The sequence below is a fragment of the Podarcis cretensis genome (genome assembly GCF_951804945.1).
Source record: "Podarcis cretensis genome assembly, chromosome: 2".
NCBI lineage: Eukaryota > Metazoa > Chordata > Lepidosauria > Squamata > Lacertidae > Podarcis > Podarcis cretensis.
Window position 1 is genome coordinate 55,583,705 of NC_137171.1, and position 264,843 is coordinate 55,848,547.

A 264,843-nucleotide genomic window follows, 5' to 3' on the forward strand; every position below is an offset into this window, starting at 1 on the left:
AAAATGCTGGACATTCAAGTCCTTTTGCCCTTGTGCCACATTTGTTCCTCTCAAATCAGCATTATGAGTCGCTTGTGTGACCTTTAGTCCCATTCACCATTACTTCCTAACCACTACATCCAGCCTCCTGAAATCTTGCTGCTTTCTTTCCTAGAGGCACCTCCATAATTTTTGCTATTTCCATAAATTCAAAACATTCTGGTTAACCTAGGCCAGGCATAGGCAAACTCTGCCCTCCAGATGTTTTGGGACTACAACTCCCATCATCTCTAGCTAACGGGACCAGTGGTCAGGGATGATGGGAGTTGTAGTCCCAAAACATCTGGAGGGCAGAGTTTGCCTATGCCTAGCCTTGGGGTTTGATGGCTGAAAGACCCTGGTCACCCTGAAATGATGAGTTATGATAGTAGGCGATTGCTATTATGAGTTTAACTCTTTTTAGAAGTTTCAATTATATTGTTTTAGTATCGATATGTTGGCCACCATTGTCTGCTTTGCAGGAAGGGTGGGATATAAACACATTTAACGAATAAAAATACCTTGCAAATCTTTAGTGGAAGAGGATATAAGCGGAGGGGCTATTTTTATTAGAATATTTCCTTTTGAATTCTAAATTTCCTTTTAGAATATTTTGGAGTCCCTCCCATAATAATCTATCAGGTCAGCTAAAGCACAGTTAGTGATCATTGAAATATTTGTAAAGCATGCTACAAATTCAAACATTATGCTGCAATAAGAGGAGTGGTTTCTCAAGACTTAACTAGGCTTTGAGAGGAGGGTGTGTGGAGATGCAAACTGAAGAGCTGACTCATTCCAGGAAAAGACTTCTTGTTGATTCTTTATCTAAAACCAGATGGAATGGTTTGAGAGAAGCCTGCTGAGAGAGCATTTAAGCCAAACACTAATAGTACAGGGCTAATGTAACAACATGTGAGCTGTTCCTTCTGCCTAGCATGGTATGTCTAAAGAGCCAAAGACTTGCACCCTGGTAGATGAACCAGACATAATAACTGAACTGCATTCCTGTTCTAAAAACAAGTACAAAATACAAAAAGCTGCCTTCAACCTTCCCCTTTTAAAACAAATTCCATGTACTTGGCCCTCTTATCTGCATTTTGGCACTTTGTCAGGGCTAGTTTTGAAAAACAACAGGTTTTCTGGAATATGGGTCATGAGCATTGTCCGATCTTTAGAATATTTTGACTGGAGCTGCAGTCATTAAACAAACAAACAAAACATATTTTTGAAATAAGAATTATCCATACATTTTAATAATATGCTCATTAGGTAATGGCAGAGGAAAGCTAGTCAAGCCGTTAATCCATCTATCTCAGTTTTGTCTGCACTGACTAGAAGCAGCTCTCAACGCTCTCTTGAGTCCTACCTGGAGATGCCAGGAACTGAACCGAGGACCTTCAGAATACCCTGCAGATGCCCTATCACTAAGCTGCAGCCCTAAATTGAAGCCTCTGTTTGAGGCAAGACAGAATCTTCATCCAATCCATGTGTCAATGATCCTAAAAGGCCACACCCTCAGCAACAACAAGCCAGAGTCCAGCAAGCTACTCCAGGCCAGCATGACCTGTGTATTCCTTTCCTCTCCCCCTTCCTACACTTCATTTCCTTGCACAGCTGGGGCTGCTACTGAACTTTGACTTTTATTTAAGTTCAAATCCTCTTACCCAAAAAAAAAAAAAATGGTAAAAGGAAAAAAAAGACTTCTTAGCTGTAAACTAAGGACAACAAATAAGCTCATCAGTACTTCTTCGGTTACATTTTCCACCAGGCTCAGCTTGTTTAGAGATGGAAGGGAGGCTGCCTGCTGGAAGAAAGGGCATCCCAAGCCCTGCTCTTTCATCCCACTCTTTGGAGGAGTTGGGTCCTGAATTTTGCAGTTCCCATGGAAAGCAACTTGAAGGCCGCTTAAATTATGAGGCAATCTGTCAGCTCCATTTTGAGTACAGCAACTAATGCACCTTTGCCATGCTAAATAAATATTCAATAATTAGCCCTTGATAAGGCAGTGGGCTCCATGGTTCTTTTATGATTTGGGGAAAGAAGTCGTTTTTGCCAATGTGTTCACTGTGCCCTAAAACTCAACATCTTCCCTGATTATTGGCCATGATGGCTTGGGTAAGATGAGAGAGCTGCAGGTTCACCATTACTGCTTTAAAAGCCTCCACCCAGCCATTCCTATTAGCACATTTAATAACCAGCAGCCATTGGGAGCCAGATTATATTGCTTCATCTCTTCCCAAAGGTCTCCCCACTCTGCTAATCTTTCTGTGCAGTGTGGGGAGGGAGTGGAACAACTTGCCTCATGAATTCTCACATTGCATGAAGTCTTATTGCACCACCACCACCATCCCCTAGAAACCTCTGGAAGTGAGGAACAAACTCCATGTGAAGCAGATATATCTATTCTAAGCCATGCTATAGTACACCAGCAGTATGCAGATGTTGCTACACAGAATCTATTTCAGTTGTGGCTGGGCTACACTTTATGTCAGTCCAACAGACACACACAACTAAATACTAATTAAAAGGTTATCACAATTCTTGGAAAGCACATGTTTATATATTAAAACCAGTCATGTTCATTGAATTCATGGAAGAACCTATGATAAGACCAGTGAACAGAGAGGTTCATTAAGCAGTAAATTCCTAGCCTTCTTGTATGAAATAAAACCAGCCATTATGAGAACAAGATCTGACGCCAGGAGTGAGCTGTGCTTTGATAGGCAACAGAATGCAATTTCAGCAAAATTCAGGGTGACTAACCTATGAGCTGCCATGTTATTGAACTCCAGCTCATTGATCATTGATCAAGGATGTTGTGGGCTGTAGTCCAATAATACCTGGTGGGTAAGGAGTCACCCTGGGGTTGATAGAACTTCTACTGGATCTGACGAGATAAAAATTATGGACACTTCAAAATTTGAGAAAGATAATTATCAAGCAGTAGATAGGATTGGAGTGGTGTTATTTTATAAGACTAGCCACCAGCCAGAATCTCTATTGCCAATATGTGGGTGATTTGCATGGTATATTAGCAAAGCAAAAGCCACAACACAGATGATCATTATTCACTGACTGCATGTGTGAAGGACCTACCACAAATTGATATTTCAATATAGGAATTCTGTATCATCATCTGAGAAAGATCTCACATTTAGCTGAGCATTGGCTGACCAACTGATGTACAGGTGCCTTGTTGTGTACATAAACTTTCTTTACATATAATGTATATATAATGACCAACCCTTTTTCTTTCGTCTGCTGTACCAGATTTGAACACTAGCAAACCTGAATACCATATTTTTCGCTCCATAAGGCGCACCTGACCATAAGGCGCACCTACTTTTTTGGGGGGGGGGGATTCAAGGGAAAAAAATTATTTAAAGGGAGCGCTGAGCAGAGCCTGTATGCATCTCAGGCTCTGCTCAGTGCTTCCTTTCATGAGCCGCGTGGAGTGTGTGTGCGGTGCTTGCAGGCTTTTCCCCGAGGAGGGAGAAGGGCAGCCCGTCACTGATGGGCTGCCCTTCTCCCTCCTCAGGGAAAGGCCCCCAAGAGCCACACACACACTCCGCGCAGCTCTTTAAAGGGAACATGGGGCTTTTGCAGGAGGTGGGGGGGAAGTGAGAGACCTTCGCTCTGTCCCTTCCCCCACCTCCGGCAAAAGCCAGGGATAGCCGCACGAAGCCTCCCCAGGGAAGCGGGATGAAGGCTCCCTGCCCTCCTGCGGAGGCTTTGCGGGCTATCCCAGAACTGCTCAGGAGCTTGTTGGGGCTGGCGGGGGAAGCCCGGGTCCCCCCCCCCAGCCCCAGGGACCACACATTTGCTCCATAAGATGCACAAACATTTCCCCTTAGATTTTAAGAGGGAAAAAGTGTGTCTTATGGAGAGAAAAATACGGTAATTTCAAAGCTAGTGAGCTGGACTCCATGCCCAGGGCCCCTTACTAGTCAATTTACATTGCCTCTATAATAATCAGGGAAAAGTCAGGTATAGCAGTGCCACTGCAGTGCCAGCCACAAAGCTCTCTTTGCATGTACTTGGGCCTTAGGCATAATGTCTCATCACACCTAGGAACAATTTACTATGAAATATAACTTAAGTAACAATAGATTTGCATGGATACTTTAAGATAAATATCTTTTCCAGTATAAACCTAGTCTTCAGGACTATGCCTTGTAACAGGCTAGACACCACAAGTAACATGGGTGGGGTGAAAAGTAACTGGTTTTTCTTTTCTTTTTCTTTTTCTTTTTGTAAAAAGTTTGTCCTCCCCTCCCCTTCTTTCACGGTTCTCAGAAAAAGTGCTTCATGAAACCTGAGCAGTTAGGAGTTGTGGTCTCATTATTTATTTTATTCCATTTGTGAACCACTTCCTATGGAACATCTAAAAGTGATTAGCAACAATATTGTTATGAGTTGCAGGTGCCAGGGTTTGTGGTGCCAGATTCCCCTACATTACTGGGTCTGATAGATAATGTAATTACGTTTGGGGTGTTAACATTGCCTGCCAGACACTGGATCTAGCAAAGTGTTAAAATACAGGCCAAATCAGTTTCCGATGTTCACGAGATCGCCTGAGAGACAGGCTATCAACAGACAACAAATACAGGGAAGGTGGGCCATCAGCAAAGTCTTTTTGCCAGCCAGCAAATGGATGGAGCCCCTCTCTGAACAATGAGAGACAAAGCAGAGTGGAGAGTTTTAGGATTACAGTTCGGAATGATGTGGGCTGGAGGAAAAAAGTAGCAATCTTTAAAACACAGCAAGCTTGAAAAGAGATTCAGAAAGCAATGGCTGATTTCTGTTTGGATCCAAGAAGAAGCAAGAACCTCTTGGGAGTGTTAATGCTGTGAACCCCACCATCGTAGGCTCAGGTTGTATATGTGTGTAAAAAAACCATGTATCAGAAAGACTCCACTGTGGCTTATTTTCCAAAAGGAAACAGACCCTGGGTAAAGCACTCCTGGAACCCCCTGGAGATTGAGGGTGGCATGTTATCCAGCATGCCACAGCTCAGGCCTAAAATTGTAGTTGCTCCAAAACGAAATATAGGGACCCTTGTGAATAGCACCAAGCAGGTAGTGGTGCAGCTTGGACAGGCAGACCAGATTGTGGGCCTGAGTCTGTGCCAACAAACTGTCTAGTTGTGGGCTGTGGTGGCACGCTAGCTGCGCAATTTGTTGAGCATATGGCGCAGGATGCTCTCTGCCAGGTCATGGATAAATCGCTACGCACAGCTCACCTTAGCCAGGCTTGCTTTCACCACCTCCTGCTTCCATGGCTGGGAACTCAGGAAAAATGAGGGGCCGCCCCAGTGAATTGCACTCAACGACAAGGGAGTCTAGGGGTGCTACAGTGGTGCAGAATGATCCCAAGATGGTGCCACTCATGTTTCTTCCCAGTAATCCTATGCGTGGGGAACTTGGCAACAAAAACAGACTGCTGAATGAGCACACGGGTTCTGCGCCCATTTTTTTTATGGTACATTAACAGCAAACATAATAAGCTGTAAATGGGCATATTTAAAACATTTGCAATATTTAACAAATAATCAAATGAAGAAGTGAGTAAGCACATTATTCTTCCATTTCTATATGCAGTTTAATATATCTACAGGGTTTTGCAGAAGACTGGATGACCTAGCACTACAAAAATGCTCAAAAGAGATGTACTCACTAGTTCATAGAATGTGTTCTTTCTTGGAATTACTTTAGATAACCAATATTGACAATTCTAGAAGAGAGGGTCATGGTGCCTCAGACCCAGAGGCTTAGGGGAAAGGGAGGGAGAAAGAGATTTAAAAGAATCCTATCTCTTTAGAAACCAGCCTTGAAGCTTGAGCATTTCTGGCATGTTTTTGCATTCGGGAAAGCACATTACGTATTTTTTTCAGAATTCACAACTTGGAGATATAAATGTGTGTTCTTATACATCACTGGATCACATCCGAAATATAAATTTTAAGTATGCACACGGACACACATAGCACACATTTGGGTGTGATTTTTTAAAACCAGTATTTCTGAATTATTATTAGCAGCTGGTTAGTGAATAACATTGTTATTCTGGACTTCAATATAAACATAAAGCCAGGTTCTGTGTAATGTAGCCTGTTGCTATTTAGATGCATTTTATTCACAGCAGATTAAATTTGTATTTTAGAAGATTTCTGGCTCTCTGCCTATCCTCTTCTTTGCAAAGAAACAGTGGACATGTACACTGTAGTTGAATTAAGTACTTAGTACCAAAATGAAAGCCTTACCGTGGTTAAGAACTGTTGTCACAATTTTTGTGTGGGTTCCTGCCAGAAACTGTGCATTACACAGAAGCAGGGCCAGCTCAAGACATTTGGGCACCTGCGGCCAACCACAAAATGGCGTCCCCCATCCGCCAGGGAAGAAGGGGCAAGTGAAAATCAGGGACAAGCAAGAATAAAGACCTACATTTGGAACAAGGGGGTGGGAATCAAATCAACCTTACCCAATGGTTGAAGTGGGAATCAAAGGCTGTTGTGGGATGGGTGCAGACCCCAGGAGACCTCTTTCTATTTCCTCCCTGGGGGTAAAAGGAGACTAGCAGCACTTCCCATTCGCCAAGAGGCCACTGTAGGAAGTGACATGCTGGGGGGGAGGGGCAGCTTCCAAGGATGTGGCAGATCCAGCCTCCAAGGTGTGCACCACAGCTGTTGCTGCCACTGTGGCAGCAGCAGTGGGCAATGCATTCCTTGGAGGCTGATCTGCTGTCCTTGTGGATCCTGCTTGTCAGAGGCAGTTGCCTCACCATGCCTCACGGGTGGGCCAGCCCTGCACAGCAGTAATCCCTACTGAATTCCATGGGGACTGCTTCCTGTTATGGACAGGACTGAAGCATGAATCAGTTACATCTTAAAGGTGCTGCACAGAGCTGTTAACAAGGACCCTATAAATTTCTAGAACTATGGAAAAATATTATTTCTCATTTGTACCATTCTCTGCACTCTCCTACTTTTTTACAATAGCATTTTAAGTTTACCAAACTGTTTTAGTAGTTTTGGCCTCACAACAACCCATGATGCCTGCTACTAACTACTAGATTCTGGGCAACCTCAGCCCGCAAGGCCAATGGTCAGATGATGGGAGTTTGGGTTCAAAAACATCTGTAGAACACCACTTTGGCCACTTCTATACTAGAGGGTGCTGATGAATGAATCATAAATTATTTCTTTGACTCTAATTATCATCTTCCTATTTGGTATAGAATGTGTTGTTACAATAAAGTCATGATCCGGGTCAAAACTACATTCTAAATATCGAGTAGTTCTTTCCTACAGCATATTTTTACTCAGTTTCAAAGTTTGCTATCTAAAAATTCAGAGTGAATAAAAACAGCTGCACATCCACATTTATATGTTCATGATTTATATATTAGATGCGTATGTGTGTGCATTTTAACGATACAGATATGGGTTAAGTCATAATGGAATCACTAGCAACATTGTTCAGCGGCACAATTTTTTCCTTATCCAGCTTTTGGCATTTGATGTGTTGCCAATTCGTATAGAAAGCCAGTGGAATTTAATCATGCAAGGGGAAAAACCTCTCCAAGGTTGAAGAATGAAGCACAGCAACGGGGGAAAGATAGCCAGTATGTTTAAAGGCCAATTGCAAGCAACAGATTGGAAATAAATGGAGATTCCTAACTTTTACATAATAACATTCTCATTTCCTTTAGGTGCTGAACTGCATAATGTTCACACCAAGGTTTTTTTTACTTGACCTCATAATTTCTTATTAATGCTGTACAATGCACAGTGGGCACTAACTACCATGCTACAAGTTGTCCACTGGGATCATTTGATCGTATTTTAACCTATTTTTAAAACAATATTATTGGTTCACGAGAGCCAGGCAAGGCCTTCCCTTCTCCACTGGCCTGATACTTACAGCGGCAAAAGAATGTTACCAGGCCTTGTTGAGCCTTATGGCAGCACTAGCGGAAGAGTTAACTGCCCCTTCTTCCCAAGCCCAGATCACCTTCTGTTAAGTGGCCCCAGGAATTCTCCCTCATAATTCAAAAGCTGATTTTGATTATTTCCTGCATCTGACAACTCCTTCGATTGCTTCTCTGATTACTGTAGTTTTTTTCAGTTTAGAAGTTTGGGAGATTATTGAATTCACATCACAAAATTAATATGAACAGGTAAGCATTTGGGCTGGGGGTTCATCTGGATGAAGGCAATGTCTAATGAGAAATTTCTGATTAAAATTGCCCAGTACATACTGCAATGCTATTTAACCTATAAGGAATTCAATTGCATTTCTTAGATTCCTCAGAAAGGGCTGGTATTTGCAGCTTAAATCAGAAAATAATTTATTTGTACCCCACCATATGACTGGGTTGCCCCAGCCACTCTGGACGGCTTCCAACATACATAAAAACATAATAAAACATTATAAATGCCTTGCATGGTGGTTATTTTGGGGTTGTTTTTAGGATATCCTGATGCTCTGAAGGAAAAGGCAGAGAGGGGAGTAGAATCCCATAAAGCATTGAGAGACCACACTTTATCAGGCTGTCCTGAGAAACCATAGCATTTAGAAACTAGTTTGTTAATCTCTACTGAACACATGGAAACTGGATACTTGGTCTGCAAAAACACAGAAGCCCCAAACACTTTGATGGTATTTATATCAAATGAAAATAGAATAGCTGCTTGAAACTTGCTTCCGCCAAACAAATTTGAGGGAAGTGTTTCATTTAAGCAAAGACAAAACAGACACAAAAAGACAACCAGCCCCTATCCCGGCAAAAAGTCAAAAATCCCAAACCACTCTGATTTGATAGTTCTGAATTTAGATCTCAGTATTTTGGCTTTTATGAGCAGTCTCCTTGTAAAGAGAGAGGTTTCTATCAGGTATGACAGTCCTAGAAAAGCTATTTTATCAGAACACCTGGGAAGGATTTAAAGAAATGTCATTCCCCTTGCCTTTTTCCACAGGAAGAGAAATAGCCTGCCTAGCAGTAGACACCCTCCCCTCCCACGACAGTTTATACTTCCTTAGTGCATCAGTGAGTTTTAGAGCATAGTTGCCGTTTCCATGCCATTTTTATGTGAGGTTTATAAGCTAGTAAAAACTTCATTAGCTGAAGGGAGGATTTGCAACAGGCAATTGCTGGGTCCTGCCTTGCGAGTCTCCAAACGGCTTGTGTTAAATTACAAGCTCCTTTGTCAGACTTTGCTTCAGTATCCAGGGAGTAGAATGAAAAGCACAGGTTTAAAACAGAGAAAGGATTTGCCTGCTAGTTGTTGAAATTAATTTCTAATTAGCACAAGCCTATTAAGCTATAATTGCCCAAAGCGTTCTTATTTCACTCATTAGAGTAATTAACGCACAATGCACTTTCTAATCATAACACTGGGTTAGGATTTTGGGGGAAGCTATGTAAATTTGCCACCATTTGAAGCTGCTGGTTAAAAAAAATAAATAAATCAGTGTTACACTGCCCATGTTGGGATTTTTTGAAATGAACACTTTTTGTAGGCTAAGTCTGAGTTTCTTCCCCACCCTCCAGAGAATAGCTGTGGATGAAAACATGCAAGAGCACATTCTCAAAACCCATCTCGAGTGAAGTGAGGTTGCATTAAGAGGCCCAGAAGCACCTCCTGTTAGCTAGAAAATCATTCAACATCTGATCCTCTGTGCTTCTGGCTAGTGGTGGCAAGGGCAGCCTTGGGCTTCTGCTCAGTCAGACCTTATGCAGAAAGAATCCCCCCTGCCCCATCCCTCGTTTAGGATCAATAAGAGCCACAAGCAGCCTCCCACAACCTGGCGCTCTCCAGGTGTCCAACTGAAAAACCCCTCAGCCCCATCTGGCATGGCGGCTGGTCACAGATGGGGGAATATGTAGGTCATCAGGTGGGGGAAGTCTGGCCCAAAGTGCTGGGGTGGGGACTCATATACGTCTGAGAATGGTTGAGAATAATGGGTGCTGGTTGCTCCTGGTTCCTGGCATGGGGCCACAAAGTGCTCATTTGAGTGGCTGGGGCAGCAGCAGACTTGGAAGCTTGGGGGGGTATTGTTTAGTTGTTCTGTTTTGTTTACTTGTGTTTTTATCTTGTATTATATTCTGCGAACTAATATCTTATGATGAAGGGCGGTATATGATTGTTGTTGTTAAGGGAGGTTTTTAATGTTTGATGTTTTATTGTGCTTTAAATTCTGTTGGGAGCTGCCCTGAGTGCCTGGGGAAACCCAGCCAGATGGGCGGGGTATAAATAAATTATTGTTATTATTGTTCTCATCATCATCATCATTTACCCACTTGCCTCACACAGAATGCTCGAGACCAAAGGCAGGCCCTGGCTGAAGTATTTCCCCAAGTTAGCAATCACCAGTTTGAAACGAGGACACATCTCCTAAGAGAAAGTATCAGGAAGCAAAACACCTTGTTGCAAAACACTGAGTCCCTTCGGAATTAGCGGTTTCAAAGTCCACACAATACCTGCAGTGGTCAGCATTTAGGGTTATATGCTTCTCACACAAAACGCACACGCCGTTGGAGCAGCCAGGCAGAACACAAGTTGCCATTTACACAAACAAGCAGAAGTGAAGCAAATGGATCACCCAAATTTGCCCACCTGTTAAGGTACACCAAAGCAAACCCTTATGTCGCCTGGGTTGCGTCAGCTTATTTCATTTCTCTTTTATCAGCAGTTATCACAACCCAAACAACGATTTATAGGGAGAGGCTGGCTAGACAGCTGGACTTTGACATGGTTAATTTTAGTTACGGTATTATCACTGGGAGATCGACAAGCAGCCACTCTCTCTCTGGATGGCTAATTCCCTCTCAGCTGCTCCCCTCTGAAAGAATCCAAGTGCTTCCTCAGCCTGGATACATCATCTCTAAACTATTCCCATGCACTGTATATTTCTTGGCAAGGTTGCATTCTGTGCTGAGAAACCTTCTCTAAACGGGGAGGGAGGAAAAGGGGGTGGTGGGGAATACCACTGTCTAGCGCAATACTGCAGCGGACCCATTTGCCAGAATGTAAAATGGATGCACTGCTGAGCAAACCAAGAGGTATTGTTCTTGCACAAACAACCAGGCCTTCTCACAGGTCCAGGCCATTTCCAGGTTTTAAGTCCCTTAGGCATAACCAAAAATAATTTATTTATTTTTTTAAAAAAATGACAGCACAGGAAAACAAGACAAAAAAGAAAAGCACACAATTCTATTTTATTTTTAATTATTGACTGAATGCTTTTCTATCCCTCTCTGGTGCAAATACACTAATTACTGAAGCAAAAGCATGTATTTTATGAAGTCATATCTTATTTGCTTCAAGTTGTGGCTCTGAGCTGAAAGATTGTGCCGCATTTTTGTCTTATGTGCACAAAAACAAGTTGCAAAACTTATCAAATCCTCCCCCCCCCCCGGGTCCAAATTGAGGCCTTGGCAAAATGGCCGCTCTGCCCCCCACCCCCCACCTACAAACAGCAAGCCACAGACCCAGTCCTGCTGCAAGGATACAGTCCATGCCTCTCCTGCCACTGCAACATAACAGAAAAAGCCTCAAATGGCAGGGAAGTTAGCCGCACCACACTCTCAAATTCTCACAGCAATAATAATGGATTATGCAGATCAGCATAATCTGAGCCTCCAGTGCTCTTGTCTGGGAAACAGCAGATGGCCAAGGACCTTGCTGCCCTCATCATTTAGCACAGTTCCCCTTAAGGTCCTGATCAATGTGGCATTAGAGAGAGGGAGAGGGAGAGGGAGAGAGGCTGTGGGCTTGGAAAGGTCACTGGCTCCGCTGTTTGCTTTATGCTCTGCACTTTCTGCTTTGTGCGCTGTCGCCTCTTTCCTTTTTTGATAAGCAATTAATAACGCAGATCAAACCAGAACGTGGTGTTGGCGTAAGTTCAATGAAGATTCACATACGGCTGGTTTAAAGAGCCCCTCACAAGAATACCTAAAGTGCTCTTTAGCAGAGGTACATAAAATACATCTAAGAACAGAAGCAAGAGTAACAACTCAAGAGGCGGCTGCTGACACACAGCTTGGATGGCTCAGGTTATCCACCTGCACATCACTTAGCTATCACCCCAAAGGAAAATGGGTGATTTTCAGATTCCACGTTTTTAGTCGATGCAGTAGCGAGGACTCAAATGTTGTTTCTCTGCATGAACATGCAGAAAAAGAGGGGGTGGGGAAAAGGAAAGTAAAGAGGTCGGGATGACTCCAAATATTTGTTTACACCTACTGCCCACATAGCTAAGCTCTCTCCAGATGTATTTCTGGAGGAAGAAAATGTCATTACAGTTTGTTTTAAATATTTCCATAGCTGGGTAAACAGACTATGTCACAGACAGATAGCTGCCAGACGTCACTTGCGAGGAATGACCTGACCAAAAGTGGAGCAATGAAGTCATTCATCACAGGGGAGACACACTTCTCTCCCAAGTCCTTAACAGACAGCACTATGTGAATGACATTCATTCCACACAGATTCACCACACGATTCTCATGATGAGCAAATGAAAAGGTAGCAGTAGAACACAGGTTAGCATTTACGCTTGGTCTGCCTAGAGGGCTCCTGCCAACTTTATTTTCAGTTTCACAAAGGCTGGCTGTGGGGCCAACACAGATAATTTTACAATCCCAACTTTCATTTGTAAAAGGACTGTTACAACCCGGAAAGCTCTACAGCCCTACTGAGGGCAAATAGCAGCATTGCTAGCATAGGAGCCAACTCCTAGGGGCCGAGGGGGCTCTGCCCGCCCCAATATAATATTTGAGGGTGCCAGGCAGCAGAAAGTTAATGGATACTGCCATTCAAATGATGTGTGTGCACTGTGTCATGGGAAGGGCTTACCTGCCCCCACTCCACCCCCATTATTTTATTCAAGTTGGCACCCCTGACTGCTAGTGAAAATCTCCCTTGAGGATATTTCTCCTGATTCTTCAAACTCTGTTGTCACTTCACCCACTCCTTCCCCAAACAGGATTGTCTCACACCTGCAGGAGACGCTGCAATTATATTCAGGATATTCCAGGTTTATGGGAAGTGCCACAAGGCCTTCTGCTCTTTGGAAAAATAAATCTCTTATGTGGAAATTGATTGATTGCCCAACTTTCTTTTGTTGTATTTCCACAGCCAACATTATGCAAAGGCAACACAAGGAATCTCCATCTTGTTTTAAGCTTTTGGCAGTCACACTACATAGAAGCACATTATAGGGTACTTCCAGATGCGGGTTTGTTGTGAAATCTGTGCTGTTCGTGCACACAAGATTTTGCAGCTTCCACATGCCATCATCAAAATACCAACCTGTTTAATTTTCAATTTTAATGTGGATTTCTCCATAACAATCTGCAGTCACTGCTGGTGTGAAATCTGCTTAGTGCTGCCTCTGCTAACCAGGTGCTTTCTAGCTGTTTAGACTACAATTCCCATCATCCCTGACCATCGGCTATACTGGCTGGGGCTGATGGGAGTTGTAGTCTAACAACATTTGGCAGCCAACAGGTTGGGAAAGGTTGCATTAGTGCATTTATTTGGTGCATGACTTGTTATATAGAATCAGAATTGTAGAGCTGGAAGGGACCACAAGAGTCTTCTAGTCCAACTCCCTGCAACACAGGAATCTTTTCCCCAACATGGGTCTCGAACCCAGTGACCCAGAGATTAAGAGTTTCATGTTCTGCTGACTGAGTTTCCAGAGGCTGGCCTCTAATGCCACCCTCTCCTACTTCTGTTTGCTCCTCACTTAAAAAACCACCATTATTTTTTGAGGTCCATATAATACAAGCATGTCTGTTTCCATGAACTGTTGCAGCATGTCTGAACCTCATCAACAGGAGCTGTTCTCAAAATCTTCATACAGTGCACATGGGGATTACCTCATAAACAGCGATCGCAGTACATAATCTAACCTTAATTAACAACAACAATAATTCTGCAATGGTTTTGTGCTACACTTCTGTATCATCATTATTATTCATTACGATCCAAATGGAAACAGATATTCCTCCCTATCCCAAAAACACAAGTCTCCATTTTGTCCATTGTAAAATATGATAAATAAGGTTGGCAATATTTGTTCTTGGGCCCTTCAAATGTATGTGGGTTTATTAAAAAAATAAGGTGCTGCTGCACAGGTACAAACATATCTATGCACATACCCAGAACAGAACAAGGCAGCAGAAAGTGGAAGAACAGTGACTGAGGGCAAAGAAGCGGGGAACACACACCTCCATCCACTATAGGAGCCAACTCCTAGGGGCCATGAGGGCTTTGGCCCCCGCAATAAAATAATTGAAGTGGCTGGGCTCCCACAAAGTTTATGGGCATTCCCATTCAAATGAGGTGTGCGCGATTGGGTCATGCGATTGATTATGTGGGGTGGTGCTTACCTGGGCCCCCACAATTTTATTCAAGTTGGCATCCCTGCCACCCACTGATGTGCAACAGTAATGAATATGTGGAAGCACAACTAGACTACTGAGTTCCAGGCCCAAGCATTTTTGTAGGCCTGGTACATAGGCGTACCTTCCTTGTAGACATACACAGTACCATCCCAAATACTCTCTCTCATGAGTCATTAAAGAAAAGCAGGCTACACAAGGATACAGAATCCCAAGGACATACATGAATAGACTAACCTACCAGGTCCTCCTTTTACACCAGGGCACCAGGCAAACAACAATTTATCCTTTGCACAAGGGTACCAGGCCCTTACAGAATCCTTCATTTGCACAAGGATAGAATAGACCAATGTACCAAGCAATCAACAATACCTCATTTCGGCTGCGGGGAGTCCCAGGGATGTAGCAGCAGGGTAGATCTCAGTCTGGCCAAGCTATACTGCACCTACAGCATTTTAAGCCTTCATCAAAGTCCACCTCCCCCTCTACTCCAGCTCAAGCCCTGTGTTTTTTAAACTACCTTCACCTGTCTTGATTATTACTACCTTCACCTGGCTTGGGGGTTTCTAGGCCAACAGGCAAGCAAAGTAATTAACCTACACCTGGGCTCTCTCTACACAAGAAGTGCTCCTGCAAGCAACCAAGTCGGCATTAGAATCACTGCTGTTGAGTTTATGGTGACGGGAAGGGTTAATTGTGCAAGGCCAGCTACAGCTCCTTGATAACAATTCATTTTCCACATTGCTATAAGAACACACTCCAATCTCATGGATCAGGGAAAGCCTGAGCAAGTAAGTGTATGTAAGTCTTTACAAGCCACGTGAAGTGTAGGTTGTGTAACCTGAAGAGATTTTGTTGCCACCCATTCCCATTTCTCACATTTTCAATTTAATTTACATTCCCTTCAACAGTAAAGAGGTGGTTGTGAACAGAAATTCTTACATTCTCGATGAAACAGTATATTGTGTATTGTCGTGGCCTACAGTGAGTGCTGAAAACTCTCAAGGCAAAGAGCTCCTTTGGGTGTTTATCTGAAATTAAGATTTTACAATTTGCCTAGCACTAACCATTTGTGCTTCTTGGGCCTCTAGCATTCTTCCACACCTGTTTTGTAAGCATATCAGCTTGGCATTGACAGATAATTTCTTATACAGAAAATATTTCATGGGGAGAGTTACTCTTGTTTCGAATTGGAAGTCCACATTAGCTCTGGTGTACTTGTTTTCTGTAACTCATATTTAGTCAACAACCCTAAACACACTTACTTATAAGTAAATTCCTCTGAAATCAATGGAACTTCCTTCAAAGATCATGGTTAGCCTGACAGTTGTATCTACATTCAGGCAGGACATGTTATTTGCATCACCAGGCAGTGCTACTTGAGCTCTCTGTGTTGATGACAGGTACCTCCCATGTGATGATTCACATTCACGTTACCATGATGCTGGCATGGTAACACATTCCAATTCACTGCTCTAGGAAAGATGGCAAGTTTGTTGATGCTGTATCTTGGGATCATTTAAGCAACTGGGACCATATTCTTGTCCTCATCTCCTGCAAGGATGGGTACAGCTGAACCTCAGCTTGTTGTGCAGGTTTGTGAGGATTCGAGATCATGAATAAATTAGGCTAATCTTTGAAGAAAACCTCTGGAGAACCACTTTTATTGACCAGGGATTATGATTCATTATAACAATTTGCAGCAGGGTAGTCGAGACCACTACTGCACCATCCCAACAAAGTGTCTTTGTGGCGCCTTAAAAACTAACTCATTCATTAGGGGAAAGTTCATAGTTTAGTGGTGCATTTTCTCCTTTTATGCAGATGTTCCCAGGTCAATCCCTGGAATCGACAGGTAGAGTTGGGAGAGATTCCTGCCTGAAGTCTTGGGGAATGAGTCAAAAATGCATGATGCTACTTCTAAATGGCAAGTTGGGCTCTCTTTACATGCATGGCGTATGCCCTTCCCTAATCCATATAACTCTGGCTGAGACTTTCCTTCCTGACAGCATAGTGAAAGAGAAAGAGAAGGAAGAGGGAGGCGGCTGGGCTCCCCCCCCCCCCCTTTTCAGTCCACTGATGCCATGCTACTTTGCTTCACAAAGACTTGTGTATCAGCCAGACAAAAGTAAAATAAAAAACGGCTGGGACCACTCATATTTATGATCAGCTCATAGCTATGGTTTGAGAAAGTCAGACTGCAAAAAACAAATGCTGCTTAACAGCAATAACTTTACAAGCATGGTAATGTATTGGACGTACTAAAGAAAATGAAATCTGAACTTTCACACACTGGTACTTCCTTGCAAATGTGTCCAAAATGAGCATTTCTGTGTTAGAATATGCATGTATTAATCTGAGCATGTTATGGCATTTTAATGAGAACTGAAAACAGATTTCTCAGACTTGTATCTATTAGAAGTTCTTAGGAATTATGGAACATGCACCTTAAGTTATTAAATGTAATTTTATACTGTAATTATGTGATATAAAAATTAATGGTTTTAAATTACCAATTTGTTATTTAGCCAGTAGGATTTTCTCTGGATACCTTCCTCGTCTAAAACTGCAAGATAATGAAGGCAAAGTTATGATTAGTCATAGTGTTACACATAAATATTTGCATTTTGGGGAAACTGCTGTGAAGAACCACAAAATATCTACTCAACTTACAAAAATAAATCCTCAGTAACTTACTTACCAAACAGCCGATTGTGTTGATTTTGGCACGGTGTTAGCATTAATCCGCAAAAATATGTCCACATGAAAAGGTGAAACAGCCAAGGCTGCCATAAAATTTTTACCTGGAAAAATATTTGCTCAGACAGTAATGCTTCCAGTCATAACTCATGTTGCTGGTTCAAATTCTATCAGGACACAAATGGCTGAAAACATTTACCACCTTAGCTGTGTGTGTTGCCCTTCCTTAGTAGGATCCAGGTGCAGAACTATTTAAAAATCTGAGGGAGAAATAGTACATTCCTTACCATGAATTTCCTGTTCTCTGTGGCTACAGGAGACTATGTCCCCTCAGAACAGGAGACAAGGCCAAACTCTTGCATTTCAGCCAAACTTTTGCATTTGTCCTCCAAAGGATTTTTGCTACCAGCACAGACCAGGCTGAAAAGAGCTGAAGAAACCCCTCAGCCAGCTACCTGTGTGTGTGTGTGTGTGTGTGTGTGTTTGTGTGTACATATGTATGTACATGTGTATGTATGTATCAGTAGAGGCCGCTCAGCAAAAAGAAAAGAAGAGGGCAGGAGGGAAGGGAAAGGAGCCTCCTGAGTCTCCCTCCCTCTTTACATGTATAACGAGGCAGAAGTTTGAAGAGGTGTTGGCCCAACATCAAAATCAGTGCTGAGGAGAACCCTCAGGGATTCAGAGAGGATAGCAATTAATAGCAATACATTACTTTTTCCTCACTAGGCAGCATTCTAAATTCTTGGCGATCTCCAAGCAGCCATAAGTGGGGCAGGCACAGTTGTAGACGGACGCAAGGAAAGATGTCTCAGGCACTTCAAATGAAAGTAAGAAAGCCGTATCTTGATTTAACTCCTGATAATATAATGTGTTGCTCTTTCGCTGCTCAGCATACAATGAGGCAGAGGGAGAGAGGGAAGCATTTAATACAAAAACACCTCACTAAGAGGAGCTACCTTTCAGCCAGGACTAATTTCCCCCCAATTTCTATCACATTAGACAAATAAAATGCCTGCCTTGGGTGTCGAAACCGAAACACTGGAATGTCAACTATGTTCAGCTTTGTTTTCAAAGTGCTTTGTCCCAAATGTTATATTTCAGTAAACATGTGACATACAGTATCTTGGGGTGGAGGGAGAGAAGAAATGCCAAAACTACCATAATAGTGTAGCAGTCAGAGCTTAATTTCCAGGGTTTTTGTGTGTGTGTATGTCTGGCTGCCAAAAACCTAAGCTACCTTCCCCAAATATAAGAATGAAGCTTAAAGTGCTGCCATTCTGAATTAATTTTCCTAAGGGCTCTTATGATCTATAGACTTGAGGGGGAAGAGACACATTTGAGTTTTTGCTAGCATCCTATTTGCTAGCTAATACATCCTATTTATATTTCTCTGTCCCGTGCCATTTAATTTGAGGGCCATATTTACCTCAAGTCCCTGACTGTGAAATCTGGGATCTGATGAATAGATGGTTTGCAAGGCCATTCCATTGTTATTATTTCTTTAAGAGCCCATGGGGTTTTCATTCTTCACTTGGTTTCAATGTGCATTGTGTATCAACCCCCAAGGGCTTCATAGTTTTGGTTTTCAGGCTGGATCGATGACAGGGAATTCAGCTGGAATATTTCGTAGGTTTCTTGGACATCTTCTACACATGAAGAATGAGGCATTGCAGTTCTGAGGTGTTAGAATGGATGACACCTCTTTAGGCTACAGGTAGAGGGTGCCACACCTTTGAATGCTCATCTGCATGAAGAACCCCCACCATCCCCACCTTATCTTTCAGGGGTTTAAAAGGAGGACTACATTCTCTCTCCTGGATATGCTAATTCTCTACTAGCGGACTTGTTGTTGTTTACCTTGGAAGCCTAAAGCGGTACTATCCATTCTACCATGTCGGGATTCTACTACCTCCTTTTCCTTTAACCACTGACCACACATGAGTTCCTCTTTTGAAAACCCTCTGCACCAGACCTGCCAAGCTTCTCTGCATTTTCAAGCAAGGACTCTTGATTTACTATGCGCCAAGAACATAGTAAAAAGAAAAGTTCAAAATGCTGTTGCTTGAAGACATTAGGTATGCTAGTAACTTGTAAGAGAGAAGAAATTTCTTACCTATTAAAAAAATGCAGGAACCAATACGTTTCCATGTAAAAAATAAAATAAAAAATTCTCTCCTCTGGGATGGCAGTCTGAGGTAGAACAGTATGTTATATGTTGTTCTAAGGTTTTTGTTTTTGTTTTAAAAAACTTAACATACACACAAACCAGCTTCTGAGGCTGCACTGAAGAAGCCTGAGTCCTTAAATCATCCCTGCTTGTGCTATTTTGCTATTGAGAGTACCTGATCCCATCAAGCTGCTTTTACCCCCAATGCATAGTGTTTGAAGTGTGAGGGGGGAAAAGGAATCAGAATCATAGGGATTGTAAGGGTAGCCTCTCAATTATGTCCACCTGGAAATAAGTGGGCTGATGTATTGGGACCGGGGAATACAAGTACCTGCACTTATCTCCCAGCAGCAATAAAAGCAGCTTGGTAGAGAATTTCAAAAAATAAAAAAAATAAATACACTAGTTATAGCATCAGAGATTGCAGGGCTGTGTGCTTGCTTATTAAAAGAGCACAAGAGAGAGTGTTAGCTAGCTCAGACGTCACAATAAACCATGGATAGGAGGAGCAGGGGTATGGAGGCCTCAGGCACTTGTGCTGCCCCCTCCTCCTGCAGTACAGAAACAAGAAGTTCAAAAATTCTCTCTTCTGCTTTTGATTAACTACATCTTGTCATGTTGTCAAATCAAGCAAACTGTGATTAATCATAATTATGGTTTGGTAGAAATAAGCCAGTGTCAAGCAATGGAGCTGGCTTGTTTCAATAATGTTAAGATTAACCACAGTTTAATGTTCAGATGAACTCTTAAGGAAAACCCCAGAGATGAAATATTGCATTCAATACGTATATTATTTGTTCAATAAACACTAGAGCTTCGAAATGAACAAAACACAATAGAAAAATACACTTACTACGCTCCTTCAAAGATGCCTAAAAATATGAACAAAAATGGAAGATGTGCAAAAGCTGCTGCCAAAATGAAGGAGACCAGGAAAAGTCATTTTCTCTAACGTTGGTGTGTAGATTTGTGCTTGCCTCTGCACCTCTTGTTAAATATGTTTAAATGCTGACTGAATACCTAGTTTATTACACTTCTGTTAAAAATCAGAATATATAAAAACTTTACTTCACAATATTTCAAATCATCATATTTACATCTCAAATTCAAAACAGTCAGTGAAACATACAGCAATGTGAACACTCAAGAATTTAAGATTAAATTAAAAAAAGCACACAAACATTTTAAAGCAGAAGAAGTCTATGGCCACTGAAATATGATAGTACAGCAGCTGGGGTGTGGGGCAGGGGAATTTACCAGGAAGTGCCAGTTTTTCTACTTCTGCAAGTGGGCCAACTTTTCAATTTCATCTGAACACAGTCAAAACTTTCTATTTCTTTTTAAAGCAAAGAAGAAGAAGGAGCATGGTATCTGAAAAGTTTGGCTTTCAAATCATGTCATTAAGTGTAAATTCTACAGCTATGCAGACAATATGCAAAGCAACTTGAGAGCAATTTAGGAAAAGGGTGCATCTTTCCCAAAACAGGTATTTCAGTGAGAAAGGCATTACTGAAAGGCATCAATGAATAGGTGAAAACATCAATCCTAATACTTCATATATGTGTGTTTTCCAGATTATTCACTCAACTGCACAATAAATACAAAATTCTAAGGTAGGTGACTGTGTAGAGGAGGGGAAGGGAACCTGTGGCTCTTAAGATGTTGCCAACGGGCAGGGATGATAGTTGTAATTCAGTGGCATCCTTAATGCTAAAGGTTCCCCGCCCCGTGTATCACACACACACACACACACACACACACACACACACACCAGGCTACAAAGCAAGCAAGGGACATAATGACAGAAAGTATTGCTGTGAGTGACAGAAGCTGCCCACATCAAAGAAATAAGAAAGGCCCAAGTGCACAATAGGCTTTGGATGCTTGTTTCTACAAATTTGTGCTAGTAAGTGACAAGAGAAGGACAGCAAGTCAGTCTATGTGCTATTCCACAAAAGCAACTCCTTGACCTCTAAGAAGGAAATTCCTGTTTGAAGAGATTGCAGATATTTTAGTCTTAGCCATTCTGTTGTTGTTGTTTTTTTTAAAAAGCCTTTATGAACTTTGGTCCAAAACATTATATTCTTCATATTGCTGATGGATATTTTTTGGGATCACAGTTGCTACACACACTCTGGAAAAACATTCAGATTCTGTTGTGTGTCTTGCTTGGACATTAAAAAGTTAAAAGCATTACTGTAATGGAACTGCTGTATTGTTTTTGGTCTATGTAGTGAAGCAGTTCTCATTATTGGAATTATTTATGTGTTGATTGCTGTCCAGGATGGCTAATCTCTGCAGAGGAAAGCCATTAGTGTTGATGTACATAAACATTATTTTCACCTTCTGAAGATAAAAGGAACAGACATGGTTTCCTCCAAACCAATTGGAGGTTTATTTTGGCCAGCTAGAGGAAAGTGCAGGGGGTCTAATTTTTGTTCATCTAGCATTCCCTGGGTGTTACCCGAGAGGGCACCTGCAATGACTTTTTGTGATTTTGTGCAAGTAATTCCAGTTAAATGGGGCTTGGTATCAAGCAATCATTTTAAGCCACATTTACACACACACCTTGCTAATATCGTGCCCTCTAAAACAAAACACAATTTAGAAAGTGGGTGCACACCTTTTGTAGAAGAGCGGAACCATTTATGCTGAAGTTCCTCCCCTTCCCCCTTTCACATCCACCATTTCCTGCAGTGTCTTTGTACAAACAATGCATTACATAACAAGGAGCAACATACATTATTTACATAAACATTCATCTGAACAGGCACCAGAGTCCTTCACCTTTCTTTTCACAGTGGCAAACAGCAAATGATCTACAATACTCTAATCGGCAGTTGTCATGGATACCATGTAAAGCTCAGCAATGTTGTGTGTGAATGGGTCCATAGTTATAGAAACTCCACATAGTTCTCAGGGATCAATCCTGTTTTTCCATTCAAGGTTCCTTCCAACCAGCCAGGCTCTTGAGATGGATGAACTGAGAAGAGAGTTGAAGGTTATTAAGTCTATAAATCCGAAACTTTAAAATAGAACTAGAATGTTGACTAACTTTTATATTTCCTGTTCTTCCTGGCCGTAGGAGTGGGATGGATCCTCATCCTGGCCACAGAAAGAAAGGGTTACCCTCCAATTAAGTCTTCCTCTCAGAGGAGGGGCTCCACATAACATGCCTGAGCAGTGTACTTTCCAACCGCAAACAGCAACTTAGCAAACCTATTACCTGTATGTCTAAATAATAAAAGGTTAAGAAAGAGTGAGGAAGATAGTTGAGAGACATCCCTGGATGTCTCTGCCTAACCCTATCCATAAATCAGCAAACAGAGAGAAGAGGGCACTACTGAAGAATGAACCAGACTACCCTGAATCTACCAGGAAGAACAGAACATTTATTGGTCAGACAACATTCCATTTTCCACCCCTAGTGTCCAGCAATTTCATCCTCAAGGGGATATAGCCACCCCTGGCCAAAAAATCCCTCTCTCCCAGAATACTACGAAGTGCCACATCCTGTGTTAACAGAGAGACTTCTATAGTGTTTACAATCACTGTTGGGATTGCGGATTACACAGGAGGAGGAAAAGAAAAGTAGTAGTGAGGGTGACAATGGATATGATCAAACATACATATGCATTTACGCTCTGCTTCAGTAGGAGGCAAGGACTAAGGGGTTAAAGTCTCTGGCTTCATCTCTCTCCCATCTCTTGCCGAAGAGTCTAAATGTTTATGGTTCCCCTTGCTCATTTCCCTTTTCTGTAGTGCTGAGGTTTCAAATTCCATCTTTCTTCCCTTGTGGCCTATTCCTCAGCCTAAAATTTCCTTCCATATTATCTTGCCTAGAATTCATTCCCACAGTCTCCTTGTCCCCACCCTCCCCACCCTTTTCTTTTTTTAAGCTCTCTATGTTTATGTAGTTAACAGACATTAGGAAACTATATTCCTGTTTGTGAAAGCCATCGTGATGACAACAGGGTTACATAAGCCTGGTCATACATTCTAGCTCACAGGAGGAGGAAGGAAGAAGGAAGGAAGTATTATCAAGAGGCCATTGCTGTTTCTGTGCAGATAATGCAAAAGCCACTCTTGGGACTGAACAGGGCTTTATGGGGAGAAAAAATCTGGAAAGATAACCTTCAATACTTAAGAAAATTAATGCACTTATTCTCTTTCTGGCTTGCTCATTAATGGGATTTCCTATGCTCGACTCTGGCAAAGCGTTTCCTTTACTGATTTAAACTCTAAGCTGGCAATAGACATGAGGACAGCCCCGAGATAACTCCTCCCCCCTGCAAAAAGATGTTTAGGGTAGTGTGGGTTCCAGGCCAAACTTCCACAAAAGAATGCTACCAATATATATACTTTGGAGCAAGTAAAAAGTTAACAGCAAAAGTGTGGCACTTGAACTTGAGTTGCTCACCCGCGTGCAATCGTGTGCAATTTAAACACCCCCATTCCGCTCCTCGCCCCACTCCCATTCTGCCCTTTTAGTGACATTTTTTATGACGTTTCTGGGTCAATTCCGGGTTTGGCGCTGTGTATGTTTGCACAATTGTACACATATTGGTCATGCCTAAAACAGGGGTTGGCTTTATTTGGTTCCATACCTAAATCTGAGGTTGGGGATTACGTTAATCTATCAAATGAAACACAAAACTGCCTGAGTAGATTTGAACATGATTTTATGCCAAGAGATGAGAGGCCAGCAAAGTAATAGTAATAGCCCTCTTCCTCCTCCTTACTTTTTATTCTGCCCTTCCTTGAAGGAACTGAAGGCAGAAACCATGGTAGGAATCCCACCATATTATTTCCTCCTCACCCGATTGCATAGGTTTTCAACATGTTATCAAAATTTAACACAAATAACAGCCTTACAATGACAATGGATTTATTATAACTAGAATGGTTAGTATCAAGGTTGCTTTTACTTATTCATACTCTATATCCCTCTCTCATTTTGTTCTAGCCCACTAATGTGTATGAGGACAAGGAAAATGCTTGCATATGGATTGGGTTGGGGAGCAGGAAGAGGAATTTGCGTAAGTATACCTTTCTGTAAAAAATTCAAGACATTTTATTTCAAAACTGAACATCAAAGTCCCTCTAATGGTTAAACAAGCAAAACAATGAGGCACTTGGGAACAATAGACCTCTAGTTGGTTTGGAACAGGCTTCCTCAAACTTGGCCCTCCAGTTGTTTTTGGCCTACATTTCGCATGATCCCTAGTTAACAGGACCAGCGGTCAGGGATGATGGGAACTGTAGTCTCAAAACATCTGGAGGGCCCGAGTTTGAGGAAGCCTGGTCTGTAATTTCTTTCTTAGACTTGGAATACAAATTTACTTTTTAAGAGGAAACAGTATGCGTATCGTAGGGAAAGTTTTTAAAATATTAGCATTAAGGAAGTTACATGACACCTCAAAAGACATCAGTAAATGATATGGGCTCATTTGTGCTGGTTCTGTCTTATACACATGGCTAAATTTCTAGGGGTGTCAACAGGAAAACTGTATGTACTGGTATTAGCTACACAATCCTATGCATGTCTACACATAAGTAAATCCCAATCCAGGTCAATGGGATTTTTCCTGGATAAACTGCATCCTAAATCAATCAATCTGAATCTATTTCAGGCCTGGAGTTAACTTTCAAGCCCTGGGCACTAATACATGTGAATGTCACCCTAGGGAAAAAAGGCATCTTTCATTGCATTGCCATAACTGCTAAAATTTTCTCCTCCCATGTGATATCTGCATAGTCCTTATTGAACTGCCCTGTCCCTCTTCTTTTTATTTTGTTAAAGACAATTCTTGAGCAGCTACTTGACTCTCCATCTTTTGTTACATTTCTCATTTCATTTATACCCCGTGGAATGTAAGTGATTTACCTCATTTTTGTGTATATTTTATATTTGTAGGCTAATTCTGCATTCTACAGCTTTTCTCTCCAGACAGTCTCTTCTTACATCCTTAGTCAAATTTACATGTTTGTATTAAAATGATTAATGCAATTGGTTTTTTATTATCCTTTCAATTGATTTCCACATCGTTCCATTATTATATTTAGATCAGAACAGGATACTGTATAGGAGAAGGTCATCTGTATAATCCTTGTTAGTATTCTCAACATGTAAGGATTTTTTTTTTTGTTTTCTTAAACAGTATTTAGCTTTAATGTCCCCCATCACAGGCAGAAAACTTCAGCTTCTAAGGAAGATGGTAAGAGGGGCGGATGAAATTTTGCAGTTAAACCAAGGAAGGCAGAGAAACATTTAGAGAGATCGTGTAAATGATTTAAAGAGAAGGAGGAACTTGTTGCCAATGCTTTATACTGTTCTGGCCGAATCCTCCAAAAGAGGCAGTATTTCAGGGATACAAGAATTAATGCTCATTCAGGAGCTTATAGCAATGAAAAACTGGTGCATCATAGAATAATCGTCGTAGAGTTGGAAGGGAGCATGAGGGTAATCTCATCAACCCCCCTGCAATGCAGAATTCTTTTGCACAATGTAGGGCTGAAACCCATGACCCTGAGATGTAGAGTTTCATGCTTTGTTGATTGAGCTATACTTGGTCTATGGTATCGAAACAAGTGGCTGTGAAATTATATTGTGTGATATCCTGTTGTAACCATCTGCTAGTGCAGTGAAGTCCTGCTTCCTTTCTACAGTAATGGTTGCTTGTGCCTGAATTGAGAAAAGTTCTGTAGCTATAGTAGTCACATCACCTACTTACCCTCATTTTCCTCCAGTCAGTAAATGTTGGAGTTATGAGTATGCATATGGGGACCTACCTTTCATGATCGAAAGGTCGGCGGTTCGAATCCCTGCGGCGGGGTGCGCTCCCGCTGCTCGGTCCCAGCGCCTGCCAACCTAGCAGTTCGAAAGCACCTCCAGGTGCAAGTAGATAAATAGGGACCGCTTACCAGCGGGAAGGTAAACGGCGTTTCCGTGTGCGGCTCTGGCTCGCCAGAGCAGCGATGTCACGCTGGCCACGTGACCCGGAAGTGTCTCCGGACAGCGCTGGCCCCTGGCCTCTTAAGTGAGATGGGCGCACAACCCCAGAGTCTGTCAAGACTGGCCCGTACGGGCAGGGGTACCTTTACCTTTACCTATTCTGGGATTCTACTCTTGTTGGAGTAGAGAAGATTAGAAGAACTACGTGTTTGCCTGAGCTATGGCAAACCTTACAATTATGATGATTTTTTCCCCTGCAGCTAATGGTTGCTGCCATGGACAGTACCATCATCTCTATCTGCCATATCTTTCCCCTGAAATCAGCTCGCAAACTGGAAGTTCGCATTCGTTGGAGGGATGTGGCATGATCCCGATGTCTCTCAAACTACCTCCAACCCGTCCTACTCAGAAACTGGGATGCCACACAAATGGAAAAAAACCAACAACATTTGTTTGGTACATTATACTAGCTGAAAAATGACCTTTTTGTTTGTCAGCATGCCAAAAATGGGGGTGGGGGTAGGGGGCGATGATGGACCCATCATCTATAAATGGCAAGTGCGGAAAGGCCCTCATTGCTTACATTTATAAGCCGCCATACAGTATAAAGTATACAACCCCCTACTGAGTTATTTAAATGTAGGAAGCAACACTGAATAGTTTGCCCATCTTTGCTGTGATCATATGGCAGGCTTAAATAAATAAATAAATAAATAAAACTGAACTGAAAGAATGGAAGGAAATTCTGTCGCACCTTTCACTGCATTAAAAACATAAGGAGGTTTACAAATACTTCATTGGTGTGATAGGGTTAAAAACTTTTACAGAAATTAGAGATCTAAGTTAATCAACTCTGTAGTTGGCAAATTGTCATTCTACATGCCAATGTAGCTATTATTATTATTATTATTATTATTATTATTATTATTAAACCTAGGGAGGGAAAGGTACTCCTATGCATGGTGATTTGAGCAAATGAAACAAAGAGCATGAAATAACGAACCACTGTTCCCACTGTGAAATGTGAAAAATTGGCTGCTTTTCTCCTGGCCAGAGATGGGATTCTCTTAGAGCTTATGCTGTGTCTTGTCAAAGATAGCAGAGGTTCAGGGTATGCAGAAGAGGTGGGGCTCTCTCTTTTGCTACATACGCTCAGTTTGACTAATGAGAAGCAGACTAACATAGCTTGACTTGCTAACTCTCACACAAGATTATAGCTCCAAGTAGAAAAAGTATGGCAAATAAAAAAATGTGCTTCATTTGACATGATATTTGTCTTGTTAAAAACTATTTTAAAAGTGTTTTCTCTTAATGCAGCAATTATAAAATGCATTTTGCCACATTCAGTAGGTCGACTGCAACATAGTCCTAAGTGAGGTAACTAGGCATGGAATGAGATCCACTTGCACAACAAGACTCGCTTCTCCTCTCGTCCCCCAACCTGTTCTGGGTCCTCCCCCCAACTTTTCACAGCATATTTAGGAGGCGTGGGGGCAGAAAAGGGGGGAAGTCCCACTGCGCTGAGTGGACCTCATTCCGTGCACACAACAACTTATTTGAATCTAGTGAATATTATGCAAGTTGTCTCTCAGTGTGGCCCAGCTGATTTTTATCTAGCAACCACTGTTTGTTCAATATAAACAGCCTTTCTCTATTTGTTCTGCTTTTCTGTATGCCTAAGAGCCAGGGGAGAGCAGGCTACTAATCAGCAGAGAGTTCCAAGAATTCTATCTGAAGCTTGCAGTCTTATAAATAGATTCATTCTCTTCTTCAGTACCTTTTGTTTTTGCAAAAATGGTAAATTATGGCCACTTCTTCTCTCCCAGCTCCTAAACTTGGCACTCTTCCTCACTTAAACCTGTTAAGAGTCTCTGTCCTCAAACCCACAACTACACCTGGTTTGTCCACCAGCCATTTGGTAATTTTCAGTAAGTCTTTTACTCCTGACCAACTGACCCATTAGCAGGTATGGAAAAAGATGACACTGCTAACCTACCCATGTTGAATGAACTGGGCTGGTATCTCTGGTATATTATTATCAATCCAACTGAAATCTCTTCAGTATTAACTGAACTGACAACCTGCAGTTAGAAATACAGCCAAATATTTATGTGGTTGACTAGAGCTTTACAAATTTCAACATCCACAAAATTAGCCATGTTTTCCCCTGCTCATTATTCCCCATTTTCCCACCATAATTGCCCTATGCCAGCAGCTCTCTCTCCTCCTTGGGTTCAATTGAGTATTTACCCTTGCAACCCCAAAGATGCACAAACTGGTGTGCAACATACAGTTTTTAGCCCATATGTTCCCAATCAGATGGGCAGAAAGATGTAGTCTGTATCACCATTTGTAACAGGATGAAGTCTTAATATTACTCAGTGGGAAACACAAGCCTTCCCTCTTAGATTTCTCAATGGGAAACACAAGCCTTCTCTCTTGAGAAATCACCATTCACTCTTCTTTGTGTTATGTAGGACTGGCCACACATGGATACTCACCATTATCAAATATGGTGCCTGCAGTGAAGGAGAGTTCTGAGTCGTGCTCTGCTTTGCAAGCATAGAGTGCTCTGGCTCTGCGGAATGGAGAACTGCAAAAATAATAACAAAAGAATCAGCACGCAGGAAGGTTTGCACATGTTTTCTTTTCGTGTGTGTATGCAGACTTGAGTATTTCTAAAGTATTTTCTTCTGAAAAATTCTTGAAACGTGGATCAAAACTGCCAGATGGCAAAATGTGAAGGAAAAGATGAAACACAGGTCAAGGGAAAGATAAAAGGAATAATATTCAAGATAACACCAAGCATATTTAGAGGATGAGAGAGAGAGAGTGGGGTAACATTTCTTCTCCAAAACCAAGTTTTGTTATTTTGGATTTTCAACATTAACTGCTGCATTTGTGACCAAGGGAAGCCCATGGTTGCCCAATGGAATGAGCAATACTATGTCAGGGAGTGATGGGCAATTAAAAAAGAAAAGAAAAGAATTAGAGGCAGAGAAAAGGAATCAACTCTAAAGAGTCAGCTGGAAAAACTTTGTGAGGGAGAGAGTTTCTGATAAGAAACATAATCCAGAGGCCTGGCTCCTGGTTGAGGCTGACGTAACCAAACTCTGCTAGCAATCTTTCCCTGGCATTGTAAATCATTTGAACTGAGGATTTGTTGGTAATTTTTCTCTCTAGCTCAGTTCCAAGACTCCATCTGCTTGAACAGTACAATGCAAATTTCCAACCCCGAGGAAGCCTTTCCTATAGTGATTTACCTGCAGTGGAACCTCCATGCCACAAAGCACAGTCCTGCCTACTCACATGTTACAGAGGCTTGAGAAATAAAGCATCATCAATCTGGAGTGGCAGCTGCTAGTTTAAGCCCTGGACATGCTGCCCCATGAGTGATCTCTTTCCCTCAGGGGAAGAGTGGGAGAATGAGACACATTTTCCCCAACAAAGCTCCTGGTCCTGCAGGAGTCAACTGTTGCTGCTGTGACAGTTCTTGGATTTCACCCAGTCAAAAAAGCTTGAGTGAAAGTGATGGCGCCTAGATGAGGCACTCTGGTTGGTAGAGCTATGGCAGCTTCCTAACTGTAACTGGGAGCTAGCAGAAAGTGACACCTTTCAAGAAGAGGCTTCTAAGCCCTGTTTTCTCAGTCATTTTAGAGAGACCTTAAAACCCAAAGCATTAAATGCCCTTTTGCTTAGAGGGCATTCACCAGTATGATTAATCTGCATTTTAAAGGACAATTGGACTGCTAAACAGCAAGTAATGTAACCCACCAGAGAGCTCAGAGGCATTATTATGATTATGATTATGATTATGATTATGGATTGATTTTATTAGTTTTTCTTGGATTGAGAAATGTCCCATACTTTACTCTCTCCCCCCCCCCATTTTCCACTGAAAAACCTTTTGTTCTGGAATTTGGATACACACAATTCCTTCCATTGGTTTCTGATATTTATTTTTTTCCTCCTTGCAGATTAGCCATATGCCTGACTGAATGCGTTAACACAGCATTTTCCCCCCATTAGCAAAAAGCACAGTTGTTAAATCTGAGCGCCTTTACGGTCTTTGAACATCCTTTGCTGACAAATGCATAAAGGGGAAAAACAGATCACCTGGCCAGCAGCATAATTAATGTTAGAAAATGGTAGAGAAGTTTCATTCCAATCCAGATCAGGAGATCTTCAACGGAAGTTTGTTAAAGCAGCCAACAATTATTGCATATTAACTCTAGTTAAGCAGAACCTCCATCTAATAATCTATCAAGTGTTTCAACTAGAAGGAAGGCCAATGGGGGATCTCCTCCTAATGCAAATAATATATTTCAGGCGAGATTGTCATCTGAGAATATGGTTAAATTCTCCCTCTTTCCCTGCTGTGATCACAATAATTATCACCACTAGTGGATGCTTAAAAAAAGAAGTGTATGTTAACAACACATCCTGTTTGGTTCTTGTCTAAATTGAGATTAAACTATGAAAAAACCCTAGTCCTTTTCTGGCACTAATTAGTGATACTTTATCTTTGTAAACATTATCAAGATGGTTAAGAGCCTTAAATTCAACTGCTGCAGCTTCCCATTGATTAGATATAAAAACTGATGTTTTAATGCACACAATCACTCAAGCACATGGCATAACAGCAGAGTAAAAATATATTAGTGTGAATGAATGTTAGGAACAGAAAGCTACATACTGAACATGTCCAGCAATTATTACAAAGTCTGTAAATCCAAACCTAATGAATGGAAGACTAACCCACCCAGCACTACTTAATGACTAGAACCAAATCATTCAGTGCCTCAAAACTGGGTATAAAATTCACAAGGAGGCAATTTCAAAAGGAGGCACTTTACTAAAAACATTTCCAAGAAAAACATCTAGTTACGTAAAGAGATTGTGACAATTGCAGGCTTCCCCCTTGTTTCCTGTTCAAAGCTCTGAGACCAGGAACAAGACACACTTATTTATAATTTTTTCCTCATCCCACAAATTCTCTAATGGAATCTTACCCACCACACCTCGGCAACAACAAAAGTCTTACACAGAACATTCAGTTTAGGATTCCTGTTTGAAGACCACATTAACAGGAATATGATAATCAAAAGCAATATTTAGCATTCAGATAGATTCAACGAATAATGGGAAAACATAACACCTGAAAACATTTCCATTGCAATATGTTTGTGTGTGGAAATTAATTAATACGAACCTTGCATTCAAGAGTCTTCCATGAAGGGTCCCTCCCCAAAAATGTTCAGAATACAACATTTTACTTGAGTCACTATGACCAATTATGGCTTATGTGCTCCATGAAACCAACATGTTGGGTCAAGCGGTTTGTCTGGATTTGTAGAACACCCGCAGGAATGAAAACAAATGAGAAGGGGAACTCCACAGAGACATTAAACACAGTTTAGGGAGATGGGAAGCAAAGCCGGCAGGGCGGGGGTGCACAGGGGAAGACAGTGCATTAATTGGTAATTAATACAAGTTACAAGAACAGCTTTGAACAATAAATTGCCACTGCCTGGTCCATTTCTTTTCCTGGTTTCTTTTCTTTGCTGTTATCTTAGTGTATGGTGCTGCAATGCCCTCCCTTTCGTGCTGCAGTGCCCTTCATAGCCCAGCCTGCATTACCAAGGGCATTAATGAGCCCTAGATCTTTCTGATCAGGCTTCTTCTTCTTTTTTTTTAATTTCTGCCTCTGAGCATGGCACATGGCCAGAAAAGCACTCAGTCGAGTTTTGCCCATGTGACCTTGTACAGTTTATGGGAAGAGTGAGAGATTCCCTTGTGTGCGCACACACCCCAGACTCATAATGACAGCAATTCTGATTATGTTACACTAGATGCAGCCTTGTATCAAAACTAAAATGTGACATAGCCACCTTGTAGGGGTATTTACATTTGCAGATATAAGGCTTGTGAGTGGCTTCCAGTTAAAATTACCATACCCTGGCCAGAATGCATGTGTCTTTTCTGTGCCCTGTTAATAAACTATAATGTCTACCATGCATCCCTGTAAAAAGCAAGCAAGTGAGCGAGTGAGAGAGATAGATAGTGAGAGAGAGAGAGATAAAGAAAAAGAACAAGGTTATTAGCTGATTGCATAGAACTCCTACTCAAGGTTAACCCTGAAGAATTTTAAGACATCGTGTTAACTTCACTGCTTAGCAAACATCTGAAGGAATGCAGAGGTCTTCATCATTTGTGTTCCAGAGTAAGGATGGGTGTTGCCATTTCAAGGTTACATACAGCAATGAATTTCCTTTGACCGATACCAGGCGCCAAGGCCGCCCAGAAGTTCTGTCCCTGATCAAAAGAGATATCTGTGGTTGCTTAGTAGTCAATTACATCCTGCACATTCTCAGAAGAACAGATACTGAAATCAGGTTTCAGGATGAATCCTGGACACACATTACAGCATCACAAGCAACTACTGTAACAACTTTTACACAGGTAGCAGACATGTGAATGCACATTGTATGTGGATTTCCATTGCTGTCACAGAGCATCCTGCCATGGTTACTTGTAAAGAAAACTGTTTTCTGTCCAGTGTAACTTCATGATCATGAGCCCTACACTATGCCACTTAGTAAAGGGGTTTTATCTCCAGTTATTGTCAATGTAAGGTAAGAAAGCTATATAACAAAATGTATTTTGAATATAATATACAAACAAGCCCAAAGAATCAAACCTACTAAGATCAAAGGAAGCACTTCCTACTTTGGGCTCAACTTGTTGAGTGGAAGCTAATCAATATAGGGTTGGATGGATTTGTACACTTCTGCTCTATGTCACTTTCACATGTGTTCATTCGCTGGTTCATCTCACCTTTCATGTAAGAATCAGTAAGGCAGCTCCAGAAGTGGTGCTTGCTTGTATTGAATTGAAAAAGAGGGAAATGCTCCTAGCAGTGCAGAGTAAACTAATGCATGGATGCAGACATCTTAATCAAGGCACACATCTGGCTATCATGGAGACCATACATTAGCTGAGTTTGTCCTTGTGACTGCTCTTGCATTTTCTGCAGTTCTCTCCCAAAGTGGATCAGGGCCCAAGGAAGTTCATTTTCAACTTGGGACTCCCTTCCTCTGGACTGTTTTGCGCAATTTTTAAAAATTGGGGGTGGGATACTTTTTCTGTGCATTTTGTACACTTGAACAATCCTCCTTGAGTTTATCACTGAATTAAAACTGCTAGAAAACTACAGCCAGCGGAAATTGTTAGTAAACAATGTTTCTAGCATGGGCTACCCAACTGTTGTTGAAATGTAAGGTTAGCTTGTAAATGAGAAGAGGACACCATCTCAAGTAAAGATAGCCCAAGTCCTGGGAACCAATGCTGGGCAAACATTTGTGGCTACCATTCTGTACTTACTTACCTGGGAGTAAGCCCCACAGAACTCAGTAGACATGTATAGGACCACTCTTGGAAATCAATGAAGACTGTAATATTATTGGTCTTTTGCAACTATATCCATCTCTTTGGCTGAATGGGCCTGAATTTTAAGAGGTCAAACAGTTTTTGAATGTCTGTAAATGGTCAGTATATATTCACCCATATTAAATGTTCCAGTTCTCATAAACGTCACAACCTCACTGCCTCAAAAACCCTCTATTCTCACTGACACAACTGAATCTGAAAAAAGGAAAACTGGACTGTAGTTAAATGTCAGGCTTAAAAAAGATATAATGCACTTTTTATCTGAAACTATTCATATTTGGAGAATGGAAATGAAAGCTTACCTACTGAAGAGATGGTTTTAGTGAGTATCAAGCAAGTCCAGCAATTTGGCAAATATAAAACAAAGTCAAACACAATTGAAGGGGATTCTCCAAAGCTGGGATAAGAAGAAAGCTAAGGTAGACAGTGCTTAGATCACTCAACCAATCACTCCTCTGGAGGTCATGGAATGTTTCAAAGTTTCCTTTCCTGATGCCTGGCGGCAGCTGAGGGATTGTGACACTCTGGTAACTAAAACAAGCTGGGCCACAGTGAGGAAGCAACGCAGGGAAAAAGAAGCTTGTAAACGTAAAATATGATAGCAGCAGTGGCAACTTAATTGAGCAAAACAAAACCCTCAAACCTGCAACAGACCTGATGGGGGATGAGTCGCTGGACGTAGAGGAGGTGGGCATAGGGCTGGATGGTGCGGAGAACATAGGCCAGGACGGTGAAAGGGGTGATGTTGGACTTGGATTCTGAGGGCTGCAAGACAGAACCGGATAACTCATCAAGACACAGGAAACCACAACACAGACAGATACACACACTTAAGGTGCTTGGGAAATTTTCGTAGCATCAGAGGAAACTACAAAATGGAAATGTTGGGAACTCCAGAAAATTGCTACAAGACTGGAGGTTTGTTTATCCACATGCAAACACATGTGTGCACACAGCCACGCCTCCCCATTACACCTGGTTTGCCATTACCTGGCTGGCAAACTTGGCTCTTTGCCTCATTCAGTAATAGCATTCCAAACTACAGAGCCCACCTCACTGCACACAGCTGCTTACGTTTTCATATTTCCAAACAACTAACAACATTTCCAAACTACTAACGCCCACAACTTTTATTTCAGTTCGTTCATGGTGCTATGTGTGTGCATCATGAAAAATGATACCCTGTTTACATTTAGGAGTAAATGAGCATGCTGGAAAGCCAAGTGAGCATGCTGTTAAAAGGAGGGCAAGGAAGAAGTGCTAGTGCTGCCTCTTCCACTCCAAATGGAATGCCAGTAAGACAAGACAACAACAAAACCCACCACCCTGCCCCACAATAAATCAGGTAGAAATGAAAAACTGAATTTCCACTGAGATGGTGTTAATACAAAGTACATTTAACATGCCCTCTGTCAGTAGCAATGAGCAGGCCTGCGTTGCTGACCTTGCTTCCCAAAGCCATGCACTGCTGCCAGTTACTGAGAGAAGGGGGAGCAAGGCAGCAGAGAGCTCGGCACGGTGCAGGCGCGGTGTCAAGATCACTTGATACTGTATCCCACTGCTGTACCCACACCGTCCCAAGCTGCCTGCTACTTTGGTCCTCCCTCTCTCCCTCCTGGCAACCAGCAGTAGTACACTGTCTTCTTTGATTATCCAGTTTAGATAGGATGGTGGGCTTCTCATATAGAAGAAAAGAGGCACATATTTGAGTACAATTTCTAAATACAATTATCACTTCAGTACACCGCTCAGCCAATTTCTCTACCACCGGCCCTAAAGGATCTTTTTTGGCTCCCAGTACTTTTCTGAGCACAATTCAAAGTGTTGGTGCTGACCTTTAAAGCCTAAACAGCCTCGGCCAGTATACCTGAAGGAGCGTCTCCACCTCCATCATTCTGCCCGGACACTGAGGTCTAGCGCTGAAGGCCTTCTGGTGGTTCCCTCACTGCGAGAAGTGAAGTTACAGGGAACCAGGCAGAGAGCCTTCTCGGTAGTGGCACCCGCCCTGTGGAATGCTATCCCATCAGACATCAAGGAGATAAATAACTACCTGACTTTTAGAAGATGTCTGAAGGCAGCACCTTTTAATGTTTGATGTCTCACTATGTTTTGTTGGGAGCTGCCCAGAGTGGCTGGGGCAACCCAGTCAGATGGGCGGGGTATTATAATTATAATTATACAGTAATTACCACTAGAAACCTAGTTTAGGAGGTTCCAATAAGGACCAATCTACTACAGCACCATCAGTTTGCAGTTGAGGATAATATGGGTAACATCCAAGTAACTAAGACTGCTTGTCACTAATGGCCAGAATGTTGTGAAGAAATGTTTGAAGTCCCCTTTCCTTCAAACATATTACCCCACTTTTGGAGGGGTTGGGTTTGAATACCTGGTTCTGGTTGAAGAGCAGCACCAATGGGTTAGTTTCTTGTCATTCATTCAATTTGGATTTCAGAATTTCGTAAAGACTGCTGCACATGCTCAGTATGATCTTAATATGGCTTCCTGCTGCTGCTACTCATTTGTGCTATCTTTTTTCCTTGCAGGTAAACCATACACAGGGGACAATTATGTACAATAACACACCATTTATTTTTATTCTATGGAAAACACACCAGTTAAATTGTAGCTTGTATATGGGCCTTGCGAATTCCCTGCTGAGGGACACATGGATAAACAGATCAATTAGAAACATCATGCCAGAAAAAGACAAACCTGGCTTCCACCTTTTCAGGATGAAGAGATGTGTGAAAAGTTTGTGAAAGGTGAAAGTAGGGAACATTTTTCCTTTAAATAAAAGGGAATAAATAAAAGGTAAAAAAAAAATGCTCAGAAATGTTATCTTTCACACACACACTGTACCATCCATTCCGCATGCCCTATGTATATTTCTTTTCAGAGAGAGAGAGAGAGAGAGAGAGAGAGAGAGAGAGAGAGAATGTATGTATATACACACACACACACATATATATATGAGAAAGTATACTGAATGGTCTTCTATTACTGGAGCTGCATAAACACCTTTTTTTCAGTCAGTCCATTTTGACAAGATTTGTATGAAGATTCTCCTTACTTGGAGTTGAATGGAACTATGAAACTGGTCTTGCTTTTCTGGCCAGAATTACTCATGGGTGTGGTTTTCTTGCAAAGGCGAAAAAAGTAACACGAAATGGAAGGAACTGTATATGCCTCATTCTGAAATTAATTGCAGAAATTCTCAAAGAGAATCAGGTATTAACCGGTGCCGAACATGGGAAAATGGAGAGCTGTCTAACACGAAGTCAGATCATTAGCCCGCCGAGAACAGCATGGAGTGTCAGAAGCTTTCCAGCGTTTCTTCACAGCGGTTTTCTCCAGCCTGACCTGGCAATGCTGGGGATTAGATCTGCATGTGAAGCCTGTGCTCTACCAATGCATGTGGCTAGCCCTTCTCCTGGTGCATGGAGAAGTGAATATGAATAAGAAAAATATATTTACTCCTTAGGCTAGTGGCCTTCCAACATACAAAGAGATGTTTTGTTGCTTCTTGAAAATATGTTTGCTTTATTGACAGTAAATCAGGCACCAACATAATATCTTGAGTTCTTTAGTTATCAGTATTATTTAAGCTCTTTGATTTTACTCACATAATGTGGGATTGGTTTACAGCACATACTGGTAGAGTGATTAAGCTCCTACAAGGAAGAGAACACAGTATTTTCTTTCACTGTTAGAACTGAAGACAGAGATAGTGCACTGTACTGAATTCAGATAGTTTTACAGTGTTGCTATATACTTGTGGTTTATAATCCTAGAGCTCTAACAGGGAAAAAAAGAGTTGGGAAAGGAGGCAAAAAAAAAAAAAAAAAGCATGCTGTTGTGCTGTTGAAGATCTACCAAATAATCTGACCTGGGCAATTAGAAACCTTTTTTACCAAATTTGGGGAAGCTAGCACTCCAAATCACCGGTTGACACATACACTTCCCCAACCTAGAGCCCTCTCATCAGCTCCAGGCAGTGATCATGGTATCAGTTCATAGGTGTTTGAGCTGGAAGGTCTTTTTCCACAAAACGGTTTGTGGATTTTCCATATGGATATTCAAGGGCAGCAGGAATGGGAACCTATGGCCCTACAAGTGCCATTGGCCTACAACTCCCATCATCCTCAGGCAGCATGGCTGTTTGTTAGGTAAAATTGAGTACTTAGTCCCAATCCCTGGAGGGCACAAAGTTGGTGAAGGGTAGTCGAAAACCTAAGTTTCACTACAGGTTTGCAGGGAAGATATGTGCCATAGTGTGAAGATGGAGGAAGTGTTTTCCCCTCCTAAATGCCACAAAGGCATTAGATCAGAGTTAACCTTCTAGTAGTTCTAGCCAGCTGTGTTGAGAAAGCTACCAGGAAGTTAAGTTTATGAGAAGTCAGCACTGCAAAGCACATATTAAAGCAATAATTTAAGGTGCACTTCCAGTTGATTATTGTCACCAGCTGATAATAAATTTAAGCAAGTTTATTTTAAAAAACACAAATGACTCAAACAGAAATTTACAAATATTGCACATCCCTGTTAACAGAGGTCAGAAACTGCAGTCTTTTGCTTATCACAGCTTTTGGTTTGGCCTGTATTCAAATACATCACTGTGAAAGCAGTATGTAAATATGCACAGAAAGCTTAGCTATTTAATTCTGAATAATGTTTAACCGACAGAATTCTTATCTCAGGAAAATATACAGTTACTTAGAAACATGTTATGGTTAAAGGATATAATTAAGATCTTTCCCCCCTTTTCAAACCCTTGGATTTTTCTACTGTACAGAATCATTATTACGTTGAGGGAATAATGCAACTTTCTGTATACACAGAGCACACCCACACATTCACACATTGCCATTCATCCAACTTTCCTTCTGTACATGAAGATCAGCAACCAAACCAATGCTGGAATTCTCATTTAGTCACAGTAAGGGCTGCTTCTTACTCTACGGTAACTAAAATTGCATCCAGATGCTAAGCAGGACCCATGTACCAGATTTCTAAGAAAACGAGTCTCCAACGTATCTCCACATCACCACAAGCACTCACTAGGTGTGCCAGTTGATGACAAGCCATTCATTGAGAACCAAATCTGATTGGGAAGCCTAAGTCTTAGGCAGATATGTCTAGGTCAAGCCTACTTCACTGCATGTTGGCTTTTTGACTGTTAAAATCCTCAATACCCAACTATTCTACATTTTTTCATTGCTGTTTTCTTTTTCAGTGCAATTTCCCTCCTCTTGTTTTGTCCTCACAGGCATCGGCCTCATTTGTGACAAGCTGCCATTTAATCGGAGTGGCTATGATGATCTTAATGGTGTGATCACTTCAGGAGTGCTTGTAAACACAATCCAAGGGGATCCAACTGAATTGAATGGCAGTGTGGGCAAATGAGCCTAATGACTGCACAAACAAAGAAGAAACAAAATGGTTATTGAGCACGGAGCACAAAATGCTAGAAAACAAATGCTAGATATGCTGATGACCTTTTCAGTAATGTGTGGCTACATCCAATCAGATGTACTGTCTCTTAAGCAAATGTATGATTTAATTTATACCATGCCCCACCTCCCCAAAAAGCCCAGTAATTATAAACATTAAAAGATATAATTCAGTACAGGCCCAGATTCATCCATGTGGTCTCCCAAAGGTGGCTGCAAAGTTTATTTACTTGCACTGGAAACCCATTCCCCCCAAATTTGGCAACACTTGGGAGTAAAATTCAAAGACAGATTTCCCAAGAGCTTCAAACAAAGCCAGAATTTTGTCCATAGTTTTCTACAAAATACTTGCAATGTAAGTAATGGCATTGCTTCACTCCCAACTGCCCAGGCATCATTTTGCTTGCATTTCTTAAGACCTGGAAGCCAATGTGTTGCCATTGTTCCCAATTTTACATCAGATTCATGTGTCCTACATTGGAGTCCTACATTTGTTTTTGTTTTTTTGGCTGCAACTGTCTGGGTTTATTCTAGGCAGCCTTAATATTCGTTTTATAAAAACTATAATGTAGACAAAAGGTAGTGGGGGGGGGGGATAAACACTGCACTGAATTTCCACAAACACTTAATATGAAGGGGTGGCAAAAATATTTCCCCAAATGTCTACCTCTTTTATTTCTTACAGAAAGTCTTCACAGTCCCAATATACTGCTACTGTGGTTTGAACAAATAAGTTAACCACAACCAGAAAGATTTAGCGATATGACAGCAATACAAAAGGAAAACAAAGCTAACACACGAGTGAGGGCCATCCCTAGTCCAAATACATGTTCCTCATTCTGAATTAGCTTTGTTCACAGTTGCGTAAGGGAAAAGCCAAATCTACAGTGGTGCCCCGCAAGACGAACGCCTCGCAAGACGGAAAACCCGCTAGACAAAAGGGTTTTCCGTTTTGGAGGCGCTTCGCAAAACGAATTTCCCTATGGGCTTGCTTCGCAAGACGAAAATGTATTGCGAGTTCCTGCGGGGTTTTTTCCCTCCCCCCCCCTTATCCTAAGCCGCTTATCAGCTGATCCGCTAAAAGCCACTAAACCGCTAATAGCGCTAGTCTGCTAAGCTGTCAATGGGCTTGCTTCGCAAGACGAAAAAACCGCTATACGAAGAGCCTCACGGAACGGATTAATTTCGTCTTGCGAGGCACCACTGTAGTTGCTACAGGAATACACACAGCAGAAGCTAAATGGACTGCAAGACTTTCTCTCTAAATTGGCACCACAGCACCACCACCTGAACACCAAGCATCAGGGAGAAAAGTCTCTGTGTTTGAGTGTATGCATGGGGGCGGGGAGGAAGCATGGCCTTGTTGTCAACAGCTTCTGCCTCAGTGGTTTGGTTCAGCTGCAGATTATATTTTAACATGGAACTTTTATTGCATTTTTATGCTTTATTTTTACCAGTAAAGTTTTTTGATGTTCAAAAGGATATTGTTTCATTGCTAATTATACCGCTTTAAATGTGGATCTTGACTGAATTTTGCAAATTTGATTTTCATTTGAAACGTTTTGATATTTTATAATGCTGTGTTTATGACGCCTTAAGATCTGCTGCAGTCTGCATAGAGATATTTCCAAAAATATAAATCGGTATAGAAATTATATCTAAATATAACTGCGGTTTATGGGATGGGGAGTCTTTGTGGCCTAAAGATAAGGCTTTGAAGATGAGGCCATTTAAGCTCAGTCTTAGTTAAAACCAAGTAGAGCTCATTTATTTCTAAACTGTTGCCTCACAGAACAATATACAACTGTAGCAGTGTATATTTATGAGAAGTGAGCAAAGTGGAAAAAAATAACAATTCCCTCCAACAAAATGAGACATTGACTCCTGCCCAGGATCCTTTGCTTTGTGATGTGTATGCAGGAGACAGTCATAATTAGCAGCAGGTTAGAGACACATCTACATAGCAAGTTTGCCCATGCTTCACGTTGTGTATTGAGCTGCTTAACTACAAGGACAGGGTTTCACAAATCATCTTGCCAGGGCGCCCACTATTTGTAAACTGCAGGGAACACAGGGCTACTGGTTTTATGATTAGCAGATCAATGCATGAGAACCACACTGCTTCTGCTTCCTGCAAAAGGGAAATGAAACAAGATCCTCTCCCCCCCCCCCGAGTTCTCTCACGTACATAGAGTGTTTGAGAGAAGGTCAGGAGGGTGGGTGGGGCTGCAGAGGACACACAAAGCTATGCAAGTGTCTGGAGAGGAAGAACCCTCTCCTATGGCAAGTCCTCTGCACATGATGCCAGATAACTCAGGGAAGGAATGAAGTCTTTTGCAGAAGGCAGAAATAACAAGTGCTTTTTAATATATGTTGCCCTGACCATTTAAAAAAGAAGTGTTATAATGTGAAAGAATGATGCCAAAGTGTGAGAGAATGAATGCCATGCCAGCAATGTTCCTTAGTCTCCATGAGCTGTAGGATGACTGTAGAATGGGCATCCCCATCTGCATTATAGTTAGGTGGAGTGGACCACTCTTGGCTAGAACACCAGCACCCAAATAGCTTGTGGGAGGAACTGTGTCCTTGATCCCACCAAAAGAAAACAGGTGGGCACATACACTTTGGGGAAGTTATGAGTCACAGATTCACTGCACCGATAAGGTCGTTGTCTTGCAATACTAAGGCACATTCTCATCCGTGAATAAGAATAAGCAACATTACTTAAAAATGCAAAGTCTGCAACCTCTTTACTTTGAAGAATGAACCAACCTATGTGTGTTCTTCCTAGAAGTACACGTAATCCTGTAGAAACATGATGTGTAAACAAGTCCTCAGGAATTCATGTGCAAGTTAACTCTTTCAGATTATGACTATGTCTACCTCAGCTTTGATCTGCCACTGATGTGGAAATGACAAAGAGTGCAAGTCTGCACTGCATGCCTCTGGTTTTGTGTCACCGTTTTGTGCTTCAACATTGTCACTGAAAAAGCGCAAGGGCTTGCTGTGACTGGTCTGGGTGATTCCTGGCTATTGTCCTGTATTCTATTCCTTTCCTTTTTCATATGTACCAATGTACCAATGCATCTGTGACCCCATTCACTTGAATACTTTGCTAATTTCATATTCCAGGAGAAATGAAAGTCAGCACATTTACTAGGGTAGGTTTGGATACACAGGTGCAGTTATTAAAATATAGTACTTAATTGTTTTTAGGTTTCTTTTTTATATATAGAAAACAAACCTGATTGTGCAATTTATGAGAAGTAGAGAACATATATATAAACAGATAACTCTGTTTTCTGGGACAGTGACTGACCAAAGTCAAATTAGATTAACTGTGACAGTGTTGAAGCATATTGAGTGAATATACAAACAGAACCCTTTGAGAGTGGAAATTCTCATTATGTTCAGGAATATTCTTTTTACTTAGTAACATAAGAAGAACCCTGCTGGATCAGACAAAGGGCCCATGTAGCACAACATCCTGTTTTCCCCACAGTGGCTCAACCAGACGCCTCCAGGGAAGCCACAACAAGCAAGATGTGACAGCAAATAGCCCTAATCCAAATGGTTCACTTCTCAAGCATCTGGTATTAGTACAAAGCTCTTCAATTAAAAAACAACCCTACTTTAGTGAATTTGAATTGTCACCAGAATCAAAGTGAGAGAAATACATTTCAGGAGTGTTTCTATAAAGAATATTTCCTTTGGCTATTATCTTGCTTAAAAAAAAACCCCAACATACTGGGGAGAAATGGATGTCATATTAAAATTTGTTGATTAGATTCTGATTTTTAAAATTGTTAAAAAAGACACACACACACACACCCTCCAATAGCCATTGGCTTACTTGAACTTACGCTGAACACATCGGCACTTTAAAAAGTCCAAAGTAAATAAGAGACCTGCACATTCTGTGCAGTCCTGGACATGAGTAACTGCATAGTTGTTTTAATCTCAGTGTATCCTGTGGGCCACACCATCCTTTCCCACAAGATACCAAAGGTAGAGAGCACGTAAGGCATGCACACACAGCTATAGAAGCCTATTTCTGCCCTCTAATGGAAAGAACGTGACATTTCTACTCAAGTGCAGGTCCCCTTTATCAAATGAGAGCCCAATGGCCTTCCTGCTTCTACCTTAATTTCACTTTGAAGATGAAGTATATATGTTTCTCTGTTCCCTGGACAGTAAAGATATTGCAGGAGGGGGCTATCTGCACTGAGGCCTACACAACATACAACAACAGCAACAGGGAGGGGCCGCCACAAAGGCAGAAATGGGTACATTACTGGGAGAGGTGCCTTTGAAGACAGGCTGCCTCCTCCTGACAGCAGTTGCAAGACAAGTTAAAGTGACAAATTTGTTGGCTCTAGAATGTCCTGCAGGGAAAAAATACCTGCTAGCCCAGTTTAGAGTCCTAACCTATATTATTACCTCAAAGGGCAGATAAGGCCAGTAGGGAACTCCCAAGCTTAATGTATAAACCTAACCATGCTAAGGATTATGGGCAGCAAGTGAGGCTTTTCAGCTGTTTTTCATTACCACCTTGATCCAGAGAATACCTGTACTCATGTAAGGTAGACAATCAGATTTTAAGAAGCACAATGAATGAAGTTCTCTCTGTGATGATTTAACCAAGCAAACTGGTCAGGAACAAGAACAAAAACATATAAATTTATAGCACATTTTCCTTGGATTTTCACATATCTCAGTCATCCTTATAGAGCCCTGTAAAGTAGGACAAGCATTATGCACATGGAGCTGTTCCAGCACTTCAGTGACTGGAGAAGCTCATGCTTGCCAGGAACTCCCTCTCTATGCTAGTCCACTTACAGAGGTTTAGTGTGGGATCTCGTAGGAGTCCTGTTAAAGTTGACAGTCTGAAGTTTTGGCAAACAGCACAATCTTATCTGGTGTTACACATATGCTGAACAGGATTTAGGAGACAACGTGTGACAGATGCATTTGCAACAACAGAACTATACATTTCACAATTTTTAAAGCAAAGCTCTACCTTCTGAAGTTAATCAGATACTTAATTATATGAAAGTCTAGACTGGTAAATTTATTGTGTACTGTGTGTACTTTTACAAGAATGGGTGGCTATAGGTGGGAACTGATTGAGAGGCAATTTAGGACAGTGGATGTGCTTGGTAAGGTGGCTATCTATTGTGAGGGAAATGGGACCAGTCTGCTTTTCCCTTTAATTCCTGAGGAGGGGCACTTATGTGATAAAATCCTCCTTACCATTTGGCAGGGTAATATGGCAGGCTAATATGGATTATAAATTTGCAATATACAATTAGGTGAACTGCTGCTTAACCATCTTATCAAACTAAATGTGATATATATATATATATATATATATATATATATATATATATATATTTACTGCTCTCTGAGCTGTCTTGATAAACATGATAGTAGGGTGTGTTGATTTCATCAACTTCCAAAAATGAGGGGCGTTAAAAAGTTGTAACATGACTTGGAAATTTTGGTTAAATGACTATAATATAGTGTGATATACTATGTTTCCTTCTTAACCTAAACAATGCAATGCTATATTTATACCATCCGTTCTGTATCCTGTTATGTGAAAGGAAACTGACCAGCTAAGCATGGCTTTAGGATATATTTTTATTAAACACTGTTTATTTGGAATAAATACTCTCCCAACCATGGAAGTGACAAAAGCACATTGCTTACATTTAGACAATGGTGTATAGATTTACTTTACCTACATAAAAAGAAAGAAAAAGGAATATACAGCATCTGGAGTTCAGTCCCCTTTTCCTATCTGTTGTTGCAGGAGATACTTCTTATGTGAAGCAGAGTGGGAAGACAGATATGAAAGATTACTTTTGACACAAAGATGCCAAAAGCAGGAAACAAAAAAACCCAGCTAAAATTAGATTTGTTGAGTTAGGACATTCATTTCTCACAAATGGCAAACACTGTGAAGAGGGAATACTATGAGTCAGCAGCCCAAAATATTCCACGGCTTTAGAACAGGCTCATGTACATCACAGGCTATGGTTCCCGAGCAAACAAATCAGAGATGATTTCCAGAGGAATCAAGCCGTGTTAGTCTGTTGCAGCAAAAAACAACAAAATTTTCATATGGCACCTTAAAGAATAACAAATTTATTAGAGGATAGGCTTTCACGAACTATAAAAATCCACTTCATCAGATGCATGAAGTGCTACCCTGAGTTACAGGTGTGTGTATATATACATATAGTGATGGGGACTGTAAACAGTGAGGTGAGAAGGAAAGGAAATGCAGAAAGTACAGGTGGTAACACAAGTAACCCACAGCTGTACAAGTCAATGGCAAAATAGTAAAGCAAAACTGCTGGTGTTTGGAATTAACATGCAATAGGGAAGCATGTATTTTTATTTTATGAACTGTCCTGAGATCTGATGAAGGGCAGTATAATAATAATAATAGAAGAAGAAGAAGAAGAAGAAAATCTCAAAAGTGATGCTGGAACGGGACTGATCTATACTTAAGGAGGAGGGCCTGCTTTTGGCCTAAATGTTAAGAACCCATTCAGAATAACCTAATTTATCTTTCAGGATTTAGGCTGCCCAGTTGCAAATCTGTCTTTGACGGATAGTAAAAACTTTTTTTTATAAAAATATAGGCTAGCTTTTAATCAGTAACCTGCTATTTTCAAGTTTTAGTTATGTTGTCTCATATGAATATTTTGCTAATAATGTCTTATTTTTTTCATTTTCATGATGTGTTATTTTATTATTGTAAGCCACTTCAGTTATTATTTTAATAGAGTACAACATAAACAGTAAATAACAATGAAATGAAGTAAATAAAGTGACAAAATGGTACAGAGACAACAAATGTAGCGTCACAGGTGATTTCTATTCCTTCTGTTAGAAAGGAAAGTCCTGTGCTCCTTATCAGAGACAGAAGAGGAAGGCAGGAAGAGTCTCATCCTTGGGTAGCTTTTCCTCCCCATTCTCAGGATGCCCTTCTGACACCAACTGGGAAATGAAAGCAGCAAGAGCATCTCCCACAGCAACAGCTATTAAGACAATGAAAAACTGGCAAAGTATTCTGTGCATTCATGCTGAGCCAGAAGAAGCTACATTACAAACTTGCCAGGGACATAATTGCTAAAAAGCACAAAATGCTGTCCTAAATGTTTGTGAGGAAACACAGCCTGTGTGGAACACAAATTCAAGTACTGTATGCTGCTTATTAAGAATTTTCGCAGTTCCTAAAGATAACTTATTTTATGGAGGATATATTTTGTAAGTTTTCTGCACCATTATGGGGGCATATACAGATCCATACTCAGAAATGGAGGGGTTTCAAAGGCTACATTGCTATTGATTTCTAAGTCTATTCTGTGCCTAGAGAGGAGGGTTCTTTACCAGCACATCATATACACACACGTTCACATTTTTTACAAAGGAAAAAGATGGTAAAATATGTCTGTACATACAAAATGCAAAATGTCAAGGTTGATTACTTCCTGGAGAGAGTGCTGTTCTATACATTCATCAAGAACAAAAAAGCAAAAAAGGGATGATTAAAAACTGATTAAAAAGGAGGGCTCCTACCGGGGTCCTTTGAAGAAGTGGCATAACTTTATTTGGAGAGATAGCCTTCTATGATTCAGGTATTATACTTACTATATTTGTATAATCTGCCTAATAACATCTGTTATCTAGGTGGCTCACATAAATAAAAGAATATAACATTAATATAGAAAATCATAAAAAATGCAGCAGGGGAAAAAAATCCCCACTGAAGAAAAGATTAAGGGCTGTATCCGGTGGTGGCCTCACCAGCAGAAAGCACCTGTTTCTGTGGGATCTGGCATTCTTCAGCAACAACACACCCTACACACACACTGTAGCTGTTCACACCATACTTCTCCAGAGGATTCCCTAACCCTTGAGAGCAACCTGTGGGTAGAGTTGGGGGGACGGGACGCAACAACAAAACCTGAGTTTCTCACACTGCACAAAGGCCACCAACTAAACCATTCATAAACACCAGTATCATGAAGAAGGGACTGAATGGCAGGGTGACTTTGCTCAATATACCACATGTGAACAAAAAAAGGTGTCTTATGGCAGGCTTCACTGTTGGTCCATCCATTTATTTAAGCAGATTTCTATCTCAGCCGTCTGTTGTAATCAAATATTCAGAGCAATCCATTACTGTCTGCTCCAATAGCTCTTCAATATTTTAGGCGATGATATTTTCCAAGATTGTTCTTCAAGATTCTCTTAACTGAAATTGAACCTGGGGTCTTCTGCATACAAAGCATGTGGTCCATCCCTGAGCTGTGTGCCCTTCCAATTTTTTTATTATTTTAACAATGCATTCAACGGACATACATACCATGCTGTATCCAGCTAAGTTCTACTCAGAACAGACCCACTGAAATAAATGGACCCAAGTTAGTCATGTCCATTAATATTAATGGATGCACTCAGAGTATGACTAACATTGGGATACAACCCACAATCATCAATGTGCATAACTGTATTGCTAAACTGTTAAGAAAAAACAACCCAACCCTACAAACAGCTACTTTGCTGCCCATAGATGTCTTTGTAGTTTACAAAAGTTGTGAAAGGTTTCATGAAAATAAATGGAAGCACTCAAGAGTAAGTGCCTTGAGAATTATGGCCATAGTAATCTTAACTAGCTGCTTTCATGTCCTGGGCAGAAGCTAACATTAATACCCCAGCAATGTGCGGACACCTTGAAAACAAGACTGGCACAACTTTCTGTCAGAAGGGTTTACTAGTGATTGCTCCAGTATTTTCACTGGAGTTTTTTTGTGTAAACCAGATCAAGTTTTGGAAGGGAGAACAAAAAACAGAACTCCACATTTGTCTTCATATTATCTCTCCTCCCCACCTCTTCCTTTAGTTCTGGCACAGTGCACCAGTTCTATGTTACTGGTGTTCTGTATGCCTGCACCTTAGCCAAGAGCCCACCTTCCTGAGTGTTAGCTGTGCAACTGATAAATGTTTGTATCTTCTTTCCCATATTCTTGACTCCTTCACTCAAAATTACAACATTCAATGCTTGGAAAAAGAAAAAGAGGCAAAAATGTAGGTCTACCTAGCAATATAATGAACAACTTTAGTAATTAAATCCTTAAAAGATATTAACAGCCAACCAAATCACAAAGTTTATCAAGGTGTATATAACAAATGTGGATAGGTAACTGGGAAGCAAACAAAATCACTGATAAGAGAGATGCTATTTCAGCTTTTGATTGCCCTTGCACCCCCACCCCATCATCCACTTGGAATCAAATCACTGGATGCAGAGCATGTATTTATAATAAAAATGCTGCCTCTTCCATCTACTTTTGAGATGAAGGGGGATAGAATGTAGAAAAATAAAATAAACGATTCTTCAAAATGTAAAGTGTGCTAATTTGTGTGTGTGTTTTCTGGGTATGGTACTCTCATGGACATAGTATAACTCCCAGTCAGTCCACTTCAAAAGCAGTTGATCAACATCGCTTGTCAACGCTGCCACCTTCCACAGATGTTTGGCTTGAAGTAGGCACATCTTCAAAGGCTTCTGTTGGATCAGGGGGGATTCTAAATATGAGAACATGGGTGAAAAAAAATAGAGCATAACCAGAAAAAAGACAAGCAACCTGCTAGAATTCTTAGGCTATTGATAATTTCACAGCTTAGCACTTCTTTGACAACTCTGTCTGCACATCAGCTTCCTCACGACCATAATGCTGCCAAATGGAAAGGCTCAAGGGCATGTTAATTGATGGTTGGGATCCATTACAATGGCAAAAAGGATCAGAGAGATTATATTACCTCCATCTGGTGGTAAAGTGGCGGTGCTATAGCTACAGCTAATTTATGAAGTTAATTAAGCAGAGGGATCTCCTTTCAGAATGAGACAGGATGTCTTTATGACTTAAGGGTTCTATTTTTCTCTGTGGATCATTAGGAAAAATCTACAATTAATGCAGAAATCTGAGCCAATTAAATGACAAGGCGTCTTGACAAAGCCAATAGGAGGAGGTTACGGGAGACAAATTCCCGTGATTGTGGTGACTGCTTCAGGTATATTTATTCACTAATGAATATGCATGAAGTACACTTAGGGGTCCCTTTACCTTTACCTTTTTACACTTATGATAAATATCAAAAGAGAACGAAGAACCCTCTAGGTTTGTCAGATTAAAAAAACAACAACTGTATCCAAAATCCCTGATATTGCTGACTCTGGGCCATAGAACATCTCCAAAATCCACATCAGTTCAAACTATAACATCTCTTATGTAGCCTATTAGACTATCTGGGAAATTACTGTAAACACATTGAAAAGTTAAAAGTAGTAGAGTAAATTCAGCAGTAACAATTATTGGGATATAAAACTGAGAAAGTGAAAATATAGGGAGAAAAATTAGATTATGTAATGGAAAAGAAAATATTGAAATGAACCATTGAAATGAACCATGGGGAATGAGAAGGGAAATCAAATGCGTGTTTTACATTTGGATTATTGTTAATTGCTTTAATTGTAAAAATGAAATTTGTTTTTAAAAAGTAAATGAGACGTTTTCAAGGGTGTAACCTGATTAAAGCATGAAGAAAAAATAAATGAGCGGAAGAGTTAAGACAGTAGACTAAGCTGAGATGAGGCCGAGGCCACCTGCGAATAAAACATCATAGTAGTCAATACAAGGCCTTAAAATGAATGCCTAAATAGAGTTTTAGAAGAATCAGCATGAATATTTTGTTTGTGTGTGTGTGTGTCTGTGTGTGTGTGTGTGAGAGAGAGAGAGAGAACACGGGGGTGTGATTTAAGGATAATGCCCAAGTTTGTAAAAAAATTGTTAAAGAGAAGAGGAGAGTGAATCATTTGAGGAAAACATAATACATTCTGATTCTGCATATTAAATCTGAAACAATGATTTGATATTCAGGTAAATATAGCAGTAAGGAAGATACACAGTGGCTTATCAGTGCAACAGCGATGTTGCAGTCCAGAACAAGAAACCAAAGGAAGCAAGTAAAGACCAAAGAGGAAGGAGCCAATAAATGAAACCAGGTTGGATTGGGGGACAGGCAGGATTAGAAGAGGAAACCTGAGAAGAAAAGCCATTGGCAGAAACTATAAACCAAGATGGGGAACTTATGGCCCTCCATAAGTTGCTGGACTGCTTTCACATTAGCACTGGCCAGTCTGATAAATAATCAGGAACAACGGGAGCTGTAGTTCTGCAACATCTAGAGGGAGTTACATTGGCTGACTGTCTTAGCTATTTCTGGGACTTCTTGACAATTCTTATTCTATCGCATAAGGCACTGTTGCACCTGGGGCCTGTGTTGATGTTTTAATCCTGTCAAAAGTGAGAACTTTCCCTTACTGGATTGCAAACATCTTGACAGCTTGTTACATGAACATTTGGACAATTTGTGAACATTTGGTGTCTTCACACCAACTCAGTCAATTGTCACACAGACTCCACTGAACAATAAAATATCAAAAGTGTAGATTTCAAACCTTGTGGTATCTGTCACCTTGCAGTTGGTAAATTAAAAACAAAACAAAATTGAAATCTGAGACTGGACATGCTATAAATATGGAAGCCCTGGCCTATCCTGCCTGTCTCTCTCACACACAGTGAATTCTGTTGCTATGGAGCTCAAAGTTGTAAACACTCCATTAAAAGTTTTCCTTCAGAAAAATAATATCTAAACTAAAGCCACTGGGTCTTCTTGCAAATCCAAAGTGTGAAGATACCACTTATTTTGAGGAGATGAAGGCATGCGGCTGCTGTATTTGGCAGTAGCCACACAATTCCCATAACGTTGAGCTTTGGACTTGGAGTAAGACATGTAGAAAAATGAATAGTTTGAACAGTGAATCTCTGTGGATTTTAGAGAAAAGTTCTATGACTCAGAATTTTTCACTAAGAGAATATTCTGTTATAAATTCCCATGTGTCAAATGTTACCCCCCCCAAAAACCCCAAACCCGTGCCCCAAATAAAAACAAACTCAGAATGCTTCTCACTGAAATGTTAAGATTCAGTTTGGGGGTTTATAACATGGAGAAGAGATCTTCAAAGGCAAATGCAACCATGGAATTAAGAACAGCAAAAGCTTTCCAAAGCCCGCATGGCAAGTTAACAAGAACAAGAAAGGACTATGCAACAGGACAACATATGCACAATATTTTTTGCATTAAAAGCAGAAATAGCCACAGAAAGTAGCCACAACACGTTTACATTCTTTTTTCAGATATTGAATAGGATTCCCTTTTGACCAAGCAGGCTAAAATACTTGCAGTCTCCTCAAATTATGGATTGTAATTTTCCTCTTATGTGCACCCAAACAAGCCTGTTTCACTGATCTTGTGGTTTAGAATGATTGTTCTCCATTGTCAGTTCACGGCAGAATAAAGATCTTCAGGGATTATGAGGAATTCTGAAAACAGAGCCAAATGTTTGCAGAAGCCCTAACTGACATATCTCTCACTAGATATTTCTTGGACATTTAGAAATCATTTATGTATGCAGCAGCTGGTAAGCACAGAGATCTGGATAGAAGAGGTAACACGCGTTTCAAAAATTCATACAATAAAGTATATAGCAGAGAACTGGCATGGGATGCAATCTGAGTTTCAAGACACACTTTGTGATACTGAACAATATGTGATGCTCTTTTTCTACAGATGAAATTATTTTGATTTGCTGGTAAGCAGCAAGTGAAAATCAAGAAAATCTGTTGTGAATCTTGCCTGCCACCACTTTACCCTTTTCTCCCTATACTATATTTGCACTAGTCTGTCACTCTGCTGTTTTCATTGGCTATTTTCCAACATTATTAAGGCAGGGGCAGCGAAAGGAAAGTCAGGAAGAAAAAGGTGGGGACTCGTGTCTGCACTAAATGACTTGGAAGAGTTAAGAGAAGGCCTGGGGGGGGGGAGGGTTTCTCTGTGTGTAACAGTTTTAGTCCTTTGGTTACACAGGGGAAGAGAAAGGAGGAATTGGGAAAAAAGCAGGTGGCATTGGACAGGGGTAAAGACAGCATTTGGAGGAATGAGGAGGAGTATGTAAGGTAGTGAGGAAAGTAAATGTGTGTGTGTGAGAGAGTTTTATGGCTCTGGAGACTGGGGAGAATAAAGCTGGGGGGAGGAAGGAATTGGGATGGGGTGGATGTAGGTAGATGGAGCTTAAGGGTGCATTAGGAGAAATGAATATGTCAGTGTCCCTCCTTTCTTGCTGTACTCAAACTTCTGCCTCTTCCATTCTTTATTTCGCTCATGAGAGAGAGATAAAGGACGCAGAGCCATTAAATATTCCACAGTACCTTCACACAATACATTCCATTCTTGGTACCATGTGATATCTTCAACAAGTTGAACATAATCTTATTTAATTTAGTGACTTAAGTGGGTTGGTAAGATAAGGGGGGGGGCTAGTAGTTGCATGTGGTGGGTGGGAAGGTGAAGCTCTAGTGGGTTAACATGAGGAAGTGGGGATGTTGATGAGAAGAACGCAGGAGGGCAAATCTCCCCTAGTAACGAATACAACTGTGCTGTATGCAGTACCATTCCTGAGAATCCAACCTGAATAAAGGTAGTAATAGAAACAGATGTAAGACTTTTGCCAGACCTCAAATCCTCAAAACAGGAAGAGGCAAATGTGAGGATTTGATGGAGGACAGTGCTAGTAGACTATATTCTTGACCTAAAAAGCAAGAGAACCAAGGGGCTTAATTCTCTTCAATTCAGTGTGAGACACAAGATATAAGACACCCACAAGAGACATTTAATTTATGAGAAAAATGAGTTGTGAGTGTCTGAAAACCACATCAAAGGGGGGTGGGAGGAATCAATGCTTGACCATCAATCCAGATGTTCTAGGTATAAAAAAGACACTAAAACTATTATGAATAGTATTACACACTTAGGGATGCATCTTGAGAAAGAAGAAAGTCGCACACTAAGTTCTTACAATAACCACTTTTACACATCGATCCATGATTAATGTCCTCTCTAGTTCAATTTCTATAGCAAAAAACTGAACCCTCATTATCCTTTCTAAGAGCTTCTTTCATTGCTGCAAGAGTACAGTATTGCACATGAACTGCAAAATATTAAAATGAAATTGAGGACACATGACCTCACAACACAAAAGCTGTGTTCTTTCAACAGTTTCCATTAAAAAGGGTCATTAATGTTTCAACTTGGTATACAGATTTGTTCCCCTACCTCTCATTTCAGCAAGTGAATGGACAGAAAATACCTCTCAGCTTGATTCATAATAGATCAAAGCTGGATAAAATAGGAAATAAAAGTCAACTTTCAGTATCCAGCAGACACATGCTGTATTTTAATCTTTGGTAAACAGTATATATTTGAAAAGTCACACTATTTTTTGTGTCTTCCTAAAACGAAAGCCTAGACAGCATCTTGAGAAGTAGAGACATCACCTTGCCAACAAAGGTCCGTATAGTTAAAGCTATGGTTTTCCCAGTAGTTATGTATGTAAGTGAGAGCTGGACCATAAAGAAGGCTGATCGCCGAAGAATTGATGCTTTTGAATTATGGTGCTGGAGGAGACTCTTGAGAGTCCCATGGACTGCAAGAAGATCAAACCTCTCCATTCTGAAGGAAATCAGCCCTGAGTGCTCACTGGAAGGACAGATTGTGAAGCTGAGGCTCCAGTACTTTGGCCACCTCATGAGAAGAGAAGACTCCCTGGAGAAGACCCTGATGTTGGGAAAGATGGAGGGCACAAGGAGAAGGGGGCGACAGAGGACGAGATGGTTGGATAGTGTTTTCGAGGTTACCAGCATGAGTCTGACCAAGCTACGGGGGGCAGTGGAGGACAGGAGTGCCTGGCTTTCTCTGGTCCATGGGGTCACGAAGAGTCGGACACGACTAAACGACTAAACAACAACAAAACGAAAAACCAGGTAGAGAAAAAATGAAGGTATACACAGAGTCAAAGAAGGTGTTGTTTAACCGCTATTAGCAGGGACTAATATGACAAATATGACAGCTCACTTCAGAGTTTCTCAACAATGAGTGGGTGATTACTCTCCTCTAAACCAAAATCTGACAATTCATGCTCCGATTTGTCACTATAGGGTTTGTAATTTGCTATGAATTAAGATGATTAAGGACCATACATACAGCTATAACTCAGACTTAGGATCCTGCTGGCTGTGAGATGTGTATGATTCAACTACATTTCTGTTTCTGAATTCAGAGTTATAATTCTAGATTTCCAATCATTTGTGATATTGGTAACAAGACATCAGCCATTTGCTAAGCTATGCTGGGTGCAAACACTATGACTATATCATTCAGTACATATCAAAACAACAGCAAATCCATCCCGAGGCGGGGCGGGGGACACAATATTAAGATGTAGTGAATCAATTTCCTATACAAACAATCTATCTGTAGTGAATCAAGTTCCTATACAAACAGTAGCTGTCATTGATATTCATTGGAAGGTCAAGAAAGAGGACAACTAGGAAGGGGAAGATCTACTATGAAACTAATGAAGCTTAAGCTTCAGGGCCCCTAATCCCAGAGGGGACCAGAAGCAACTTTAGTCCACATTGTGGTTTTTTGTGGGGGGTTTTAAATGGGTCACATGACACAAATTGATTAATTTTTTTCTGTCTGTATTTCAACAATCCCAAAGTTTGAGAGCCAATAGCACAGCTGTTGTAAAGGTTGTTGTAAACAACCCCACTGAAGAAGAAAACAGTGATTACCCAGACCACATTGCTGGTTGCAAAGGGGCCCCCATAACAGTTCAATCTTCAGGGGTACAAAAATGTTTGGAGGGAATGACCAGCTTACCTGTTACCACTCATTCTACCAAGCATATTTCTGCAACCAGCCACTTGCAGTATTCATATGTTCTTCTAGCACAAAATAGTTACTGAAATCAATTATTTTATTTACTCTTGGTTTATCTTAGTGGCTTTCCCCCAAGGAATAGATGGATTGTAACCTAAGCAAATACAAGCCTTTAACTTCTGATTATCAATTTATTTGTGTGTGTTTTTTAATGAATTTACCTGTGCAAATTCAGTAAACAGAAAAGTTTGCATTTTGAAGTGGCTTTTATTACTATTTAGATCTGGTACAAAAACAGCACCTTTTAACTGAGAACAACTTGGGTGAGGGTCCTGCCAAATAAGAGGTAAAAATGAAAATACACGGCACTGGTAATTTACAAAAACTGTTAACTCAACCTTCTGCATGGCATGAACTTAATTTACACCGATATATTTCAGACTGGTCTTTGCAATCTATAGATATTCCCAAAACAACAAAATTGGCAGTTGCATTAGATGTGTTAAAGCAGAGCGTTATGATATTACACGAAGAAGCTGTGTTATGATCTACAGCAATCGACCCTTGAAACTGCTATCAAGTTATATGGAGGAAAACACATCTCTAATCGGTAGCAATGTTTCACTACAAAGCAAGCTTAAGAGTATTCTGCATGCTAGGGCAATATATCCAAAGCAAGTCAGGTCATCCAAAAAGCTCTGTGAAAATGTAGTTCACAGCACAGGGAACAGTGCATCAGTTCCACAGTATCTCAGCATCTCAGATTAATCTGGCAGGTAGACAAAGTGAGGGGCTGATGAGCTGTGTGTTTGTCATTACACTACAAGCCTACACACAACCTCAAGGAATATCTGTTGTCTACAGTAACTGACGCTGCTGAAAATAGAAATCTATTGATCGCTTAACAAACTGTAGATGTGCTTGGGCGATTACCAAGAACCTTCAAGCCTGCATGTTAGAGCATACTTACATATTACTTTGGGCCAGGTTTAAGGGTTTCATTCAAGAGAGTAACTTAAAATTGTACAGCTCTCCCACCCCCTGCCATGGTTTTTAACATCTACATGAAACCGCTGGGAGAGATCATCAGGGGGTTTGGACTGGGTGTCCATCAATATGCAGATGATACCTAGCTCTACCTCTCTTTCAAATCAGAACCAATGAAGGCAGCGAAGGTCCTGTGTGAGTGCCTGGAGGCGGTTGGGGGATGAATGGTGGCTAATGGATTGAGGTTGAATCCTGACAAGACAGAAGTACTGTTCTTGGGGGACAGGGGGCGGGCTGGTGTGGAAGACTCCCTGATCCTGAATGGGGTAACTGTGCCCCTGAAGGACCAGGTGCGCAGCCTGGGAGTCATTTTGGACTCACAGCTGTCCATGGAGGCGCAGGTCAATTCTGTATACAGGGCAGCTGTCTACCAGCTCCACCTGGTACGCAGGCTGAGACCCTATCCGCCTGCAGGCTGTCTCACCAGAGTGGTGCATGCTCTAGTTATCTCCTGCTTGGACTACTGCAATGTGCTCTACGTGGGGCTATCTTTGAAGGTGACCCGGAAACTACAACTAATCCAGAATGTGGCAGCTAGACTGGTGACTGAGGGCAAGTGCCGAGACCACATAACACCCGTCTTGAAAGACCTACATTGGCTCCCAGTACGTTTCCGAGCACAATTCATAGTGTTGGTGTTGACCTTTAAAGCCCTAAATGGCATCGGCCCAATATACCTGAAGGAGCATCTCCACCCCCATTGTTCTGCCCGGATGCTGAGGTCCAGCGCAGAGGGCCTTCTGGCGGTTTCCTCATTGCGAGAAGCAAAGCTACAGGGAACCAGGCAGAGGGCCTTCTCAGTAGTGGTGCCCGCCCTGTGGAATGCCCTCCCATCAGATGTCAAAGAGATAAACAACTACCTGATATTTAGAAGACATCTGAAGGCAGCCCTGTTTAGGGAAGTTTTTAATGTGTGACATCTTAGTGTATTTTTGGTCTTTGTTGGAAGCCGCCCAGAGTGGCTGGGGAAACCCAGCCAGATGGGTGGGGTACAAATAATAAATTATTATTATTATATTATAGCTGGACATCACCTCAGAAATCCTCTGCAGGATTTATTGTTCCACCTGAATAAGAGCTCTGTGAAGTGTAAAAGCTTGCACACTCTCAAATACGAAATTAGCAACATGCAATCTCTCACTTCTAATGTATGACATTGTGCTCAAGGGCTGTTTTCTTTAAAAAAAGACAATGTGTTAACTCAAATACTTGATGTGGGGAATGCTCAACCACTAAGCTGAATTTGTGAACAGGCCCAACAGGAAACTAGGAGCAGCTTAATATTTCTTTGTAGACTAAATATACCTTAAGGAACTGTCTGGAATCCCAAGACTGCACTCCCATAGTTGAGAGAAATTCAACAAGGACTTGTTCTAATTATATAAAGGAGGCTAAAGCAACTACTGGGCACATAACCAGGAGACCAGAATCACAGGGAAGCTGCCTTTCAAAAGGAAAACTGTAAAGTTGAGAATGTTTTTATTTCAAACCCTCAACATCCTACTTAGGAAACAGAAACGTCTCATGCACATTGTCCCATTCCCAGCCCAGATACTTGGGCCAGCCAAAGGTATCCTTACTCCCACCCAAGAACTAGCAAAAAAGAAGTTGATATTGGAAATAGCCTCCTTGGAAACATCAAAAACCAAGTCTTTTATCTAAAGTAGATCTTAGTAACTGTTCGGTGTACACACTACTGACTGCATACATAGTTTTTTAATGCTCTGCTGATATACACACCATCTCTTGACCTACTTTCATTATGACTGGATACTGATAATGGCCAGACATGATGCTAACAAATTACACATTCACACACGAGCACTAATAAAATGCTTCTACTTACCAAAAGATGACCTATCCTTTTCTATATAATATTTTCAAATTGTCAGAAGATTTTATGAGCCTCCTTCTCTAGTACACCCAAGAAGTGCATCTTAGAGTTCCAGTACATCATACAACTAACTTTTCCTTCATGAAAGAAATTTCTAGCCCCTAATAAAACGCTGCAACTTCCCTTCAGATAAGAATTGCTGCATTGGGTGTAGGGAACTTTGCCCCAGGAACTTCAAGTGTTTTGTGGTGGCAACAAAAACAACTAAGTAAAACAACATTTCAAAACAAACATAAACACACACACACTTCTTCCCAAGGCTGATTATAGGTCAACATTAGTTTGCCTATAACTCCTCCTGAGCAATACTGACAAGTATCTGACAGCAGGCAAATCCTGTTGAATTGAAGAGCAGCTTCTGCCCAGACCTTTTCTGTATAAAACCAAACCCCAAGCCTAATAAATAAAATGCATTCACATAATAATCCAATCGGTTGCTAGACAGGAAATATCTTTGCCCTTTAGCAAAATCACTTCTGAGAACTTCCTGACTTGCAATTGTCTTTGTAGACAGGCAAAGCAAAAAAATCTGAAAACTTCCCTGTAGAAAGCCAGTGATTACAAAAACAAGTAGGAACAAATATAATATAAAATGCAGCAGATAAGTGCAGTTCTGAAGCAGACTTATCAGAAAGTTTATATTTCATATTTTATTTAAGTTGCCTGATCTTATAATGCGGCAAAGAATGTTTGTAAATTTTATAGTCAAAAGCAGCATGAATAACTTCTTGCAATATATGTGTGCAGAGAGTATGTTATTTATGTAGAACAGAAAGTGCAAAATACCACTTTTCATCCTATATACAGCACATTTGTGCCAAGGTAGATTTTAAATTCATTTTACAGACACAAGAAAAGCATAAAATGGCTTTAGTGGTGAGTGCATTTGCAGACCCCCTGGTATTATTGTGTTATATCCATGGGTCCACAGATGCAGCTGCCAACACACATCACCACATACTACTCTCCATTTCTGGCAATTGCATCTGCCCTGGTTTCCCAGCTTAAAGTTCTTTGCAAACTTCATTGAACTAGGAGGGACTGGAGACTTTTACGGTGCCAAATTTGAGAAACCAACTTTGCTCCCGTCATATCCCCTGGAATGCACAGGAAGACTCAAACGGCTTCTGCTTTCTTCTAAGCCAAGGGTGAAGTGAGAGACTGTCTCTGCCCTTCCCTTAAATTATCTGCACACACTAGTGATATGGGATAAGGGGGGAGAGAGAATCTATTGTATATTGAGCCAAATCAATGTTTGTATTCCCTTGTTTATAACCTGTACATTGTTAGAAACAACATTTAAAGAACAGGAAACTGGATATTTAATCTTAATGGTTAAAAATATATATATTTAAAATACATAGGTTCTAAACCCTTATTTTACAGTGGTACCTCGGGTTACAGATGCTTCAGGTTACAGACACTTCAGGTTACAGACTCCGTTAACCCAGAAATAGTACCTCGGATTAAGAACTTTGCTTCAGGATGAGAACAGAAATCGCACAGTGGCGGCGCAGCGGCAGCGGCAGCAGGAGGCCCCATTAGCTAAAGTGGTACCTCGGGTTAAGAACAGTAAGAACAGACCTCCAGAACAAATTAAGTTCTTAACCCGAGGTACCACTGTATTTAGAATTCACTCAAATTATTTCCTAGGAGAACATTTTCCTCCCTTTGGATGAAATGCACAAACAGGCTGTTTAATGCAGTGTCTACAACACTGCATTTGAGTGTCAGAAACCCATCTTCACATCCTCCACTCAGGCACAAAGCTGGGTGGCTCAGGGTCAATTATCAGCTGTCAGCATAATCTCCTTCTCAGGTTTGTTGTACATCTTAAAACACTGGTGTAAGCTTCTTTGGAGAAAGGGTGGGTGGGAATATACATGCAACACACACAGGTGTACCCTGACAAGGGGCAGTTGACTAGACACAATCCTGAGAAAAACAGCTGGGGTGAAAAAGAGTGGATGAAATGAAACACCAACAGCATTAACAGCTTAGGCAGATATACCTTAATAGTCTAGCTGTCAATACTATTAGTCTACCATAATAGCCCTCAGCAGTCAACCCTTCCCTCCTTCCATGGAGAGAAATTTCATTTCAATCATCCTGAATCTTTCCAATTACAGTGGTACCTCTGGATGTGAATGGGATCCGTTCTGGAGCCCCATTCGCATCCTGAAGAGAACGCAACCTGCATCTGCGGGTTGCAATTTGCCGCTTCTGCGCATGCGCGTGACATCATTTTGAGCGTCTGTAACGCATTCTGTCACTTCCGGGTCACAGCGGAGCACAACCCGAAAATGCTCAACCTGAAGCAACTTTAACCCGAGGTATGACTGTAGTGTGGGATGCGGGTGGCGCTGTGGGTTAAACCACAGAGCCTAGGACTTGCCTATCAGAAGGTTGGCGGTTCGAATCCCTGTGACGGGGTGAGCTCCCGTTGCTCAGTCCCTGCTCCTGCCAACCTAGCAGTTCGAAAGCACGTCAAAGTGCAAGTAGATAAATAGGTACTGCTCCGGCGGGAAGGTAAACGGCGTTTCTGTGCACTGATCTGGTTCGCCAGAAGCGGCTTAGTCATGCTGGCCACATGACCTGGAGGCTGTACGCCGACTCCCTCGGCCAATAAAGCGAGATGAGCTCCGCAACCCCAGAGTTGGTCACAACTGGACCTAATGGTCAGGGGTCCCTTTACCTTTACCTTTTTATGACTGTAGTGGCAAATCTGTAAATGATTTCTGCTTGCACTAGTTAGGCCTGACCTGGTGATAACAAAATAAATTATGCAATGAATGAACTGCAACCCAAGACAGAAAAAGATGTGGCAAGGGAACACCTATCTACTTTAAATGAATTCAAATCTCCAGGGCCTGATTTTTTATTTATTGAATTTATAAAGGTAAAGGTAAAGGTACCCCTGCCCGTACGGGCCAGTCTTGACAGACTCTGGGGTTGTGCGCCCATCTCACTTAAGAGGCCAGGGGCCAGCGCTGTCCGGAGACACTTCCGGGTCACGTGGCCAGCGTGACATCGCTGCTCTGGCGAGCCAGAGCCGCACACGGAAACGCCGTTTACCTTCCCGCTGGTAAGCGGTCCCTATTTATCTACTTGCACCCGGAGGTGCTTTCGAACTGCTAGGTTGGCAGGCGCTGGGACCGAGCAGCGGGAGCGCACCCCGCCGCAGGGATTCGAACCGCCGACCTTTCGATCGGCAAGCCCTAGGCGCTGAGGCTTTAACCCACAGCGCCACCCTAGAGGTCTCAGGGCGGTTCACAGAAAAGACCACATAAAGTTGGTAAAAAATACTTCTAATCACTGGGCATCCAGAAGCAGTGCTGGAGCAAGGAATGCTCCTAAGCTCCAAAACTACAAAGCTGACCTGACCCCATTTCAGAGACACAAATCACCCACACATTTGATAAGCACATGCTACATTCACCCACAAAACAAAGCAATTGACTCTTAAGGACACCTTGTTCTAATCTATTCAAAAACACCCTGCTCTCTTTATCACATCTCAATGGTAAGCTGCTGTAAAAATGGGATCAACTGGCATTGTACAATGAAGAACAAAATTCAGAAGGTGGTGGCTATAATTCTGCTGTTAGATTTCAGAAGCTGATAATGACTCTATTCTAATTTAAAGGACAAATAAAAATTGACAGCCCAACACCCTTCAATGGCAAGCTCTAAAAATAGCAGTGATCATGAAAATAAATCAGAGAGCAGATTGAAAATGACAAGTAGTGGCTGAAAGCAATATTGTTTTATGGGTGATTTTTGTACTTTAACATTTAACTGATTCCCAGAGTATGTTATTATTGGGCAGCATATATGGCTTTAGTAGAAATGTTATAAGGAGTTAAGTATAAATAAGTATTATGGTATTAATGGATGATAAGGTTAAAATAAGTTTAGTTAATTATATGACAGAAAATAGAGAAAGAGGGAAAGGAATGGCTGAAATAATTAATAGAAGTGGAATACAAAAAGGGAGGTGAGAGGAGGTCGATGAAACGAGGGAATGAAAGATAGGGCATTGAAACGGTATGATGTATGTTTTTTAATTTTTTATGTTTAGTTTAATGTGTTAATGTTGTGTTGTGCATTGTATATTGTATTATATTGTATTGTATTTCTTTTGCCTTTTTTTCTCTCTTTTTTCTTTTCTTCTTTTCTTTTTTTTGTAAGATTTAAAAGTAATAAATATTATTTTTAAAAATATATTATTGGGCAGCATATAAGCCTGATTGACAGTGAAATGAATGAAGCAAGTATCCAACAAAGGAGCTATGCTTTGTAATTGAGAGTGCTTGCTTCTTTCTCAAGTCACAATTCAAAAAGTAGTGACAGCAGACTTTTAGCTGGTGCACACAAAATGCCAAAATGACAGAAGTTAGTTTTTTAAAAAAAGTTGGAATAAAGATTGTTTTACTTTATCTCGTTAAAAAAATAACCCAACATCCCCACTCTAGAAACTCTACTTGGGTGCTTAAAAAATGAGCGGAAACTATGTTTATGAAACTATGTCAATTTCAATGTTTTGCCAGCACTCATTTATTCTGATTATTTTTTTACAGTAGGAACTGTGGTAGGAAAACATCTGCTTTCCTACAAAGAAACCAGAATTCAAAGCAGAATGTAGGGCGAAAGATGTTGTAATGGTTCTAGGGGTTGCTCGTGCGTAAACCGGTGCAACGCCTGGCTTGGTTGCCTGAGTGAACCTTTTCTGTCCGGACAGCCACTCACCCGTGGCTGTCTCAATCGCTGGCAGAATCCGTCAGTGGGCGTTTCTTGAACTTCTTCCAGCAAAGAAGCTCTTTGACGCCTAGTCTCCTCCTACTCTCCCTGCGCGGAAGCCTTCTGCGCAAGGAGGGTGTAGGCAGCGGAGGACCCTTACTCTCCCCGCTGGTCCCTGGCAAGGAGTCATGGGACCGCCTCGCCGATTCCCCCATCTGCCCCCCTTCTCCACTGGTGCTACGCTGATTCTCTTCCCCAGAAGATGGGCTGCCTCTCCCCATCCCGGGACGCTCTCTGGAACCCCTCCAGAGCCCGCTCTCTCCCTCCGGCCCTGATGGCAGTTCCCTGACATCCACCTCCTCCTCAGGACCCCACCCCCGGCACGATTTTCTGATACCACCTCCTCTCTCTCCTCGGCCGACGATACGGGGAACCCCCTGAAGGAGCTGTCATCATCTTCTGAGGATTCAAAACCAGCCTCCCATCCGCTCGGATCTCTTCCTGCTGTTTGAACCTCCCAATCTGATTCCTCTCCCTCGGACACCTCCCCTCCCTCCTCTTCGGAGGCAGGAAAACCCACAAAGTCCCCTTTGTCGTCTGTGGGTCTAAATTCTTCCTCCCAGAATCTAGCTAGTGGTTTTGGCTTATTTGGGAACAAACTGTGAAATTCTTCCACTAGATACCCGTCACTGATTGATTCAGCAGGGACCCACGTGTTTTCCGACCTAGGTTCTCCCTCCCAGGCTACCAAGTACTCTACCTGGCGACCTCGCCACCTTGAATCGAGTATTTCCGTGGCCTGGTTACAATGTTCCCTCTCCTCTACCTGTGGGTGGGTGGTAACCCCTCCCTTCCGTCCCGGGAATTCCCGCCCCTCCCTGTAAGGTGAAAGTAGGGACCTATGGAACACCGGATGTATCTTCATGCTGTCAGGCAACTTGAGTTTAAATGCCACTGGGTTAACCTGCTGTATTACCTCAAAAGGTCCCAGCCGCCTCGGCTGTAACTTCTTGCACCCTCCCTTTACGGGTAACCCTTGGGATGACAACCACACCCGGTCTCCCACCCGTATGGCCTCCCCCTCCCGATGGTGCCTGTCCGCCTGCCTCTTGCAAACTTCCTTGGCCCGCTCCAAGTTCAACCTGGAGTTGCTGGTGCAAGGTCTCCATTTCTTCCACAAATTGCTCAGCTGCAGGTACATTCCATCCTTCCTCCTCCCGCCCCGGGAAGGCCCTGGGGTGACACCCGTAATTGGCCATGAAAGGGCTCATTCCCGTGGACACGTGTTCAGCATTATTGTACGCAAATTCAGCCAAAGCTAATTTCTCTACCCAGTTGTTCTGTCTCTCGCTGACATAGCAGCATAGGTTTTGCTAGAGTATACCGTTCGCTCTTTCTGCTTGTCCGTTGGTCTCTGGGTGCCTCGCCGTCGAGAAGCTCACCTCGACCTGTAGCAAGCTCATGAGCTTCCTCCAGAACCGGGAAGTAAATTGTTTCCCGCGATCTGAGATAACCCTCAAGGGAACACCATGTAGTCTAAAAATGTGATCCACAAAAAGCCTGGCTGTCTCCTCTGCTGTTGCTGCATGTGAGCAAGCTACAAAATGGCACATTTTAGTCAGTAGATCGACTACTACCATGACCGCTGTCTTCCCCCTAGACTTGGGCAGATCTGTCATAAAATCAATGGACACCACCTCCCAGGGCTTTCCCGGTGTACATAGGGGTTCCAGTAACCCTGCGGGGGCTGCCCCTTCCCCCTTAACCCTCTGGCATCGGTCGCACCCTCGTACATATTCTCGTACGTCTTCCCTCACCTTTGGCCACCAGAACTGCCTGGTGACAAGCAGCATGGTCTTGTGCTGTCCAAAGTGCCCAGCTGTTGGGTTGTCATGGAGTTGTCTAAGTACCTTCCTCCTCAAAGTCTCCCCTGGTACATACAGCGCTCCCTTATAGTACAGTACCCCTTCCTTTTCCTCAAACCCTCCATTGTCTTCCTTTCCGTCCCTGAGTTCCCTCATCTTGGCCTGAGCAAACTCATTGTCTCTGGTGAGCCCTGCCAGTTCTCGTTTCCCAACCGACGTTCCCCCACACACCCACTGGTCCTCGGGGAACACGTGCCTGGTCTCTGGTGGCCCCTCTCCTTCCATGTACTCCGGTTTCCTGGAGAGAGCATCTGCCCTTGCGTTTTCCTCTCTCAGCACGTATCGAATCTCGAAGAAGAACTTGGCGAACTCCTGGGACCATCTGATCTGTCTCTGGTTGAGTACTCGTGCGGTCCGCCAGTATTCCAAGTTCTTGTGGTTCGTTCGGACCTGGATTTTGTGCCGCGCCCCTATCAACAGATGTCTCCATTGCCGAAATGCTGCATAGATCGCAAGCAATTCCCGGTCATACACCGTGTAGTTTTGCTCCGACTTGCTCAGCTTCCTAGAGAAAAAGGCACACGGCCTCCAGTTCTGCTTGGCCCCGGGCTGCAAAAGTACCGCCCCAACCGCACGGTCGGACGCGTCCGTCTCCAGTCTCATGGGCTTCTCCGGATCCACGTGCAGGAGCTGCTCCTCTGAGGCGAACGCCTTCTTCAGCTTTTCAAAGGATTGCTGCGCATCCTCTGTCCATGCGAACTTATTTTTGCTACTAAGACAATCCGTTATGGGCGCTGTCAAGTGAGCAAAGTTCTTTATGAACTTCCTGTAGAAGTTGCTGAAGCCTAGGAACCTCTGCACATCCTTTCTGGTTTTGAGGGCTTTCCATTCCAGCACTGCCTTCACCTTGCCCAGATCCATGGCTAGTCCTTTGTCGGACAACCTGTACCCCAGGAACTCGACCTCCCTGGCATGGAATTGGCATTTTTCCAGCTTGACCCACAATTGATGCTTCTTCAATCTCTGTAGTACCTCCCTGACGTCTCTGACGTGTTATGTTTCATTGTCCGAATAGATCAAGATGTCATCCAAAAAGGCTACGCAATTCTTGTACAGCAGGAGCCACAACACGTGGTGCATGAAGGCTTGAAAGCAGGCGGACCCCGATTGTAATCCAAATGGCATGACTAAGTACTCAAAAGCCCCCAGGGGGGTGAACATGGTTGTTTTCCATTCATCCCCCTCCCCCTTATCCTAATCAGATTATATGCTCCCCCAAGGTCCAGCTTGGTAAAAAATCTTTCCCCGCCTCACACGTGTCAAAATATCGTCAATCCTGGGCATTGGGAAAGTCACGGGTTCTGACACCAGGTTTACAGCCCTGTAATCCACAACTAATCTGGGCTGATTAGTCTCTTTTTTGTCCACAAAGAACACGAACTGCCCACCACCACCTTGGATTCCCTTATGAAACCCCTCTTCAGGTTCTTGTCAATAAACTGCCGCAACTCCTGCATCACCCGGTCGGACATGGCATACAGCTTACCCACTGGTAACTGAGCCCCTGGAAGCAGGTTGATTTGGCAGTCAAATGGTCTGTGGGGGGAGGAGGCTGTCTGCCTCCCTCTCGCTGAAGACCTCCTTCAAATCCGCCTATTGTGGTGGCACCTCCCTTTTCTGCTCCAGGGCCACCCCAGCCACCTTGGCCACAGTCATCCTTGGTTCCTTCCCTCCCAGACAGTGTTCTAAGCAGTAAGCTGACCCAAAGGTGACCGACCGCTGATGCCATGACACTACTGGGTCATGTATTGCCAGCCAGCTCATTCCCAGTATTATTGGGGGTCCTGCCAGCGTGGCTACGTGAAAGGCAATGGTTTCCGTGTGCCTGGAGACACTCATTCGCATTGGCGGTGTCTGGTGTGTCACTTCCCCTCCCAGGAGTTCCCTGCCATCGATGGTGTTCACCTGCAAGGGAAAATCTAGTGGCAACAGGTGGAGCTGATGCTCCAGAGCGAAGTCTCTGCTGAAGAAATTATACGAGCTGCCAGAATCTAGCAGCCCCTCCACCTTGACGGGGTGCCCATTTGGGAGTTCTAGCACCACCAGCTATAGCTGCCCTGGGAGGGTCAGGCTGGGACACTTCTATTGGTTGCTGGCCTGGCTGCTGCCCCCGCTGGTTGGCAGCCAGGCTTTGTCGTTTCCCTGCACCGGCCCCTCCTCCCCCTTCTCGTCGTGGCCTGTCGTCCCCATCATGCCTTGCCAGGCTTTCCATTGAGGGTAGACCCTTGCAAAATGTCACGGTTGCTGACAGAGGAAACACTTCTTGGTAGTTTTCCACTCCTTTCCCTCCCTTTTCCGGCCTTTGCTGGTGTTTGAAACTTCGTGCGCAAGCGCGCCATCAATTTCCATCGGCTCCATCGCCTGGGAAGGCTCCCTCGGCATCTCCGGAATGCGGTTGCCATGGAAACGTTCCGCCCTTATCTCCCGCTTCTCCTGAGACCGCGCTTTCTGGCATACTCCGATCGCAAGCACAGCCTTTGTGAGTTCATCCATCGACCGTGGGCGGGGCGCTCGGGACAGCTCGTCTTTCACTCCAGGGTCCAAACCCGCCTCAAACAACATTTGTATTGGTTCAGAGTCCAGATCCCACCTGAGCTTGTGGACTAACATCGCAAAACGCGACCAGTAGTCTCTGACAGAGAGGCCCCCCTGCTTGCACCCCATCAGCTCCCTCTGTGTCACGCATTGCTCCACCTCGCTGGAGAACATTGCGTCCATCGCCTGGTAGAATTTCTTGAGATCTTTCAATGCATCATTCTGTGTTGCCATTAGGGGCCTGATCCATTCGCACGCCCCATCCTGCAGATGTCCAACAATGTAAGCCACCCTTTCCCCATCATCCGCAAAGTCATTTTTCTGCAAATCCAAAGCGTATTGAATTTCCGTTCGGAAGGCATTGTAGTCCTGGGGCTTTCCACCAAACTTATGTACCAGCCCCAGGACCTTCCTCCCTATCGGGGTGGCTCTGACCTGTGCATCCTGAGCCTGTCTCTCCTCCAGCCGTGTGGACAGGGTGGCGACAGGCACCTCCAGGTCTCGGTTCCTCTCGACCAGACCTTGCAAGACCAGGCTTCTTGCTCTGTCCCTCCGGCCGGCGCTGTTTGGCTCATCGTGCTGCCTCTCCGGGGCTGCGCACAAGCAACGTCAGGGACTGACGGATTGCTGTAATGGTTCTAGGGGTTGCTCATGCGTAAACCGGTGCAACGCCTCGCTTGGTTGCCTGAGTGAACCTTTTCTGTCCGGACAGCCACTCACTCGTGGCTGTCTCAATCGCTGGCAGAATTCATCAGTGGGCGTTTCTTGAACTTCTTCCAGCAAGAAGCTCTTTGACGCCTAGTCTCCTCCTACTCTCCCTGCGCGGAAGCCTTCTGCGCAAGGAGGGTGTAGGCAGCAGAGGACCCTTACTCTCCCCGCTGGTCCCTGGCAAGGAGTCATGGGACCGCCTCGCCGATTCCCCCATCTGCCCCCCTTCTCCACTGGTGCTACACTGATTCTCTTCCCCAGAAGATGGGCTGCCTCTCCCCATCCCGGGACGCTCTCTGGAACCCCTCCAGAGCCCTCTCTCACCCTCCGGCCCTGATGGCAGTTCCGTGACAGATGTGCTCAGATATTTTATCAAAGTTGTCTGCACACTTTGGTATAGATTTCATCTCTCAAAGTGTTGACTGGGTTAAGATCCTTATTCTCTTCTTAACTTAAAGGCTACCTGGTAATAAAACCAGCCTTCCCACCATTTCTACAGGAAATGGAAAAAAACCACTTTATTGATTAAGGACTTATTCCTGGCACATTACAAAAGGAACATGATGTCAAGTTCAATGGCTGAACACCTTTTGAGCCAACATTCTATTATTCTTTTGATACAACATCATTCTGACTCCTCTTTATACTTGTGTGTTTTTAATTTCACATATCACAAGAACCATCAGTTTAGGAATTGTAAAGAAGGGAATAAATTACTAAACAGACATGCACACAGAGTTTAGAAACTCAAACACCAGTAAGCCAATAAACGCAACCTTCTGTGCCATCCAGGTTTCTGGGATGCCTTGACATAAGGAACATATTTGAATGATGGCAACATCACCTTGGTCAACTTGATGCCTGTAAGAGTTCTGGAACAACAGCCACTGTCTTAACAGGAAAGCTTGCCACAGAGTCCAGAATTTGACACTGAAGAGGGTGCATAAAAGGTAAAGGTAAAGGTACCCCTGCCCGTACGGGCCAGTCTTGACAGACTCTGGGGTTGTGCGCCCATCTCACTTAAGAGGCCAGGGGCCAGCGCTGTCCGGAGACACTTCCGGGTCACGTGGCCAGCGTGACATCGCTGCTCTGGCGAGCCAGAGCCGCACACGGAAACGCCGTTTACCTTCCCGCCGGTAAGCGGTCCCTATTTATCTACTTGCACCCGGAGGTGCTTTCGAACTGCTAGGTTGGCAGGCGCTGGGACCGAGCAGCGGGAGCGCACCCCGCCGCAGGGATTCGAACCGCCAACCTTTCGATCGGCAAGTCCTAGGCGCTGAGGCTTTAACCCACAGCGCCACCTGCGTCCCAAAGAGGGTGCATAGCTGCGTCCCGAAGAGGGTGCATAGCTGTCACCAAAAGCAACAACCTTTTGTCTCTTTCATCTCTTCTCTGGTAATGTCTACTAATAAACTTTTGAATTTCTCCACCCTGTCTCAAGGAAGCAATGCAAGGATAAGAAAAACTCACAACACACTGATGTCATGTCAATGTCTTTTACAATGTAGACCTTATCAGGGGACAAAGGAGGAGGCCTCTGATGACAGCTGCAGGTGTTCTAAAACATTCAGTTACTGCCAGAGTCTGGAGTAGATTCTGTCTGTGCAGAAAGGAAGCTCAAGTGTGGTGAGGAACTTTTGCTGAACTATGTTGCCAGACACAACAGAGCCTAGGGAAATGACTGATTTTTTTAACCAAAACAGAAGTCTGCTGCTACTCATGTGAGAAATCAGCTGTGAGAGATTAGGAACAATTCCTAGTAGAACTGGACCATTCCTCTGAGATTTAGGATTAGGCATTTCATTGAAATGTTGACAATGCACAAACAGCAAAGAGACGGGCACACAGTTAGCTGGTGAAGAACTGTGCCAAAAGCACTTTTCCAGTTTTAGCTAAATAGGAAATCCTCTCTCTGATTCTGGGAGCAAACGAAACTAGGAAACACCCCTGTGTAGCCAACACAAAACACAAGACATGTGCACAAATGAGCAAGCTGGAGTGTAAAGACATAAAAAAAAACCCCTAGATCCAAAGCCACCCCACTTATTCAGAATAATAGAAGGTAAATTAACAAACCCCAAACATATTGAACGTATGTACATTTCTCTTCAGAGTTTGAAAATATAAAGCACATAGCTTGTGGTTACAGTAGCATTAAACATTATTGAATCAACAGACTTTATTCCTAATAAGCAGAACAGTGGGTCAGCAGAGAGGAAATACTGACATATAAATCAGGATTGTACTCACAGTGAGTTTGGCCTGTTGGGTTTAATAACTTCTAAGTCAGGGTCACTGGAGTTCATGTTAGACTGAGGAGTGCTGTTGGAATGGAGGAAACTGTTGATGTTTGATGATGTGACTGATTCCAGGCTGGAGTTGATGATACTGTTCCTGTTCTCCTCTGGAAGAAAAAGAACAAAATAATGAACGATAGAGATACATGTACTAAAATTCATTAAGCTATTAAAAGAGAGAGGGAGGGAGGGAGGGAGGGAGAATGCATTTGTCATATTTTTTGTATGGAGAGAGGATTTTTTGTACCAGTTAGCATCAGAAGATGATTCATATCCTATGCCCAAAAATTCTAATTCTGCAGTAAAGAGGTTCCATTACTGTTCATACCTCTATGGCTATTCAGCTAAAGCTCAGATTTATGCTCAAAATATTTTCTTCTTTTGTCTGCTTCAGGGGCTAATTTTTTGTCCCTTCTGACATGACAATGCCTCTTGATGTGGGGACAGGTGCATATCGGCATGCGAAATTATTAAGTATAATACAGAACTGACAGTAGTGAGCTCAGCATAATTCCACATGACTACTTCCCAGGGCTTTTGTTCAGCCGGAACTTAGTTCTGGCACATCTCAGGTGGGGGCCATTGCCATTAGAAGAGAACAAGGGAGACATTTGTGGTGAGTTCCGGCACCAATTTTTCTAGTAAAATATCACTCCTGTTTCCTAGTACATTTTGAAAACCCAATAATATATTCTCATGCAGTGAAGAGGTTAAATATTTGTCTTCATAACCATAATGGAGAACAGGCATCAGACCTCTTTCTCTTAATAACTTTATTTGAGTTCTATTAATCAATCTGATCTGTTTTTAATTTCAATTTCTTGATAAGGGATTTGTAGTTGAATAACCAAGATTAAGATTTTCTATCACACAGTTGTTTATTTTTATGTTATTTTTTAAGATGGGAACTGTATGAATTTCTTATGTAAATGTTACCACAAATCTTAACTACAAATCTTAAAAACTGTCTTTTACCACTACAATCACAAGCAATATCAGATCTGAAAGAACTACTATATGCTTTCCTCAACTGCCTCAGTGCCATTTTGATGCATTAAGTATCATACAAATAGAAAACAGCTATTCCTCAGGATTCCTTGCAACTCCAATGTTTCTTAGATTTCTTAGGTAATTCCTTCCTAAGATCATCCACATACCACAGAGAATCTCCAACAGTAAATGCTATTGGCTTTCTGCTGCAAATCACAATTCTATGTTTAGGGCCAGTATCATAATTTTTCTGGAGTTAATGCAGCTTTCTATGGCCTGTCACTTAAATGAAATTCACATTACAAGAAACAGGTGACTCCCAAGTAATGGGTATCTCTGCCATGAAATCATGGGCTCTCTCTACAAAAATGTAACTATACGACTATGACATCCACGCTATCCTGTGAGAAGATTCTTCCAAGATGAGCGAGTACTTAATTCTACTGCACATTTTTTGTAGGACAGGCATTATCAGAGGGACCAGAGATCAGAGGGATCTCCTAAGGCAGAAAATGAGGAGTTGCTGAGAGTTACTTACTCTGTCTACATATCAGCAGTTACATACCTGTTTCCAAGAACAACCCAAGAATGCTAACCAGGATTAACAAATTAACACATTCCTCCTACCACTGTATGAGCCTCTTCTTGCCTTAACTTACCACCCTGGGTTTGTTCTTAAACTGTCCCATTAGGGGCAAAATGATTAATTTCATGCTATCATATTAAGTGTTATTTCTGAAATTCATCGAAGATGCAAATACTGGCTGCTTTTCTGCCCTCTCAAGAGTAGTCTGATTTAAAGAGCTATGATGCCCATACTTCTGGGACATCATAAAAGAGAGAGAAAGGGTGGGGGGTGGGAATAATGACCACTTCTGTAGGTTCTGTAGCAGGGTGTAAAACATCAGAAAATTATGCTGCTTAGGTGCCTCAAAGTTTATGTCTAGAAATTAAAAACTTTTACTATTTCCAAAAAGGTGGTGGGTTTGGTACCAAAATAATATTTATTTTTGCCTTGATCCCAGCACAAAGATAATCTGTAGGAGTACTGTTAGTTGTCCCAAAAGTTTCAGAAACCTGGCTGGTTTCAATTAGAAACTGGACATGTTATGTCACTGGCCCCACTCCTTCAGTAGAGATTCAACAGGCATCCTCACAGCCAATTTTCAAAGGTCTCTTGAAAACCTTTTTATGCTGACAAACCAATTCATATATTTAAACTTTTTCAATGTGAGACAACTGCCATGCTTATTTTATATTGTACAGTATTCTAGATTTTATTTCATTTGCATATTTTGTTGCATACTGCCTTGCTATCTTATATGAGAGAGTGGTCTATTTTTTTTAATAAATAGATATATAAATAAAGAACAACATCAGAGCATGCTTTCCATTCCCTTTCTTTGGTTGGGGTGGATGTATCTAGGAAGATTCTCTCCCACTGTACTTTTTCCAGCAAGCAGAGGAGTATTAACAGAGAGAAATGGAAGATAATGCTGTTATGTATCTTTGCTAGCTGCCTACAACAGTAAAACTCAGATGGGGTGCAGCAGTCCTCATAGTGTTAAAAAAAATCCCAACATTATCATTACTGTCAACTACCTAAACCTGAAGGGACCTTGCAACTATGTTTACATGGAATTCCCCCCACCCCCCAAAGTTAAAATTTTCTACATTGCTCCTCTGAAGTCTTGATACTGGCTTGGGGGGGGGGGGCTTTAAACACACACACACACACACACACACACACACACACACACACAAAAGCCACTAATTATCTCAGACACATAGATCTGATTCTTGAGATTGGCCTCAATCAGCAACAGGAAAACATCTCATATACAGCTTGTATGCCTCCTCTAGGCCAAAGTGGACAGTCAAAGCATATTTTCATTTAATGTGCACAGTTTTTAAAATGCAAATAGCAGCTACTAAGAGGGCTGTTCATTATCAGCATGACTGCAGCAAGGAGGTGTATTTAACCTTTTCCTTTTCTGCTACAGTCTTGACAAAAAAACACACAAACAAACCCACTCCTCCAAATCTCCTATTGGCATTAGGAAGAAGACCTTACCTGCCATTGGCACCATTTGGTAGCTGATATTTTTAAAAGGGCACATTAAGTGCAGACACATTTAATGCCATGTCTAGTTTTGCCCATTGCGTTCTTGTGCAGTCAAGTTGTGCTAAAGAATCAACTTCATGCGCATAAAGGCGCCCTCAGAGATTTCAGACCAAGACTGTACACCAGGGATGGGGAACTTACATCCCTCCAGAAGTTGTTGGACTCCAACAACCATGAAGCCCAGTCAGCATTGGCCAATGGTAGAAGCTGCAGTCCAACATCACCACCACACAGAAGGAAACATGTTCCTTAATCCTGGTGTACATCATTACCTCTGAAGAAGCTACAGCATATGCATGTGCCAGAGAGGCACAGCCAATTATGATGTCCTGCAGTATGTACACAGAGTAATAGGCACACAGAAATGCTTCACATGTGATGGTGCATGCAACATAACACTTTTCATTATTAAGTCTCTCACTTATTTCCCAGCTTGTAAAATTCAGAATGCAGAAGACAAACAGAAAAGAGGAAGAGGCCTCTTCAATGAACACTACTGTCCATTATTTATTCAGTGAAAGATAGTTTAGATTAGAAGGACCACATAAGAGTTGCAATGAATGCCTGGAGATCAGCAAAGATTGGGTTGCACATGAAAACACAATGAACTGAACTGAGATTGCTTTGATAAAACAAAATCTGTACAAAACAACACAGAAAGTTTTAATTCTTCAAAGTTGAACAGAAAAGCCTGAGAATAGGGGAAATGTCTCTAAACACAAAGGAACAAGAGGGAGTCTCCCAATGGCAAAACCTTTTAATGGTGATTAAGTTTGACGTCTATTGTTTGCCTGGCTCTCCATGCATGCTTTTCTTTTTAACTCACAAAAACTGCCATCCAGGGAATGTAAATTATTTTGGCATCAAGTCTGCGCAGCTCTAATGGGAATTAGACAAAAGAGCTACTTACCTATGAGCAAAGCTGTTAACAAGGGTATCCTATCTACTGCTATTGACGAAAGGGGTGTTCATCTATGGGTAGGATTACATGACCATGGTCACAGACTGTGGGGGGGGGACTGAATCTAGGGAGAATGGAGTGTAGTTACTGCTTTTATTTTGTGCTGAACAATATAGGGCTAGGAAAACAACAAAGACATTGGAAACTTGAAGCCTTACACTTACAGGTGTGTCTCCTTCTTACTGCTGTTGAGAACCAAGTCTCTTGACCACCCTGAGACAAAGCAATATAATATGACAGCACAACCAATTGCACAGGGGATTAAGATACTTACGCTTTTCACTGGGCTGCACAGTATGGAAGAGAGTTAAGGGCCTCTCACTGCATGATGGTGGCTTGGAATCTGTACTCTTCTTTCGAGACAAAAGCAGCTGAGAATTTGATTGTGGTGTATCTGGAATGGTGTTGAATATCTATTGTGGTGGTGGTGTTTTAGGGGCAGGAAAAAAGAGAGTCAGGAATGCTGAAGTGTTCAGTTGCTCCCAAGCTTTGCAATAGAAGAGGGCAAGTATCATAGATTTAATGCCAATTCAACATGAAATAAAATGTGTGGCGGAGAGGAGCAGCTCTCAACAATGGCTGTAAAGATTAGTCTAAGAATTTTGATAGGAAAAAGGAAATAAGTATTTATTGGTTTAGTCACCGCTAACATTGCAAATGATGCCATCCCTGATTTGGATGAGCATCTACAAATGTTATTAAATCGCTCAGAAATCATTTAAATTTTCTGATTACACAGACAGTTTAATGGCCTGCATACGAGATAACTTGGCAATCCACATCAGACTGTAATTCAACCAGATGTTCCAGGAAGTGCCTAGCTGCAATTTCTTTGCAGAAATCAATAACAGATTCAAACACTGCACACTGATCTTAAGATGCATGGATGCAAGTTCAGACTGAGGGCATGCATTGATTCATCAGAAATTTATTGAAGACAACTTGACAGGTTAATCAATGACCTCATTGAACTGACACTATTCCAAAACACACATCTTCTTCCTCTGTTAAGGCCACAGGATTATTATCAAAACACTTAAGTCAGAGCTTGGAAATTAACCAAAACTGTAGTTGCTGCATATTACTGAAAAGCAGGAGCCGATCCTTTTGAGGCTAGCACTTACTTGCCTTTTCCAGTAATCTATATCTAGATGCAGTGTTGCAGCGGGCTTAATGGCCTTAGCGTGTGCTCTCTTTTAAGCTTTGCCACCCTCAATCCTTCCCTTTCCCCATCTCTTAGGGGGCACTCACATTTCACTGCCTTATCTGGAACATAAGACAGTGCCTCATACCAAGTTAAATTGGTGGTCTGTCTAGATCAGTGTTGTCAGCACTGGCTGACAGCTGCTCTCCAGGGTTTCAGGCAGCCCTGCCAGCCCTACCTGGAGATGCTGGGGACATTCTGCAAATTTCCCTGCCTTTAGGCAGGTCCACAACATACAGTACATTAAAAGCACATTCAACACACACTTAATTCAGATTATTTTCCTCAAAGTATATTATAGCAGATTAAGAGTGCTAAGAATTGTAGCTATGTAAGGAGGAAACTACAGTTCCCAGATCCTCTATACTTCAAATATGCTTTCCTCTTTTCCGCTTTCTCCCTCCCTGCTTAGCTGTAAACTTCTACTCTGGTCCTGGGGGGTAAAGGAGTGCCCTGTGCAATATCAGCAGCTATTACACTTTTTATCTTAGGCTTCTGTCACCCTTTCTCTGGATGTACTGGCTCCTAGGCACACAAATCTAGCTTGAGTTAGACGTGAGTATTAGTGTAATAATGATGATTTCCAAAGGCATCACTTTCCCGCTAAAGCAAAGTGAATGTCCAGCAGCATCTGAGGTTCCACATCTTGTTCTAAAGGCTCTAAAGGAGCATTAAGGAATAGGACATTGCCTCAGTGAAAGGCTGTAAGATTCCCAAACATTTTATTACCTTTCCCTAATTCAGCTAGAACCCCTTCCCCCAAATCAGTAAAACGGTTCCATATGTGGAAAGGCTCATGGAGATGTGAATATTAAAGTTCTTGTCTCTTCCTGTAACTCTGTGGATAAGGACAGCTGGGAAATATGCATTAGATTAGAAAGCATTTGCAAACAATAAAAAAAATGGAAGATGTACAAATTCAAACAAATTACCTTGTCATGGTTTTCAATTAAAATCTCAACCACAATATTTTGGAATTTGATGTCCATAATCGCAGCAACCGTTTCTTCTTGTGGCCGCATTAACGTTGGTCCAAAAACAACCCCCAGGTTTGCGACAGTCATTAGATTCTGTTTGTGGTTCTGAGCAACGCTGTAATGAAGCAAATAACGATTATATTAAACGGGCTATAAATAGTCTAGGCTAGCCCATTTCTCTAGGGTAAGAATCCTACCAAATATTTGTGTGCTATTTGGAAACCTGCAAAGCTCAGCAGTGTGGAACAGCACTGTGCAATCTATACAGGTTTCTCAATAACCCTGCTGGTAAAAGATAAATGAGTTATTCTACCATTTTCTAGATGCTGGAAGCGGAAGTGGTGCATACACTGATCACAAAAGGTCTAGGGATGAGTAGACATCCTCAATCACTCGATATGTGTCTTTATTGTACCTGCCCTCCTCTGCATGCTTTCCAATTTAAGTGGGTGAATTGTTAGATTTTATTTCAGAATTCCTACACATAGTTCCATTTTTACCACGTAGCATTTTACACTTTCGTCTCAAATTCAACCCATAGTTAAGCTTGTGAGAATTCAGTTAGATAACATTATCATTCCCCAATTCTCACAGCCATTCACACACAAACACACACTTAAAAGAGCCAATATACAAAACCAAACCAAATGTAAGGTTGCAATCTTTCTTGGGAAAGTAGTAAGCCATTACAAATTTCAGAGGCTCAATGGTATTAATCTTTTTCAGGAAAAATATATATTGAGAACAGAATTATTTGGTATAAGCCTTTGCGTTCTAGAGGTTTACTTGTTAGATATATTGAGCAAAACAGCAAGCAAGGTGTGGCCAGAGAGTAGAATGTGCCATCGGTGACATTTCCATGCAAAATCCAAATGTGTAAGAACAGAGTGACCCATTCAGAGAAGCAGTTAGTGGTGAAAATACTTTTTCTAGCTGGGCTACACTGATCTACATTCAGAAAGGAACCCAGGATTCCAATTAAGTCCAAATTATACAGAATGAATTTGCTGGTAAATTCTAGATGGTGGTTTTACACTGGAGCAATAACAGCAGCACAGAGCATCTGCTGGTTTGCAGTGAAGATTGATGTCATACCTATATGGGAAAATGCACTGGAAAATGTTCTAGGATAAGGAGTCATATCTGTGGGCTGATAACAGTATTATTTACTGTGCCCGGACATGGTTCTTCTAGTACATGATGTTGATTTAATGCATGTCTCTGACTCACCCAGGTCAGGGGTGAGACAGACAATTTCCTTTGATCTCACCAACAAAACATATCACAGTGAGAGAGACTATAACTCAAAATGAAAGCGTTATTCGGCTATGTACCTACTGGTCTCTGCAAACTGAAACCTCCAGTGAATGACGAAATGACTCAGGTCCATTTTTTTAAAAACTGAAAGCTGTTTTAGTGATTGGGCAGGTAGTATAAAATTGTAGGTCAGAGAGGTAAAGAAGAGGTCAGTTCCAAAAGACACTCCAATCAAATTAGGTATAGAAAGAGAGGCAGATAGCAGAGACTTGCAGCGCCAGGTAATCAGAGAAAGAACAACAGGGTTATTTTGTGAGGTGCACATAGGAGGAGATTTGTTACACACAGTCTGCTAACAAGAAGGAATTTATATAAGGAAGGGACAGGCTAGCATTGTATTACAGAGAGGAGAAAATGAACAGTGGGAAATGCAGGTAAAAGCTACTTTGACCATAAGAAATCTATTCCAGACACAGATGCAACAATGGCTCAGCGCAGCTCCCAAGAGGAACAAGGAAAGACAATTCTCCACCAGCAAATATGCAGTGAACATATGACTTTAACACACTTTCCACGTGTGAATGTGCAATTTATTAGACAACAGCTTCCAGACACCTATAGCAGATCTGGATAGCATATACTGATGTTTATTATGAAGGTACTGATGAAGCTTCTCAGAACCAGACTTTTCTGCAAAATAGCTCTAGGTTCTCTCTCTCTCTCTCTCTCTCTCCCCACCCCTCCCCCCCGGCACTCCTCTGCAAAACACAGTTCCCTGCATACAGCAATCTAGAATATCAGGAGGGGATACATGTTAGGTTTCTACATGCACAGCAGTTTTTTAATGTTGCAGTGTGGTGAGTTATGCAATGCCCCTATCTGCAACTTGGAAGTGCTACAGGCACATGGGATCAAGCGATATTTTTTAAAAATATACCTTGTTCCCAGTCTTTCTTCCCCATGGTCCCACAATATGTCATCTAGACTGGGAACACCCTGTCAAGTTACACATGGACTTTGGCTTCTAAGACCAAGCTCTGATCTCTTAACTCCTTATGTCTGAGTAACAAAGTTCCAAAGACCTATCTTAACAGAGATTGCCAAAAGATTATGATGAACTACACTGTGCCCTGAATTACATTAACAGCTCTTGATCTACCAGAAAAATCACCGTCACATTTTTTATGTACTAAGCACATTGTAAAATGGAGGCTGCCAATGAACCCAGTTTTCATTGCTGCCACTCGCAGGGGCTCCAGACTTTGAGCTTTCATTTTTTTAAAAAGCCAGTCTCCAGCCCTGCTATAAAGTTATGCAGCGATTGCTAATAGAGGTGCTTGGACAGCGGGCAATAAGAATCCCTGGGCTCCTAAAGAGCTGCTGTTTCCCCTTCCCCTTTGGTGCACTTTTCCTGCTTCTGTCTTATTTTCTAATAGTCTGTGGGATCTCCATAGCTTGCCTTTCCTTTTCCCCTAGCAACCAGGAGGCATCTTTTCTGTGGTGGTATCACAACTATTTTCTGATGTTGTGTTATGCCATGGCTCCTACAGCAACCATTTTGAGACTGGCTAAAAAGGCTGGCAACCCTAGTGATGTTAAATTCTCGAGAATATTCTCAAGAATATTCTAGACTAATGAGGTGTGTACATTTAAAGCAGCTGGGTAGACGACACAGATTTAACAGTTTGTGGAGAATATTCTCCAAAGAATTTTCTAGCAGAGAATATTCTTCGGAGAATATTCTCATCTCACATCACTAGGCAACCCATTGTAAAATATTCCAGTTGTCTAGCACCTCCAACATTTTATCGAACTCATAAATCAGCAAAAGCTTTATTTTCCAGCCAGAACTCAGTTGTGGCCCCTCTCAGGTGGGTGCCATTGCCATTATAAGAGAATAAGGGAGGCATTTGTGGTGAGTTCCGGCACCTCTTTTTCTAGAAAAATAGCACTGAGTAAAAGCCAAATTCATGCAATGTCAACAATGGCCCAGTTCATAGGTAAAGCTAAAATGTGCAAAGGAGCTGGTATTCAAAAGAAATAAATTGCACCCATTTCACTCCTCCCCCGGTCTCCCTACTGCCATGCTACCATGGTTCAGCTGGCTGTTAATGTTTGAATTTGGGCTTGTAATTATCGTCAACATCATCTTCCTCAAGCAAAACCCACGTGGTAAGCAAATGGCAAACCTTGCCTATAGCTTGTGGTTTGTCTGGAGTGAGACAAAACATGAGCCCAGATTGAAACTATGCTTCAGCTATGGGTAAAAGCAGGACTGTCGGAGCATCAAAGCAGTTATATTTTTTCTGCTGAGTGGTGAGTTTAGCGTTTGTTGTCAACCAGGCCCACATGTCTATTCCATTTAGTAAAGGGTGGAATTTTGTGTTGTTTTACCTTCATATACTGATATTAGATGTAATTCTCCTCCTGGCCAAAGCTTGATTGCAGTCTGAAGACCTACATTCTTTGTACATTCTGTTTACAAATGCTGGACAAAAATGTCTGCAATTTTTTTTTTTATTCAGCCAAAGTGTTTTGATTCTCTTCTTTAGCTGTATAATTTAATTATAAAGTATACTGGCACCTGCTTTTGTTGATTGAAAAGGAAGAAAAGCCACATTGGAAACAGCTTGTCAAGCCTCACAAATTTCTAAGTCATATAATGAAAGGTAACTGAAAGCTCCTTTGCTGTTCTACAAAAACATATATTAGTTTGGCCAGCACACATCATTGAGTAGTGTTGCTTAACAAGCATTCTGTATGTACGAAAATATTTAAAATAACCAAGGAGAATATGCAGAATCTCAGAAGTTGTGAATGCAGGCTGGTGGTGTACCAGAAACATCACTCTGAAACAAGGTAGTCCATCATGCAGCCTGTGGGTTGCATGCAGCCCTCAAGGCCTTTTTGGGCGGCCCTCAGCAACAATGTCCTTATATGCCTCCACACAGCTCCCATACCCACACACCCTTGTCCCAGTTTGGCCCGGCTCTTACAAGCTCCTCAGCAGGCTGTGATCAGGGGCTCCAGTCCCATGTGACAATGCCCAGCACACATAGGCTGGGCCCAGACCAGGGCTCCTGAGTAACAGTGAGCTCCCCTCTCCTTCTTTGCCTCTGAGAGGGGGGGGGGGAGAACTGCCTTACACCACTAGTGCAGCCTGCCATGCAAGGGGCGGGGGAGAGAGAGGGAAGTGAGGGGAGACAGAAGTGAGAGGTGAGAGAAGGTGGGTGAGGTAAAAAGTAGAAGAGAAAGAGAGCATGAAATATGAATATAAAGTGAGATTAATAATAATAAAAAGGAATTGAGTGAGCCAAGAGACATGGAGGCAAAAACAAGTGAAGTGTGGGTGCTGAGGTAAAAAGCCAAGGGGAGGAATGGGCTAAAAACAGGGGACTGAGGGGAAATGGAGTTTGGCAAAGGTGTGAGGGGGGAGGCTGAGGTAGAGAAAAGTGTTTGAAAGATGCACAAGCATGTAAAAATGGGAGATGCTGAGGCAGGAGGTGCCAAGAGGTTAAAAAGAAAAAGAAAAACCCAGGTGTGAGAGGGAAGGCTAGTCAGCAAGAATGGACAAGTGGGCTAAAAAGTGTTGGTCAGCAACTGTTTTACAAATGTGCGGGAGGAGTGAGGTGATTGCTTCAAATACGCTGATCAGAGGCCTTCTTTTATCACAAATGAGTGTTGGCAATGAAAAAGGTTACTGACATCTTGAATTACTGTATAAATCCTTATAGATCTGTGGTGTTTCTTTTTCTCAATTATTTTGTGATTTATCTTTTGAAGAAATTTATACTCTACTCATTAACTGAGTATTTAATTAAATATACTGTATACATTAAATAATATTAACTATATTGCAAACACTTTAATTTACAAGATGGAAATTTAATTCAGTGTGTGGCCCACGGGTTCTGTTTCAAAGTACTCTTGCAGTCCACTTGGTCTGAGAGGTTGGACCGCCCTGCTCTAAAAGGTAAACATTTCCCATTTTCAGAAATGCCATGAAATGCAAATTTGAAAAGGGCACAAAAAGAGACTGAGATAAATATGTTTCACAGTGCATGACAAAGAAGTGGCAATATGCCCACAGACCTACAAAGGATATTGTATGTTTATAAAGTAACTGTGAAGGAAGGCTTGAGGTTTCTGTAATACGGAACAGATTGTCTCAAGCAGGGATGGGAAAGGTGTGAACCACTCAGATGTTGTGGACTCCGACTCTCATCAGCCCCAGTGAACAGGGCCAATAGTCAGGTACGATAGACTACAATTCCTAACAACACCAGGGAGTGTCACACAGGGGTGGCCTGCCCTGTTTCACAACCTGAAACAGGCAGGTGCCACATGCCCCCAAAGCCTTGATTACTGGGTGATTTGTTCTGGCAAGATCTTGAGAGATCTCATAGGAGTTCCATGAGACCTTACTGGAAGTTGCCAGTGCACAACCCCCGGTGGTGGCAGGGTGGCTCGTGGGGACACCGCCCCATAGGATTCCTCCACCCAAGGTGGCTGTCCGCCTCATGAGTGGGCCAGCTCTGGTGTCACACGTTCGCCATCTCTGGTCTCAAGGTTCTACAGGTTAGCTTCCTTGTTGTGTGACTGAGGGCCAAGCTGCATGTTTCAGTCCCAACCAAGAAAATGCAAAAAAATATTATTCTTTGGAAACTTGTAGCACAGATTCTCTACATTATATTAGCAGATCCATTTGCTAATGTGGAAACTTTCAATGTGGGAGAGAATCTGTGCCATAACTGCTCAGTGGCAGAGCCACTGAAAGGAAAAGCCTAATACAGACAGTATCTGAAGTAGTTCTTACCATTTTGTAAAGCATTTTGAGAGCACAAAACACATTAGGTAACTCCATTTGGAACCTTGCAACGTTGTCAAATCATGACACCTTCCAGAGATACCTAGAAAAACTTATATTTCACAATTCATCCACTATTAGTCTAACAACACGGGAAACCCTCTTCCAACTTCCCCTAATCTAGGAAATGGTTATCCATTGTACTATGAAGGATTTAGTCATCACTGCCAGGGGAGCGGGAGGAAATCGCATGAAACAAGCAGCAGCTCTTGTTCTCTATTTCTGTAAAGGGTCACTCTCTTCATATCAATTGCAAACAATGTGGGCTTTGAGTCATTGTAACATCCTTGGCCCAGGAAAAGGACACTTGTATAAGAGGAGCAGATGTCTTTCAGAATACACTTTCTGGGAAAACAGATGAGAACATGACATGTACAAGTAAGAGTACAAAACAAATACTAGCATCTATTCTCGCCATTTTTGCAATACAGTATTTGATGTAAGGTGTTCCATTATTCCATGGGAGAAAATAATTCAAGGGAGAAAGTTCCCAGAAAACCAAAGAGGCAATTAAGAGCGGCTACTGCAATGTGATGCAAACTTTGAAACCTAGTTATGGTATAAATGGCCACATTTAAGAAATATGTATACTAAAATATCAATAGAAGATACAGCTTTAGACATAAAACCCACCTTACATTTATATTCATTTCAGAAACCTTAATAAGGTATTTCTTTTCAAAGTTATTAACATGTAATATATTTAAACATAAATCACCATAATGGTTATTCATTATTCAGCCACATTATTACAAATAATATTAAGGTAGGTACAGAATTAAATACAAAAACAGCTGCCACAGCAGCAGACCTTTCTTTTCTTCCCTATACAGTACTGGAAAGTCATGGCAAAGTGAAAAAGATTTTGTCACGTGACAATCCTCCTCCTTGACTTCCTTTCTTGAACTACATACTGCATGCACACATGTGCCACAGGAAAAAAGCAACACCTGGACTGTATTCTCTTAGGAGGCTGCAAACAAAAATCATTTATGCTTGCTTAGTCCCACTAACTTCAACAGCCTAAGACAACTAAGTTGGAAAGTACAACCGCTTAGCTGACTGTAGACTGACCTACAACACAAGTAAAGGAGGAATCAAAATCTAGGTAGAAGACAGGAAAATGGAGGTTTTGCAACTAAGAAGATTCTCAGAAAAAATACAATGATTCAACAGACTCCACTAACTATGGGGTATGCTGTTCCTGTAGTTCCCAGTCACACCCAGCCTGCTTTTAATAAGCGCAATGACAAAAACTGGACGAGATATTCCGTCATATCTTCTGCATGACATTCTGTAAAAAGGCCAAGATAACTATCAACATTGCAACATCAGATACAGCATTCCTCAATGTCCTGGATTAATTATCTTGAAATTAATTATCATAGAATTATCTTCCACAAGTTAGGCAACCATGAGTTGGGGGGAGGGGGGAAATCTCCTTTTCGAAAAATGTAGGTGTGAATATCTCCGTTTAAAAAAATAATGCAGGTGTGACAGTGATCCAAATTTAGCAGAACTAACATTAAGTGCAATTAATTTTCAGAGGCTTGCAAACTACGACATGAAAAGTCTATATATAATTATAAACCACAGAGCCTAATAGGCTGCTGTACACTTCAGTATAACAACATAGTCTACATATCATTCTATGATTCTATTACAGTAGTATTTTCAGGTACCAAAAAGAACCCTCAGTATTCGTAGGGAATACAAATCAACCGGTACTTATTTCTTGCATTCTGGGCATCCTAGCCTCTTTTTTTTTAATTGTGTGTGTGTGTGTGTGTGTGTGTGTGTGTGAGAGAGAGAGAGAGAGAGAGAGAGAGAGAAGTGAGCATATATGGAATATGGTTTTATCATCCTCTCTGTATGTTCTAGCATCTATCCATTAGTATGTTCTAGTATCTATCCATTAGTATCCATTAGTGGAGGCAGGATTGCTAAACTGGATGGGCCATTCCTTTTTGGCCAACGAAAACAGTTTGCATAACCCAACAAGACCCTTTTTCACAAGTGCTAATAAAAATACAGTTGTTTACTGTAAATGTTGTAGTCTGAAGGCTATTTTTCACTTTATACTTTGTATTTATATACAGGCATGTGATGTTGACAGAGCAATTTACCCAACTGTCAGGTGAGCAGCTTTCAAGGGAGTTAGTGATTATAAGATCAAAGTTCTTCCATTACAGCACATATAGGCAACTGCTAGAATTGGTGCCACCTGATTCGCAGGGCACACATGCAAATATTGAATCAACTCCTTTAGAAAGAAATGGTAGCTCAAAAAATGTTTCCTAAAAGAGGGCATGTGATAAATTTTACATGGATACATATTTTCAGTTGAAGAGGGATATCAGCCTGCATTCTGTTTATGTATCTACCATTTTTATTTACCGTACTTTATTTATTAAATTTGTTTACTCCCCTTCATCCAAAGAGCACAGGGTGGTTCGCAACATAAAGATACAAAATAAAAACACAAAATACATTCTCAAACCTAACTAAATGAAGCTCATCCAACACAAAAGGAGTAGACAGTGCTCTAGTCACCCCTTGAGATTCAGCTGCTGTACTGGATGCAAGCAATTTTATCCTCAAAATGCTATGCAAACAAGGCACAGTGAGCTATCATCGGTTCTGCCACTTCCTTCTTTGCTGCCTTCACTGCTACTAGGTAGGCTCGATACCGAACCCTCACCAATGATTGATTGCATATGACCAGGGTTTACCTTTATTCAAGTTTGAGCCGTCTCCCAGCTTGTTTCCTTACCCTAAACTCTGAAGTATACCAGGCATATCCCATGTCTTTCCGTTCAAAATCAACAGAAACTCTGAATTTAAAAACACACAAGTTAAGAACAATTTAAAACAAGACATCGGAGGCAATAATAACAGCAACAAAAGCCGCTGTGCAATACCCCAACCCAAAAGTCTGTTCAGACGCCTCAGCTTTTGTAGCTGTATACGTCAGGGCCAGGTGGAAAAGGACTGCAGAACAGGGAGCAGGTCCCCCAAGATTCACAACCAATATATATAACATGCAAAAAGAAAATCACCCTTAACATTCTGTATGTAGCCACACATTTTGAGCTTTGGATACAAAGGGTACAGTGCAATAAGTATGCATTTTAGTTCATTAATGTCAATGGATGTTAGATCCGCCTTCTATTCATATGATAGTTTTCATATGAAACAATTCATATGATAGTTTTCAGGTTATCAGAGAAGCTTGTCAGGCAGGTGCTTGCAGTTTTCCTCTTCAACCCTATCAGACGTAAGATATGTCATCATATTGTTAAGTTCTATCCAATGATGTGGAGCAAACACACACACACACACACACACACACATCATGATGTTATCACAATGCACGGCATGTACCTCTATCAGTTAAGAGAATGGTATTTTCACTGGCATCCCCATACCACTTGTCATACGTAGTGCTGGCTTAAATGACAGAGTTCAGCTCATAAATATAGGCTGCATTTTCACTCTAATTGCCTTTGCTTATATCCTACTCATTTTAATGGAAACTGTGTCCATGTACCTGGATATAGGGCTCCAGTAAATGTTTGCAGAGATAACTGGTTTAGATGTCATACTTTCTTCGGATGCTGTTACTTTTCAAAAACAGGAACCAGGCTTTCACTGTGCTTCTACATTTACTCTTGTTAAGGCTTATCTTTTTTTTTCCCATACAGAGACTTAACTACATTTATTAACTTTTTGAGACTATAACACAGTTATATTGGTTTTCCTTCTGACATAAATCACTGCAAGAACAAGCTGTGCACGAAACTCTTAAAGACCATCTCATTTCCAATAGCTTCCAGGAATGATAGATTTTTTTAGTAGTGGGCTAGTAATTGCTGAAATAAGTACACTTGCTTTTAAACACACACACCAAATTTCTATACACGGTGGAAAACATTAAACGATTTTGTGTACTTCAACGAGAAAAACATATTCTTGCAAACGTAAAACATGCTCAACTAACCATCTAGTATTCAGTTAAGAAATTCCTGGACTTGAGAAGCTACAGGTGGTGATATGAACACAGGAACATAGGAAGCAGCCTTCTATCAAGTCAAACCATTGGTCCATCTAACTCATGGTTGTCTATAGTTGGTTGCATTGGCTCCCCAAGGTTTCAAGATGGGGTCTCTTCCAGACCTACCTGGAGATGCCAGGGATTGAAGCCAACATCTTCTGGATATTTTGTATGCAGAAGATACTGGCTTCAATCCCTAGCATCTTCAGGTAGGGCTGGGAGAGAGCTCTGTCTTGAAACCTTGGGAGAGCCACTGCCACTCATTATAGACAGGTTTGTGCCACAGTAGACTATACGTGCACTTGGTGCTTAGACGTGTAAATAAAATATCAAGTACATTGAAGGAGAGGAGGTAGGACAGACAAAAAAAGGACAAGGGCCAGTCCAAATCAGCATGTTATGCTTAAAAATAGCTGGCCCATTGTAATGGGTTTACACAAGTGCTAGGTTGCACAAACCAATACTTAAAAGCAAGGACAGTTCAACTACAGCTCCAATCAACATGACCAATGATCAAGAATGATGTGAGTTATTTATTATTATTAATTTACAGCATTTATATTCTACCATTTACGCAGAAAAGGCTCTCAGAGCAGCTTACAAAAATCAGCTCCAAGACAATCCATGCCCCTGGGCTCATAATCTACAAAGGCATGACACACTGCAACATTTAGAGAGCGCCACAGTATGCTACAGTTCATTTCATCATGAGGTCCTTCCTATGAACTTGGTAAGATTTCTTAAAATATGAAGTGTGGTATATAAATTTAATAAATAATTATAATAAAAAAGCATCCAACAGCAATTTAATGGAGGAATAGCAATGACAGGTGTGGACAGTGGCCTTGTTGGAGAAAGTGACCTGACAAAGGAGAATGAAGCAAAACCTAGCATTTTTCATGATTTTTTTGTTTTGTTTTATCTCACATATAGCACAGAGAGAATATGACTGGAATCCACGATCAGCCCATGCATCTACTCAGCTGACTTACAAAGTCTTAGTGGAAATCACTGAAAGAAAGTGACAAGAAATGGAAGTCCTTATAGTATATGACAGAAACCACCAAGAATGGATGGATGCCAATTACATGTGTATGTTCCTTATTTTCAATTTTTATTTTCATGTGCAATCTTTTGTTAACTTCTCATCATTTATTATATCTTTAAAAAAGAGGAAAAACGCAATAAAGCAGTTGCTGTTTTAAAAAAGATTTCATAAAGTACCTCCCCATCCCTTCCCCCAACTTTTCCTCTTCCTTGGCAGAAAGTCTTGATGTACAAACAATAGCCTTTTGAATTTTCATTAGCATTTGCCTGTTGCATAATGCTGGACAAACCAAAGAGAGTTCACTGAATGAAAATTGGTTCACAACGTATTTCCAGTGCTGTAGCTTTCTTCTTCGTTTTGTGGGGTGGGGTGCATTAGAATTAGAGAAATTGGTGTAAACTAGCTGTCCGTCCCCTGTCCCCCCTCAATTCATTTAAACACAATCTGGTAATGCTTTGAATAAAATTAAGTAACTGGCTGAAGCAGCTTCAGATCATCAGAGCGAAAGGGGGGGAAGCAGAAACGAAACAAACCCTGTCCTGTTGGTTAACTGTTTCTTCTTGCTAATTTATAGGATTAATAGACACAAAAGGAATGAGCCACAAAGCACAACATGTATCATCTCACTTGAAGGAACACACACAACTCTCTTTCTGTGAACTGTCCTGCAAGGATCCTTTTACTTTGTCCATGCTAAAAAGAATGTGTTGCAGAAAACTCTTCCAGCAGAGATTTTTGACCCTCAGGCATACCTTGAAGATTTATTTTTTTTATGTCAATGGGCCTATGCAGTTGTTCAACGTTTTCCAGTCATTTTATTGATAGTTTTGTATAGCTTTTAATGGATTTTATGTTGCTGTACCCTTCCCTGGTTAGAAGGTGGTATATAAAACTTCTATAAACAGACATAAAAAACTTAGCCAACACCCTCTGTTTGGAGAAATAGAGAGATAAAGGTCCTGAAGCCTCTGCACCAACCCTCAACACACTGAAAACAGTGTTATCCATATTAAAGAATACAAAACAAATTAGCTCATATAATCCAAATTATTCCCATAAAGAAAGGTTACCAAGCTTTGGCAGCACATAAACAGCGTTTCCGTGCACTGCTCTGGTTCGCCAGAAGTGGCTTAGTCATGCTGGCCACATGACCCAGAAGCTGTACGCTGGCTCCCTCGGCCAGTAAAGTGAGATTAGAGCCGCAACCCCAGAGTCGTCCGTGACTGAACTTAAAGGTCAGGGGTCCCTTTACCTTTTTAAACACATATGAAAACCAGATAAATGGTTCTGAGTAACACACACATTGGCAGCCAATCACATTCCACAACTCACCCTATAGGCTACAATAGAATGCTACTTTCAAGCCTAATTTTGAGGGAGGGAAACCCTGTGGGTACCAGGGAAGTCCTTTACACCGTTGACAACCCCTGCCAAACCCAAGGTAAAAATTGTGCGGCACATCTGAGCTTTTCACACGGGATAAATTTAGTTGCTCAAACAAGCTACTACTTGAAGGGCGGAATCAATTAAACAAGACCTAGTAAGCTTTACAAATCACAAATCATTTGAGGCATCAAAGATTCCCATAAAAATATGATTACCAGCTTTAATAGAAAAACATTATGCAAAGGCATAAAGTCAAAACAGAGTACTCATCACACTCTATTTAAGTCATATTGTAAGAATTACCAGGCCAATAGGGCACGATTAAAAGAAAAGAAAAGAAAAGCAGCAATCTATAAGAATCTTCTCAACAGTCAATCATTCTTGCCACTCACCATCTGGCCTGGGGTGGGGCCTGAAGCCTCACAGGGACTGCTGCGCTCTGCTGCCCAGGAGGACTCTCCTGTATGTGAGTGTCTGAGGGCCCTGCTCCTTCCTGCCACTCACCATCTGGCCTGGGGCGGGGCCTGACGGGCCTCACTAGGACAGTTGCTGTTACTGCTGGAGGGGTGCAGAGTGCTTTTAAAATGTTTTAAGAATTTTATTTTGAATTTTTTGTATGTGGGGGGGGGTGTGGGGTGGATGTTTATTGGGCCTGGGGATTTGTTTGATTTTATGTTTTTGTAATTTTTGTAATTTTTATTGTTTTTTGTTTGTATTGTTTTATTTGTGTTGTTGTTTTTTGTTGTTGTTTTCTAAAGGGGTTATTTTGTTCTTAATGGGAGGGGTCAGGGCTGCCGGGGAAATGGCCCCAGCCCACAAAATGGCTGGGATATGTTTCACGGGGGGGAATGTACTGGGACAACCGATCTCAGTGATCACGGGTAGGAGGAGGAGTTACGCTAAGACCAGACCATGTCATTACAGAGGAGGCAGGTTTAGTCGTTGTCTGAGGACTATCCCTGCCTCCGGGTCTGGCCCTGACCAGATGAATACTAGAATCAGCAAGGGATACCCACATGACCTGAAGGTGCTGCTGTGCAATGCCAGGTCAATGATTCATAAGACCACTGCCATCCATGACTTGATCATGGATGGAGGACTTGACCTGGCATGTGTAACAGAGACTTGGTTGGATGAAGCAGATGGGCCTGTCCTTGCTGCTGCTTGTCCACCAGGTTTCTCTTACGCACAGCAACCCAGGTCATGTGGGCGGGGAGGGGGGGTTGCAGTGATTTTTAGGAAGTCATTAGTTTGCACCAGGCGTCCTATTGGGAAGACCCAGTTTTCTGAGTGCATGTTCTGGAAGTTGGGCAATAGGGGCAGTACAGGATTCCTTTTGGTGTACCGACCTCCCCGCTGCACCAAGGATTCCCTGCCCGAGCTGCTTCAGGTCGTGGCGGATGTTCTCCTGGAGACACCTAGCTTGGTCGTCCTAGGGGATTTTAACATCCATGCCGACACGACCTTACAAGGGGCCGCTCGGGACTTCGTGGAAAGCATGGCCTCCATGGGGCTGTCCCTGAATAAGTCTGGCCCAACCCATAGCCGCGGACATGCCTTGGACCTGGTGTTTACCTCTACGGATGTTGGTGATCTGACACTAAGTAAAAGTGAAACGAAAGAAGTGCCATGGTCAGACCACTTCCTGGTGCAACTGGACTTCTCTGCGACCCATCTCCTCTGCAGGGAGGTGGGACCGATTCGGATGGTCCGCCCCCGCCACTTAATGGATCCAAATGGTTTCCAGAGAGTGGTAGGGGATGCTTTATCCCATGTTGATGGCCTTTCAGCCGATTCCCTGGTGGCCCGCTGGAATGTGGAGTTAACCAGGGCTATTGACTGTTTGGCTCCGAAGCGCCCTCTCCGATTGCATGGAGCCCGGAGAGCCCCGTGGTTTTCCACGGATCTGAGGGCAATGAAACAATCGTTGAGACGGCTAGAGCGCCGGTGGCGGATAACCCATTCTGAATCTGACCGGACACAGGTTAGAGCTCAACGTCGAGCCTACCAAGTGGCGATAGCGACGGCGAAGAAGACTTTCTTCACCGCCTCTATTGCATCTGCAGAAAACAGCAGCAGGAGACTCTTTCAGGTGGTCCACAATTTAGCGGAACCACCTGTAACATCGGGGCCCAGTACGGGCCACATGTTCTCCTGCAATGATTTTGCAAATTTTTTTGCAGATAAAATCGCTCAGATTCGGGAAGAAGTAGACTCCACCGTGGGAGCAGGGCCAGGGCGGGAGAGTGCTAGAGTCCTGTCTGGTCAAGTTGTGTGGGATCAATTCCAATCTGTTACCTCCGAGGATGTGGACAGGCTGCTTGGACGAGTGAAGCCAACCACCTGTCTCCTGGATCCTTGCCCATCCTGGCTTATAAAAGCTAGCCGGGAAGGACTGGGCGATGGGCTTCGTGGGGTGGTGAATGCTTCCCTCTGTGAGGGAGCCTTCCCAGACCCGCTGAAAGAGGCGGTTATTAAACCGCTTCTTAAAAAACCATCTCTAGATGCGGCCACGATGGCCAATTATCGCCCAGTCTCAAACCTTCCATTCTTGGGCAAGGTGATTGAGCGAGTGGTTGCTGAACAACTCCAGGCACGCCTGGAAGAAGCGGACCATTTGGATCCCTTCCAGTCGGGATTCAGGCCTCATCATGGGACTGAAACTGCCTTGGTCGCACTGGTTGATGATCTCCGGCGGGCTAGGGACAAAGGTGAGAGCTGTTTCCTAGTTCTGCTGGATCTCTCAGCGGCGTTTGATACCATCGACCATGACATCCTTCTGGACCGTCTTGAGGGGCTGGGAGCTGGGGGCACTGTCATACAGTGGTTCCGCTCCTTCCTCCTGGGCCGTGTTCAGAAAGTGGTGGTGGGGGATGAGTGTTCAGACCCCTGGGCTCTCACTTGTGGGGTGCCTCAGGGTTCTGTCCTCTCCCCCATGCTTTTCAACATCTACATGCAGCCGCTGGGAGGGATCATCAGGAGGTTTGGGCTGGGTGTTCATCAGTATGCAGATGATACCCAGCTCTACCTCTCTTTTAAATCAGAACCAGTGAAGGCGGTAAAGGTCCTGTGTGAGTGTCTGGAAGCGGTTGGAGGATGGATGGCGGCTAACAGATTGAGAAGTACTGTTTTTGGGGGACAGGAGGCGGGCAGGTGTGGAGGATTCCCTGGTCCTGAATGGGGTAACTGTGCCCCTGAAGGACCAGGTGCGCAGCCTGGGAGTCATTTTGGACTCACAGCTGTCCATGGAGGCACAGGTCAAATCTGTATCCAGGGCAGCTGTTTACCAGCTCCATCTGGTACGTAGGCTGAGACCCTATCTGCCTGCAGACTGTCTCGCCAGAGTGGTGCATGCTCTGGTTATCTCCCGCTTGGACTACTGCAATGCGCTCTACGTGGGGCTACCTTTGAAGGTGACCCGGAAACTACAACTAATCCAGAATGCGGCAGCTAGACTGGTGACTGGGAGCGGCCGCCGAGACCATATAACACCGGTCTTGAAAGACCTACATTGGCTCCCAGTACGTTTCCGAGCACAACTCAAAGTGTTGGTGCTGACCTTTAAAGCCCTAAATGGCCTCGGTCCAGTATATCTGAAGGAGCGTCTCCTCCCCCATCGGTCTGCCCGGACACTGAGGTCCAGCTCCGAGGGCCTTCTGGCGGTTCCCTCACTGCGAGAGGCCAAGTTGCAGGGAACCAGGCAGAGGGCCTTCTCGGTGGTGGCGCCCGCCCTGTGGAATGCCCTCCCATTGGATGTCAAGGCGATGGACAACTACCTGACATTCAGAAAACATCTGAAGGCAGCCCTGTTCAGGGAAGTTTTTAATATGTGATATTTTAGTGTATTTTTTATCTCTGTTGGAAGCCGCCCAGAGTGGCTGGGGAAACCCAGCCAGATGGGCGGGGTATAAATAATAAATTATTATTATTATTATTATTATTAAATTATTATTCATTATAATTACTACTACATATTTCATTTGACCTCTTACCTACCCTTCACTATGAGGTCTCAGTCTGCAGCAATTTATATATAAAGTATTAAAAACAGTAAAAATAGATTACAATCAAAATAATAGGATGGGTTCAAAAATATATGTTTCAGGTGTTGGAAGCTAAGGTAAAGATGTACACACACATACATACCAAACTTGTGAAGGCGGCAGAACTACGAAGAGGGTCCCCTCTGCAAATCTAAACACCCAAAAGGGTCTGTAGGGAAGTAGGTGGTGTTTCATATATTTAGGCCTAAGTTACTTTAGAATATAAATGGTAATGCGAGCACTTTGCCTTCAGCCCAGAAAGAAAGCAGCAACAACAGCAACTCTTTTAAACAAGGGGCTATGTTGGTTCTAAATGGAATCCCAGCAAGTAAACTGGAAGCTGCATTTTCTGAATCATCTTCAAGGGCAGTCCTCTTCAGGGAAAAAGTAGCCTGCCATCAAGAATTATGGCCTCGTGGCTGCTGAGGCCATGAGGATGTCAGGTGATAGACAGGTAGGCAAACTGGGCAGACTCACCTACCTGTCAAAATGGCCCTCTGGGGATAAGGGATGTCAGTGGGCCTGGGCCTGTTCCCCACCCTGATTTGGACTCTCCTCCATCACAGGTCTAAAATGGTTTCATATTGTTTAAATTATAATAGTGGTAAATAATAATAAAGTGACCTATTTTAATTCCAACCACCTGTGTCCAACACCTTTGCTCTCGTAAATGGTCAATGGCTGCGCCAAGCTGGCTGCACCAGTTCTTTCTACAAGAACACTGCCTATGAGATTGAAAAGTTGTCTTTGGTGTTATTTAACAAAGATTCAAGTAATTTAATAGATGCAACATGGATGGGATTAGGGTGGGAGGGGGTGGCAGGTAATGCCAACAACGAATTAAAAACAGCAATAGGTACAAGCTGTCAAGATTCTTTGAAAAAAAAATTAATAGTTTAAGAAGTCATACCCTAGAAACTGTGCACCAACCTTCACCATTCTGGTGCCCTCCAGAAATTTTGGACTGCAATTTTCATAATCCCTAACCAGAGTAGGCAATAGGGATGATAGCAGTTGTAGTCCAAAACACCCAATGGCTTGGGGAAGGCTGCCTCAGACAACCCATGAAACAATAAGCATACAAAAATGCAAATACACTGCAACAGGAGACAGAATGAAAAATGTAGGGTTTTGCAAGTGACAGTTATCAGAAGGAGGCAGTGTTAAATGTGAAGCAAATTAGTCCTGCAAATAGCTAGCGCGCTCTCTCTCTCTCTCTCTCTCTCTCTCTCTCTCTCTCTCTGTGTGTGTGTGTGTGTGTGTGTATCTACATCTATATCAAATTTTTGCTATGATGGTTTAACCAAATCAAAGTCTGCATGTGTGGCAACCTCCAGACAGCCTATAAAGCAAGGCCCCAGCCCTTCAAAGTCTTAGAACAAAAATGAAGAAGCTTAAGAAAATAATGGTAGCTTGGACAGTTCACAAATGGAAACATGACACTAAATTCAGGGACTCTGAAGCATCTGCTCTTCAAACGGCAGTTACAGGTGGTTTCAGTTAAGCACAATCAAAACTAGGCAAGCAGATTGGTTGCACAAGGATTTTGGGTAATTGACAGTATGCTCTTTCAAGCATTGCCCTAGTTTAACTTTGAAGCAAAACAAACACCACAGAAACTCAGGGCAACTGAGAAAAACACTCAAAAAAGTGTCATACCTCCAACACCAAATCAGAAACCAAGGGATGATTAAATCTGAGGTAAAAGCCTTCACTTCCACAAATATTATTACATCAAATTATATTAACTGTCATTGCAGCCTTTCCCTTTAGTTCATACCATGCTTTATTTTATTATTTTATTTCCGTACTAATTATTTTTTTAAAAAACACACCTTTATTGCTGCCATCAATTCTTTTTGTGGTTTGATATGGGCCGTGCTTACTCAGCTTCATGCTAAGGATATGCCCTTTAAAATAATCCCAAACATCTCATTTATCAGATCCGGGTTGTTTTTTGTTTGTTTTTGTACCGCTGGATGTCAGCATTCTTAATCCAACACAGTGATGCCACGACTCTTCAGATACTGTCCTGCTTCAACAGCTATAGTCTGTGAGTAGACCTTGAAACCTATACCCTCAAAGACACTAAGGCCTCCTTATCTCATAAGCAATCCTTTACTTTGGAGTTACTCAGCAACTTTGAACTCAGGTGTATACTTTGTTGTGGGCATACGGCTCAAGTTTGCATATTTTTAGAAGTGCCCAAACTCTCAAGGGCTGGGGAGTGGATGAGCCTCTCCTTCAGACTCCACCTGGTGTTCAACTGATGGAACTTGGACTGAAGCACCAAGGAACCCACAGCAAAATTCCCTTGAAACAGCCCTGAGGAGGCTCCCTTACACCAATACTCAAGATCTCCAAGACTGCCGATGGGGGACCTGATGAGCTCTCTGATATCTTCAGTCAGTGTGTAGTCTGGGTGGTCTTCCACAGAATTTAGCACTCCTGGGATTATTTCTTAATCACCATGAAATGATGACTACCCAGAACAACCAACTATAGGGAATTGACCTAATTCCTAGTATTCTCCTCTTTCATTGCCACCTTTTATTCCCCTGTGCAGCACCCACAGATTGCTTATGGAATTATTCCAACCACCATTTAGCAATAACTTTTGGACATCCCAACCACCTACCATTTAGAAAAACCTTTCAAGGAATAAATTATATATGTTGCAGGGTATGCATAGGATAGTCATGGCTCTGCACTAATCCACAGAAGGAGGGAATTCCAGGTGTGAGGAGAGATCATGATTGGGCAAGGGAATACCCTTGTGTGGAGATTCTCTAGACCCTGGAATCAGAACATATTCTCAAGAACACAAAATGCACAGTGTCAGGAGAGGGTGTGGCTGTTAGGTGAATTGGCATGATAGGGGAATACTAGCCCATCAGGCTCCTCTCACACATGCCCTGTGGGGCTTGTCTGAAGCCCTCTGTCCTGTTGTACAGTCACTAAACTCAAGCTGCCCTTAGGCCTCAAGGTTAATATATCCTTATTACAGGCAACTCAAAATATGAGTGTGGGGCAAAGCTGCTCTTGTAGCTCACATTGTGGGGAAATATTTTCACTCAGTTGTGAATACTGCTCTTTGAAAAAGTTGTTTTCTGGCCAGAGGTACACATTTTTTCCACGCAAGGTCAAAGCACCCAATTTGCTTTTGGGAAGGTGGGGAAGGCAATGTTTATGTAGCAAAGCCCAGAGAATTAATGTGAAGCCTTTTTAAGACTTCAGAGTTCAGTGGAAATTCCCAGACAATATTGGATTCAAACAGTTTCCTGGAAACACAAATCAGTCAAGTAGCAACATAAACAGCCACCACAAGAGTGAAGGAAGTAGGGCCTCATCCAGAACCATAAGCCTAGTGGGGAAAATGGTGGAGACATGGGGCAAGCAGTAACACTGCAGAACCTGGTGGACAGAGCTGAGGTAATTGCTTCTAACTCTGGAGTGGTCTTGGTTACTCCCAATAAGTCGTAGCAAAATCGCACCCCATGATCAGTCCAGTTGCTTGCTCTGCTTCCCAAAATCAAAAGGATGTCATGCCAATAATACATTTGTGCTGATTGTCCATTAAGCAGGTGCCTTTGTGTGGAGCTGCAGAAAGACTATCTTCACTTTTTCAGGGGCTGTGAATCCAAAGGAAACACTGGATAGGAAGCAAGACTGCTTCTCTCAGGTCACAATGACCTTTTTTAAAATTAGAGTCATGTGGTTTATTTATTTTTTGTGCCAGTGGAAGGGTGGAGGGGAGAGGAAGTAGGGAGGGAGCAGGCTTGCTATCCAAACCAAGGCAAAGACAACAACCGAAAACAGAAGTAAATGCTATGACACAGTGCCATTGAGGGTTGTGTAACCTTCAATCTTGGCTGTAAATAACTAGCTATTGTTTTACAGAACCAGTAGGAACCATTTAGAACAAGAAGGAAACAACCTGCACAAGAGATTAATTAAGAAATTGTTTGCTACAAATGTCTTTGTTTATAAAAGCACCATCCCATTTATATAGCGAAGGAAGTGTGCAAGTGTTTGAGTTACATAGAACTCTGCCAGAAGAGCTGCAGAAAATTTTGAAGAGAACATTCTATATAAGGCAATGCATTTCATTAACCAACACATACTAGTGAATCATTATGCAAAGTTCTGAATCCCATAAAGCTCTTCTAGCAAAGCCCTTGAGTATATTCCCTTAGCTTCTGGGTGGGGTGGGGTGGGGAATCTATTGGATTGAACAGATAGTTGAGAAGGTATTATTGCACCAAAACAGGAGCTGTGCCACACTGGATGAGAATGAATGATGCTGGCCACAAATCCACATGTGCGTAGAGGATGGAGAGAGAGAGAGAGTGCTCACCCTACCCCTAAATCAGATGTTCAACATTATTATTTTTTGGCCTTGCAAGGAAAATAAACCAATAGCTTGCTATAAAACAAGAACTCTGCGTGTAAGGCGATAAGAAGCAGGATGAAGTAATGGCAACCCAAAAGCACATCCAAGAACCACTGGTGAACAGCAGCTGTACAAACTGTTTATTTAAAAACAACTGAAGACATTTTTTTAAAGTGCGGTCACCATTTCAGAATAACCAAGGCCAAGCTAGAAGCTAAAGATAACTATTTTGTTCCCTCAGTACAAACAATTATGCTGAATATTCTGCTGCTGCCCTCATATGCCTCTTAGAAGACGGTTACATTATTGTATATTTATTACTTCTCTGCCTCATCCTGTCTTACAATTATATTCAATATGTAGTGAAAACTGAAAACAGTCAGAAAACCGAAGTGCCTATAAAATCATACTGACAAATTCAACAAGTGAATCAGGGGAGATGCAAAGACCAGCCTAATTCCAAAAAAATGAACATCTTCACAATCTATAACTTTGATAATATAGGATTATTTGCATAAGAACATTCACTTGAAAATATGGATTTAAATAATTATTTCCCACTATACAGCACTGTATGTATAATATGGCAAAACTTTCTTTTTCTTGAACCTCACTTATGTTACTTTAGAACTGCTGATTATCTCCTTTCTCTGCAATAATTCACAAGCAATTACCCAGATAACATATCATGGCTAGTCATGAAATTTAGACTGCAATCTCACTTACCTGGGACTAAGCTCCATTGAACTCAGTGCAATCCTATACTTGAATAGACATATATAGACTTCTACTATTAATCCATTTACAGCTTTACTTAGACAAGTTTTGTTTCATGGACAGCAATACATTGGCCCAGTCACTTCTTACTTTGCTAGGGGCTGGGGTATTGTTTAGGGTTTTTTGTTTGGCAGGGGTTGTTACTAGGGCTGGGTGATAGCAACATTTCAACATCACGGTGTATCACCAGCCAAACACCGTGGTTTGGCGATATACAGCGATGTGGAATGATTTTGCCTCTGCCCGAGAGACACTGGATGAAACTGCCCCAACTCTCATCTCATGGGCTGTGACAATGCAGCTTGTTTGTGCTGCTCAGCTGGGGGGAAGGATCATCGTTCCCCCCCCCCAACTGAGACAGCAGCGGGGATCCTTTAACTGTTCAATGGAGGGAGTGGCAACCGTACTCTCCTCAACTGGGCAGTTTCACAGAGCCCCTGTCCCATTGCTGGCTTGCAGAGCCAGCACCGGGCTGGGGGCTCCTTTAACTGCTCAACTGAGGCAAGGGCAGCTGCACACTCCTCAGTCAAGCAGTTTAAAGATGCAGAGGGAGGAACAAGCTATATCGGCACCTCGCGGTCTTATTAGGGCAGAGTGGGATGGCGGTTTCACTCAGTGATATATCGCTGGTGAAACTGCTGCCACTCCTGAGTCCCTCTGCTAACAGCGCCCACTGAAGGAAGGAACTCTTGACTCCCTCCAGTGGACAATGCTAGCAGAGGGACTCAGGAGCGCTGGCGGTTTCAACAGCGATACACCGCTGAGTGAAGCCGACATTGTGGTATGCTCCTCATATCAGTCGTGGACGATATATCAATATATCACCCAGGCCTAGTTGTTGTTGTTATTTTTGGTATCTTTGTTATATACCTTATGAGTTGTGTCAAAATTGTTCAATTTGGTTGTGTACTTTTTGATATTTTGTTTATTGTTTATGACTACTTTTTCTGTTTGTTGTGTAATTTTTATATGTTGTAAGCCACCTTGAGCATAGTTTTAACTTTGGAAAGATAGATAGATTGATAGATAGATGATAGACAGATAGATAGATAGATAGACAGACAGATAGATAGATAGATAGATAGATAGATAGATAGATAGATAGAATCTTGCGTAAACAGGGACATAATTAAAGATAATCAGAATAAATTGTGTACACTCATTTTTTTAAAGTATGTTTTTCTCTAGGCTCATTTATTTTTTTGTTTCACAGTATATCAAATTCTTCTTTAAAAGATAGTAAAGTAAAGGTACCCCTGCCCGTACGGGCCAGTCTTGACAGACTCTAGGGTTGTGTGCTCATCTCACTCTATAGGCCGGGAGCCAGCACTGTCTGCAGACACTTCCGGGTCACGTGGCCAGCGTGACGAAGCTGCATCTGGCGAGCCAGCGCAGCACACGGAATGCAGTTTACCTTCCCGCTAGTAAGCGGTCCCTATTTATCTACTTGCACCCAGGGGTGCTTTCGAACTGCTAGGTTGGCAGGCGCTGGGACCGAGCGACGGGAGCGCACCCCGCCACGGGGATTCGAACCGCCGACCTTTCGATCGGCAAGTCCTAGGCGCTGAGACTTTGAACCACAGCGCCATCCGCGTCCCTCTCTTTAAAAGATAATCAAGCTCTATTATATGAGTCCATTTCATGCCAAAAGACAATGGGTTTTTAAAAAGCTCTACCAGAAGAAGAAAATTGTATTCATACCAGTCAATACTACCCCCACACATGCTGGTCATGAAACATTCCAGAGCTCCTACTTCAAGTACCCAAGGCTAAACTCCTGGCATCAGTCCAACACCACAGTGACCTACTTTGCAAAGCAGAAGTGCTTCTATTCAATTTAGGAGAAAACAAATATTTCTGGCCTTCAAGATGTGAAATTCCTACACTCACTTTATAGTGAAGCAATTTGTCCACACTGCAAGTCATGTAACAGCCATAAAATATGAAGGGGAGGCCAACTTTGTCTATGAAGAACAGGTTCAAGGTGTAGCCAGTTTAAAAAACAATCAAGAATTTCCATTTTGGAAACCCCCTATTCAAACCTTATTCTCCAGAATATATCTTGAAATAATATTGGCTTAGAATGGTTTCATAAAATGGCAAGCCCAGGGTCACGAGACATGACCTAGATGTTGCTGGGCAAGATTATAGAGAAGGAACAACTAAGCCACATTCATAAAGTCATGACGTACGTCATTCTTTGTGGCCTTTCTTGGCAATGTTTGGGCTATCTCTAGTGCCTCTTGGTAGTCTCCCATAATGCCAGATGTTCCAACTGCTTCCATCCTCCTCCACAGCATAAACCAGAGCCAGTTTAGTGCAGCAGTGAAGAGTGTTGGACTGGACCTGGGAGACTAGGGTTCAAATCCTCACTCAGCCGTCAAGCTCCCTGGCTGACCTTGGACCAGTCACAGTCTCTCTGCTTAAACTATCTCATAGGGTTGTTGTGAGGATAAAAATGGCAAGGAGGAAAATCTTGTATACCCCTTCCAGCTCCTTGGAAGAAAGGTGGCATAGAAATGTAATACACGAACCCCACAAAATGGTAATAAATGAGCAGGAATAAATATTTTTCTGATTTTTAAAACGTATTATATTCAATAAAATGCTTTGACTCTGATTAAACTCAATCTCTCAATACAAGCTATAGAGGGATTGAAACAGGAACAACAGGTACTTCACACCTAGGTGAAGGCTGACAGAGGCCTTTAATGTGATAATTGTTCAAAATTGTGTGGGTTAATATCTGTGCCAGCTTCATATCTGGTCTCCTTGGAGAGCTACATCAAACATCACCTCTTCCTGTCCAATCATAACAAATGTTAAATACACACCTCATACTATATTATCCTTCTCTCCTATTGACAAAAGAACTCACTTCCATACACAAATATAGAGATTCATACCTTCCCTTGCAAAGTCTGTATCTGGAATTTATTGAGGGATAGTGAAGAGAGACATTTTGTTCATCCTAAATTACCAGTACTTTATTTCAAAATTTCCCCAGATCTGGGATTATGTTTGTTGATCTCTGTCACACCAAACAACAACAAAACACAGTCACAGTGTTTTGAACACTAAATAATTTCAAAGTTGCCCTTTAAAACAGATGGATAAGCAAACTCTACAAAAACTTCCTAGGTATTTATGACAGCTAGGGCATCAACTTGGCCAGATCTATACAGTCCATTGGAGGGAAGTATCATAATAAGTATCCTACATTTTATCTTTCCTGTGTTCACTACTCAGATGTGCACACAAATTCTATCTTACACACACATCAGAATGCATGAATCGGAATTTGTATGAATCTGTGACGTCTATTATGAGGAAATGTCTTTATAATAATATTTTAAAATATTCTAGTATTCTGCTTTAATAGCCTGACCGATAAACTAATTCCAGGAAAACTTGAAATGAAGGTAAATAATGGCATGGAAACACTCCATGAAATTAGGACAGCCAATATGCTATCTAGCCTTTCAAATTAAAGGTGTTGCTTGGCTAAGTTGCCATGCAGAGGCGCCTAAAGGAATTATTCTGTCAGCACAAACACATTAAAGCATTCTTTGTCATATTATCTTTATACACCTGTGGTTCCACCTCTTCCCCTTCCTTCACACCCCTTCTGAAAACTCACTGATCCATTGATTTGCAAAGCTCAATCCCCAACAAGCATCAAGAACCTGTGACAATATTTCACCACATTTTACTGAACTGCCCTCGTTTTTTCCTCCTTCCATTACTTTGCCATTGTCTGTTCCACAGTATGATCTCCTTGGTAGCAGGGAACTGTGTACACCACATATAAAACTGTGTAAGCATCACAAACATGATGGTGGGGTATAAATAACAAATACCATCACTTTTTTATGTGCAACAATACAAAACCCTTCTGCTCTCTCTTTGCAACAAACAAATGAGACAGATACCATTCGTCCCACTTGACTTGCGGAGAACCATGGCAGCATGTGATTAATCCAAGGGAACTCGGCAAATCTATAGCTATGCAGGGATCTGAACACAGCAATTTTGGGATGCTTTTAAGCTTTGCCAAAATGCAGGGGCAGGGGAGCATTCAGTGAACATTTCCACTCCCCATGATGTCCCACACTGTTCCATTGATACTAAAGACCTATTTGTGAAAGAGAAAAACTTCTCACAGGGAAATGGATATTAGAGGGAAATGATATGCATCTCTTTTTGGTGAGGCAACTAAATTGATGCTTCCTTGTCCCAATCTAGCCAAGGAGATGCCATCTATTCACACCGTTACTTTCAACTCACCAAGCTTGTCATCCATTCAGATTTTGCCCCAACTAGTCATGCATTAAGTGCACATACCCCAAACTAGTTTGGAGCAAACATCTGCTGCACAGTACTAGCAAGCAAAAAATACTGCCAGAAACAAGATAGGAAGCGTCAGCCTGGTTACCTGAGTTACAGGCAGCTGTCTTCTTCCTCCCCAGCCCCCCACCCACCCAATCCAAAGTAGGCACTTGCTCTCAGCAATAATGTCAAGTATCTAAAAAAGATGACATTATGACCATGTGGCCACTCACTTTCACCCAGTGATCCCTGATTAACTGGATCGCAAAGTGAACAAGCCTTTTCAAGAAAACGACAATGAAGCTGAAGCTGAAGCAAGGAAAGAACATGCACAAACAGGTGTGAAAAAAATACTCAAAATAGTAGGAGAAGGGAGACTCTTTCACTTCCCCACAAATGGCAAGATTTACATGAACAACTGAACCTCACAGTGCAAAACTACATTTGACCATGTGTTAGGTCTAGAGAACCCTATCTGTAAAGTTAAACACATTCTTTTCTTAATAAGATTTCATGTTTCTCCTTAAACTGCTTATCAATAACGCGTATGGTAAAAGAGAACACATCTTGAAGCAGCCACCCTCTCTCACTCCTCCTTTTCCAAGTGTAACAAAAATCTTCTCTCGGTTTTGAACTTTTTTTTTTTTTCAAATGAACTCATCATCACAACATTCCAGAAAAAGGTTTGGCTGCTAGAATTATCTGGAATTCCATATTCTTTTAGGGAAAGCTTTCAATTTTAAAAAATTTTTTTTTACTAAGATCCAAACCAGCTTTCTGGTTTTAAAAGCCATGCTCTTCATTGCATGAACACATAGTCAAAACAGCATCTGGACTCTGTCTTCTTAAAGCACATTTCAAAGTTTGTTTGTTTTCCCTGTTTTATATTGCTATCTGTGTGCTGTTCCAGAAAGGTATTTATAGCCGAACTCATTCCAGCATTTTCCAAAGCCCTCTATGTTATTCCTGTACACATATTCCTCTGATACAGAGAGGAGGATGGCAAGTCACAGCCTACTAACTCTTATAACTGACACATAAAGCTGCTTAGTCATTCCAGATGTTTTTCCCTTCAAATGCTAAGCAAAGGAGTGTTTTGGCAGTTGGAGCAGGGGGAAGTAATTTGAATGAGTCATGTAGCTCTGTTTTGCCACTATAACCCACATGTCTACCATCGCCATAGCAGAGACAAATTTTCATGACTGTAAAAACAGATGACGAAAATGAAGGTGGATTAAAAGGTAGAAAGTGGAACAGCACTGTGCAGTGAGAGCTTTTATTAACAGTAGAATTTGCTGAGTAAATGCAACAAATTAAATTCCCTTTCAGACCATTGCTAACACTCCTATGGCATCTATTATGACTACAAAAGTCAAGTTTATTAACAAATGCATAAGCTCAAATTGCAATGAAATGTTATGCAAGGGTTAACTGAAAGCAGCATCATGAAACTGTCCACGTGTTTCCTAACATTTTGGTTTGAATTTGTCATTTTAAAAAATAGGTTTTGGAATATGCTTAGATTATTGTACTAAATTATAATTTTGCCTAAAATGTGCACATGATAAGCAAATTGGTTATGATGTTAGGAGAGCATAAATGCATCTCTGGTATATGGGTGGGAGGCTAAAACCAGCCACAGAAGAGGGGGAGCATTTGGATCAGGACTGTGACACAGGTTTTAAATCTCATGCATACATGTACATAGAAACAGAGAGAAAAGGAAAAATTTTCCAATAGATAGTCGCCCCCCCCCAAGTGCTTCACAATCTGGGTAAACTGCAGAGGGGACAACAAAAATGCACAGTGTAGAAACGCCCCCTCCCCCAGTGGCCAATAGCAGCTTTTAGGGATGGTCTGCACTGGAGAACTGACAGAGGAGGGAAGGGCTGGTGTCTGGTGTCTGTTCTAGTTTAACGCTCTGAAAGAACAAGAAAGAGAGCTCCTCATCAGGACCAGCCACTTTTTCTTTTTCTAAGGATCTGCCAGAGGAGGTTTGTCAAATATATGTATCACATAAAACGTCACATAAACAAACTGGGCTTTGCAACTGCATTACAACTGGGGCAGAGCAGCTATATCTTGGATTTTCTACACTGAACAACAGTACAGTTCCATGCGTATTTTCATTCCCTGTTTCAATCTTCTTCCCAAATCTCTAACTTGTGTTTCTTGCAAGAGCAACATGTTCCAAAACAGGGAACAGATACTTGACCTCATATGCCTTAGTCACAAACCAACCACCCAGTACCACAAATATGCAGAGCAGAGATTGTGAAAAGCCTGGGCAGGTATCAGCTGGGGATTCTTTAGATTAGGGGTGTCCAATTTTGGTATTAAGGGAGGCAGCTTATTCTCCAGTGAGTGGGCTAGGAGACAGAAGTATATCCTTCATGGAGGGTCATGCTTTAATAAAATCAATGACACATACTCATAGTTATGGAGCACATGCATCCAAGGCATGACTAAAAGCTCTGGTAGGGCTGTCGATTGGTCACCTCTGCTTTTGATGCACAGAACCCTGTTCCAAAGCATGGCTTTAAACAAGATGCATGGGGGCAGAAGAGCTATCCATATTATTGAACAGTCTTCACCAACCTGCCACCCTTCAGATGTTTGGGACTACAATTTTCATCAGCCCCATAGAGCATGACCATAGTCAAAAATATCTGGAGGTTGGCAAAGGGTGTCTTAGATGGTTATTCTGTTTTTCCACCTTGAAGGCTGTAGAAAAGCAGCCAACAGTTTATGAAAGCCAATGCACTTACTTTGCCAAGTGATTCATGAGCAAATGGAGCATCTGCCTATTTTTCTCAGGGAGCCTGTGTACTAAGGTATGGATCTCCGAGGTTCGAGATTCTTGATTCTCCAGTTCTGCAACATGATAAGATATTTCTCAGAATAGATCTGTCTTTATTGCATCAACAAACAACTTTACAATACAACTCTAAATCCCCGGATTTCCTTTAATTATATTTTTATAACATGCACTATAAATAGAAAGATATATGCAGAGCTGGTTTAATGATTACAATACAACAATGCACGCAGAACACTTTCAACGTTCAAAATGCTAGGTACTATTATCATTCATTCTGTCAGGCTGCGACAGAGGAACAGATACAGAGCCACTCCATCAGTGCAACTGAGAGACCGGTAACTTCTGATACCTCCTTTCCTTGAACTTTCCAAAACCCCAGCTGGTCAACTAGGAACTTGCAACTAGAAACATGTATTTTGCTTATTTCCTCCTCTCTCCCAATCCATTCTCCTTTTGTGCTGTGTATTTTAAAACAGAACGCCTGAGGGCAGGGGCTGTCTATTTTTAGTAATCTGTAAGCTGCTCTAGGAACATTTTCTTTTAGCAGAATAAGTGAATTAAAAAATACATTGAAATAAATTAATACCACTATAACCTTGTACTATTAATACCTCTATAACCAACTCCCAAACCTCCTGCATAGATCTTTGTTCCCCATAAAAGATGTGGGGAGCTTTTGAGCATAACAAGGTGCTGAAGGAAGTCCTTTTTTCAGCCTGAAAACATGTACAAAAGCCTCAAGTTCATTCACAGCTGCATGCAGATTTCTGCAGACCACTCAGCATTGTGTGGAAAAGCTGTCTGCTTAGAAGCCAACTGTAAAGGGCTCTGTGCTGCCATGAATGAGTGTGGGCCTTCCCACAAATGCTTTCAGGCGTAAAGAAACACCTGTCAACCATCTTGTTATGTTAAAGGAGTAATCTCTCTCTCTCTCTCACACACACACACACAACCTGCCAAGCCTTTTGAAATGAAATTGACCTACATTGGCTCCCAGTATGTTTCCTAGCACAATTCAAAGTGTTGGTGCTGACCTTTAAAGCCCTAAATCGCCTTGGTGCTGTATACCTGAAGGAGCATATCCACTCCCATTGTTCAGCCCAGCCACTGAGGTCCAGCTCTGAAGGCCTTCTGGTGGTTCCCTCACTGCAAGAAGTGAGGTTACAGGGAACCAGGCAGAGGGCCTTCTCGGTAGTGGCACCTGCCCTGTGGGACACCCTTCCATCAGATGTCATGGACATAAGTAACTATACAACCTTTAGAAGACATCTAAACACAGCCCTGTATAAAGAAGTTTTTTAAAGTTTAATGTTTTATTATGTTTTTATATGTGTGGGAAGTCACCCAGAGTGGCTGTTGCATCCAAGTCAGATGGGCAGGGTACAAATAACAACATCATCATCATTAAATTTTTAATTGACACTTTTCACCCACTACCTGCCCTTCTCAAAGTGATCTTTGCCTTGCCCCAGCACTGTTGCCACAGTCTGCCACAACAGCACTCTAATTACAGGAACTCTTATTATCTGGATATGTGGACCACTAGAAATTTGGAATATACAGTTATTCTAGATCTCCATGCATCTATTCCCAGATTTATGCACCACCACAGTCCATTTCTACATACAAGTGCCTTTTTCACAAGTGACTAGTGGACAGAGTGTTGGACTTGGGAGACTTGGCTGCAGATCTCTGCTCAGCCATAAAGTTCACTGGGAGGCTGTAGGGTAGCCCCTCTCCCTTAGCCTAACCTACTTTACTGGGTTGTTGAGACAGTGAGCTAGGAGGGCCCCATGCAGAAGCAATAATAGTACTATGTACTCTTCAACTACTATGTAACCCACATACATGACTTAACCTACATTCCTCTCCCACTTGCCATTCTCATGAGAGCAGCTGGATAAGCATGAGGATTATTTTAAAAATCTGGTGCTTGAATGAAATCAGTTCACTGCCCATTCAAGACAGGGATAGGGTGGTTTTCAGCTATCTCAGTAAGTCTTAATGCAACTTTCAAATTCTACTCTTTGGTCTGAAATACATGACATCAAACTTCAATGAAAAAGCCAGAACGTCTTCCAGGGTGCCTGAGTCATGACACCACCCTGAAATTAAATGGAGGCGTTATCCCTATTGTGACACTCGGCTCCCAGACTGAAATGATTTGACCAGAGAACTAAATTCCATGGAGAAACTCCACAAGCATAGAGGGCTCCCTGTGGCAGGCACTGGTATTCTGGTGCTTGGCTTATTGCTAGAGCCTGGCAACAAGAATCCTATGAAGGTGTGGGAGGGCTAGTAAGATCATCCTGCCTCCCTGGCTCTCTTACTCATGTAATTCTAATTATGTGGGGGAACCGAATAAGTCTAGTCTCTCCAACAGGTATTGGAATCATGGAAAGCAGCACAAATCCAAGTGGCCATGCAAGTATTTCCAGAAAGTTCTGGCACATTTTTATTGAAGCAAGCTCATGGCAGGCATGCTCTCTTGCACCACAGTGCTATTCTTATCTGCAAATCTTACTTTACAAGCTGATGTGCCTCCCCTCAAAAAAAAATAATGTCTCCTTCTGACAAAAGACTTACTTGCTGCTTTGATGAAGCTTCTTTGAAACTGATACATCATGAGCGGTCCAGGGAGCATTCTAGGATACGGAGCGGAACATAGACAAATCACAGCAACAGAACACAAAACAAAATGGCTTGATATGCAGTTGGGAGCATGCCATCCCCGTAAATTCATTCTTAATCATTTATTGATTATTCAATTATTTGATTTCTATACCACTTAATATATTTTTAAAAATCTCTAAGCAGTGTACAGAATTGAAGCAACACAGACAACTTAAACAAAATTTTACAAAAATACTGAGTTACATAAATACAAAGATACTAATATATATAAATCAATATCAATTCATTATTTTTTCTGACACAACTTCCCTCTCAATCTCCAGGTTCTCACTTAGGGTCCAACAAACTCTCAGCTCACCCACAAAAGTCTAAAACTGAGTTCCTGGAAGCAGTGGACAGCACCCTAGTCTCTCACTCTAGACTTCCACTTTATGGGCAGGTCTAAGGTGGGTGGTACTTCTTCAGGCTGCCCACAACTGAGTCCCATTCAGCAGCACTCTCCACACCCAGTTCTAGGTGCAGCAAGTTTGTTGAGTTTCCCGGGATCCAAAGAATGGGGGAAGGTCCCTCCTCTCCACTCACATCTTTTTCGTCACCCTCTGTCCCTCCTCTTTCTCCAACTGCTTTTATAATCAATACAACTGAACATTGCCAGCTGTATTCAGAAATAAAAATAATAAATAGGGAGGGGAAGGGGGGAAAGCTTTTATTCCTTTCTCTCCTAAAACCAAGCAATACTTCAGCATTAACAGATTGGGCATTATGCCAAAATTAAGATATTTGGATATTTTAATACACACACTGCAAATACTGCAAAATGCAGTAAAAATACAATAACCCCAAAGGCAATGCAATTATCATCTCCATAAAGTTTTCTTATCTTTGTCCATTTTGATACTTAAAGCTTTGGTTGGTCAGCTACAGACAAGAAAAGCATGAAGCAGACCAACACTGAAGAACTGAGAGCAGACAGGATCAGCTGTGTAACTACCAGTGAAAGGGCATTTTTGGAGGTGGTGATCCAAGTACTGAATAGCCCTCCCAGGGAGGTTCACATGCCCCCAACACTGTGATCCTCCACCTATGGGTGTTTTAATCACCCAGACCTTTTAAACAATATAAATTTCACAATATGAGCCTCTCCTGATGGGAGAAAGGGGATGATGAGATCTGAATACTGCCCCAGAGTCTGGAAATCTTCTCTGCCCTTCTCTCCTAAAGTTCAGTAACACCTTCAGTTAGGAATACACAGTGCTTGCTACCAACAAACGAATAGCTCTGTGTGGAGTAGGATCTAATCCTGTACACTGGATAGATAACAGCAGCTCTAGAAAGACCTATCAAAATGTATAGCGGTGGAAAGAAAGATAGATAGAAACTGGTGCTGAGATTGGATATCCCTCATCATGCTTGTGGTTTATGACCTGCTGCCAAATAAATTCTCACATTATCTTTATTGCCGCATGATTAATAGTAATGAATTTCATTTGTTTTGAGAAAGTGCCAAAGGAAATAGTGTATGTCTGGCATAATGTCGCCCTCCGCAGCTCCCTGAATTTCCTGGACAGGAGCGCCACTAAATGACATTAGCCACTCCTGCTTCATCGGCAAGCCAAGTTTTAGAGCAATGCTATTCATATATTTTAAAATATAGCCACATGGAGAACTCAATGCTGAAATGTCAAGTGAGGTTTACATCTGCTAGGAAACACTGAAAATAAGATGGGTCAGGGTTATTTTCCGACAGTGAAACGTCATCGTATGCTCAGGAATAGCATGGCCAGAAATGCAGTGTGTCTTTAGTGACTGGGTAAATCGTGGCAGAGTCTGTCAAGACTTACAGAGATGTACCACAGTGAGCTTCTGCAACATATTCTATACAAGATTCTGCATACTAATGATTAAGTGTTAAAGTACTTCTTTTACCAGGTAGTACCAAAAGACATGTGAACTGGTTAATGCCAATGCTACCTGAGTGAGTAGGATGTGCAGGGCCGGATCAGGGATAGCTGCGAAAGGGCTGCTTAACTTTTCTCATGTCCACAGTTCCTGCCTCAAGTGTCCTCTCCAAAATAAATAGCCAGGCTTCTTCTGGTATTTTAGCATGGCTGGTAGGGAATAAACTATTAATGAGACAGCCCACAGCATTTGCAGGGGAGAACTGGTTGGTTGGGGAAATGTTTGGGGAAAGGCTGCAGCAGAAGACCTTAGGCTTGATCCCTGGCATCTCCATGCAGGTCTGTCAGAAACCCTGGCAAGCTGCAGCCAGCTGTAGAAAATACTGAACTAGATGGATCAAATTATATGACTTGTCATAAGGCAGCCACCAGCATTAGGAGGAAATTGCAGGGTTGGGAACCCCAGGGAGTTCTACTCTACTCAGATCGTGGCACAAGCATTTAAGGAGGGAATCAGCCAGGGAAGCAAATCCTGAGCATGGAGACTAAGGGCTCCTGCTCATGGAAAGTAAAAAAGATAAAGTCAAGCAGGAGATAGGTATGGATGTGTGGAAGCCACCAGAAAACTACCACACTCACCTTAAGTATGTTTTCAGTGCACTGGTGATTGTTTTAATCTCCCACTCAGCACAGATGTCATCTTCTGTTTCGGCGGTTTTGGGATCTAAGGAGAGAGAAATGGAAAGGTAGGAAAAACAACAACATTCATTATCCACCATAGATTTAACCTGATTTTGTGCACTGCCCACACAGTCTTCCTGCTGCAACTTCACAATAGGATAGTGCTGCTCTGCTGCCCCTAGGAGCAAACAGATGCAATTGAAAGGACGTCAATGGTTACCATGCAAAGTCTTTGCAGGATGAGAGGCAGGGGTGGACTGATTTGATTTTTTCCTCATGTGTCTGGGCATTGTCCATGAAAGATACTGGGCAAGAGGGGATCATGAATCTCTTCTTGAAGAGGCTGATAAAACCACAGTATGTCATTGCCAAATGAGCAAAATCACCGCTATCTGGCATCAATGGTTTGCAGACACTCAGCAACAAGGGGAAGTGTTGCCATCAGTTTGAGGATGAGAATCACAAAAATGTAGAGTTGGAAGGCACCCCAGAGGTCATCTAGTCCAACCCCTGAAATGCTGGAATCTCAACAAGCGGTTCCCCATCCAATTTGAAACCATACCGGACCCTGCTAACTTTACAAATGTGCTAGCAGTTTTATTGCTGCACCAGAAAAGCAGGAGCAACATCGTTTTGGGTGTGCAACATGCATATAATTTATATGTGTGCAACACATACAAATTAAGGGCTTGTAAAACTTAACACAGAGATAATAAATCACATAAGTGGAATCAGACAGTCACTTTTGTGAAAATCCTACTGCCCTACCTTCTCAATAAATAGGATGCAGTGCAATACCAAATTGTATAGTATTTGTGGGATATTGTGATATATGGGTAAACAAAAAAAACCCTGACCAGTGCCTTGGTCCTTGGAATGGTAAGGTTTATGCCATGAAAATCCATATCTGATACACCAGCCTTCCCTAGCATGCTGCCCCAAACCCCAGTGTTGGTGGACTACAACTCTCATCATCCCAGACCACTGGCCATGATAACTGGGCCTCAAAGGATATAGAGTTCAAAAACATATGGAGGGCACCAAACTAGGGAAGGCTGAATACAACCAGCATATGCACAGATATAGAAAGGGGTGTGTGGTTACAGGTTACAGGGACTACACATGATTCAAGATTTTTTAGAACTCATTTTAGGCAGACAATGCATTTAAGCCATATTGTGGTCTAATGAAAACATTTACCAGGCAATAAAGGGGCATGCATATAAATAATTGTTGAGTAGCGTAGATATGGATACAGATTTTGGTTAAAATGACTGCCCATAGCTGCTGGAAGCAAATGAAGCACTGTGCTTGGGGGATTACACTGCAGTAGTAGCAAAGAGTGCTCATCATGCCTCCGGCTTGATGGTCCAGCAGCCCCCACTGGCAGGGAATCCCTGGGAGCTGAGAGTGTGAAATACAAGCTCACTCTCCACATATGCCCTGCCTGTCATAACGGCAGGCATTTTTTTCTACTAATAATTATAGGTAGCATGGCTGCACTGTGTCGACTTATGTGAAACAGCTTGTGGGTGACTCACTTCTGGCAGACTGGCATGTGTACTTGTATGCTTGCCCAGGGCAGAAACCACGCTAGACTCATCCTTGCAAAAATAAAAACAAAAAACAAAGATAGACATACACACACTCTCTATAGCCACTAAATCCAGCAGCTACATTTTGTTTGGATTGCAAAGGAGAAAATGAAGTTCTCACACAGTGCCGTATAATGGGACTTTGGCACAGCAGTGTGTCAGCAAATTATCCGCTGAGCTGCTTGACCCGGTAGACCTTAAGCTCACAACTTCAGAAACCTTTCGCCAGATAAGCACTCGTGCCAGACTGACATTTGCTGCTAGAAGGCAAGGAAATTCTGCTCATGAGGTTCCCACTGGCTTGCAAAACAGAAACATCTGCAAAGAGCCTCAGGAGACCTGCTAAGTAGCGTTCAAGAGCAAGGAGGATTGAGGCCAAATGACTTTATCTTGGCCAGTCATGATGAAGTATACGCAAAGGAAGGAGAGAAATCGTACATTTTAGTGGTGAATGGGCTTAAGAGGATAGTGGTAAGTGATTGCAGAGAGCTAAATACTTACCTAAATAAATTCAGCTAGCCTGTTTCAACTTATTGCACAACACACTCTAAAAAGCTGGAATGGGCTGGGCAGCTGTTGGCTTCTAGATGTCTAATTTAACTTTATTTTTCTCCTCCTTGCCTTTTGATGCCCTTGCATTCTGTGGTGTTCTTTCTTTTTGCCAATGTATATCCTTGGAGCCTGTCCGTGGCTTCTTTATTTTTAAAGTTCTTCTCCACTCCAAAGTCAGGTTAGCTCTTCCAACCATGAATGTGGAAAAGTTTGGGGTCAATGCCAAATCTCATTTAAAAGTGCCAAAATTTCAGAGAAATCTAATTTCATAAGCTCCAAACAGCTTCAAGGAAGTGTTGTGAACTAGAGGAGCCAAAACAGGGGAAGCTCTCTTAGAGACTTGCCATTTTGCCTGTAAGTCAGCTTTTCAGATTCACAAAACAGCCATATACAAGTAGAGGGAGAGAAAGAGAAATTACTCAAAGCTGCTGGAAAACACAACTATTTGTGTGTGTTTAAACCTATCCATTTAAAATAGATTTCTTCTTCTCGCTCCCAGTCTCAGGGAATCTCCTAAACAATCTCGTTTTCAGCACAGCCTGCCAGTCACCACACCTCAGAACAGATCTTCCCAACAGGCTGAGCACTTGGCTATTCTGATTCTCAAGCATTTCGGAAAACAAATAAAACCTGAAGTCATTGGGTGGATAGAAACTTAGTAAGAATTTCCTTACCCATGCTGGCTTTCATTGCCAACACAAACACTCATGCCATCACACAAAATATATTGATTAAGGAACAAATCAGTGCTTTGACTGGGTAAACAAATATTAAGGCCAAAACTAGCATTATTTACGTGGTGTTTAATGGCACACACAAAAAATCACAGAATCCTGTTTTAAAACAAAGGATTTCAAACCAACAAGAAATATACTTGGTCCAAGAAATTCATTTCACACTTTGTGCAATGTAATATAAAAATGGGAATGCAAGTTTCTGATTCAGTATCAGTTTATCTATTAGATAAGGAATTACAAAAGATCCTGAGCCTTTGAAACTACATACTAGAATCCACAGCAGTTGCATTATTTTATCTCAACCCTTTTTCTACACTCACCCTCCCTTCCAATCACTCTACGTTCTGAACCCAAACACCTCCTGGGTGGGTTGCTATCCCTTTCTGCCTTGCCCTTCTCAGTAATACATGTAACACAAAGCTGTCTTAAATCAGCAATTTGTCCATTGTGCCCAGTATGTTCTACTCTGATGGCAGTGGCTCTCCAGGGACAAAGGCAGAGAAGGTCTTTTGCATCACCTGCTAACTCTCAATTGGAGTTACTAGGGATGGAACCTGGTACCTTTTATATGCAAAGCATGTGCTCTACCACCGAGCAATAGTCCTTACTCTCAATGAAAGCACACTGAAGTCTGCCGATCTTCTCTTTTGGCCCCAATGTTTTGCTGGGGGGCAGGGGAGAGGTAAGGTGCAAATCTATGTTGTGTTCCAAACATATGTGTGGGCTAGTCAGTTGCGTCCACATATTAGCTCAGCTCAGGTGTTGAATAAGCCTCACAAGCCAATGTTTAGCACCATGCTGTGGCTCTCAATTAAGTTATCTGTGTGTTATAGTTGTAACCACACATACACCATCTTTAGGGAGTAGTTAGATTATTGGCTTGGGTAGGAAAGACATAGGATAAACTCCCCATGCAGTTATAAAGCTACAGATTGAATTCCCTTCTCTTCTCCGCCTTGCAAATGTGCATTGATTCTATTTTTTATTTTCTTTTTGAAATGCTGTTCAGTTTCTCTTGCACATGCACTTCCCCTTGGTTCTTCTCCTTTGGAATCATGTCCGAACCTCTATTTTCTATTTATATGATTTTCTTAAATAAAAATTCTCACCTCTCTTGCCTGATTTAGATGCTAGGTCTGGGCACAGGGACTATCTATAATGACTCCGGCACAGTACTTTCCACACTGCCACAGCAGCTCAGCCAATCGAAGGCAAAGACTTCATTGCCATAAGTACCCATTACTGTTAAAGCACCAATGTTGCCAAAATCCTGTAAGCTCAGGCACAGAAATGAACTTCAAAGGCTTGATTATGTTGGTCTCAAAGGCGAAAAGAAATTTAATAGCCCTTGCATATTACTCCATCTGGAATTAAAATCAACCTGGAGAAGACTTCCTGGCTTACGTATTTTGAAAGACTGTGACTGGAAAAACTACAGCTGGAGGGCAATAAAATCCACTCCATCCCAGGGTATTCCTTTTACCCCAAGGGTCCTCTACAGGAGGTGGGTTTTTGTTCCCCAGCTATGGTTTTCAGAGTGTAGCCTAAGAAGCATCCCCTATGCAAAAGAAATTAGAGTATTATCTGCATCCATTTGCACAGGAGCATGCATTTTGAGGCTGCATCCACAAAAAATGATGCTGGGAGACAGGAGTCATTTTTCCAGCCTCAGATGGGCTTGGAACTCATCTGAGTTAAGTAAACAGTCATTGGATTCCCTCCACCAAGTTTCCAAAACTAAAGGCCATATCTCTTGTGGGGCAGCGCCAAGAGCCAGTCAACAGACTGCCCCCCCCACCAACCCAGTTTTATTTTTAAGTGCTTATGAGGACCAAGTACAAATGTTCTTGAACAAGTCACCATGAAAGAACAGGCATTCAGAGGTTCCATTAAAGTAGTTAGGAAAGAGTGGGCAAACTACTGCAGAACCAAACCTTTGACCAAATCACAGAGACCTAAGTCTTTCAAATGAGCATGCATATTTTCCCTGATGATCCCCTCCTAGCTGTGCTGTGGTGAATGGCCACCTTCCAGCACTTCAGGCAGGAGAGAAACAGAAATGCCGCTTGGTCTAACTGGCACAAACACAGCCAGAGGGAATCCATAGCTTACAAATGTCTCCATAGCTGCAGCATGGAATAGCTTGAGCTTCCCTTTGAGGTTAACCTGAATAAGAAGCAATGATGGAGATCAATGGTGCACATTCACATGCATTAACCAATATTCTCAGATTTCCTTATTGTCCCTTTGATCAATTTCACATGGGTAATTTAAAGCACTTTTTAGTCATACTGGAATACATGTGTGAAAGACAGAAACAAAAGGCTTTAATGCCCCCCCCCTTCTCTCTTTCTCTCTCTCTCTGTGTGTGTGTCCATGCAGAGAAGTGGATTTCCAATTACATACAGGCTTTCAGTGGTTGTATCATTGTGAGCAGCTTGATTTAAAGTTCATTTTCAGTCATCCACTTGCCTTTCCTCCTCGTAGTACATATTTCAGAATATCTTTTTCTCTCCCTCCCCCCCACTTCTCTCCTCTCCTCTCCTCTCCCGTATATATGAGCATGCCTCTTTACAGAGATTGCTCTTCCCTTAATGGACATGTCTCTTTGGTCACCATTAACAAGGATCATCTTATAAAATTTTTCAAAAAATGTGCTACAAGAGAGGGTTTGGGGACTGAAAAGAAACACTGCTAGTTCAGGAAATAGAGCATAGCAGCAGAAATCACTATGATCCCTTGGTACTTGCTTCATTTCCTCCTCCAAACACTGACCACGTAAAAGGAGAATGCATATACAGTGGTACCTCAGTGGTACCTTACAAATGCTTCAGGTTACAGACTCTGCTAACCCAGAAACAGTACCTCGGGTTAAGAACTTTGCTTCAGGATGAGAACAGAAATTGCGCGGTGGCAGCGGGAGGCCCCATTAGCTAAGGTGGTGCTTCAGGTTAAGAACAGTTTCAGCTTAAGAACGGACCTCCGGAACGAATTAAGTACTTAACCCAAGGTACCACTGTAAGTTGTGGGCTCTGGACCACAGACCAGAGCAGTTTAAAGGCTGTTCACTGTCTGGCACCAGGCTATATGGCAGTACTGCTGCCAGGTTTTTGTTCCACACCATCCTTGATGAGCACCTTGACTGCTCATGTCCACCATTTGCCATGTCAGAGAGGAAACCTATGAATTTGAAGACAGTCACTTCACTAAGCAGGAGAACCACCAGAAGTGGCACTTAAAAGCAACAGAACAAAAACAGGTCTGGCTTCACAAACACTTCTAACAAACTGCTATATACACCATATAGCAACAACCTTAATTTGTGCAGTCAGATAGGCTCTGGATATGGCCATAACTCCCTGTTACTCATAAGGAGATCATGCTTTTACAGATCTGCAGCATTCATGCTATATTTTTAACTGTCCAAAATATATTGCATGATGAGTCCCCTGGTTCCCTACCACTTCATACAACTCTATGGAGAAAGTGAAAAGCATAGAGAAAACTATATTCTGAGAAAGCCTGGTGTGCCGGCTTCCCTGCTCCTGCTACTGCCCTTCATTCTTACTCTTAACTCCCTGCATTCAACCTTGCTTCTCCTAAACAAAAAACTGAACCTACACAGAACACATTTTCTAAGCCACCTATTACGCTTCTCAGAAGGTACCAGCCAATCCTAATGTTGTGGTTTCTTGGCTCACTGGTGGTTTATGGATTCTGATTTAGAATGTTGGCTTAACCATGATGGAGGTGAAGACTGCTTAAAGCTGACCACAGAACACAATAAAATGTCTTCCGCGTGCGCTAAGCTAAAAACAAGAGTTGTCTTTGTCCAGAGTAAAACAAACACTTGGTTTAAAAAAAGGGGACACATTCATTGCCTTTATTCCTAAGCAAGACACAGTTATCTAAATAGTTGAAGAGCTGGACTTTCTAATTTAATTCATTATGTGGCTGGTAATGCAATTTTACATGTCAACTCAAAAGTCATTGAGTTCAGTGGGATTTACTCCCATGTAAGTGTGAACAGGATTTCAGCTTAAAACTTCTAAGCTACTGAAAGTCCATGGGAGGCTTCCTTTATAAGACTGCGTTCTGTTCTGCGGCACGTTGACAGTCCTCATTCCATGGCAACACAACTGAAGGAACAAGTTCTTACGAGAATGAGCAGGATTATGACTCACTCCACATACTAAACAGCTGTCCTTCAAGCATACACCTGGTGAAGATGGTTGTAGAAAGCATTGCTTTTGTTTAGTTCCTAGTGAAATTTTACAGACTAGACACTGCACAAGGAAAGTCTCACAGGGAATAATAATTCTGTGTTTTGCAGCAGGGAAGCTGACACCAGCTTTCAAAATTGCACAGGATATCTGCAGCAAGCCCTCTCACAGCTGCTGCTCATGCAACACTATCCACAGAGGGCTCCAGGTTCAAGCCACATCAACTGTATAGTGCTTCCTGTTTAATACAGAAACGTCACTCCATAAACTCTTATGGCACTGTCACTTTCAATATTAGCCGTAGTTTGCTGAAACCTGATCCAGCTGCCATTTAAATTATATGTGAACCTGTCACGCTAACCACATCTGTTTCTAAATATAGGCCTGAAGTTGTGAATAAAAATCTGTCTCATTTGTTCCCAGATTCTGACGTGAACAGTGGGGAAACTTGAAGAGAAGGTGGGAAGTGAAGGGTCTCCATTCTGAAGATGCTACTTATGCAAAACTTTGTTCACTGAATGGAACACATAGACAATTGGGTAGCCACTTTCCAGACCCCATAGTAATTATAGCACAGGTACACTGAAATGCAATACTGAACACAGGTAGCTGCTTTATTGCATGTCAGATCACTGGGCCTGTCTAGTCCAGTGTTATCTACTCCAGAGAAAGGCAAACCTCAGGCTTGTGGGATCTACTTTGTTGGGTTGTGGGGTTTTTTTTACCAGAGCTCCAACTCTACTGGTTAGAACCAGGTGCAAAATATTGGTGGTGGTGTAGCAGGAGAAGGGGTCAGATGCAAAATGGCAGTTTTGGCATTATAGCCAATTGGCGATTCACTACAAGTCATCCAGAGATCTATCAATTTACCTTCTAGCCACTCCTGATCAACTCTGAGTGGTAGCAACTCCCTAGGGTCTCTTTTGTTCTATTTTGTTCTATTTTCTATTTTCACATTTCCCACTCATCAGCAGATTCATGAGCCTCTGCTAAAGCAATCAGTATAATTTCCTAAACATCTGTATAGGATGTTGACACTGTCCATCAACTGAAGTTCTGAACCTTGCAACCTCTGATTTTTCCCCAGTGTAAAAGGAAGAACAATTATTTTGTGTCAAGTTATTGTGAAGTGACAGGCCAGTTATTTTTTCTATTTCTCACTTTTCTCACTGTGATCCATCCCCTCTGCAGGGAGGTGGGACCAATTCGGATGGTCCGCCCCCGCCACTTAATGGATCCAAATGGTTTCCAGAGAGTGGTAGGGGATGCTTTATCCCATGTTGATGGCCTTTCAGCTGATTCCCTGGTGGCCCGCTGGAATGCGGAGTTAACCAGGGCTATTGACTGTTTGGCTCCGAAGCACCCTCTCCGATTGCATGGAGCCCGGAGAGCCCCGTGGTTTTCCACGGATCTGAGGGCAATGAAACAATCTTTGAGACGGCTAGAGCGCCGGTGGCGGATAACTCATTCCGAATCTGACCGGACACAGGTTAGAGCTCAACGTCGAGCCTACCAAGTGGCGATAGCGACGGCGAAGAAGAATTTCTTCACCGCCTCTATTGCATCTGCAGAAAACAGCAGCAGGAGACTTTTTCAGGTGGTTCACAATTTAGCGGAACCACCTGCAACATCGGGGCCCAGTACGGGCCACATGTTCTCCTGCAATGATTTTGCAAAGTTTTTTGCAGATAAAATCGCTCAGATTCGGGAAGAAGTAGACTCCACCGTGGGAGCAGGACCGTGGCGGGAGAGTGCTAGAGTTCTGTCTGGTCAAGTTGAGTGGGATCAATTCCAATCTGTTACCTCCGAGGATGTGGACAGGCTGCTTGGACGAGTGAAGCCAACCACCTGTCTCCTGGATCCTTGCCCATCCTGGCTTATAAAAGCTAGCCGGGAAGGACTGGGCGATGGGCTTCGTGGGGTGGTGAATGCTTCCCTCCGTGAGGGAGCCTTCCCAGACCCGCTGAAAGAGGCGGTTATTAAACCGCTTCTTAAAAAACCATCTTTAGATGCGGCCATGATGGCCAACTATCGTCCAGTCTCAAATCTTCCATTCTTGGGCAAGGTGATTGAGCGAGCGGTTGCCGAACAACTCCAGGCACGCCTGGAAGGAGCAGACCATTTGGATCCCTTCCAGTCGGGATTCAGGCCTCATCATGGGACTGAAACTGCCTTGGTCGCACTGGTTGATGATCTCCGGCGGGCTAGTGACAAAGGTGAGAGCTGTTTCCTAGTTCTGCTGGATCTCTCAGCGGCGTTTGATACCATCGACCATAACATCCTTCTGGACCGTCTTGAGGGGTTGGGAGCTGGGGGCACTGTCATACAGTGGTTCCGCTCCTTCCTCCTGGGCCGTGTTCAGAAAGTGGTGGTGGGGGATGAGTGTTCAGACCCCTGGGCTCTCATTTGTGGGGTGCCTCAGGGTTCTGTCCTCTCCCCCATGCTTTTCAACATCTACATGCAACTGCTGGGAGAGATCATCAGGAGGTTTGGGCTGGGTGTTCATCAGTATGCGGATGATACCCAGCTCTACCTCTCTTTTAAATCAGAACCAGTGAGGGCGGTGAAGGTCCTGTGTGAGTGTCTGGAGGCGGTTGGAGGATGGATGGCGGCTAACAGATTGAGGTTGAATCCTGACAAGACAGAAGTACTGTTTTTGGGGGACAGGAGGCGGGCAGGTGTGGAGGATTCCCTGGTCCTGAATGGGGTAACTGTGCCCCTGAAGGACCAGGTGCGCAGCCTGGGAGTCATTTTGGACTCACAGCTGTCCATGGAAGCACAGGTCAAATCTGTGTCCAGGGCAGCTGTTTACCAGCTCCATCTGGTACGTAGGCTGAGACCCTATCTGCCTGCGGACTGTCTTGCCAGAGTGGTGCATGCTCTGGTTATCTCCCGCTTGGACTACTGCAATGCACTCTACGTGGGGCTACCTTTGAAGGTGACTCAGAAACTACAACTAATCCAGAATGCGGCAGCTAGACTGGTGACTGGGAGCGGCCGCCGAGACCATATAACACCGGTCTTGAAAGACCTACATTGGCTCCCAGTATGTTTCCGAGCACAATTCAAAGTGTTGGTGCTGACCTTTAAAGCCCTAAACGGCCTCGGTCCAGTATACCCGAAGGAGCGTCTCCACCTCCATCATTCTGCCCGGACGCTGAGGTCCAGCGCCGAGGGCCTTCTGGCGGTTCCCTCATTGCGAGAAGCAAAGCTACAGGGAACCAGGCAGAGGGCCTTCTCGGTAGTGGCCCCCGCCCTGTGGAACGCCCTTCCAGCAGATGTCAAAGCGATAAACAACTACCTGACATTCAGAAGACATCTTAAGGCACCCCTGTTCAGGGAAGTTTTTAACGTGTGATATTTTACTGTATTTTTGGTTTTTATGGAAGCCGCCCAGAGTGGCTGGGGAGGCCCAGCCAGATGGGCGGGGTATAAATAAATTATTATTATTATTATTATTATTATTATTATTATTATTTAAAGCTTCTCTACTGACTGTATCTCCACCTACATCTTCCTTTATTTCCTCCTCTTGCCTTCTTCTCAGTTAAGGTTATCTGTTGTCAGCCTACTCTGCCTCCATCCTTGATGCTTTGCTATATATCTCAAACTTCTTATCTCCATCATTCCTTCTCAATACCTCCTTTGCAAAGCTTTTCTTCTCTGGACCTCCACAATCAACATTACCTAAAACAGTCAGTAAGCCTTTAGTTTTAAAGAGCCATTGGTCATAACAAATATACAGGCATAATCCAGTTGAGAGATACATTTTATCATAGGTGATTCTCAGCACACATTTCGGATGATAAAATTTTGTCTAATGTGCTGGGCTGCTAGGGCAAACATATTAACCTTATATGGCCGAACCTAGGCAGGTCTGAATCAGTACTCGGATGGGTGACCACCTGGAAACCACATTTATGCTGCTTTGGGTCCCAGGGTAGAAGAAAGGCAGGATATAAATGTAAGAATTCTGCTAGATTTTTGTAAGGCTTGAAATAGAAAGAGGGGGGCTTCAATACAAACAACACAATACAGCAATACACAACACAAACACAAACACAGTTAAGTACAAGATGAGGAAGGAAACATGGAAAAGGAAATACTAAATCCAGAAGCCTGAGAACATGCATAGTTCTCATTCAGGAATAAATACTAAAAAGGATCCAAAGGGTTGGCGCCATAGCCGAATGGCGGACTCCCTCCGAGCTCCGGAGGGAGCCTGCTCGGCAGGGGCTGGGTCCTACCGCACCGGCGACACGGGGACCCTCAAAAACCATGGGCGCTGAAACCCATGGACATGGTGACTCGGCTGGCACCTTTTGCGCCCCCCCCCGACCCGTGAAGGAGCCTTTTTAAAGGCTGCGGAGCGGGTGACAGGGGGGGGTGGTGCTTTGAGTCCTTCGCTTCCCCTGCCGAGCGAAGCCGCATGCCATTCGACGGAGAGCGCTGACTTCTTCTATTGAAAATCTGGACTTAAAAGAATAACCCGTGAGTAATCGGAACCTGGACTAAAAAGGAGGATAATTTTTTTAAAAAAATTCGGAGCGAGCGGGGGAGGCGCAAAAAGGAAGTCAGCCCCCCCCCCCCGTTGTAGAAGAGTTAAAGCAAAGGATTTGACAACTAAGATCGAGTGCAACCCTATTTTGACAAAGTTATTAACCTCGCGAGGGAAAATCATAAGACTGAGCTGGAGGAGAAAGGTGGAATTGAATTAAAAAGCAACCCCCCCCCCCCCGGAACCCTGGGAGCGATTTGTGAGAGCGCCGGGAGAAGAGAAATAGAGGTTTTGACAGCTGTCAAAGAGCTGTCAAAGCGGAAGAATAAAATAGAGATCTTTGTTACGAGGACTTTGCCGGTTACATTTGTTATAAATTGGATACAAATTGTTACAAACAAGGAATTACAAGTTATTTTGACTGGTGGACGTGATCTGGAAGGGAATTTAGTTATTGCAAACCACCTAGAGGAGTCGAGGGACATTACAAGTATTGTTGGCGTGGAATTTGACCAGAACTTTCTATCTCCTGGGAAACTGCAGAAATGGAACACTATTTTGTCTACAGAGGTCTACGCACTAAAGGAGACAATAGATTTATCTATTGAAGAATGAAAAGGACTTGACGTAATGTTTTGTTCTTGAATAACAAGCCTCTGCAGAGGAATTAGAAGCTTTTGGAATTGGAACATTTGTGCAGGAGAGCAGGGAAAAAGAAAAAAAAAAAAAAGGAGGAGTGAGATCAACAAGAACAACAAAAATAATAAGAACTGGACAAAGTTGGAAGTGGGAACATTTGGGACATCCAGATTTGACAGGTTTAAAGGAATAAAATTGGGGCTTTCACTCCTAGATATAAAAATCTGGATGGAAGAAATGGGCCTTTTTTGAGACAGACTCCTTCCAAGATTGGACATTCGAAACTAAAGATGACTGGGAAAGGACTATGGTTTAGAGAGATGTGGGAACTCCAGGAAGATATCAGACGTCGAGGAGCATTGGGAATGCAACCGGGAAAGGGGGGAGGGAAATTTGGAATCCAAAGGGCGTAAAATTATTTTTTTACTTTTCTTCTATTGTAATCTGTATTGCATATTAAAGGGGGGAACTCGCGGAAGGGAACAGGTCGATTTTAGGGGATGGGAAAATATTTTTAAAATTGAGTCAATGATAATAAGTTTAAATTTGGGATAAGAACTTGTTGAAATTTTTTTTGTTTATTTGTAAGAATTGGAATACAGGAGGGGGAGGGGAGGGGAAGTCCTGAAAAGATTTTATTGGGAAAAAGATTTTATGGAAAATCTTAATAAATATCATTTAAAAAAAAACCAAAGGTTTGATTTGGGGAGACAGAGAGATATGTAAACTTAAGCAGAAACTGTAATGATTCATTTACAAGTTACAGATTTACATGATTTCTATGACTGAAAATTCCACTCCAGTGAGGATTTGACACGATACTAAAAAAAACCACACCATTTCTTTTCACAGCAGATTGTCTCAGTTCCTCATTAAAAGCATCTACCATTGTTATAGGAATTTTATGGTCTTAGATATATGGTAATGTTCATAACTGCACATACATAGATCAACACAGGAAGACCAACCTGGAACCATTTTGATTCCTAAACTGACCAAATCCTTTCTCTGCAAGGTTAAACTGGAAAAGCCTCCCCTATTGACTCTTTCCTCACAAATCCTGTCTCAAGAATATGTCTGTTTGAATAAGGTGTGAGCCTGTGACCTAACCCAGGAAATAAGTATTTTACTGCTACAAAAGAATGGCCAGGCTCCCCAGGAAATCCAATCAAGTAACTTCCCAGACAGGAGATAAACTGTGACAGGAGAAAAACAACATTTAAATTTCTGTGATGTAGGTGGGATGTATCTGAGGGGTGGTCTTAGGTTACACCCCTTCTGTGATGTATGCATAATGTTTCTGGGGGTGGTCTTGATCTACAGGATGGGAATTTCAAAAGTCTTTATAAGCCCTTGCACAGCAATTTTGGGGGTCCTACGCCTTTCCTGCGAGTGAGGGGAGCACCCTGTTGCAACAGATCAATAAAGATCAAGCTTACTAGCTGCTTTGCTTCTCAATATTCTCTGGTTGGCCTCTGTTATTCTCTCCTACCAATAGGGAACCTATGTAAGGACTCTATATGGGCTCTTGGATACCCCATAAGGGAAAAGGGCATATTTTTTATTTACAACATCATCACACTTGGTGTCAAAGAAAAATAGCAAACTGCTTTCTTCAAAATGTACTTACCCATTAAAATACTCAATAGCTTTTGAACTCTGGAGTTGACACCAACCACTCTATAGAGACCTTGCTCATGGATCCCTAAGAGGAAGAACATATTTTATTTAAATTAGTAAAATGGTAAAAATAAATTTAATGTTTATTTTAAAATAATGTATCTCCAATAGTAACATGAATTAAATTGCCCTCACAGCTCCACAATCACTTTCAAGACTGCTTATTGGGGGAGAGCGATAGTTCATGGGGTTCTCCACCCCTTTAATGTATAGGTTCTCTACACAGGGTAGAAGTTCTGCATACCAGCAGAGTGTTTCAAGAAGAATTTAGTCTCTCATATCAGTCAGCAGCAGGAGAATGTGAAGAATGGGACACGTCCCATCAAGTTAAAATCTAATGGGGGTGAGGCGTGAGCTCATCGTATAAGGGGCATCTCAACTTATTTAATAGTCACAAGTTTGGTTACATAGCTGAATAATAAAGATTCAAAGAATAGGTATTTCCTATTTAACATATTCATTTAATCAAGACCAATGCTGTTAAGACAATTTTTGTTAAACACATCAGATACCTGTGTTACTACCTCGGTATCAAATATGAATGTGGTCTTCTAGTAATACATTATTTAAACTATGGATCAACAAGTCCTTTTAAAATCTATAGAAGATTATGAATACATACAAATCTGGTAGCAGCAGATCAGAAAACTTAACAAAGATGCATGTATATAAGTAGGTTCTGGATCCTAGCAAGATAATGTGATAGGAATTTTATGGTCTTAGATATATGGCAATGTTCATAACCGCACATACATAGATCAGCACAGGAAGGCCAACCTGGAACCATTTTGATTCTTAAACTGACCAAATGTTTTCTCTGCAAGGTCAAACTGGAAAAGTCTCCCCATTGTCTCTTTCCTCACAAATCCTGTCTCAAGAATATGTCTGTTTGAATAAGGTGTGAGCCTGTGACCTGGCCCAGGAAATAAGTATTTTACCACTACAAAAGAATGGCCAGGCTCCCCAGGAAATCCAATCAAGTAACTTCCCAGACAGGAGATAAACAAGGACAAGAGAAAAACAACATTTAAATTTCTGTTATGTAGGTGGGATGTATCTGAGGGGTGGTCTTAGGTTACACCCCTTCTGTGATGTATGCATAATGTTTCTGGGGGTGGTCTTGATCTAGAGGATGGGAATTTCAAAAGTCTTTATAAGCCCTTGCACAACATTTTTGGGGGTCCTTTTCCTCTCCTGCATGTGAGGGGAGCACCCTGTTGCAACAGATCAATAAAGATCAAGCTTACTAGCTGCTTTGCTTCTCAATATTCTCTGGTTGGCCTCTGTTATTCTCTCCTACCAATAGGGAACCTATGTAAGGACTCTATATGGGCTCTTGGATACCCCATAAGGGAAAAGGGCATATTTTTTATTTACAACAATACAAACAATCATGAAAATGTTTATGTAAAATAGGCAACTGTCAAAACTGAGCAAGCTAAGGATGGAGAGAAATCTAAGAAAGGCGACTTCTTTATACAAGTGCTAGTCCTGTTTGGGAACAGGACTTCAAACTATAAAGAAGAATATCTGGTGGTCCCCATTACCTCTTGTTTCAACAGCATGAATGCATTTCTTGACAATACTGAAGCCCATAATATCCAACTGGGCAGCTGAAATGAGAGAAAACAACTAAGAATATACAAGGTCATAAAATGGAAATAAAATACCAATGTTCTCAATAAAATATAAAGTCAGGTTTAAAGTGGATCCTAACATTCCATCAACATGTTCTTTTAAAATCTGGAAAAGGTAAAGGCTCAGTCAAATGTTTCTGTTGTGCTTGCAACCAAAAAGTTCCTTCTTGACACCTGTAAGATTATGGGGCTGTTTCCAATATGCTTGTTGATCACTTAAAGACAGCAATATTAGGTAATCACTAGCACACGTGAACATCAAATACCACTTACAGAACTTTCATATCATCTCATACCACCTAAAACATTATGATATGCTGAATAACTGTGTGACAAAATATCAAGTAGAATTTGCACTTCAGGAAATTTGTTTCCCAGGGTCCGATACTTTCAGGCCCATCGTTGACATTGGTATTAAGTAACCAGATACTTTAAAAAGACCCAAAAAAGACATAAATGATTCTCATGTAGCCCAGTAACCATGCTTCATAATAAGTAAAACATGTAGTAGGACATGGAAAATACAAGCAGACATTGTATTCAGGAGAGAAGCGAAAAGGGGATCTGGGTGGGAAAGTTTGCATTAAATCATAGTTAAACATTAACATGTCGTGCTAACCAGGCCAGCGATTATGGATGGTTCTACAAACTAGACTGGCTCCTTCAAGAAATTCCCATGTATCCCATGCTGCGTAAACATATTGAGGCTATTTACTTCCCTGTAAGGACACCAGATACACAGCTGGAGCTCTCTCTCTGTCATTTTCAAAACAAAAACTCCCACAGCTGATAAACAAACCACTTTTAAAACTGTAGCTGGTCTTTATGAACAGTTGGAATACAAGGTAGAAAGACAACAGACAATCTTCTGTACTACTTTCATTTATATAATTAATATATGTTGTTTAGGAAGTTTTTTCTTTTCATTATTACTACAGTGAGAATTGGTTGTTCTCTGTCTCTCTCCACCCTCCCAAATAAATCACTGTTTAAATTATTTAGGGGATTTTTAAGTGTATTTTTGTTGTTCCTTTTATGTTGAATTTTATTGTATGGCTTCGGGCACCAGTCTCATTGGCAGACCAACTCTTGTGTTACAAGGATTTCTGCAAACAAGACAAGAAGGCTGACAGCATCAACCCCGCCACGGTGGAATACCTTGCAGATGAAAGGAGGGCCTGGAGACAGATTTTTCCAGGGTGACGGAAGCCTACAGAAGCTTGGGGTGGGGGAATAAAAATGAACAAATCCAGAATTAGCAGCCAGTGACTAACAAGGGAGATCACAATGGTATGTCTTTCCGAAGGTAAGCACATTTAATATTATGTGCCAAATTACTGGTAAACAAAGACTGCTCAAATCATAACAGGCAAAGCAAAGCATGATCTGTCAGGACCCCGGACAGATCACTGTGGCAGGTGCTGGATGGCTTTACTAAAGAAGAAGAGGTGTTGTCTCAGCAGCACGCTGAGGTCTTTCAAAGCCTAGCTGGTCTTTTTCTTAAAAGGTAATTACCTAATCCTAGAACACCGGTGGTCCATCTAACTCAGTATTGTCAACACTGACTGGCAACATCTCTCCAAAATGAATTTCAAGTAGATGGTGTCTCCAGTCATACCTGGTGATGAAGGTGATTGAACAAGAGACCTTCCACATGAAAAGTGTGTGCACTATCACTGAGGGACAGCCCTAAATATTAGTGAAGTGATATGACATACATTTGCTGCATCCTGAGGACGTGATAAAACCTCTTCAGCCATGTATGCCTTCCCCCTTAGGGTCCAATTATATTATGTGGGAGAGGTACAGTCCTTGTCAACTAAGACAAAGTCTCATCATCATAGGTAGTATAGCACTCTGAATGGGGATGCTGAGGAGAAATGAGTAACTTTGACTGAAATCACTGGCATGCCATGTTAATGAGCTTCTAGAGGCATCTGGCTGGTTGCTGTTCCAGTCCAGAAGGATCCCTAGTATAAGCCAATGAAGAATAGGAACTCCTTTCACTCTTATGCATTCACAAGCAGGACCAGTCCGCCTGTTAGCCACACCAAGACCTCTGTGTCAGGCAGCAGATTTGAATATCTTCTCTAGGCCTGCCTGCTTGATGCCATTTATTATTCTAGGAGTGCTGTTACTCCTTACTGTTGCGGTAAAGTAGTCAGTGGCACTCCTACTAGGCTCTCTAGTAGCAGTGGATCACCCAGGATTTGCTAAGAGGCATCTCAGGTGAGGTGGCCCCGTAGATTACTCGCACCACTGCTGCTCTGCCATAGCAAATAGAGCTTACAATTTAATAGTAGTAAACAGTCTAACGAGTACTTGCTGCCACCTCACCCTGAATATCTCACTCTGGAAGAACCCTACATTCACTAGGACCTTTTGTCAGAGCAAAGCACTGCTGTGACAGCCTTGGAGAGCCTCAGCGTTCCATTGCTACTAAGGCAACAGCAAAAGCAACAATAAAAGGGGAGTGAGAATGCCAGTGTTTGAGAGCAGTGAATGGAGCAGCAATAGTTCTGCTTCAGGCAGCTGCACATCTTGCACCATCCCTGAACACAAGTAACTTGACAGTTAATAGATAATGAAAGACTAGTGAGAATGGGGTGAGAGAAGAGAGGAGAAAGAAGGTAGCTGGACAAGATTTCCAAGGCTCCAATATACCCTTTGGAATTCCTTGACCCCTTTCTATGGCTATGATAAGGAGATTTATAAAGTTAAAAGAACATCATACATTTTAAACATTTGCATAACATATATAAGAGCCCAACATCCAGTTTTTATTTTAATAGAGTTTAAGTCATCTAGGTTTATTTTAGCACATAATATGTTCAGAGCTAAGACTGTTTTGATGTTGCATAAATACTTTACAGCACTTTGGAAAGAGATAGATAAATCACCTCAATAAATGAGTCGAGGTAATGTTGTACTGACAGGAAGTGGGTGAGCAAGCCTGACAGTGTTTAAACAGACAAAAAATTAGGAGACGTTAACTGTGGCAATGTACAAATTAATATTAGCAAGAGCTCTGATGCTTAGCTAATCTATTTTTCATCAAACTATATTAATAAACATTTCACAAGTACCTCTGTTTTCATTACTTATGATATTTATGCACTTAGGACTATAGCTTCTCTGTGTCAAAAACCCTAATTGGAACAGTCGTATCCAGTTTGCATTTTTTTGCCAGGAGCTTCTAAAAAAGTAACTTAATCGGTCATTTAATGGTTTTGCAACTGAGAAACGGAGGCACTAAACAGCATAGGATGATGCCATTGCATCAAAATGTATGATTCAGTAAACCAAAGTTGTGGAATCAAAAGTGGTTCCTCTGCAGAATCATGTGTCCAGTTTTTGCCCCTTTAGAAGCTTAATGATCTTTGGAGAATTTGAAAGAGAACGACCACTAAAAATGTTATGCAAGCATTATGAGACAACAAGTTATTGTTTGAATCTGTCTATCACTAACACAATGTAAAAGCCTTGAACTTTTCTACTGCACAGAAAAATATCTGAGCCAACAGGAAATATAACCAATGCTTTATTCCCTCCATGATGACAAGAATACATTGCCTGTGTGTGAATGTGGATGCAGCAATACAGGCACACATCAAATTTAAAAACCAGTTCTGCTGCAGCTTCTGAACATTCCAATTACACTGGGGCTTCAGAACTTAACATAGGCAACTGTGGCCCATTCTATATGTTTGCACTGTTGGTGCAGGAATACAGAGTAAAAAATACATTAGCTAAGCATCAGATGGTAAGGATGGCTTCCTCATACAAGAATGCTACTTGGCAAAAAAACTGAGCATTTTGGGACCCATGTTGCTAGCAAGTAGCTCAGGACAACTGGAAGCTTGCACGTGCTCCAGAACTGTGTTTGTTATTTGACTTTGCTCTGAGCAATGACAGCATCATTGTGCTAAATCAGGGAATGCCCTTATGGAGCAAGCCAGTGCAAGCAACAGTTTGCAAATGCCCTAATTAATTTTGGAATCAGTTTCTTGTCTGATGCAGACAACACCTATTATTTCATCATAAATCCATCTCTTATGAATGAATGGGGGCCAACTGGCAAGAATACCCCATCTTAATTAAAACAAATTTTTCATTTCCTGAGAAGTCCATCCTCTCTCAGCAAGGGCAAAAACACATTATTTAAATAAATATTTGAGTTGTGGAGAACACTCCACAATGCTTGGCCTTCAGAGGTGTGTTATGACACTTAGTTGGTCTGCCTCAGGATATTCCAAGCCCAGACCTTAGATAAAAAGTCCTTTCAGATTCAGGATAAATCTTATATTGTGTGACATGGTGACTAGGCAGACATTATGGGGAAGCTAGTCACTAAACTGCCTTATCAAAAAATATACTACTGTATAACAGAGATTAAGCAAGACTATTCCATTTACTCAACCTTTGGGCCTCTTTAAACTGTCACCTAGAGGCAGCCATTACATCAGGCTAACTGACTTGTTCATCTTAGCTGGTTTATTTTAAAAAACCTGTAACTTTAGAACCTGGTGCCTGAGTTTGCTTTTCCTCCTTCCTTGCCAGTCCTTTTCCTTTTGTAGCATGTCTTTTAGATTGTAAGGCTGAGAACAAGGACCACCTTGTTTTTTTAAGTTACTCTGTGAGCCTTTTTGGCTGCAGAGTAGGGGGGGGGGCGTGTTTTATGTGAAATAAATGCCAAGCATGGCACTATCTATGTGTTTATATACTTATGACAGCAGCAGATCTCTACGTAGCAAAAGAAATCACAATGCTGCTACATTCTTCTTATTTTTTTAAGAAAACCCGTTGGTAATATGTTTCATATCAAATCCCTCTATTATATCTAATTCAGCATTCTTAGTCAATACAAGCGGCAGTGAATAGATCACTTGGAGGGAGGAGGGGCGGGAAGACTAAGTTGACAGAATCTCACAGCCTACAAAGGTGTAATTCCCTCTAATTGCAGCATCTTGTATCTCTGGCTGGTTCTATTAAAGAGATGACAGGTATGTAAATCTTGTGCTGAGGAGGAGTGAAGAAATCTAGGGGAGGAAAGTGTGGATTTAAAATTACGTGCCATTTATCAATAGCAGATAAGAAGGGAAGCTGAGCTACTGTATAGTGTTCCGCCAGCCAGAGTGATCTAACAGCTGAAGGAGTTATGCTGCCTCTCAAATTTACTGGGGACAACATTCTATTTATAAATAGACACACCACCAGTCGGGATCCCTTAGGAAGAAAAGGAAAGATGATCTCACAAGGCTTTTGACTGGATGCTGCCTGCCTTAAAAAAAAAAAAAAAAAAAAGACAAGAGGACTCCCCCTCTTGTTGGTCTTTCAAAATATTCCTGAACTTCATGTTTAAAAAGAGGACCATCACTCATCAAATATCCCAAAGCTAAACACATACATATATAGGAATCAAAACCCAAAACAACTTTGTAATTCACTTGTAGGATAAACAAGAGCTTTGCTGCAGCATCACTGCACATAGTAATGCAGGGTGGGGGAAGGCAGAGAGAGAGAGACTGAGCCAAGCAGACATTTGCAAGCAGGTTGGGCTGCTTAGAAACATGCTGGATTTTGACCAGCAGTGGGAAGAGGCTCGGGACAGCCAGCAAAAGTGCTGCAGGCACTTTGCTTTGTCCAACCACTTGGAGTCAAAGGATGAAAATATTTAAATAGCGCTACTTCAGTGTACAAAAGAGTCTTTCATCCCAACAGTTCATCTGCTTGACTAAAATCCTGGGGCTGGCTGGAGGTTTTGACCAACTCCTTTTAAGCACAAAATACTGAATTTCTATTAATTATTGTTTAAGGAAGGTAAAACAAGGAACTGAGATTCAGAAATTCTTTTAGTTCTCCTTCTTGCTTCCCTTCTGCAAAACTTCTGCGCCTGGGTTTGTGTACACCGAGACAAAAGGCCGTTAAGTAACTTGCCAAAGGAAACAAAGAATTTGCCACAGAGCCAGCTCCAGAATGACTCTGCAGCTCTTGGGCTCCATCCAGTACTCACAGTGCCTCACAACATCTTAAACCATATTGCTCTTTGGTTTGATATTTAAGCATTTCACTATGTTATGAGCCACACAATAATCGTCACCTTTTACCGTTTTTGTATTGCTTTAAAAAACTGCTAAATGATCAGAACTTTTAAAGTTTCAACATATGTGATGGCCAAAATCTGTCTGATGACTTGTTGCTTTTACTACTTGGAGAGCCACCTACTGGGTTATAAGAGACAGGGATGCAGTTCTACAAACCACTTCCTCAAACACACAGTCTTGGGTGAAAAATAAGCTACTTACTGCCTTCACTTTGGCTGTCTTTGTTCGAGTTATAGACCTAGAAAGTAAAGAAGAAAGCGTTTAAACTTTTGCAATATTTGTACCCTAGATATACCCTAATATAATACCACTCATCATAAATCGCCTATGCAGCATGCCTAGAAAAGTCTTGCAACCAGAAGCATGGATTGTTATCTCCCATTTAGACAAGAAATATAGAGAGATTAAAATGGGGGGGGGGCGTGTCTCTTATACCACTTTACAACAAAACATCATTAAATGGCAACCGTGGTGATGAATTAACATAAACAATCCACATTGTTTACATAAAAAAAAACTTGCAGCCATTAGGAAAAGCGGTGAAAAGTGGTTTGGTGGATGCAGTATAGTATAGGATGAGATTGTGAACAATGCACTTTTTCCACATTGATGAGGGGAACAATCTTTAACAGGGGCTCCTCAAAGAGGCTGCTGATTTAGGGCTTACTTACCATAACTACATAATGAAATGAACAGACTGGATACTAGAAAAAATTATTTAGCATCTGGCTCATTAAGTGAATAAGGACTGTCCCTTTTTTGAGCCACAGCAGTTGCCTATGAAGATGCTGGACACAGCAAACCAGTAGGAAAAATACTATTTCAAAGTGTTTGCAGTGGCGTGTTAAACTAGTACATGGGCATGAGTTGGGACACTCCAGAGACTTCAACAGCCCTCTCTAAATATGGATGAGAGGAAAAAAACTGAATCACCCAAGACAGAATCTAAGCCCAGAAAGGAATCACAGGAACTAGCCTTTGGCGAAAAATAAATGTAAGGCTAATTGCTTTTGTTCTAAGAATTCTAAGTGTGCAGTTACAGTTATATTTTCAGGTGCCGCAAGTTTCCAAAAAACATGAATAAAGTAGGTCCCTTGGGAAGCATCATTCCTAATGAAACTAGGAGCACATGGCAAGTGCCACTAGACCACATGCAGCACCCTGAAAGCCATCTTTCCCATCTGAACAGTTTGATGTGGCTATTTCAACCACAATCACATTTTATGGCTCGGAGCACTAAAGAAACCACAAGACCCATAAAAGTTCAGCTGCCTCTCAGAGTGAACAGCAGTGTTTTTCAAGTTACAACATTTCTCCATCACAAATGCACTTTTGCAAAGCAAGAATGCCACCACAGTTGTTAACTTTGCCAATGGTTAAGCTATTTTTGCTGGTTAATTGCTCTCATTAGTTATAGGAACCTAGCTCTGCATTCTGCCCTATAAAATTGTAGCATGGTGTTAATAAGTCTAAAGCAAAACTGCCAGATTACTGCGGAGAATAAAAAAACTACAAGTATGGATACATTCAATATGTGGCCAGGGCTATCCAAACCCCTAACAAGATTATCAGCCCTCAACTCTACCATCACGAATACAGACAATCATTCACACTCACAATTCTACACACGTGAAAACATGAATTCACAGCACACACACCAAAGATCTGTCTCCCTCACATGTTTTCCTCTGAACCCATAGCAAAACTAAGAGAGGGAAAATCTGCACCTCCATGCCTTGAGGACAGTGTTTAGATTTTTTTTGTGTGTGTACTTCTTATTTGCTCATTGTTTACTTTTACCATCCCTCACCATCTAAAAGCTTCAAAAGAAAACTGACCTGTCCAAACACAGGCATGCCTAAACCAGTCTCCCAATTGACTCAGAGATAAGAGACAAGGCTAGGGAAATAATGTTTGCAGACAATGAGTGTAGTATAGGTTAATTTCCTCCCCACAAACAGGAAGAGTCATAGCTCAGTGTCGGGAGTACATTATTTACATGCAAGAGGACCCCACTTCAATCCTTGGCATCTCCAGGGAGGGCTAGGATAGCCACTGCCAGGGCTGGCTCAATACCTTTTGAAGTTTGAGGCAAGATGTGCCACTGATGCTTTCTGCTCACCTCACTGGTGTGCCAGCCATGCTAGGGCAGCAAGCTAGCTAGGGGTTGCAGGGCAGACCACAGGGCATACTTTTCCAGACACTTTCCACCCCTCTAAATTTGCCACCTGAGGCAGCTGCCTCATGGCAGGGCTGACACTGATCATTGCCAGTCAGAGTAGCACTGCAATACTAAGCTAGATGGACCATTGGTCTGGACAATGGCTTTTCTGGAGTCCTATTTTCTAACTTCTACAAACTTGCTCAAACGACTTATTAAATCAGGTTGTGCTTTTACAAGTCAGCTATTACACATCAAGAACATTTATACCAAGGATGTAGAAGAACTCCAATTCCCATTCCCCCCAGCTAGCACAGCCTGTGGGCAGATGTCCATCATACAGCTTAACACAAGTTCTCACAAAAATAATATTACCTATTTGTTGCACTTGGGGAGAGCAGAGTTCATACTGTTCTGTTCTTTTTAGTTACATTTTCCTTTTTATTGTACATATGAGCAAAACCAAAAAGGTTAAGTATTTTTAATATAACTTTTTTAATATATCTGTGTATGCATGTGTGTTAAAAAGAATGTAAGATTTGCATTTCCAGATTTTTAGCTTTTAGTACTTCATGAAGTTTGAAATTATATACAGTTGGAATATGTGGTAAAATTTAACTTTTAATATCTAGATATGGGACTATTTTCTACTGTCAGCTAACCTTTTCGAAATGAGAAATATACTCAGTCAAAAGATATCTATTCCTGCCTTTGAAGCCCAATCTCAGAACACTAGCAAAATATTTAGCTTTGAATAATCATAATGCAATACAAAAAAAGACTACAGATTCCTTTTCAAAGAAGGCAGAAAGAAATTACTTGTTCAGCTTTGGAAAGCTGGTGGAATGACACAGTAGGAAATAGAAAAGGCTGCTGTCAGCAAAAGCATTTTCTTCCAAGGCATAACATTTATATTGTTAAGCATTCTCCACCAACCCAAGCGGTGAGAAGTCCAAGAATAGCACTACAGAGTTTAGTTTTCTTTGGAAGAGAGCACACGGGAGACTTAGTGAGTCTCTGTAATATTTGTTTTATTTACAAACATACCAGCAGAACATAGCAGAAGCTGGTCCTGCCTCAGATTCCAAAAGACAGCAACTGCTTGAACCATCACTCCTTCCTCTCATTCCGCCACAAGCTGCTCCACAGTCCAGCTGAGCTCCAGTTCAAAAAGCTCCCAGATCTCTTTCCCCATGTTAATTCCTGTGCCCCTGACTAGCTCAAGGGTGCCACCTTCAAAATGCATAGGCACAATGTCCAATCAGTTAGCTCCTATTCATCATTCACACCTGACTATTAGAAACTTTACATAGTTTGGTCATTTAAACATCTGTTATATGAACCTTGTCAAAACTAGCAAAGAATTAAACAGAATTATTGAGTGATTGGAAGTTCAGGGCCTACAATGGTCTGCCACTGAGGCACCAATCAGGTCCACATCTCAGCTTTGTTTTACAGATGCTTCCAGAGGAAGCAGGGAATCCTAGCTTTGTTCATTTCATTTCAGATAAAATGGAGTGATGCAAAACTTCATCTAGCTTTTCTACCTTGCGTGAACCAATTTCTAGGACCCTTACATACACTCTAAGGGAGCTGTGGTGGTGGTGGTTAAGACTCAAAACTGAAAAGGAAAGTGGAAGATAAGAGCTAAGAGGAAGACACGAAGTGCTCCTGGAAGAAACAATCATTATTTACGAAATACCAGAGTTTAACATCAATTGTCCTTTAGTTCACAAATCTACCAACAGCTCCAATCTGCTATACAAGAGACACACTTCCGCTCCAATTAATGTATCCAAGCTAATGAAGCAGAAAACAGAAAGTGAGACGATACTTCTATTTCCGGCTATGAACTGCAAAAGCCTTGTGAACTTGCAAGCTGACCCTATGTTGATGTTTGCCACAATTGCATGTGCCTGAAAGAGAAGATGGTTGGGTCTATATATAGAATGTCCTCTTCCCAATCGATAGAAAACAGGCAGCTTTAGCCTATGTGTCACCCTGAAAGGGCTGACTGATGTTCTTAAGAACCAACGGACTGATCCTCTATTTTTCATGGGTTTACAGCTTACAGGCTGCACCACCAGCAACGGACAGGGGAAGACAGGCCACATTCACACTGACTTCTGTTCAAAAAAGCAAAGGATAGCTGTCTATGAAAGTGAAGGAATAAAAGAGAGATCACGCAATGCCGTCCCCCCATCCTCTGAACATGATGAAAAAATGTGTAAGAAGCATCATAGACCCATGCTGGTTGATGCCATCCATGCATACATCCTGCCATTGCCAATGAAGAGCGGGGTTCACAAATTGGACAGGTCTAATCTGGCTCCCCTCTCATGTAGAGGAACCCAAATGCACACATTAGTAAGTGTCTGTAGGGCAGGGCTATTCTGCACACACATCCTTTCTACATGTGTTGCAGTGGGCCATTTGGATCTTGCCATTAGTATGCTGCTTTGCCAATATTAGATGTGTGCTGGAAGGAAGTGGGCAGAGATGAAGACTGTGACACAAGCAGGGAGGGGACAGGACACAATGTCTTTTACATATTAAAGTTACATGTGGGTGTGGGCAGGGATACCCCCAGCTTTCTGCCACCAGTGCATTTACCAGCCATTCCCTCCTTCCCCAGCCACACAATCAGTGACCTTGAGAAGGGGCCCTCCACACATGCCAGTGTTCTTACACACAGCTACTCCACCTGACCAAGATCTCCATTTGTGTGGAGCAAGCAGCAACTATCTGCACAGGGTGGTCTCTTCTCATGGTCAGCAAATGTATGGCCAGCAGAAGGCATAGCCGACGGGGCAGAAGGTCCAGTCCACATGGCTCCCCGGCCTTCTCAGGTGTTTCCTGTGTGTGTTGTTGGTCAATTCAACCCCGCTAAAACCATCTAAGATACATTTAAGACTGGCTATAATGGCAGTGTTGAAGGTGGCATCAGGGTAATATTTAGGGGGGCACAGCAATATTTCTGTCAGAGCAAGCATTTCAGCTAGCCAGATGGAATAATCTCCCCTTTCATTCCCCCATGTGCTGTTCTGGGGATTCACCGCCGCCCCCCGCCCCCCCCCCCCACGGCAAAACCCACTTTTTAGGGGGCAAACCCAGGGAAATGACTGAATATTTATCCAAAACACAAGAGGCTATTAAAAAGAAATTCTAGCCATTTCCCACGAAATCTGAAGAGGCTCTGTGGAGCTCTTCCCTGAAAAGCTTGATCTTGTTTTCCCATACAGCTCTGCTGCCATGCTGGCTGGAGCTCATGGGAGTGGTAGTCTAAAACATCTGGATGGTACCAGGTAGGGGATGGGAGAGGTAGTAAGAACAGGGTCTGCCTGCAAAGTTTCCTCTCTCACATAGCAGGTGAGAAATGCAAATCTTTCAGGAGACTTTGCAGGGAGCATTTCCCCACTCCACTCCACTGCCAGTACAGCTAGCCCTGAAAGTGTTCTCTGGTATCTCTCGAAGGAATAGAGCAAGATGGATAGAAATTGCATTTAGAACAGCATCTAAAAAAACCTGGAAGACAAAAAGGGTTTTAAGAGTGTAACATACTACAATGAATTATTTAGTGCTTTCTCTCTCTGATGATGATGACAGAAGACCAACTTGGCTCCTACCCAAAGCGTTTTTATAGGAATGTTGCTTTTCTAGCATGTTTAACTGACTGAGCTGAGAAACAGGAAACTTTTTTTTTGGGGGGGTGTATCAATCATCTAATAGGTCCAAAACTGAGACCATTAGTAATTTTACTACTCTTCCCTTTTCTTCTTTCAAATAAATCCTCAACCAGGTTAGGATGAGCAAGGTATGCATAAATAGAAAATGGCACTGTTAAATAGCACAAAGTGGGAATTCCTTTAACAAGTTTATACACTGGAAACAAGTACATTTTACACCAGTGCGGCGGCAAGTGATCTGATCTTTATAGGCCAAATAGTTTTCTAAACTATGAAGGCAATGGTATATTTATCAGGATATAAATCAGGTAGTTGCTCAAGGAAAACAAACTGTTTGGCCACAGATTTATATTACAAGTTCCATTGCTGGCATATTGTGGCATTATTTTAAGGAATGGAAACTCTGTGGAGATAATCACTGGAAATGTTTTGTTTACATGGAGATGGAAGAGCGCTTTGCCTTTGGCAGCACAAATAAATAAATAAATAAATAACACTGAAGTCAGCCCATCAGAGGGTTGATTTTTATATCTGACACCCAGACAGACTTGGCACTCTGTCAGAAAAAGGCAGCCAACCTTGGATGGCAGCCCAGCAGAAGGATGCTGGCACAACACAGAGCAGTGAAGGTGCAAGTCCAAAATAGCAACTCTCCTTTTCTGAATACAAGACACCTGGCAACCTTGGTGAAATTATTCCTAAACTGCTGGCTTCATCTTATCAGCTCTGTTTTTGTCTTGTCTGATGGCCAAGTTTATATGTTCCAGTCCACTCTCTCCGCCTCCCACCACCACCACCAAGGCCAGCTTCTGCTATTTGGCAGCTTAATTTTGTAGCCCCAACAAAAGAGTTTTCTGAGCCAGAAGCATCTATTACCAGGAAGAAAGCCTCCTATTTCCAGAGAAGTCCAGTTACAACTCCCACCCTAATATCAGCCACACCAACACCAGGGGGAAAAACAAAACACAGCACTGATTCTAACGTAAGGAGCTTGGAAAGCAAATTGATTTTATTGTGGGATTGTCCGAGAAATATCTGCTGAGTCCTGTAATCACCTGCAGAAATCCAAATAAGAAAGCAGTTTAGCATGTCTAGATTTTATTCCTATGTTTCACTTCAGCTTCAGTATAACCCACATTGTCTGGTTACCCATAATGCAAGCATCCTCAACCAGATGTCAAGCTTGTGTGTTGCATTTGAGGTAATCTAAAATGGCAAGCAGCTACCATGGATCAAAGTCAAGCACCAGAAAATCTGATTCAAAAGTGGTGGCGGCAGCAGATATCACCACTGACCTAGGAAACACATCCGGTCCAGGGGCAGGTGAGTGATGGGTGGCAGCGGTAATGTATGATGGTGGCAACGTACAACAGCATCAGGTTGGGGACCAGACTGGAAGCAGGTTCAGGCCATTGCAAAGGACCTCTAAACTCAGACGCCACATCTGAAGTGGAGAGAGCCTATGCGCATTGAGCTACTACATGCGCAGCCAAATGAAATAAACACATGAAGGATGAGGGGCCAGGAAATAACATTGAGCATGGCCCCCCTTTCCCTAATTCAAGTGTACAGTCCTATATTTTCATTAGAAATCTCTATGGTTATTTTTAAACAAAATATATAAGGCAGAACCATTTAAATATATTTTTGGGAAGTTGGTGCCTGTTTGAATGCATGGCAAGGGTAGCATAATAAAGGAAAATAGTTCTCTTTATTCTTATTCAGCCATCAACTTAGTATCTGGAGACAGGCCAGAAATAAGACACACGGTGCATTGTTGACTCCCCAGATAATACAGACAGTGCTCTCTTCTGCTTATTCGTCATCCCACAAGAACTTCAGAGTTGTGCTAAGGTTTCCTTCCAAGTCTGACTCCACCCTTCCCTTTAAAAAAATGAGACGGTATTACTAAGTTAGGGACCAAAAGCCACACGCCATTAGCTGCAAAAGCACCCCCACCAGTATTCAAGAAAGCATCTTAAGATAAATTGACCTTGGCTACAAAATGAAAGCAGACAGTTATTCCAGTAAAAACCTCACATGGAGCAGCATCTGAAACAGATAACAAATGCAAAGAATTTCAGTACGCTGCATTAGCTTCATCTTTCATCACCTGTACCACTGGGGGAAACGCAGGTGCAGTTTTTCCTCTGTGCACAGGTCTGAGTTATGTGCCACTCTAAATGGGGAGATAAGAAGAACCCAGTGCACATTGGTAAGTAGATCTGTTGGAAAACATGTGCATGGTCAATGCAAACTATCATGACTAGGGAACCCTAGACAGAAAGAATGAAGGTGTATCTGCCACCCAGTGAATTTCTTGATGCATGTGTGAATACTTCCAAGAATTCTGTGTCACTGTATCACTGTACTTGGTGTTTCCACAGCCAGAACTGGCTGGCTGCAAGCATTTTTAGGGCATGGAAACCTTACAGTTAAATAAAGTCCCTTTGCATAGAAGTTCAGTAGGTCAGCTTAAAAAAAACAAAAACTTTCTGGAAGTTTACCATGACTTTGGTGCTTAGAGGAAAATGCTTGTTTTAATGTGAAGCTGTCTGCTTTTATGTTTTAAGGGTTGAGGATTTCTTTTTTAACCATTAAATAATATATTTATTGTAGTGCTTTATGTTATCTTGCAAGCTGTGCCAAGGGATTGAACCCTGAGGCAGCACAGAAATTCCAAAGCTACCAGCAGGTAAGAATAAATGAGCTCAATTTATTTCTCCTTGCACATTACCTGAAATTGCGTCAGACTGTGGGGTAGGGTGGGGATCAGCAGTGAACATCTGTATATTCTAAAGCATTGGATGAGGAAAGCATGTATTTGTTTCTCTGCGGCAGGTTCAAGTGGGAAATATTAGATGACATAAGGCTTAAATTTAAAAGAAAGAACAAAATTAATTAATTAATTAATGAAACACCGTGTGTGTGTGTGTGTGTGTGTGTGTGTGTGTGTTTCAAGGCAATTAACATAAGAGCCCCACTGGATAAAGCCAACGGCCCATTAACTCCAACATCCTGTTCTCAAAGCTGCTAACCAGGTGCCTGTGGGAAGCCCACAAGGAGGACCTGAGGGCAGTAACACTCTTCCCAGGTGAGATTCCTAGAAACTGGCATCGGGAGGCATACCACTGCCGATATGGAGGTAGCGCACAGCCATCGTGGCCAATAGCCATCAATAGCCTGATTCTCCAAGAATTTATCTAAGCTCCTTTTAAAGCCATCCAAAGTTGGTGCCAATTACCACATCTTCTATTTTCCTGCAATTTCAGTGCAGCTCGATTATGAGAGGCAAATGAAATACAGGGGCGGGGGGGGGGGGGGTAGGGAGAAGGGGAGGAATCAGATGGCAGAGCCAGATGTTGTTTACTAATTTACCATGCACAGAATGAGGTACCCATCATTGTGACCTCCTTTTCCAGCAGAGCTGTCAAAATGCAAACCCAACACACAATGCTGTTTATATTTGCACTGTCAGCAAATAAGGTGTTCCAGATCTAATCAGCCTATAAGCGTGCAGAAGCACCTGTGCAGGCTGAATCTGAAGTTCAAGCAAAGTTCAGTGGGTTGTTTGGGCCAGACAAGCTAAATTAAACAAACAGAAAGGGAAGAAAAACCACAACAATAGAGAGGAGGGAAAACAGTGATTTGGAGCACTGAACTGGAATGAGTATGGTCTCTCTCTCTCTCTCTCTCTCTCTCTCTCTCTCTCTCTCTTCTCTCTCTCTCTCTCTCTCTCTCTCTCTCTCTCTCTGTGTGTGTGTGTGTGTGTGTTTTAAAGTGGGTGAGAGAAAATACCATGAAAAGGAACAGAAATTCCAGTTGGAGGGAGCGAGGGAGCAACTAATTCAAAAATGGCAGATTAGTTCCAACAGGAAAAAGCTCACCAACTTCATACAAGATGATGTAAATCTACAAAAGCTTCTTCCTTTACCTCTTACAAAAACAAACTCCAAAGCCAAAGTATTTGGAAGAGAATAGAGAGGAACGAACAATGACAAATCACAGAAGGACAGCAATTAATAATGATGGTGAAGGCTGTGAGCGCTGTCTCACTTGCCCAGACACAAAAACCATTCACTAGAGACTTTGCCAAAAGCAACCCATGTAAAGCTAGCAAGTTCCAAAAGAAGAATGTCAGAAGGGAAGACCAAGATTTAAAAGGTTTATGCACGCTTAAGGTTTGGAAACGTTCAGATGCTGCTTCATGATCCTTTGCACCTCAGCTATTTATTAAAAATTACTGTGCCTGAGGTATTCACTTAAACTCACAAATATGATGTGTTAGAGAAGGGGGGCAGCAAACCAAATTATTCTTTGGGAAATGGGACCTTTTAAAAGTAAAAATTAAAAAACCCACTGCTTAGATGATTGAAAACACAATGCAGTGCAACCCTTTTCTATTCCAGATGCATCTGAGTGATGGCACACTATTGGGAAATAATTTGAATTAAAATATTTAGCATTAATATCATACTGCTAGAAGTGACATAATTAAGCTCTTGCTGTTTGGATGATTAGAATATTATATGTCATATATGTCAAATTTGTCAAATTTTAATTTATTTTTCTTGCTCTATTACATTATTGTCATTGTGTGGGGAAGTATTGCTTCTGTCTGTTACTATGTTAAGTATTTTTGTGTTTCTATATTGTAAACTGCCATGTGATGCTCAGCTGACAAGGTGCCCCATGATATTCTTGTAAAGAAGCTGGTAAAATGCGGTCTTGACTATGCTACCACTCAGTGGATTTGTAACTGGCTGACTGACCGAACCCAAAGGGTGCTCATCAATGGTTCCTCTTCATCCTGGAGAAGAGTGACTAGTGGGGTGCCACAGGGTTCTGTCTTGGGCCTGGTCTTATTCAACATCTTTATCAGCGACTTGGATGATGGACTCAAGGGCATCCTGATCAAATTTGCAGATGACACCAAACTGGGAGGGGTGGCTAACACCCCAGAGGGCATGATCACACTTCAAAACGACCTTGACAGATTAGAGAACTGGGCCAAAACAAACAAGATGAATTTTAACAGGGAGAAATGTAAAGTATTGCACTTGGGCAAAAAAAATGAGAGGCACAAATACAAGATGGGTGAAACCTGGCTTGAGAGCAGTACATGTGAAAAGGATCTAGGAGTCTTGGTTGACCACAAACTTGACATGAGCCAACAGTGTGACGCAGCAGCTAAAAAAGCCAATGCAATTCTGGGCTGCATCAATAGGAGTATAGCATCTAGATCAAGGGAAGTAATAGTGCCACTGTATTCTGCTCTGGTCAGACCTCACCTGGAGTACTGTGTCCAGTTCTGGGCACCACAGTTCAATAAGGACACTGACAAACTGGAACGTGTCCAGAGGAGGGCAACCAAAATGGTCAAAGGCCTGGAAACGATGCCTTATGAGGAACGGCTAAGGGAGCTGGGCATGTTTAGCCTGGAGAAGAGGAGGTTAAGGGGTGATATGGTAGCCATGTTCAAATATATAAAAGGATGTCACATAGAGGAGGGAGAAAGGTTGCTTTCTGCTGCTCCAGATAAGCGGACACGGAGCAATGGATCCAAACTACAAGAAAGAAGATTCTACCTAAACATTAGGAAGAACTTCCTGACAGTAAGAGCTGTTCGACAGTGGAATTTGCTGCCAAGGAGTGTGGTGGAGTCTCCTTCTTTGGAGGTCTTTCAGCAGAGACTTGACAACCATATGTCAGGAGTGCTCTGATGGTGTTTCCTGCTTGGCAGGGGGTTGGACTCGATGGCCCTTGTGGTCTCTTCCAACTCTATGATTCTATGATTCTATGATTCTAAATAATAGCAATAATAATCACTGTTTATCCTAACTATAATCTATTTTTGCAAGGTGATTTATATAGATGAAATATTATTGTGCAAATTGTTGTGGATCTTTTGTTATCCCCCGAAATAAATCTGAAAAAATACTGTGCATATGTGCAAGCACAAGCTTATACATAAGTTATTTTTAGAGCATTTTCACACTGAGTGTGTATACTGAAAAGGTCAATTTGGAATTTCACTCTGCAGTGATTTTTTATTGGAAACCTTCTTTGGTTTCTCCTGGCCAATCAGGAACTGTGACAAGGGTGCTGGTTCAGCAATATGCAACCAGGTCCAACAATCTTTGTCCTTCCTTGCCTGTGTTTCAGAACATTTGAGGAGACATTTTTCAGGCATCTAGAATACCTGTTAATCTCATCTCTATTTCAGTACCTTGTTGGAGGCTATTGGAGCAGGTGGGGTTGACTAGGCTGGATAGAGCTCGCCCCCAGCACAGCAAGAGAGAGTAGGAAGCACACTATGAGAAAGAAATGGTCATCACATCTCTGGAATGTTTTGATATCTGAGTAGCAATCTAAGATGATGTTGATCCCGCACACAAGTGCAGCGAGCATCTTAGGTAGGGGGACATGCTGCAGAAATGCCATGAGACGGATAGGAAAATAGAGCGTCCATGACTTTCTCAACTGTCCTAGTCAATTCGGCATCAAGCTTTCATATTATACTCAGGCTGGGGATCAAGATTCTGTTTGAGTTCAACAAGAACAACTTAAAACACATTAGAACGTATCCTGCAAGGCTTCAGAGTGGACCCAATACATTTTGCTTCCTGATGTAATGGATTAAATGGTGTGCCCCTCATTCCTCTCGCTAGATTGGCAGTTGAATATTTCAACTCTGGCGATGGGGCAACATTCTCCACTGCACTTGAGGGCAGCAAACTAGCTTAGGGGGCGCAGGGCAGGTGGTATGTAACTCTACACTCAGTATCTTCTACCTAATACATTCTACCCTATGGTAGGCCCAGCCTGGTTTGCTTCATTTGGGTGTTGCTCAACTTTCTACACCCAATTCCATGTTTCGGACTCCATGTGATTATTTTTCATGAGCTCCCAGAAAGTCAGCTCACCAATTCTACACCACAAACAACAGGCAATTATATGGGCCTTTGTACAAAGTATGCATGCCAAAGACATGGGGGAACAAGGATAAATCAATAATTAAAGATCAGAAGACAAGAGATTATTTATCCTGTGCTATAAATAACACTTCTAGCTATCGTGAAATGCACACACCACATACATGAAAATACGCTGGTGGGTTTTTTTTGTTTTTTGTTTAGCATATTCAAGTTAAACTTTGAATGTACAGGGCCTTACGAACTTTCTATGTGTTTTATTAAGGATGGATAAATGAATCAGTGTATTTCCAATGTAGTCCGTTTTGCTGTGTTTCCTCAAATTACACATTTTTGAGCATATTTTTGTTCAGCATAACACATCTTTAAATACATTTTCAACTGAGAGCTGCACTGGACCATTCAGGAAGTTCAAAAGCTATTGGATAATGAAGGCATTAGGGAGATGCAGTTCAAGATTTTCAAAAAATCAAATTACACACACACAAATAATACACCAGTCACATCCAAATTGTCTCTGCTTGAGTAGGATCTAATAAAAAGCTCCATTCTTAGCACCCTGTTGCCCACATTTGCCAGCGGGGTGGGCATGAGAAAGAAGCCGACAAGCTGTTCAAGAGGACACCAGCAACAGGTATTCACTGACATACTGCCTCTGATTCTGGAGATTAAATATAGCCATAATGACTAAAAGCCACTGATAGCCTTATCCTCCACCAATTTACCTAATCCCCTTTTAAAGCTATATACATTGGTAGCCATCACTACATCTTGGGGCAGCAACTTCCAGAAATTAATTGTGTGCAGTTTTGAACTCCTCTCTCTTGTCTGATGTGAATCTCCAGTCAATTAATGTCATTGTGTAACCACAAGGGCCAGTATTCGAAGTAACATTAGGGAAGGATATAAATAAAATATGTAATACTATGAGAAAGAGAGACAAAAATATATTGATCCTCTTTCTCCACAGTGTGCATATAAAGTGCTATCATGTCCCCCTCTAGCCATTTTTGTTCTCTCTTGCAACCCGAAGGAATGCTCCAAGTCAGCACATAAAGAAAGGAAAAGCCAGGCTGAGATCAGGGAACTTCAGACTATTGGGAAACATGTTGTCTTGATGGATGTGAACTTCACATTGGGTGTGTGGGATCAGCTCTTTGTTTCAAGTGAAAATTACTCTGAGTAACAGCCAAACTAATACCCTGGCTGAGGTAAACTTTTGATCTGCCATATTGTATTGTATTTTGAGTTCATATCATCATTCTTGCTTCCTTTGGTCCAATCCAATATGTCTGGGTAAGGGCTGGGAATACTGTGGAACTAAAATCAATCAGCTGTAGCAGCAGCCATAGTCATAATATTAATGTTTATTTATGACAGGAAAAAATAGTTTTCCATTCTGTCAATATTATATCCAGCTTGAAAATAAAACATAATTAAGGCTATTCCCCCCCACACACACACACACACAAACGTGGTTTTTGGAATGTATTCCAGCTAGGTCCAGTATTGACATAATACTTTCTCATTGACTAAGCATAGTTACGAGACCAAGAGCACCTTGCAAGTTCACATCTACCTCTTCTTTGTCACCTGTCCCCACATCTCATTATTGAAGTAACCACACTGCTCTTCTTATTAACACTTAAGTTTCAAACCAGTTTGCAATGCTGATTAAAACATGAGTTGGCAAACCGTGGTTTGTGCTAACTACTGTTACAGAAATCACCTATACAGATAGAACATTACCCATGTTTAGCTCTGAAAATGAAAAGAGGGTGAGGATTTGCATGTAATAGAAAGGAGGAAGAAGAAATGAGTGCACACATTTGAAAATGGAGGAGGATGAGACAGCAGCACAGAAGCTTGCAGGACGTTACCAATTATGGATGTATCAGGTTTCACTGGTACAGCAGATTTTTGTTAAAGGGGTATAAACAATGCTGTATAAATAGATAAATGCACAGATCCCCTTAAAGAGAAAGGCTATCTTCAAACAACTGCTTACATTCAGAAATCTACTCCTGAAACCCTCAGTGTCACTGTAGATTGTCCCCAAAGCTAGTATATTGCCTACTGTTCTACACCCATTTTTAGCCTCTGGATTTCTAATCCACTTTGTGAGATAAATCTCACACGCCACACCATGCTTACGCCATGGGGGCCTGGGAATTATGAATTACTGCCCTGTACAAATCAACCAAATGTCAGCCCAGATTTATTTAAAGAAATTTGAAGTATGACCCTAATCAAAACACGCACGTCATGTTTGGGTCATGTTAAAAGAATCGCATTTGTTATGCTCAGTGAAAGGAAAATAAAAAGAGATCGTTTAGCAACCTGGGAAGCTACAAAAACACCGGAGAAGAGTTGAAAGTCATTAGTATGGCGACAACAGATCACCATGGAAACATACAAGCCTAACAGCGACTGCATCCACATAGCCCAATTCTCATTGCTGCTTCTTTAAACCAGTGAGGGGTGAGGTTCCATGGAAAAAAGAAATCAGCATCAGCTTCTTATACCAAGCAAACTTTATACTGCCAATACTTCAACTTATTCCGCCAAAAACAAAGCTAGGTTGAATAAGGGAATGGGTAGGAACATGGTTGGCAGGAGGGGCTGGGGAAGAGGAGGGGACATGCACAAAAGAACTGAGAAGGCGAAGGGGGTGGGGGAGCCATCTATCATAGGAAAATAAGCACAGGGAAGAAAAAATCCCAATCTAGGAAGTTTTGATCATCGCAAAGGGACTGAAAATAATTAGGCACTTTAAAGAAGGGTGAAGATCACCACCACCCCCCTTCTGCAGGAGTTTGTGGTTTCACCAAATATTATGGTTTTGTTGTGTATTTTGTCTGTGCTGCAGATGCTAGGCAAATGAAGTGGTTCTGTCACAGAGAGTAAAACCAGGGCAGTAAGAGCAAGAGTAGAAAATTTAACTTCCAATAGCGACAGAAGGGTTTTATTAAAAAAAAAAGTTGAAGAGGTCTGGCTTGCAGAGAAAACACGCTACACAGGGATGGGCTGGCAGCTGTGCACACAAGTAGTCTGTTCTCATCTGTCACTGTTTGATCATTACTCAAGAGGCAAAACTGGCGGGGGGGGAGGCAAGCTTTGCAAGTGGAGCATTTATACAGAATACTCAGTGGAGATTCCTGGGGCTGGAGAAGGCAGGAGGGCTCCTCCATCTCCCATAGAAGGCATTAGGAATACCCATTTGGCGCTGACATTGTGACGAAGGAGGCTGGAAGGAATGGGATTCATCAATACGTGGCACTTTTCTACACACTCGTTTTCCTCAATCACATCAAGGGTTTAAACACAAATCAGGTGGACCCAATTTGACCTCAGTGTTTTGCTTCAACCTCCTTTTAAAGCCATAAGATACTAAAACTGTGGGAGAAAGAGACCTTATAAAATACATATATTAAAGCTACTGAATTCTGCCCAACACCAGAGCTCTCACGTGGTTCAGGACAAGACATCAACGTAAGCAACCAGAAAGTCTCACTTCACCATCTAGTGGACAAAAGCCTACACAGCAGTCACTGTGAGCACTACTCTGCTGCCTCCATTTTGTGCTTAACCCACAAGCCTCATTTCATCAATCTACATTCTACAGCTGTTTGGATTGAGCTTCTTTCTCAGCCCTCAAAAGATCAACAGGCCAGAGTGCTTGCAGCTGAATAAGTAGGAATATTTTATTCCACTGGACCAGTCAACATGGGGCGCTTCATACTTTTCCTGCATGTATGAGGACTGGATGTGGTAAATAACATCATATTTGTATTTCCAAACACATATACACCACAGGCAAATGTTGTAGGGAACTCTTAAGATTGTGGCTTCATGTGATACATGCATTTAGCACCTGTTTTTCCGACATAATATATTAAGCAACTCTGAGTGAAATATCCCATCCTCATCCAGAGGCTCTGGACAGAAGGGGATTATATGTAAAACCTTAGATAAAAAGCACACTTAAATATAAATGCATCACATAAAAACTTGGGTAGATGTTGGAACTGAGCTCTCCTTGACACCCTCAGATTTCTGTAACAAGATTCTGTGTTACTGCTTTGATATTCCTGGTTTAATCAAAGCAGTTAAGAGCAGAAGGCTAGCTGAATCTCTTGATTCAACCTCGCTTAGAGAAACAAACACCACAGTTGGTCAGGATTGCCTTTGCCTATATGATTCAAAGTCTTTTTCAGAGCCCCTCGGCCAGGAATAATCCAGTGAAGGACTACTTGGAACAGGGCATTCAACATCAGCACTGAATCTTTGGATCTCCCTGCCAAATGAGGCTCAGCTTGCTATTTCTCTATCCACGTTCAGGTGGCTGGCAAAGACAGCTCCTTCTCAAAGAACCTTTGAGTTTCTCTGATCCCTGCTGAGATTTTGGAGAGGTTGGGTTTTTGTCTCTGCTGTTTGCTTCTGATGCTGGCTCTGGAGCCATGGGGGCCTTTTGAGCAAAAGGCAGGATGAAACTATTTTAATTAATTAAATTACTACACCAACCCTTCACTTAAGAATTAAAAATAATAATAATTCCCATGTTAATTGAACACACACCAGTCGTGTAGCTAACTATACTACATAGATTCACCTCATCTATAGTAAGTATGCCATTTTCAAATAATTCCCTTTCCCATGCCTTATATCTTCTAAAACCAGTGCAGAAGCATAACCCATCAAAGAAAATACAAAGGAACACAGAAAGCTGCTGTGTATAGAGTCAGGCAATTCAGCTCAGTACTGTCAACTTGAACTGGCAAAAGCTCTCCAGGATTCCATACAAGCTACCTTCCCGCTCTACCTGGAGATAACAGGGATTGAATCTGGGACCTTCTGCACATAGCTATCAACTTTCAGATTTGAAAATAAGGGATCAGCAGCCTCACCTGTCCCAGGGACAATCTACGGGATATCTAACAATCCGGGATAGCAGCGGGACGCAGCGCTGGAATAAGGGAATTTCCCGCCAAAAAAGGGAAGGTTGACAGCTATGCTTCTGCTCGTGAAGGCAAATGGTCTACCACTAAGCTATGAATGGACTAAAATAGTAACATGATAAAGAGTAGTCTGTTGCCTCAAAAAGAATCAAGGATGCCCAGCACCATTAATCTCATTCACAATAATCATGTATGATATTGGGTGGACAATGGCACTCCTTAGGGAATGAAAAACCTATGTGGTCCTGCGGTAGTTTGCACAAACAAGCACTTCCTGAGAGTTAGCTTTAAACAGGTAGTTTCTTTTGCAGCTATAGCAAACTGTATGCAGTTAGCATTATCTGCTGATCTATCAATAACTGCTGACCTCAGGTTTCACATGAGGGTGTTCTGGGAAATTGAGGCTCTTGGTATCCTGTGCTATTAGAATAATAATCTCTATGTTTGGTTCCTCTACTGGCTTCTGCTGGCTCTAGTGTAGATATATCCACGTTAACAGTATGTCTGAATGGTTTGGTGTATTTGCTGGGAGAAACAAGGTGCAAAAAATTATAAATTAAATTAAAAAGATAAAACAGCTCATGGTTTGCTGTATGTGCGCTAGGGATTTTCATACTTTTCAGCAGACAGTTACACATTGCCACAGAAAGCATAGCTGTTTTGTAACTTTTCTTCATTTCCTTTATTTCATAAGGTTATCCATTGTTTATGTTGCAATTAGCATTGCTTTCGGAATCAATAAAGGCTTTTGGTTTAGGTGACTAATTTGAACTTTACAGGGCCTGGTGAATCAGGACTCAGCAGCTCACCATCAGCATGCAGAGACGTGTAAATACGATGGTCAGCAGCTAAGGGACACAATGCTCTGAGCACATTTGGAGACAGGCAATGAGAATCTCAGAGCAGGGGAAATTGCTTTGCTACATTTTGACCAAACATCCAGTACTACTTATTCTTTTACTCAGAATATTCTGGAATACGTTGCTGTTGTTTATATAAAAGCTTCTATTAAGTTGCCAGTGAGACCAGCACCAGCCGCATTGATACTTCTACCCTCCTCTGGAGGACAGATGAGAGAGTCAGCTGTGAATCCCAGAGCTCAAAGAGAATACCCCTTCCCCCTCTCAATTGTATTTATGTTTTAAAAGAAAATATCTAAGTATGGATCAAAATAAAAATAAAGTTCAGATTATTTCCTTGTAGTTTGAATTTTGTCTGTGTTCGTTGAATTGTTGCTTTTGTCCATTTTTTTTTCTTGATACATTTTGTACACTGGTTTATAGCCCCCAGTGTTTTGTATTTTGACAATAAGTGGACATTTGTTGTAAGCGACTCAGAGTGCAACTCACTGTGGAAAAGCGGCATATGAATAGAATTATCAGGCAAAAAAACAGCGGAACCTGAATTTTACTCAGCCATATTTTATTATTATTAGCCTAACAACAACAACAACAATTTTAATTTAGAGATCTGGAAGCTTAAGGGACCCCTATTGAGCAGCGTGGGAGGTAGCTCAGGATGCTGAAATGAGGAAGGGAGGGATCCGTCAAAATCGCCTCCCACTAGACCTCAGAAGGAGCCTCTACTAAGCTCAAGACCCTTCTCCACAAACCGAAGTTTTCTATTCACAGAAAGGCAACACTGGATCTAAGCCTGCTGTTATTCTTCAGTTAGATGCCCCACAGAATATAGGGAAGTTGGAAAGAATTCAATGTATATTGCTAACCTTAAATTAAAACACAATCGGTGAAGATGAAAGAAATGATGTATACAGCACAAAGGGTGAGGGCCTTTGCACTATAGCTATATACTTGAAGGTTTCCATATGATCTTAAACCCTGTATGATGTACTATACACATGAAGACACCCCACTTCCCTGCAGACTTCTGCCCTTTAAATGTGGGTGCAACGTGTAAGGCTATCTGGAGAAACTCCACGTCCTCCTCCCATTGCTTGTAACATGTGATTAGAGCTAGTACCTGCCCTATGCACATTCAAATTCATATTACTGACCACATACATATATATATGTATATAACAAATATATTTGGGTATATAACTAATATATTTGGTTGGCTAAGAACAGACATTGTTTCCCTTCTTCTGTACTTCCCCTGCCCACAAGAAAAATATTACTTAGAACACCATATGCTCACTAAGTGATATATTACATAGTTAAAGTTAAGGAGATATCCAGGCAAATTGATCAGGACTCCCAATACATTTGCAGGGATCAGCCAGGTGTTTCTAGTCTGTATATTTCAACCACTGTACTATACTTAAGTCCCTAATAGGACAATCTCAGAAGCCATGCCCTGCTCAGCACTCACTCACAAGACCAGTTTCAATGAGTGCACAAGTTGGCCGATTTCTAATACTGAAGAGACATTACTTGGATTGCTTCAGAACAACTGGCTGACTGCAATGCATTTCCTTTTCCTGCTTAGTTTACTTTGCATATGAGAGAACCCATGCTCAGAAATTTCCCTCTTTACTCTTTCCACACTATATACAGCTTAAAAAAATTATGACATTCATCCAATTGTGCTTTTTGTGAAGTCAGCACAGCGGCCGACATCCTGCAGAGAGGTTTGCTTCTGCTTTGTATATCCATCTAGCATTTAAATTTTTAAAGTGAGAACTCCTTCGTTCGACACTAATGCTATCTGCCTGCAATTCTGCTGAATGTTAATGTAAGCAAGGTGCCAGCTGCTTGTGTGGGTGGCTCTCGAAGAACTACATATGCTGTACAATGTCCCCCTGAAATCATTCATATCTTCACAGTTTCCTGTACTATAATAGTGGGGCAACTTAAATTGTTTGCTAACAGGGTTGTATGCGTTCTGCAAGTCTATCATACAAGTGAAGAATCTGGTATCAAGCACAGAGTATATCATTCCAACAATCTCATTTTTATTTTTGTAAAGGTGATGGCGGGGAATTCAAGCACGTTTTCCCCGAATATTCAAAGCTCAGGGGTCAAATTGAAAGCTTAAATGCAACAATTCCTCCCCTGGCCATTAAAAGGTTTTGTGGATTTTGAAAGGAGACAGAGAGATATGACGCAATGGCACAACAATGTGCTTCCATTTTTTTCTTAATAAACAGCCTTTCTGCATTAAAACAAATGAACACATTTATAGAGGTGGGAAATACATTGAAGATACAAAAATCCAGTGAAGGGTGAGGCCACAATTGACCTGAGCCCTTTCATTGGGGGTGGGAAAGCTATGGCTCATGGGTTGGATGTGAGCCATGAGGTTTCCCTATGCAGTCTGTAGCCCCTCTTCCTCACCCATGCAGGCTCCAACAGAAGGGTTTCTCCCTACAAGTCTAATTACTACTTGGGGAATAGGGATATTCACAGTAAACCGTGTTTTCACCTGTGAGCATATGCATGAGTGCTGTACGTGTGTATGGCAGACTGGGCTGTAATACATATCCATTAGGAGACATTAGGTTCTGAAATTTAATGTGGACCTATCAGTCTTCAGCAGCTGCTGACTTGGCAGATTTCAGAAAGTTTCAAAAATGGCATACTGTATTGTGATTTTTGTTCCTCCCCTCCTCCTTCTCTACAGCAGCATTAAGACAATGTCTGAACTATTCTGGGCTACATTCTGCAATTTCTCAGGAACATTGACAGCAAGAGCTTTCTCACTATCCTAGTAGCACAGGAGATGAAGTATTACATCAAGTATTTAATCAAAGTCTCAAAAGGGGTTATTTACAAGAAAAAACAAAACCCTTTCTTATTCAAGCACTCTTTCTTACCGGTTCCCGGCCATCCATGGCCTCCATCCAGAGCCTTCGATCTTCTTCAGAAAGCGCCTGCATTGTGATCACTCCAGGCCTGCAGAGATTGATGCAATGATACTGTGAATAACGGTCTAAGAAGATTAAACTCCAAAGTGACTAGGGGTGGGGTGGGGTGGGGGGTTGGTAGGAACAGGATAAGGCCCACTTCACATGATCTAGGAACCTGTACATTTGCTTGCTCACACTAAGTCATGGTTAGTGTTATATGCCAACTGGGTGACATTCAGCAAAAGCTGTTATAATGCATCTTTCAATGTCCAAATGCAAGCTTAGGAACAACTGGAGGAGACACCCGCTTCAGTGAAAAAATAGGGGACCAAGACTAGGATGTCACTAATAGCAGACCTTTTCCTCAATAGTAAAGGTTTGTTGTTGTTGTTTAGTCGTTTAGTCGTGTCCGACTCTTCGTGACCCCATGGACCAGAGCACGCCAGGCAATCACAAATCTGCATCCAAATAAAACTGAAGGTGGGCTGACAAACCATTGTACCTAAATGTGCTAACTAAACTTCACAGACAGACAACCATCCAACAACTCTCACTCCTTGAAATCCAGGGATTTTAGGGTACTGTCACAGTCTGACTAGGCAAGTACTTAGGGCTGCTTCATGCAAAATGTTTTCCTGTACGCTTCAGGAGAACCAAGCGGCACAGAGCATGTAGATAAACTGTGTTATTTCTAGGTATGCATTCAAAGAGAAACAAATAAATATGTCTAGATTCTAACAAATACCTGATAATGCCAAAGAATGCAAAAGCCTATTTCATCAGTAATACTTTAAGCAAAAATGCCTGAAGAATCACCTAAAAGAAGTGAAAGTTGCAACGAAGCCAGCTCCAAAGACTGTTGCTGTGTGTGAAGCCTCTTGTTATTAGTAGAAAATTTACATATATCATAAAAAATGGCATTTGGCCTCTGCCCTAGGCAATAGAGAAAGAGTTTAAGAATTCCATATTCTAATCCTGTGATATTAGAAAAGGGAAATCAGATGGCAAGGGAATAATAATTATATACACAAAGCAGCTCACACAATTTACCCAGGAAAGGACACAATCTGTTCTGTCTTGTAGTACATTTAGATAATAATCTAGGCATATTGTGTGTCATTTTTGCTAATCTCTTTGTGCAGAGAATCAGTTGATGCTTACAGGCTTAGTATTCTAGAAAAATATACCTAAAGGAAAATTACTTTTCAGCCAATTTGAAATGTTGAACTGAAAATCAAACAATTACATGGGGTTTTTTTCTAGTGTAAAAATACCTCTCTAGAAATACCAATGTAACATTAAATTGGTAAATTCACGCTATATGCTCTTTGCCAACAGAAATTTAGACAGCTTACAAACTGGATTATGCAAATTCATGGAGGATAAATCAATGGCTAGTAGTCATGATGGTTAAATACTGCCTCCAGGGTCGGAGGCAGGAGGTTTCTGAATACCAGTTACAAGGGGACAACAGTGACAGAAGATTGCTGTCCTCATGTGCTGCTTGTGGGCTCCAAGAAGACATCTGGTTGATCCACTTTTCATTACATATCTTTAGGAACCAGGCAAACACATTCCTCTTCTCCCAGGCCTTTGGCTAATTAAACAAACCATGGCCTTTTAAACTGTGTGTGAGGGGGGATTATTGTTTGTTACTATGGTATGTATTTTAAATTGTTTAGATTGTAAGTGCCCTGTGATTCTCAGATGAAGGGTGGTATAGAAAATGAATAAATAATAATATTTGTTGCTGTTGTTGTTAAAGTCAGGATGCTGGACTATGCAGGACACTGGTTTGATCTAATAGGGCTTTTCTTACGTTCTTAAAGTAAAGCAAACCTTTGCTGAATATCACAATCACAAGAACCTGACTTTTTTTTTTATAAGTGATCCTGTCTATCTTTCAGTCCATATATTCTTTTCAATTGTTCCATACTCACACAGGTATGGCATTGAAAAATAAAAGGCATTAAAAAAATATAAAATGCCATGAGAATATTGTAAACACAGGCTTTGCCAAGCAAAATAACTAGTACTAATTTCTTGCACTTCAGTATTTGTAAGATAAATCAATACAAAGTAAAAAGACAGAACATCTGTATAGCCTGTCAACCATTGTGATTTTATCAAAGTCTGTGATTATGTTCTCAGAAAACCTCACAAAGCCTCTAAAGAGAGTAATCAACCATCTGTTTGAAGAGCATTTCTATTATGCCTGTACTTCTTCCAACTAGGTGATAAAGTTGAGGGGAAATGGTGGGATATAAAATTATTATTATTATTATTATTATTATTATACAAGGCAACCTTTTTAAAAATGTAGCAGTGTTTAAATATTCAGCAGAAAAACTTTAAAGAATCACTGAATCCCTGACTCATGCATGAGTGCATCAAATGCACTCACATTGACCCTGACCTTGTCCCCCATGTACCCACAGTTTCTGGGCCTGCCCTCTTCAGAGAAGAGTTTGTATGCACCACTGAAACCCTGAAAACGCAGCCCCCTTTGGACCTTCCTTTTCAATGCAGAATGATCAGCAAACACATCCTCCCACTCCCCAGTTTAAGTCCCCTTTGAATGTATGTACAGTGCCTGGATATAAGGAAGAATCATTCACGAGAAGTTTAACCTTCCCAAGTTATCTTGTCATGTCTTTAAAATAAATGTCATTGGTTTATGTCCTTGAAAGCTCTGCCTCTCCATTTTTGTACTGCTATTTGCGGTTCACGTGTTCGGGACTAGAAGTTCCTCAAAAGAAGAATCATTAAGACCTAAACTTTTGTTTCACGTCAACTTTTGTATGAAAACTGACTGTGAATTAGTGACCATTCCATTTCCTACCTACTTACATTAAAAAAGTGAAAAGATGACAGAAGAACAAATGTGAGCCAGCCTTTTAACACTGGTCGTAAGGTCTGAATGCTGGAAAAAGCGTATTCAACTCCAATAGTAGAAATGAATGGAGGAAGTTCCTCAAGATCAAAACCTGGTCCCTATCCTATGGTGAAAAGTAGACTTTAAACCCATGGCTTCTTAAGTAGCTATCAAGATATTACAGAGATATGTTTTTTTTTCAAACACAAGACACAGTACATCCCTTCCCTACCATCTAGGAACCCTACATTCTGGATTATATTTACGATCCATTGCTGTGTTGGCAGCTCACATACAAAACTCTTGCCAGCTTACTCACAGGGAACAACCATTCATTTGGGAATCACCACTTGTACATCTCTAGAAAACAGTACACAAGTGGGTGGGTGGAGGAGAGAGGCAGAATGCAGCTTAAGTTTACATGGCATTAGGCATAACATGATAATTTCAAGATTTCATTCATCTACAAAGGTCACTAGTAATGTGACACAGCAAAAGAACAAGTACAGGTTGTATTGCACTTGACCAGCACAGAACTCATCCAAGAGAGGAAAAATGAATATATATCAAAGCTGAAGTGCTGCAGGTAGGACAGGAAGCTAAACTGTGAGTCTGCTTCGTAAACAGCATCGATCTGCATGGCTAGTTCAGGGGTTTAGTTAAGAAACTGTTCCAAACCCCCATCACCCAAATTACACATTTTGACCAGGTCAGTTAACTCCCCCTGTCTCCAAAAGTCTCTCCCACAATACTGCAGCCTTGTGGGATAGAACATATACCACTAATTATATCAGTATGTCAAAGTTGGCCCAGCCACTAGAAGCAGTCACATTGCACATGTTACTACAACAGGAGATTTAAAAAGTGGGCAGTCCACACTATAGTTATAAGTTACAAATGTGATGGGGATGTAGAGCTCTGTTAGCAGATCATGATCACACAGGACTGCACTTGTGAGGATTAACAACAGTTAATATGAGAATATGCATAATAAAGTATCAACACTTAAGGACAGGTGGGAAGGAGGGGCAAGTTCACACATGAGAAGGGAGGGAGAGTGATCCTGTGGGCTGTTGCTCATCTTGGTTAATCATTATGTTTGCGCCTGCCCTATGTGTCAAAGTAGTGACAACTATGGATCATGATAAAGACAGCAAATAGCAGACTAGAAATAATGATTCAAATTTCTATTTGTTTTTTATTTTATTTTTTAATTAAATTTGTATACTGTCCTTCATCCAAGGATCACAGGGCAGTTTACAATGTAAAAACACAAAAACACAAAATGCAAATAGTAAGTAAAAATAATAACATCCCCAACAGTTTAAAAGGCCATAGATTGTTTAATTAGCCAACGGCTTACCAAATGTGATTTAAGTTTTATTAGGAAGCTGAGCCTCTGTGCCTAACTTTTCTTTTAAATATACACATGCTAAAAATGTACTTCTTGAGAGTATTAACAAATTTATGTGACTTACACCTGCTGGGCCATATGCAACTAACTAGTGCCACTAGCAGAAGCCCAAGTAAAGATATCTGCTAGCACAACAGGGTTCCCCCCCCCCACTCCACTCCACTCCCACGCCTCCTGAAATTGGCTTCAGAAGGCTATTGGGAAAACCCCAGTTCAGCATGCAGGGGGGAAAGAGAGGAGATTGTTCCATCGAGCAAGCTAAAATGCTTGCGCTGATGGAACAATTAGCAGAGAACAACACTGAATTCTCCCCATAGTCCTGATATATTCCAAGCCTCTTACTAGTGACACTTCAAGTTATGGCAGCTTAATGAAGCAGTGGATTGCTACTAAATAAGGAGGTTATGACTGAAAGCAGAATTACTACATAGACTAAATGAGGGGTGGGTAACATATGACCCTCCAGATATCATTAGACTCAACATGGCCAGTGGTCAAGGTGTGATAAGAGTTGTAGTCCAGCAAAGACTTGGGAGCCAAAGGCTAATCACCACCCCCAGACATGATGACATTGCTTGATGATAAAAATTACAAATTTTCACACTGATTTAAATAAGCAGAAATTTAAAACAGTATCACAAAAACCTTGTCCTAAGCAATGTGAACAACCGAACTCCACAACTGCAGTGGAAGTCTCCTTATACACAACACCTTTGGGCAATGTTTATTTTCTAGCTTAATCAAATGTTGTATCCTCTAATAAATCACGCACGACTGCCACCTACAGGCTATGCAGCAAATCTTTAAATGGTTCAGTTCTTACTGTGCGTATGAACAATTTCAGGCTGTGTGCCCCAGCTGGGTCAGAAACAGCCATGCTAATGTTTCCTCAGCAATGCTTTAAGAATTACTGAAGCAACCATCTAGAGAAGATGCTGTGTTTGCAGAAAAGCTTTCAGGCGATAAAATGTCGTGTTCAACAAGTTACAGAGACACAAATCAGGGAAAAGCATTAACCCACTTATTTATGGGAATGACATCATCAGCAAGCTGTTTGCATTCTTCTACAGCCCCAGCTTAAGGCTGCATAGTAAAACTTGTGCATATGCTGCAGTCCAGCATTCTGTATGAAGTCAACGTTGTTGACAGTGTATTTTATCTTCCCTTGCATACGCTGCTTCCTCTCCCCTCATACCATTCCCCAACAAAAAAGGTATGGCCCCCTCTTTATTGATGAATAATAACGTGGGCACAGACGTGGAAAGCGGTTTGGCCATATGGCTGGCTGTGATAAGATTCTCTGAATTGAAGACATCATCCCACTTCATCATGTCTGTCCTATCAAACGGCTCTAGCAAAACAAATTCACACAAATAAAGCTTCAATCGGTATATCAACTTTTTTTAAGCTATGGGGAGTCAGTCTTCAATTGATTGGACATAGTTATAGGCACTTGATGTTATTTAGGTTTCCGTGCATTATTGTAACAATTTTTTAAAAGAAATTAAACTGGACTCGCTGTCTTAACTGTGGTAAATGTTGTTTATTTACTTGTAAGCCAAAGTAATAAATTACAGCAATACATCAACTAAAATAATTAAGTGGCTGGGGAATTTCTGGGGAAATGCTGCAGTTCTTGGGGTCAATTTTTGTTTAATAAAGTCTGAACAACAACAACAATTCACAGTCCTTATCTTGCACTCATTTCACAGTGAATATAATACAGATGTTTACATGCTTGCTCCATGGTGTCAGCATCAAAGGGAATGGAAAACCAAAGCCTGCCTTCCAGGCATTACTATTATTGTTTTGCACTAAACACTAGGTATGGCAAAAACAAAACTTAAACGTATTAAGAATTTAATTTGTGATGTTCATGGTTACTTTAGAATAATAAAAAGCACAATTCCAAACATCTTAGCTCTCTTACCTTTAAGAGGAACAGATCAGAGATTTAATGCAAGCTGCCTGACTCAAAGCAAAGGCCATTTATGAGCGCAACACTGTTTTACCATGTTGCTCGTTAGTGGCAATATTTTGAAGCCACATGAATGAGAGGATTTTATGGTATTAATGCTTGGAAGCAGCAAGGAATCACTAATGCCATCTGTCTAATGCCTCTGGAGCACCATTGCTTAGTGGCACAAAATGCAAAACAGGAAAACTGAAACAGATTGCCTGTGTTTCCTGGTCTGACTCCATCCATTCCCAATTCACTCATTCCTGCTACAGCCCAATGCCAATCCATTTTATCTGTTCCCCTAGTTTATTTTGTAATTGTAACAGATATTCAGTTGCACGTCAGTAGGTGTGAGAGACGACAGGGGCAGAATGCCAAAATAAATTCCCTATATTCTGTTTCCAACTGGGCTGCTACAGTAAAAAAAAAAATCAATATCAAGGACCTTTTTTTGACTCTCTTCTGTGTGACTACACATATGACTTCTGTTGTTAAAGAACTTAGCTTGAACAAGGTGAATATTAAGCATCTACCATTTCCTTATCAATATTCCAGCACCTTTCTAAATAATGTTTCAGAAAAAGAACTTTTATTTCATATTACCTTTAAAAATATGTAACCTATTTCAGGTATGCACTTTTAGAGATAACAGATGAGAACAAGAGTACTAGCTCTGCCTTCTTCTATCATCATTACCATCACCCTTCAACTTGCAGAGGGTGACTGTCTGAAGCTGGAAGTCTAAGGGAGGCCCCACACATTTCAGAAGCCTTCCAGTGTTCAGAAGTTTCCACTGTTCAAAAATGTCCAGACAGCCACCTCCACAAGTAGGTTGGGGCTGCACCAGTGAGAGTGACAGATTGGCTCTGCCAATGCATCTGCATAGCCCTGACCACACTTTTCCATACATGTAAGCTGTAGCGATGTTGGCAAGGGGAGGCTCCACTCCACCACATAGGTCACTACTGATAGGTCCACATTTGCACAGAGATCTCATGCTGAAATAATTTAGAACTTTCCAGTTCAGTTGTTCACTTCCAACCCTAGTGAATTAGACCCAAAAGGAAGCAAACAAGCATGAGGTCTGCTCCCAGGGCCCAAAACGCAGACAGCTACTAAGGAAGACATAAGTTTCTCAAAGGCACATCACTAATTGTGTCTTTATTAGACTAAATAATATAGTGTCAGCCAAAGCTTCTATCCGGCTTGATATCGGTAAAAAAAAAAAATAACAATGCAGACAATTCTTATAAGAATATTCCATGAATCTAGATAATTAGAGAAATTTAGGATAGCCTCTATCTCAATTTTTCATTGTCTTGACTATCAGTGTTTAAGTTGGTAACATACAATTTAATAAACAGGAACTGGCACACGCTGGGCCTCCTGAGAGAAAGGCAAAATACATATGCAACTCACCGATCCACTGCTTCTACATCAAAGCAAAATCTTTTCTCTATGGAATCAGTTTTTCGACGTGTGCAGGATTTGAGAATAATGGCTTCATCATCTCCCTGGCATAAGATGAAGACCAAAGATTAGACCAATTTACAGATATATTTTAAAATAATATACTGGTAATAGCCTTGTTCTGAATGTCACTTGTCTTAATTTTGTAAGTAGCATATGGCCCAATGTGGATTACTGATGAAAACTAGGCAGTACAGAAAGGTCAGTGTTGCAATACAACTTGTAATCTATCCCCCACAGAATCACAAACAGAAAACCTTGTAAAAATACATCAACCACAGAACTGATTTAAAAAATATTAAGATAGTTAGCCCCACTGGGTGTGATCAAAGGTCCTTCTAGTCCAGCATCCTGCTTATCATCAATGGTGCAGAAAGCCCAGAAGCGAGGCTTGAAAGGAAGGTAATAGCCTTAGCCTACTATTGCTCTACAGCTGCTGGTCTTCAGTGATGCACTCTCTGTGACCCTGGAGATCCTATTTAGCTATCAATGCCATTATCTGTTGATAGATCTCACTTCCTTGAATCCATCTAGCCCCCTTTTTAAAAGCCATCTAATGTGGTGGTCAACATCACAACCTGTGGAGTAGGCACTTGCTTATGGAAGCTCATGCCTCCATGAATTGTTTAATCTGCATGGCATTTACTTAGGGGCAAAGAGTCTTGAGAATATGCTATATGTCATTAAGAAAAGGATGAGTGCAGGGTGAATAACGACATACAACTGCAGTCTACAACCATTTAAAGGTGCTATAAACCACATGGATTTGAGGCAGCAAAATAAGATCCTGTTCCACACCACAACCACAGTTACTTCACCCACCTCAAAGAGAAGCTACAGCAGACTCTAGCTATCTCATAGGATCAATAAGTCCCTCATGCAGCGGAGTGAGAGATCTTCATTGTTCAGTCACAGTGATGGCAGAGGGAGAATTTAACTGAGATTAATACGTTTCCTCTGAGTTCCATTCTTTCACCACCAAGGTCAAGTTGCCCCTTGACCCTATTAAGGCACCAGAATGCTGTCTTTCCAGGGATAGAAACCTTAGTATACAAGTCTTACCAGTAATCTATTTCTTTCAGATGACTGGAAGTCCTGTACACTTGACTACTATTGACTGTAATCCAATTCCCTTTCTTGAAGAAAACTAGATATGCCCACCACTTTATCAGACAGAGCCACTCCTCTATTGTTGGATTTGATTCAATTTAGTGATTCTTAGAAATATCAGGTGGGGATGGGGAGAGGAGACTACAAAAGGCTACTCTGGCAGAGAAATACCACTGCTGGTAACAGCCATTCCCAGACCATGAATCATCCTGCAAATAATAATAATAATAAATCAACAGGAAGAGACTGGTCTACTCTACTGGGGAAGCAGAGCCAGGTGGGTGCCAAGCAGTGACTTCACAAAACAACCTGACCTAGTGAGGGGAATATTAATGTTCTTTTATTATTATGTTAAGGAGAATTCCAGGACTGCAAATTCAACTGCAAGTAAATAAAATGCTGCAGGACAAGCCAAAGTGAATGTAATGATTCACCCCATTCCCATAACAAATGCACCCCATCAGCACCTGCTGCCTAGAGGCACCTCATTGTGCTACATGAAAATAAATGCCACAGGCCTGTCCAACTATAGAAGGGCCTACTTCACTGAAGATCTGAAATGTTTCCAAGGTTTTCATATGAAACAACCTTATTCTGGAATAAATGTTTCCCAAGTTATCTCAGGGCAAATTATCTTCTAGGACTATGCATATACTTTCAGGGTAAGCCTCAAAGAAATCTAGCCAACTCTAGTTTCCGTTTCAGTTTCAGTTCCTAAGCTCACAAAAACTGCCCCCATCCCCAATTCTCATGCTGAATTTTAACATCATGCACATACATGCATCTGCATGCACGCACAAGTGGTCTGTGGCCTGACCATTTTGCACCCCCTTTCTCTCTGCTTCAAAATGAGGGGTGGGTGTAATTAACTGATTGCATATTCCTAACAAAATTATAGCATATTCCTAACCCAGTCAAAAAAGCTGGCCCGAATTTATTGACCCTCATCCACTAGCAAACATCTAACCAACAAGCCAAGCTTCTCTACTTAGAGAACCTTCATGTACAACAGCAATCTAACCCTTAACAACAGCTGCTGTGTGTGGGGACTACAGGTGCTGATACAAATATTAAAGGCACTTGATCTAGTCCCAGAATTTGGTCTGCAGGCACGATAAGACCACCAACTTGCCGAAGCTAAGCAAGTCTGGGACTTGTCAGTACCTGGGTGGATGTCTGCCTGGAGACAACATATGCACTGACCTTGGGTTCCATGATGGAATAATGGTGAGACACAAATGTAAATAGATTGATGTATGCAACACTGATCTCACCACAGGGAGCAATACCAAGTGTGTTCCATCAATGTTACAACAACAACAACAACAATAGATATTTTTGTTTATGAAAATGCACATATAATCAATTAATTAAGAATATTGTGACCAAGATGATCAAGGGTCTGATGAAGAAAGGTTGAGGGAGTTAGATATGTTTAGCCTGGAAAAGAGGAGACTGAGAGGAGATATGATATGAAAGCCATCTTCAAATATCTGAAGGGCTGCCACATGGAAGAGAGAGCAGGATTGTTTTCTCCTGCTGTCAAGGGTAGGACCCAAACATATGTGTGTGTGTTTGTGTGTGTGTGTAATGAAAAGAGTAAAAATCAGGAATTAGGGTATGTCTTAACTATGCAGTTTATTTATTACTAGTGAGACATTTCAACACTCAGGACTAAGTTGTTAAAAAGGACAATATTACCTTGACTGAACAGATTTTCCACAATCCCCAAATGTATTTTTAAAGTATTATTATTATTATTATTATTATTATTATTATTTCTATTAATGTAGTAATAGTGGTAGTAGTAGCAGCAACAGCAACAAATACACCTAGAACTGTCCACATAGCTAGATACTTGCATTTTCACTCACCCCCTTTCCGCCAGACTTCTGGTCAAAAGGCACCATAGTTATTCGTTTAGATTCACTGTGATATGTGCAATAATGCTTCACCCAGGATGTTGTTCCAAAATGACCTAAAATAATTGAAATAGGTTGATGTTAGAGACAGAGATAAAAATAACCAATGATGAAATAGTTGTACCTTATAAGCCATGCTTTTCAGAGGCTCCATCCAGTTGACTTTACACAGGGCCAGTCCAATTGCTCAGGTGGCAGACCTTTTCTACAGGTAACACTCACTCCATGTCTGGTGACAACTCTAAATATTTCTTACACTTAAGCAATACATTCTTATGACTCAGCTCTATTTCTCCAAGACATCTGAGCTTGAATCCTAGCAAGATGGAGGCACTATGGATGAGTGGTTGCTATGTTTAAGAAATTGGTCCATCACCTGCCCTGGATGATGTTGCACTCCCCTAGAAGGAGAAGGTACACAGTCTGGGGGTGCTTCTAGATCCATCCAGCTTTGCCACTTGAGGTCCACGTAGCCTCAATGGCTATAAGCACCTTTTAGCAGTTTTGATTAATACAACAGCTATGACCAAGTTCAACTATACTATATACTATTGGTATATAAAGCCCTTAGCATCTTGGGACCAGTTTACATGTGGGATTGGCTTATTACATATGTGCCACTCAATGATTTTGATCTGTGGAACTGGCATTGTTACATACGCCACACACTACTCTTTGCACACAAAACACAACAGTCTTGGGTGTAGCAGTACCTACACTTTGGAATTCCCTATTGACATCAGACAGGTGCCCTCAACGTCATCTTTTTGGCATCTGCTTAAAACATTTTTGTTTGGGAAATCCTATTCAGAAACATAGGTGTTGATTTTTAAAATCTCTGTTTAGCTAATGAATAATTTTAATTAGCTTTTAATTTTTAAATTGCTTCTTTGTAATGTTGATAATTTTAATATTTCTTGTAAACTGCTTAGAGTTTTTATTACAATCAAGTGCTATATAACTTTTGTTAAATAAATTAAAATAATTGGCCCCACTCCTGATTTTTTTGCATTATGGAAATCAAGGCTGTTTCAACCAGAGCCAGTCTAACAAGGCCCTAGCCTAAAGCCCATGATTTTCATAATACAGCACTGATGCAGTCTACTAATTTTACCCTAAACATTTGCCAAGAACCCTTCTTAGAAACCTGACCAAAGGCTCACTATTTACATTAATGCCATCCTGGTTTTGATGATATTTGATGACACTGAATATTTTTTAAAAAAATTAAACAGTTATCTATATGTTTTGATTTGCAAAAGAAAAAACAATGAAGTGGTCCACTGAGACCTCTAGCAATTTTCCACTAATCTGCAGGGGGAAAGGTCTGAGAACTCCTGTTGCAGAACATCAATTCATAATCACCACAACTGTACTCTGAAAAGGGTAGCATGATGTAGCATTTTTGTATAAAAAGAAATGGCTCAACTAGCATCCTTTTCAATATGCTTAAAGTAAGGCAGGATCTATTTAAAGCTTTCTATAAAAGTTTCTAAGCTAGCGATAACTGGGGCCAGTAAGAACTGTTGAATGGAATCTTTTAAAAACCAATGTTGTGCATGTTCTCGGTAGTGGTGCCCTCCCAGTGGAACACCCTCCTTTCAGATGTCAAGGAAATAAACAACAATCTGAGTTTTAGAAGAAGAAGAAGAAGAAGAATAGTTTGGATTTGATATCCTGCTTTATCACTACCCTAAGGAGTCTCAAAGCTAACAATCTCCTTTTCTCTTCCTCCCCCATAACAAATACTCTGTGAGGTGAGTGAGGCTGAGAGACTTCAGAGAAGTGTGACTAGCCCAAGGTCACCCAGCAGCTGCATGTGGAGGAGCAGGGAATCAAACCCGGTTCACCAGATTATGAGTCCACTGCTCTTAACTACTATACCACGATGGAGGCAGCCCTGTTTAGGGAAGTTTTAGGACTGAAGTTTTTATTATGTTTTTAGATATGTTGTCAGCCGCCCAGGGTGGAGTATTGGTGGTATTATTATTATTATTATTATTATTATTATTATTTCAGGAGAACTACACACCTTGACATTAGGGATTCTACCGCAGGCAACAGGAGCTTAGGTCAGCCTTGTTCATACAGACAAGAGAGGCTCATCCTGTTTTCCTAACTAAAATAAGAACTATCACAAGTCAACTCAAAAGTCCATTGCATAGCAGCTACATGATCCCAGGGGAAGCAACACATACGCTTTTCCTGGACATAGAGATATCCTTCCATTGTGAAAGGGCTGATGTTTTTGTGCTCGTGGGGATTCTCCTTCATCTTCCTCATCAAGGACTCAACCTCTGATCTTGTGCCTTCAAAGCGATTTCTTGTCTGCATTTAAAGTAGACGGTAAAAAAGTGGTGTTAGGTAGCCTTTACCAGTCTTAAAACACACAGGATCCAGAAAAAGAAGCTACTACTGCTCTGGGTACAACAAAGGAACCAACAGCTTCATATAAACCCTTAAACTCACACATGCTTGGGATCACAGAGAGGTTGTGTGGTGTGAACCAACAGCACATTTATGAACTCTCATGTGCAATTTTTATATATAAATAAAAAGTACCATGTTTATGGCAATCTGAACAGAGATACACTCATCTATTAGTGTGTGCATATAGTTCCAGTTCGAAGTATGAGCATTCGACAAATACACCAGAGTTTCTCAGAGAGGTAGCTAGTATCAGTATTTTGAGAAACACAGATGTGCAATAACATAACTATATACACCTAAGAACCTCCCAAATGCAAATCCTTCCACATAAAACCACAAGGCAATTTTCCAATTATGAAGCAATTCATCCTACATGAGAAGTGGAGGCTGAAAGTTGCCAACAACAGCTTCTGGCAGTAACACTCACAAATGATGTCACATTCTTGAAGAAGCAAACAATTATTGAAGAAGCAAATAATTACTGAAATTATTGCACTTAGGCATGGACATGGATAGACAGCTGGCTCTCAACATTCATAAACAGAAGGAAACAAGCTGCTATGGAGGCTATGTGTTAGGTCACCATGCTTACCCCCTGTCCACTGGGGGAGTGGGGATTGTTTGTGTACAATTTTAACCTCTCATTAACATCCTTTGTGAAAAGTTGGTAAAGTTGCATTGTCTCTGTTAAGTGATTCCACTCTGTGCTTACATTTTGTATGCTAATTGTCAGCTCCGTCTTGAAATCACTGAAATCCTTTGCAAGCTCATAGCCATGGTGGTAGAATGTGAATAGCCCTTGCAGAAATGCCAGTAGCTGCAAGAGAGAAGGAATTTTTTTAAAAAAACACCAAGTGGCTGAGGTAAGAGAGAGAGATAGACAGACATGCTCTCACTGGATTCTACTGTCGTACCTCAGCTCCTGAACACCTTGGGAGTTGAACGTTCCGGCTCCCAAAAGATCAAAAACCAGGACTGTGTGTTCTGGTTTTCAAACCTTCTTTTGGAAGCTGAACGTCTGATGGGGCTTCTGCGGCTTTCAATTGGCTGCACGAGCTTCTTGCAGCCAATCAGAAGCCGCGCTTTGGAAGTCTAATGTTTCAGAAGTCGAATGGACTTCCGGAATGGATTCTGTTTGACTTCCGAGGTACGACTGTGTTTACTCAAGGAGAGAGTTATTGCTACTGCCCTTTCTTCCCATCCAACATCACAGTGCACCCCCAAAGGAAAAAAGAAAAGAAACTACAGTTATTCTGTGCACACACATCTGGGAATTAGTCCTATTGACCAAAATAGAAGTTACATCCACAAGGTTGTCCAGCGTGGCTGCACACCTATATTGGAGTAAGCACCACTGAACTCAATGGGACCTACTTCTAACTAAAACATGGGTCATCGACACAGTACCCATGGGCACAGATCTGCCACCAGAGGCCTTCCCTGATGCCCACAGAGTTCCATTCCTGCACTAAAATCAGGCTTAAAAGAGGCCTTCTCTAAGCAACAGAAGGCTTTCTTTCCACACACACACACATCTAATGGGGGGGGGGCAATTACATCTGGGGAGAGTTGTTGCACATGTGTGATACCCACAGCAGTTTCTATGCCAAAACAATTTGCAACCTCTGAACTAAAGCATCCCCTAGTCTAAATGTACGCAACAGGTTTGCTTTTTTTAATCACTCTTTTACTAGCGTTTTTGTATGACACTGTGCAACCTCTGGAGCTTTCAAAACTTCTCTTCTGATACAGATCACAGTACTGACAGTAGCAGGCAGCTTCTTTAAAGCATTTTCATCCACTTAAGTCTTTACATTTAACTTGAAAGGCCTGGTAAGATCTTCAGTGAGCAAAAGACTCAAGCATATATGTAGCCATGCCTCACTCTCTCAGGTGAGTGATGTCCTGCTCAGTCTCAAGAGCACATTATACATTATACTGCATCTGGGATTTGTGCATTCAACTCGGGAACATAACACATATGTAAAATATGCCACATTTTAAAGAGCTTCTTTAATTCACACCCCTTCTCCTGCTTGCCACTCTTTGCCCCATTTTAAATAAATAGTCATTCTGTACTTTCCCTGGGTCTGTGTTCACACAGACACACCATACACACAGAATGTGTTTAGAAACATTCCACAAAACAATTTAAGCAACGCATCAGCAATGCCTGGTGCCATCTGCAGGTCAGATACAAAAGTTACCCAATAATTTTGTCATTTTATCTATACAGTCATACCCCGGGTTGAAGTAGCTTCAGGTTAAGCATTTTCGGGTTGTGCTCCACGGCAACCCGGAAGTAACGGAGCGCGTTACTTCCTGGTTTCGCCGCTCACACAGACGCTCAAAACGACGTCATGTGCATGCGCGTACGCGGCGAAACGCAACCCGCACACGCGCAGATGCGCAGTGCGTTCGCTTCAGGATGTGAACAGGGCTCCGGAACGGATCCCATTTGCATCTAGAGGTACCACTGTACTGATAAGAGTACTGTGGACTTTATTCCTTCAAAGCTCCAGGATAAAAGGAAAGGATACCCACCCAATCTTCATTTTATAATAATGGAAACACGGCTCAGATGCAGTCAGTAGTGTTCCAGGACCATAAAATCACAAAAGCTATTTTGAGGAATACATGAAATGAGCAGGTCTTTTTTTTTTTTTATTGTTTGGAGTGAGTAATAGGCAAACCTCTCTATTCAGAAGCTACTAACATACGCTTTCAGAACATAAAAACCTTGTATACCAATGATGAAATTTTTGCCTAACAAAAATACTGCTTCAGAAGAGAATTGACTGAAAGTACTGCCTAGGAAAAAACGAGGTGTGGATCAGACAACTTATTAAATGCTACCTCAGTCATGAATGCACTAATGTTTCAGCTTCAGTTCTCTAGACAAGCCCTCTCAGGATATTTCCTGGATGGTGTCATACATTCCCTACTTGGATAAGGTGCTTGAGCATGTGGTGGTGGTCCAGCTTCAGGAATTTGTGGATGGGATTAATTACCTTGACCTCAATTTTAACTCATGAGCTATTGCTGCAATCTGCTCTGATTGTATATTTTATCTTTATGAACGCTGTTTTTATTGTGTTATGTGAACTGATCTTTCACCGTAATAAATTATCTCTCTTGTACCTTGACCCATTTCAGTCCTGATCTGCTTTCAGCACTGAAAGTGGCTCTGGTTATGTTGATGGTTACAGAAATAGTTCAGGAACGCAATATCTCAAGGACCGCCTCTTCCCATATGAAGGGACCCAAACCTTGTGGTCATCATCTGATGCCCTTCTTTGTGTGCCTTCTCTATGAGAGGTTCAGAGTGCGGCAACATGAGAACAAGCCTTTTCTGCGGTGGCTCCCCGGCTGGCAGGTGGCTGCAAGCAACTCCCACAGCCGGTTGTTCGGCAAGGAAAAAAATTCTGATCATCCCCTTTTTATTCAGTATTTACAGAGAGAGGTTTTGGAACACAACCTCTTGGAGGTTATGAACCACGGACTGAAGTCAGTTATAGGCTGAATGTCGTTAAACTAAGGTAAAGCTTAATATTGCTCTTAGTCAGAAGGCTGGCAAACCCAGTAATAGAGTCTCAGCCTGTCCTGGACTGTATTATAACCCACTGCCTTCTCGTTTCCTTTAATTTCTTTTTTACAATTCCGTGGACCTAAAAAATTACAGGACTCTACAGATTGTGCTTGTCAATTAGCGTCTATGGGGTTTAGCTGAAATCCTGTGAGGCAATCATATAATGTACAGAAGAGGTTAATAAAGTCAGCTCTGTTTCAACCAACCATTGCAAGAGGGAGGAAAACTGGGAGGTACTGTGATATTCACACACACACACTTCCAGGTGATTTGAGACCACACCACAAAAGGCAACAGGTCGCATCCTGCTTGGGTGTGAGACTGATGAAGGCCACATTAGTGACCCTATTCAAATTCAGACGATTGTCTCACAATTTATGAGAAAACAGAAGGCAATCTATCATTAATGCCTTTTTGGAAACTCAATCACTGTGACAAAATTGATTCTTTTTAAAGTGTAGGAGACTTCACAGCAGCTGTTTGTCAGTTTTCCCATCTGAACCGCAAGAAAGCAGTTGAAACCATCTCCAATACCTACTATACCGTAAAACAGTTCACAGGGTAACAATGAAAAGCCATGACTTTACTTACTGGTTCCACAAACTCAAACATCTTCCTCTCTTGAACTTCTTGCACTTTGAAGACATACTCAAGGGAGACTTCATAGAAGTGCTGTCGAACCAGGTCCACCTGGCTGTCTGCCTGTCAAATCACCATGTGGATTAAAAAGATACAAAGCAGCTATTAAATGTTAACATTTGGCACCAATATTACGCAAAGTGTGGCTTGCACAGTAATCTTCACAAAAGAAGGTTGAGTTCCAGAAAAAAGTAGATAGGACAGCCAAACATTATACCAAGTCCACAAGAACAATTACTCTCCATCTCACTGAGGAACCCTAGGCTCTGAAGGAATTTCAGGGTTTCCCAGAATGAATCTCCTTTTTTTTAAAAAAAAGGAAATAATTCCTTTTATTTGAATTATTCACAAAGAAACAGAATGAGATCTAAATTGGCACCAAATAGCTACTGCTTAGATTTCTCACAAGCTGTTGGGAGTTGTTGGTTGTTGGTAGTGTTATATTAATTTACATATTCATAATTTGTAAATCTATCTTCCTCTAAGGTCAGGAAGGCATACAGTGCATGCTTCTTCTCCCTTTTAACTTTACAACAACCCTACAAAGTGTAGGTCACTGGACCAAAGTCACCTAGTATACTTCAAGGCTGAGAAGGGGCATTGAACCAGGGTCTCTCAAGTTTAAGTAACTCAAAATGCAGCTTGAAGGCCTCCTTAGTGGTCATGCCTCGATTATGGGATGTTCCCCCAGTTACCCACCTTAGGATCTTTCAGGCACCAAATGAAGACCTCCTAATTCTCCTAAGCATTTGAATACATTTGTAACTATTTATACATTTATAAATATTGATGATTTTATGCTGCTTATTGTTTGGGCTCATGCCTGCTTTTTATGAACTTTTGAGCAGGTTGTTTTAAATCTATGACAGCTGACGGTATTTGTATCTTACCGATTTAGATTTGTGAAAACACCCAAGAGATATGGTTAAATTGAGCAGCATATGAAATACAAAAGTATAAAGTAAATACTAATGTTCACAAGGGTCCAGTGTACAAGGAGTGGGATACTCTTAAGTGAAGTCAATAAGACGTGGTGCCATATTAGCAGGCTTGCTAAGCAACTAAATGAATTCCAACCTCCCAGATGTTTGGCCAGCAGAAGAAACTCAGAGCTCTCAACACATGAACTATTGTCTTTGGCTGAGCCAGACACACCCGCGAAGCAGCTGTATGTTATTAATGAAGCACAGCACCCACTCTTCTAAAATTACCACAAACAACGAACTTCTCCACACACATTTGTCATTCTTCTGGCATGCTTCCCCTTCTGAAATCCTAGCTCAATAGCTAAATCCTCAGACATTTCAAGGCCGAGGCACCCCCGCTTCCATATGGAAGCTGAAAACATTTGGACATCTCATTCAAAATCTAAGGCACCTAAACCAAAATATCACTCAGGCGAAGATGTCACTCAGTCAAGGTAGCTTGAGCGTACAAAGAGCTTGTAAAGGTAAAATTAGTGAGGGCTCAGTGGCTATCAGGCATTCTAAGCACCAAATACAGAGGCATGTCTAAAATGGAAAGCTCAGAGCTCCTTCTGGCAAAAATAATAATAAAATGTTTAACGTAACTTCTTTTCCAAAAGTACCCAGAACTAAAGATGAATGTGAAAGATGTCCACAAGGTGGCACCATTATTCAGTGGTTACATACAAGAATTGTAACTGAAAGGAGGCAAACAATTAGCTAGTTAGTTCTAATTGATAGACAAAATTCAGCACTCCACCGTCTGACTGCCCTCACTAACTCCTCAGGTTTCTCAGGTCAAAACCGAGTAATGGCGGAAACAATGACTGGCAGAACTCGTGGGTGGGTGTGCTGTAAGGCACAAGGGTCCTCTCAGGGTCCACACCAGGCCCTTTAGGTCCCTATCCCACAGTTTTTCCTCAGTCATCCCTGCCATCTATCTCTGCCTCCCCTCAGATTAATGTATATTAATTCAGTCCACTGCTCCATCTGCCTCTTTCCTTCAGCGATACTGTATGTACACTCTTTGTTCCTTAGGTTTCATTAGAGTCCTCTGACTTTCTATTCAGGTCCTTGTCTGCCCTTCAGAGCTCCTCCTCACAACATTTTTTTTTAAATCTCCGCAAACTAGCTATTGTTCCTCTCTTTCACAAAATAGAGGTTTTTGTTGCCAACAGCCTTGCCCTCTTGAGTAGCCAGGATGTTCCCAAACATTCCATTACCTCAGAAATTTCACTACCCACAAGTTTCACTAGTCCAATATTCACCACAATTACTGCACAACAGCTAACCATCAAACAGCTATTGGATGTGTTCCCCAAATATTAGAGATCGACTGGGTTGATCTTGAGATTCCAATAACTTGTTGTTTTTTAAGTAAATCAAACGGTTCCTCAGTCTGCCTATCCTTTGTTTTACACTGACTGCAGTTCTCAAAAAAATGATTAACATGCCACTGTCTTCAATTTCATTGTTTTTACATTATTGAAGGATCACATTCTCTTGGCTACAGCAAGTTCTCCTTCCCCCTTTCATTCTGGAGGTGAACCCCTGAATCTTAAAATTATTTATTTTAGGAACAAACAACACATTTTAAAAAACAATAATGACTTCAATGTAAAGGAAATCATTGCAGGAGACAAACAGGAAGAAGGAGTTTAATTCTTTCCTACTCTGCCACAGTCCCAGCAAAAATCCCCCTCCAACAATGCTTTCTACATCCGGAGGAAAGCTTCCATTGGCACCAACAGCAGCTTGACTCCAGCAGCCAATATGTATTTCACTTAACAGATTCATAATCCATGCCCTAACAAAGCACAAAACAAGAGCTCACGTAGTCTCAAATTCAAGAGTTGTTTTTGTTTTTTAAAATTGCAAAAATGTGTTTTAACATATTGTGTTGTCTGGGATCTTAAAACCAAGTTCCAGAAACTTCAGAAAAGGCCTTTCTTTCTCATTGCAGCCTGAGCCCTGAAGTGCATAAGCAATTAATGGGGTCCATAACAGGGAAGCGTGACAAGAATACAAGAAGCCAATCTCACCTCTTGAAGTTGGGATTCCTTCTTCTTGGAAGACAGGTTTAAGTGCTTTTCTAACACACCACAATATTTCTCCGTCTCCTTGTCGTATTTTTTCTTGGCTTCCTGCCAAAAAATGTCATATACATATCAAGAATAATTGCATTGCCGCAGTACTTCAGCATGTCAAAGGAGGGTTGAGCCAAATGCTAACATGTTGTTTTATTAATTTTATTAATAATTAATTTTAATTAATTTTAATAATTCTAAAAATTTAACATAAAATTTTACTGTACTACAACTCCCATAATCCTCACCCCAGTCATGCTAGCTGGAGTCCAACTACATCTAGAGGACACCATATTGACTACCCCTGTTTTAGGTTATGGCCTTCGCTAACATCAAATTAATTCCACCGCCTTGTGCAATTCGATTCCAGCTCTGGTGTCACTCCTAGGTGACGTTGTAAATCAAACACCAAAATCAGAGCCTCTTCAATAAAGAGTTTACAAGAAGCCTCTGTTTTACAAGAAGAAAGGCTGAAGGAAAGTGAAACTGGCAGAAGCCCATATATCTTAAGAGCAGCAACAAGTTGTTATAGTAACAAAGCAAGACAAGACAGAGGACAAAAGGTACAATGCCTCACAGAAACTGAGTAAAAATTAGAGCTGTGCCTAATCGCAGAAATTTCTGAGATGAAAGATGGGGTTTTAGGTTGAGAGACTCCCCTGAAAATATAGCAGCAGACTTCCCGCTGCTGCTCTCCTGCTTTCTCTTCCCTCACTAATGTCAGCTAACGAACAAGCCCATGAAGAATGCCAAGGCATCATGGTGCTAAGTAGTGTGTATTCCTGTGCATTTTCAGCAGCGATGGACAACATCCAGTCCCTGGGCATAATCCACTACTATTATTATTAATAATAATAGTATTAGTATTAGTATACCATTCTTCATCCAAAGATCACAGGGCAGTTCACAACATAAAAATACAAAATGAGAACACAAAATACATAATAAAACAAAAACAAACCAATAACCTTCCCCCTCCCCCAAACCCATAAAATGTTAATCTGCCAAAGGCACAGTGATAGAAAAACCTTTTTGCCTGGCACCTAAAGATACATAATGCAGGTGCCAGATGAACCTCTCTGGGGACACTATCCCACAAACGGGGAGCCACCACGGAAAAGGCCAGTTCTTGTGCTGCCAACCTCCTGACCTCTCATGGAGGAGGCACATGAAGAAGGGCCTCAGATTGCAGGGTCTGGATCAGTTCATATAGGGAGAGGCGGTCCTTGAGGTATTCCAGTCCTGAGTCATTTAAGGCTTTATAGGTCAAAAACAGCACTTTGGATTGGGACCAGAAACTAATTGGCAGCCAGTGCAGTCAGGCCATCTTGCCCTGGTGAGCAACCTGGCCACTTAATTCTGTACCAGCTGCAAGCTGTCTTCAAGGCCAGCCCTTCATATAACATGTTGCAGTAATCTAACCTAGAGTTGTACCAGAACATAGACAACTGAAGTTGTAGCTTGCTTTTGCTGTGTATCTTTACTGACTGCTTTTCAGGGGAGGGGGCAATTTGACAGTTTTATGGTTTTATTATTGATATTCTGTAAATTGTCATTGTGGTAAGGTGTCTTCGGTGGGCACTACCCTGTACAATAGCCTTGAAATATTTTTTTTTAAGCGTAAATAAATAACATATACCTTATATACCTTATATAAAAGGCTAGGCTTAGGCAGAGGCTTTGCTTTGCTGCTGTTAAACAAGACAAAGTTTATGCTGGACATTATAGGATGCAGCAAAATACTATAATCGAGGGATTCATACATTTTTCAAAATCCCAACATAATACGTCTGTTGTGACTTTCAAACCTCCAGCATAGACAAAGGGTTTCAAGATTATCATTCGCCACTTCTCTACCTACCTTAGCAGCACCAATTTGCTCCTTACGAAATTTCTCCAGAGGTGTGATTAAGACCTCACCAGCATTCTCAATCTGATGACAGTAAAGAAAAAACATTCAGACTCCTTCATTCTGATATATGCTTCCTAACTCCTGTGCTCAATTACTAGAATTCGGTTTGAATATAGGATATTTTTCCCTCCTGAGAAACTTGTATGACTCAGAAATTTGCAGACCATATAATTAAGGAGGATAACATAAAAATAACTGGCATTTACATGTAAATACTTCAAGCAGGGACAATTCACAAGCAGTACAATATGCCTGAGAGTGTGATCCTATGTGTTGATTCAGCAGCCCCACTGAGTTCAATAGGACTAACACCCAGGTTAATTGACATAGGATTACAGCCCTGTTCACCTAGGCCCTTATAAAACAGAAGGAAGTTGTGGCATTCCACAGTTTGAATAGCTCAACCCTATTCAATATATTGTTTTGTGGTGCAGTTTTTTCTTAGTTTGAAACATTTATTTGTTTAACAAAAAAATTATATGCCGCTTGCTTGAAACTTCTAAACAGTTTACAACAAATAAACTTTGAACACTCAGACAACAGTAACAAGATAGAGTGATGAAGTCCCGCAACAGTTAGGGTAAATATTAGATCCTGAAGCAATACACACACACACACACACAGAGAGAGAGAGAGTGAGTTAGTTCTAAATTTCCAAAGTGGGGCAGTAAATGAGGTATTGACTCTGGGCTTGGCAACATGACTGATGAATCTTGCTGAGAATTCAGTTTTCCCCTTCAAAATTTATCTCAGCAGTCTATACCTGTGAGAGTTTAAATCTGATTCCTTCCATCCAAATTTACAGTTTAACATCCATGCGTGCCCATACATGTGGGCATTTACTATCCCAATATACTCACAGGACTGGACCTTCTTGGCTGCAGTGCCCAGCTTACTGAACTCCGTATGTGAAGATGTAATTGGCCCCCTCCATAGTCGTTCTGTTAGCACCTCTCTTTATTGCCAAGCTTCTGGGTTGAGATTCTCCCCCCTGCTAGTGTGAATTTTAGCTCTTCTACCTTACCACAATTTATATTGTGCTTTTCTTTTCTAACTGTGTACATGTGTTTCTGCTGAGCTGATCAACAGGTGCTTGGACACAGTAGCAAGAGAAACTGGGATCTAGCTCTTGAAGAAAGAGAAAGTGTGCAACTACCACAGGCATACATGTGTGTGGGTGACGGTGGCATCTGTCTGTTGCTGAGTTATTGGAAGTATCTGTGAGGATGGAAAATGTGGACACACTCAGCACATTTGGCCCATCTCTACAACAACTTCTACATTCAATGCTATCAGGGAAACTTTACTCCAAGCGAGAGCAAAAATGTATAAACAAGCTGTACTGGATAATTGGGTCTTTGTTCTCCGAGTGCCAGACCAACTGGATTCAGTGGCAGGCAGTTCATCGTGGCTTGCCCTCCCTGTTATGCTGCCAAGACTTACTCCCAAAGGGATGAATATTGCTATTCTTTGAGGAACAAAAGCTGACAATTCTGGCTGTTGAGCTATACCATGGCCATTGGCCAAAGCAGGCAAGAGCGGCACAGAAATTCTTCACAGTCTTCTTCCCATGGCCAGCAGATATATCAAAGCCTTGACACTGCACAATGTATGCCAGGGGGTGAGGATTCTGTGGCCCTTCAGATGTTGCTGGAGTACAGCTCCCATCATCCCAGACCAGGCTGGTGGGAGCCGATGGGAACTGGAATCCAACAGAACCTGGAAGGCCACAGGTTCCTCAGCAAAATGCACCACTTTGACTTCTAAATATAGCACACTTACAGACCCTAAATCATTTATGCCAAGGAGACACTCTGCTCAAAACAAAATTTTACATGGCTGCTATTTCACCTAGACCAGACTTCAAGTTTTGCCAAGGATTGTTCCTTCCCCACTTCCATTGCTATAACTCCCAAAAGCTCATCATCGATTTTCCTCACACATTATTTTGCATACACAAAGTCCATACCATGCGCATGCGCTCATCTTCTAAATTTCTAAGAACAGCAGCAAACTCTTGCAGGGATTTTGCTGTGGCAGGGGAGATAGAAAAACACAAGTTTGGTTACAAAGAAGGACTGCTTTCAATATATGCTACCACACATTTCAATTTTTATAAGGCACATGCACATTAAAATGTAAACGAGGAGGGTTTCTGTTCTACCCAGCAAACAGAAACACTTGTGCTGGTGGAACAACTGTAACAGTGTGGTGCTAAATGTTTTCCAGCAGAAAAATGAAGAGCAACCCATCCCAAAATGGCCCCTGGAAGAACTAATAATAGAAATCCTACTTGAATAGGTCGGCTTGTCATTTTTTCAAATCCAAATATCAACACACTACCTGTATACCTCCAAATCCTCTGGAGGATGGGGAATAGAATGAGAAAGGGGGTTGAAGTAAAGGGGTTTTCTGCCCAGTGTTGAATCAGGCCCCCTAGCCAACTACGTTTGCTCTTTATAAAAACAAAACTGTAGGAGAGCCAAACATGGCTCACCTGCTGTCTTGCCAAGTTGCACCCTTATTTTTATCTTCCAAAAACAGTACAATAATGCTTGATTCAAAAAGTCATTTGACACACATGGTTGAGGACACATGTGCAGTATTCACCTATTTTAATTACATATAATTTGTCTTATTAGTGTAACTACTCCGTAATATTCTGGAATAAAGCAGGCTAAAAAATATTGCCTGCAGCTTTCTGAAACCATAACTAAGGGAGCTAATTCTGGTTCAGGCAGTAGGTAAACATAATTCCATTCTTCATTTACATTTACTTTGTTTTGTCTGATAGGTGTACAACTGCCCACAGAATATTACAGCCTGCACTTTCAGATGGGGAACTTATATTCAACGTCTATTCCCTCACGGACCTGAGAAGCTAAACTAAAAGCAACCAGTGCTCTTAGACCTAAATCATCACTTTTGGACAACCTCTCTTAACCAGCTGAAAAAGTGATGACTAATTATTTACAGACTCATTATTTGCTGGTCTACTGTGTGTGGCATTTTACACATATGGGAATTCCTCCTGCTAAAGCAACTGAATTAGCCAACTTGTACCAAATGCTCCAGCGGCTTCTGAAGCCTGCCCACACTTACCTATGCAAATTTCATCATCTGTTTCTGCATCTCCTATACATCGAAATTTGAAATCATTCAAAGAATCTGCAAACTTCCGCTTTGCTGAAGACAGATCTAACACACACACACACAAAGAGAAGAGAGAAAAAATTATGCATCCATATTAGGTAACAAGATGTAGGCTACAAGAATCTAACTTCCTTACGATTTTAGATTAATCTCCTTCAACTCAGTTATGCTCAGTTCGAAAGCACACAGGGCTTCTCCTCACCTTAGAAAAACCTCTGAAGGGAATTGTATTGGCACATAAATAAGCCTCAGACTAGACCCCACTTATAATTGGGGATGTAGAATTGTCTTACTACTAAAGCTTGATTTATGTGCATGGCCACACTACTCAAGAACTGCAAGACTTTTTAAAAAACATTCTACCATTTGACATATGTAACCATGCACTAGGATGGAATTCTTGCTTAAATCTAAGCAGCCTTGCTCAAAAATAAATATTGGAACAGGAGCAGGATTTTAAAATGTTCTAAAGAGGCAAATAAGCATTTTTAAGCCAGCTGCTTAAGTCACTAGCACTCATTCCAAAATTGCCTTGTTCCAAACTGGAGAGTGCAGGTTGCTAATGCTAATTTTCCTATTACTATACTAATACTGTATCAAGGTGGATAAAAATCAAATGACATTTTAATTTTAAAAATAAATATATTAGCTCAATATTTCAATAATGAGAAGTCCCTGCATCAATTTAAAAAAAAAATTCTAAAGGAAATCTGGATTTAATATAAGTATATTACTAGGGTCTTAGAATTCTTTATACCTAAAAACTAAATATTTGAAACAGATTGGGTAATAATCACAAACTTTTCCATTTTCCATAGAGATGCAACAGCTGCAACGGTTGTAGCTTACAAGCTCTGCTGTTATGAGATAGGAAACAACCCAACACTGCCCTTCTCAAGAATGGAAATACCGGCATGGGGAGCAATGTAAAAGGAGTCAACATTGTGAGTACCCAGGGCTAACAGAATTGCCTTTAATTACTTAAAATAATTATTCTACCTTGCCTTATGCATCCAGGTTGCTTGCTGCATTTCTTCCCACCGCCCAAAAAAATACCACTATAGTGTTATTTTCAACAATGCAAATAAAATAGTTCGCACATTCTATGTGACCCCAGTCTGATAAGGACAGGAATGTTCCTTTGATACCAATATTGAAATGTCACACCATTCTCAGAAAGGCTTCTGGGAAAGGAAGACTTTAGTGGCAGGCACAAAACACACACCAGACACCTACAGAAAAAAGACAGATAACTCCAGCCTTCATTCCCTGCACAAATGCTTGCCCTTATCCCCGCCCCCCCACCACACACACACACACACACACACACACACATCAACCTTCCTTATATATACCATGGCTGTGAAGAACTTAAAAGCCCAGATATCAAAAAACACTGACACTTTGATTTCTTAGGACAAAGACCCTAGAGGCTTTCAGTGCACTGCAGAAAGCTGAATTCAGAATGCAGATGCAGCATCCATCTGCACAATACATTTAGAACAGTAATCATACAGTCATGGCTACCCCACAAAGAATCCTGGGAACTGTAGTTTGTTAAGGATGTTGAGAGTTGTTAGGACATCCCAGTTCCCCTCACAGAGCTACAATTCCCAGGGTGGTTTAACAATCAATCCCTATTTCCAGGGAACTCTGAGAATTGTGATTTTGTGAGGAGAATAGGGGTCTCTGAACCAGTGTTGGAAATCCCCCACGCGCCAGGTGCGTTTTGCTACTGGCATAGGTCCAATTGCAACTACATGGAGATTTCTGGGCACCAGATTGGCGGCTGACATTTCCATTGAGCCAGGACTTACGTACAGTCCTCCCATCATCACATCAAGGAAAGTAAGTGCAGAGCTGAGCACAGATATATTTGACTGTGTTGCAGCCTTTCCACAAGCCACCCAAATGGAACGAACAAGCCACAGTTTAAAAAACTCTGCCTTAGTCCATAGTGAATACCATTTCCATTTCCACCATGCGTGTTTCTCCTTCTTGCACACTGGGACAAGTGAATTGTTCTAAGGACAGGCTCTAGTCAAGCAATGTAGCTGAGATCATAGAAGTGTAGAATTGTAGTGCTGGAAGGTCTCCCCAAGGGTCAATCTAGTCCAACCACCTTGCGAATAGGCATTCTGTAGTTCAAGGTGCCATTTGGCACCCAGCTCTCTCTCTCTCTCTCTCTCTCTCTCTCTATATATATATATATATATACACACACACACACACACACGGACGCGGGTGGCGCTGAGCCTCTTGGGCTTGCCGATCAGAAGGTCAGCGGTTCGAATCCCCGCAACGGGGTGAGCTCTTGTTGCTCAGTCCCAGCTCCTGCCAACCTAGCAATTTGAAAGCACACCAAAAAGTGCAAGTAGATAAATAGGTACCACTCCGGTGGGTAGGTAAACAGCGTTTCCGTGTGCTGCTCTGGTTTTGGTGTTCTGTTGCACCAGAAGCGGCTTAGTCATGCTGGCCACATGACCCGGAAAAACTGTCTGCAGACAGACGCCAGCTCCCTCGGCCTGTAAAGAAAGATGAGGGCCACAACCCCAGAGTTGTCTGCAAGTGGACTTAACTTTCAAGGGTCCTTTACCTTTTTAATATATATTTCTGAGTTTTTAACACTGTTTGAAGGGCTGTCCACGGGACAAAGAACCATAAGAAGGGGCAGAAGGGGCCTTGAAATTGCCCATCCACAGCTAGCACCTGGGTTGCAGACTGAGCAAAGAGGCACACAGGCCAGTCTTCTCCAACTACGGTAAGGTGTAACAGAAATACAATACAGGAATTATTTTCAAATGTCCATCTATACACACAAATATAGCACAAATGTGTATCTTTTTTTAAAAAATTATCTAACATGTGTTTCTTTTTCTTTTTAGTCACTCTATTTCCAAAGATCAGAACAGGAGTTACACTCACATGCTTACAAAATAAGATATGGGACCAGTGCTGCAACTTCAAAATGACCCTTCCATTGATATGGAAAACAGCAAAGGAAACAGCAACCCTTAAGAGCGAAGAGTAGACCTGTGATTGCATGGCATGGAAGGCCATATGAAACTGTGTAAAAAAATAAAGAACCGCCTTTCAATAAATTCAATTAAGTCACATTAAAACAACAACAACAACAACAAAACCCCACTAGCTCTTCAGTTGCTACCAGATGTTATCCAGCAAAGCCTAATTTGAGTGGAACAACATAATCCACTTAATAAACCAAATCAGATAATCCCCAAGCCTTCCAAAAGGTTTTGTTTTGCAAGCAAGACCCACTTCTATGTTGTGCATATAGAATAACTAAACCCTCTCCGAAATGGAAGGGCTCACTAGGATTCAGAGGTTAACCTGTCTACTCAGAAGCTATGCCAGCTTTCTGTCATTCCATTTATAATAAGGAGGCAAATGTTAATTACACACAGAGTCATTTCCTTTTCTGTAAGATGCATGCTGACCTCATGCCACCGAGTTTGTTTGCAGAGTATTCTGCTACACTTTAGTCTTCTATGCACACACATCCATAAGCTAGAGTGGTGGTTTGACTATATTATGTGTTGTGAATTCCCATTCAAAATGGATTTACTACATCATCATTCAATCTTGTTGGCTCCTGGGAGGAATCCAAGCGCCACATTCCACCAGAAAAGGGAGGAATGGAAAGAGACTAGTATAATCTGCCAAACACACAAAGTGGAGCTCAATAAACTCCTTTAAAAACAAAAAACATGAGCAGGCAGCAACCAAGACTCAGCAGAATTTAGGGATTAAACAGTCACTATTAAAAGGGGGAAACAACATTCTCAACAAGTGCAGTTCAGAGAAACCTCAAGAGAACACAGTATGGTTAGATTTCAGTATTCCCCAAAAAACATATTCAAAAACAAAGCCACTGGACACCAGTGAGATGCTCTTCAGTACTCTATAGGCAGGAGGAAACAAATTTGGAGTGCAATTTTATTACTGGAAGTGAGCTCTGTCAGTTGTTTATGTAGAAGTAAGCCTTATCTGTTCAACCAGGCATTGTAGTTAAGTGTGTTGAAAGACTGCAGTCCTGATTTTCTTTGCATACCTGGTTGAGAAAGACTCTTAAAGCAACCAGGTTTAGTCTGTGTGCAAAATGAACCAAAATACCCAACAGAAACATTTAAACAATTGCTTTACTTATTTTTATTTATCCAAACACTTATACTCATAAATAAATGCTTCATTATAAACCATTTACAAGTCAATAAAAGCAACACAGATTCTGCCATTAGGCATAAAATGTATTTTAAAAAACGGGGTGGGTATTATACTTAATAAATATTGCAATAATATACTGCACCAAACTTGGGAGGCATGGGCAGAATTGCAGTAGCATTTTGGAACTCAGCCTAATGTGGCACTTTCAATTCATTCCATCAACTTGAAGAAGTATGGGAAATCTCTTACTTTGCCACTAGATGGCAATCTGCAACACCAATCATTAACATGGGCACACACAACTGAAAATTCTAACACTCCCCAATTTCCAGATTGGCCTAGTATTTAATTTCCTTTAATTCAGCGCTTCAGATTTTCTCAATTTGGAAAAAGAAAGAAAGATGCCGTGCTATTTAAACATGTGTGCAAAGTCTGCTTGTGGGCAGAACACACACAGATGCAATCACCCCAGTGACTGATCTCAAGGGGGAGGGTTGCAAAATCTTTCAGTGGCAATTTTCAGTCCTTCTATCCATGTAATAATTTGGCCTGCACCAAGGGGCAAAACTATTAATTCATTCAGAGCGAGGACAGGAAGCACAATTCTTACTTTTAATTTGATTGGGAATTTGCTTTGTGACATCAACACACTGCAAAACATGCTGGTAGTTGAATGACATTGTCATCATCATCATCATCATCATCATCATCATATCTCTCTCCCCCTCCCTCTCTCACAACCAACACACACTGTGATTCCCAGTTAGGTGGGCTCACTGTTCCCAGGAATATGTCAACGCAGTGGAAGGATTGCAGGAAGGAGGGATACAGTGATCAGTCAAGGAAGGGCAGCAAATGGCTTGGGGAAAAGATGGGGGCAGAAACTTCAGAAAACGACTAATGGCTCACAAAGCGAGACAGGTGCCTGTATGTTTTGACCCACAATAAAAGTGAAAGGAAAGTTAATTTCTTCATCCCAAGAATCTGAGATTTAGTGGCTTCTAAATATTCTTTCAAACATATCAGCACACATATTTTTACATAGTAGTTTGTTACTTTCTTAGAATCTGTTTCCTTGAAAGTGATTTTTACAAACACATGGAAATAAAATTAAGACCAGTGTCATTTCAGGCCTCAGACTGCACACTTAGAGAGGTTCTCCCAAAGAAATAGTTTTTCTCCTCATTAATATTTCCCATTATTCATCTGGTTTTCATGAAAAGAAGCAGTTTTTCCTTAATGAATGGAAGAACTCAATTATAAAGTTATTCAAGAGACCCTTAACCAGAGCTGTGGAGGAATTTCCATGCAGAAACACAAATGAAACAGGATATAAAACACATTCCCCCCCCCCAAAGTGCTTGCACAATCCTGTTAAAAACTAGATAAAACAAGACTTTACGAGATCATAACAGATTTCAGCACTCTTCAAAATGTTCACTTTTTGATTCTGACATGTCCCCAAGGGAAGGGCAGTTCACAATCGGAGGCTAGCCAACAGGAATGCCTCTACATATAATTAAGTTTGGCACGCATTTAAGTTTGGCAAAGCGCAGGCTAATATCCACACAGTGCTAAACTTGTCACATGGACCTGTCACAGACCACCTTGCTTTTACGGAATGGATGCAGAACTCCCTGGCTTAAATGTGAGAGAGTGAGAGATCTCACATGTTGCAGCATGCAGGAGAGATCTCACATGTTGCAGCATGAAGAAGGTAGGAGAGGGAAAGCTTTAAGGGCCCTTTCGAAGAAGGTGCAAAATGACAAGAAGCTAGACCTAACAACTCGTCTACTTTAATTATGATTCAGGGGATGGTAGTTCTTTGGTTATTTTGTGTGTGTGTCTTTTTTTAAGGGCTGTTCTGCAAAACACAACATGCATTTTTCGACAGAATCATGAAAGGGAACTCCCCTTTTTCATTTACAGTAAAAGTTAGAAAAGGGTACTTCTGCAATGTCTGAGTTTCAACACAATCTGAAGTAATTGCTGCATCACTGTGTTCTTAAGCATCCGCCCCTACAACTTCCAATGCTTTAAACAGGAATTAGAGAGAAGAAACAGAACTACACTTATAGCACCTACTGCGCTGTAATGGGGGGGGGGTCACAGAAAGGACACAAATTGGGCCTTAGCACCAGAGAATACTTCTGCATCATTTTATCAGCCACAGCACTTAGGGAGTTGCACACACCCCAGCAGAAAACAAAGTTTCCTACAGTGAAATTGATTGGTCAGCCGAAATTTCTTTTCTTAAATGCACAATTATTCAGCATTTTCATCAAAAGATAGGGGGGGAAATGACTTCTTCATGGATGTATTGGGGGTTTGTGGGGGTATGGGAGAGAGAATACCCTGAAAGACAATAACAAAATTAATGGATATATATTTTTACTAAATGTTTTTGAGTATTATCAGGTGTTATGAACATTAAAGAAAAGATTTGCAAGACCAATTGCTAAAATATTTAAATGTGAACTTTTGGAAGAAAATAGGGAATTTCCCTAAAACCATTACTGGGTTATTTGTTTTACTTCCTGACATTTGCATCACTCACTTCCTCCATCAGGGGATTCTCAACATGGCATACATGTGGCTCTCTGGTGGAGTCTCAACCAGGCTCTGACCAGAACCAGATCAGCAAGGTGGTGGGTATTTATACCTTCATACTATACCCTGGGACCTGGGACTTGAAGGAAAATCAGTTGGTGTACACACACACACACACACACACACACACACACTAATCTGCATGTAGCAATTGCACATCCAGTTTAGAACTTCAACTTCCACCTCTCAGATTCCTCTTGAACAACTTCCACCTCTCAGATTCCTCTTGAACAGCAGCCTTCCAGAAGTTGTGCAGCTACAATGTCCACCAGCCCCAGCCAAAGGCTCCCCACCCCAGTGCCAATGGCTATGAAATCACATCTGCCTGTTGCTCTCTGGGCTGGCCTCCTCTCAGTTTTGCAACCCAGCATGCCCATTGAAAACAATGGGAAAGGTGGTTTAACTCCATAGCCGAGAATTCATAGTTATCTAAGTAAGATAATAAGCAAGTATATTCTTCTAGTTAAAAGTAATTTCAGAACTATCCTCCTTCCAGGACGGCTCACATACAGTACAGTGGTACCTCGGGTTAAGTACTTAATTCGTTCTGGAGGTCCGTTCTTAACCTGAAACTGTTCTTAACCTGAAGCACCACTTTAGTTATTGGGGCCTCCTGCTGCCGCCGCACCGCTGGAGCACAATTTCTGTTCTCATCCTGAAGCAAAGTTCTTAACCTGAAGCACTATTTCTGGGTTAGCGGAGTCTGTAACCTGAAGCGTATGTAACCCGAGGTACCACTGTATAACTGGATTATTATTAACATGGCTACAGGGTACAGAGTTGTAAAAGAGCCATAAAGCATCAGAGTTAGGCAGAAAAGCTTGCATAAAAATTCCTGCGGAGCAGGTTGTATACACTGCAGCATCCAGATCCATTAATACTAATTATAGTAGTTTAAAATGCAATAAAATAGAACCGCCCAAGGATATCCTTCTGCAGCAAGAGATATCTCTCCAGCAGGAGAAACTCCCTTTTGTTTTAATCATTAAGAGGGTAACTGGCCTAAAGCAACAAAACCGCTGTTCAAGAAAGAGAAAACTGAGCATCCTCAGAGAGTTTTCACTGCATGGGTGTTGGACGAGGCTGACACTAAACAATGGCTTCTCTCTACGTTTTTAAACAGAAACTGAAGGAGAAACTCCCTCCGGAATAGACAGCTCAATTTTTACAAATTTAATCAACTCTGGTAATGATTCCTCCTTTGCACCAACACTAAAGGAGAAACAAGGGACCAAAAATACTGTCTCTTCCTCAGCATCCTCCCAGCTGAACCTATTTAGATAAGTGTCATGCCTGGCTTCTCACTCTGTGTGTGGATTACAAGAATATACTGAATTTATCCCACAAGCCACCATTTGCGTGCAAGTGGTGCCCCATTTCACAGTCTGTCTGAAGGAACTGACTCGGCTCAAGACCAATTCCAGGTTTTAGCAACTACTTGAGAAACAGTTACAGATAGGTAGCCGTGTTGGTCTGCCATAGTCAAAACAAAATTAAAAAATTCCTTCCAGTAGCACCTTAAAGACCAACTAAGTTAGTTCTTGGTATGAGCTTTCGTGTGCATGCACACTTCTTCAGATATATAGATATATATATAGTGTATCTGAAGAAGTGTGCATGCACACGAAAGCTCATACCAAGAACTAACTTAGTTGGTCTTTAAGGTGCTACTGGAAGGATTTTTTTTTATTTTGTTTTGACTACTTGAGAAACAGAGAGTCATGTTGGATGGTATTATTACTATTTCCAAGACCTTGCATTCCAACACTATTTCTTCCTCATGACCAGCCTCCTTCCCTCCAAAATCAACTGCAATCCTTCAAATCAAAGCATGCTGCCGAATATCATCTAACAAAGATTTTTATTGTGCACCAGGAATAATAAGGCTTTTAGAACTGGGAGCTCATTTCTCCCTATAGGGCTGTCATATTTGCCCCAACAAAATTGATTCTGCACACACTCAGTGCATAGTAACTAAACATCAAAAGGGAGGAAGACTTTCCAATTGGTTTCATCTGAAGATTTCAAATGGGGAGGAAATACTACAGAGCAAAGCAAAACAACAAATACCCTTTCAATACATGTTTGTGGCAAATATGATAGATAAATGAGTTGGGGCAAATGTGGAGAATTGGCTGCTTCAGAATGAAAGAAGAAAAACACAGAAGACTTCAAACACAGTACCCTTTTATTTTCACACAACATAAAAGAAAAACAATTTGAAGGTTTGCGTTCCACATACAGTGTCAAACTTTTGGCCTATTCAGCCTGGCACTGTCTATGACTCTTCCAAGTTCTCTGGCAATAAAAGCACTGCTCCACAACAGTGACCAGAGGAGGAATGACCGTTGCGGGGAATGCAGAGAGAAGAAACACAATAAAACATGCCTCTCTCATACTGGTCTCTGCAGCCACAGCGGACACCGTCACCTTCCAACAGTTTGACTTCACCCCCAATGGCGCAATCTGCCATTGTCTCCCGAGACAGACAGATGCCAACCAGAGAGTCAGTTAAAAGAAGCAGCCAGAAACTGAACTTGGAATATTATACATGCAAAGCATATGCTCTTTGCCACTTTGCTGAGAAAGCAATTTCTTCGTAATGTGGTATTTTTTCCATGTAGCAACTCTTTCACACGTGTTGTACATGCAAAATCTGTACTGTATTCAAATCTTGCCCTCTCAGAAATATGTGTGTGACATTCAGTGAAGGGTTGTACAGCATTTCCAATGACGTTGTCCTGTTAGCGCAAGAACTTCCTCCTGTGCAACAGGATTTATTTTCCTCCTCTCCCAAGCACTCCTCCAAATCTGCTCCAGGGAGGGAAACACAGACCTTTTTTTTTGGGGGGGGGCGGCGCAGGGAGAGTAAATCCTATTTTGAAAGTGGAAGTCCTAGCCTAACGGGATGACTTCATTGGATAAAACCCTAAAACAGATTCTGGACTATGGTATCAGGAATTACAAGCAGTACACAATTTACACGCAGAGAGCTTTATCTTGGCATGGCACTGAGATAGGCAAGAACATGTGGGGGGTGTCTTTAGAATCCAAAGAGTTGGTCCACAGTATTTTCCACGGTAGGGGGTACAATTTCCATTGTCCAATTAGTTACACTGGGCATAAATCCAGGACATCTGGTTTAAGACATTAACATTTTATTAGGCATTACTGATGCAATGAGAAGCCAAAATCCATTTGAGACATGACTGACCTCATTATCTGATGCCACTTTTTATTTTCACCCCCTTCCTCCATCAATCAGGTTAAAGAAGAATCAACTGCTGTTTAGAGCAGCAAATCTCCCTTTTTGGAGCTGGCTTTTACAAATGTGTGTCTGTAAAAAGAAGCACACAGGTTGTGCTGCCATTGAACAGGACTTATGCATCTTGGACGAACAACTAATTGCACTCAGAACACTAAATCACCACTAGAAATTAATAAGGTTTCTTTGTTTTGATTAAGAAAGTTTGTGGATAAGTGTTTAGAATGAGACAACCAATGGCAGGACTTGTGGAACTGCTTAATGGTATTACTGCAAAGATATCATGTAAAAGAGACAATAACCGCTACACTAAACTGGCAAAAGCCAAACAAACATGAGAACTTCAAGCGTGCTTACTCAAAAAGGAACATGGATCTGTAAGATGCACAGATGTTATTTCTGTACTTCCTTTCAACAAATTACAGTGAGTTGCTTAATAGCCTTATATTTAAAACAGGAAATACACATCTTCCAGAGTTTATCCTTCCTTCCCTTTCTTCCTTTGAAGTCAGAAGGAATGGGAAGTTGAAAATTCATTTGCAGCAAAGAAAGTTAAAATAGTCTTTTAGCATAATCACCCACCAACACAGAGCCTTCTGCACCATATTTTAACCAGATGAGTACTGTGGCGGAGAACTGTAAACTATTAGAAGCGATACCACATTTTTCCATCCGTCTACCAGGCAATGGGGACGCAGGTGGCGCTGTGGGTTAAAGCCTCAGCGCCTAGGACTTGCCGATCGAAAGGTTGGCGGTTCGAATCCCTGCGGCGGGGTACGCTCCCGCTGCTCGGTCCCAGTGCCTGCCAACCTAGCAGTTCGAAAGCACCTCCGGGTGCAAGTAGATAAATAGGGACCGCTTACCAGCGGGAAGGTAAACGGCGTTTCCGTGTGCGGCTCTGGCTCGCCAGAGCAGCGATGTCACGCTGGCCACGTGACCCGGAAGTGTCTCCGGACAGTGCTGGCCCCCGGCCTCTTGAGTGAGATGGGCGCACAACCCCAGAGTCTGTCAAGACTGGCCCGTACGGGCAGGGGTACCTTTACCTTTTTACCAGGCAATGGAAAGCTGGAAACAGCCTGAGGTTTCCATGTCAACACCATAGCCATTGGGGCAAATTGATTTAGAGTAAATAGGGTACTGGACCACCAATCCCAGTCTGTCCATGGTCAATCTCCACCAGCTTGCTTTCCTACTTTCAACCTGTCCAGGGACTGGTACTGTCTGCAAGCCTCCTCAGCAGGGAGAAAGATGGAAACAAAGATAGAATTAGTTGGTAGTTCTGCTACAGTAGGTCTCCAAACCTTCTAAGCCTGCCAGTCTCAATGGGCACCAACTACTACTGATCATAGCACAAAATAGAGCATGGCTTCAGAATGATGGTAAACAAATATTCACAGGTTCTCCTTGAGGACTTAATAATATTAAAGGCTAGACCTAGTTTGATGAAAGGTAGTTCAAGTCTGCTCAAATTTCAAACAAAATTTCATCCCACGATTATTTCAGCATGATTTCCTTGTTCCTCTAACTGCAAACACTATCCTCTTGTTCCTAGGAGGCAGAGATCAAGGGAGCCACTCAAAAGACTAGAAATCAATTGGTTGCATCGACTGAACCATCAGCACTGGCTTGTCAATACTCACTCTGTTTAGGGAATGGGAAGATTGCAAGGAGAAAAAGCACCTGTAATGTTTCAACTAAAGAACCACAAAAGCTCCTCCTTATCACCCAGTGATCATAGCTGTTGGAGCACATGTTAGGATACGCCTTTTCCCATATGTTACAGTCTTAAAACAGAGATTATATTTTGAAAGGTAGACTGGTTATTGCTTATTTGTAACACTGCGCTTTGGTGCAATCTTTTGTCCTGGGGCTGACACTATCATGCATTCAAAGGTCATGTGAGAAGGTCTAAGGGTCATACAGGTTAGCTCCCCATGACCACGAAACTCAGCAGCTATGCCTACAGCTCAATCACATTTGGCGCATACACTAATCCACCCCCTTGATTAGAAGAACTCTATGCACAACCAACAGTAGTACACAGTGGCAGTGTGGCATGGGGCTAGCCCACACAGATCCACACGCCTTCACTTCTTCGAACATGTGAAGGGATCATATGAGCCTCTCTCTAATTAAACTGCAAAGCACATCTTGAATCACCATTTTAAGTCCTGCAAACTGAATTTTTACTATACACCACCAGCAGCTTTCTTCTTCTTTCATGCCTCTCTCTCCCTTTACCTCTCAGTTTAACAAGAGCTTAAAAAAAAGAAAAGATATATGTGAAACTCAAAAAGACAGCTCACAAATTTATGATTTTAAGGGGGACTTATAAAAAGGTACTTCAATGCTATTCCTAAGGCAGGTGGGGATTAATACATACATCATTCTATTTGTTGTATGTTTCCTTTCCCAAAAAAAGTGCTCAAGGCAGCTTACAACATTAAAAAATACATAAAAATCACATAATTACAAGTGTAACAAAAGTCATGAGCAATAAATAAAACATCAAAAAGTACATAATCAAATTAAATAATTTCCACATAAATCATAATAAGAAATAAAATAAAGATACAAAAAATAATAATATCAGTAACAGCAACAACTCCCACTGCCCAACAAAAACCCGTAAACAAAGCACCAGCTTCAGCTTTTGTAGCTGGAGTCAGTCCAGGCCTCACCCTCCCAGACCAGGTAGAAAAAGGCTTGCAACGCAGGGAGGACCTTTTGTTTATACACAGAATATCCAACATTTAGCTCATTTGGAATTCAAACTATTAGGAAGTTTTGATAACTCTAGAATTTCCAATATCAGGTCTCCATAAAATCACTGTTTAAGTCACAGGAAAACAATGAAAAAGGAGAAAACCAACTTTTGCAAAGTAACAACAGGCTGACTAATTAGACATGTCAATTTCCCAAACATCTCTGTTCCCAAACCATATTGTAGCTCTACATAATAGATACAGTTTCTTAAGATTTTAGTGACACACTGAAAGAAGAAACTAAACAATAGTTTAGGAACATCCTTAAAGAGATATACATTGCCAGTAGTCTGAACTCCCTCACAGTTGGTCAGCCTCATTTTCCAAAAAATGGGCATGGGATTTTATATATAGTATGGCATGTTTAGGGACATGGGTGGCGCTGTGGGTTAAACCATAGAGCCTAGGGCTTGCCGATCAGAAGGCCGGCGGTTTGAATCCCCGTGGCGGGGTGAGCTCCCATTGCCCAGTCCCTACTCCTGCCCACCTAGCAGTTCGAAAGCACGTCAAAGTGCAAGTAGATAAATAGGTACCACTCAAGCGGGAAGGTAAACAGTGTTTCCGTGCACTGCTCTGGTTCACCAGAAGCGGCTTTGTGATGCTGGCCACATGACCCAGAAGCTGTATGCTGGCTCCTTCGGCCAGTAAAGCGAGATGAGCGCCGCAACCCCAGAGTCGTCTGCGACTGGACCTAATGGTCAGCGGTCCCTTTACCTTTATCTTTATGGCATGGTTAACGTGTGGTCTTTCTATCACATAGGTACCTTTTCTGAAAGAAATTCCTTATGACTAAATCCTAAATTACACCTTGTATAAAATCTAGGAAGGCCACTGGGGGCGGGGCGGATAAAATGTTCTGTGGGCCAGAATAAGCCACTTCACTTTCTCTATTATAAACCAATTCTGACTACAAGAATACGTTCCAGTATTCAGGAGGGTGAGGAGCATATAAAATATGTTAAGGGCATACCAACTGCTCCATCATGCCAAACCCTATAATGAGAAGTAGATGTTGGGGATTTAAAGCACATGGGCAGCTACATACAGAATCCTTCTGCTTCTCTTCTTCCCTTCCCATCCATGAAACAGCTTCTATCCATCCCAGTAGGGCTTCAAGAGCAGAATTAACCCCTATCAGGAAGAGCACAGGAAAGGAAGGATGCAACACTCCTTAAAAGGTGTCTGAAAATCACCCCCACCTCATTTTGTAGGGATTTGTCAGCAATCCAGTCCTGACACACAATTTGGCTGCTTCATATCCAGCTTGGCCCTGAAGATACGAAGAATCTGTGATTTAGTTTCCATTCCTTAGCTCCAGATGCATTCCATTGTGAAGCTGGATTGATATACTACAGGGGTAGGCAACCTAAGGCCCGGGCGCCAGATGCAGCCCAATCGCCTTCTCAATCCGGCCCGCAGACGGTTCAGGAATCAGTGTGTTTTTACATGAATAGAATGTGTCCTTTTATTTAAAATGCATCTCTGGGTTATTTGTGGGGCCTGCCTGGTGTTTTTACATGAGTAGAATGTGTGCTTTTATTTAAAATGCATCTCTGGGCTATTTGTGCGGCATAGGAATTCGTTCATTATTGTTTTTTTCAAAATATAGTTTGGCCCACCACATGGTGTTTCAGTCAACGGCTGAAGAAGGTTGCTGACCCCTGATACACTAAGTCCTAAAGGTTTGGGGACCTGGGCTGTGTAGGCACTGCACCTTTTAAACACATTTAAAAAAACAATGTTTTCCTCAAAGAATTCTGGGCACTGTAGTTTAGCCCCTCACAGAGTTAACAGACTACATTTCCTTGAGGGAAATGCTCTGAATAGCCTTTAAAGGTACAGTGAGTATACAGCCCTGGTTACCTGAGGGAGCAGCTTCTCTCAAATCGAGCTGCTCCTTCACAGAGATCCACAGATCTCTCCTCCATGAACAATAGGCACCAGCCTTGCCTATCTTTTGGAGACTGCAGAAAGATTTCTAAATGTAACCTATCATTTTCTGTTTTTATTACCTAGTTTTCAGTAGTAAGTTTTCCGTTTATTCTACTGAAGTTTGCTGCATTATTTAAATTTGTTGTTTTAATGTATTCTGTACACAGCCCTAAAAAAAACACCTGCCTAGAGCTGCTTCAGCAAACTAAAGATGCCCTGTACATATTATAATAATGGAAAGAGCAAAAAGCATTGCAGAACTTCAAGCACAAACAGGTAAAATGCCGTGAAGGTCACCCAAATGCAGCACGGGACACGTAAGCAAAACACTTAGCCTTCAAGTTGCAGCATGAGTAGACAGAGAAAGCATCTCAAAGATAAATTCTATTCACCCTTTGCACTGAGTGGTACAACACATCCCTCAATGATAACTAGGAAACTGGAGCAAGCAATAGAGGACAAGTGCATATTGATAAATGCTACCATGCTTGCATCTAAGCAGGTACCAGTGTTAGGGGAGTGAGGGAAGAGAGTGATGGAAGACAGCGCTGTCTTGATGCAGTGAAGAGAGTATGGGAAAGGAATAATTCATTCCCTGGCTGACTTTTTGACCCTACCAATATTTACTAGTGCTAGTTGCAAAGTGAAAGCAATACACATTGCAAAAATCTTCCCAGAGCTATTTATCTGGCCGAGTGAAGCACTCTAAAGACTTGAAAGCAATAATGACTCACCACCAGATCTTCCCCCACTCAGCTGTCTCCTACTTCTACCCCAAAGCTGAGCTATGCAACATAGTGTTTTTTATGTAGAGCAGCTGTGAAAAAGCCGGCAATGCACTTGGAACTTCCTAAAGCAAAAGCCTTGGCAATGCAAGGAGAAATCGCAGTAACATCAGCACATGCAAGCAGAACTGAGTCATAATCGTATCAGCCATCCAGGCCTCTTGCTAGCGCTCCTGATTACCGGGTCCAAGTCGCTATCCATTTTAAAAACGGAAAGTACAATTCCAGCTCAAAATCAGTCGTGACAGAATATTCTAGAAATACTCCAGTTTCCATAGCAATACAAGTCAATGCAGAACTTAAATGAGGAGCACTGGGTGTTTTACACACCTCATACCTGCGTATTATCAACTCTCTGCTCACTTTAGTCAGCTGATTATGGCAACCTACTTCAAAACAAAACAAACAAAAAGGACAGTGTTTAAAAGCTTCCTGCTGCAATTGCATTAAGTGATTCTACTTGTCGGAGGGAACCATTTGAGTGACGATCTACAAACCATCTCCTAAGAATCTAGGAATGGGTATTTCCCACAGAGGACTGTTTCCCACTACATTTTCTAATACTAGTCACCACAGTCAAAGCATGTTATTCATACCAAATGTAAATAATCCAGTCCAAATGCTGATTAAACAAATGCTTTATATGTGCCTCCAAAAAGATGTTCCAAAAAGTTATTCAGAAGAAGAAGCGAGTGGAGAATAAAGATAGCCAACACTATTTTTTAAGTTACAGATAGGTAGCCGTGTTGGTCTGCCATAGTCAAAACAAAATAAAAAAATTCCTTCCAGTAGCACCTTAAAGACCAAGTAAGTTAGTTCTTGGTATGAGCTTTCGTGTGCATGCACACTTCTTCAGATACACTGAAACAGAAGTCACCAGACCCTTCTATATAGTGAGAAGGTGGGGAGGGGTATTACTCAGAAGGGTGGTGGCATTGGGTGATTGGCAGATAGCTGTGACGAGCCTGTTGACGACTCTTAACGACTGCAATAGGTCTTACAGGAAAAAGCAAGGGGTGACAAGGTGAAAAATTGCTTTGCAGTCATTAAGAGTCGTCAACAGGCTCATCACAGCTATCTGCCAATCACCCAATCCCACCACCCTTCTGAGTAATACCCCTCCCCACCTTCTCACTATATAGAAGGGTCTGGTGACTTCTGTTTCAGTGTATCTGAAGAAGTGTGCATGCACACGAAAGCTCATACCAAGAACTAACTATATAGAAGGGTCTGGTGACTTCTGTTTCAGTGTATCTGAAGAAGTGTGCATGCACACGAAAGCTCATACCAAGAACTAACTTACTTGGTCTTTAAGGTGCTACTGGAAGGAATTTTTTTATTTTGTTTTGATTATTTTTTAACTGGGCTATTATATTAACTGCACCAGATCAGTGAGCAAGTGAAAACTGAAACAGGAGGGAAAATAGCAATATCCTTAGACAAGTATAGAAACTAGGGTTATTCTCAAGCTAGCTGCTATAGAATTGCATCATCTCACCCTTCTCTCATGTCCTTTCCCTACCCATCTCCTTCATAGCTGAAGTGGCTCATCTCCTAGCAACATCAGTGTAACAAAAGCATCACCCAAGAATAAGTAATGCTTCCAACATCTTGCTGCATTTGGGTCTTTTTTTCATCCAATTTATCCCTGCCGTTCAGGTTTCCACTAGCTCCAAAACAAAAGGAACTTAGGGAAGGCATTTTATTGAAAGCTGTATCCTGTAATCTTCAAGGCCTATAACTGAAGGAAATAGCACAACTTTCCACTCTAAATTATTGCACCCCATGAAGGTTTAACGTATTTGCTCCTGGATTCACCAGTCAACAAGATTCTCAAATTCTTCTTGGGACTGCTGTGAAGATGAGAACGATCTGCAAATGTGTAATTTTTCAGAGCAAGAGAAAGTATGCTATTTAAATAGGATGAAATATTAAAAATATTAGATCTTATTAGGCCAAGCAAATCTAAACCCAAAGATCTGATAGGGAGAGTATTTCATACAGACCAACCTTTCCCAACCTGGTGCCCTCCAGATGTTTTAACTACAACTTCCATCAACCCCAGTCAACATGGAGTTAGGAGTCAGCATTGGGAAAGTGAGCTAAACCAGAAAAAAAAACTTTAAATGGATGTCAAGCCCAATCCTAGATATGATTATCTCAAAAGTAATTCTATTAAGTCCAGTGGGACTCATCAAAGTTCAGTGGCAGTGCTCATAAACCCAATTTTTTACCTTTCTCCCAATGTGGGCAGAGGAGAAATATTATTTCCTGTAACAGACTTTGAGATTCTAATTGTTAGCATATTTATTACTAGGGAGTTGGCCTCACTGAACATAGTGAGACTTATTTCTGAGTAAACATGCATAGAAGCAGGCACCATTTGCATATTAATCCAGAGCTTTAAAGTACTGCTGCCATTCTGAATGGAGTTATCCATGTAAATTTCTGACTGACTGGAGAGAGTTATGGTTGCAACTTCAGAACAAAACACTGTTTTACTGGTGCAGTACAATGCATTAGAACAGAGATGAATGAATCGGAAGGATGGGGAATGTAATTTCTCAAACCTGTATTAGAGAATTTAAACTAAATATTTGGAAGCAGCATAAGCAAGATCCAAATTTGTGCAGCTGTGAAATGTGCTGTAGATGATAGATTGAGCAAAAGAAACTTCTGCATTTCACAAGGGACAGCAGCATCCCTAAATAAAGATGAAGAACATTAGGTCAGCACAAAGTACAGCAAATTATTTCATCATTTCGCCAGACAGTCTTTGGTAATTGTCATAATTTTATTCCAGTTCCAATTTGTAGAGAACATTTTAGGAGGTATAAGGAAATTAAATTAAACCCTATTGTTTGCTGAAAGTCTCCTTGTGTGTGCGCACACAGAGTTTTCCGTGTTTTTTTAAAAAGCAAGCAGTCTTGTTAAAAGAAGAGGGGAATAGCAAAGAACAGCTTGTCTCTTATGGATCTTCTTAATCTATGTAGGTGCTGGGGAAATGGAAAATGCAAGAATCTGGAACACCCAACAAGTAGGTTGGTGAAAACAATGGAAAGAAATGAAGAGTTACTTGGGAAACATCTCTCATTCCTGCTTAATTGTTGTTTTGTGAAGACCTGAAACTTTCCAGGCCAAATTTCCTGTGCTCAACTCAGTAGCGGAAATTCTCATGATGTCTTTACTCTTGCTTTTTCTTTACCCAGAAAGTTTAAAGTGAGGCTGAAATCATCCCCCAGCAGCAGCAACAACAAAAAGACTCCAGAAATCTCCAAATCTTGGTACTTAATCCCTAAGGCTCAAGGTAGAATGTGAAAAATCCCAACAGCAAAAAAATCACAGGATTAAGATCTGGTAAGTGCCTTGTCTGAAGTAGTCCCTGCATTGCCTCTGTCACCAATGCTCATTCCTCAAGCCCAAACAATTTCTTCTTTAAAAACAATCAAAATAATGAATTTGTAATATTTACACAGCTCCCGCAGATGGGCTTCTGTAGGCAACTCTGAAGATTAAAGGACTACAGATTTTTACAACTGAGGAACTTCCCAAAAAAACAAAAGCAGGCATGAGAAAGCTAGAGCACACCAAGTGAAATACCATGTACATTACACCAGCAGCTTACATGTACAGTGGCACCTCGGTTTAAGAACAGCCCTGTTTACGAACTACAGTGATACCTCGGGTTAAGAACTTAATTCGTTCTGGAGGTCTGTTCTTAACCTGAAACTGTTCTTAACCTGAAGCACCACTTTAGCTGCTGCTGCTGCGCCACTGCTGCACGATTTCTGTTCTCCTGCTGCTGCTGAGCCGCCGCTGCACAATTTCTGTTCTCGTCCTGAAGCTAAGTTTTTAACCAGAGGTAATATTTCTGGGTTAGCGGCATCGGTAACCTGAAGCATATGTAACCCGAGGTACCACTGTATTTGGTTTACGAACTCCGCAAAACTGGATGTAGTGTCCCGGTTTGCAAACTTTACCTCAGTCTAAGAACGGAAGCCGAACGGGGGAAGGGCACCAGTGGCAAGAGGCCTCATTAGGGAAAGGGCGCCTTGGTTTAAGAACGGTTTCGGTTTAAGAGCGGACTTCTGGAATGGATTAAGTTCGTAAACCAAGATACCACTGTATTCTAGAAAATCAGGATTCTAAAACTTGTGGGGAGCCTACATAGAGCAGGCTTCCTACTGCAAAAAGTCCCCCACAAACTAAAACTCATTCTTTAGTAGCGGGGAAGAGCAATTAACAGAAGTCAATAGCCGCTAATTAGAGGAAGCCCCGAAAGGAGGCCAATCCTCTATATTAAGAGACAGACAAAGAACAAGAGCATTCTAATCCCAAGGCCTCTTTTCTGCTTTTAAACAACTTTGCTAGAACAACAGTTCTCTTACAGGGCACCCAAACTGCAGAAGAGGTCATGAGCATACTTTAAAAATGCAGGAGACTTAAACCGTTATCTCAGAAATGGCACACATAGTTTATGTGGCTACTATTCTGCCAAGGAGGTGCAACGCTACTGTAGTATCTGTGAAAGCCTCTGGAGTGCGTCGAAATGAGTTCATGTGGACTATATGCAACCCAATGCAGCGTTGTTTGTGCAAAGGCACAGAGCAGTCAGATTATCACTAAGAATCTTCAGAGTTCATGTACATCACAAGTGCAAACAGGATAGATCCTTTTTAATTTAAATACTGTCATATTACTACTTTTACTACTGCACTGCTGTCCTTGAATACGTAAAAACTCTCCCATGCTCCACAATAATTACAATTCTTTATACAATACGGAGGCAACTGCTGTCACATACACACGCTCAGTTCGGAATTAACACTTTTGCTACACAGACTGGCAACCTAAATCCTGTAAAATGTTTGTCTGTGCCTGCAGGTGAGCACCTATATGCAAATACTAGCAGCGGGGATAAAAAGATCCATATGAACTTGATTCAACATACAGTGGTACCTCGGGTTAAGTACTTAATTCGTTCTGGAGATCCGTTCTTAACCTGAAACTGTTCTTAATCTGAAGCACCACTTTAACTAATGGGGTCTCCCGCTGCCACTGCGCCGCCGCTGCACGATTTCTGTTCTCATCCTGAAGCAAAGTTCTTAACCCGAGGTACTATTTCTGGGTTAGCGGAGCCTGTAACCTGAAGCGTATGTAACCCAAGGTACCACTGTATCTGCCTACCAGTAAAACCACCTAACTTCCCTATGAAAAATTGAAGGCCAACATTAAAATGTTGTTAACCAATGTCAGAAGTCTGTGAAAAGCACAATGGCAATCAAGTCATTTGAGCAAATTTTCCGTTGAAAACGGCAACACATTCTCTCTGGATTTCCAAACTGTTCTCTGCTTTAACCTCTACAACATGTTTGTTCGGGGGGGAGGGGGGTGCCTGTTGTTTTGCAAAGCCTAGTCCTATGGTTCATTTCACATACACACAGGAAGTAGTTTCATAGGACAAAATGTTTGCTTGTCAGGCTGAAAAGGGGGGGGGAGGGAACACTGCGCAAGTTGAATACTCAATGGATTCGGATGACAAAAGGACACATGACTAACACTGTAACATTCAATGAAATAAAATCCTGCCCTTTCCAAAAAGCAGCAATAGCAGGCTAATCGTTTTTAAAGCATGAATACTTTGTTCCAACAAGAACAGGCTTTGGATTTTATTTTAGACTCCATCTCCTCAAACATAGCATTCAGATGTCATATTATCTCTGAAGCATCATTATAATTTTGACATTTAGCATTGGTAGGACAGACAGGAAATGAACAGGTGTTTATCTTACAAAAAACAATTTCAGGTACATCTTAGAGCATGGTACAATTAGAGTATGGAAAGTCGAAGAAGCCAGATCCTTGCTCAGGAGATTAACTTCTCTGACTGGGGAAATGGGCCAGAGCAGGAGTCTTTGTAGTAACAGGAAACCCGCAGGGGTCGCCTTGTGTGACTGAATAACTGCTGACTAGAAGCTCCAGTGGCACTGCCTTACAGCATCTCCCTCTGGGAAGCCATCATGGCAGTGCAGGGAATAAGATAGCTAGATCCAGTTGCAAGAGTATCAAGCTCAAGACCTGCCATGTCTTACAAGTTGCAACCCCAACTTTAGTGCCCCAGCCCCATCACAAAGCCCAGTCTCCATATGTTTGAAGGTCCACTTGCACAGGCACCTACAGACCCAGAACCCAATGCACTTAGGTTTCAACAGAGCAACCGTGCTCTGCACAGATGGGTCTTCAAGCATATGGAGGTTGATTGAGATAAGGGAGATGACACAACAGATACAGCTGACCCCAATCCACCCACCCACCCACTTCTGTCATCTGCATAGGGAGCATCTTATACAAGCATAATGCCAGAAACATCTCCATTAGGACTGGTTCACATGCTATGAGGCAGCCTTAACTTGAATATTGAACCTCTCAAGCAAGTAATCCAATTAAGCATTAACGTATGCATGAAGGACCACAGCAGTTGCTTCCATGAAAAGGATTTGTGCATTCATGCACACCTGGCTCACAGAAGGAGCCACAGCAGTCTTGCAGAGGTACCACCACCGTGAGAATCTGTTTGGCATGCCAAAAGGTCTTGAAGACTATCCTTACCTCCGCGGTCTGGTCCTGACCGGAAGGATGCTGGAATCAACAAGGGTGACCCACATGACCTTAAGGTGCTGCTGTGCAATGCCAGGTCAATGATCCACAAGACCACCTCCATCCATGAATTGATCGTGTATGAATTGACCTGGCATGTGTGACGGAGACTTGGTTGGATGAGGCAGATGGGCCTGTTCTTGCCGCTGCTTGTCCACCAGGTTTCTCCTATGCACAGTGGCAGAGAGGGGTTTTGTGCAGTGAACTTTAGGAATTCATTAGCCTGCACCAGGCGTGGGGAGACCCAGTTTTCTGAGTGCATGTTCTGGAAGTTGGGCAATAGGGGCAGCACAGGAATCCTACTGGTGTAGCGACCTCCCCATTGCACCAAGAATTCCCTGCCTGAATTTCTTCAGGCTGTGGAGGATGTTCTCATGGAGACACCTAGTTTGGTTGTCCTGGGGGATTTTAACATCCATGCCTATGTGACCTTACAAGGGGCCGCTCAGGACTTCGTGGAAAGCATGGCCTCCATGGGGCTGTCCCTGAATAAGATTGGCCTAATTCATAGTCGTGGATGTGCCTTAGACCTGGTGTTCACCTCTATGGATGTGGGTGATCTGACACTAAGTAAAAGCGAAACAAAAGAAGTGCCATGGTCAGATCACTTCCTGGTGCAACTGGACTTCTCTGCGACCCTTCCCCTCTGCAGGGAGGTGCGACCAATTCAGATGATCTGCACTCACCACTTAAGGGATCCAAATAGTTTCCAAAGAGTGGTAGGCGAATAATAATAATAATAATAATAATTTATTATTTATACCCCGCCCATCTGGCTGAGTTTCCCCAGCCACTCTGGGCGGCTCCCAATCAGTGTTAAAAACAATACAGCATTACATATTAAAAACTTCCCTGAACAGGGCTGCCTTAAGATGTCTTCTGAATGTCAGGTAATTCTTTATCTCTTTGACATCTGATGGGAGGGCGTTCCACAGGTCGGGCGCCACTACCGAGAAGGCCCTCTGCCTGGTTCCCTGTAGCCTCACTTCTCGCAATGAGGGAACCGCCAGAAGGCCCTCGGCGCTGGATCTCAGTGTCCGGGCTGAACGATGGGGGTGGAGATGCTCCTTCAGGTATACAGGACCGAGGCCGTTTAGGGCTTTAAAGGTCAGCACCAACACTTTGAATCGTGCTCGGAAACGTACTGGGAGCCAGTGCAGATCTCTCAGAACCGGTGTTATGTGGTCCCGGCGGCCACTCCCAGTCACCAGTCTAGCTGCCGCATTCTGGATTAATTGCAGTTTCCGGGTCACCTTCAAAGGTAGCCCCACGTAGAGCACGTTGCAGTAGTCCAAGCGTGAGATAACCAGAGCATGCACCACTCTGGCGAGACAGTCCGCGGGGAGGTAGGGTCTTAGCCTGCGTACCAGGTGGAGCTGGTAGACAGCTGCCCTGGACACAGAGTTAACCTGCGCCTCCATGGACAGCTGTGAGTCCAAAATGACTCCCAGGCTGCGCACCTGGTCCTTCAGGGGCACAGTTACCCCATTCAGGACCAGGGAATCCTCCACACCTGCCCGCCTCCTGTCCCCCAAAAACAGTACTTCTGTCTTGTCAGGATTCAACCTCAATCTGTTAGCCGCCATCCAACCTCCAACCGCCTCCAGGCACTCACACAGGACCTTCACCGCCTTCACTGGTTCTGATTTAAAGGAGAGGTAGAGCTGGGTGTCATCTGCATACTGATGAACACCCAGTCCAAACCCCCTGATGATCTCTCCCAGCGGCTTCATATAGATGTTAAAAAGCATGGGGGAGAGGACGGAACCCTGAGGTACCCCACAAGTGAGGGCCCAAGGGTCTGAACACTCATCCCCCACCACCACTTTCTGAACACGGCCCAGGAGGAAGGAGCGGAACCACTGTATAACAGTGCCCCCAGCTCCCAGCCCCTCTAGACGGTCCAGAAGGATGTTATGGTCGATGGTGTCAAAGGCCGCTGAGAGATCCAGCAGAACTAGGAAACAGCTCTCACCTTTGTCCCTAGCCCGCCGGAGATCATCAACCAGCGCGACCAAGGCAGTTTCAGTCCCATGGTGAGGCCTGAATCCCGATTGGAAGGGATCCAAATGGTCCGTTTCCTCCAGGCGTGCTTGGAGTTGTTCAGCAACCACCCGCTCAATCACCTTGCCCAAGAATGGAAGATTTGAGACTGGGCGATAGTTGGCCAAATTGGCCGGGTCTAAAGATGTTTTTTTAAGAAGCGGTTTATCCCATGTTTTATCCCATGTTGATGGCCTTTCAGCTGATGACCCACTGGAATGCAGAGTTAACCAGGGCTATTTCGGAAGGTCGGCGGTTTGAATCCCCACAACGGGGTGAGCTCCCATTGCTCGGTCCCTGCTCCTGCCAACCTAGCAGTTCGAAAGCACATCAAAGTGCAAGTAGATAAATAGGTACCGCTCCGGCAGGAAGGTAAACGGCGTTTCCATGCGCTGCTCTGGTTCACCAGAAGTGGCTTAGTCATGCTGGCTACATGACCCGGAAGCTGTACGCCGGCTCCCTCGGCCAATAAAGTGAGATGAGCGCCACAACCCCAGAGTTGGTCATGACTGAACCTAATGGTCCCTTTACCTTTATTGACTGTCTAGCTCCAAAGCACCCTCTCTGATTGCATGGGGCCTGGAGCTGAGGGCAATGAAACAATTGCTGAGATGGCTGGAGCACTGGTGGATGAAAACTCATTCTGAATTAGACTGAACACGGGTTAGAGCTCAACATGAAGCCTAACAAGTGGCGATAGTGACAGCGAAGAAGACCTTCTTCGCTGCCTCTATTGCATCTACAGAAAACAGCAGCAGGAGACTCTTTCAAGTGCTCTGCAATCTAACAGAACCACCTTTATCATTGGGGTCTGCTGAAGACCCCAAGATCTCCAGCAATGATTTTGCAAAGCTTTTTGCAGACAAAGTCACTCAGATTTGGAAAGAGGTATATTTCACCGTGGTAGTGGGGCTGGGGTGGGAGAGTGCTAGCGTCCTGTCTGGTCAAGTTGCATGGGATCAATTCCAATCTGTTACCTCCAAGGATGTGGACAGGCTGCTTGGTCAACTGGAACTGACCACCTGTCTCCTTGATCCTTGATCATCCTGGCTCATAAAAGTGACCCAGTGCGTTTCTGAGCACAAATCAAAGTGTCAGCACTGACCTTTAAAGCCCTAAACGGCCTCAGCCCAGTATACTTGAAGGAGCATTTCCACCCCATCATTCAGCCCGGATACCAAGTTCCTCCTCTGAGGGTCTTCTGCTGGTTCCCTCACTGCAAGAAGTGAGGTTAAGGGACCCAGGCAGAGGGCCTTCTTGGTAGTGCGCCCTCCCTGTGGAACACCCTCACTTCAGATGTCAAGGAAATAAACAACTATCTGACTTTTAGAAGGCATCTGAAGGGAGCCCTGTATTGGGAAGTTTTTAATGTTTGATGTTTTAGTATGTTCTGATATATGCTGTGAGCAGCCCAGAGTTGCTGGGGAAACCTAGCCAGATGGGCAGGCTATAAATAAAATTATTATTATTATTGGGTTCAATCCCTGGCATCTCCTAGTAAGAGCTGCTGCCACTCAGTGCAGACAATACTGAGTTAGATGTATTCTGACTTGGTACAAGTCAGCTTCATATTTTCATGAACTATTTATTGAAAGAACTGTCCATTCCTGAAACACTTAAGCAAGCAAAACTAAAGCATGCTTAAAACAGCTGCTAAATTTTATATTGGAGTTTGTTCAATCAAGATATGAATACACACAATGAAGTGCCGGAATTAATCTTTCTCAGAGTCTTTTCAACACTGACACAGGTCTACTGCAATAAAGACTGAAGTGGGGCATTCACACAATCTTGAAACAGCTTGCTTAGGTTTCCCTACATTCCTTTCCACTCTTCAAAGAATTGGCAGCAGCTTAACAAGGTAGAAGGAATGTGGATTTTTCAGCACCCTTCAAACATGAAAAAGTACGGTACTCTGAATACTGCAAGGAAACCTCTTTCTGGCAAAAGCATTCTCAAAGAATTCAAGAATCACCTGCTTGCAACCAGATCTGGAATTACGTTCAGCATCTCACCACTTTGATCAAATTATCCACTCCATTTCTACAAAAGTACAGCTCTACATTTTACAGACATCAATATGGTTAAGTTATTTAAGTTACTCTACTCTGCCATATACAGCATTTGCTACTGTGAGGTGAAGTAGATCAGATAGGACACTCTACCCCAAAGGACTCAGACTTGACTATTTATAACTTCATTTTTGAGAAAAGTGTAAATTTCTAATCCACAATGTTAATGCTCAAACATTTAACCAATGTAGCATGCTCTAAAAATGTAGAAACAAAAAATGAATGTAGTAGTGTACCAAGATAGGCTGAAAAATTGCAAGCAGAATTAGATGGGTGTCATTTATCATACCTTAACATAAGACAGCAGTACTCTTTGCAATTCCCTCACTTTCTTCCGTTTACACCTAAATATGTGACATCAAATGTCATGTGGTATTGTTATTTAGTCTAAAACTCAAATTATACAGTTTCAGATGCTGATTAATTTTTGTGTTGGGGATGTGTGTGTGCTCAGAGAGATAGGCCACTTTAAAAGCTTTGTAATGAACATACATAATAATGTGTTAAATTACTTTTGTCCAAAATAGACCAACTTGTACTACTATTACGTCATCCATGTTTGATGGAACAGCTATTTCACAGTCCCTTCCAACTCTACAATTCTATTATGCCTGCATTGCAGGGGGTTGGACTAGATGACCCTCAGGGTGAGCCTTGGGCTAGCCGATCAGAAGGTCAGCGGTTCGAATCCCCACAACGGGGTGAGCTCCCGTTGCTCGGTCCCAGCTCCTGCCAACCTAGCAATTCGAAAGCACACCAAAAGTGCAAGTAGATAAATAGGTACCACTCCGGCGGGAAGGTAAACAGCGTTTCCGTGCGCTGCTCTGCTTCGCCAGAAGCGGCTTAGTCATGATGGCCACATGACCCGGAAGCTGTATGCCGGCTCCCTTGGCCAATAAAGAGAGATGAGCGCCACAACCCCAGAGTGGGCCACGACTGGACCTAACGGTCAGGGGTCCCTTTACCTTTATGAAATGTCAGTTCCAAAAAGGAACTGACCTACTTTTGCTGACCACTACTCTTTCTTCCTTCTTCCTGGCATTCAACCAGGCTTTTGATGCAGGCCAGTCACTCCGGAGTCAAACTGCCGCTGAGACAAATGGGAACCCCCACCCCAAGAGGATAATCCAGTGCCAGCCACCAGAAACCATAGTACAGTGGTGCCCCGCAAGACGAATGCCTCGCAAGACGGAAAACCCGCTAGACGAAAGGGTTTTCCGTTTTGGAGGTGCTTCGCAAAACGAATTTCCTATGGGCTTGCTTCGCAAGACGAAAATGTATTGCGAGTTCCTGCGGGTTTTTTTTCCTCCCCCCCCCTTTTTCTAAGCCGCTAAGCCGCTTATCTGCTTATCCGCTAAGCCGATAAGCCGCTAAAAGCCGCTAAAAGCCTCTAATAGCACTAATAGCGCTAAGCCGCTAATGGGCTTGCTTCGCAAGACGAAAAAACCGCTAGACGAAGAGACTCGCGGAACGGATTAAAAGCCGCTAAAAGCCTCTAATAGCACTAATAGCGCTAAGCCGTCAATGGGCTTGCTTCGCAAGACGAAAAAACCGCTAGACGAAGAGACTCGCGGAACGGATTAATTTCGTCTTGCGAGGCACCATTGTATAGTAGTGTGCTAGGCAAAGCCTTTCGTCATATCCCGCAGTCAAACAACAATGCTGTTGGAGGCACTGGTCAAGTGCTGCATGGGCCTATGCCCATCAGTCTGGATTGCATTTTCTGCCTCACTTCTTGGCCCACTAGAAATACTACACCACACAGTGAGAAGGAGGGTGGGGCAAGATTTTGCTCTGCAAGCTACACAAAAACAAAAAAGGTAGCTTTATTTCCTGCCCAGCTTCCTTGGCTTTCTGCCCTGTGTTTATCCTCATTCATATCCTAACGTAATCTGAAAGGTCTTTGAAAACCCCCATAGACTAGCTAACCCCCCCCCCACATGTCAATAAACCAAGCCTCTGCAGGAAGTCCTCTTAGCATGTGGAAGTACCTTCCATTCAAGAAATAGGGGTAGCCACACTATGTAAAGTAGGCGGACGTGTAACCTTTAAAGGTAATAGTTGTACCCTAAACTATCTCATTTTGCCCTCTTCCTAGAATCACTCTTGCTTGAGAATATAGATCGACAAACATAACATTTTAGTTTCCTGTTAATCATGTTGCTTTGAGAGTGTCTACTTTATATTTGACTTTCTTCAGGAACGCTTTATTCTTGATTGTTTTATTTGATGTTTTAATGTTTTGTAAATCACTTTGAGGCTTTTCCTTAAAAGTATAAAGTGTTCTAGGAAAGGAATAACAACAACAACAAAAATAAATATACCTGCAACTTCTCGCATAGTCATGTTTTGTGGATTTGAGGAAGCAAGGCATTATGCCTCATTCAGTCAGGGAACTCACAGAGGGTGGCAAGTAGTACATTAGGAGAGTACTTTCTCTCCAGCTCTTGTGCAAGAGAAACAATACCTGTTCTTAAGTGGTGCCTGCTGCCTCACATATGTACACAATCTAAAAAATGCACTTAGCATTGTGATTTAACTATTGATTGTTTTTATTAGATTAAATCTGCACAATTATACAACTAGCATTGCTGGAGTTTTTACCTAGAAACAGATGTACCGTATTTTTGCCCCATAGGGTGCACCACCCCATAGGGCGCACCTAGTTTTTTTTGGGGGGGGAATAAAGGGGGGGAATTATTTCCCTAGGCCTGCTATTCGCAAACCTAGGGAGCCGCGCCGGTCTCCCCAGGCTTGCGGAGAGCTGCGCGAAGCCGGGCTCCCTAGGGTTGGGCACCGACCCCTCTCGCTCTCCAGGCTTCAGTGAAAGCCTGCATTCACCCCATAGGATGCACACACAAGTAAAGGGCCTTTTTGTGATCCAAGAAAATAGTACAGAAAGGCAAGACACTCAATTTCACCAACAACTTCCCATTTGCACTTGCTTTATATATCATGCATTTCTGGAAGTCAGCATTTGTGCATCTAATTTAATATTTCAGCTGACCAAAAGTGCCCCATAATTGTGTTTTTGAATTCTAATACCTATATACATCTGCAATATGTATCTTGTTGTTGTCATTGCTGCTGCTGCTGCTGTTGGCGGCGGCATTCATCTGTCTCAAGAGACAATGGAGTGCACCTCCAGGGGTGAAATCAAACTGCATTAGCAGCACTGAAGTGACCTCCCCAGGGGGCAAGCCTGGGCAGTGTGTATGGAGGTCCTGGGCTGCCCAGATGACCAGACCCTGCTCTCGGCCATGCTGATGTGGTCCAAAGAAAGCAGAGTAATACATTTGGCACCAGCTTGGCTGGAGGAATTGCCAGAAGGAGGTGTACAAGGCACCATCCAACCATCTTTGAGTCTCTACTCTAGATTTGTGTAGGGTTTACTCCTTAGCTTCTTCCTCTCCCAATGATATCCTGCAAGGCAGCTGAGGTTTAGGATCAGAGTTTTCCTTCTTCTGGATGGGCTACCTTCCCAAGTTGACAGGCCCCATTTGCCCCTAACTTCCCTCTACAGAACATGCAGAAACAGCTTTCTTGACCAATTCCAAACCAAATCTCACCTTCAGTGGATTTTTGATACATGATACACCAAAGTCACATCAAGTACGCAGCACAACTGCTATAAAAACACCCCTTCTACATAAAGCTATAATTATGACAGACACTCGGGCCTGCTCAGCAAAACAGTAGACAATGTTAATCCTCTGATTACAAAAATGAGCTTTGGTAAACTATGATTTCTAAAATGAGGGCTCTTTGTGGATGCTCATTTAAGACCTTTAAAGGAGAGCTTTAAGCTCTCGGTACTTATTTTTACCTCATGCCTTTCATCTAGGACTGAATTCTGGAATTATATACTTAAGAGAGATTTGAAAGCCGTGGCAGGGAATAGGCTGAGCTATCCACAACAGAATGCCTTTCCAGTATCAGCAATTCTTAGCTTTATTTGCGTGGAAACACATTAAAGTGATTTTTTTAAAAAAACTAGAGGAATGAACTGACACAGTGTCATTAAATTATTTCCAGGAGGGTAAACTGAAACAGAGAATGCAAAACAGTTAATAGACTGTTATATGGCTGGAGAAACTGCAATGAACATCACATCATCACTATTCTTCTGCAGAATGGGGTACCTTGCAATTAAAGTGTCCTTGCTTGCGATTATAGGGCTCTCATTTTGTTATAAAAGCCACGCAAAACCAGTCACCATTTATAGAAGCTAGAAGTGGAGTAGAGATTACTTCAGAAAATAGATATGCCATGGGATTAGATGTTATTGAAACCAATTAGTTGATGGCTATCTCAGCAGGGAAGCTAATTTGATCCTTAAATGTTGCTCTGGAAGTGCTGCAAATCAAGTGAATGATATTTGGTTACCAGGAAGCCAGAATTTATAATGCCCACAAAATTGATCCCAACAACAGAGCTGCTCCAAACTAATATTCAAATAGAGGAAAGCATTTGCTTCTTGATGATGATGATAAATAAATAAATAACATAAAATAACATTAAATAAAATAAATAAAATAGATTATTCAAGTACCATGCAAAATAGCTCCAGAACAATACAGTACGGCAAAAGGTTGCACTCTGATTTAATTATGAGACAGTAAAACATTAAAGACAAGTAATAAAGTAGATGTAGAGGATATAAACAGACGTGACTAAATAAAGAGACGCCTGAATGGACTGTATGCCTATGTACTGCAGGCAGCACTGGATTTAGGGTGTGGCAGGCAGTTTCCCCCACACAGGATGCTGAGTATAGAGAGCACAAAGCTGATAAATAATTGAGAAAATTCATTTATGGGTGCCAAATTTTGACCTTGCACAGGGCGCCATATTAGCATAGATTACCAAAGTCCGCCCCGTTGCAAGATCCACATAAAACTAATATAAAAAACTGTGTTTCAACTATTAACTGAAATACTGCATAAACTCTTCCGTTAAGCTTATTTGCCACCTTGTACATGCCCCTGAGAACAGTCTACAGCCAGCTTTTCACCAGACAGCATGGCTGAGAAACAGTTATTGGGCCACTGCCTCTGCCATTTCATAAATGTGACAAGGGCATTTAATCTCAAAGGGGCAGAGCGCTTTAGAATTCTGCAGTTTTGTTTTAGTACATTTACAGAGCAATCCTGTAGATGCCTTCTCAGAAGCAAATCCCACCAAGTTCAATAGGGCCTAGTTCCAGATAAGTGGGTATTGGATTGCAGCTCTGTTCTCCTTCCTGCCTTAAGATCAGGTGTGTATTATTTAAGGAGATTACAAATATTTATACCACTGTGCAAGCTTGTAATTCCATACAATACTTGGGGCTTCCGAAAAGTCTGATAATGGTTCGGCTGCTCCTAGACAGGACAATATTAGCAAAATGGAAAGCACACATCCAAAAATGGAAAGCACACCTAATCACAATAGCATCTCACCCAATTTTTGTTCATTCGTGCTATTTATTTTAAGCCAGACACCGATATTTGCCTCTCAAGGCTGTTCCATACACTACAGAGAAACCAACCCAGGTTTGCTATTGGGTGTGGGGCAAGCCATGTGGGGCAAGTGTACCTGCATGATACACAGGTTCCCCAACACTAGTTTGTTACATTAACACACTGCATTTTAGGTCTACCCTTAAAGCAGGGGTCAGCAAACTTTTTCAGCACGGGGCCGGTCCACTACCCCTCAGACCTTGTGGGGGCCCCAACTATAATCTGAAAAAACAATAATAATGAACAAATTCCTATGCCCCACAAATAACCCAGAGATGCATTTTAAATAAAAGGACATATTCTACTCATGTAAAAACACGCTGATTCCCGGACCATCCACGGGCCTGATTTAGAATGCATTTGGGCCGGATCCAGGCCCCAGGCCTTCGTTTGCCTACCCATGCCTTAAAGCTTTCAAGTATACACTTGAAAAAACAGCTGTGTCAAGTACCCCTTAGTCATTAACGTTAAAACGCTTTCTGTGCTTTCACACGCTGGGTTTCTTGTACAATAGAGGACAAATGGTTTGAAACATGCAGTAGGTCTGATACCGTGCATCTTATTTTTTCCCCCTTGTACTTGATTTGAACTCCTTCAATCATCAGCCTCAGACAGGAGTTTTGTGTACCACTGCACAGCAACGCTGAGACTCTGGCAGTGAGGCTACAGCAGCTTGCTGGTGTCCTCATTTATATTACTCTTTGCAAAAAGACAACAACAAAAACCCATCACTTACCATTCAGAAACAAGTTTATTTATTGGCAAGGAATAATTAGCATCCCCCAGAGAGGGGAATTTGGAGTTGGACAGGATAATCCGACAACTATTATAACAATCCTAGTCATAAATCAACATTTACTGCAATTCCAAGGTTGTTGGGGGTTTTTTTTGGGGGGGGGGGAGCCCATATTACTGAAAAGAACTTGCTTCCCCATGAAGGTGATTTCAAGAATGAAACTACCCCACACAGTGTCAGATGCTATTTTTGCTGCAGCATCCCCAGCCTTTTCATACAAAGTTCTGCAGTTTCTCTCTCTTGAGAAACCTAAACTTAAGTGTGTCAATTGCCTTTCCCATTCAGTTACCGTAACTCATGCTAACAAGCATACTTGCTAGTGCCGTGTTTTCCTTCCAATTTGGAATGCCCTTCTGCAAAGTCAATTGCTAACCACTTCCTCTTCTTCATTTTCCTTCAAGGTATAGAACCTGATAAAAATCTGAGCACCTGTCCAGAAAGACAGTAAACACTAGGTGCTTTCTGACATATCACGAGGCATATCCAGAAAAAGGAGCTTACTTCCTTTTCTTCTCATTCCAGTTGTGAACATAGTAAGAAATAAAGAGGGAAAAGGGGTTGTTACCAAGTTCAACCTCACCCTCTACTTAATGAGTGATTTAATGAGCCAAACATGCACAAGAGAGACATGCAAAGTAATCACAATGACCACTGTGATAGCTCAGTTGGTAGAGCATGAGGCTTTTAACCCCAGGGCCGTGGGTTCAAACCCCACATTGGGCAAAAGATTCCTGGACTAGATGACCCATGTGGTCCCTTCCAGCTCTACGAGTCTATGATTTTATGTTATGAAGGTACAGTAGGCTTTGACCTGTTAATCAAGCCATTACCCCTGGCCTGAGTGTCACTGTGATACAAATTTTCCCTTTGATAAACTGGTTGGCTCTTCTGAGTACAATTTTATGGTTAGTTAATTCAAGCATGTCAAAAAAACTGCATGCAAAGTCATAGGATACACTCTAGTAACAACAAACAATGAGGTATTCTATTCCTAGTGAAGGCAATATACATTAAACAGTCTATGCCAGCCAAACACTGCTCTGGAAGATATAATTTAGTGCCTCTTTGACATCAGATGGTAGTTATAGTTACGTACTCTCAACACTGGGCAGGGATCCTGCCAGCTCCCTGGGCCTGAAAGCGAGGTGAGTGCCACAACCCCATAGTCACCTTTGACTGGACTTAACCGTCCAGGGGTCCTTTACCTTTTACCTTTACCTTTACCACTGTCAGAAGTTGATTTCTTGTTCCATGCTACCTGCTAAGTTTTTCATAGACCTAAACATGTTGAGAAGGCTATTAAACAACTTTACTTGCATCCATCAGGAGCTTCTGTTAGGGGATGAGCCAGAACATTGCTTTCAAAGAAAAATCAAGGTTAGCTCCAGAGGCAACTCTTCCTACCACACATGGAAAAAGAAGTGCAATCTGGTGCAGACAGATACTGAGAAGGGTCTCAGGTGAATATGAGGGAAAGAATAAGGCAACTCTTTCCTGTTTCAGCAGCATGACATACAGCAGGTATTGGTCAAAAGCTGTTGAGGGGAAACCCAGTGTAGAGTCATAGTCATTACCATCACCTCTTCCTGAATTGTCCCCAAGTTGTTGGGGAAGTACAGAGGCATTATCATCAACACCACCACATTTTTCCACATTGTTCCCAAATGCTAAAAGCATTTCTTTTGGGGGCAGGGGGGGAGAGAAAAGACGACTATGGGGATATGATGGGAAGCTTATAAAATGACTCATGTTGTAGAGAGATTTTCTTCTCCCTTTCTCATAATACTAGAACTTTGTTGTCACCCAATGGAATCAACCTGATTAGTTCAATGGGTTTCCTCACAAGTAAGTGTCCATAGGATTCCTGCCTTAGCCACCTTTTGCTTCTTGCTGGAGACCTCTTCTGAATCATAGTTTCAGCCCTACTGCTTTACAGCCTTCCAAAAAAAAAAGTTTCATATATTTTCCTCCCTTAGTGTAAAATGTGTTATTCAAGAAGATTCTGAAAGAGGCTGTGCTTTTAAACATACTCAAACAATATATGCAGTAATCTCTTGTGATTACTGTGAAACTAACTAGAAGTGGCAGGTGTGCTGTGCAGCTCAGACACCGCTATCTATGGTCACATTCTCTCTCAAGTCAGAAACCTAGAAAGCAGGAGGGGTGAAATGTTATTTTCAAGCAAGCCATTCAGAATGATCAATAAAACTATCTATGCAGAGGCAGGCACAAACCAAGCATGCCCAAAACCTAAGAACGTGCATGCTTAAACTGGGTAACACAAGTGGTGGACAGGGTTAGAGGCAAAGGAGAACTAGTGCCTGCATAGAATACTTATTTCATCGCTGAAAAGGCCCTCTAAATGGTTTTTCCCACAGCTAAGCTTCCAAGATGACCCCTAGCAATATGGAAATGTTACCAGGTGAGCGATGATAAGCGAAAAATCAACAGATAGATCCCTCTCTAACTAAGTCTCCCCTAAAAATTCCAACCCACCTATCCTCCTCCATCAATTGGTAGAATGAATCCAAGTAGTATGCCAGAATTCTGGTATATAGTAGGTTCCCAGCAAGTAAACTTTCAAATTGCTAGTAAAATAAATAGATAAGGGCCTGTCTTCGCCAAGTGGAAAAGAAACCACTGGTTCCCCATCCCAAATAACTGAAGATGCCTCCTTGTGTTTACCTTGTTAACCTTGAGTAACAGAGCTGCAGCAACAACAGTTCTGGCGCATGAAGAATCAGAATAGAGATCAATGCCCTAATTATTAGCAGAAACTGTTTTGATTACTGAAATACTTTGCTTTAATTTTTCTACCACAGTTGCAATGACCAAAGTTGAGTTGGACATAGCTGAGGTGGTTGCCATTCAAACCAAGAGAGGGAACAAGCATGCCACCATCCCATAGAACATTCCCAGACTTTCAAACTATGGCTGCCTGAGATGGGTTATTGTTACTGTTGTTATTGTTGTTGTTATTATTGTTATTATTATTATTAGGATCAAACAGGGCATGCAAGCCAACCCAATATGAAAAGCCATGTTAGCATTGTTAATTGGCAACTTTTAGGATAAGGTGTATTTTGGGATTTCCAGCTTTGGAACATTAAGAGAACCAAATTTAATATAGTCCTGTATGAGGTTCATCTCCAACTATACCAGAGATAGCCAATGCATGCCTCTTCAGAAGGAAGTCACATTGAGTTCAATGGGAAGCACCTCCAGTGAAGTTTGCAAAGCAGTGTTGGGGAATATGTGGCCCCTGGCTGTCGTGCATTCCAACACCCATCAGTCCCAGCCTGTATGTCCAATGATCAGTTGGCAGTTCTGGTCCTGAACATCTGGAGGACCTTGTGTTGGCTATGCCATTCATCCCTAGCTCCATGGTACAAAAGCAGCCCTAATAAGCTTAATGAGGAAAGCACTTGGCAGACTAGTTTTGATGGATGCCCTAAAGGTTACAAAATAAAAGAACTGGCAAAATACATTTCAGAAGCAGAAGCCTTGACTGGAACACAGGAAAATTACCCTTCCTTCCTCTCCTGCCTCCCCTCTCTTGCAAGAAACGGACCGAAAATGTCTTTATTTCCTGTAATACACAGCCGAGTAGCAAGAAGTTTCCATATGGCTGAGGGAGCAGAGAGGACAGTTATGCAACTGAACAGGACTAATTATACAAGTAAATAGTTAATATGATCACCATAAAGGCCCTCAAAAATTAAGAATTTCCGGCGCGCTAGTGGGACTTTCTTCCAATGTAGAAATAGGAAAGGATAACAAGACAATGGCCTATTTAGAAGCAAGGAACAGGAAGTTCAGGAAAGTCTCTAAGCAGCACTCAAGAGAGGAGTTGGGGATTTTTAAATATATAATACATGCAAACATGTATCATGCCATGGTGTATGGTGATATCTGAATGCAATGATTTTCTGGCATCCATTTACCAATACGTATACGATACCCAAACCACAAATTACTTTTAAGGGCACCAGTTAGTAGGGAAGGGGGGGTGCTACTTTAAATGAAAAATAAGAGGACAGGACTCCCTTAAATGTATAAAACTATTTTTAAAATAAGCTGATCATTATGGCTTTATTCAGGTTCCATCAAAAATTTCATGCAAAATTTTGATGGATACATCAAAAGCCATGTGTCTTAAATTGTGATTAAGGCAAAGGAAAATGAATCTGCAATTCCTCCTATCCCCAGCTCTCCTGCTTTCATTAATTCTCTTTGTTCCCTGCCCCACCCCACCACAATATTTCACATACTTCTTAACACCATATGTAGCACAGTTTTGCCCAACAGCTTAGCATGCAGGAACCATACAGGCTGCTGGCTCATCTAGCACCCACAAACTGAAAGGAAATCCTAATTTGCTGTTTAAAAGCATGCAACTTCCTGCATGTAATAGGAAGGTCTCAAGCCTTAGGTTTCCCCCACTCCCTAAACTTTCTAGGGTCACAGCAGTGGTGGGAGCAGTCCATGAACTGTCACCTAATAGCTATCCCAACACTAAAACTGATTTGCAAGAGGGGGGGGGAGTTATTCCAAGTCACCCTTCTCCCTTCCTCCTGCAATTCCCCAGGAAACAGGTGCTGAGGTCTCTGGGATTAAGTTTTAATCATCTGCTGCCGCCAAGGAACACAACCCAAGAAAGCGAAGTAAGAAAGCAGAGTCGGTTTTGCTGGTAACAGCTTTCATTGTGACAGCTTGCTCAGACGTGGCGGAGAAAGGGACAGATGATTCATTAGAAGTGCTGAAGTGAACAAGCTGTACAGATTTTGGTACAGATTCCACCCCCACCCCCCACTCCACCTTCCCGTCACTTCCACCCGCAGAAGGCCATACTAGTCCTATTCATCACACTGCATATATAATTGGTTTGTTGCTCCATGCAATTAACAGGCATAAAAAAGAACCAAAGAAGTGCGTCCACCACAACAGGGTAGAAAGGTAGCCAAAGATGCTATGAACAGGATGCTACTGTATTTGCTGTAAAAGAGGCTTTGCCACACACCGTGTTCAAAAACACCGGGTCTTAAAATAAAAATTTAAAAGCACTGGTGCCTTCAAGGCAGATAACCAGAGCAGTTTTTAACATCAAAGATGATCTATCTTGGGCCCTGAAAATGCCCCCAGCATGGCTTTAAAAATAGATAGGCAGTTTCCTGTTTCAATATAGGAGGAAATCTGACATAGCCAGTTACCAAACTATAGAAGTACCAATTAAACTCCCACAGTATAAGTAATATTTGAGATCTTAGGAGAGTCACTTCTGCTCTTTTGCACCAGCTAACTCAACATACTGGATATATGTTTCACTAGACTCTGTCAAAGTTTGAACACATTATTTTAACTGAGAAGCTACAGGTTATCAAGCTTAACACAGAGCGCTTATCTCCAAGACTCTCTGATTAAATGAATCAAAGAGTTGGAATGGACCCTGGAGGCTGCAACTACAGCATGCCTAATGGATGAATGTCCAGCCTCTGCTGAAATAGCTCCTGCAAAGGGGAGGCCACCACTTCCCACAGCAGGCTATTCCACTGTCAAAAAGCTCTTGTTAGAATGCTTAGGAGAAATCTGCTTCAATGCAGCTTCCACTAGTACTGCTCTCTGCAGCAACAGAGAACGTCTATGCTAATGAGGCACAGGGATGCTCCACTAGCTCAGCCAAACGATGTAGCAGAATGTCAAGTAGATTACACCACTTCAGACTCCAGGTAGTAAGCATTATTTAGAAGAGGTGTTTCCCTTTTTTTAAAAAAACAACAACTTCAGTGCTATAAGCAGCATCACTTGCTTTTGTTAAGTTTTGTTTTATACACACACACACACACACACACACACACAACAAAAATGTGGTTTCCCTACCTGCAGTCTGAAATGATGATGTGGTAAAGTGATCTGTATCATTTCAGACTGCAGGAGGACATTTTTTGAAGTCTGTCTTAGGTAAAAATAACCCTGTAGGTAGAAAAAGAGGGAGTCATTAAACATGGCTTCCCCCACTTGCAGACTAAGTAATATGGTTTGTCTTACCACCTCAAGACACCACCACCTCATTTGCACCTCATTCTGTTTCATGCAAAGATCCAGCCACGTCCAGGTTCACAGGAAGGACAACCAGCAGCCCTTTAACCTGTTCCGCTGTTTGGCCTGACCTGATGGAACATGCAGGGGATTTCCAGGAAGTCACACCCAAGGCTGTAGAAACAAGTTTGGTTCTGCCGCCTTTGTTCGCTGCTGGGAACTTTACTCCTTACTGGACTTGGCAGGGAAAGAGAAGAGAAGAAGGAGCACAGACTGATTCCAGTTTGAAGCTATGCTGCTTGCGCTCGCTGGCACATCCTTGCAGTTGTTTTGCAGGGTGAGAAGAAGAGTTTGCACAAAAGAGACGTTCTCCCCACGCTACCAACACAATGGAAACTGCCTCTGCCCAGAGATTTTACTGAACAGATTTCCACCCCGCCTTAAAAGTCAACAGAATTATTTCCAAGACCGCCATTCCTGAAAAGAACACGTCTGAGAAAGGAATGCTAGCAGGCTACTAGTTAAATGATCATTTGCATTTCCATAACCAAAAGGTATCTCAAATCACTTTTTAACTATCCCTCAGCTAGTGTTTTGCTCCAGTCACTTTACGGCTTTGCATGTTATCAGCATGAACATAGAATGAATCAGCACTGCACTCTGTGGATGATGAACTTGCACTCAAACAGTTGACAAATATTGGACAGAAAACATAGCTGATCCAAAGCGACATAATAAAATGCCTCGTGCAAACCTCAAATCTGATGAGAACACAAGCATCTGATACAGTATCGCCACCACTACAGGTAAGGTCCTGCAGGTATAGCACACCTTTCTTGAAGCTTGGCAGTCCTGTTGATTCTACTTTTATGAATCACCTGACTCTACAGAAAAGACCAAAAGCTATGTTATATGTTACCAGCTGGAAAACATTTAGCTAAGATCATGTGAAAATTTAATATATATATTAATCAATCTGCTCTTTAATTATGCAGTCACAACTGCAAACCACTCAAGAGATTAGAAAGGTCAACATAAAAAAATGCACCAGAGCCAAATGTTCACAGAAAGATGCACAGAGCAGAAAGCAACATTTGAAGAAGTCTGTGAAATTACAACAGGAAAAGGAGCCAGAGCATATAAGTTTGTCATGTCTATCACTTTCCCTCTCTCCAGGCTCTACACATAGCCAGATAACTGGCAGGGAAATCCCAGTTTAACACATTGCAGAAGGCAGTGAATGACTACCACTCATCCCCAGCCCCACCCAAATATAGCCAGCCATTGCATAATCGCATAGTTAGCTTGGCAACACTCACTTTGGGGAAGTATTTTGGAGAAGCAACGTGGTGGTATGAAAGATCTGTGAGTTGTTTAGTACAGTATCCTGGATTAAAGTTGTTTTAAGTTTACTTTCACTTAAAGATTATAGATCTACTTCCCCTAATAATGTTTCTCAAAATTGGGTCTCCAGCTGTTGTTAGACTACAGATTCCATCAACCCTGACCACTGGCCCTGATAGCTAGGGATGATGGAAATTGTAGTCCAACAATAGCTAGGGAGACAAATTGGAGAAACACTGCCGCAACAGATCTCCAATTCAGGAGCTGGCAAGAATGTGCTTGCTAGGAGAGCTTTAAACTGAATTGTGAGAGGGAGGGAGATAATATTTCAGAGGACAGAGGGACATCAAGTGCTTGGGACAATAACATCACTGGTGTACAGGAAACTGGGACAGCGGAACAGAAACCTGCTATCAGGCAGCAAAAAAACAATAAGGAAGTAGCTGGAGGGAATGACTCACAGTTTCAACTGTCTCTATACTAATGCACAGAGCATGGGAAACAAAAAATATAAACTTGGGAATGGCAAATATGATATACAGTGGTACCTTGAGTTACAAACGCCTCAGGTTACAAACGCTTCAGCTAACCTGGAAGAGTTACCTCGAGTTGAGAACTTTGCCCCAGGATGAGAACGGAAATTGTGTGCCAGTGGCGCAGTGGCCCCATTAGCGAAAGCACACCTCTAGTTAAGAACAGTTTCAGTTTAAGAACAGACCTCTGGAACAAATTAAGTTCATAACTAGAAGTACCACTGTAATAGACATTGCTGAAACATGGTGGGATGGGACTCATGATAAAGCATCTGGAAACCAAGCCTTATGAGGAATGGTGCTCCAGAGGGTAGGACCCAAACCACTGGATTAAAATTACAAGAAAGGAGATTCCAACTAAACATTAGGAAGAACGTTCTGACAGTGGAACGGCCTACTTTGGAAAGTAGTGGACTCTCTTTCACTGGAGGTTTGTATGCAAAGGTTGGGTGGCCATCTGTCAGGGATTCTTTATCTGTGATTCCTGCATATATGACCCTTGGGGTCCCTTCCAGCTCTATGATGCAAAGGGCTTATTCAGGAATACGATACAGTTTCTTGCCTTTCAGGCAGGAACCTGATTAAGAATTAACACTCCTTGCAAGCTTTTGACCAAACAACTATGAACAAAAAGTCAGATTAGTATTATGCAAGTCACAGCTGATGCGTAGTGAACTTTGCAATGTCCACAACACCATCATAACCAAATAGGGATAGAAAAATCTCTCTGAAGCAAAAGAATCTAATATGACATATTACTCTAGGACAACAGTATTCCATGGCAAAAGTTCAAGGACTGAGACTCTGAAGAAGCTGCTAAATAACCTTCATGGTTTGACAGAAAAGTTCGCAAAATTAAATGCACCACAAGCCAGAAAGTAAGCATGCATATATCACTAGCTTCCCATGAAATGTCCCTTTCTAAAGGGCCTGACTCATGATGTTTCTGTGCGTGGGGTTTACTGGGGGTTTCAATCAGCACAGCTGACTCAACTCCATCTTGTTCACAGCCAGGAACCTGTGGGAGGAAGGTTCCTATATCCTATGCTTGAGTACGAGAGGCAGTTCCAAGATTTTTTTAAAAGACGTTTTTTAGACATCCAAATGAAATCATGCTTTGGTCCAGAGAGGCAGATTCCCAGCATCCTGTTTTTAGCCCTGCAGTTCCCAGTTCCTATAAGAAGCAGAACTTGAGCAACCCACCTCAGCCAGCGCGCGCACATGCACACACACTGCAATCAGTACCTCCAGCACACCCTGGTGCTGCAGGGAGTGTGGGTCAAGAGTTGCACGACTCAAGCAGATTAAGGGGACATTTCACACATTACGGCAAGCCTGGCTCTGCTACCAGGTGTAGGTACAAAGATAAAGGACCCCTGGACGGTTAAGTCCAGTCAAAGGCGACTCTGGGGTTGCGGAGCTCATCTCGCTTTCAGGTCAAGGGAGCCGATGTTTGTCCATAGACAGCTTTCCGGGTCATGTGGCCAGCATGACTAAACCACTTCCGGCGCAACGGGACACCGTGACGGAAACCAGAGCGCATGGAAATGCCATTTACCTCCCTCCTGTGGCGGTACCTATTTATCTACTTGCACTGGCATGCTTTCAAACTGCTAGGTTGGCAGGAGCTGGGACAGAGCAACGGGAGCTCACCCTGTTGCGGCGATTTGAACCGATGACCTGATCGGCAAGCCCAAGAGGCTCAGTGGTTTAGACTACAGCGCCACCCACGTCCCCCCTCTACCAGGTGTATCCACTGAAAGATGAAACCAGTCACAGTTCCCCAATGAATGTTACCTGCATGACAAAAACAAACTTACGTGTAGTTGTGTGCACCTAAAAACGTGCCCTGTGAAGGGGACCTCAAGCTTTACGTCCTGCCTAGGCAGGCAGGATAGCCTCATCCCACCACCCACCTGCTTCTACCCTGCCTCCTTGTGATTTTAAGTATCTCTGTGGTGGTACCTATATGGAAAGGGACTGTACAAACAAATCCTTCTCATCCCAAGCAACTTTCAAGTCCAGTAAGCAGCAACTTTAGTTAAAAGGAGGAAATCTTCTGCTACATTTTCTGGCCTCTCCACCTTCCGCTGCCTTTGATGATGCCCAGCTACCAGTGAATTTCCCTCATCACCAGCTGCAATTTAAGATAAAATAAAAAGCTCTCACTGCTGAAACTGCCAAATATGAGGTAATTCTTCCCCCTCTAATAAGCCTCCCCCCTCCTCCACCCCAAGAGACCAGATCCAGCTATTTCTTCTTATGTTAAGGCACCAGAAAGGATGCAGAGTTACAATTACAGGCTGTTAACAGGATGATTACAGGCTTTTTTGATTAGCTAATAACCAATCCCAGTAGAAAGGTACATTTACATTGGCAGTTCCTCATATGACCTAACGCTAGAACTGCCCTACCACAGTGGGGCTTGAATACATCCCACATTAGATGTGTATTTTAACTACTGAATAGAAGCCTGCAAGACTTGCAATCCCCTGAAGGCAGGAATAAAAATCTCTGCTAAAAGTTGGAAGCACAGGAAGGAAATATTGCTGGTGTTTGACAAAAGCTGGATGTCTGAAAAGCCACCCGTCATCTGTCTCCAGTCAAGTCTGCACAACCAAGGATTGCAGGAAGCTAGAAGACACCTTAAAAGTGACTTCCCTAGGACAGTGGGCAGTTGCACGTACTAAAGAAAAAGGCAGAATCATTGGATTTAATACTGTGATACAGTACAATATGCAAAAATACAGTGCTATTTTTCTACAAAAAGAGGTACTGGAAGTCACCATGAACTCCTCCCTTGTTCTCTTATAATGGCAATGGCGCCCACCAGAGAGGTGTCAGAACTGAGTTCCTGAGAAACCAGCTTGCACACAGCTCACCTGCACACTATCCATTTAAAGCAGTTTTATACGAATCCTGGGAACCGTAGTTTGTAAAGGGGGTTGAGAGTTTTTCTGAGACTCCTTCATAGCGCTACAACTCCTTTCAGTGTCACTTTCTGACAAGCATTTTCCTGCCTCTCTAATTCAGGGTACATACCGGTATATACTTAGGTAGGTGGCCACTTTATCCATGTTTCCAGTGGATTCTGGCCCAGGAAAAAACTTATGTCACAATATGCCTGTTAAAACTTTTAAGGTGCCACAATGTGTTGCTCATTTCCTGGAAAAGACACACATAAAAAAGATCCCTTTGAAATTTGGTGCTCCCTTCTAGCTGATAAAGGCACCTCCATGAGCAATGCATCATAAAATTGGGCAATTAGGACTTAATTGGGCAGAAAAGACCATTCTAATGATTCAGTTTTCCCATACTGTACTCCATTTCTTTGTAAGTCTACATCTGTCCTGCTATATAGGCAGGGCAGGCAGGTAAGCACAGATGCATCATTTTAATTCCCCACAAAGCGATGCATTTATCTTATCCTCATTCATTTATACAATATATATCGAAAGAGGGACAACCAATCTTATTGTTCTTTTAATGGGTATGGGCCCCTTCTATGAAGGCACTTAATACTCCACACTCTTCAGGGTGAGGGGACACTTCACTTAAGCCCACTCTAAAGTTTTGTTTTGCTTCTGAAAGGGATGAGAAAATCAGTTCCTGGCACGGGACCAATATTGAAAAAAGAAAAAAGGATATAGCATCATGTCCCTACTATTTCACTGAGAGTAGCTGAAGAGGAAGCTCCGCCAGTAAAAATGAGGCAACTTGTTTTTATTTAAAAGCAGAAGTGAGACAAACAAAAAAGCAGGCACATACAGTACCTATCACCACCTCAAAAAAAAAAAAACCCTTTGTCTAGAATTCATGTTGTGGTTATGTGGTATGGAGAATATACATCAAAGCCCACAAGCCAGCTATCTATCTAGATCTCACTTAAACCAAGAGAGAGTATGACTCCCAGGACCAAAACTACTGTGCATCTCTACACGACCTCCAAACATTTGACAATGCATTGCTGGTGGAACTCAATGACATGGACAAGTGTATGTTCAAAAAAGTGAATGCAGCTGTAAGAGTAAGATTAGGAAACTGGTTGTCCACCCTCTGTTCCCTTTGTCTACACACACCCTCCCCATTCTCTTCTGCCACTCCCAGCTTTTTCCTTCCACCCAAACCATGCTCCCAGAAGATAGATAAAGCAAGGGAGGGGAGAGGCAGGATGTGTGGTTTAAACCCAGGGAATCAAGTGTTGTTTTAATTTGACGTATTGTATATGAACGGTCAGTGTCCACAGTAACAATACTTCATGATTGATTTCATTTTATATGTAGAAATGTTTGAGTATCTGCAGATACAAGTTACATTCAGTTTGGGGGAGGCTGGACCCAACTCCAGAAAAGGGTATGCGATAATAAATTTGTTAAAAGGTGCCACAATATTCCTTGTTGTTTGTGCGTACTACATAAACCTTACCACATTAGGACAATGCTACCATAAAATTAAAGAGTTAGTCCAACACAATACAAGCTTTCCTCCTAAGTTTTTTTTTAACTCCCATGAAACTCGTTAACAAGCATTTTTATTAACTGCCAGAACTCTTTTTATCATCTGAGACATACTTTTACAAAGCCAGATTTGCATGGCACACAACCCACAGGGAGGAAATGGCCTCTTCTTCCTCAACTGGTGGCTAACCAGTGACAAGCCTCAGCTAAGTGGGGCGACAGGCAGACAATTAAGCAGCACTGCACTGTGCCATAAAGGATGCAGCCAACCCACATAATACACTGCCTAGGGATGGCATGAAAATGTGGCAGACAGATGTAAGAGACAGCTGCAGAAGTTCCAAAGACATAGCCCATGTAGTGGTAGCAAAGCTCAACTTCTCATACAAACTATTGTTGTAAAAAAAGAATGGGGTTGGCGACAGAAAACAGCATTGCACTTTTGGAGAACGTTTGCTTGAAGCCCTCTGTTATTCAGGCCAACTCTTCTTGCTCCCACTTGCTGACTCAAAACTTGGACTCTCGACTTCGGTGCTGTGATTAAAAAGCTTTATTCCAAAAATCAGCACAGCGTCCCAAGGAAGGCCAAGCTACAAGATCATAAGGTGTGGCAGAGTTCCACAATACATGGCTGGGCATAAGCTAAGACGTTGTTCCAACGCTTGATGTGCCCTCTAAGGTCCACTTCTGAAGAGTAGGGTGGGCAGACATTTATGCAGTCGCTTTCCTGGGCAAGCAGGCACTCCTACCAGTAAGCAGTTTTCAAGGTCTATTCATGCCAGAATGGTCAACTCCATGGTCTTGGAGACAGAGGTGGAGACAACGGGACGGGCTCACTGTCTGATCTACCCGTTGGCTCCTCACTGGTGAGGGGAGGTGCTGAGTCCATGCCGATGGCAGTGACATTGTGCTTGGGATATACTATGATGGCAAGGCAGGCCACTCTTCTGAAAGCCCTCTCAGCACTTTCTCCAGATCCAAGGGGTTTGGGGAGATCTTCAAAGCAGGAAGCTTACAGGTGGACCAAGCTGTGGGACCCAAGCCAAAAGCCACAACTGCAGTCTTCCATTACTATTAACAGAATGAAAGGGAGTATGTGGAGATTCTGCTAAAAAATAAACCCCATTCCCAAATCATTGACAGCTGTTACATAACGTGAAGCCAAGGTCTTTGAATGTAATCTATATCCTTTAAAGCCATTTGTCATGTACTCCTCTGGGATGCGCATCGCAACCTAAAGTTTTGCAATTCCAGCACAGATTTGATGTTGCAACTTTCCTTTCCCAGCATAATTTGTGTGTATTTCTTTTTTCCAAATGCACACCTGCATTCGCTCCCGAGTGTCCATCACAATAGTGCATCCTGTATTACCGTATTTTTCGCTCTATAAGACGCACCAGACCACAAGACGCACCTAGTTTTTGGAGGAAGAAAACAAGAAAAAAAATATTCTGAATCTCAGAAGTCAGAACAGCAAGAGGGATCGCTGAGCAGTGAAAGCAGCAATCCCTCTTGCTGTTCTGGCTTCTGGGATAGCTGCGCAGCCTGCATTCGCTCCATAAGACACACACACATTTCCCCTTACTTTTTAGGAGGGAAAAAGTGAGTCTTATAGAGCAAAAAATATGGTACTTGCAGAACTCACCATCACTGCACCACACACAGGAAGAGAGCGGAATGGACTTGCCGACTCCCCTTAGGCCTTGTGGAACTTTTATCAACTGGCCTTAAGCAACAGCAAAATTTACATCTAAAGCATTGCTATGCACTCATAAAGGAATACGAAGCATTATGTCAGATACGGAAACTGCTCAAAAAGGCTTATGTAGGACATGGCTGTCAGGTTCTCTTTTCATAATAATATACCTGCTGGGGAGAGATGGGAATAAAAAAGAAAACATTAACGTAAGGCTTATGGACCCTAACAAGCTGTTGCATTGGCAAAGCAGCCATTAGAATAGGCCTCCAAAACTTGTGACCCACCAAACCAAAGTCAATCCATCTGCTATATGTTAGGGCCTCCTTAGTGCTTGACAACCTCCACTACCTTTGCAATCCTAGAGAAGCAACAACAAACAGAAGGTTTTGCAGCTCCCAGTGGACTGCCTACCATACATGACTAGCTACAAGTTGTGCAGGCCTGGGATCAGAGCAGGCACTCGTGTTCTCTGCTGACACAGTGCTGCAATTTGTGGATTATTGTAGTGAATACAAAAAGGAAGGTTTGCAAATCCTTAAAATCCCATTATTCAGAAAACCAAGGAAAAATGCTACCCTTTGATGATGATGAACTCAGAACAGGTGGGAATTGTGCATGCAAGGTGTTAGGGGTTTTTTTTTGCTGTAATACACAAAACCTGCATAATGGTTCATTCTCATCTGTGCTAACCGTCACCCACATATTCAACAGTCAGTCGTAGGCTGGAATCTAGCTAAGCATGAACAGCAAAAGATAAAGCAGAAGGGGGGGAGGGGGAGAAATGTAGCATGATCAGAGCATAAAACAAATCCCTTTAATCTAGAACAAAATTAACCCTAGTTGGGGATGAAGCTTAAGTCTGCAGTCATAGGAAAGGCAGAAGGAATGGTTTGATTTTAAAACAGCAGCAAATACAAGTTTTAAGAAGGGGCTTTAGATGTTTAACTATCATAAGAATTAGGTCAGACCCTTGTCCAATTTACCACACCGATTATCTAGCAAGCTTGGCAGGATCTGAGCAGGAGGTTGTGGGATAATGGATCACAGGAGGACAGGTTGGCTCCAAGAACAGCCTAGTTTCATAATGTGACATCTGTAGACATTCACAGTTCAAACTGCCACCATGCAGATCTGCCACAAATTCCAGGTAGGAACAGTTCAAGCAAACACAGTTTGCTGGGTGATGATCTTGCCTTGCCATAATGGTCTGTGACACAGCAGCATGGACCTCCATGCATGCCTTATACCTGGAACCTTGATTGGCACATACATGGATGGTTTCTCCTACTTGACTTCCTGTGCACTTGAGTGCAGAAAAGAGATTTGAAGTCTTCCTTTCTGAAACAGTACTTAAGACTATGATGGAGAACAATCCATCAGGAATCTGCTCTCCAATGGAAATTCCCATCTGTGTCCCATTTAATTCAACAGAACATTCAATGGAAAAGTTTCCAGTGAAGTCAGTGCACTTTCTATTCCTAAAGCACAGAAGATTTGGCTGCTGAGTTTGGACCAGTTGGTCTTAAGGGTACTAACAGAACAAGCATCTGCCCCATACATTCACATTTGGGTCTGGGCATCTTATTCCTTCCCATTGCCATGCCAGAACTTTCATTCTTGTAGATACAAGGCTAGCAGAACCTGGTCTTGAAGGATAGCTCTGCTCCTTTAATAGTAGCATGTGTGCAAGTCAGTGCAATGTGTTCGGAAACTTGCTGAGAACGGTGATGGAAGAAAATATATTTCCCCCTTAAATGTTAAAAATGCAAAAGCTTTTTTAAAAAATAAAATCTGGAGTTAGCAACTCCATTAACACAGCAAAAATATAATGGGGAAAAAACCCAGAAAGACTAGATGAAAGTATTTGGCTCCTCATTGTCATTTGGGCAGAAAAGGGCAAATAAAGTTGTCATGGAACTTCCCTATGAAAAAAGGTTACAACATTTAGGCCTTTTGGTTTAGAAAAAGGGTTAAGATGCAATCCTAACCCCTGGCAAGAGAAAAGAACTGATTAGAACTACTCCGCTCCACCAGTGGAGATTTACCATGGAACATTATTTCATGCAGAGGTTTTTATTCTCTCCTGACAGTTAGCCATGTGGAAACCTTCAATTTAAACACAAAAGTACTTGTGCAAACTAGTTTGTGTGTTAAAACAGCAGAATGCACTACAAAGGACTGCAAATCTCACACCCAAAAAACATTCAAAGTGTAAAGGGGGGGGAATCAAGGATAGAATTCAGTGTAGTGCTAAGTGGAGTATATGCATAGGGAACAATGTCCAATCATGAAACAGGACTTCCCTCTCCCATGCCCCTTAAACCAGATCTGGGGTTTCTCCCAACCCTCCAGAGCAGATTTAGAGGGGGCAGGGGGCACTCAGAGACCGGAGATGAGGGAAATCCCATTGCATGAGCAGCCCTCATTCTATGTACACAACAACTTAACTGAAACCCACCCCTACTGCTGTAATGTATTTAGCTGTCACCTGTTACACCTGATGCAGAGATGCAGCAGTACTGTCTGCTTTCAGTGGAGCACCACCTTGTGTTTCTTCATGAATCTCTCTTTTGGACATGCTCTTCTGCATTGGAAGTAACCAACAGTGCAGAAATCACTGATCCAAATCCCACCTGCTGCAGAGACGCAGAAAGTTTAAGGGGTGGATTGATGGCTGGTTGTTTGTTTACAGCACGAACCTCCATTCCTTAGAGAATGCAGACGAAAAAAGGAGTTCCCCTTTCTTCCAAGTGCAACAGCGGCCATCCCAGGGACTCAGGATCAGGACTAAAATTTCACACCATTTACACTGGCATGTATGGGTGGGCAGACAGGCTAGTACTTTTTGTGGGCTAGTGACTTCAACATCTGCAAGTCTGCAGCAAAAATAATGTAATGTGCGTGCATAAGGCAACATCTGTTTCATAACAACCCCGGCTCTTTACGCATTTCCAATGTGGCCTTTGGGTGCTTGACTGAGTTGCCCAGCCCTTTTTTAGACTGTTCCCTGCTGCTGCTTGTCATATTTGTTAATCTTCAACACCCACTATTCACATTTCATCTCTGAGTCTCACTTGGAGCTTAGCATTTGCAAAATGTTCTGAATAATTTACACATGTCATTATGAGCAAAAGAGGAAGGACATGTGTTGACGAAGAACAGGCCAATCTGAGTATCAAGGAAGTGATAAATGGAGACGAGAGGAAAATGCCACAAGCCCTATTATTCAAAGGCTGCTCCTTATACATCAAACCTCAGTAAGCCTTAAGAAATATCCCTCAATGCAGATACGGCAACTCATACACTATTTTTAAAGTAATTTGACTGCCCTATTTGTTCTCTACATCTTGGTTCATCAGGAGCTGTTCAGTGCAGTACTTGTACTATCTTGGGAGAAAAAGCACTAACAGTCAAAGACAAAAAGGCTAGTAGTGGTACCTTGGTTTACAAACTTAATCCGTTCCAGGAAATTTGGAATCCAAAGGGTGTTAAATTATATTTTATTCTTTTTTTAATTCTTTTATGTTAATCTGTATCTTATATTAAAGAGGGGAACTCGTGGAAGGGAACAGGGCGATTTTGCGGGGATGGGAAAATATTTTTTAAATTGGGTTAATGATAATAATTTTAAAATTTGGGGTAAGAATTTGTTGAATCTATTTGAAAGAATTGGAATACAAGAGGGGGTGGGGAGGGGGAAGTCCTGGAAAGATGATATTGAAAATAAGGCCTTAAATTTGGATGTTTTTCTTTTTTTTTTGTTATATTTGAAAATCTTTAATAAATATTATTAAAAAAAAAAATCCGTTCCAGAAATTCATTCTTAAACCAAAGCATTCTTAAACCAAGACGCGCTTTCCCATAGCAGCGGGGGACTCAATTTACACTCAGCAGGAAGCGGAACATGTTATGCTTCCAAGGCAAAGTTCACAAACCAAAACACCTACTTCTGGGTTTGCAGTATTCTTAATTCAAGTTGTTCATAAACTAAGCTGTTCTTAAACCAAGGTACCACTGTACAGCTCATGTACAACAGGCTTGTCCAACCACACTAGAAAAGCAGAGCTGTGAGTCAACTTCATTCCTAATTCAGCCTCCACATTCTCACTTTGCTTAATTTGTGCATATAGCATCTATGTTGGAGACTATGTCATGTCATAAACAAGAAATCTTAAGAACTGCCAAGATAGCTATATGTCTCATCCTCAAACACATCAGAGCCTAGAGAGAGAATATATTGGGCCTGAAATTCAAAGGACAAACAGTACTGAACTGGTAGGATGCTTGCACTAAATTCTATGGCATCGAGTCCAGATTCTTGGAGCTCTTTGAATCTTGATTTTCACACCCAGAAATTGGGGTTTGCCCCCCACCCCCATCTGAATTTTGGGACATGGGGGACAAGTGGAATATCTACAGAAGGAGAATACTCCTGTAAATTAATAAAAGGATAAACATTTTAGGGTTGTGTTTTATTATTAGGATTGGTTTTACTGTTATTCTTATTCTTACATTGTGAGTCACTTTGAAATGGCTTCATGTAAAAAGTGACAAATAAATATAATTATTAAGAAGAATAAAAATTAAATAATGAATAGGGTATTTATGCAGATAGTTCCAAGTAGAAGAGACCTACAATTTGTAAAGTTCCAGAATGCTCCGAGGACTTTATTAGAACTGCAGTCTCATCAACCAGGCTATTTCAAATATCACGAGTTTTATGTCCCATTATCTTACCAGAAAGAATTCTGTGGAACTGCAGGCAGTTTATGCCACAATAAGATGATAATTCTAAACCAGATAGCAATCTCTCACATGTGGAAAAACACAAAGGCTACGATTATACTGCTGGTCACGAGCTGGCGAAATTGTGCCTATGCTCTCCATTCAAAATATAAAAAGACAAGTTCAAAGTCAAATTCTAAACAGGCATGATCAGGACCTCTATGAGGAGATTTCAGATGAAAAAAGCAGCACAGAGCTTGCACACTTCAAATGTGACCCAAAAGTGGGAGGAAGGGTCGTGAAATAAACTTCACAGCTACAGCTGGATGCTTCTGAGCAATCCTACAACTGCAATCCCAAAGAACACAGGCCATGAATAGTCAGGCCAGCTGCCCTCCTTTTTGGATGAGCAACTCAATGCATGCTAGTGGGAGCCAAAAATAAGTTGAGGCATGCAAAGCTCCCAAGCTGCCGTGTCAAGTGGGAATGCAGCATGTCACGTGGCAGCATCTTGATATCTGTCAACACAAGGCTTTGTCCCAAAGGAACCCCTGCAAAGCAATAAAAATAAAAGCATACATCTGTTCAACCAGCGTAGCTCGAAGGTCTCGGAAACAGAAGCTAAAATGAAATTAAAGGGGCTCTTGGAACCGTGCTTTCAAAGAAGCGTAGAAATAACCGAATAGCAGAACCCAGAAATGATTTCATAACTGTTGAATTTATATTATGCCACACCCCCAGTGCCACACATTCACAGGTACTCAATAGACTCCAACACCAATACACATTTCCGCCAGGTTCAAGGATTGGCAGATCCTTTTGGCCCATCCCAAGTAGGGATGAGCCAAATGGCAGCCAGTCCCACACAGGCTGATGGAGGGGGCCCTCTCTGTCTCCCTCTGGTGCCGTCAGGTGGAATGGAGACAGTTCTGAGGAGGCCCTAAAAGAGTTATAGCAAAATACTTGAACTGCTTGCCTTGGCCTAGGATGCAATCGGCAGCAGAAACAGCAGCAAATGAAGTTGTGTAGCATTATTTGGTTAGCCACCTATCACATTACCAATCATTCACCATACTCTTATAAATACGTCAGCACGATAATGGCCCCCACAAGATTACAGATGGTTTGCTTGGATCTCTGTTTAGGTAATAAAAATGTCAACATATTGGCTTGGATCCTAAATAAACTTAAGGAAGTTCAGGCCACACCTTCCCGGAGGTGCTCTAGAGAGCGGGGGCTGCCGGGGGGGGGAGGCTTCTGAAAATGCACAGAGAGGGTGGTGGGGAACTTTCCTTCCATGAGCTTCCTTAAGTCAACTTCTCTTAGAATGTCAAGTCTGGTTTTGAGCAAATTCCTCTACTTTTCAGCAGCTCCCCACATCCTACTCCACAATCTTCCAGAGGGCCTTTGGGAGAAGGGTGGGAGTGTATCCTTCCTTCCCACTGATAGGTATTATATTGGTCCAACATACAAGAGTAAAACTCTAGTGAGATAATGGGCAGCAAAGAGTCAATTCCGGACCTGTAGGCTGTTACCTATTGTGTTCAGATAACTGATACAACTTCTGTAACTTGTTTTCCATAAACACATGAAGAAAAACAAATGCAATTCACTCAAATGGGCAAAAGCCCAATGGTGTGATACATACGTTCTTCTTAGATATAAGAAACTCCAGATTCCATGGAATCAAAGGAATGGAGCCATGTGAGGGGTAAATCAGCATCAGAAAAAAAATGGGGAGGGCAAAGAGATGTAAGGGAGTCTCTCCTATCCAACCTGTAATCCTGCTCCAGGATTTCATTCAGTAACTTGGAGTGTACAGATGTACACACTTCTACAAAATCAAGGCCAAGGTGTATCAAAACTATTGCACAGTTTCAAAGTTACTAGCTAATAGAAAGTCATCGCAGGCATCAAATACTGTTGCCAGCCTCTAGTTTTCAAAAGACTTCATTCCCAAAAGTCACACTTCCCAACAGGTTGGGATTTTGCTGGCTGCAACATTCAGGTTCTACCACACACCTTTATCTCAATGGGCTTAAGTTCAACAATTGAATTCTGCAGGATCTATATAAGATTACGACTTTGCCTACAAGGAGACTATTTTATCGCTTGGGGCCTTCTGAGCAACTCTCTCAGGTAGGCAGGTTCTCCTGTGCCTTGCCATACACATACATTTCCCAAGAATGCTATGTCATTATCAATGACAAGCAAGTGAGCACAAACAATGCCAGTGATGAGACAGACAAAGCCCTCAAGGCTTGTTTAGTACAATTAATTCTTTCAAAGAGCTCATCATAGGAGTGCAATTATTTGCCTTTGGCTCACAAAGAAGCAGACCAAACAGCAGGCCACCACTCAATACACACCGCTGGACTGCTTCAGAATGAACCATTTCAGCAGACACGTACGCAAATTGTGTATCAAGACCATGAATTCAAAGGCTGTGTACACACTATACCTTTAAAGCACATTCAAAGCTCACTCTTTCCTGCAAATAATTCTGGGCACAGTATTTTACCTCTCACAGAGTTACAATTCCCAGCAACCCTTAAACTCCAGCACCCAGAATTATTTGAGGGAAAGAATTGTGTACAGTGACCTCGGGTTAAGTACTTAATTCGTTCCGGAGGTCCGTTCTTAACCTGAAACTGTTCTTAACCTGAAGCACCACTTTAGCTAATGGGGGCCTCCTGCTGCTGCCGCGCCGCCGGAGCACGATTTCTGTTCTTATCCTGAAGCAAAGTTCGTAACCTGAAGCACTATTTCTGGGTTAGCGGAGTGTGTAACCTGAGGCGTATGTAACCTGAAGCGTATGTAACCCGAGGTACCACTGTACATGAATGCCTCTGGAATTTTGAAGAGAAGGGGCAACAACCATAGGGAGTAAAGTTATTCGGGGGACATGGCCTAGTAGCATTAAAGAAGATATTCTTAAGTGTTCTTAAAAGTTCACACAATTTAGATGTTTACAAGCTAGTACTATTGTTCTGCTAGTTTTCCACTCTTGGAAATTAACAGAGAACCCAAGTGATTTTAAGATTTCCATGGAAATTCCAAGTGAGTGCACATAACGCCTGTAACGTTTGTTTTCCTGGTACTCTGCCCTCCACCATTCCGCAACAATATCCTGTGACTGAAGAATTTCAGATGCAAGGACAGCTCTGCCAAGTGCTAGAGATAGAGGGAAATACAACTGTTTTTAAGCCAAACTGCCCAGTCTATAAAACAGCAATGGGAAACCTTGGGGCGGGGGCCAAATGAAACCTTTTGAGCCCCTCTTCCTCTGGCTCTTGGGGCTGTCACTTAGGCAATACTCACAAGCAGCCCCACTTTGCACCCTTCTTGTGTGTTTTTGCCTGGCAAGAATATGTCCTTGAACTCCAATAATGCCATTTGCTTTCCTGAATGAGGATGGAGAGAGGTGGGTGTACATGCATGTAGAAATCTCTTGCTGGAATGTAGGCTACTGTACATTCACACCCACTGCTCCTTCCAGGTTTTCCCCTGGTTATGACCACCATTGGACTATGTATGACCCACATAAGGTTGCTCAATGAGGAAATGTGGCCCTTGAGCTGGGGGGGGGGAAGTCCCCCATCTTTGCTGTACACCATCAGTTCTCTTTGAATTGTTATACACACAGGCCTTTCACTTTCACAAAAGGGCCAGGAGGAGTCCAATGATCAGTCAACAATAGCAGACATGCTTTTAAAACTATATAACCAAAGCAAAAAAGCCAGTTAGTCTACAATCAGACTACTTTTTATATAATGCCACTATATAACGAAAGGCTGTTCTTATCTTCCCTCAACACCTGTGCACTGTGCACATGCTCAGAGATTCACATTAATACTGCTGTTCCTAAGAGAAGCATAGCCATTAACTACAGAATATAAACTCTCTCATTAGGTTTGTAGTCTGGTATTAAACAGCCAGATTTTCTCTGTCCTCTGTGGGGGTTTTTAATTGTTTTTCCACATGCTACCATGCTTCTCTTTCTACCTGTGCTATACCAATGCAGGTGAAATTTCAAGTATTCTAATACTACTGAGTCAGATCTGATTCACGGTTTCCCTTTCAGATTTAAGACACCATAACAACCACAACCCCTTCATCATTCCCCCTTGCCATTCAGACGCCTGACACCACAGGGAGATTGTCACTCACTCTTAAGGGCTGCAATGAGCGACTTCCCATCTTTTATGAGCTCCTTGATGAACTTGTTGGTCTTGTCCAGTTCAGCTTCGTGAGACTTCAGCCTCTCTCGGAACTGAGGGCTGTCCAAACAGCAGTCACTAAATTCCAGGGCAGGTAGACCCATGGTTCTGGGGTGGATGTGTGTGTCTTTTTTTCAGAGCCCTTCCAAAACGAAACCTTTTGCAAAAAGCAAATCAGCTGGAAAAAAGCAACACACAGGGAATGAACCGTCCTTCCCCAAACGCTTCAGAAACAAAACAAAACAGCTTGTAAAAATTGAAAGTATATGCAGTTCATTCAACAAAATTAAAATATTCACCCACTGAGCGAGCAGCCTTTATTCTGCTCTCCCGGGAGGTCAGATTTCTCAGAGCCCCCGGAGGCAAAACAATTGAAATGATGATGATGATGGTGATGATGATGATGATGATGAGCAAGCAGGTCAGGCAAGGTTTTGCACCGAGGAGGAGCTGCTTCAGATGCCAGAGAGAGAGGACAGGAGCCGTTTGGAAGAGGGGGGCGGTGCTGCTGCTGCTGTGGCTGCTGCCGCCGCGGTAGTAGTAGCAAATGCCGCTGCCGCTGCCGCTGCCGCCGCCGCCGCCCGAGGACTGCTCATGGCGAGAGCTCCCAAGCACGCTGCAAATTCAAGGCGAGGCGACCGCTGCTGCTGCCGGGTCCTTCTCTGCCTCTTCTCCCTCGACCCGGCCAATGCTGCTCTTGTTGCTGCCCCCGCCGCGTAAGATAAGAGCGCCCGGCGGGGTCTCTCGCGCGGCCTCTAGCAGCGGCTCCTCAGCTCAGCGACGGCATCCGGGATCCGCCGGGAGACTCCACTTCCCCATTGGAACGCGGGGCATCTTTTTTTTCCGACCGCGTCGTCAGGAGGCGGAGTGGGGGGGGGGCGGTGTTTGGGTTTTGTTTTTTCCCCCCTCTCTCTTTTCCCCCCTTCCTCAGAACGCAGCCCCGCCCCTCTCGCGCCCGCCGCAGCCAATCAGCGCCGCGCCTGCTCGCGGGGCAAAGAAAGGGGAAGGGAGAAAAGATGTCCCTGCGATGACAGGCCGGCGGGGGAGGGCGGGGCCAGAGTTCTGTCAAACCGCATGGAGCTCCTTGTGTGTGTGTGTATATATGTGTATGTGCGCGTCCTCCCACCGCCGCCCTCGCTCTTTCCCGCCTTCTTAAAGGCACAACCTCCAAGGGAGGGGAAGGCGAGGGTTGCTCAAGGGCATTTCTCGTAAACCTGTTGCTAAACACTGAAGGGAACCCAGCCATTTTCTCTGCAGGGAACCAATTAAGCAGGCCCCTTGAGGCTTGTTTTTGGCACAGAGAGGTAGTGGGGACTGAGCCTAGCAGTCCTTTGCAAACAACCACAAGCCACGTTTCTTCTGGCCTCGGCTCCACACACAAAAAAGAGGTCCTTTTCATAAGGGGCGTCACCTTCTGTTTCCCCTCCTTCTTTTTGGCCCCTGCGTTCCATAGCAGCCTGAAATACAATTACTGTATTTTCTGTGCCTGTTGGTCTCGTTCTGCCTTTTGACAAAGCAGGGCAGAAATTTCCCCCACGGGGGCAATTTCCCCCAACTAGAAAGCGCTTTACCTGTGGAGCTTTTGCCTGGTTGGTACTATGACTCCTCCGGTGCAAGCTTATTGTGAACTTCCGCGTCCATTTTATAGGTGTATAAAACAGGTGGCCGACAGCCGACAGCTGTAGTCAGACACACATTCAGTCTCTGTCTCATTCTTTTGCAAACTGGCTATACAGTACTTTTCATCCCCCCCCCCCTCTATCCCCTACTTTTCTCCGCTGGAGATCTGTTACCTTCTGTAAGCTCTGGTTAATAATGCATTTCAAAAGCCAGAGATTTTCAACTATTAGCTTCCATGGATAAAACATTAGCCAAACACCCTGGGCCTGGGCTATTAGCCAGTAAACACACCAGCAAAGAAATTATCAGCCAGCAGCCACTATAATTGGGTAACCCAATTATATTTGCCCAACATATATTAAATAATATGGTCCCAACTTTTAACACACATGTATGTAAGAATGTTTATAACATGAACCTTGCTCCAGGAAGAAGAAAATTGCCATGAATCACTACTGCATATTATCTGATTTATGTGTAAGGAAATTTACAATTGCCTACTGATTAAAAAAAAAATAGCAAAGAGAGAGGGAGACTAGACTGGCTAAGAAGAGCCAGATGGCAACCCTATTTTTCAGGGCTTTTGTCAGGATTAATGCATATGAAAGGGTGGCAGGAAGTTGATTTTATCACTTTTTAACATAAATGAAGACTTTTCTTATCCGGTACATTTTACACACCCAAAAACACTGTAGAAACCAACATTGCACCAGACATTCCCCATTGTCACATTATTGAGGAAATAGTGTGATATATTTCTAACAACAATCCTTGAATTCTTTCACCATATTACTATGTCCCTGATCACCCTTCCATCTGTGTTTAGGATTATCTCTTCCATGAAATGAAGGAATTAGTTGTTTCAGGTAATTTGCTGTGCTCTTCGAAACAGATGGGCAGAGTTAGCACAATTCTAACCAACTCACTTAATGCTTCAGTTGTTTCACTTATATGCCACCATATGCCTTTGCTACCAACTTCATGAACAAGTCGTGTATTCTTGTAAAGTATCACAGTAAAGTCTTAACTGCCCCAGTTTTAAGATACCAGCAGTATCCCACTAATCCTCGTCTTACACTGTACTTCAGCCCTATCCTCTGATGAAAGCTAGTCATGTGCAAGGATCAGTACAATCCTTTTCTTTTACCCTAGTGGCCTTAGTGGAATTGACTCCAAGGTAAGCAAGTATAGGGTTGCAGCCAAGTGTAGTACTGAACTGTCCTTCCTTCACTATTCTGCCAGAATAAATACAAAGGGGACACTGCAGATATGCAACAACAACAAAAGAGTCCCACCCCAGCCCCAATTGCCCTTTAGATTGCATCTAAAGTCTTTGTACATATGGTGGTATTATGGCTGGTCTCACAGAAGTGCAAAGTCATGCCTCTACAGTATTTTGGAAAAGAAAAGTGCACAGGTACATAAAAGCAATGTCTGGGAAATGGAGTACACACCTCAAGATTAATGGCAGGAGCCCATGGCATAGTCTGCCATGGAATTCTGCCTGGGTCAGAGGAATGTGCCACAGCGTAGGCACCGGCAGATATTCCTTGGCGACCTCTCGGCTGCTACTCCCGGCAGATAAACTGGCGAGGTCTCGGCGATTTTTCTCAGGCTGTGAGAAAAACACACCGTTCCTTCCTCTCTCCCCTTTGGTGTCCCCCAGGGAGGGGAAAGAAGCAGACAGAAATCTATTTACATCTTTTATTTCTGTCCTTTACATCAGTACAGAGAAACATGTCTGCACTCAACAGCAGTAAGAATAAACTCCACCCATGTACTTCCAGTACAGGTCATATGACACACACACTGAGCTAACATCCGGTGCTCAATACAGAATGGACTGCCCCTTTGTTTCCATGGCAACAGTCACAAACTTCCTGTTTGGCTTTCCAGCCACAAGCAGCTGACTTAGCTGCTATAGCCTTTGCTTGCTGCTGCATTGCTGCTTTATAATAACATACTCCCCCTAAAGTATCAATGCGTGCTGCGAGCAAAGCGTCATCCAGAGAAGAAAACAAACAGTTGTTATATGTATAACACTCCCCTGTTGTTTCAGTTCCACCCTTGGAACTACCCGCCACTGGTTTTACCAATGTACCTCTCTGGTTGTGTGACTTCCAAGGAATGAGTGCATCTGCATTACCTTGGTTAGCAACTCTCTGTTGTGCCTTTGTCTCTGACTCAGACACAGCTTCAATTTGACCTTGGTCGTTCACAACAGCAACACATGCAATAGCTAGGTTTGCAAACTCCTTTGAATACCTCTTGGGTGGTACACCCTTTGTTGCTCTCTCAGACCTACGTAAGAGGTGCTGCTCTTCTCTGCTTTCTGGTTCAGCCTCTGAACTCTCTGGAGAACCAGTACTAAGCTTAATTAGTGGTTCATCCTCCTCTTCTGAGGGTCTAGTCATTATGTGAGATTTCCTCTCAATGACTGTGACAACTGAGCTGTCTGAGCTATCGCTGTCATCATCAGTACTACTGAACTCAATAAGATCAAACTCATCATCAGAATCATCAGAATCATCATCATCTCCTGTGGGAAATGTGTGAACAATCACTCTCTCCTGTTCAGGAGCACTCTCTAGGAATTTTGTGAGAATCACCTGTCCAGATTCAGACAAAATTACTCTGTAGAGACCCTTTTCATAACCCACAAAAATGCCTTTGGCATTCTTTACTCCACCCGGAGCTTCTGTCCTCACATGAGACCCAAAAACCTTGAAATGGGCAACAGAAGGTTTTCTGTGGAACAGTTTCTCAAAAGGAGAACTTCCCAATTCTTTTGAAAACTTTCTCAACCACGTATAACGAAATGACATTAGCGACTCAGCCCAGTACTCATGTGGCAGATGTGAACTAAGCAATTGGGCTTCCATTCCCTTTTGCAATTCTTTGTTCACCCTAACACAGACACATCTGTTCCAAGCTTCTTCGGAACTTGCAATTTTGTGTCTTATCCCTTTCTTCTTCAGGAACCTCTGGAAATCCTGTAAAAGAAAAATTGGCTTCTCATCTGTGCAAAGACATTCTATGTCAGCATCATGCATATTTTTAACTTTGTCACAAAACTCTTCAAACCTTTCTAAGGCGTCTTTTGGTTTTTCCAAAAGATAAACCCAGACAAAACCTGTAAAAGAATCAACACATATTAGGTAATATTTTGCATTGCCTCTAGAAGGTGCTAGAGGACCAATCACATCAGCATACACCCGCTGAAATGCCCTGTTGACCCTCGAGGTGACCTGCTTGGCGTCCTTCTTGGCTACACCTGCAAAAGAGATCATGTTAGAATCACAAGAATTACATTTCATGTAATCACTTTGATCAAAAGTCAACAAATACAGTCCATCTTTCTCTTTGGCAGAAAGATACAACTCTCCATCTTTGTAGATCTCACAGTTCTGATCATCATAGGACAGTTTTAGTCCCTTCTTGGCGATCTGCGAAACGCTGAGCAGATTGTACTTCAACTCTGGAACCAAATAAACATTGTTTATAGTCAAGTTCAGACTTTTAAGATACACAGTCCCAATTCCGGTGGCTTCCAGCTCTTGACCGTTGGCTTGTTGCACAGCGAAGCTTTGCTTCTTAAACGACGAAAATAGTCCCCTGTGTCGACACATATGCTGAGTACACCCGGTGTCTAGGACAAAGAAGTTCCCCACTTCTGGTGTGGCTTTTAGCGACATCAAAGCCTTTGCAGTCTTTGCCTTTGGGTTGGTATGACTTTTGCCTGATGCCTCAGACTTTGTGGAGCTTCCCTTGGCTCCTCTGTTCTGACGTGGCTTCTTGCAGGTCCGCTGAAGATGCCCAGTTTGTCCACAATTGAAACATTGGACAACGTTCAAAGCTACAGCATTTTCTCCAGTAGCATCAGCAGTGGGGGTGTCAGAACTCCGTTCTTGTCTCCCCCTGTCCTTGACCTCCAGTGCGGCAAGTCTGTCATGTTCACAAAGAACCACGGCAAAGACCCTCTCCGAAGTGAGATCATTCGCTGGGAGGGACCCCAGCTGACTGGCAACGGTTTTGTAAGTCCGATTCAGGCTGTTTATCACCATGAAGCAAAACACTTCCTCCTGCAAACGGAAATTACGTTCCACCATCTGTTGACGCAGATACTTCATTTCCGTCAGGTGCGCTTGAACATCTCCATCAGGCGCAAGCCTCAGGTTGGTCAGCTTCTCAAAATACAGCAACGCTGAAGAACCTGCATCTCTCTGATGTGTCCTTCTCAGAGTGTCCCAAACGTCTTTCGCGTGCTGTAAATTCTGTATATGAATAAGCTGCGAATCTGACACACACAGAATTATAGCCGTTCTGGCCTTCACATCCTGTGACTCCCAAGCACGCGTTGGTGCTGCAGGGATGGGGTTCTCAATCACCCCAAACAGTCTCTGATGCTGCAGCAGAGCCTTCATCTTAATAGACCAAGATGCATAATTGTCATTCGTCAAAAGGGGCGGAGAAGGCAGACCTCCCCCCTTCCTGGCATCCATTCTGAGTCCTTGCATTAACTCTCAAACACAAGCCTCTAAAATCCAAAAGCTGGCTTGTTTACACTCTTGTGCACCTGGCAGCTCTCAACGCTGGCTGCGTTGGAATTTTCCAAGAGCTCTTCAGTCTCTGTAGTCAAAACATTCCATTTTAACTTTCACTTTTCCTCTCTGAGGCACGGCCTTGACTGAAGGGCGTAGCTTAGCAACAGTGCATTCCTTCCCTTGGACAAGAAACCACAAGAATGTCTGGAATGCGGGCCTCTTCTAACTGGAGCTGTTTTCCCATACACTGCTCCCCGTGAAGCAGAGAATGAATCAATCTGCATTCACACTTCTAAGCCCGAAAATCTCATACCTTTGGGCTCCGTGGCTTGGCTGTCAGCTTCTTCTGGTCAGCTTCTGGCTGCAGAGAAACAGCCTCTTGCTTCAGGCTTCCATGGAGCGATGAAAACAGCAGCTCTGCTACTATCTTTGCAGACTCCCATGGATCATAGCAACTGTCAACTGCTACCACTGTTGGAATTCTGCCTGGGTCAGAGGAATGTGCCACAGCGTAGGCACCGGCAGATATTCCTTGGCGACCTCTCGGCTGCTACTCCCGGCAGATAAACTGGCGAGGTCTCGGCGATTTTTCTCAGGCTGTGAGAAAAACACACCGTTCCTTCCTCTCTCCCCTTTGGTGTCCCCCAGGGAGGGGAAAGAAGCAGACAGAAATCTATTTACATCTTTTATTTCTGTCCTTTACATCAGTACAGAGAAACATGTCTGCACTCAACAGCAGTAAGAATAAACTCCACCCATGTACTTCCAGTACAGGTCATATGACACACACACTGAGCTAACATCCCGTGCTCAATACAGAATGGACTGCCCCTTTGTTTCCATGGCAACAGTCACAAACTTCCTGTTTGGCTTTCCAGCCACAAGCAGCTGACTTAGCTGCTATAGCCTTTGCTTGCTGCTGCATTGCTGCTTTATAGTAACATATAACACATTTAAAGGAAAATGTAATACAAACATTATAACTCAGAACACAAACACCAACCCATGTGTCTCTACTGCAGCAACTGAATGCTTCATTTCAGAAGTGAGGGTGTGTATATTTCCTTATCCCTCCCCCTCCCAATGGAGATATTATCTCTAAGCAGTAGAAATGGTCCTTGTTTTACAGTGGAAGCTGATGTCTTGACATGTATTGTTGGGATTGAGGGCCTTAATTCCAACCACATATTTCACCCCTACTCCCCCCCAGCCCCACAAAAACCACTTGTGGCCCAGTCCTATGCATGCATTATTTGAAAAAGATTACAGGCTCACTGCATTTCCTATACCACTAGCAGAGCTAAAGAGCTTGCTGGGTTGCAGAGCCATATAGGTTCACTCTTGAACAGGCATGAAGATTGAATAAACGGCTAATTGAATTGCCTTTGAAAGGGCTGAAGAGGGGGGAAACTGTGAATGAGAAATGTGAGAGCACGACTATGCCAGATTTTTCCTTTCATCTTCCAACTAGGAGACAGAAAGAGGAAGAGTAGCTTCCAAGAGTTATGCAATATAAATGTGTGGTTTTTAAACTACCTTCAGGGAACATTTTTCATATCAACTTGTCTGCCATGGAGTTTCTGCACCTTGCAGAAATTTATAAGGCAGACTGTTAGGCATATACACAACTTATGCAAGGACCTAGACAAGGTATGAGAAATGAAAACCGTCAACCTTGCAGAAGCCTAGGGGCAAGCCTAGCCTAGCAGCACAGTAAAGCTTTTTTTACTGGCTGCCTTCTAGGGCTATAGGCATCGCCAAGTACGGATGCAAACAGTAATCAACAGCGAAATCCACTCTCTCTAGTATAGAGGTAGGAAACATTTTCAACCCAGTGGGTCCGATCCAGAAGCCCCTCACCATACCCAACAAACCACTTGGACCCATTTTTCCTTTGCAGTGCAGTTTGAACTCAAGCCACTCTGCAAGGCCACTGCTAATCAACTGATTGTTGTGGACTTTAAGCCTTGCTTCCAGGAGGGATCAGCTCCACTGGGAAGCTCCTGTTGGAAGCTCCCAAGTTGAAGGAACCCCAGAGGGGCTTGCATTTAGCTCCTAATTTCACAGACACCAATTGCAAGCCTCCCAAGCAACAACTGCAAGTGCATTTTAAAGCTCTCAATAGTTCACTTCTTGTCTTTACCCATCCTACAGACCTGGAGTTAGGGTATTTACTTACTTACTTAGTTACTTACTTGGAAGATCTGAAGATCATCTGAAGATCTATGGTGGTTCACAGCATAAAATTACAAAATAAAAACATGAAATGTAATAAAAACAAGAACAAAGACAAAGCAGCCACAGTAGGAAGACCCTACCTGGTAAATACATATAAGAGTTATTTCCCTTCCTGAGACCACCTTGCTGCCCTTGCTTCTGTTAATAAAGAACTGTCATGTGGAGCGGAAGGAAGATCTGAGGACCATATGAGAGCAACAAGGCATCAATCAGGCGCCAAACACAGGAACCAGAATATTAGGTCTGAGTGGGCGGGTGAGCAACAGCAGACATTCAAGATCCAGATTTCATTGAGAGGAACAGTGGATACAGGTATCCTGCCATAGGAGAGGATAAAGACCTGTTGAGATTGTAGAAACCACAATGCCCACCAGACCATATGAGGACAAGATCTAGGGTGCAGTGCGGAAGGATAACATAATACTTTATTTAGGGTATTGAAATAGCTAAGGCTAGACTTCCTTGGTTGTCCCATCCCATATTTGTTAAGGGTTAAGCCGGGAACATCAGGACTGGGATGGCTATGTAAGCAAATCACACCCAGAGTGAACGAAACTAAACTCTCTAGAGACATCTTCTGGCTGACTCAGGCACGGCTCTGATATGTTGCAGAAAAGTCAGGTTATGTGTGGCTTCAGAGAGTGATTTCACCCAGAAAAAGATGGTGAATAGAAACAGAAACAAATTAATTTAAACCTATGGACCATAAAGATTTGCTGATCACATCAGGCTACTGGCATCCATCGGGAAATCGTGCCATCTTCAAGCCACATCACACTGTTCGGTTCTTTTAGATACACTAGTTAAGATTGTTTAACTGTACACCTGAAAATGTGCCACACAAATATGACCATGTGTTTGAAAACACATGTGCCATGTAGGAACAAGTCAGGTAGCCACAATTGGTTATAGCCAAGGTAACCTATTTCTGAACCAGCCCTTGTTGCTGCTGCTTTTACAGTATTTTGATCTGCAACAATTAGCAGAATAGGCTGGGTTATGCAAACTGAAGCAATCACCTCAAGCGCTGCATACACAGCCAGGCTCTCTGCCTCTAACTCCTCCTTCGCTAACTTGCTCTAGGAAGGGTCAAGAGCAGGCATAGGCAAACTCGGCTCTCCAGATGTTTTGGGACTACAACTCCCATCATCCCTAGCTAAGAGGACCAGTGGTCAGGGATGATGGGAGTTGTAGTCCCAAAACATCTGCAGGGCCGAGTTTGCCTATGCCAGGTCAAGAGGCAGGGCAAGAGTGTTCATGCTGCAGCAGCAAAAAATGCCGTCTAAAGTTGGAAAGGGGGGTAGGGTTAAAGTTGCAACAAAAAAATTCAAAGTTTAGGGAGCATTTTTACCCTACCAGCAAACTGTGGCAGTGGCGGCATGTCCAGAATGCCTCAATCCAAAGAAGGACCTCCTTAGTCTTTCCCAGAGTGAGGAAGGGAGTGGGGAGGAGGGGACCCAGACCCTCCAAGTGTCCCTATTTTCTAGGTACAGTCCTGGATTTACAGCAGCTGTCCCGGTTTCTGATTTGATCCCAGAACATCCTGCTTTCCCTTAGGACACCCCTATTTTCATCAGAGAAATGTTGGAGGGTACAGAGTTATGCAACAACCCCCCCCCCCCGAGCCAAGGAGATAAGTAACAGTAAACCTTAAGAAGACATCTTAAGAAGGCAGCCCTGTATAGGGAATTTTAAAAAATGTTTAATATTTTATTATGTTTTTATATATGTTGGAAGCTGCCCAGAGTGGCTGGGATAGCCCAGTCAGATAGCTGTGGTCTTAATCATCATCATCATCATCATCATCATGGAATAGGACGTCCCTATTTACATCAGAGAAATGTTGGAGGGTATGAAAGCCTTGCTGTGACTAAAACAGTGGCAAAAAAAGTAAGCAGAGAGGCAGAGTGGGGAGGACCAGCAGCACCAAGGAAGAGAAAGAGGAAGGGTGGCAGCTGCTCAGGCAGTGCAGTCTCTTGCACCAGCCCTGCTAATAGATTATGATATTTAGCTTCATACTGTTAAAAGCTCCATTTGCTGCTAAAGCAAGAGAAGTGGGTCAGACTGGGTTTCTTCCTAACCATTTTCAGCATATGCTCATTGAGGAATCCCAGTTTCCTCCTGTGCCCTGTCATAGCTGTCAACTTACAGACTTGAAAATAAGGGACCAGCAGTCTCGAAAATAAGGAATCAACAGTCAAAATAAGGGATTTTCCGGGCACAGGTATGTTCAACTTCTGAGCCCCTCCGAGCCAAAGGCAGAAAGCCCAGCCAGCAGCCAAACGAAGCCTCATCAATAAGGGACAGCAGCGGGACATGGCACTGGGATATGGGACTGTCCCGCCAAATAAGGGACGCTTGACAGCTATGTGCCCTGTATGCAACAGCTGAACCAGATAGCACTTCCTGTCTGTGAAGGGGGCATGGGTTGTGCCTTTAAAAAATAACCTAAATTGTGCAGTGTTCTGTCCACCACGGCACACTGTCTCAGATAACCTGAGGACATTTCTTCACAGCTAAAAACTTTCACCAAGCTTGAACGCTCCCTGCTCCTTAACAGTTTTAAGCCGTGTTCAGTACCCATCTGGTTTCATGGCCTTGTGATAATAACTGTTTAGCTACCCACAGCCTCCTTTTGGAGCTCTGTTAATGACCTTTCGTCTTTCTGCATATTCGTTACAACACACCCCTGGTTTGCTTTCTCTGAGCTCAGATGAAGGAATATTCTTTTTTTAGTTTCCTCTTTCTTTCGTTCCTCCTCCCCCGAGTGTGCTGCCAGTGCAGAAACTCTAAGCCTTTGGCCCAGCTCCACCTGACTCAAATGTACATCTGCAACAATTTAGTTCTAATAGAATTGATTTACTAACCCAGTCGTGGCTGACTACAGCTGGTCTTAAAGAATCTGGTGTCAGTGCATGTTATAAAACAGTACTATTTCAATGAAATCACCAGGGAGAAGACCTGAGGAACAGCAAACTATTTCCCACAAGTAATTAGAACCCAATCTCAGCTATAAAGGTGAAAAAGCTTATGGGTTGGGATTGCCATTGTTGTTCTGGCAAGCCTCCTGTGCCTTTGGCAGCTGCAGAAGTAATAACTCGACAGATGAAGTTTCTTTCCCCAGGACAGAGTCAGAGTAAAGGGGAAGGCTCTCCCTGTTGCTTATCCACCTCTAATGCGGCTGTAAAAGGCACAAGGGATCTGTCAGAAGGATGGTGACAACTCTGTTATAGGGGGTCGGGAGACGCCATGTCACAAAATCCTTAATAAAATGTTATCATTTTATTGGGGTTGCTTTCAACATTTTATGTCCTTTCCCGAATGTTGAAAACATGAGTGCAAGAAGCTAGAAAAACCACTGGTTTTATGGTGGTACTGTTAAAAAAAAAAGTTAAACATCTGGTTGCATTGATATTCACACATTTTACATATTGTTTGGGTGAACCTTCTGACCTTGCAAGCTAAACTCTGGAGCTGCATCACAAGATATGACAATGTAGCTCACCTTTCCTCAAAGACGGACTTCTTTTGCTTCCCCCCACCATATCTTTAAAGATTGCAAAGGGCTGAAGAGATTCCCGGATCCTGCAGGCAGACGTTTGTGTCAGTGGAAAGCTCCCAGTGGAATGAACCTGCATCCAAGTCTTAGATGTCTGATAATTCATTAGCACTTCATAATTAATTGCTGATTTCATTGCTTATATTTGTATTATTCCTTTCTGATTAGAAAAAGGTTATCAACACCTGAATGAGAAATGACTAGCTCTTGTCATGTTAAAGATAATAATTTTATCCATGCAGTCAACTAACTGTTAATGGACTATCAATGATAAATTATAAAGAAATAATGAACTGACAGACAAATGGATTTTGATTATCTGTATGAAATTGACTCCAAAGTGTTGAATTCTTTAAAAGCACATCTTTTTTTATTTTGATTAGTAGGCTAGTGTAGATATTGATACAGTCATATTAAGGAACTAGAAAAAGGGCACAATCCCATGGTCCCTAGGACAGCATTCCAGGAACCACAGAAAGAGCAGGCTTCCTCTTCACCTATGCAAACACCCACAGCCACCCATTCTCTAGTGGTGCAAGGAAACAGGGGGAAAGAGTGTGCGGTTGGGATTAGATCAAAGGGGGCCTTGGGTTGGTCCTATCCAAAGTCTCCTGGTTCTCTTGGCACATCCATAGAATGGCAAGAACCAATGCCAGCCCTGAGCTCAAAACAAATATGAGGGGATGGGGAAATGGGAGCACCAAAATGATCCAAGTAGACCATCTGTCCCCTCAGCTTTTAGTCTGGCCAACACAAGTCCAATAGGGCTAGAATATGGTTGTTCCTTTGCCAAAGACTTCATCTCCCCGCTATAGTAAGTGATCTTTAAAATTTCTCTCTCTTTCTCTTGCATGATAATAAAGTGGCATGAACCCCACATGCCCTCACACAAATAAATCAAGTTTAAGCAGTTTACTCACAGCAAAATGGACAAAAACTAAGAAAATTAAGTGAGGGGTGCAGTTAACTAGTCCCACTAGTGGAAGCCCACACAAAGATTTCTACTAGTGCAATGGGGCTAATTCCAGTCCTGCTCCAAGTAGCGTCATAAAAACCACAGGCCAAACAAAACTGTTATTCTACAGTGCACTGTCGTTTATCAAAACGTGTCAAATTAATTAAGGAGTACAAGTTGGTGCTTGGCTCAAGGACAATAACTCTTTCTATTATCATTTTAAAAACATCATTTGTGCTGTCTGTTTGGGTAACGTGGACACATATATGCATCTCGGATTCAACAAGCAGTGCATTATTATCTAGAGAAGTCCAGCATGATTCCCTTTAGTGTTGCGTGAGGCTGGGGAAATGTCAGCTACAGTTGTCCCAAACACAAAGATCTAACTATTTGGTTGTATTTCCATAATTTTACTCATTCTGATGATAGAACTGAAATCTGCCTAAGACTGATTCACACTAGAGCCGTGCATTTGATTTGGAACAAGTGAACAATTGGAGTGAATGGAACTCAAGCTGGCTCCGTTGCCATATGTTCCGAGACAAATGCTCAGAAGTGCAAATGGATATGAAGCTGCAAGGGGGGTAGTTCAGTGACAGAGCATCTGCTCTCCTTAGGCTAGGAAAGACACATGCCTGAAACCCTGGAAAACCACTACCAGTCAGTGTAGACAATACTGAGCTACATGGACCAACAGTCTGACTCATTTAAGGCAGCCTCTGATGTTCCTTCACACTGTTAGATGGTTGAGAAAAACAGAGCTCCTGAAATAATAGTCTTAAGGGGCTAGGAATGTGATGCACCCAAAATTATGGCTTTGAAAATCAGACACTAAGTACTCCCTTAGAATGGCTAATATATGAAAACTTGCATAGCAATTCTTGCTGATCAGTGCAGAGCTCTTGCACACATCATGGCTTGGAGCAGAAACCCTCACTCGGTGTTGCTTAGCAGCCTTCAAATAGTTACTGGAAACTTTTTCTCCTTTCTGTTTCTGGGGGGCGGGCAGGCAGTTTCTATACACAAAAGACTTGGGTATTAATCAAACATTTTTGAAGGATATAGATTTCTAATAATTACCCCCAATGAAGCAGGAACATAACATAACATAAGATAAACCATAACATACCATACCATAACATAACATAACATAACATAACATAACATAACATAACATAACATAACAATGGAACCTTTTTTAAAAAGAGAAGATTCCCCATTCATTCCTACACTATGCTAAACTTTGTGTTGTACTTCAGCAAATCCTATGCCAGTTTGTTCTCTGCTGCAGTGTATTGAAAGCAAGATTGTGTATAGCTGTCCTGATACCATCATGGACACAAATCATCATGGACGCACAATAAAAAGAACATATGGAGGGCTCAGAAGAAAGGAATCGGGCTTTTATTAATCAAACATTGGTTTTCGTAACAAGCAAACAAAAATCCACAGAGTACCTTGATGGAGCACCATGAAAAGTGCACCGTGAAGTGCAAGAGTTATAGACAGAAAGATGAACAATGAGAGAATCTGTCGTCCAAAAATGTCTGCAGGGATTTCTTTTGTCCTACATAAAATTGCCATATAAATTGATGTATGTCAGCAGTTTTCCTTAGAGAGTTGGTGTGATAAGGAAGCCTGATTTCTTTTATTAACACCTTGAGTAGCAAATTATCTAATTATGACAGGAACAGTCAGTAAAAGATTTGCAAAATGCAAGGGATTTCAAGCTCCTTGAAAGGTGAGCCTTTAGGAAGCCGGAGGCAAAGGAGGGTGGGGCCTGTTTTGTGCCTTTAATTAGAGTATGAAAGAAGAAACTTGGCAAGTGTAGCTTTTCTCACCACTGCAGGAGGAGCTGTCTATGGGAGCTCTCCCTTTGCATCGCTTCACCTTCTGCAATTTGGTGTTTTAGATGTTTTGTACTACATATTCTATCAGCCCTAGGTAGCACATACATGCTCCCATCAGTCTCTATATCCTAGGGTCATGCTGGCTGAGGCATCATTATTAGTATTAATATTAGTATTAGTATTAGTATTTTGCACCCCCCTGGCTCGGTGCCCTGGCGGGGTGGGGGGGGACCGCTTGTTCCTCTCTAAACCTGGTGCTGCTCTTAGGCAGTGTCTTACCTTATGAACAAGGTGGTTTTCTTTGCATCAGCACAGACCATTGTTTTCAGGTGTTTGGAATGGCTAGAAAAGCTCCTCATTTTTTGCTGTGAGCCACTCTGTAATATTGGTGAGCATAACTTTAACTTGGTGTCTTCTGGATTTACCTAGATCTCTCTATTGTTCTCCCGCAGCCAGCCATGTTCTATTCTAAGCCAACCTCCCCCAACCTGGTGCTGCCCTCTAGATATATTGGTCTACAACTTCCATCAGCCCCAGCTAGCTAGGTTGGTTAGTGGTCATGGGTGAAGGGAATTGTAGTCCAACAAAATCTAAAGGACACCAGATTGGGCAAGGCTGTTGTGGGCTGTGCTGTATTTGGAACACAGGTCTTTATTTTCTGTTAATATGCTGGTTCTTCTTCCCGGTTTCCATTTCTGAGGGCAGACTTTCCAGGAGTTGGTCGATATAAGTAATTCCATATGAACAAGAGAGAGAGAGAGAGAGAGAGAGAGAGAGAAATAGCATTCCCCATAATAGCTATTTAAAGCAAATATATTTAAATTGTAAAATAAAAGCAATTTCAAGTAGGTTTCACATGAAAGGCTTGTTTGGCCCCATCTAAAACAAAATCTATAACTTAGCATTTACTGCAGCAGATATAGCTCCTATACCTGGCATGACAAAGCACCTTAAACAAAATGTCATTAGACATTGTTACAGATGTTTTAAACATCCCAACTTCTTTTCAGAATCAGAGTGCATTCTGTGTCATTTGTCCATCTTATTCTGAAACAGAATTTTAGTCATGGGAACACAGCAAAATAATACTTTGTCAATAAAAGCAATTTTTATTTTTGCTAAGCATGCTGTTTTGCCTGTCATGTAAGTCAGCTGATGCACACGCTGTTTCACACACTGTTTCATACACATTACAGTGGTACCTCGGGATGTGAACGGGATCTGTTCCGGAGCCCCGTTTGCATCTTGAACAGAACATAAGACGCGACTGCGCATCTGCATGTGAGCAGGTCGTGTTTTGCCGCTTCCGCACATGCGCGTGATGTCATTTTTACCGTCTACACATGCGCGAGCGGTGAAACCCGGAAGTAACGCGCTCTGTTACTTCCAGGTCGCCACGGAGCACAACCCGAAAATACTTATCCTGAAGCCTATTTATCCCAAGGTATGACTGTATATGATATTCCCTCTTGGCCAGGAAATAATTGTAGAGACTAGATGATTGATGTTTTATTAACTGAGGTATAACAACCAGCCACTATGTTCTAATGAGAGCAGCCCAGAACATTTTGCTGCATCACTCTGTTCTAGTATCTTCCCTGGCATCGAAGTCAGACTATACCACCCTATGGCTTCCCCCACTTTAAATTTATGGGGGTATTTTGTTTTAGGATCAGGACAACATTTGCCCATCTCCAGTCCTGTGGCAACTCAACCCTTTCTCTTGGATTTCTCAGAGGTGTTTCTGAGAGTACACCAGCAAGTTCCTTTAGTACTCTGATTCATCCAGCCCTGAAGACTTGGATTTATTTAAGATCATGGTCCTTAAATAATGGTCATCTGTTTATCAGTCATGAACTGCAATCCTGACTGTCCCACCACCAGTTTCTCTACTTACATGAGGTTGTGCTGCACAACTTGTTCTCCTATTTTGGGAGAAGACTGAAGCAGGAGCTGAGCAGCTGATTCCCTTTCACCATCCTCACTGAGCAGCGAGCCTTCTGTTTCTTCTTCTTCTTCTTCTTCTTCTTCTTCTTCTTCTTCTTCTTCTTCTTCTTCCCCTTTCTTCCAAAGTGTCTGAAAAGGCCCATTTTGTTGCCTCACTTTTCCTGACTCTGTTTCTGCAAGTCTGGACTATTCACTTGTACTTGTCCTTAGTGACCTGCCCTCATTTCCATTTCTTGGACATGCCCTTTTAACTTTCCAATTAATCACTAACATTTTTGTGCAGCAGACACATTGCCTTTTCTAGGACTCTCGTTTTTCTTTCCCATTAAAACAGTGATTATGCCTTTATCAACTTTTTCTTCAACTCCTACCCATCTTATTACCTTATTTCTATTAACTAATTCCCTTATTTACTATATTATGTACTTATTTGGAAGACTCTAAAGGGAGCTTAGACAAGGCTATCCATGGCTCGTAATTATGATGGCTGCGTAACACCTCTGATATTAGAGAAGGTATACTTCTGAGTACCAGTGGCTGGGAATTACAAGAGGAGAAAGTGCTGCTGCACTCTGATCATGCTTCGGGGTTTCCTCCCATCTAAATAGGACACCGTGAGAAAAGGATGCTGCCCTACGGTCTGATCCAGCAGGATTCTTACTATATGACTGAAGATTAATAATTTAACAGCTTTGTGTATTTCTTGCTCATTGGATACTACGTCCTATTGTCGAGACAAATGTTTGTCTCCTCTGTCCCTGCTATGTCGAGGCAAATTTTGGCAGCCAAATTCCATAACATTATGTTATTGGGCATTGATTTCTATGGTATTCTTTTGTCTCACATTTAAATTGTCGTTCTGGCCATTTCCCCATAGTTTTGTTGCTGTATTTTACACATGGTGCAGAGAGCTGTTTGGGAGAAACTGTTTGCATCTTATGGAGCGAATGTGTGGTCCCTGGAGCCAAATTGCCCAGGGGCAAAAAGCAGATTGTGCTTTTTTTTTTTAGAAAGAGGGAAGGGGGTGTTGAAACAAAGCCGCTGAGCAGTTGATCAGCAAGCGATCAGGAGGGGAGATAAGGGACTCTAGTGATAAAGGAGGCTGCCTGTTCGTTGGGTTTTGTTGCTGCCTTCCGTGCTGCCGGCACACGGAGAATCCCACCACAATGTTACACAGCGCTCTGGGTGTGGCACCAAAACAGTTAGCTGCCGTGCAGCTGGGGCAAGAGCCAAGAGCCAAGCGGAGCTGAGCCTGTTGGAGCACCGTGGGCTCTTCTGCTGCAGCAGCTTGGTGCGAGTTCAGGGGCGAGCGTTGGAGTTTGACTGTCCGTTCGACTGTCGGCAGCTCTTCCCTGGACTCCAACACTTGGCCCCGGACTCTTGGCCTGTTGTCCCTGAGAGTCCGGTGCCGTGGTGCCGTGCACCCCTAGTACCGACGGTTAAGATGGCCCTGCTCCTGTATAGGATATAGCCAGTGCCAGATTTATGTATAGACTAAGTAGGCTGAATCCTAGGGCCTCTAAATCTAGGGGGCCTCGCCAGCCTGCCTGCTCCCCAGCAGGCCTCCTCCCCTCTCCCAAAATTGCAAACCCAATACTTCATGCAAGGGCAGGGCAACTTGGGCCTCTAAATCTAGGGGGCCTCGCCAGCCTGCCATCTCCCCAGTGCCACAGTCTCCCCTCTCCCAAAATTGGAATCCCAAGACTTCATGCAAGGGCAGGGAAACTCAGGCCTAGCAACTATGAGACTCAGGGCTAGCCAGTGGGGGCCCAATTTGAAGAAGTGGGGCACAACTTTAGATTTTTTGGTAGGGCCCCAGTTCATAGCCAAAGTCTACAAAATCTCATAGATATAAATAAAATCCATCTAGATTACTCTGGTGTGGGGGTCCCCTTAGGAGTGGCCCGCAGGGCCCAATTTGGCCCAGTTGTTACAATTGCCTTAAGGTCAGCCCTGATGAAGAAGAAGAAGAAGAAGAGTTTGGATTTGATATCCCACTTTATCACTACCCGAAGGAGTCTCAAAGCGGCTAACATTCTCCTTTCCCTTCCTCCCCCACAACAAACACTCTGTGAGGTGAGTGAGGCTGAGAGACTTCAGAGAAGTGTGACTGGCCCAAGGTCACCCAGCAGCTGCATGTGGAGGAGTGGAGACGCAAACCCGGTTCCCCAGATTATGAGACTACCGCTCTTAACCACTACACCACACTGGAGTCTGTGCAGGGGTTGGACTGACAAGCCCTGCACCTTCTAGGTCCCTGGTGTCACTATTCAGAGTACAGACTCAAGGACTTGTAATGGAAATAAGGGGGGCTTATTGGAAATCAGTTTTGTCACCTCCCCCAAAACCCCAGGACGATGAGCCCAGCCACGTTTTATTCAGTCGCATAAGCACTACACTACAGCATGGCCATAAAGCTGTATATTCAACAGCTGAAATACACACCCAATATGTAGCAATGGAGATTTATGTTACTGCTTTATGAATGAACACTGTGTTTTATTAATGGACTCTGTATTTTTGGAATTACCTAAGAGCCACCAATAGGGAGCTCTAGAATCTGACAGCTAACCAATTGGGTACTACCAAACAGCACCCCCTATTGCTGAAAGCAGGTAACCAGCAGGAAACGCTTCAGCTCAGACTTTGCACTGTTGACTGAACACCCCTTTCTGTGCAGATAATGGAGAAAGCTCATAAATTGTATCCCTTCTGGTGTCCTGGCCAACTTTATTATGCTGGTGTAAACGCTGGTGCACCAGGAACCCAGAATAACAGCAAATAAAATCCGCTCATACGTCAGCGACTGATAAGACTTGTCAACCTGTTATTTCAAAATCTTCCTAGATTATAAAGCTCCAAAATACAGGCCAAAAGAGAGCAGGTCTGGAAAGAGCGAGCCATACAATGGGCACCACCAGTGAATGGGCCCTGCTCCGTGTAGCTACTGTCTTGTCATTTGATAGGGTGCCCACTTGCCCTCCTTCTTGACATGGAATGCTCTCCATTGGAGTCTCCAGGTCCAGTACAAAGACCATAAGAAGGGAGAGCAGGGACCTTGAAGTTCCCAGCAGCTGTTAATCAAGCAAGCAAGCAAGCAAGCAAGCACACAGGTCACCTTTGTCACAGGTGTGTCGCGCCTATGTTATGGCCAGGCCTGCACCCAATCTTGTTTCTGTACACTCTTGTTTGTTCTCAGTAACCAAAATCATATTATCAACATATACAAGGAGAAAAGTTGTTTTCCTTCATTTGCAAGGCATCATACAAAACAAAGTGGCACCAATAAAGAAAAGTTCCAGGGTGGCAACAGAAAGCAAACTAAAAATGCTTTTGCAGTCCATCAGAACTATTCAGCAATATCAAGTTATAGGAAAACTGGTGCTATTAACAGTAACCCTTCTAGTTGGTTAATTGGTTTGGCAACTTCCATGCACATGACGTCTGATGCTAATTCCACACACACACACACCCAAGAGTTTAATGATAACTCAGCAGAGGCAGTTACAGTTGCAAATGGCAATGAAGTATCTGTGCAAGGAAGAGGAGCAGGTTTGCTGAAGTGTGTTGCAGGAAGAAATACTGTTTGTAATGAAGTGAGAGCAGTAGTTGCTCAAATTAACAAATAAGAAAGTTTTGAGAATTTACATGCTAGATTAAAATGGATTAATTTATTGAAAAGGGGATTGTAAGAAAAACACTTGGGGCCTAATTTTAATAATAGAGTGCCTGGTATCTGGTGGGCAATCTCCTCCTTTATTTCCACACTGTGGCTGCAGACCAAATCTCCTGTCAGAAGAGCTATGAGATTCAGGTGAGGGTCAAATGCCTTGTCACTCCCAGCAGGTATATAACAGGAAGACCCGGCCTGACCAGGCCGCTTCTGGTGAAACTAGAGCAGTGCACGGAAATGCCGTTTACCTTCTCACCGCAGTGGTTCCTATTTATGTACTTGCACTGCGTGCTTTTGAACTGCTAGGTTGGAGGAGCTGAGACCGAACATCGGGAGCTCACCCCGTCACGGGGATTCGAACTGCCAACCTTTCAATCGTCAAGCCCAAGCAACACAGTGGTTTAGACCACAGCGCTACCCGTGTCCCTAGCAATCACACTTAGGTACATTTAACTCCATGTTTGGACTGTATGTTTGTTCCTAATATGCCTTTGGAACATCTATCTGAGTGGAACTACAGACATATTTCGTTCCTGTACCCTCTGAGCTTATAGACACATTGAACTTGCACTGGTTCTAGGGCTTCCTCCAAAGAATTCTGAAAACTGCATATTGCTGAGAGTACTGAAAATTATCTCCTAGAGACCCTTAGCCTTCTTACACAACTACAGTCCCAGGCCTTATTTTAAGAATGTTTAAGAATAACATTACAACTTCGTTTTCCTAAGAAATAATACTTATTCCACAAAATGTTTACAAAGTTCAGCTATTGCAAAAGTTAATTTTATGCATTTTTTAAAATCACCATGGTATTTAACAATAACATCTTATGTCCTTTAGAGGAGAAATTGTGAATTGCAGAATTTTAAATACCCACCATCCTCCTTGGCTTCACTCAATTTTGTTGCTTCACTTCCATTTTCTTCTAGTCGGATGGGGGGTGGGGAGGGGCCTCACAAGTGGAGTAGCCTAGGGCCTCTCTTCATCTAAATCAGGCCCTGGCAGCACTCCTGTGATGTAATATTCACAAACATTCTTGCTAGGAAAGGGTAGATCTTGCCTCCCCCAATTTAACCCACTCCCGAAACAATCTCTAGTACATGGGTTAGGTTAGGCAATGGCATCATTGTGGTGCACCAGGGGCCTGGAAACTTCTGTGGTGTCCTACTATAGCACTCTATAGGGTGGTGCTGTGGGTTAAACCACAGAGCCTAGGACTTGCCGATCAGAAGGTCGGCGGTTCGAATCCCCGCAACTGGGTGAGTTCTCGTTGCTCGGTCCCTGCTCCTGTCAACCTAGCAGTTAGAAAGCACGTCAAAGTGCAAGTAGATAAATAGGTACTGCTCCTGTGGGAAGGTAAACGGCGTTTCCGTGTGCTGCTCTGGTTCACAAGAAGCGGCTTAGTCATGCTGGCCACATGACCTGGAAGCTGTACACCGGCTCCCTCGGCCAATAAAGCGAGATGAGCGCTGCAACCCCAGATTCAGCCACGATTGGACCTAATGGTCAGGGGTCCCTTTACCTTTACTATAGCACTCTATAGCCTTACATTAGCCCCAAAGAAGTTTGCACTCTTTGTGAGTGCATCAAGACTATTTTCAAGCTGTGCCGGCAATCCTTTCTTTTTGCATCGCTGCTGATGCAATGAAAATGCTGAATCAAGTTCCCCAGAACGGAAGGCAGATGCAACATCTTCAATTCCAAGCAAGTTAAGCATAACGCCTGATCTCACGGCTGCCAGCCATTGCACACAGCCCTTTCTGGGCACCACTAGACTGCCACTGTCCCTCCGCCGTGGTCATGATTTGACCTTCAGTGAACGCTTTACACCCACAGCCTGACAGGAACCGTACGTCAATGGAAATTTCAACACAGAGCTGCAGTACTGCACAGATAATGAAATTCTGCTGACACGGGCAAAAGACTCACAGAACTCTCTGCAAAGGCACATTCAAAAATGCCACAGACAAAAGCAAGCGACGATTTTTCTGGGTTGAATGCCTGGGTGTCAATGGAATACGAGAGAGAGAGAGATAGAGACAGAGTTTTCTTTGTCTAGGTTCCTAGTGCCTCTGTTCCAGGGGAATGACATTAAACCAGGCAGGCATTGTGTGAACAGGCCTGTCTGATACCATTTGTGCTAATCACTGGACTGAGAAAAGACAAACTAAGAAATGCTTCAAGATACCAGGCACTTATGTATTGACTGCAAAGACTGAACACGGATGTCTAGGATTTTTGCCTTTGCTCGGGGTTTGTGTGCTTGGGGCGGGGGCTTTTTAAGCAAATCTCATTGGATCAGATGGCATTAACGGGATTGACGGCAAGATGTCAAATATGTGGAGGGCCTAACCTTTTATTTATCATTATCTGGCTTTTTTTTAAAAAAAGGTGGGGGCACTGAGATGTTAATGGAACAAAACAAAACAAAAATAGTAAAATAGCAGGGACAGAAGAGACAAATCCAAATTACAAAAGAGCTGGCGTCTAATTGATTTTATTGAATAACTAATTAAACTGCTACAGAAGGATTGTGTGAGAAGTCAGGCTTCGGAACCGGCTCAGTAAAACTTACCATAGGTCCTGTCTGCACTACACATTTAAAGCAGTATTATACAAATTTCAACAGTCATGGCTCCCTACCCCATCCCTGAACCCTGGAAAATGTACTTTGTTAAGGATTCCAAGAAGTCCTTAAGAGAGCCCTATTCTCCTTACAGAGCTACAGTTTCCAGAGTTCCCCAGGAAGAGGGGCTGACTGTTAAACCACTGTGGAAATTGTATCTCTGTAACTCTCAGCACCCTTAACAGATATACAGTGGTACCTCAGGTTAAGTACTTAATTCGTTCTGGAGGTCCGTTCTTAACCTGAAACTGTTCTTAACCTGAAGCACCACTTTAGCTAATGGGGCGTCCTGCTGCTGCTGCGCTGCCAGAGCACAATTTCTGTTCTCATCTTGAAGCAAAGTTCTTAACCTGAAGCACTATTTCTGGGTTAGTGGAGTCTGTAACCTGAAGCGTATGTAACCTGAAGCGTATGTAACCCAAGGTACCACTGTAGTATCCTAAGTATGCTAAGAAACTAATGGCTGCTCTGTCCAATGGCTAAAGACTTGCAAGACACAGCCATCTAGGCCCTGTTTAGATGGCTTCTAGCTCCTCACATGCTTGGCATTATGATCTTGCCAAGAGTTCTGATTCTAATAAGTCCTGTCCCGAGTGCAGTGGTGAAAGCCAATCTTTTAAGAAGACAGAGTTCTTTCACCAGTGTGAATTCAAGCCGAAAAATATCATCATCAAATGTTTCATTTAAAGGGAGGCAAATCAGTTCCAGTTGTTTCTGGAGCTTGGCCCAGCTGGCTCATCAGAGGCTGCAAATGTGGTCAGCGCTCCCCCTTGTGGCTGTTATTGCCAGTACATGTATTGTAAGCAATCATGTTCCATCTTCGACCGCTGGTCCCCCCATACGTTGCCACAACTCCCATCCCCTCCAGCCTGCTTAGCCAATGGTCAAGAATGATGGGAGTTCTAGCTGAACAACATCTGGGGGGTCCAAGGTTGCATAACACTAGGAAATTCACCAAATGCAGATCATAATGCTGTATTGTTTTTATAATGCTGTATTTTTTTTAACACTCGATTGGGAGTTGCCCAGAGTGGCTGGGGAAACTCAGCCAGATGTACGGGATATAAATAATAAATTATTATTATTATAAACTATTATTATAAGGACCAAACATGAACATGACCTTCCTGGACCCCTCCCTGCATTGAGAACACTCCCAGGTTTTTCCAGCAATCATCCTGATTTGTTTGTGGGAAAGTTATATGACATTGTATCAAGCAAGTCTTCTTCCCACATTTTCAAGTGCATTTCCTATTACTTTATTGCATTTCATCGGGGGGGGGGGGGGTTGGAGGGAGACAGGTAGTACCCAATCAGCTTTGATTGTGCAACCTGAATTTGCTAGCAGTTTTACACTTTGCAGCTTTCCAGTGGTATTGGCTACTTAACCATAGTTAAGTATAGTTAAGGAGGTAGGCCTGGCTTCACTCCATAGTTAAGGAGTAGGCCTGGCTTCACACACAATGCATAAACCGTGCTTTAAGAAGCCATCATTTAATAAACCATGGTTTAGCAACACTTGCGAATTGGGCCAGTCTCAGTGCTAAGTATTACTCTGTATGCTAGTCTGAGCTGAAAAAAAATGAGCCTGAGTTAATTCAAAAGCTTCCACAACAATGGTTTGGGCACAAAGCATTTTAATTTATTACATAGGTGGATTCCCTGTTAGAGTTTGTTTCTTGTTTGAACCTTCCTGTTCTGGACTAATTGTTTTATGGATATACAAAAATGGCAAAGCAAACTTTGATTTTAAAACATAATTGGTTGCTGTGCTTTGAAGCAGCAAAATCAGAATGGCTTGACTACCACCCACTTTCTCCCCAGGGCAGAGTGTTTGGAAAATAGTATCGGGGAATGAAGTAATCCTGCCCTTCAGACTGCAGGTGCCAGTATTTGACCACTTTTTGACACCTTGCAGTTTCTTGTGGCCTTGTAGGACCTTGCATTTCCCATAGAGCTTGTTTTTACGTCTATTTGCACTTTCTGGAATATGCTAGAGAACTGATGTAATCTGAAACAAGAGAAAAGAGCAGTAAACCACAATATTTACAGATCAAAATGTATCCGATTTTATTATAATGGGTAGGAGCAAACATAACAAGGGCACCATCAATATAGTCACTTTTTGGTGAGATCAGGAAATTAAAACTCAGTAGAAGATGCATTTGAGGAACAATAGTACTTGGGTTTCAGAGTGTGCCATGTACACAAAGAGGTTTTCTGTCTGCAGAAACAGCAGCAGTCAGTGCCAGGTAAGTGCCTATAACAAAGGCTGAGCCTGAGCTCTTATACAGTGGTACCTCAGGTTACATACGCTTCAGGTTACAGACTTCGCTAACCCAGAAATAGTACCTCGGGTTAAGAACTTTGCTTCAGGATGAAAACACAAATCATGCTCTGGCGCCGCAGTGGCAGCGGAAGGTCCCATTAGCTAAAGTGGTGCTTCAGGTTAAGAACAGTTTCAGGTTTAGAACGGACCTCTGGAACGAATTAATTACTTAACCCTAGGTACCACTGTATATGAAAGAGAGTATCTGTGCTCATGTACACAACACCTTTGCCTTGTTGCTGAATAGCTATGACCGTCCACAACAAATCTGAGATTATGTTCTAAGACAAGGGCTCTCAAACTAAACACAAGGTCTGCATGAAACCTTGGCCCTTCTGCTTTTAGAAAGCAGGAACACTTCGTGAAATCAGCTGGAAATGTTACCATTTGAACTTTGGAGCAGTGGCCTGAGGCCCAATTTAGCAAAATGAGCATGGGGCCTCCCCAAACTCAGCAGTGTTGGCTTGCCATGTTTTATAGTAAATGAAGTAACACACACCTCCCATTAAGGGTCCATTCCAGGAGACCATAATGCTGTAGATCACAAAGAGTGATCTGTATCCCGTGGCACAATGCGCTTGTGTGTCTGGCTGTTAACCAGAAGGTTTGTGATTTGAGCCCACCCAGGGACAGCTGTAGGCAGGATTGCTGCTTTGCAGGGGGTTGGACTAGATGACCCCCGGGGTACCTTCCAACTCTACATTTCTATGATTCCTGAGTACCGTCAGGGCAAGGGAGGATGCCTGTATGGCTAACAAGCAGAGTCAAAGAAGCTATTAGAGGCAAGAAGGCTTCTTTTAGCAAATGGAAGTCTTGTCTAAATGAGAATAAGAGGGAACACAAACTCTGGCAAAAGAAAAAAGCAGGCAGTAAAGGATGCTAAAAAAGAAGGGGAGGAGCACATTGCTAAAAACATAAGGAGCAAAAACAAAGAGGGAGTCAAAGGTGTGCTGAAGGGAAGATAAGGATATTGCAGAGAAGCCAAAGGAATTCTTTGCATTTGACTTCTTCGCAGTGAAAGATACAGGGCACATCTCAGTGCCTCAACCAATTTTCACAGGCAGGGAGTCTGAGGAAGTGAGGTGAACAATGGTGACAAGAAGCTGACCAATCCATAGGTCTGGACAGCAGCCACTTGAGAATTCTAAACCAAGCACTGGAAAGTGGCCAATATAACACCAGTTATTAAAAATGTATTCAGGGGAGATTCTGGAAATTACAGGCCAGTTAGTTTAACATCTGTTCTGGGAAAACTGAAGGAAAGTGGGGGTTTTTAAGGTAGAATTACTAAGAATATAGAAAGACGACTGTCATTTTAAAGCAGAACCGGGATAGCTTGTCTCAGCAAGCTGTACAAGTTCTTTGAGAGTGCCAACAAGTCTATAGGCAGAGGTGATTCAGTTGACATTGTGTGCTTAGACTTCCCAGAAGCTTTTGACAAAAGTCCCTCAGCAAAGGCTCGTAAAAGCAAGGTGAGGTGAGCTCCTCTTGTGGATCAGTAAGTACCGTATTGTTTGCTCTGTAAGACGCACCAGACAACAAGACGCACCTAGTTTTTGGAGGAGGAAAACAAGAAAAAAAATATTCTGAATCTCAGAAGCCAGAACAGCAAGAGGGATCGCTGCGCAGTGAAAGCAGCAATCCCTCTTGCTGTTCTGGCTTCTGGGATAGCTGCGCAGCCTGCATTCGCTCCATAAGACGCGCACACATTTCCCCTTACTTTTTAGAAGGGAAAAAGTGAGTCTTATAGAGCAAAAAATACGGTAAGTGGTGAAGAAACAGGAAGCAGATACTAGTGATAAAAGGACAGTTCTCCCAACAGAGAGAAAGTATAGTCTCCCAAGGATCAATATTGGAGCATGTGCTTTAAAACTTGTTCACAAATGATCTGTTCTAGACCAGGCTTCCTCAACCTCAGCCCTCCAGAAGTTTTTGGCCTACAACTCCCATGATCCCTAGCTAGCAGGACCAGTGGTCAGGGATGATGGGAATTGTAGTCTCAAAACATCTGGAGGGCTGAGGTTGAGGAAGCCTGATCTAGAGCTAGGAGTGAGCAGTGGGGGATCCGGGTTTGCTGATGATACCGGATTGTTTAGGGTGGTTTAACCAGAAGGGATTGTTAAAAGCTCCAAAAGGATCTTGCCAAACTGGGTGAATGGGCAGTAAAATGTCCCGCTTGTGGGCTTCCCAACTGGTTGGCCATTGTAGGAGTCTGTGTGGGGCAGTGGTTAGCATGTTAGAGACCAGGGTTCAACTCCCCACATTGCCATGAAGCTCACTGGGTTATCTTGGACCAGTCTCTATCTCTCAGCCTGCCTAACCCACCTCACAGGGCTGTTGTGGGGTTAAGATGGGGAGAGGAAATATGCCACTTTGAGCACCTTGGAGGAAAGATGGGATTTAAATGTAATAGTAATCCCTGGAGGCTTCCGGGTTGGCGCCTCTGACAATGGCAGAATTCCTCTGATCGGGAGGAATTTGCTCCGTGGAAATCAGGGTCTGGCCGCCACGGCGAAGGCAGAGACGCACTAAAAATCACAGGCGGGAGAACGTGGGAATGTGGGATTTGGCTGGCACCTTTTGCGCCTCCCCTACTCGCGGGGAGACCCGGTTTCGGGGATCTGGAGCGACGTGGGGTGAGCGGCACGGTGCTTCGAATTGACTGCTTCTTTCACGGAGTGAAGCCGCACTGCTGTTGCCGGAGAGCGCTGACTTTTTCCTGTGGACAATTTGATCCTAAATAACTACCCGTGAGTAGAACGGAAAACTGGATTTTTAAACGTCTTAATTTGGCACCAAAACGGGGAGGTTTCAAACAGGAAGTCCGCCTCCCCCTTTTGTAAATAGATTGAAGCAAAGAGCTTGCAAACTAAAGTCTTGGAAAGTCCTCTGTAAAGGATTAAACTTCCATCGGCTAAAATCATTAAACCCCCCCTTGGAAGCAGGAGAAGAGGGGGGGGGAATTTGGGATCACGTAAGCCTGCAGGAGAGAGTGAAGAAAGTTAAATTACCACTGCTCTAAACCTGGAAACGGGCTGCTAGTAAGACTGACGTTTTGGGAAAGTTCATTGACTGTGAATAAAATGTATCTTGACAGCTAGTTAAATAAGAGAAATACATTGTTTTCATTGTCTCCTTCTGCGTTTAAATAGGAGTAAAAGTAACTGAAAATTGAAACTAATTTTATTGCTTGAACTGTGCTTAAAAGGAATGATACAAATAGAAATTGTTTCCCTCTAGAGGGAGCCTTTGAAACTGTTACAAGAGTTGAGCTGGTGGAATCTCCAGCTGCAAGATAAAAAACCGTGAGAACCAGGGATTGACCTTGGATAGGTTAAGAATGTCGACAGAAGAAGCCTTAGTGATTGCATTATGTAAGATAAGTGATTCATTGGAACAGCTCCACAAGAAGACGGATTTGATGACTATTAAAATTGATAACTTGGGACAAAAAGTGACTAATTTGGGACAAAGAGTGAACATCTATACAGAAGCCGTTCAGGAATCGATGCAGGAATCTACTTTGGCGTGGCAGGCTGTGGACAAGGCGAGGGAGAAAGTTGTTGTTGTTGAACCTAAAGTAATACGGGTGGAGAGGGAGAGAGCCCCAGCCTTACAGAGGCAATTTGATGACTATAAGTTGTTGCCTTCTATGATTGAATTCAGAGAAGGTCAGATTTTGAGGATTGGAGCCCTGCTTGGACTGGAGAAGGAAAGTTGGATAGATCACCTCATGCAGGGATTTACTGACCTTTGTTTTTTTTATATATAAATTTTTTATTAGTTTTCCAATTTTTAAAAGACACAACAAGAACAACATACAAACAAACACACAGAGCCCTGCTTGGACTGGAGAAGGAAAGTTGGATAGATCACCTCATGCAGGGATTTACTGACCTTTGTTTTTTTTTATATAAATTTTTTATTAGTTTTCCAATTTTTAAAAGACACAACAAGAACAACATACAAACAAACACATAATTTCTTAACCTCATTTTCATAAGCCTCTTTTCTCGGACTTCCCCATACCTTCCCCTTTTGGCATCCTTTTTTTTTAACAATTATTCAACAACCCTTTTAACCAATTAAATTTAAATTCATTCTCCTTCTCAATTTCACCCTAAGTCAAACAAAATTTACCGCTGTAATTCTACGTCTTCCTCTCCCTTAACATTTTAGCACTCCTCAATTTTATGGTAGCTCTTAAGATATATTTTAAACTTCTTCCAATCTTCCTCCACAGTCTCTTTCTCTTGGTCACAGATTCTGCCGGTCATTTCTGCCAATCCCATAAAGTCAATCACTTTCGCCTGCCATTCCTCCAGCGTGGGTAGCTCTTGTGTCTTCCAATATTTTGCTAGAAGAATCCTTGCTGCCGTAGTAGCGTACAAAAAAAAGTTTTTGTCCTTCCTCGGCACCAATTGGCCGACCATACCCAAGAGAAATGCCTCTGGTTTTTTATGAAAGGTGCATTTAAGTACTTTCTTAATCTCATTATAAATCATTTCCCAGAAGGCCTTAATCTTTGGGCA

General features: G+C 42.3%; 1 protein-coding gene and 1 long non-coding RNA gene across 11 annotated transcripts; one reads left to right on the top strand and one right to left on the bottom strand.

Moving 5' to 3' along the window:
- Positions 1-20,069: 20,069 nt before the first annotated feature.
- Positions 20,070-235,852, bottom strand: ARHGAP26 (Rho GTPase activating protein 26). 10 transcript variants are annotated; one of them, XM_079967947.1, is made up of 25 exons: positions 235,270-235,852; positions 234,921-235,148; positions 179,295-179,390; positions 178,162-178,223; positions 176,142-176,213; positions 174,236-174,337; positions 171,181-171,291; positions 167,713-167,817; positions 166,769-166,898; positions 164,511-164,626; positions 161,488-161,582; positions 153,787-153,865; positions 132,473-132,509; positions 126,078-126,143; positions 124,481-124,555; positions 110,565-110,649; positions 107,980-108,038; positions 105,341-105,446; positions 76,374-76,533; positions 74,512-74,650; positions 70,115-70,268; positions 36,417-36,488; positions 34,356-34,466; positions 28,754-28,845; positions 20,070-22,280 (listed from the first exon to the last, which is right to left on the bottom strand). In XM_079967947.1, exons 2-25 carry the CDS (start codon positions 235,072-235,074, stop codon positions 22,192-22,194), a joined length of 2,367 nt encoding a protein of 788 aa, XP_079824073.1. In that variant the 5' UTR covers positions 235,075-235,148; positions 235,270-235,852; the 3' UTR covers positions 20,070-22,191. The 10 variants fall into 10 exon arrangements, with proteins under 10 accessions (XP_079824073.1, XP_079824075.1, XP_079824076.1 ...); XM_079967949.1 differs by having other exon boundaries at positions 164,523-164,626; positions 234,921-235,850; XM_079967950.1 differs by lacking the exon at positions 36,417-36,488 and having other exon boundaries at positions 234,921-235,847.
- Positions 80,648-88,509, top strand: LOC307211413. Its single transcript, XR_013836425.1, has 4 exons — positions 80,648-80,901; positions 84,642-84,679; positions 87,530-87,688; positions 88,219-88,509. It is a non-coding gene; the product is annotated as an uncharacterized lncRNA (long non-coding RNA).
- Positions 235,853-264,843: the final 28,991 nt, after the last annotated feature.

What these genes read in the sequence shown, in the direction of transcription:
- ARHGAP26 (XM_079967947.1), bottom strand. Translation starts at nt 235,074, where the DNA reads ATGGGTCTACCTGCCCTGGAATTTAGTGACTGCTGTTTGGACAGCCCT. An exon ending in GCTCATTGCAGCCCTTAAGA is followed by an intron (nt 179,391 to 234,920) that starts GTGAGTGACAAT and finishes TGTGTGTGTTAG; the next exon opens with ATCTGTCTTCAGCAAAGCGG. An exon ending in TCATGCTGTTGAAACAAGAG is followed by an intron (nt 124,556 to 126,077) that starts GTAATGGGGACC and finishes TCTTCCTCTTAG; the next exon opens with GGATCCATGAGCAAGGTCTC.